The sequence below is a fragment of the Ambystoma mexicanum genome, chromosome 7p (genome assembly GCF_040938575.1).
Source record: "Ambystoma mexicanum isolate Mex_15411 chromosome 7p, UKY_AmexF1_1, whole genome shotgun sequence".
In the NCBI taxonomy this organism is placed as follows: Eukaryota; Metazoa; Chordata; class Amphibia; order Caudata; family Ambystomatidae; genus Ambystoma; species Ambystoma mexicanum.
In genome coordinates, this window is record NC_090939.1 from 174,969,813 (window position 1) to 175,258,170 (window position 288,358).

At 47.1% G+C, this 288,358-nt stretch overlaps 1 protein-coding gene across 2 annotated transcripts; it reads right to left on the reverse strand.

Moving 5' to 3' along the window:
- Positions 1-93,159: 93,159 nt before the first annotated feature.
- ABCG1 (ATP binding cassette subfamily G member 1) lies at positions 93,160-226,709 on the reverse strand. Of its 2 annotated transcripts, none has more exons than XM_069636016.1 (15): positions 226,548-226,709; positions 219,743-219,986; positions 146,867-146,984; positions 143,705-143,837; positions 141,430-141,480; positions 135,525-135,670; positions 131,620-131,743; positions 129,950-130,064; positions 122,070-122,218; positions 118,948-119,046; positions 116,097-116,265; positions 115,094-115,194; positions 112,866-113,024; positions 111,145-111,263; positions 93,160-94,500 (listed from the first exon to the last, which is right to left on the reverse strand). In XM_069636016.1, the coding sequence occupies exons 1-15, from the start codon at positions 226,704-226,706 to the stop codon at positions 94,272-94,274; spliced, it is 2,115 nt and encodes a 704-aa protein (XP_069492117.1). In that variant the 5' UTR covers positions 226,707-226,709; the 3' UTR covers positions 93,160-94,271. The 2 variants fall into 2 exon arrangements, with proteins under 2 accessions (XP_069492117.1, XP_069492118.1); XM_069636017.1 differs by lacking the exon at positions 226,548-226,709 and adding an exon at positions 224,931-225,240.
- Between the last annotated feature and the right edge of the window lie 61,649 nt (positions 226,710-288,358).

Consider the following 288,358-nt stretch of genomic DNA (forward strand, 5'->3'; position numbering starts at 1 on the left):
CATTTCCATTCCCAAAGGGTCAGTGAATTCTACCATGTCTTAAATGAAAGCCCAAAAAAATCACTTTTAAACTGCAACATTTTTTACATTTTTACAAAGTCTTGCTGCAGGGATACAAGTTTTTACATTTTTATTCATAAATAGCCTTTAGAAGTAAATTGCAGTCCTTTGTTTGTCACTGGGCCATTTTGTTCTTTCTTCAGCTGCCACCAACTGTCATTTCCTCCAGAGCATGGTGGGGGTTTCCCATCTGAATTGAAGGTTTACTGTTCCTACCCCACTTTGCACTTCCTTGTCCTGGAGGTCCCATTGTCAGTGGGTTCAGCCTAGACTAGATTCTGTCCAACCTAATAATTATCACTGGGGTGTTAGTATCTGCCGAGAGAGGCCCTCCTGTTTGGTTGCATCCCCCCCAGCAGAAACCTATTTTTCTTTTGCGACTTGCAAAGTCCAGCCAATATGGTTTAACCATTTTACTTTCTATTATTTGGTCCTGAATTAAACAAGCCAGTTGAATACAATAACTCATGTGTGTAGTTTACCCAGCAACAACCCCCTTCACATTGCTAGATAATGGCAGGCTCCCATTCAACAGTTTACTTTTAAACCAGGCCTTTCTCTCTGAGTTTGCAAATCCCATTTTACATGTGTGGTGAAAAGCTGGCATTTCTTTTTAAATTCGATTTTGCATCTCCCTCTGAATTCCCATACTGTCTTGCAGCTATAGTTGTTTCCTTGTATGCAGGAGTTTTGCTTGAAGCACAGATGTATTGAAATTGACATGGCTCAGCTAGCTGGAGTTTCTTTGAACTACTGAGCTTTGATACATTGTAAAGAAAATGAACGTGTTGTGTGGGAAAAGTGAAGCTCTTTGTTGATTGTCCTCAGAGTTGATTTGACAGGACCTGTCATTCAGAAATCATGCCTGGTTTTGCTGAAACACAATGAGATATACTGGCATGGCAGGGCCTTATTAATCACAGTGGTTTAAGGAAGAACAGATGGAAGTAGCGTCAGAGCAGCATTTTTAAAGGTGAAAAAGTTTCCTTTTTAATGGGGATTTTGGGCTTTCAGCAAAGCAGTGCTGCCTTTTCACTTTATTCCATCTGTATTTGTCAGAACACACTGGCAAGCTCCCTCAGTGTGTCCCCTTGTTCCATCCTGCCCAATGTATGCTTGGCAAGATGGTGTAGGCATCGTTTTGTTGTTGCAAAATGCAGTTTTAAGGCCATGGTGCTCACAGGAGCCAGCACAACCATTTTGCTGTTTCTGCGCAAATGCAGCTTGGTTTTGGCGAAATTCTGTTCAGTGGGTCAATGTAGCCCCAGATTCCACCCCCCACCCGACTCTTCTGAGATCCTTGCAGAGGGAGAGCCGGGCATGGTGGGCTACATCAGTCAGGAGTCCCTCTTCCCTAAGTGAGTGGAACGCCCCGATCCCCTCGCTTTCGCTCGGCGTTTGGGACGAAATCCCCAGCTTTCTCTTGGATCTTCCTTTATGGTGTTGAGCGACAGTCCCAGATTTTCTTTGATTTCTCCCTTCCAGGTTGCCGTGGAGGTCCTCCTTGGTCTTGGAATAGGCGCACCCAGTACGAATCTATTAAATAAATCAGAACTGGTTACTTCATTTTCTCACTAACTACCTTCCAATAGGGTTGACAGCAGTGAGACACACATGCATTCAATAACGGCTATGGACAGTGAAAACAAATACTCCCTGTTACATAATTATATTTATACATCCAGCGTTCCCTTCTGATTCTTCTTTTTCTTATTCGCATACTTCCGATGTCTCCTCTATTTGATTCTCTCTTGGCTCCTCAATTTGCTTCAAAGTGTGCCTTGGGTGACAACTCTTTAGCTGATTAATATGGACCCATCTCTCTTCTGTTAATTCGCCTTTGGGGATGCGGATTCTGTAGGCTAGGCCTGGGATGGTGAACTTCAATTGCCTGTAGGAGCAATGTGGCTGACCGGGTGGCTAGAACAACCAGGGCCCTGAGATTTACTCTCCAGCTGGGACCGGACTTCGCAATAACTCGGATCCAAATTAATTTTGACTCGGTTGAGGATATGACTGCCCATGTAAAAGGCAGAAGAACACCTCGCCCGACCCAACATTTATGTTCTATGCTTTTGTCACTTATAAACATTTTTATCATACAACTGCTAAGTAGAAGATGTTTGGAGCGGGGGATTTCCAGCCCCCAAACACACTGATAAACTGGCTCCACAGCGCACAGGGTCTAGTCTTTTGGGAGTTTCCTGAATGATACTTCACTGAGGAAGCTTTCTTCGCTATTCAAGTCAACTCGGGCGAGGACAGACTCCTTCCCGTCATTTAACTGAATCGGGAAGAAGAGCTGTTCGCTCTTATTCTGAATGCCAGCTACACTTTGTACTGGTTTGTCATTACTCTTGACTATGGAAGTGGGATTTTCAGATTGTGAATTGGTATAGAATTTCAAAGTATTTCCTTCCAGTGTGGAATGCCACTTGAAACTGGAAGGAAGGTTGATTTTCAGGAATGAAGAGGAGTTTCCATCACCAGTTTGTTGTCCTACAGCAATTACTGCCACGTCAGGTATTTGATTGTTCTGGAAATGAAACTCAATATGATCAGGTTTGTGTTCAACCATGTGGCATGTGCCATTTAAACTAATATGGTTGACACTCTGCTTCAATTTTATTGGCCTGTTCGTCTGAGTCCAGAGGACCTTGTTCACACAGTCTGTTAGGCGGGACAACCTACACAGAATGTCATTCCCTTAAAGACACAGTGCCCTCTGGAGTCACCACTATGACCAGGTGTTTCAATTTGTGTTGCCCAATTTTTAGTTCCAAATCCACAGTCCCCTCAACAGGAATTTCATCCCATCGGTGTTCTGGAGTTGTCCAGGAAGAGGGGTGAGAGGGATATGGTATCTCTCCCCCCTTCCTGAATTTAGCTGCTCAAAGGCCCTTTTTGACAGAACAGTTGCTTGGGATCCAGTGTCCACCAGCGTCGAAAATGTACATTACCCTTGCACTTGGAATGGGGCATAAAATCTACCCTCTTTCTCCTCCAATGGGCAAAGGTAATGTGTATTTTGGGCAAGCTGGGTGGTCAAATTCCTTATTTTTGACTCCGACAAAGGGGTAGTTTGGGCATAATTCTGTGTTGGAGTTTGGGGATCTGAAAGAAAAGTTTTACATTCAGATATTTGGGGAGTTTCAGGTTCCCCTTTTTCTGATTCTGGGCTGCCCATCCCTTTCTGGAGGCAGTCAACAAAATTGGTTTGTGAGGTTTGGGATCCCTCTGTTACTATTGGGTTTCCTGGATGCTCATTCTGGGGTTCAAGGATGGGCGATTCTAACTCATTCCCCATACCCACCCAGTCTTTATGGATATCTCTTGGGACCCATTTTTCTTTGGGAGGAGTCCCCCCGTCCCTGAAAGAGAAGATCTTTTTCCCAGAATCCTTTAAGGATTCATCCCCTTCAAATTGGAGGACACTAACTTCCTCCCCAAAATAGGCCTTTTTGAGTTTTTTATTTCTCCTACCCACCGTCTGTTCCTTGGGTTGCAGATTTTCGGGGGCGGTAGATTTTTGTTCTGGTTTGTGGGTGTACAGGGGCTTTTCACGAGTAAGAAACAAAGCTTCCTCTAGGGCTTTACACCTCCCTTCCCCCGTGCCTCCTCCTCTGGAACGGTTGTCAGGGTTCTCCCCCTGTCATTATTCCCGGGTACAAACCCTTGGTTTGTGGGGTTCTGAGCCACCATGTTCATCTGAGGGTTCTATTGAGCCCTCAACATGTGACCTAGATCCTGGTTTAGGTTCTGGACCTGGCGCTCCAGTTGGGACACCCGTTCCGGCTGGTACGGGGGGTCTCTGTTCCAATCTAGGTAGATCACAGGAAGGGTAACTATCCCTTCTCCCATGGTACCCTGGATATTGTGAATTTTGGTAACCGTGCACCCTTACCCTCCCCTCTCCCGGATTGGGTTGCCTGGGTTCCTGAAAGCGGGAAAAGAAAGGAGGGTTGTCCTGCAGGTTGGGGTTTTGTGAGGACCGTGGGGAAGAAACTTAACCCAGCATTTGGGGAATTACTGCCCTCCTGGGGGAAGTTAGGAGGGAAGTTTCCCGCGGTAGTACTTACCTGATTGGACCCCCCCTTGGGCTGGGGGAGTCTATACGTACCGCAAGATTAGTCTGTTGCTCTTGTATCAGGGACTGATATAATCAGGGGAGTTAGGGGTCCCACTAGTGGGATTACCTCCCTGACTGCCACCTGTTTGAGATTGCCCTGAAGGGCGTCTGGGTCTCTGATTTTGCTGATTTTGTGTGGGTATATTTTTAGACCCCCCCCATCTCTAGATCTAAAATGGGGGCACCCTTTGCCTCTGCCACCTTCTCAGCAGCAGGGGTGTTGGCTGGTTTGGGGTTCTTGGCCAGATTTTTATTTTCTGCAGGTTTTTGGAGCTCATAAATGCATGCTCTATGACCCAGTCCAGAGATCTTTTGTCATGGAAATCCTTCACAAGCTGGGTCATGATATGCTTGGGGAGTGCATGAAAGAAGGTGGAAGGTGGTTATAAACTCCCTGCTATCCGTGCGCACCCTCCTAGTGGTTTGTGCAAAGGCGCCTATGAGCTCCTGCACAAATTCTCATGGGGCCAGATCTTCCCCGCACTGCAGATTGTAGGCTGCTTTGTAAGCCTGCTGGGGGTTTCTGTGGGCGGAAAAGTGTTTCAAGATGGCCGCCCTGTAGATGGACCAGTACTCAGGGGAGAAGGTGCATTTTACATACTCTATAATGTCCTGGTTGTCTTTCAGATGAAAAAATCTTGGCAGGGGTATAGTGTAATTTATTGAGTACTTTGAACTGAATCAACCGATATCCAGCATTCATCAACACTTCCTTGGTGAGGGGGCAGCACCTTCTCCACTGTACATCAGAGAATTCACAATTCAAATCATGCTCCCACTTCATTTGCGCTTTATTTCTGGTGACCTGGTTGACCTGGATTATACTATACAATTTTGACAACATCCTCCTACCATCCCCTCCATCCAATATTGTGGTGATGTACTCATGCGTTTCAGGTTCCAGTGAGAAGGAAGGCCTTACCCATCGAGCGGCCGCCCTAAGGTGATAATACTGAAGTATCTTCATGAAATATCCCCCCATTAACTCCTCTAAAGACACAAACTTACCCCCACAATATAATTTCCCAAGCACCAACTCCATGTCACTCCCCCATGTCCTTTGGATATCCCCATTGTATGTGGGAGGGAGGCCAGGAAAGTTCCATAAGGGTATTGCTTTGTTGTAGAGTGCGACAACTGTTAATCTGTGCAAAATCCTAGCCCACGCATTAACCGGGCAGACCGGGTCGAAGGAGCAGAACTCTACATGCTTTCCACTGAACAAGGCAGATTTAATGTTTGTAGGGGCCGCACCATCTAGGGCCAAATGAACCGCCTTCTCCCGGGTTTAGTACCAATACCCTGCAAAAGTGTGCCTGTGCTGCCAGGAAGTAGAGCTCAAAGTCGAGCCCTGCCAGTACTCCCTGTTGATATGGTTCTGTGAGCTCTTCCCAGATGATTCTGGCAGCCCCAGTCCCCCATAGAATGCCCATCGCCAATGAGCACAGTCTCAAAGAAAAATCCCTCCCCGGCCAGATGGGAACATTGCAAAAGTAGTACAACAATGTGGTGAGTACAATCATTTTTAGGAGGGAAAGCCACAAATATAGGGAGATAGGAAGACCTGCCTACACACGTAGCTTGCCACTAAGCTGTTGTAAATAGCACACATGATTGTCGGTGTATTTGTGGCAGCACCAGTATATGAATACCCCTATGCCCATGCATCTTCCTCATCTGCACCGCGAGCGGCTCTATGATAAGTGCAAAAAGCAGAGGGGAGAACTGACACCCCTGCTGTGTTCATCTGCCCGGCCGCAACGCCAGCTACAACTGGAGATTAGGACACTCGCTGTGGGATGGGAGTATAGCAACCGCACATAGTTGATGAAATAATGTCCAAACTGAAACCGTCTCAGAACTTTAATCAAATACAGCCTGACACAGAGTCAACGGCCTTATCTACATCCAATGAGGCAGCAACAGCCTTAGCATTGGGTTGAGTTAAGAAATAATGCAAAACAATCGCCTGAGATTCAGTGCCGTAGACCTGTTGGGGAGAAATCCTGATTTATCCGGATGGACCAGCTCTTGGTGTTCACCAAGGCGTTGGCTACCTGTCTGAGAGCAGACAGGTAGCCAACGCCTTGATGAACACCTGAGCATCCACATTTATTAATGACAACAGTCTATACAAGGAGACCTCCTCCGGGGGCTTATTGAGCTTTAATAATAAAGTGAAAATAACCTCTCTATGGGAGGCTGGCAGTACCTCTAGTTCCAACGATTCTGCCCACCCCTGTAGCAGTTTGGGGGCCAGCATTGCCCTAAGCTCCTTGTATAGTTCAACCCTGAGGCCATCTGACCCCGGCTCCTTGCCGGATGCCAAGGCCGCTATCGCCTTACACACCCCCGTCAACCAATACCAGAAGATTCAGAGCAAGTCTCTCCTCCTTGGGAAAATGAGGGAAGGGCAATATATGCCAAGTATTCCTCCAAGGTCACCTCAGAGCATATATCTGCATTCGCATATAGCGCTGCATAGTAATCATAAAACACAGCATTCATTTTGTCATTAGGGACAACCGCCTCACCAGAAGGTCCCAGGGCACTGGTAATGGACTGCGTGTGACTCTCTGACCTGACCATCCTAGCCAGCCATCTACCCGGCATCGACCCGGCATGTCAGCCTCCCCATATCCCCAAGCCTACATCGGCTTAACCAATTACATCACCTCCCTATCAGCAAGTTCCTGGAACTTCAACACATTCCCTTTAATCATCCCCAGAAAGGCTCTATCCTTCCTCCCGCCATATTTGTTTCCAATCCCAGCCCATGTAACTGCACTTCCACCTCGCCCAGTTCAGACCCTGTGTTAATTGTGAAAAGTCATCTATTTTATCCTGAAGGGTCATGACCAGCCCAGGGTCCAGCAACATGGATGGTGCCATCCTCCACAAGGGGCAGAGTCACTGCAAGTTATCCAATACAAAGGGGCCAGGGCGCGATGTACTTGGTCCACCAGGAACTGTGCTGAGAGTGGAACATCCCGAAGAGCGATTTCAGCAAGTCTTCCACAAATGTTTCCATGGGTCCCTTTGAAACATTCTCCACAACCCCAGGTTCCAGTGAGAAGGAAGGCCTTACCCATCGAGCGGCCGCCCTAAGGTGATAATACTGGAGTATCTTCATGAAATATCCCCCATTAACTCCTCTAAAGACACAAACTTACCCCCACAATATAATTCCCCAAGCACCAACTCCATGTCACTCCCCCATGTCCTTTGGATATCCCCATTGTATGTGGGAGGGAGGCCAGGAAAGTTCCATAAGGGTATTGCTTTGTTGTAGAGTGCGACAACTGTTAATCTGTGCAAAATCCTAGCCCACGCATTAACCGGGCAGACCGGGTCGAAGGAGCAGAACTCTACATGCTTTCCACTGAACAAGGCAGATTTAATGTTTGTAGGGGCCGCACCATCTAGGGCCAAATGAACCGCCTTCTCCCGGGTTTAGTACCAATACCCTGCAAAAGTGTGCCTGTGCTGCCAGGAAGTAGAGCTCAAAGTCGAGCCCTGCCAGTACTCCCTGTTGATATGGTTCTGTGAGCTCTTCCCAGATGATTCTGGCAGCCCCAGTCCCCCATAGAATGCCCACCGCCAATGAGCACAGTCTCAAAGAAAAATCCCTCCCCGGCCAGATGGGAACATTGCAAAAGTAGTACAACAATGTGGTGAGTACAATCATTTTTAGGAGGGAAAGCCACAAATATAGGGAGATAGGAAGACCTGCCTACACACGTAGCTTGCCACTAAGCTGTTGTAAATAGCACACATGATTGTCGGTGTATTTGTGGCAGCACCAGTATATGAATACCCCTATGCCCATGCATCTTCCTCATCTGCACCGCGAGCGGCTCTATGATAAGTGCAAAAAGCAGAGGGGAGAACTGACACCCCTGCTGTGTTCATCTGCCCGGCCGCAACGCCAGCTACAACTGGAGATTAGGACACTCGCTGTGGGATGGGAGTATAGCAACCGCACATAGTTGATGAAATAATGTCCAAACTGAAACCGTCTCAGAACTTTAATCAAATACAGCCATGACACAGAGTCAACGGCCTTATCTACATCCAATGAGGCAGCAACAGCCTTAGCATTGGGTTGAGTTAAGAAATAATGCAAAACAATCGCCTGAGATTCAGTGCCATAGACCTGTTGGGGAGAAATCCTGATTTATCCGGATGGACCAGCTCTTGGTGTTCACCAAGGCGTTGGCTACCTGTCTGAGAGCAGACAGGTAGCCAACGCCTTGATGAACACCTGAGCATCCACATTTATTAATGACAACAGTCTATACAAGGAGACCTCCTCCGGGGGCTTATTGAGCTTTAATAATAAAGTGAAAATAACCTCTCTATGGGAGGCTGGCAGTACCTCTAGTTCCAACGATTCTGCCCACCCCTGTAGCAGTTTGGGGGCCAGCATTGCCCTAAGCTCCTTGTATAGTTCAACCCTGAGGCCATCTGACCCCGGCTCCTTGCCGGATGCCAAGGCCGCTATCGCCTTACACACCCCCGTCAACCAATACCAGAAGATTCAGAGCAAGTCTCTCCTCCTTGGGAAAATGAGGGAAGGGCAATATATGCCAAGTATTCCTCCAAGGTCACCTCAGAGCATATATCTGCATTCGCATATAGCGCTGCATAGTAATCATAAAACACAGCATTCATTTTGTCATTAGGGACAACCGCCTCACCAGAAGGTCCCGGGGCACTGGTAATGGACTGCGTGTGACTCTCTGACCTGACCATCCTAGCCAGCCATCTACCCGGCATCCACCCGGCATGTCAGCCTCCCCATATCCCCAAGCCTACATCGGCTTAACCAATTACATCACCTCCCTATCAGCAAGTTCCTGGAACTTCAACACATTCCCTTTAATCATCCCCAGAAAGGCTCTATCCTTCCTCCTGCCATATTTGTTTCCAATCCCAGCCCATGTAACTGCACTTCCACCTCGCCCAGTTCAGACCCTGTGTTAATTGTGAAAAGTCATCTATTTTATCCTAAAGGGTCATGACCAGCCCAGGGTCCAGCAACATGGATGGTGCCATCCTCCACAAGGGGCAGAGTCACTGCAAGTTATCCAATACAAAGGGGCCAGGGCGCGATGTACTTGGTCCACCAGGAACTGTGCTGAGAGTGGAACATCCCGAAGAGCGATTTCAGCAAGTCTTCCACAAATGTTTCCATGGGTCCCTTTGAAACATTCTCCACAACCCCAACTATCCGAACATTATTTAGACGGGATCATGACTCCAAATCGTTGCATTTTGAATGGACAGCAGTGAGTTCCTTTTTAATGCCTTTTAGTAGCTGGTCGTGGTGTAGAGGAGGTCCCAAATAAAGCCTGCACTTCAATCGTCCATTTTGAAGTTCCTGGAACATTCACACTGAGATATGTGACGTATGATGAGCAAATAAACCAGCAGAGAGCAGCAGTAGGACTCTGCCCAGTATCTATTAGAAGAACAGCACCTATTGATGTACCAATACCAAGAAAACCATGGACAGGAAGGTATCCATTAAGAAAACACTACCAACAAATGAAACGAAATGAAGATTGCATAAGTACAGTCCCTGAAGGAACCAAAAAGGCCTTAATGGAAGAAGAATGGTGACGTCATGAGGGCCCGGACTGACTTACAGATAGAAGAAATGACGACCCGAGAATGACACAAAGAGACGAAACGTTATGAACAAAAGATATTGTGAACCTAAAGTGAAAGGACAATGTCAAAATTTATGAAGCTTAAGTTGTAAGCAAAATGAAGATATTGACCAAGTTTACGCCTGTAAATATGCTTGGAACCGCAAGAAAGGTAAGAAAACAGTGTGCTTGCTATGCTTCGTAGAAGAATAGTGCGGCAAGCGCCATTATACATAATCTACCTCAAACGAAGCGCAGTATTATAAGTATATTTCTACTTTGCACCAAAGCAGCATCAACCCAGGTTACTAAAGGCCAAATGAGAAAGATTCATATTTAGCAAAACGAGAAGAGACGGGTGAATCGAAACTCGGCAGAGGTAACTCGTGCCAGGAAAGCCAAGGTCATACTAATACGAACATTAGCTACATCTAATTGAAACTAAGAACAGAATATCCTGCCTCTGAAAGGTCGAGATAAGAAGGCAAAGGCAGGTGGCGGGTTAAACGAAAATCAAATACACAAATTGAGAGAAAAGAAGCAAATTCATGGTGTCAGAATCACCTGACCAGCCAAGCAAGGATTCATACCTACGCTTGGCACCTGACCAGGCAGAGCTATCAGAACTTTTCCAGACAAAAGATGCAGTCTCGAGGCCAACCACAGCAAACTGATTGACACATGGATACTAAAGTGATGATTGATAGTAACCATAATCAGAGGAAGGCCGGTAATCAAGGGGTACCCCGCACTTGGCCTGCCATTCTGCGTGCTGCTAAACCAAGTGGAAAAGTATGCATGGGGTTGGTGCCAACCCAATCACAATGGACCAAATAATCTAGGGTCCGATTGTTAGTAGAACCAGTAGGACGTCGTACTTTTAGTGACTTCTACAGTAGCCATTTTTGAAGGAAGGGCTTAGATTCCCACCTGACAGTGTCTACCTAATCCCCTCACTCCGTTACTATATACAGATATAGTACCTATAGTAAAGTTACCTTTTCCTAACCAATAGAATTGCATGTTAGTGTTACACGTCAATGATGATGAGTTTTGAGTATAAATGTTACAACTTGTATGAAGTTCGTGGGAGTTTGAAGCGAGAAGGACAATCGCATCACTGCTGAAATCCATGACTGCCCGTTTTCTGTACTTGTCATTAAACAGACTCCCTTTGCCAAACCATTGAGTTGTCCTTATTGATTGCTGTTGGAGTAATGAATCTGCACCCTCATCCATCTGAAGGGTGCAGCTATCTCGTCTTAAAGTACTTCTGAGCAAACGTCGGCTCTATGAGCTGGCCGGGGGTCTCGGAGTACACTTGGTGGCAGAGATTGATGGTTATCGATTATCGATTAGAATAAGACACCCATTGACCGTCGACATAAAGTAACTGTAGGTCTTTGGCAATATCACAAGTCATTTGCCATTCGGCTGAGTAGACCGTGAAGCTCCCCATAGACAGTGGTAGTGTAAGAGAAAATCTGCAGTCCAGGGTCTGAAGGAACCCGTGTTACCCACCTAACCCCTTCCCATTCCTACAGGCAGTAGAGCAGAAGAAAAGCCGAAGAAGTTGATAACGAAGGCGGTGATCCCGAGGGTCAATAGAGGAAACATGCGAACGGTGAGTGAAAAAGACTGAGTGTTTTGGCAAAAGTGCATGCTCTAGAACAAGGGAAAAGGTAACGGAGGGAGGAGGGAAAACAAAATATAGCTGGAAGTAGAGAAGAATGCATATATCTAAGGGGAAGGGAATAATGACTCCAGAGTAACTGAGAAGTAACTACAGGATAGATACCAGGGAGGACACCCGAAAAGAGAGAGGTTACCGGGGAGGACACCCGAGAAGAGAGAGGATTTGCCTTATTCCTACGCTAATATAGCAGCTAGAAGAAACGTGTATCCAGAGTCCCAAACAAAACGGGAACGAATAGACTACCACAGCGATTAAAGGCGCCATGAAAGGGATATGTTTAAACTCCATGTCGGGATAACTTTAGAGGCAGAGATACATATGACCAGCTGGTGTTCGTCTAGTCTGTTTAACGTCTGTCTTAAATGTTGTTTGTTGTGACGTCATAAGTTGAACATTTCCTTTAGAAGAACTGACTTAAATTTTACGCAATTGAATAACTGAGATATCATAGTATATGAATTGATGTTTTTTTGAGTAAAATAGAAGATATAAAATTTTATGAAAAAATCTGGATTGGAGCTTGGGGTGATTGGTGTTCGCTCAAATTGTGTTTAAAGTTACGTGAAGCCTTAACAAGTGTCACATAAGGAGAAATGGAACAGATTTAAGCATGGAAGACATAACTCCATTGGCACACCTATGCAAACAGTTGCCGAAACATGCACCTAAGCTGAAAAAATACAGTACAGAGTGGGTTAGGGGGACCGCCCACAAAATGTTTATGCCATGGCCACAGGGCGGGTCTTTATCTAAAGCTGTTTTGCAACACATGACGACATACTTGCACGCCACATACACAGGCAAAAAATTGGACAAACGCCTAGCTATTCTAGAGCTTTGAAGATGTATGAACAAGAGAAAGGAGAGGAGCCGCAAATAGAATGGATACTTAATGCATGTTCAGAGGGGGGGTGAACCGCCTACCGCGCCACCCACCCCATCCAAAACGAAAGTTGACGAAAATAAGAGGAGGCACTATACCCGCTGAGAGAACTTAAAGCAGACACAAGGTATAGCAACCCTGTCATATGAGTCACCTATGCAAAGTAGTGACGAAAATCAAGGTAAAGAAAAGGATAAGGATATCACCTCCATAGTCCCAAGGGACAAGGAGAGGCGCGATGAAGAGAGAAGGGACCAGACACAGACAAGTTCATCTCTCGACAAGGAGAGAGAAAGCAAAAGATGGAAAGGAAGTGAAGAGAGAACTGATGAGATAGCATTCGCAAAAGACGAATGGATGGGAGGGCACATTTTCTTGAAACTCAATGGCAAAGTCATTGATGATGTGAAAGAAAGGGAGAGACTAGACAATGTACAGAGAAAAGAGAAAGAGAGAGAAGAGACGAAAGAATAAGAACAAAAGATAGACAAAGGCAAGAACAGCTATATCGCGAAGAGCAAGAAAGACAGCTCTATCTCAAACAAAGAGCACAGAAGCAGCAAAGGCCAGAGGAAGAGCAAAGAAAATGAGAGAAGAGAATGAAGAGACAAAGGGATGAGGAAATCCGAAGGGCAGACGAACGTAGAAACGAGAGAAAAAGGAAGAAGATAAGGTGAGAGAAGTGGCGAGGAAGCGCAGAGAATTCAATGACGATGTAGAACATAAGCAAAGACACAGACCATGCGATCTTGAATATCTGGAGAGAGAGGTTAAAAAACCTGAGCCAGTAGTAGATTGGGAAGATATAGAAGAATTCTTCCCTGCATACTATTCAGTACCAGGCACATCTAGGGCAAATATTGAAGATGACTTCGACACCAGAAGCATCGGAGAAATGATCGATACAATATATGATGAAATTGGGCTAGAACAAATACCCCAAGGGGAGGGGGAAGACGAGCGCCTGGAGAGCACTCAGATGTACGACACTGAGGATGTTTACCGAAGTAGTGGGAATAGAGAACTATCCCTGGATAGGCTAGAAATAAGTAGGAACAAAGAAGACACAATAAGTGGCACGAGTTGGGCACAGACAATGTCCGACTCAGAAAGGGAGGAGCGCGAGGAAAAGGAGGAAGAGAGAAGGAGCAAAAGGCGACTCCCAAGGAAGAAAGTGATAAGGTGGTCAGACACTAGCGAGTCTGCACCGAGGGCATTAGAGTCAGCCACCCAGTCAGACCGACATGAAGAAGTATCTCGCGGTCAGAGGGGGCTATCACCACTGCCCTATGTGGACAGGCTTAGGTCATTGCCAGGCAGGCGACGATGCGGGAATATTACCCCTGCAATAAACAGGAGAACAATGAGAGGAGAGAGAGCTATTCATCCCAATTTCTGTTACTCGAGAAAGGGGGAGCGAGATCACAATATATTCCATGGCCACACATGGATTGAGAAAATTTTAAAAAAACAAGTGTCCAATGCTGACATCGGGAGCTGAAAAATGGATACACGAGTTAGAAATAATGACAGGAGGAAACACGTTAGCTAAAGGGGATATCAAGGGTCTCCTAATCGCCATACTTGATGAGAGAGCAGACGATGTGTGGACACGAGCAGGTTACCATGGTGTGACCACAATTAATTCCACGCATGACGGAGCCCCATTTAACAATTGCAGAGCCACGGTATGGAAGGCACTATGAGTGCTTTACCCAGACACTTCTGACATGGGAGCTATAATGACACATAAGATGAAGGAGTCTGAGGATCCGTTAATTTACATGCAGAATTTTCAAGACGCGTGGGTACTCGAGACTCATGAATCTTGGACGAAATCTCTACCTGTGTTTTACCATATATTGTGCCAAGGGCTGCCAGAGGCGGTATAGAAACAGCTCAAGAAATTGGTGGGAATAGAGGCTAAACCTTGGGCAGAAATACAGCTGACCATCGCACACTATTGCAGGCTGCTGCAAGAGAAGAATCGCAAAAAAGAAGCTACACGAAAGGGTGAGGAAGCGAAATTGGTTCAGAAGAAATTGTCAAAATATGCTCTTGAGGGAGCCATGATAACTAGCGCAGCTAGATCAACCATGCAGCAGGTCAATAATCTGTAGCAGAATAATCAGGGCAATACAGGGTTTTACCCCAAGGGAAGAGGATTTAGAGGAAGAGGATGGCAGAGTAATCAGTGAGGTTTCAAAATAATCAAGGAGGTTTCCAAAACATGCAAAATGGCAATCAAGATATGTCAAATGGGCAATTGATCCGACCACCGCCAACATGTTGGTTATGTGGGATGACAGGGCATTTGGCACGCACATGCAGAAACCAAGGCATGGTGCAGAACGGCCAAGGAATAGGAACAGGCGTGACAAATACACCCGCCTTCATACAACAGGGAGTTGTACAGAATCACATGGTGCAACATCAAGCACCAGGAGCGCAACAAGGTTTGCAACCTCAGAATATAGTGAGTTCTCCACAAGAGCAGTCCCAACAGTCACCACTGCAATTGTCTCAAACAACAAGTGCAGGGCAGACCAGGACCCCTGGAATAGGGGGTAATACTGGTAATAGGGGAAATCCATTAGCACACGGTGGGCCCAAGCTATATATGGATTAGGACAGCTCACTGAGAACCCTGATGTGTTCTATCCTATCAGTGACATCAGACCCTCATCGGGAACCAAGGGTGGATGTTCTTATAGGGGATAAAGAATATTTCTTCTTAGTTGACACAGGCACAACACGTTCGTGCATACATGAAGGCAAGTTTTCCTTGGCTGGTGATGCCATACATACTCAGAGTTTCACAGGAGTTACAAATCGTGTTCCCCTCACAAACACACTTCCAGTCTCTATAGGGGAATGTGAAATGAACGTGCCTCTATTATATTCACGACAGACTCCACTAAACATTTTAGGTTGAGATCTAATGACAAAGTTAAATATGACAATCTCGTTCATGGAGGAGGGCATAGTATGTTCAACTCCAGGAATGCACTATTGAAACATATGCAAAATGATTAGAGCACACGCAGGACACACAGCCATGAGGGCTATACCATTAGAGCCAGAAATATTTGTGTATGGACCATGTGTGGGAATGGCAGGGCTGCCAGGCCTTGCAGACAGAATCATGAGAACCCCAGATGAGTTTCTATTTAGAACAAGAATACCTATGCACAAGGAGAAGGGACAAGTATTTCCCTTGATGATACACACAGCTGCAGTATGAGGTAAAATGGCCTTGATAGATGGTTATGACGACGAAGGCCGACAATGGTGCGCAGTAATTGCCATTGAAGAAGGATACCGATTTACTGATGTCACTGATTCGATCTGGTTGAAGAGCAAGCAGATATGGAAGAGACCATAGTGGAGGTGAGTCTCACTTTTGGGTAAGAATGATCAAAAGAAAGTGCCTCAGAGAATGATGTTGGCCCGAAGCTGTCCTGAGTATTTTGATTACGACATGGCCCAGTTGCCTGTCTCAGTGTGGACCACAGGACCCTATGACGTAGGCCTATTGAAAGGATTCGGAGAAGTGAGAATTAAACTGAAACTGGAGCAATTTTACCCAAAGCACGACAATATCCCATGTCCAGAGAGGCAGAAGAAGGGATTTTTAAGACAATTTCGGCTATGATGAAACAAGGCATTTTATTGACGCCAGAGTCATCATGCAATACGTCAGTTTACCCTGTGAAAAAAGTTAAGGGGGGTCTTGGAGGCTAGTACATGATCTAAGGCCGATAAATCATATTGTTGAGGCAGAATTCCCTTTAGTCCCTAACCCGGCTACAACCGTTACACTGTGACTCACAAGATCTGACGTCATTCACATTCAGACAAATGCATCTGAAAAGCACGAGGCTACCCCAGGGGTACTATGAGTCTCTTTCTATCTTTAACAGAGTCCTGCAAATGGACCTACGCAATATTGCATTGGAAAGCATTGTCCTACATTATGTGGATGACATCTTAATCTGCAGCACGACAGAGGAGCAATGCAGGCATGATTCTGTTCAGCTATTGACTACACTGGCTGAGAAAGGATATAAGGTTGACAAGGAAAAGCTGCAATATTGTTAACAAGAAGTGCTGAACATAGGCCAGATGATCTCACATGAGGGAAAAAGAGTGACCCCAGAAAGGGCTGAAGCCATACTGAACACGGCTAAGCCACACATGATAAAACAGATGCAGAGCTTTTTAGGCCTTTGCAACTATGTCAGGGCATCGGTCTTCGACTATAGCTCTTACATTAAGCCTTTGCTTCAGGCCCTAAAGAAGGCCCAAGGGACACAAGAAAAAATTGAATGGTCTGAGACCATGGAGGAAGAATTTGCTGAACTCAAAAAAGCTATTTGCACAGCACCAGTTTTAGGGATTCCCAATTATGCAGAGGAATTCTACCTGTTTTCAGACATGAATGGCAGCGTCATGACAGCAGTACTCACACAGAGAACCACATTGGGGTACAAGCCCCTGGCATATTACAGTGGGAATTTGGACCCGGTGATGAAAGGCCATTTCCCATGCGAACAAAGTTTGGCTGCCGCGGCGTTCGCCATCAAAAAAGCTACTACCATTGTAATGGGATGCTCACTGACGTTGTACGTCCAGTACTCACTATTTGCTATTCTAGAGAAACCAAAGGGCACGTTGACATCCCAGAGAGTTTCTGCCTATGAAGTGATAATATTTAATCCATCGATTAAGGTAGTCCGATGTAAGATAGTGAACCCAGCTATGTTTATAGCAGGGCCAGTGACTGAAGGAGAACGAATACATGACTGTGCGAATTATTAAGAATTCTATGATGAAATCCCCAGAGTGAAAGAAAATGCTCTGGCAAAAGTAGAAAGTGTCTTTATTGACAGGTCTTCAAGAATCGATCAAAATGACGGGCAAAGATATACAGGCATCGCTGTAATAAAGCACACAGCAAATGGAGAATTTCGAGTACTCCTTAGTGCACAAATACCATCTCACTATTCAGCACAGGCGGCACAATTATTGGCATTGAGACTCGCCATTGAGAATCAGGCAGACCAGGAAGTAACAGTGTACAGTGACTCCGCCTATGTGACATCAACAGTGCACGTAGCCTTGGCGCGCTGGAAAAGGAGGGGCTACTTCCGAGCAGACAGCACGCCAGTGCAGCATACAGCCTTATTGGACAGGCTGATCAAGGCACTACAGATCCCAGTGGGCATAGCGGTTGTGAAATGCTCCGCCCACATGAGTGGGACAGATTTTATCTCATGCGGAAACCAAGCAGCAAACACGAAAGCCAAACGTATGGCATCCAAGAGTGAGACGATCATGGAAGTGGAAGTCACCATACCAATGAGAGAATGATGATTGCACAAACTACTCCTGAGAGCTATAACAATCTAGGGCAGACACAGTCAATGGAACTCCAAGGGGAGGCACCACAGGAAGTGAAAAATCTATGGAAACGGCGAGGGTGTTCTTTAAACCCCTCTGACAGTTTGTGACGACAAGACTGCACTGGTAAACCAGTGATGCCTTTAGCCCTATTAAAATTAGCACTGGAGCAGCTACATTATCTGGCACACAAGACAAAAGAGAATCTAGCGGCAACACTCACAGAACACTGGTTCATACCAAATTTAACCGAGCATGTTGCATTTTTTATAGTGAACTGTATAATCTGCAAACAATTCACAGCTGGGCACACATTAAAAGTAATGAGAGGAGTCATCCCCAGGCCAAATGGGCCTTTTCAGCACTTGCACGCCGATTACGTTGACATGATTCAAGTATGTAACGGGTACAGGTACTTTATTGTTGTGGTGTGTCCATTCTCTAGAGGAATAGAGGCAGGTCCATGTACACACCCAGACTCTACCTGTACGGCCAAATATTTTGTGAGAGAGGTATTTCCCAGGTGGTGGGTGTGTGAAGTCATGAGATCAGTCAATGGAGCTCACTTTGTAAATGAGATTTTTGAACAGATTAGCTTGCTGATTGGTATAAAGCACAAGTTCTCTTTGGCATATCATCCACAAGGTAACAGAATCTGTGAGAAGCTCAATGGCTTATTAAAGGAAAGGATAGCCAATTTGAAGCTTACTCTAAGAAAGGGATGGTTGCACAGCCTTCCCTTGGCACTGTATGCACTCAGAAACCAACCCTTTTCTGACCATCATCTTACACCACACGAGATAGCCACAGGAAGAAGAATGCACACTCCCCTCCGAGATAGAGCTAGATGTGATATCCAGTCAACAAGAGAAATATTAGGGTCTGAAATGCAATATTACCTGAATTACATGACATCTTGCCTTACTGTGATTTCAAACCAGCTGCAGCGACGACGAAGGGGGTGCAGGGCAGCACGGAACACAGAAGGAGATACTACTACAGACACAGCTGAAGGACTTTGTGTACCATCCGTTTTCCCTGGATATACCGTCCTGGTAAGGAATCATCCGAGAAAAAAGTGGGACGAGCCAAGATTTAACGGTCCCTTTATAGTGGAGGACTGCACTTCCTCTGCAGTGAAATTACAAGGCAGGAGAGCTTGGATTTTTCTGGGCGATATCAACCCCTACATCAGAGAAGGCCCCCTGCCTGCACCCCAGCGCGAGGAGACTACGAGCAACGGGGAAGAACCACAGCACGTGCAGACGAGATCCATGATGAAGAAAGAGGACGCATGACCAGCCAAAGACAAAGAACTTTTTGCAAATTGTGGCTTAAAATTGCATACTTCCTCTGAGCAAAAAAGGGGATAAGGACATAAACGAAGGACACTCTGTGCATCCTAGCTGCAGGGTGAAGAAGAAAATTGCACGTATAAGCCACAACATAGACTGTTGAACTTGAACTTTGGATCAAGACACATTAAACTGTGACGAGGAACTAACATGACAAATTTTGATCAAGGACACATATATTGGAAGAAAATACAGTACCCAGATTCCTTCTACACAGAGACCTTGTTCGGAATCACTTATGGTGCATCACCAAAGATTTGGTAACATATTTTAATCTAGTGCTAAGATCATACCCTTCATTGGTGGGAAGGCTCACCAGTGTCACTTTCTTCAAGATCCTGAAAATGAAAAGACAATAAGAAAATTGCTTAATGTAATTGGTGAACAATTTCTCCTAATTCCTGAATACAGCGAGGAGAAGCCAAATGTCCCAAACAAAGAGGGAAGTTGATGAACTTAATTGTTCTTTCGCCTAATCGAAGACCGTCCAGATCTTGTCAGGAGAACAACAGATGTACTCACGTTTCTTCGAGATCCAGCAAATACAGAATGTTTGAGCACACTCCTAAATAACATTATGATTTTAGTTGCACTCCACGCAAACGGGAAGTGCAAACATTGTTCATACGTGAAGTGAAAACAAACATTCCTGAACCTCAGCAAGACAGGACAAATGTCCCTGTCACCAGAAGACAGCAGGTTTGCCCACAGTGTTCTCTTTTGTTTAGTTAGTGATTTTCCATAGCTAGTGGGGAGACCGATTGATGTGGAAATCCTCACATTTATCAGAGACCCAGCTAATATTGCACAAATGGGCATGCTCTTCCATGGAATTGTACTACAAGTACAACTCTCTAACCATCGTCAGAACTATCTGAGGAGATTCTAAAAGCTTTCTGCCGAGGGACAGATCGAGATAGATTTGCCAGAGATTTCCTTTCTTATTTTTCATTAACAAAGGCAACATGTCTTCGGGACTGAAGCAGATCAGGGGCACGGACTGGAAGCTGACATACTTTGAACATGCACAGTAAAGAGATCTGCTGAATTGTCACTTAATTTTGACACTTCCCATATTTTAGTAAAAGAACTGTATCCTGAGATAACGATGAGAACTGCATTTTTCATTGGTGCACAAAGCGTTCCAATTCCAGTGCACCCACCTGATGTACGCATGAAACCCACAAAAATACCCAGACCTTACACAGTAATTTCAGTCCCTAGAAGATCTGATGGTAGAATGAATGAACGTAAGATGGATGTGATTAGCAATGACACACACACACACTTGTGGTGACAGATGAATCAAGAAGCTGGAGACAGGGAAGGCAAAGCATCAATGTGACGGGATTACTGACAACCACATGCATGCAAACACGGAATGCACACGCAGCAGGCCTAGTGTCAATGACTGCAGAACCGAAGTTCAAAGCCTCAGAGAAGAAGAGCCTGCCTACTATGGGACATATCACTACAAGTAAAGAGCCAAATGAAGGAAGCAGAGATAGTGGGAAGACTAGAGGAGCTGAAGAAGAAACCCACAGAGACAACATTGCCGAGCATATATGTTCCAGTGAAAGAGACAAGTACAAGCTCCACAATACAACCATATACAGGACCAATGCCAGCGTGGACATGGGCACTTCTAACCAGAAAGAAAAAGCTATACGAGGACAAGGAAAGAGCTGCCAGACTTTTGTCTACTCAAATGGTGCAGATGAGAAGGCCTGCACCATGGAACGGGATTCCTGAGAATCCTCCAGCAAGAAGGAGTTATACAGATGCATTCAGGGATGTGGTGACAGCAAACTACATGAAAACCTTAAGAATCAAGAGAAGCATGCATGGAGACAACAGAGAACTAAACAATTACTTGGACAGCACAGCATATTTGGGAAACAACATTTGGTACTAGCACATGAAAGAAGTTGGAAGACGAAATTCAGAAGGGGAATGCTTTGTTTGTGCACTCCTACCGTACAGCATGGGGAAGTCCAAGATCTTTGAAGCTGTAGAAATTGATGTCCAGACAGCACACTGTCTTTTACAAGTAGCCGGTTCATGGGTAGTGATGCCTCTCTAATATGGGCAACTGACACAGCCTATCCCGATGAAGACGATTATGTACAAGACATAAAGACAAGAAACAGAGCTCATACTAGGAATCATGTAATCTGGTACGAGAAACCTGGAGTGAAAGGAGCAGAAATCAGATGGGAAGTGAATCAGAAGCCAAACGTCCAAGGAAAAACTCCAGAAGAGGCTCAAAGTTGGAAGAAGAGAGGCCAAATACAGATTTGGGGAACAGTGCTTTCACCAGACGGATGGGAGAAAGGAGTAGTAATTTGTAGAGCCTGGATGGTCATTGGTCGTTACCAAGGCACCATTGACATTGTACAGAATGGATGCAAGCCATTATGGCCAAAGCTTGCAAAACTACTGACCTGGGTTGAAGACAGAGGAGGACCCCTGCAGATAGTGCCACTGGAGAGCCCAAAGTTCTGCTTCAGGAATAATGGCACTAGAAAAATGGGAGAGAATCAGAACTGTGGACAAGTTTTTGATGCCCCAGGAATGGTGCATGGAACTGCATTAATCATGGATCACTATTGGACATGTGGATCCAAAGCATACATCAGACTTCCGAGAAACTGAGGAGGTATATGGCTCATAATTAATGTCCGCGTTCCTGCATTGGTGATCCCGAAAAGTGACCTGAATATTGACAGTTTTCCAAAAGCAGATGCTCACCTAAGGAAAAAGAGATCTGTAGAACTGATGACTCGATTGAAAAGGGAAAATTACTTCTCGGCCAAATCAGAAGAAGCCTTTCATGCTATCCCATATGAACACAGGCTGTTCAGCCTCACCTCATCAGTGTTTGCAACAATTTTCTTGCCAAGAGCAAATACTAAATGGTTACAGATAACCAGATGGGAGTTACTGCAAACCATCAACATGACAATAAAAGGATTCAATGCAATCAAGGAAGAGTTAAGAGCCATCCGACTGATGACTCTCCAGAACAGATATGTGCTTGACATGATCACATCTATAGATGGAGGAGTTTGTGCAAAAATCGGAGAATTATGTTGCACATTTATACTCTCTGACGATGAGGAAAATGGAACCCTAACAGAAGCCATAGGTATGCTGACAAAACTGCAGAACCAAATGATTGATGAAACTGACGAAGTTGATGGTGACAGTTGGTTTGGATCACTATTCTCATGGGTCCCACAATGGATGGCAGATGCATTCAAGTTCCTGAGAGTCCTGCTAGTGATGATATTACTAGGCTTTTGTGTTATCAAGATAATAATCTCTCAATGCCAGAAGACTGCGAAAAAAGCCATAGGGATGAAGATCATGATTGATGTCAAGCCAGGATGGAAGCCCAAAGACTTGACTGATGAAGAAATAAGAGACTTTGTGAAGGCCAGCATTCACGCACCAGAGGGAACAAAGTTTCTCTATCCGAGGAAACATCGAAATTATGTCGGAAGATGGGTTTACTGCAGCCCAAATGGACACTGTCAATTGATGACATGGAATACGGACGAACAAGTAAGGACAGCAGGAAGTTTGAAAGGTGTCATAAAGATATGGACTCCAAAGAGACACTTCTTCAGACCATCATGTATAGACCCAGAAGATGAAGAAGGAATGAACCGAGGTGATGAAGTCAAGATGAATACCGAAGAACCGAGTAAAATGGATACAAAAGAGGAAGTGAAAGTGGTTGATGAATCGCCCAGAGGGGGGAGTGTAGATGAGGTCCCAAATAAAGCCTGCACTCCAAACGTCCATTTTGAAGTTCCAGGAACGTTCACACCGAGATATGTGACGTATGATTTGCAAATAAACCAGCAGAGAGCCGCAGTAGGGCTCTGCCCAGTACCTATTAGAAGAACAGCACCTATTGATGTACATATACCAAGAAAACCATTGACAGTAAGGTATCCATTAAGATAACCCTATCAACAAATTAAACTAAATGAAGATTGCCTAAGTACAGTCCCTGAGGAAAGCAAAAAGACCTTAATAGAAGACGAATGGTGACGTCACGAGGGCCCGAACTGACTTGCAGATAGAAGAAACCGACCCAAGAATGACAGAAAGAGATGAAACGTTATGAACAAAAGATATCGTGGACCTAAAGTGAAAGGACAATGTCAAAATTTAAGAAGCTTAAATTGTAATCAAAATGAAGATATTGACCACGTTTATGCCTGTAAATATGCTTCGAACCGCAAGAAAGGTAAGAAAACACTGTGGCTTGATATGCTTAGTAGAAGAATAGTGTGGCAAGTGCCATTATACATAATCTACCTCAAACGAAGCACAGTATTAGAAGTATATTTCTACTTTGCACAAAAGCAGAATCAACCCAGGTTACTAAAGGCCAAATGAGAAAGATTCATTTTTAGCAGAACGAGAAGAGACCACTGAATCGAAACTCGGCAGAGACAACTCGTACCAGGAAAGCCAAGGTCATACTAATAGAAGTTACGAACAGTAGCTACATCTAATTGAAACTAAGAACAGAATATCCTGCCTCTGAAAGGTCGAGATAAGAAGGCAAAGGCAGGTGGCAGGTGAAACGAAAATCAAATACACAAATTGAGAGAAAAGAAGCAAATTCACGGTGTCTGAATCACGTGACCAGCTGAGCAAGGAGAAGCGAGGGTTCACACCTACGCTTGGCACCTGAGCAGGCAGAGATATAAGAACTTTTTCAGACAGAATATGCAGTCTCGAGACCAACCACAGTGAACTAATTGACACACGGATACTAAAGTGATGATTGATTGTAACCATAATCGGAGGAAGGCCAGTTAACCAAGGGGCACCCCACACCTGGATGACCATTCTGCGTGCTGCTAAGCCAAGTGGAAAAGTATGCATGGGGTTGGTGCCAACCCAATCACAATGGACCAAATAACATAGGGTCCTATAGTTAGTAGAACCAATAGGACGTTGTACTTTTAGTGACGTATACAGTAGTCATTTTTGAAAGAAGGGCTTAGATGCCCACCTGACAGTGTCTACCCAATTCCCTCACTCCGTTACCATACACAGATATAGTACCTATAGTAAAGTTACCTTTTCCTAACCAATAGAATTGCATGTCAACTTTTGAGTGTTACACGTCAATGATGACGAGCTTTGAGTATAAATGTTCCAACTTGTATGAAGTTCGTGGGAGTTTGAAGTGAGAAGGACGATTGCATCACTGCTGATATCCATGATTCCCCGTTTTCTGTACTTGTCATTAAACAGAATCCCTTTGCCAAACCATTGAGTTGCCCTTATTGATTGGTGTTGTGGTAATGAATCTGCACCCCCATCCATCTCAAGGGTGCAGCTATCTCGTCTTAGAGTACTTCTTATTTTATTTATTTATTTGCATTTATAAAGCGCACAGAACTGCCCTGGGGCATCGTGGCGCTGTTACAGCAGACTTAGTCATGAACACAAGCATAGGAATGTGTTTACAGATGTAAACCGAGTTACAGAGTACATTTCACATTGGTAATAAACATTGAGCTTAAAGGTTATGCTATGCTGTGGTTACAATGCAAGCATGAGAGTGCATGTGGTAGACTTTAGCGGAATAGGAGGGTTTTGAGGTTTTTACGGAAGGTATGGTATGATTTTTCGTTCCTTAGTGAGGTAGGTAAGGAGTTCCAGTTTTTAGGTGCGAGGTGTTGGAAGCTGGTTCCTCCCGCCCTGGATCTTTGAAACGTGGGGACATCAATCATGTTGGTGCGGTGAGCTCTGGTGGGTCTGATGGAGGCTTTCGGTGTGATTCTTTCTGCGAGATAGGGTGGGGCATCCAGGGATAGGCATCTATGTGTGATGGTCATGGCTTTGAAGAGTATGCGTTCCTTCACGGGTAGCCAGTGAGCATCTTTCCTTGCTTGCGAGAGCAAACCTCGGCTCTATGGGCCAGCCAGGGGTCTCGGAGTACAGTGGGACTCGCCCTTATCATCCAGATCACCCATCTGCATCTCCGTCTCCGTCTGTGTTATGCGTCCTCTTTCTTTGTCCAACCCGTTCCAGAGGGAGCTAATATTAGCCACAATTTTATCTAGTTTGGTATTAACCGAGGCAAAGCCAGTATAAATAAATGCCATCAGGGCTACCATGCACGCAGGGACAGACAACTCACCTGCAGGAACAATGTCCATGGCAGGCACCTCAGACGACACCCTTCCAGAGTGCTGGTAAAGGAGTCCATTGGGCCACGCTTCTTCCCAGAGCCCCATGTCATCCCTGCAAAGCCAAGCGTCCCACAAAGTTGTAGCATCACACAAGCGAGTATTATAGTAGAATAAGCCTTGGTCAACGGCAGTGCGGCACCAGCCAGGCTCCAGTAGATGCCTCCACGTGGAATGTATCCCCCTATGGACCCCAAGGAATCATCAGATACCAGTAAAGACCCACCAGCACCAGCCTTCAAAGGTTACAGAGACCCAGTGGCAGTGTTCAGAGCAATAATACAATTGGCCCTCCAGTGGCACGAAACTGGGATCCAGGAATAGTTTTAAATTGTTCTACGTCTGGGCCAACTAATGCCCAGCTCCAGTGATGGCACACAGATGTAGTCCTGTTCCTCCCCGGTTGACAGCTCGCTGCCCACAGGGGTTCGGAAATGGAGCGAGGCTCGCTGCCAAACTATTAATGTAGTCCCCACTCCACACTTGCACTACAGTGCAGGGCCAGACTGGGCAAGCACACAGCAGAAAGTGAGCCCCAGCACCCGCCTATAACCTTGTCCAGTTGCCAGGTGCATACGAACCCTGCAGATCGTCACCAGCCAACCCGAACTTTGGCAGGCCTCCCCGTTGTTCGTGCCGACTCCAGCAGGCCGGTCCACCTCCTGGGGGTCACGTAGCGACCATGCCCAGGGATTCAGCAAGCCTACGTGGCTGTCAGCACGGAACGCACCACGCTGCAGTTCCCACATCGCCCACTCTGCAATGTGTCCACCAACTCAGCCGAGACTCAAGGATCGAGTGCTCTATAGGCTGAGTAGTGTGGGCTCCCCTTTGCTCTTGTTTCTGCTACCCTAATACCTGGGATGAAGAAATAACAGTACAGACAGGTTTTCGGTTCGTGGAAAAATTATGGTCGTAGGCTTGTTTATTTTCTACAGAAAATAACACCACACAATAATCATAACGACCAACAATAACAATCGCTTTTGGGCCCCTCGTATCCAGTGGATGTGGATGCCCCGCCTTCTCCTTGGCTATTTTTCGTTACCCAGGGGCATCCGTTCCTGGACACGTGCCTCCGCTGCCTACGACTTTTCTTCTACCGTGTACCGGAGAAAAGTACTTGGCGTTCCTGTTCCATGTTCTTTGTCTTCTTATTGCTGGGCGGGTTGGGTGGCAAAACGTCAATCCCCCTTTTCCAGGCCCTAGGAGCTTACCCGAAGAGGTGAGCTCCTACCTGGTTGTGCCTTCCCTGCATTACGTCGGGGTACTTATACCCCCTTCCCCCTTTGTTGTACCCCTGGGGGGCTGGACTTCCTCCTGCCTCCCCATTGTTTTTCCTCGCACCTTTCCCCATTTGTTGCTGTGTTCCCCTGGCAACGCAGAGGGTGGGGGCGCCGCTTTGTCTGCCCCTCCCTCTTTGTTTTGCACCGTTTGTTCCCCCACCCTGCGCCTATCCCCCCAGGCCCTCCATCGTGTCGTACTTTGTATGACACGGGGCCTGGGGCATAGGCTGAGTAGTGTGGACTCCCCTTTGCTCTTGTTTCTGCTACCCTAATACCTGGGATGAAGAAATAACAGTACAGACAGGTTTTCGGTTCGTGGAAAAATTATGGCCGTAGGCTTGTTTATTTTCTACAGAAAATAACACCACACAATAATCATAACGACCATCAATAACAATCGCTTTTGGGCACCTCGTGTCCAGTGGATGCGGATGTCCCGCCTTCTCCTTGGCTATTTTTCGTTACCCAGGGGCATCCGTTCATGGACATGTGCCGCCACACCTGAGTGGGTGTTGCCTAGGCCGCTCAGGTCCCCCCAGAAAGCGTCCCTACCTGCATCCCCGTGCTGCTAATGCTCTAAAAATGTTATCTGAAAATACTCCCATCCCTTTGCTGGATAGGTGTACGCCATCCTGATGGAACAATTCCGGGTCATTCTGTGATAAGCCATGTTTTATGAATTGGAGACCCGTGCTCCTGCAGTACCTTTCTACTGTCTTGTTTAGCTTTTTTCTAGCAGTTTCAATGGCATGCCTCCTGTGTGCCCCGTACCAGACTCTGCGGGTGATGATCTCGGACATAAAAATTTCGGTTTTCCACCAGCTGTGTGCTATCGCCCTTAATGACTCACACATGTTGCGCATTAGCTCGGCCCTGTTTGTTTTGATCAGATCATTACCCCCAAGGTGTATTACCAGGTACTCGGGAGGGTCCCTGAACCCGATCAAATCAGAAAGCCGATCGTGAATGTCCTCCCAAAGCATTCCTGGGAGGCCCCACCAGGAAGTTATTGTCTTTTTAAAATGCAGGCCCTCTTTGAAGTCTTCTATCCACCTGCCTGCCCGGGTCACGAAAGAATGGCCGACTATCCATGCCGATCTGTATGGGCCTGTATCTGCATGGGTGGATGGGAAAGGAATCATATCAAATTTTCTCGTACATATTTTTTTAAGCATTGCGACCTCCACCCCCCAATTTTCTTTACGCCCTTTGCTCCCAGGCCCCCTCCCCATGCGGAGGTGGCTGCCCCTATTCTGAAAGAGTGGGTCCCAAACTCAGCTGCATCCCACCCTGCTCTTGCTATGGTTTTCTTTAGTACTGCTTGGAACTGGTATCTGCTGAGGGCTCTGCCATCCCTGTGTATTAATAACTGTCCCCCAACTTCAGGTCGTACCTCGAGAAATTGTTTGGTAATGGCACCTGGGACATTGCTCCCTTTCCTTAATGCAGTTTAGCTCTATTGCTCTTCCCTTCCCCATTTGGTCTGTCTTTGATTTCCTCAGTATTATCGACATGCCTTTGGACCCTATGCTGACGTCGCTTTTTGCTAGCCCGTCTCCTGCGACTGTATTGCGCGCTACCAGTTCCCCGATCCTGAATGCCCCATAATACGCTAGCACGAAAGCCGTTCTGAATAGCATAGTCTCATAACTGTCGCTACATGTGTTATGCAATGATTGTAACAGCTCCACCACTTTCCTAAAATTCAAAGGTCTCCTGTTGTCTGGTTTCCTTCCTTCCAACTTCGCCCAACCCTTCATTGCATATTTTATCCGTGGGCTAACTGTTGGGTCTGTCACCCCGGCCACTTTTGCCGTATATGCGACCGCGGCCAAATGCGCTGCTGCCCAGCTTTTCCTTTTTCCTTGCCCAAATGCTTTCCCCAAAAAGTCGCACATTTTGGAAACTGTAATTTCCCCCTCTTCTTGTAAACCTGTTCCTTTCAACACATCATTCACATGTTTTTTATACTGCTTACCAGTCTTGTATTTTATAGCGCTCCTTGCCAATCTTTCTATCACTTGACCTTGCTCCTGTGGTTCTTCCTCCTCTTCTGAGTCAACCTTGTAGTTAACCAATCTTTTTCCAGCGCTTTTAGTGGGACCCATGCCTTTTTTGGTGTGGGCGTTTTCATCCTTTTTGCATCCGGCCGTAGCTCTCTGAACTTGCTCCACTGGAAACGAGACAAGGCGTCAGCAACCATATTTTCTTCTCCAGCGATATGCATCGCCCTTATGTTAACATTATTCTTTAGACAACCCAACGTTATTGCCCTCATTAATTCCAAGACCAACGGGCATGATGCGCTTCCGTTATTTATTACGTGCACTACTGCCATGTTGTCTGACCAAACATTTAGCTCTTTGTTGTTTAGCTCTGCTTCCCATGCGCACAATGCTACCCAAATCGGAAACAGCTCTAGTAACGTAATATTACTTGTCCATGCTGCCTCGTGCCATGACTCTGGCCACCCTTCTGCGCACCATTCTGTACCCAATATTGCTCCAAAACCCCCGGCTGCATCAGTGAACAGCACCCTTTTGTTTTCTTCATTTATGGGTGTGCACCAGATCACTGAACCGTTACATGATTTAAGGAATTCGCCCCATACCTCTAAGTCTTTCTTGATTCCCCCACCAATTCTGACTCTGTGGTGTCCCTCCTTGGCTCCTCTTGTTCTCTGTTCAACCCTCCTCTGGAATATCTTGCCTTGCGGTATGACTCTGCTAGCAAAGTTTAGTTTCCCTGCTAGCGATTGCAATTCCTTCACTGTGGCCTTTTTTCTCCCTTTCAGGTCTTTGATTGTGCCTAGTAGGTCTGCCACCTTCTCTTCCGGGATCCTGCACACTCCTATTCACGAGTCAATTTCTATTCCTAAAAATTGGATTATTTGTGTTGGGCCCATTGTTTTTTCTTCCGCCAGCAGGAAGCCCCACTCTCCTGTTAATGCCAGGAATTTCTTTAATGTATCCTTACACAGCTTGGAACCCTTTGGCCCACATATAAGAAATCGTCCAGATAGTGAACTACTTGCGCCTCCGTCATCTCTTTTGTGAGTGCCCATTGTAAGAACGAGCTCACCTTCTCGAAATATGCGCAAGAGATGGCGCAACCCATTGGGAGGCATTTATCAACAAAATATTCACCCTCCCAATGCATGCATAACTACTTCTGTGACTCCCTATTTACTGGTAGTAGTTGAAATGCTGACTTTATGTCGGCCTTTGCCATCCATGCCCCTTGACCTGCCTTCCTGACCACTTGTACCGCTTCCTGAAAATCTGAGTAATTCACTGAAACTGCCTCTTGCGCTATGCCGTCGTTCACTGATGCCCCTGGTGGGTATGATAGGTGGTGAATCAGCCTAAATTCGCCTGCCTCCTTCTTAGGGACCAGGCCTAGTGGTGAGCATATGTACTCAGAAAATGGTGGAGATCTGTACGGGCCCCCAATCCTCCCCAGTTCAACCTCCTTCCTGATTTTCTTGCCCACTAACTCTCTGTTCTCTAATGCAGATTTTAGGTTTCTAGAGGTATTCTGGGACCCGTGCCCCTTGAAAGGGATATTGAAACCCTCTTGAAAACCTCGCCTGATTGTCTCTGCTACCTCCTGGTCTGGAAAGACTCATAGCCACTTCTCCATGTTCTCGATCTTAACTGATGTGGCCCCTTTCTCTACTTCACCCTTAGTTCTGTTTTTCTGGCACCCTGTGCATGCTGGATGTCGCTCTGGTGCATTTGGCGGTACTATGTTCCCCATTACAATTCTCGCATCTGTGACTGAATTTGCATTTCTTACCCCAGCTACATGGTATCCCATTCTCGAAATTTCGGCATTGGGCTGTCCCTGACCTATCTGACCCATTGCTCCCCCTACTACCACCTTGGGCTGTCGGTAATATGCTGTTCTGCCAACTTCTCTGAGTGTTGTACTGCCTGCTCTGAAAACTCTGATCCCTTGTTCTGTCATAATAGTTATCGTATCTCCTATTGTTATATCTGTAATCACTTCTGTAGTCGTTCTGCCAATATTGCTTCCTATGATAGCTTTCCGCACTACTCTGTTCCTTGGTGTCCCATTTCTCTTTTAGCACACTAAATATATACAGGCTGTAACTTTCCTCATCCCAACCTATGTCTGGAAAGCAGTCCATTTCCTTCCTAAATTCGTGGTCATATTCTTTCCATGCCTCCCCCCCAAATGTTTTGTACACCTTCAAAACTCGCTGCTGGTATGTCACTAGTGATGCCCCGTCCTCTGGATATTTTTGCAGAATAATGGTGGACATTATCTGGAAAGCCGCCGTCCAATTATCAAAATTCCTTGATACTGGTGCCCTTTTTAATAAGCCCTTCTCATCCTCCTTTATATCCTCTAGTGATACATTCTGACCTCTTCTTTGTACATCTAGTAATGAAAAGATGTCTATGAGCTCTTTTCTCCATATCTTTTCTTTCACCTTCTCACTAATGTACCATGCCTGTGCCTTCATAGAACGACCTTGAGCATCTTTTCCGACCGTGGGCCTGCCATATTTTGGGCTGGTGGGCGTCCCATGGGGAGTGAACCGTGCCGGGACCCCTTGAGCCACCGCCTGTGGTATGGGGACCCTGTTGTCTGCTGGACCTGGCCCTCCCGCTCCCTGACCGTCACCTGCCCCCTCCTCTGCTGCCTTTTTCTTTTTATCTTTACACATTAGCCCCTTCCATTTCACCTATGCCTGCAAATGGTCCCTCTCTTCATCTTCACTACTTTCCGTTTCAGGTATTACCATTTTTTGCTTCCTCTCTCTCCCTCCACGAGCTCTGGGTGACTTACCCTGAGCCCTGATGCATGTTTTTAAAATTTTCACAATTTTGTCCCCAATATTATTATCAAATTTTTCAGTACCTTTTTTGTTTCCTTTCTTCTGTTTTTTCTTCGGCACCTCTGTCTGCTCCTGCGGGTCCATTTTCGCTTCTCTTGACCTTTTCTGGCCTTGCGGCACCGCAGCCTCCTCTTCCCTGCCGCTGGAATCCTTTAGTAGCAAAGGCGACATAGCCCTAGCCCTTTCCTCCTTTTGCATCACATCCAGCACCCATTGTGCTCCATACTCTTTCTCTGCTTTCTTGGCCCATGCGCTGAATTCTTGCGCTCTCCTTGCCCTTTCTTCTGCCATCTCTCCACACTTGCCTCCTTTTCCTTGCCTCTTGTGTGTGCAGCCGATTGGATACTCTTTATTTGCCCAGAATAGTTCTTCTGATGTTCTTTGCCTCTCCCTTGCAGGTTGTGTCCTTGTGTGGCCCCGCTGTTTTGCCTTGTGCGCTGCTATTGTGGCACCAGACGCGTTACTTGTGTAAGCGTTAAATGTGCGCTGCATCTTTAATTTCTCTTGTGGCCTCCTGCACTTGTGGCACCCGAAGCGTTAACTTTGTGCACTGCCTCTTTACTTTTAACCTTCCGTGCGTCTGGTCCTTCTGTTTACGTATGCTACTTGTGGACTGCCTCTTTCATGTACCCGCGCGTCTGCTCCTTACTTTACTAGCCGTCCGGAGCCACGCCCCCTTGCTTCAGTGCTCTATCTTCCTGTTTGCAGCCGCGGGCCGGTCTCCCCCCACCGACGTTGTGGACTCAGTAAGACGCGAGCTTCGCATGCGGCTGCCGCCTTCCTCGCTGCCTCTTACGGCTGGCTGCTACCTACGGATGGATGCTCCTCTGTCTCCTTACACGGCTGCAGCTTCCCGCATTCTTCGAGCGGTCGGAGACTGCGCACGGCCCTGCCGCTTGCCGCTCTTCGGTTGCCACCGCTGGATTCTCCTCTCCTTCGGCTCTGACGCGTCCTCTTCGGCTCCAGGTATGTTTCCACAACGGTTTGTTTGTCTGCTCCCGGGCCAAAGACGGCCGGCTGGTTGTCCTGCTTCCTCTTGTGCAGTGGAAGAGATAAAGGATACGAGAAGCCCGCAGAGGCAAAACGTTTCCTTATCCCCCTTTTCCAGGCCCTGGGAGCTTACCCGAATGAGGTGAGCTCCTACCTGGTTGTGCCTTCCCTGGATTACGTCGGGGTACTTATACCCCCTTTCCCCTTTGTTGTACCCCTGGGGGGCTGGACTTCCTCCTGCCCCCCCATTGTTTTTCCTCGCACCTTTCCGCATTTGTTGCTGTGTTCCCCTGGCAACGCAGAGGGTGGGGGTGCCGCTTTGTCTGCCCCTCCGTCTTTGTTTCGCGCCGTTTGTTCCCCCACCCTGCACCTAACCCCCCAGGCCCTCCATCGTGTCGTACTTTTTATGACACGGGGCCTGAGGCATTCCTTCTGCAATCCTCCGCAGACACGGACGGCAGGTATTGGGGCTTAAGGCAGGATATTTAAGGGTCAGGGTTTTACCACGAACTGAGCTCTAAAATCATGCGGCCATATGCGTTGCTGCACAGCAGCGCCCCCAAACCTTTTCATTTTAAAGTGTACCTTTCCAAGCAGCGGAAGTGAACTTGGTGCCTTAAGTCTGCTCTTAGGTGTGATGTAGCTCCAGGGACTAGAGGATGGCTGGTGGCAGAGTGAAAGGGTGTAGGGCCAAGCCCAGGCACAATGGTTTGGTTGCTAGGCAATATCAGACCTGTATGCGCTTTGGCAAGAGAAGGCGGGCCTAAGAGGAGCTTTGTAGGGCACCCCCTAAATCATTGCATGCTGCTTTAGGTCATACTAATAAAAAGAAAGAAAGGACTAAAGGCTGAATTTGCTTGACCAATGACAGCAATTATGGATTAGGAACTTGTGTTTTTGTTGCCAAACTACATACAACTGCTGCATTAGTAACTATAACACAAGAACAATGTAATGCAACACAAAGGGGGAACAATGCCATTGTAACAAGCAGCAAACAAACAAAGCAAGTCTTTAAAATCAGTATTCTTTTGTGTGTGCATATAATTGCTTTTTAAAAACAATTTTTACAAAATGTAATGGATAGGGGCAGACCCCCCCTCCTTGGTTTTCTATTTGAGGTTTGCCATCACCACTCTATTAGTGTCCTCCTCAATAGAGTTAGTTAAAATCTGCTTTGGCAATTTAACAGTTTTACAGTTGGTCCTTCCCAAATGAACTAAATTAGTCTCTGTTTGTACCGTTGCCAATTCTGAAGCCTGTTTCCTGTTCCGGTCCTATGGCTTGTAAGATCTTGGCTACGGCAATGACATGTGACGTTCTGTCTCCGTTCATCAGGCTGGGCCACCGTGAGTCCACCTCATACAAGCGCTTAAATTGAGCATGATGACTCAGATAAATGGCTCTTAAAGGAAGAGTGCCGTAGGATGACAGCAACTGAAGTTTTATTGTTTCTGTAGTGTCTTTGTTTTTGCAAAACCGGCAGCTATTTGATGTTGATTGGCCCCTGAGTTTTAGTTCTTTTCTTATGCTTGCGATGGATGTAGAATGAGGCACTTTCAAGAATCGCCACCCAAAAAGGCCTTCTAATTTGTTACAGAGTTGGCTCAGGATACCCGGCATCGCTTCCGTTCCATATGTGATGGCTGGAACTACCTTCGATTTGTAGAAATAAAGGACCGGGAGTAGGGAAAAGTGACCACATTTTTTATGAAGCATCGGCACTTGTGAAGTGAAGGTATTCATTTTGTCATGTAGAATTTCTTGCATTGGGGTTTCTACAGAACTTCTGCTGACCATGATTCACAGATATTTGTATGCTGACACTGACTCCCCGTTCACACCGTCTAAGTTCCAGTAGTGACTTTCCACTCTCCCAGTTCCTTTTCCCATTGTCAAGATGTTTGTTTTCACTACGTCAATTTCTAGATCATTTTGTTTCAGATATGATGAGAGGTTTATCAACTGTCGCTGGATTTCTGTTTGGTCCAGCAGGATGATGTCATCCGCATATAGAAGGCGTGAATGTTTTTTCACCTGAATGGATGTATCAATATGTGTGTGAATGAGAGAAATTAATTAATGTATGCATGTACGTGTGCTGTATAGCGGGCCTCTGTGGGGTGGGAGAGGGGGTTGTTGTGAAGCTGCAGAGAGGGTATGGCATAGCAAGGTAAAGCAAACATGATAAGTGTTATTACAGGGCTAAACTGGCCTACTTTGGTAACACTAGTCTGGCCATATATTCTTACTGTGGCATGTCATTGGTTATTGTGAATCAAGAGTAAAGCAAAAATGATAAGTATTATTACATGCCAACACTGGCACCAGTCTGGATAGATTTACTTAGTGGTGACATGGAATATTATTTTAAATCCAATGTAAGTATTATTACATGGCTAGACTGGCGTACATCAGTGGTACCAGTCTACTCTTGTACTTGGTATGTGGAATATGCTACCAGACTACCTTCAAAGCATAAATGATCACTTAGACTTTTTTGGAAAGCCCTGAAGACATATCTTTTTTAGTTTTATCTTGTTTCATTGGTTTTAAAGCAGACCTTTTCATATGCTGTTTTCTAGCACCTCAATGCCCCTGGGCTTTAGTTTGCACTTTATAAATGTTATTACAGGACATTACAAACATATGTTCTTACTGTGGCATGGCATCTTTTGAGTGTAATCAAGAGAAATTCGTGATAACTGTTATTAAGCAGTTAGACTGGCCTCCTTTGGGGAAGCGACTATCGCCATATATTCATAGTGTGCATTGGCAATTTGTACTGGGCATCAAGAGTAAAGAACAGTTAATAAGTGTTATTACGTGACTGGACTGCTCTACTTTGGTGCAGCCAGTCTGGATATATATTCTGACTTGGCATTGCATTTTCTACCAGCATCAAAGCTAAAGCAGGTATTAGGAGTGTTGTTACGTGGCTAGACTGGCCTATATTGGTGCAGCCAGTCTTGAAATGCTTTTTTTATTGTGGAATGGCATTTTTACTAGCAAACCCAGCAGGAGTATGTTCTTACCTGTTTTTTGTATTATAGTATCATTGCTAGCTGTATGCACAAAGCAATTAGGAGTACTGATGCTATTTTCTGATGCTGGTAGATATTGATGCAGCTATCATGGAAATGTATGGCTAGCACTAGCATGAACAGGTTCTTTATACTGGCATATATTTTGTGAATAGGCATCATGGAAATGTGTTGGAACATGCTGCTAGGCATTGTTGGAGACTTGCTGCTATTTGTTTTTTTCATGAGTAACCCTACAAAACTAATTGCAATTTGAAAGAAAGTGTATCGTAAAATTTACAATTGAACCATTATTTAAAACATTTTCTTGGTGGTAAACACTGCCCCTCCTTAATCTCCTTTGGTTGGCTTGGGTTATCTCGCTATACTCAGTCACTCATGCATGTTTGTGGGAAACATTTACACTATGCCAATTGAAAAAGTCAAATGCACAGCCTGACATACAAAAGATCAACGTGTCATGGGAGACTTTCTGTTGGAGCTGCTGTCAGCATGTGTATGCTGAAGCAGGAGGCAGTGTGAGGCACAGAGGTAGCCTACGAAGTATCATGATTGCACATTGTATAAGAGTGAACACCAAGAGGGCTTCTGACACGCTCTTGGTATATGGTACAAGCATGACAATTACTGGGAAAGCATGCTTTATGGAAATAAATATAGGGGAGCTATATTTAGTAAGCAGAGATGTCTTTTCCAACCGGGATACCTTATTTGTGATCCCTGCTTTCTTTTAATGAGGTTTAGGAGAGACACTCACGCCACCTTGAGAGACAGTGCAATATTGACCTCTTGGTTGTGTAAAGGATTCCAATCGGGCGTCACACAACAGTTCAGGACTTAGAATACTGTTTCTTTATTTTCAACAAATTCGAATTGAGCTGCCACCCAATCCGTCTCACATCCCCTTTTACAAATACCAAAGGTCACTATGGACCATGAACCAGGCCGGTTGGTGGGAATACAATATTTATTTATTTTAATTGCAAAGGAAATCACACAATTTTTATATTGGGAAGCAATCCCCAATTGGGTGATAATTACAATGAAAACTACTGAAATACACTTGGGTAACCTTCTACAAGAACCCAAAGCACAAATTAATAGGAGCACTTTTTCAATTAGGATAGATAGCACCCGAGTTAAGATGTCCCCCTGCAATGTTCTCTCAAAGTCCAGTTAATCAAATTCTGAGTGGATAGAAAGAATCAACAGGGAATCAGGGATATGAGGCAGCAAACAGAATCAAAATCCTTCCCTCACAAAATAAGAGGCAAAAATGGATTTTAAAACCCTTTGCAATGGCATAAATGACACTCGGATTTTGACAAATAATTAATTATATGTGTGTTTAAATAATGATGTACATATGTTTTATCACAGTATCAGGGATGTTATATCACTAGCAACTATAAGGTAAGGTATCACAACAGGCATACACTTCAAAAAGCAACTGTTCAAAAGGCAACTTGAAATGAAAACACAGTGCAGCCAAATTCACACGTTGAAAAGTTGCAATTTACACATTTGCAGTTTTAAATGTCATAAAGTTTTTATTTTGTTTAAACGGGTGAAATACACAGAATCGGAATGCGGTTTTTAGGCTGGGTGATGCACATCACAGGGACGGTATAGAAGTGAAAGAATGACTATAACTGAATACTTGGATGAGATTTTCAAGGTGAAAGAAATTCGGTTTTGGTAAAATAAAGCAGTTAAAAAGAGAAAATCGTTTTGGAAAGAAAAAGGACAAGTTTCATTTACACTAGATTTAGGAGGTAATTCATAGAATTCGGCGCACAAGTGGCGCATCCATAAGCAGCCGTAGCGCAGAGTGGTACAGCGACCCTGCAGCAGCGCCAGTTACGCCTCTAACCCCACCCCGTGCACCAAAAACATTGCACAAATCCAGTACATGGCGCAAAGGCCAGTGGACCAGCATACAGCCCCCCAACCATGTAAACGCATGTAAATGTTCCCACGCACCCCCAGAATACACGTACCTTGCTCATGCCAGGCCTGTCGCGTGTAAAACTCCCTGCGCACCCCTCGGAATACACGTACCCCGCTCGCGCCAGCGAAATCACGTGTTAAACTCCCCGCGCACCCCTCGGAATACACGTACCCCGCTCGCGCCAGCAAAATTGCATGTAGAACTCCCCGCGCACCGCCCCGGAATACAAGCACCCCGTTTGCACCAGCGAAATTGCGTTTAAAACTCCCCACACACCCCCCGGAATACACGTACCCCGCTCGCGCCAGTGAAATCGTGTGTAAAACTCCCCGCACACACCCCAGAATACACGTACCCCGCTCGCGCCAGGCCTATCGCGTGTAAAACTCCCCGTGCACCCCTCAGAATACACGTACCCCGCTCGCGCAATGTAAATTGCATGGAAAAAGTCCCCCCTCTGGTGTGGGCTGCCTGTGGGGCATGCCCAGGGTGGATGGGCTGCCTGCGGGGCATGGGGAGGGTGGATCGGTTGCCCGCGCGTATTTAGGGCGTGCGCGTGGAGTTTAACATGCGATAGGCCTGGCGCGAGCAGAGTACGTGTATCTCAGGGGTGCGCGGGGAGTTTTACACGCGATAGGCCTGGCGCGAGTGGGGTATGTGTATTTCGGGGGTGCGCGTGGAGTTCAACACGCGATAGGCCTGGCGCGAGCGGGGTATGTGTATTTAGGGGGTGCGCGTGGAGTTTAACACGCGATAGGACGGGCACGAGCGGGGTACGTGTATTTCGGGGGTGTGTGTGGAGTTTAACACGTGATAGGCCTGGTGCGAGTGGGGTATGTGTATTTCGGGGGTGCGCGGGGAGTTTTACATGCAATTTGGCATTGTGGGCCCTCCTGGGTGTGCCCTTTCCCCCTCCCCATGCCCTGCAGGCAGCCCACACCACAGGGGACTACCCTACACCCCTGATGATGCCCCGTAGGCAGCCCACATGGCACCGTTCACTTGTGAGCCCCGAATCATGTCTCCCAACCAACCACCCACCCACCATTGACGCCACCTGCCAGCAGCCCGACTCATGTCCCCCACCCACCGACCCACCATTGACAGGCACCTGTCGGCAGGCTCCGACTCATGTCCCCCACCCACCCACCATTTACGGTCACCTGCCAGCAGGCCCCGACTCATGTCCATCACCCAAATTGACGGACACCTGCCAGCAGGCCCCGACTCATGTCCAGAACCCACCCTCCATTGACGGGCACCTGCCAGCAGGCCCCGACTCATGTCCCACACCCACCCACCCACCATTGACGGTCACCTGCCAGCAGGCTCCGACTCATGTCCCCCACCCACCCAGCCACCCACCATTGACGGGCACCTGCCAGCAGGCCCCGACTCATGTCCCCCACCCACCCACCATTGATGGTCACCTGCCAGCAGGCCTCGATTCAAAACCCCAATAGACGGTCACCTGCCAGCAGGCCCCGACTCATGTCCCCCACCCACCCACCATTGATGGTCACCTGTCAGCAGGCCCCGACTCATGTACCCCACCCAAGACAGGCACCTGCCAGCAGGTCCCGACTCATGTTCCCCAATGATGGGCACCTGCCGGTTCCTTCGGAAATCCGGCAATCACACCGAACGCCACTTCTACAATTCTATCGAACTACACCATTAAGGCACCCATCACCAGTGGACATTAGAACAGCTATAGACACTTACACAGTAATCAGTGCCAAATACGGGAAGATGCACATCAATTTAAGCAGCCTCGATACCCGGTGAGGGTGCCTAACTAGTATCAAAAACCACCTTTTTGATATAAACCAGCATATAAATACTGGGGAAACACGTGTTGAGGGAACATACAATATGATTCATGTGAGGGAATAACCAACATGAAGCAACAATCCAAATGAGGGCAAAAACAAAATGAAGCCATCAATAACTGCCACATCCAATGCTACTATCTGCCCAAGGAAGCAACAAAGTTCAAAGGAAGAAACAACAAAATTAATCAACACCACTACTTACATCTATGAACCCCATGAACTATAGATATCTACTGTGAAGCCAACAATTCATCTTTTTAAGAAAAGGTTTGTGATAATTGATACATGATCAGTAAATTAACTCTCAAAAGCCATCAAGGATCTATAAGCTCAGTGAAAGACTGTCTAAAGTATTGCCAAGAATCAAAAACTTAACAAGGACATCAAAGGACTCTCGTTAACAAGAGCACCACAAATAGATATCTATTGTGAAATCAACAATATATATCGAAATATACAAGACAAGTGGGAACCCATGAAAGACTGTTGAAAGTACTGCTAAGAATCAAAACCCTAACAAGGACATTTCTCATTAACACATTAAAGGATTCTCATTAACAAGAGCACTACAAATAGATACCTATTGTGAAGTCAACAATATATCTCATATACAAGAAAAGTGGAAATTCATTGTGAAGCCAACAATATACTGAATAAACAAAGAATCTCAGTTTTATTGTGTCTCCGCCCCATTACGTAAAGCTTAATCAATTCATAGACAACTGAAGGCGCAATTATAAGGTAATACAACCAACTCTATTTTTTATTCCTTTCAGCATTGGGCAACCTCAATGCAGTACTACCGTGCAGCCACAGTGCCGCCCACCAAAAAACTATATTAGCTTACACCTTTGAGCTTGCTTCGAGTTTGCCAATAGGTTGCATTTCTCTCTCACTAGCACCTGCCAGCAGGCCCCGACTCATGTCCCCCACCCACCCACCATTGACAGGCACCTGCCAGCAGTCCCCGACTTATGTCCCCCACCCTGAGACACCCACCCACCATTGATGGTCAATAGCCTGCAGGCCCCAACTCATGTCCCCCATACAACCAACCCACCTTTGACAGGCACCTGCCAGCAGGCCCCGATACGGGCCCACCAAACACCATGTTCTAATAAAAGAGACCCATGGGCCTAATGCCTACACAAATCCCGCCTACCCCCAGTACAAGCACGCAAGCATCCACTGCCCCCACTCCCAAATTACCCATGCCATGAGAGCCTCAAAAGAACCACCATGGCCATGCATAAATGTACAACAGAGCCACACAGTGGCAACACATGACTGAGGCAATGCTCATTGAGACAAAACCAATGATATTACACAACACCAATAATGAAGAAAAATTATGTGTATTAAAATACGTAATGAAAAAACATAAATAAATATCAAACTTGTAAATTAATAAATGATTGAATCTAAAAAAATAAAAAATACAATGTAAGCCAAAAATATGCAAGAGGAAAAAGGGAAGTGGTCCATTTCAAAAGTCCAAATAAAGAACATGAAAAAATTAAAAAATACCATTGATCCATGGGAGTACAAAATAACTAAAGTATGTACAAGTCTGTGAAAGTCCGAAGGGTCCATGATGCCCAAACAAAATGATACCTACCAAAAATCCTATAAAAATAGCTATGTACATAAAGTGGAGCAAAGTCCATGCACTCCATAATAAAGAAAAAACAAAGGAAACCTAACCCTAAAGAACTATGTACAAAGGCGGCGGGCAAGTCCAACGGCTCACTTGTTGATGTCCTGGGCCAGGGCATCATCAAACTCCTCTTCAATGTCCTGGAGGCAGGCCTCTTCCCTGGCCCGAAGTCTCGCAGGGATGCAGCCATGGCCTCCTCCAACTCCCTGCAAGTTGCTTCGAGGCACTCAGCCCGCCTTAACGCCCTGCACATGGAGTTCTCTGCCCAGACCATAGTGAGCCGTGCCTCTCCCGCCCGCCGCCATGCCACATCTATTTGATGGCCCAATCACTGCCACACAGAAGACACTCCCAATCCAGGGTCCTCCTGCCCTCTGGCCGATGCCTGTCCCCGTGATGTCGATGGCCCCGAGCCATCATTGCTCCCACCTTGAGCCTGCTGCTGCCGTGCATGTGCCCTGCCTGTCGATGCCTGCACGTCCTCCTCCTGCTGGGCTCCAGTTGTTGGGGTGGCCACCCCTGCTGGACCTTCGACTCCCGACTGTGGCAGGGATGTGTCCTCCACCAGCCTGGCCGCTGGGTCAGGGGCAGCTCCACAGAGTGCCTAGGTGATACATGGGCAGGAAGATGGCACAGAGGATGACTGGCGCATTGTGGGTTCAGTTGAGGAGGGGGTTGGTAGAAATTCCAGCACACGAGGAACCCAGCACTGGTGACCCATCCTAATAGGTTGAGGCATCCGAAATAACGTGCATTGTCCTCACGAGAACCCTGCATGTCATCCCAAATGCCATGTTGACGCAACGCCATCCCAGCCACGACAGGCTCAACACGGTCCCGGACCGCCACGTCCGCAGGGAAAGGAAGGCCAGTTGTTGTGTGTGCATCCCCTCCCTGAAAACGGGTCTGGATGAAGGCATCCTTGCTGGTGCGGGATGATGCAGTCACAGGATCGGGGACAGGATTACACACAGGCATCTCCGCGGCCACCTGTGCTGCTGTTCTGTCCCTGCCCCTGGACTGCACCACTAGCACCAGTAGAATCCCCCCCTCCGACCTCCGCCTCTTGGACCTTCCCTCGGCAGGTGCGGCCGTGGACGCGGCACCAGACTCCTCACTCCCCGAAGAGATGACAACATGGGAGGGGAGCTGGGCCTTGCGTCTCCGGGCTGGTGGTGGGATCCCTGCTGCTGTGCTCCACAGCACCGTCTCCGCCCTCTTCATCAGTTGACGCTGCAGACAGGGAGAGACAGAACACAGGCATCAGGGCACTGTACAATGGTCTGATACACACACGACAGTTGCACATGAGTGGCAGTGTCAAACTTCACAGATGGCATCACACTCCCCAACACACATATAATTTGACTCCACACACATGCGCAAATGAACAGGAATGATGCAGCAGGCAGCACCATCCATACACATACAACAGCATGAGCATCCGAAGATCAGCCTGATGTCACATGCAACACGGGGAGTGCCAAACACATGCACACACGCCACCAGACATCCATGCATCTGTAAATCTCCACCACCTGTCACAGTGAAATCATCGACAACTATATCACATCTGCCAATCAGCCTCCTACATGTCGGTGTCACATGCATCCATGGTGTATCACAGTGGCACACATGTGAAATACACACACGCGCACATGTACACTGTGCACGTACATGAAGGCGGAACCAGCATCCATGTGTCACACCCCAACCATGCCATAGTACATAGACAGAAATGTAAACATGTGTGCACCCCCACATCTATTTGGGCATCATGCATTTGAACACATACACCATTGATGGGCCTCACACATGACTGGACTCACATGCGGCAGGCTCATGTCCCTGTACATACACATCCATACATGGGCCTTTCAAGACATATGTCCAACCTGCACACTCCTGGCACTCCTCAACATGCACTGCGTCCAATCAGTACGCATGGACACTTACCGCTCGACTCCAGACGGGTCTGCCTCTCAAGAACCTGGAGGTGGAGCGCTGGGCGTATACGTTCCAGGACCCTCATCTGGATGTTCGTAATGCGGACCCGGCGCCCCTCTGCATGCGCTGCCTCCAAGAGGCACCAGGCATGGTTGAGGGTCCTGGACCTGAAGTCCTCCCAGTGCTTCCGGACGTGTTGCATGTCGTGGGCTGCCACCCCCTCCACGTTGATGGCAGCCACTATGTCCTTCCAGATCCTCTTCCATCCTTCATTGTCGGCGCATCGTCTTCCGAAGAGGGAATCATAATGCACCATGACTTGCTCCATCAGGATACCAACTTCTGCGGCACTGAAGCTGGTAGCCCTCTGCCTCTCTGGCTGGGGGTTGCCAGTGGTCTCCGATGGTGTTTCCCCCGACATGGCAACCCCCGAGGCAGGTGTGTGTGGGCAACTGGGTCCTGGTGCTGGGCTCTGGAGCGATGGAACGTCAGTCGGGAGTCTTATGTTCCAGCAGGGGTGGTCACAGCAACTGGACCCCTGCAGATGGCCGACGTGCAGGCACCAAATAGCAGGGCACGTGTCCAGCAGGCAGGCAGCAGCATATGGCAGGTGGGAGAGGGCTCGGGGATCTGGGGGGCAGTAATTTGGCCTTCTGGGCAGGAGCGTGGTCTTCCGTGTGTTGTCGTGTGGCCAGCTTGATACGGAGTGATTTGGCATGTGAAAATACAGCACGTCAGCGTGTAATTCGAGGAAAGGCCCTTAGCGCGTAAGCGCGTCTGTGACGTAACACGCGCGGGCGTTTCCCGCGTGACGGGTGCATAGTGATTCAGCACTTGAAAAAACAGCACGTCCGCGTGTTAATGCATGTAATCCGAGGAAAGGGCCTACGCGCATAAGAGAAGTGACGCGCGCGGGTGTTTCCCTCAGCACGGGTTAAAGGTGAGTGGGGCCAGCAGTTCGCTGTACGTGCCTTTCGTGGAGACCGACGTGTGTGTTGTTACTTCGTGTTATTTTGCACGGCATCACAACTTCACTGCGGATAAAGGACGTATCTCTTCTTTTGGCGGGGGTATTGGCTATGCGTGTTTTTCATTATCATGCTAGTCTGACGGTGAGTCCCGCACGCTATTTTTCCCACTGCGGGTGCCCCTGTGTATCGCTTACCTGTTTTTGAGATCATAGTAGCCTGCGTGTCCCATGCATACATGTTTTTCATGTGCCTGGGTTCCACTGTGTACTGCGGGAGGTTAATTCCACACATGTGGGCTACCGGGGGTTGTGTGCACGGTTTGCTGCAGTTTTGGGGTGCCTGAGTGTTGTGTGACCCGTCACTTTATCACATGGGTCACATACAGCCTTGCAGGTGCAGTGGTGCTGTTAACATCTAGTACCGCACCCCCTTCACCCCAATTGCCCAGGACAATTGTTGTGTACACCTCCCATTGGCACTACTACATCTGTGCCAGCACTACTCCATCAGTGCCATGGTTGGGAGGCCAAGAAAGGTGAGGGGCGCCTCAGTTGGGTGTACTCCACGTGGCGGGCATGGTTAGGGATGTTGCCGGGTTGACCAGGGAGTAGGGGGACTCCAGGGTGTCCAGTGTGACCGCACAGGGGGGAAGAGGCAGGGGTGCGCCAGTTTGGCACAATGTTGTCCCACATGTTGGTGCAGTCATGCCACCACCCCCTGTGGTTATGGAAGATGCAGCTCTTGCATCTGGCACTGGCACCCATGTGACCCGGCAGTCTGTTTCGACTGCCATGGGCCCAAGGGTAGTGGTAGCTGCAGGTGCAGCTGTGGACACCACCACCCAGGCTCAGGGTGGGCCAGCGCATGCTGCGTTGGCACCGGAAGAGTCCCTGGATGATTTCCAGGCATTCAGGAGGCACAGGATAAGTGCACGCAGGGCTGCCCTGACCGAGGCACATGTCCCTGGGGCAGTATTGTCATCTGCTGTCCCGAGCAGCGGGGTGTCGGCAAGTGCATGGGCAGATGCACCACCCCGGCTGTGAGTCTACCATCCAGGACAGTCCCAGTCAGTGACCTTAGCACAGCACATGTTGCTGTGCAGGGTCGAGTCAAGGGCACCCAGTAGCCACCGACGCAAGTCAGGGCTTCCATCCTTGTTCCACCTGCCACTTCCTTGGTTCAGTCCACCAGCGCCACTGCCCATACTGATCAGGGCGGCATTTGCCAGTCAGGGTCCGGACCACTGTCCAAGAGGAGGAAGGTTGCACCTGCAGTAGCGGCTGGGACCCCAGGCACAGCTCCGGCCTCCGGCACGTCGAGGAAGAAGCCTTTCTGCATGCAGGAACTGGACTTCCTTGTGGACTACGTGCGGGACCACTACCGTGATATGCTAGTGGGGCCGAATTGTCACGCTACGGCTGCCCATCGTATGTCCCACTGGAAGCAAGTTGCGGATTGTGTGAGTGCATTCGGACATGAGGTGCACACAGCTCATGAGTGCAAAAAGCGTTGGGATGACCTCCGACGCAGTGCTAAGGCGAAGCGTGCCTTCAATTATGCCGTGACTGGGTTGACTGGTGGTGGGTCACCAGCTCAGGAGGAAGACCTCACTTCGCACAAGTCAGTCGTTGCGGGGTTCATACTGGCAGGATTGGTCAAAGGAGTGGGAGTGATGCTGGACTTTGATGCCCCGTCCAGTGAGTGTTGTTGCGTGTTTGTCCAGGCCATGTGTGGTTTGCTTGTGTGATGTGTTGTGCTTGACTGCCACTACATATTATGTGTACATGGTTCTCATGTGCAAGTCATGCAATGCTTCACTGATGCGTGCCTGCTGTGCAGGATGCTGGACATGTAGAGCAGACAGGGACTGTCCTCATCACCACACTTGCACCCTACTCACATGCTAGTCACCCGGCTGCCCCTCCGGTCCATGTTCGAGCTCACTGGCCCTTCTGCATGTAGCCTGGGGTGTCTTTCCTCTCAGCACTGGGACTATGTCATCGCATGACTGACGTGCATGTGTCTTCTGCCTGCATGCTGGTACTCCACATAGGCATGCTCCCTTGCCCCTCCATGCCCCTGCACCCCAATTTCACCATGGCACTGGTGTGTATCATGTTGGCGTACTGCAATGGCCTGCTCAAGGCTCCTGTGTACATGCACACTTCCCCCAGCCAACCTGCCAGACCCATACAGTGGTGTACATCCTTTGTCCTTGATGCAGGTTGTCTCACTTGGACTGTGCAGATGGCAGATGCTCTGCAGGGACATGCGTGCCCATTCTTGCTCCATGTGTATTCCATGCATGCCCCTATGTGTCCTTGACTGGATGATCATTGTAGTACTTGTCCAGGATGACCTACATTTCATGGCATTTGATCATCCATTCCATGCCCACTCTGACTCAGTCCTGCATCACACACATATTTAGAGTGTCACAATCTGTGTGTGGCACAGGCCTCCCCCTGTTTCAGGCCCCCTGACTCTATTCAACTGGTGTAGTGGCTTCTGCACACATGGGTGTACTACTGAGGGTTCATCATGTGTCCTGCTTACTATCCCATTATAATCTGCTGTGTTGTCAGTTGACTCAGATGATGCAATTGACGCTAGTCAACACTGGATGCCAATACACAGGTCTCTGGTCACCCTTTTGCCGCCATGCAATGCCTCCCTGCATTTTCACTTGGGGGGGGGGGGGTTTGCTTGTAGCATGCAACCCAATGCATGCACATTGCACGTGATGCCTGAACTTGCCCTTACACTGCATTCACATTGATTGACAGACATCATAATGTACTAGTTCATGTAGATAGTGGATAACGTACACATGTTCTGCACTGCACCAACCCACTTCTGAGCCGTGTTACACCGTTCTACATGCCTACTCACTGATGCAATGTCAAAGTGACCTGGCATGTCTGGTCATATTTTCATCCCTTCTCTGTCATGAATGCCACGGGCACAGGTGCATCCTGTGACACATGTACTCAGTAATGGATCTCCCTAGTGGTTGTATAGCAAAGTTGATTGGCTGGCAACCCCTGCCAATACCTGGCAACTCTCGCCCACTGCATTGCCATTTCCTGCTCAAATTTCCAGTGCTACGCTGACAACACTCAACTCATTTTCAAGCTGCCCTCTGCCACCTCCTCTCCCTCTCTCATCTTTGATTGCCTAACTGCCATTCAAGATTGGTGCGCCGCCAATGATCTTTGCCGAATGCCAGCAAGATGGAGATCCTCCTCATTGGCACACCTTCACCATCCTTTCCGCTCACTCTCTGGCCGGCCTCCCTTGGCCCTCCTCCTAGCCCCACCTGCGAGGCTAAGAACCACAGGGTCATCTTTGACTCCACGCTTTCCTTCTCCGCCCACATCTCTGAGGTCTCTAAAAAGTCAAATTTCAGACTACACCTCCTCAGAGGTACTCTGCCTTTCCTCTCCTTACCCCAGAAGCTCATGGTATCTCAAGCTCTGGTTCTCTCTAGCTTGGACTATTGTAACAGCCTCTTTCTATATCTACCTGCCTCTACTCTCTGCCCTCTGCAACTAATCCAGAACAGGACTGCAAGACTTGTCCTTGGCCTCAAGCCCTGGGATTGTATCTCTCCAGCTCTGACATCTCTCCACTGGCTCCCAGTGGATGCAAGGATTACATTCAAAACCCTTTGCATTGTCCACAAGGCGTTCTGGGGCCTGGGTCCAAAATACCTTCAGCTAGCCCTCCGCAAATACTTCCCCTCTCGAGCTCTTTGCTCCTCTACCTGCAACTCACTCAGGGTCAGTCGTTTTTCTAAGAAACGAGCTGGGGGTAGATCTCGGGGCCTCCCTCTGGAACAGCCTCCCTGCCACTCTAAAACTTGAGGAGAACCATCTCCGGTTCCGGAAGCACCTCAAGACCTTCTTCTTTTCTTCTGCCTTCGCTCCCCCTCTCCCCTGCTGATTTGTTCTCTCTTGGCACTGTGCACCTGGCTACCCTCTGTCTTTTGGGGCCAGGTACCTGCTCATCCTGCCACCCTCCCGCACTGCCTCCGGGCCACCCCTTGCACTGGGGCCTGTATCTGTACCCATACAGCCCCCCTTTTTCTTCCTGCACCTATCAGACCTACCCTGTCTGCTGCCTTAAACCTAGCACTTGCAAATTGCTGGCTGCATTACCACTGTTTGTTGCCTTTATTATTTATTTATTGTTATTTATCTGTTTCTCCTCTGCTTCGCACTTTCCACCTCTCCCCCCTTCCATGCACTTTTCCCCTCCCCCTCTCCCATGCATTTGCGCGTTCTCAATGTCACTGGGCCTAGTAAGATCGCTGTTTGTTCTCCCCTGTTCCCCTCCCTTGCCTTGTCGTGCTCTGAAACACTTGTGTACGAGCGCGATAGAAATAAAATATCAATCAATCAATCTGCGGCCTATACCAACTGGTCAATCAAGAACCATCAACAGATGATTCCTTAATGTGTAGAACGACCTCAACTACATGTACAGAATCGGATGTCGAAAGGTTCCCCAGAAGGGTGAATCTCCAAATGTCATTAAAGGATAAGCGAAGTCTGTGGGGCAATAGAAAGTACAACAAACTAGTAAGACATCTGTAATGCCCCAAAGTATCACATACATAGAATGCAACACTGCGCTATATAGGAATCAAGTCATGAAGCCTAATAACAGGATCTGTGTGTCTGTTGTATAGCCTAAGTGGCAGTACTACAAGGTCCCAACATATAGGTAAATCTATATAGATGTTTGACAATGAGAAATAAAGCAAAGCCAAAAGCGTGAGAGATTCCGCCTAGCTACCCTTTCAAAGTCACTTACCTCAGCGGCAAAGGCCATAGACACCAAACCAGGAAGTCGGTAACCGAACTTCCTGTGTTGGCATTTGTCCTGGGTTAAATACGTCCATGGGCGTATCAGGACTGACGTCTACAACGTCTCTAGTGCACGTGACTATTGGCGCAGAAAGGCACGTATAATATCGGGCCGCGTACCGTGCAATGGAAGGGAGCCGAATGGATGTAACCACGCCCCCTGAAGGTGTACAGGTGGCCCAGCGTTACCCGTTCCACGGCCCAAACCTATTGGGCGCGCCCGAAGATACCCCCTGCCCGACAGCACGCAAGTAATCGCGCAGCAAGGCCAAGGAGCCAATAGAGATCAGTCCCGTGACTAACCACATGGTTCAATATAGAACACGTGTCAGAAGGAGACAAGCTGTGCGCTAAAATCGAACAAGGCCGAGCCAAGAGGCAGAGACAGATAGTCCAGGTAGCGAACCAAGGAAAACCAAAGCACATAGAAACAAAGACACCTGCATGGTATGCCCCAACAGCTCGGAGAAAGAACTAAAGCCAACAAAAAGACTAAATATGTCAAGGGGAAGGGCATTAAAATGGTATACCACAACAGAAAATGAGAAACCAATCTTAAAAGGGACAGCAAAAATAATAACACCATGGGGTCAAGACAACAAAGGAAAAATAAAAATAAAGGAAAAATTAAGTTATAATGCACCCCATGCAGTGGTAGATCTCTACCAGTATAGAGGTAGACATAACACCTAGAATGATTATCAATGGAATGGAACAGGCTAATAATGCCTGAAAGCCGTATTGAAGGCACCAGGAATAACCAAAGCCTATAAAGCTGAGTCCAAAAGACGTCACGACATAGAGGATCTATTGAAATAACGCATGCCATTCTTCATGGGCATTCAGGCCCAGTATATGGCTTTGGGTGTTAAAGATCCACCACTGTTCCCTTCGGGACAAATTTGTGGCTATGGCATAATGGTCTGGTCCCGTAACTCTTTCAAGACACCACCAACGTAAGTTTTCACAGTCATGTTGGTGTTTAACAAAATGAGCAACTAAGGGAGAAGAAAGATTGCGAGTCCTGATTCTAGACTTGTGCTCAGAGATTCTCAGTTTAATAGGTCTAGAGGTTTTTCCTATATACGATTTATCACAGGAACACATAATCACGTAAATCACGTTTTTAGAATTACACATAGTGTGATCCCTCAGTTTCCAGACTCGTGGTTAATGGTGACAGTGTTGGTCACTGTAGTAGATCCGCACTGACAACAATTGCCACAAGGATAGTTGCCAGTAACTCTTTCCATACCCCACATTTCAGGGATGGTTTTGGGTACCTGGCTGGTCTGCATCACACCAGCAATCCAGCACAAGTGGGGGTCGTGGGGTGGTAGGCCATGAAAACCCACTTGTGCTACAGACCATCGTGTCTAGGGCTGGCAATGAGTCTAGCCCGGATGATCACTATGACGACAACGTCGAGTTGGATATGCGTCGGGTCCATTCGTCAATGGTGAGTGATTCTGATGTGGACGCTCCTCTGTCCACGACACCTGCACTGAGGGGCCAGCCGGTGGTGGGCCCATGCCTGTGGTAGATAGGGACGCAGGGCCACACCAGTTGCCGATGTGCCTGGGGCATCACATCAACGGAGGAATATAGTCCTGCAGCCACGGGCAGTGCCAACCCAACAAGGACGGCAGCTCCTGTCAAGCCCAGCAACGCAGTGGCTGCACGCCAATGGGGTATACTGAGTGGGATCAAGCCATGGTTGCCAATTCTGAACAACAGGGGGTAGCAATTGATAATATCGCTCAGAGCATAGAGCGTGCGGCCCAATCCGTGATCCCCCCTGCTAGGCAGGTGTATCTCCAGCAGCGGGTGGCACAGTCCACGGCCCACTCACTCAGGCTGGGCATGGCGGCCTCAGACAGGGCACTCTGGGCTGAAATGGTGTCTCTGCATCAAGAAATTGCTGCTCACACACAGGCACACAGGGAGGCCCTGAGAGAAGACCATGCTTCCCTCCGAGTTACTCTGGGTATGCTCTTGATGTCCCAGAGGAAGCGGACAGAGGAGAGGTTGGAGCAGCTGGAGAATACCATCTCGGCTGAGCTACGTGCTTGCCGGGTGGTGTACCGGATGTCCAGCCAGGCCATGCAGGAAGAACTCTGTGTGACATGTGTTACCTTGCAAGAGGAAACACGCGTATCACACAAGGTTCTGCATGCTGCCCTACGTGTCATCGCCGCACAGAACCAGGCTCACCTGTCCCGCATACTTGCTGCCGACGAGGGGCAAGCTGCGCATAGGCGTGGTCAGGGTACTGTACCACGTCATCCTTTTGAGCCAGAGGGTGAGGAGGATGATGACTTATCTCCCACACAGGTCGGGCTGTGCAGGCGTTGATCCCATGGAGTTTTTTTTTGTTGATCTCAACATCATCGCACGTGGGCGTTAAAGCGCACCCTGTACCTCCCCCCTCCTGGGTGCCTTCCCCCCCAGGTCGTATGTGGCAATTTTTGATTTTTATAGTTAGTTTAATTAGTTAATATTGTTCTTTATAGTTAGTTTAATTAGTTAATATTGCTTTTTTATAGTTAGTTTAATTAGTTAATATAGTTTAAAATTGCTTGTCTATTGTGCATTTATGTGACGGTGTGGTGCTTTGTGGCTTTTGAAAGCATCCACTGTCTGTTCCAGCTGGGCCCTTCAAGCTTGTCTCTTGTATGTGTTTGCAGCTTGGGGTCCTCAATGTTGATCTCAACATCATCGCACGTGGGCGTTAAAGCGCACCCTGTACCTCCCCCCTCCTGGGTGCCTTCCCCCCAGGTCGTATGTGGCCATTTTTGATTTTTATAGTTAGTTTAATTAGTTAATATTGTTCTTTATAGTTAGTTTAATTAGTTAATATTGCTTTTTTATAGTTAGTTTAATTAGTTAATATAGTTTAAAATTGCTTGTCTATTGTGCATTTATGTGACGGTGTGGTGCTTTGTGGCTTTTGAAAGCATCCACTGTCTGTTCCAGCTGGGCCCTTCAAGCTTGTCTCGTGTATGTGTTTGCAGCTTGGGGTCCTGACTCACATATGCCACTCTTGCTTCCCCTATCCATGGGCTCGCAAGGATGGTTTGGTGTTACAACCATTTACACAAGGGCATTGGACTTTCGTCATATCTGTGGCCTGTCTGCTGCTGTACTACTTGTGTTAAGACCCCTAGTGGGGATTAAGTAGGTTTTCTCCACGGCATGTCTGCAATCAATTTTTGTGGGTACATGATTGATATGTCCATTAATCGATGTTGATTGTGATGTATGTTCTTTTCTTGCCTGTATATGTGATTGATGCACTTCATGCTGTAGACAGTAGCCTGCACCCTTTGGCTGTCAAAGTCACACTGATGGTGGGAGGAGTTTGGATGTAGGTCTCAAACATGGCCCAGTGACAACCACCATGAAGACACACACAAAGGAAACTTTCCAGCCTTATGAATATTTTTTATGCCCTTTCTGCAGGAAAATTAGCCTCCAGACTACCTTTCCCAGCAGACACGGGGCCAAGAACTACTGAAACCTGGCCACGTTGGGTGGTGCACACGTGCACATGCGTGTGCAAGCAGAAGCACAGGGCTTGTGCTCAGACGTCCGACAGAAGCAGACGTGTTTCCTGGAGCTCCAAGTAAGGTGAGCAGCACAAGGGGCCACACGCCAGCCAACCTTCCACCGGGCCCCTTGCACATGCATGCTAAGTAGCGCCAGTGCTGGGGAGCTTGGCCAGGCATTGGGGAAGAAGCGCACAGTACAGCTAAGACTTGTTGAGGAAAAAATGCCAAGCAGCTTTACAAGTTGTCAGGGGCACACGCAGGGGCCGTCGCCCATATCCTCGAGTCCCGCCTGCTCCATAGAAGCTGAGTTATTAGCGCAGTAGCGTTCCTAGCCAGAAACTTATACAGCACACGGGGGCACCCAACGAGGCACAGACCCGAGTGCAGTGCATATCATTTGCATGTGCAAATTGCCACGTGCACTACCTTTTGAAATCCGCGGCTGGCAGAACACAACTTGCACTGAAGTCGCACCTCGCCATACGCGTCTTGCAGCTCTTCCAGGCACCATTCTATCATGTGTGATTCTTGACACATTGGTCTTCCATTTACCGCGCGGCCATGTGTGCCTGCCTTACTGCATTGACAGTGTATGAACCATCACGTGGGTAAGCTAAAGTATACGAACAAAGCAGCAGACAAGAGTGTTTGTTTGTGGAGAAGTCACTTAGTTTGAGGCATGAATGGTGTTGTGTGTGTGTTGAAAACACACACAGATTAGTAACTCAGACTCTCTTTGCAGCATTGAACTGCTCCTGTTACCGGACCCGAGAGTGCGTAGGTAGGAGGCCAGCACTCACCTCAGAGATAAGTCTCTCTTTGGCTTGCATTTGACTCATTTTGTACAATGTGCATGAAGAACATGGTTTCTCTGATTGAGTATTTGTTATTGTCAATTGTTGTATTTTGTATTTTGCCTACTTTCCCTTGCCCATCCAACTCCCCTCTCCTGCCCCTCTTTCCAGTTATCCTGAATACCAATGCCTGTACAACCAACGGATCCCTGACCCTTTTCCCCGCCGGGGTCTCGGAGACCTGTGTAAGTTTTACCTTGCAGGTGCCCAGACCACAGAGGGGGTGGTTGGTTCGTGCCACTCCTGCGCCTGGAGACGGGAGCTGTGACACTACCCATCAGTTGTTGCATCCTCATTGTATATTGTGTACTGAAAATGGTACCCATCCTGTTGAACCATTGTTGAACTGTGCTACCTTGGTTGTTCTATCATTCTGCTTGGACATTTTTTGCAACTTCAAGTCATCTACTGGAGACTCCTCCAGGGTTTACTGGTGGCTGCAGGCTTTTTCCCTGGTTTGGGGTTTGGCTCCTTGGAGTTCTCTGTGTTTTGGTATTTTTACCAGTCAGGGTGGCCTCTGAGGGGGCTGGACCCTATTTACATGCAAGGTGGAACATGGAGACCAAGGGGTAGGGGGATCCTGTAGCCAGGTAGACTAGAATGAAGAAGGCTACATACCCCAGACACAGTTGTTCAGAAGGTCATGGTGATGTGTAAATGAGGGGAGGGCCTTTTGTTGTTGACAGTAAGCTTGGGCTACAGTGTTTGGGCACTCTCTGACATTGTCATTGTGGGGTACTATGTACATGATGTGTTCTGCTGGTCAATGGCTGTTCCTGTGTTGTGTTTACTTTTCAGGTGTCAGGGGATTGTTGTGGTTTGGCATGCTGGGGTGTACACATGGGCAATTTTCGCATGTGATGTGTACTGGACACTGAGGGTCACTTGATTTCACATGCATATATTGAGTGCATGTCCCTACTGACACACACAGTTATACAATGCTCCACCACACGTACTACAACCCTTCCATGCCCACAGGTGCACATAGATTGCCTTCTCTGGCACGCTGTGTCCCTGCAGCGCATGATCAATTACCATTTAGGGATCGTGTACATGTGTCAAATGGTTATTTTTGTTGTTTGTCCTTTTTATGTGATACTTAAGGTGTATCCCCAACACAATGGCTGCTCACTGTGCTGTGTGCTGAGCAGTGTGTTGCAGGAGACACACACAGCACACAGGTTAGGGAGTAGCAAATTTGGCTTGGCAAATGTGCATGTGAACAGGCGTTCAGCCTTTTGTTGATGCTACCCCTGGTGGCAAGCATGTGTGTATGACTTAGTATGTGTGGGAGGATGCTGGTCAGTCATTTCATCTGATTCCATGTCAGGTGTGATTGTCTCGGCCCTCTTTCCATTTATCACATGTCACTTCGTATATAATTGGTCATGTGTTGGGCTTTTGCTGTTGCATGCCATGTCATGGTGTGGCAGACAAGGGTGATGTGGGTTGGGAGGGTTTGGGTGACATACCAGTGGTTGTCATGGCCTGTTGTGCAGGGGGTGGTGTAATACACACCTTGCATGCGTTCCTTTTGGTCACACAGGATTGGGTATGTTTAAGTAGCTAGGGATGCACACAATGTAGCACTTCCATAGCAACATTCTCAGGGTGGTAAGGTTGTGATGGTTGAATGTGTCTTTGTCATCATTGACTGTCACCTGGTATGTGCCAGGCCTGTGTGCACTCCGCAGGGGTGGCAGTTTAGGTGACAAATGTGGCCACAAGTGTGGTCCAGGATGCATCGCCATGTGCCCTTTCCCCTCCCATGGGCAGAGCTAGTGCCTGTGGTTGGGGATGTGGGGGCACTACCATGTCCACCGGTACGTCCCGCTGTGTTGCAAAATTGTGTAGGACACATGCTGCCACAATGATCCTGCACACTACTGGGGGTGCATATAGTAGCTGGCCACCAGAGCGGTCAAGGGAGCAGAAGCGTGACTTGAGCACTCCGAATGTGTGCTCCACTATGCCCCTGGTTGCAATATGGGCAGCGTTGTATTTTACCTGGGGTGGTGTGGTGGGGTTCCGGATTGGCGTCCTCATGTGGTTGCTCAGAGGGTAGGCACTGTCCCCTGGGGAGTTGATAATGGTTGTGATTAGTAGGGTTTGTGTATTTGTCTGTGTGTGACATGCATGCATGTGCACAGGCATTTGTACTCACCTAGGAGCCATGTGTCGCCATGCTTCCCAGCTTCCAGGCCCCGGCTCAGAACGGACATTCTGTATATGAAACTGTCATGGGTAGACCCAGGGTAGTTTGCACAGACAGAGGTGATGATTCCCTTGGCATCGCATACAACCTGCATGTTGATGGAATGCCAGTGCTTGCAGTTTTGATAGATGTGGTCAGTGGCCCTAGGTGGACGTAGGGCCACATGGGTGCAATCTATGGCACCGAGCACTTTGGGGAAGTGTGCCACCCTGTAAAAGTCCTGGACCACGGCCTGCCTTTCTGCAGGTGTTCTGGGCATGTATATGTGCCTGCGGACTGAGGGGCGCGCAGTCATGATTGCCAATACCTTGTGTAGGCAGCATGACTGCATGGCCTGTGAGACCCCACCCCACTATGGCAGTTGTCCGCTGAAATTACCCAGCGGCCAAAAAATGCAGGACATCAAGCATCTTCTCCACGGGGCTCAATACTTGGGAGCACAGGGTGGGTGATGTAAGGTCATCTTCCCAATCCCTGACCAGGTCTAGGATGATATGAGGTGGAAACCTATACCTGCTGTAGACCTGGTCGTCAGGCATCCCAAAAAGGCTGGTCCGGGGCAAAGAAATGCATGGCCTGGCTATTCTCCCCCTCCTGCGGTGTCCCACGATCAGTGCTGCGACAAATGGGGCATTCAGCTTAGCTGTATATACGTGTTTGTTGTTTGCGTGCACTTTTATACTGCGTACGGGGATGCTTCCACCTGCCTTTGTGTGGCGGACGTGTTGACGCCTGTGCACGTCTTTTTGCATGCGCGGGTTCCCCGTATTCGATTCCATGAATACGTGTTGTTCGCGTGCGTATGGGCGTTCCGTGTATTTCCCTGCAGTACTTCCCCAGTTACGCCTTCTTTTTCACGCGTTGTTCCCCATTCCGCGTGTTCTGCTCCGTTTTCCACCCCCTTTTTGGTGTGTGCGCCAAAATTGTGCGCTTTCGCTGTGCGCGTCGCGCACGACGTTCGGGGTGTTGCTGTGATGTGTGCGCCCGTGCGCGTCACGCTCAGATTTGGCTCACATCCCGGAGTAAACACGCGCAGGCCCTTCCATGAATCACACACGTGCACGTGCGCTTGCTTTTTCACGCTTGTGCCAGCTTGCGCCAAGATTTTCGCCGCACATTTGTTCCATGAATGGGCCGCTTAATGGGTAGGACTGAGGAACGCCACCCGTGAATATAAAAGTTACACTGCAGTTGTTACCCTTTATACAGTGTACCCCTTTTCTTTTAGGGAAAATGTATTTATTTAATCGAAATATTGCTAAAGAATTACAAGATGGGGTGAATAAAAGAATGGCGCTAACACGAGGAAATCAAGGACAAGGTGCACAGAGAATTAGAATAGTTTTAGACAAGTTATCCGGGTAATGATAGGATTAATTAGAAAATGGGGCAAAGACAAAGGGTCAAGATGGGGTAGGGTATGTGTTGCTATGGGGAAATACTCACAATCCACACTTGAGTTTGGTATTTAGGACAGCCAACCGGATTCTGAACAAAAAGACTCTGGTCACACATGCTGGGCGCCCCTCTCAGCAAACAGTTGGGCAAGGGTACAGGATGGCAAGGGTACAGAGGGCATGCAGGTAGAGAGCAAACATCTGGTCTGGTCACAGGATGCTCCCAAAAGGGCCCACACCTTTCCTCCCTTGTTATTGGGTTTTTAGTGTGGTCTCTGGATCAATGGCCTTGCTGGGATAGGGTCAGCTATGCTTTGGCCTGGCAGTAGAGTCTGGATCAATGGCCTTGCTGGGATAGGGTCAGCTATGCTTTGGCCTGGCAGTAGAGTCTGGAATCTTGCAAAAGTGGATCTGGAATGTCTGGATACACAGACGCAGGTAATTCAGGAGAGAGTCCTGTCCTTGTGAGCTCCAGCCCCTTTTATAAACCGGGTGACATCACCGGGTATATTGTTGGGCAGAACTAAGCTAGACCTACCCCCAAGAACCGGATAGGTTAGCCTAAGATAATCACCTCCTCAAGGAGGATACTCAGTTTATGAGGTTGTATTTTATGAGGTGAAAAGTGTAACACTCACCTGGTATTTGGTATTTAGGACAGCCAACCGGATTCTGAACAAAAAGACTCTGGTCACACATGCTGGGCGCCCCTCTCAGCAAACAGTTGGGCAAGGGTACAGGATGGCAAGGGTACAGAGGGCATGCAGGTAGAGAGCAAACATCTGGTCTGGTCACAGGATGCTCCCAAAAGGGCCCACACCTTTCCTCCCTTGTTATTGGGTTTTTAGTGTGGTCTCTGGATCAATGGCCTTGCTGGGATAGGGTCAGCTATGCTTTGGCCTGGCAGTAGAGTCTGGATCAATGGCCTTGCTGGGATAGGGTCAGCTATGCTTTGGCCTGGCAGTAGAGTCTGGAATCTTGCACAAGTGGATCTGGAATGTCTGGATACACAGACGCACGTAATTCAGGAGAGAGTCCTGTCCTTGTGAGCTCCAGCCCCTTTTATAAACCGGGTGACATCACCGGGTATATTGTTGGGCAGAACTAAGCTAGACCTACCCCCAAGAACCGGATAGGTTAGCCTAAGATAATCACCTCCTCAAGGAGGATACTCAGTTTATGAGGTTGTATTTTATGAGGTGAAAAGTGTAACACTCACCTGGTATCCACGGGGACGTCACTCAGCCTGTTCTGACCTCTTACGACCTCAAACCCTTCCCTGGAGTCTACTCGACTGGAGACTGGGCCTGAAACACAGGATTGGTAGAGTTTAACTCCCTATTGTCTCTGTGTGCTTGAACCCCTTCTTCACCGGGGTCCAACCCTTCCCTTTGATCCACAACTCACCTTGTTTTCTTGGAAAGTGTGCTCTGTCCTGCTTTCAGCGCAGGGGCATGTTGATTGATGCAGGCTTGTTGCTGCCTAGTTACTTCACTGGCAAGAATCCGACCGGTAAGTATAATGAGTCTTTTGAACAGTTCTCTAACTTCGTTCCTTTCCTTATTTAGATGATGGCCGGCGTCCGGGGATGGCGGCGTGCTGCTGAGATGAGTAGCGCTGAAGGTGAGTGAGAGCACGATGCGCGATGCAAACCTTTCCTATTTGTATTGAACTGAGTTCTTTTTCTGTGTCTTTTAGGTGCCGCGACGTTTTCAGCGTTGGTGCCGGTTATGAAGAAGAAATGCAGTGAATAAGCACGGTATGCGGCGCCTCTAGATGTTTCCACGCTAACCTGGAGTGGCTTTTCCCTCTTGCAGATGGATGAGAAGTTCCAGAGACAGAGTTCCCCCAGAGCGGCTGGCAGTCAGGTAAGCGTTTGAAGCTCGTACAGTCTTTAAAAATAAGATTTGCTGAATGCTTACTAATGCCTTTTTTCTGTTATTTTCCCTTTTCCTTAGGAAGCGACGTGCCGGGATGGGAATGACACCGCCGAAGATGCCTGCAGAACAGAAGGAGCGATGAATGATGGGCAGAAGCGCCGCAAGGTAAGGCTGTTCCTAACAGTGTTCTTGTTCTTGCAGCAGCTGAGCGCAGAAGAAAGATGCAGGCCTACTGGAGACCCATCCGAACACGGTGAGTGTCATGCTGCAGGTGCAGAAAACGCAAAGCATGTTTCTCAGCATGGGCGTGGCTTAAATAGTCTCTGGGTATCCCAGGTGTCTCTGGGCTGAACCACACCCAAAAGACTAGACTGCACATGCAGTTCTGGAAACCGAAATATGTGGCGGCATCCATCTTGTCCCCATCATTGCACTACAAGTCCAATCCCCAATGTTATCCTATGGGAGTGAGTGAGTCTGGTGCCACAAGCTCCAAGTCTGACTCTGAGTGGGTCTTTGGAGGGATGGAGAGGCCCTTGAGGGCCATGTAGGTGATCGTGGCCTGGCTCCAGCCTGACATCTTAGAGGGCTGGGGACATGAGGGGCAGGAATCATGACAAAAGCCATCCCACAGTCCTTTTTTGCCAAAAATCAATCTTAACATAAATCACACATTTGTACATTCGTGGCCTTTTGGGCAAATTACGTAGGCAAGTTACATATTTCACACAGAGCATGGCAGTCTAACTTCCAAGTTTGTAGGACTTTGTTTCGTCCGTCTAATAATTTTTCATAATTTTCAGTGAGAAATGTTATACCCAAAATTCTCTAACTTTATACATGTGGACATATCATCATAAGGCATGTTAATACTGAATTTCAAAGTGGCACCATATACAATTTTCTCAGAATATACAATTCTCTGTCATTTCTGTCCCTTATATGCCAGTGAAGGCTACCACGTCTTAATTTAAAGCCACCAAAATTGAATCTAGATTGTGAAACTTTCGCCTTTCTGCGTTGTCCAATTATGGAGTTAAAAGTCTCAAAGTTTTACTAATAAACTAGACTTTTGAGCCAAAATGGGGTGGCCATTGTCCTCCAACTGGGACCCTTTTTTTCTTCAGGCTACCACCAAATGTCGTTTAGCCCAGGGCTGCTGTGGAGCTTCCCCAGTTTGAGTGACTGGTGGTTGTCACTTCCAAAAGTTGCACGTAGGTGTCCAAGATCTATTGTCTCAAGCCGAAGCCCAGACAGAAGTCTGATGAGAATGTGATATTTCTTTCTCTTGGTCCATTCAAAGTTTTCAAGGTAGCAATCAACATGTATGTGTCCCAGAACTTCCTTGTTGCTCCTGTTGGGGGAAGCCCAAAGCCCCCAACTGTCCCTTGAGCCATAGTAGAACCCTGTTTGGCTATTTTTCCAGCATAGCAGTGCCTTTATGTGTCTATTTTATTTTATTTTGTTTTGAATCAGCAGCAAGCCTGTTGAAATAAAACATCCCATGTATGTTTCCCAGAAAAACCCCCTTTATATTGCTAGGCCAAGACAGGGCCTTCTTTCAACATTACACTTTTAAACAGGCAGTTTTTGTTATTTGCAAAAGCGCATTTTAACACATGGTGAAGTTTGCTCTGCTGACCATTTCAAAAGGTTTTCTCTTCCTTCTGACTTTCCAATATTGTTTTTCAGCCCTACTCCGTTTCACTTATACAGCAATCTGTTTAAGAAACAGGTCCACTGAAATTGACATATGCCCTTAGAGCTAGGATTTCTTTTGAAGTAGTGATTTTAGACATTTTGTAGCCCAAAAGTCAAGCGTTTTTCCATACAGCGAAAGTAAAGCTTCTGTTGGTTTCCTGGATCTGGTCTGACACAGCCTGTTATTCAGGGATAATGCTCTCTTCTGCTGGAGCACAATTTCAATATGGATGGGCATCGCAGGGCCTCACTGATAAAAGTAGAGTAATGTAGAACAGATGAAAAGAGCATCAGAGCGGCATCCTTTTACATGTAAAATAGTTCCCTTTTTCAATGGGAATCTTTGGGCTAGCAGCAAAGCATCACTGCTTTTTCACTCTGCTTCTTTAGTACACACAAGAACACACCCTGGCAGCCTTTCTCGGGGTGCTCCCTGTTCCAACTTGCCCAATGGTGCTTGGCAAACAGTGCAGCCATCCTTTTGTAGCTGCAAAATGCCGTTTTGATGCAAGGCAGTGGTTCTCAAAGGAGCCAGCACAGCCATTTTGCTGTTAGCTGCTGAAGTGCAGTTTGGTTATGGATGGGAATTCTAATGAGTGGGTCAATGTATCCCACAGTTGCACCATCGGTAGAGGCATAGTTTGAAATGACAAGCAACCCTGAATGAGCCCCTGTTGTTTTTTGCATTTTACCACAACATGACATGTAATTTGGTTCTGGTGGTGGTGGTTGTACTGCAATCCAATCGGGAATACTGAAGCAGCATGGAACACCATTTGGGGTCTGTTTCCATAGCTTTGTTGGCCCCTCTTAATACACCTCTTAAAGAGCACTTTCTTAGTAATTTCAAGTACATTTGAGTTTCAAAGGGGGCTATCAGAATGACATAACAGTATGACCTATCAGATAGTAGAAATTGTCAGTTCTTGCAATCTTTCAGAAGTACCCACAAGAGTATAGTTTATTTTGTTTTTTGTATTTATTTGAGAGACAACTCTCTTACAAAATGCTATTTTTCCCAGTTTCCAGCATGGTTCAATGGCACAAATAAAAGTGGTGTGATATTCAAAACCATACCAGAGAAGAAGGAAATAGAACTGGTATGGGTATTGAGTTTCGTGGAAATCAAACTATGTTCATGGATATGAAACAGAAAGTGATTCATATGGAACTCATAGAGATGTTGTTGCAAGATTAGAGAAGTCTGAGGGGCTGCACGACCCTATGGTGTGACTAAGCGGCAGAGAGAGGCCCTACTTGTCTAAGTGTACAATCCATTGAGGTATTCGGTTCTGTCATTCAGTGATTGTGTCAACACAAAAGGGGTGATGGCTGGCAGGTTTAAAAATAATCTCAACCTCTGGTAATTGCTCTGGGCAACCCTGCAGGCCATTGTTCTTCAGTCTGCCAATCTATTACCGAAGGGGAAAGACCATATGCAAATCAGATCTGGTCCATTCCCAAAAGTGGCAGTTGTGGAGAATCAGAGTCAGACTCGTGGACATCACGTCAATGTTGTTTATTTAAATTAAACAGAAAAGGGCCTCTCTGTGCCTATTGCTAAGAGGGATTTCCCTGCCTATAAACTAAGTTAAACTAAAGGTGATCGTCGTTTGTCAAAATAAAATTAGTCCTCAGTCCAAAACCCTATTCACTATCTGTCCCTACCACTTTAGAAAAAATGACATCAAAATAAGCCAGAACAGTAACCTCTCAACTCAGGTTTCATCCAGCCAAAGTTTCTTGGTTCTCTCTTACGGCATTGGATACAGATAAAAAATAAATGTCTTGACAATTTGCCAAATAAAGGTTTTCAGATCTCTCTTCAGGCTCCTCAAGAAATGTTTTAATTCTTAATACATGTTAAATGTCTCAAGTTCTTTAATGGGAGGGATGATTCCATCAGTCTGTCTCCACTAGCAGACTTGTTTTCTTTCCACTAATTGTATGTCTTTGATATGTATTCAATACACTGTTTGAACCTACAGGTTCCCTTCTCTTTCCTCCCATGTCAATTACGTCTTTAGGATCCCTTTCATACAAACATTCAAATGGGGAGTATCCTAAGGATGCCTCAGGTGTTTTCCTAATGGCAAAGTGCCCCCAGGGAATCTTGATGTTCCAATTACAGTCATCAGCCTCTTCTGCTTGCGAAGTATTCTTTTCAAGGTTTGATTCAAACTTACCACAATGACATCCATCTGGGAATGATACACCGAGGTACGCAAGGTTTTAATGTTTTGATTTCCTTGACCTCGTGTATAATCCTGGACATAAAGGTGGTACCTTGGTCTGTGAGGATTTCTTCGGGAAAGAAAGGGAAGTATATGTTTTAAAATCTGTTGACTTGTGTTACTACTGAGTGGGAACGCTTTGGGATACTAAAAGTATAAACTTGTTTCCCGAAATGGAGGTTTCTAATGGGCCTACTGTGTCCATGATTATGTGGGAAAATGGCACCTCAATGATTGGTAGGGGTTGTAACAGGGCATAGGGTACCAGAGTTGCTGTGTTTTCTTGGCAGATATCACAGGTTGTGATATAGTTCTTTACATCTGCAAATACTCCTGGCTAATAAAACTAGGGTATCATCTGGCTTTGGGTTTTTCCTCCTCCCTATTGGGCAGCAGTTAGATGGGAATATGCCATCTCCAAAACGTTCCTCCTGTGGCTTCAAGGAAGCACCAATTGAGTTTGAGGAAGGCTGTCTTTCTCGTTGTCCCTTCTATAGAACAACCCTTTTTAAATGAAGAAGTAGAGCTCTGCTTGACTTTGCCCATGTTCTTCTGACGTCACTCTGCCAATTTCTTTGGGCAAAGGCGAGGTTGTGCAACGGGGTGATGTCCTCAGTCTCTACTAAGCCTGTGTTGTCCCAAGGGAGGTAGCCTCCCCAAATCATAATGTTCCTCTTGCTGTTCCTATTAGTTCCTCCACCTCTTGGTGAACTGGGGTGAGATCCTGTGCTGCGGCCTCCTGATCCTTGACCACATAGGGCTTAAAACTGTGGTTATGTAGGGTTATCTTAACCTCTTCCCGGCTGTGGCATACAGGGCATACCTCCATTCAAGTCCTGACTTTGTGGCCAATCGTACATAAGTCCCCGTCTTTCATTAGGTTTCATAGAATCCTCTTCTATACTGTATAAATCAAACCCGATAGACTGTGGAGTTGCCAAAGTAGGAACTTTAGCTTTCAATGACAATTTTCTAAATACCATGGGTCTCAAGCTTCTATCAGCTGGCCTACATCCCACTTCCAACACCATATCGAAGAAGGAGTCAAACTTGAGGGCATCATTTCAAGGGTGTTTATTTAAATTAAACAGAAAAATGCTTATCTGTCCCCATTTCTGAGAGGGAGTTCCCTGCTTATAAAAAAAACTAAAGGTGCTTGTCATTCGTCAAAATAAAATTAGTTATCAGTCCAAAAACCTATTCACTATCTGGCCCTACCACATTAGAAAAAGCAACATAAAAATAAGACAAAACAGTAGCCTCTAAGCTCAGAATTTGTCCAGTCAATGTTACTTGGTTCTCTTGGGGTATTGGCCACAGTTCAAAAACCAATTCTTGACAATTCACCAAAGAAAAGTTTTCAGATCTCTCTTTAAGCTCCTCAAGAAAAGTTGTAAGTCTTTATTCAAATCAAAAGTCTTGAGTTACTTAATGAAAGGGATGATCCCCTTAGTCCTTCTCCACCAACTTGGTCATTTTTCTTCCACTAGTTTTATGTCTTGGATAAAATGATTGAACCCTACAGGTTCCCTTCTTTTCATAGGTTGAAAAATGGCACTTGTCTTTCTAGGGCTCTCCAGACCGCTCTCTTCCTTTGGCTTGCTTAACGTTTGTGGCTGTGTCTTGGACCTCTTCCAATGTTCAACACTTGGAATTATAGGGCTCCCGTGACCCTCCTCCAGTCGTTTCTATTCCCATATAAGCAGACAGGGTATTCTTTAAAGGGAGTTCCGGATAGGAATGGGAGTCCTTGTTCCCTAGAGGGGAGTCACTCCCAATGATGTCCGGCTTTCCCAAACCCCTATGGAGGGTTTTGCTGAGTGGGCTCACCTTCCTTTCCTCAAAGGGGGTGGCTCCCCCTGGGAAGAAGTGACACATTTCCCAGATTCGTCACAGTCCAGCATGAACTGCATGGTCACATCCCTTCTTCCTCTGTGACTATAAGCCACACCAGACATGTTTCGCCTCAATGATGGTCCAGAGTGTTCCCCTGAGCTCTGTTGTAGTTATGATTGATTCAATGCCTTCCTGTCATCACCTTTATGTTTGCTTAATCACTTCCTGCAGCCATTTCATATCAACCCAACCTTGTGCCGACAGCCACCAGAGACTCCTTTACACCAATCAAGAAGAACTTGCCTTATTTCAGGAACACCAGGGAAAGAATCAGAGAAACCAACCACTGATGGACTAGTCCATCAGGTGATGAGTGCATGTGACATCCTTTCTGAACTCCTTGGGTGCATCCAGCCAGGGGCACCCCAGTTAAGGGCAGCAGAGTGAAGGGAGAAAACTGGCCATTGGCCAGCCTCTTTGCCTCTCAGCCTATGCACCTTTGCTTTGCTGTGTCATTCTACCTGTCTGTAAGCACCCATTATTGCTTCTTCTCAGCTTCACACTCACACTCACCATGAACTTCTAATGCGTTCTCTTCAGTTCCCGACTACTTCTCTCTTCACTCTCCTTTGTTCAGAACCATCTCAACTTTCTTCCCATCCCTATCATCTCTTATTCTCAATGGCACCTTTCTTCTTGCTCCACTACTCTCTCTATTCACAAAACCTACTTGAACCCTAACATCTATAACACTTCCTCTTCTCACATCTATCCTCTGCATCTCTCTATTCCTTAGACTCAACGTCGATATGGTTCTATATCTGACTCTCTTTCTATTGATCTTTGGAATGCACAGTCTGTCTGCAATAAACCCTCCTTTACTTCTGACTTCTTCCTTTCTCATTCCCCTTCTCTTGATGTCATTACCCTTATTGAAACCTGTTTCTCTCCCTCTGACTCTGCCACCCTGGCTGCCCTCCATGACCTTACCCACTCCTTCACTCACTCTCCCCCGCCCACTGGCAGTGGTGGGTGTTTTCATCCTCCAAACGTCCTATCTCTCCTACTGACCTATACTCCCACTATTTCCACCTCCTTCTCCACAATCACTGCCCCTTATGGCATACACATTATCTCTCTATTGTGGCTATTTGGTCTGGTAGGTCAGTTCTTCTACCACATCTCCTAACTAATTGACTCTCTCAGTCCCGAACACCACCACATTGTCATTGTTGACATCAACCTTGCTGCTCTCTCTGCTGCTCTATTGACTAAATTTAAACATCTTCTACTTAACCACTCACTCTCTCTGTCCACTCTCTGCCCACCCATTCAAATGGAAACTCCCTTGAGTCTCATCTCCTCTCAACTGTCAGCCTCTAATATCTCCACTGCTCCTTTGCCCTCCAATCACTCTATCGTCTTTGCCTCTCCACTCCTGCTTCTTCCTTCCTCTCTCCATCTACCAAAACTATTACTAAGTGCAGGTTTTCCTTCTCCATACTTCCTGACTACTTCTCTGACCTACACCACTCTCTCGCCCCCTAAACTGAACTCACCTTTCCATCCACTGAAAAAGCCTTCACTTACAACACTCACTCCTAAATCCTCCCCTCCACGGCCCTGGATTACAACTCTCATCCGCACCCTGAAAACAAGAATGTGGATAAAGCTTCACACTTGGCAACAGTGAAGATACTCTTCTGAATTCGAACCTTATCTCCCTGCTCTTTAAAACTATTCCTCATCTCTTGACTCTGCCAAATGTGACTTCAATCTCTCTCACATTTTGTCTTAATCCGTCCAACCTAGGCACCTCCAAAAATCTTTCACCACAATTCTCTCATCGCCTAAACCCACCTCCTTCTTGTCTACTGTTTCTGCAAATTATCTTGCTCTCTCCTTTGCTTCTAAAATGTCTGTAATTCACAATACCCTCGCTACTAACCTTGTATCCCCTCTTCCTGCTCACTTTTCTCCACTTTATCTTCCTCACCCACTGCTATGTCTTCCTTTGCCCCACCAATCCTGATGAGATTCTTGCCCTACTCCACAAGACTAACCCTTAATGTGCCCCTACTGGCCTACTCTCCCCGCAAATTGTGAAGGACATAACTCCCTGTGTTGCTCCACATGTTGCTCCCTCTTCAACTCCTCTGTTGACAATGCCACATTCTCCTCATCCTATAAGACAGCTACTGTCATCCCTGTCCTTAAGAAACCTGGTCTAGATCCTAACTGTCCTGCCAACTTTTTCCCTGTCTCTCATCTACCACACTATCCCAAAATCCTACAGCAAATAGTATTCCTTGATGCTCACAACCTCTGGAGCTCTCTTCAATCTGGCTTCTGTCCTCTGCATTTTACAGAGACAGCTCTCCTCAATGTCAGCAATTTCATCTCTTCCACTCATCATCCAAACCTTTCATCTATTCTTATTCTTCTTGACCTATCTGCTGCCTTCGATACTGCCAACCATTCTGACCTTCTCTCTACATTATCTTTTCTTGGCATCAGAGATAATGCCCTCACACGGCTTGCTTCATGTCTTGCTTCCAGACACTTGCAGGTGTCCTGTAACAGCCTTGCCTCCCACTCACCCCCCTTGTGTTGACATTTCTCAAGGGTTTTTCCTTGGTCCACTTCTCTTCACTCGCTATACTTCAGCTCTTGGCGCCCTGCTCTCCTCTCATGGCTTCTCTTATCAACTTTTCACTGATGACACTCAGATCTTCTTCTCCTTTCACTCCTTATCCAACAAGCTGTTTTCAAATATTTCAAACTGTCTCTCTGTCATCACATATTGGATGGTGTTTCACTCGCTCATGCTCAACTCCACTGCGGCAGAAGTTCTCTACTTCCTAGCCAAACAGGCTTTCTCTTCCTCTCCCCCTCTTCTCATCTTCTCTCCTGACTATCTGCCTTACTCTGCTTCCACTCATAACCTTGGTGTCATCTTCAACCCATCACACAACTTCTCACTCTTTATCTCTGCATCTGCCACTGCAGCCAGACTCAACCTCCTAAATATCAGAAACATCTTTCTTCTCCTTCTTTTCAATAAATTCTAAACAGCTTATCTCCTCCTTAGTCATATTTACATTTGGCTACTGTGCCAGTTTGCTCTATGGCCTTCCCAACTATGATTTTTCAACTCTGGACAAAGTCCTCAACTTCGCGGTCTCCACACTTTCCAACGTTTCTTGCTTTACCTCTACCTCCTCTACCCTTCACCAGATTGGCTGACTATGTATGAAACAAAAGGCTAAGTTTAAACTTATTCTCATCTTCAAACCTGCCCATGGACTCGCCTCACCCTACATATCTGCTCATCCCAGTCTCTACTCTCCTTCTCGCTTGTTACAATCATCCTCGGCTCAGCTCCTTGTGTGCACTCTCATTTCCGGTCTCTCTCTCTCTCTTGCCTCGCTCCCCTATTCTGAAATGCTCTTCCTCTTCATACTACTCCAACTCTTACACTTTTTAAATCGAACCTTAAAGCCCTTCTTCTTTCTGAAGAACCTGTTTCCTAGCACTCTACACTATTACATCACCCTGTTTTCCTATCGCGCTACACCCTTCACGAACAACCCTACAGCACATTTCCATCATCCCTCCATCCTTAATTTAGCACGTCCCACACCATCCCGTTCCTATGTCATTCTGTCCTATCCTCGTTCCTGGTTGTTGTTTTCAACTGTAACATCTGGTCTTCAAGTCACATTTTCTCATCTCATTGTAAAGGATCCAGGTCTTCTCTGCTCTATCAATGGTAAATTTTGTAAGCGTTTTAGTGCCAAAAATGCATTGCTTCCATGTGATTTTTATGAATAAATCAATAAAACTATACAGGTCAGGCTCACATTTGGAGGTTGGTATGAGCATTTTGAGTAGCTTTACATGGGAAATGGCCCAAAATGTCACCCTCACAATTGCGACGGCCGAAATCCCTGACTTTCTTTTTTTGTTAAACACCCCCTTTACAAAACATATAAATGCGGGGGGGGTGGGAGATTATAGTAATAAACTGGGGCCACAGGGGGTCTCCCCCAGCATATCCTTGTGGTGTAAGAGGGTTTAATTAAAAAATAAATTAAAAAAAAGTCCGCATTTTTGGCCGTCGGAATTATATATGTTCGCACTGATCACTTAGATCCCTTTAGGTGCAGTTCTTGGACTTTGGTGTGTGTTTCTTTTGCAGTTTGGTGTTGTTTGCCTTGTTTTTGCTATCTACTTTTGTGCTCCTTTGTCTTCCTAATGTTTGTTCAGTGTTTTATTGGTTTCTCCCTGATAAAAAAAATACATAATAACAGTGCCCTTTCCTTTTGTCCCTTTTTCCTTTTGTTGCACCTGATAAAAATTTAAAAGCCAAAAACCTCTGTTCTTTTCCCCCAAAAACTAAAAGTGAACCTAAAAGTTTATTTACACTTTCCCCCAGCATGCTTACAGTTGTCATCTTCTTCACTCGTGTTTGTTGTGTAGGTGTGTCCTTCTTGTTTTATCTATCTGTATGTAGAGTACCACATTGGTTTTTGTGGTGTCCTGTGTTCCTTGGGTGCAGTTCTTTGGATCTTTTTGGTTCTCTGGTCCTCTAGTTCTGAGATTTTCTGGTTCAGTGGGGAGCGGATTGTCAGACTCATTGTGCTGTAAAGGGCCAGAGCTGGGATAAGAGGATGAGATGCTACATTTCTCCTCAAAGATGGAGAAAGACTCCCCCATAATTGATGAGGAGAGTAGGAACCTTGTGATGCTGGTTCATGGGACAAAGACCATGCAGCTGGGATTCTGAATTGGCTGGGGAGGTTGAAGATTTTCAGGTAGTCTTAGGAGAAGGATGATAATAGCAGGAAGAGCCATTAGAGGAATCCTCCTTGAGCACAGAAGCAGGGGGGGCAGGGCATTGGGTGGAGGCCTGCATATGCACAGGATGAGGACACGGGAATACTCCTCATGAGGCAGGGTGGAGAAGTTGTTGCAGGAACCCTGGAGGAGTACAGTGAGACAGTTCCTGACCTGGGGGTGCGGAGCAATTGAAGAAGGAGTATGAGGTTCGCAACCAGCAGGGTGATGGGGCAGATGAGGGGGAGATCATTGAGGAGGAGCCTCAGGAGGATACACAGTCTGAGTTGGTGCTGCAGCAGGTGGTGGAGCTACCTGAGTGAGAGGGGGCAGAACCATATATTTGCAATGGCAGAGGAGGCAAGACAGGCACAGGAAGGAGTTCCAAGGAGCAAAAACGTCTGCCCCCTTGGCACAGTTCTTAAGGTCTTGGGTGTGGCAGAGGTTTAATGTGAACTGGGGAAACTGTGAAGCTTGATGAGTGTGAGGTGCCCTGTACAATGGAAGGCCATGGCAAGAAAGTGATGCAGTGCAAAAAAGCAGCACAGCAAGGGCTGCACCCTAGGGATGATGCCCGTTTGCAAACACATTTGGCGGTGACACCAGGAGATGTGCAGGCGAATGAGTCTCCCACCACGACTCACTCCACCCATGACCAGGCTGACACCACAGCCTTCTCCAGCAATGATGAATATGTTGCTCTTATACCTCAGAGGGCCTGTGTGTAGGATGACATCATTGATGGGAACACTGTGCCAAGCAACAGGGAAGCCAAACACTCAATATACCTGCACAACCAGTGCACAGGTTCTTGTGGGTAGCTGCAAGGTTTCAGCACAATCTGCAGCACTGGGTAATGAGGCACACATTTGCCTGTTGCTTGGATTTCCTGGTGGCACTCAGTCGAGTGGAGTTGGACACCATTGTAATTTAAGCCTCAATAGAGAGCTATTGGCTACAGGACCGTCCTTTCGACGTGTAGGTGGCTGCCCAAGTGGAACGGACTGGCAAAGACACAGGGGAGTGACTATCTTCCTAGAGAGACTCCCCAAACCTGGGAGTGGCAGCACTCTGTGGGAGAGCCAGAAAACTTCCTAGTGCCCTCTGCATACACCTGCCGCCCATTGCATTACTCTAAGAGTTCTCTTGGCTGGTAGATGAATGAAAGGCTACTCAGTGTGCTGTGATGGCCATGTAGTCAATGCTCTGACCAATGGTCAACATGTTTGTGGTTAAGTTGATTTTTTGGCCCATTGGCTGCCCTAGTACCTTCCCCAAAGAGGCCATAGCCACATTGTACAATCCCCTACTATCCAGCGGAAGACAAATACAATGGTAGTGAATCCCCCAGTGGTGATCAGTTTTTAACATAAGCCATCAGAATCCAGGCTTTTCTGCCAAAGAGTAGGGCAAGTGGTTTGTTGGCAAAATTATAGCCAAGTTATTGTGGAGCAAGCCCTCTCCGTCATGTGATTTAGGAAATGTTTCAACCGCTCAAACAGTTCCACAGGACTGGCACCAGGAATCACTGCTATGCCTTTCTTGGATGCTCGGGGTAGAGATTGGTGTCCCAAGCAGTGGCACACTGCAAGTATTTTCAGGGGGAATTAGGCAGACTGGTGGTGGGATGACACCAGTTTGATTGAATGAGGAGAGTTGCACCTGAGATCTTTTGATTCATTTTTGTGCATGGTGCTGCAGTGTACTGAACCGGATAGATGTGGTACCCACATTGGTTACTGCTTTCCTTCGGCACAATATTTTCCAGAAGGATGTCCAAGGGGCCAGATTATGTTGATGGTTATTCTGTGTGGAGTACAACCATACTATTGATTTTCATTTTAGTTTTTGACACACAGGCTGGGCCCATCTGGGTGTGATGATACTAGCATTGGTGGCAGCATTGTTCTAGGAGCCACATAATAATGTGATCTACTATCTCCTGTGACAGGAAGGCTGTTTCTTGAAGATACTGTACACGGGTGGGTGGTGATCTTCCATTATGACTTCAGTCTCTGGATCTGTCGTGTAATTATCCTCAGTCTTACTTCTCTCCAGCCAGAGTGCACATACCTGCCTGGACTCTGAAAAATGCTTATCTTGATCATCATCTATGTCATCGTCATTAGCATTATTGTCTGACTTGCAAGTACATAGTGTGCTGTTCTTCCATGAGCCACTTCCATGAGATCTGCACCACTTGGGATTGTGGATTGAACTGAAAGTGCCACCACCTCTGTCAGTCTCAGTGCATATTCATCATTGTGGAGCAATAATCATGCCTGCACTGGTACTGGTGCACATACTCCAGGGTGACATGGGTCAGGCAGCATGGTACATACATTTTATTAAACGTTTAATTGGCCATGTGCAATTCTGGCATCCCCTGTGCACCCCACAATTTCTGTAGTGGATGTGAAAAGATCATGAGTAGCACATCCCTTACTGCTTCTTGCTCCTTTGGATGCTCCAGATGTGTGGTCCAGATGTGTTGTTCACTCACTGAATGGTATCCCCCACATGTCTGAATCTTTGCTACATTCTCCTGTGAGTCTCATGCAAGCTGCTCTGCAGGATTATTTGTTCATCCTGCTCATCCACGCAGTGATCTCCCGATGGCTTAGGTCTCAATCCATCACTTCAAGAGACAGACGTTGATGGGTGAATCTTCAGCCACCCTGAATCTCTGCTACCCTTTTCCCTTAAAAATTAATGGAAGCCTGAATTTCGCACAAGTTGCCCTGGGGGATCCTGTGCTCTTCCTGCTCCTCCTCCAGGGTGTGATTTGATGGCAAGTGTCTTGTAGCTACACTTCAAGAGTGGGGCACAGACAGCTGTTTCTCCCGCCTCCCTGAATCTGTGCTCTTTTCTCTTTCAAAAATCCTACTCCTCCTGCTCTTCCTGCCAAGTGTCACCTGGTGGCGTGTGTCTCATTCACTCACTTCAAGGTACAGACACTGACTAGTGGATCTCACTCCTTCCGTAATCACTGCTACTTTCTCCTTCAAATGTCATGTGAACGTGCCCTTATGGATTCTCTGCTCTTCCTGATACTCCTCCTAAGTGTCAACCAATGCCACGTCTCATTTGATCACACTTGCTGCTGTATCTCCCTGAATCTGTGCTACTTTCTCCCTAAAAGATCATGCAAGTGTGAGTCCCGAACAAGCTGCCCTCACAGATTCTCACAGATTCTCTTCTCTTCCCAAGTGTCACCTGATGATACGTGCTTGCGTCATTTGTTCACTTCAAGAGATGGACATGAAAAATCAAGTGAGATTGAATCTTGCCCAAGGTGCCCTCGAGGGTTCTATGCTCTTCCTAACCCTTACACATGTGAAGGTTTCCCTTAGAGTTGCTTAAAGCCACAGAATGCCTGGTAGCTTCTTCTTCCTCAACAATCACTTGTATTTTCTTCAGACTTCTCCAGATGTCTCAATAAAAAAAAGAAAAACGTGTGTGTGTGTGTGTGTATATCTCTCTCTCAGGGTCATTGAACCTGCTCTAGCTTTCAAAGATTCCCTCTCCCTAGATTCTCAAGATGGCACTTGTATTGTCCACCCACTTCAGATCACTGAATGTGTCACTCAGCGTAAACAAAACATACCGGAATCTAACTCTCTGAGTCCCCTGTCCCTCACTACCTGTCCACACCCTTCTTGCTACTCAACTACTCTATCTCCTCTCCAGTTTATTAACCCTTCCCTAAATTTCCTAAACCAGCCCCTGGCTGCAGCTCTCTACCTCCATGTATGCTCCCAAACACTGTGTAGAATTGCTTCTTTGTGAGTTAAGGTCTTTGCAGGGTGAAATCTTAACCTTAGCGCTATCTTTTCACAAGCCAAAACTGTTCTTTTCTCTGTGTTTTACATTCTGTGTTGCAAAAAAGTGAATGCAGCTGCATTATTACTTTCTGATTTGTATTGTCACCACACAGGTGATTGCTGCCCCATATATATTAAAACTTGTGTTTTATTTGAATTCTAAATAAATAAATAAATAAATAATACCATTACCAACCAGCCTGATTCCTGGTCCAGTGTGACCTGGGGGGGGGGGGTATTTTGAGCAGGGTGTGATATGAGTGGTATATCACTCAGAATATTGAACCTATAGACACAATAAATAAGTATTTCATTTGTGCATTGCATGCTAGGCAGAGACCCAGGTGTATTGCTTGATTGAAATCCTAACAGATTTGGGGGCTTGTGCCGTGATTTTGAGTTTGATATACCAGCCGTGACAGTCTAACACAGCAGACTACCCTGCAGGGTAGAGACACCTTGTTTGATTGGTATACTGTGCTACACTGAACAAGCACCTCTCAAAATAAATACTCCAAAATCAGGCCTGTTTGTAAAAGTAAATTAACCCTAAATAAAGTCATATAGAAATTGATATTTCCAAAATGGCGATCCCAGTAGAAAGCAATATGGCTAGGGAACACCTCTTGCACCAACTGTTTGTCAGGGGTGAGTGGCCAGAACAGAATGAACAGATTTAGCTGCAGCAAATCAAAGAACAAGTCAATGCAATGGGCCTGAATACATGGCAGGACAAGGGCCCATTACACCAAGCTCTTAGTGAACTGTACATTGCCCCAAAAGTGAAAGAGGAGCAGAGTAAAATTACCAAAACGGCAGCCTACCTGTACCTCCACATAGGAGTAATGCAGGAAAAACATGCTGAGAACATAGTTCTGGCAAGGAATCAAGTGGAAACACTAGAAAGAATCGAGACTGATCTGGACTCTGCAGAGCAAAGGCTACTGAAGAGCCAAGCATCAGAGACAGAATCCAGACAGTATGTCATAAAAATAAAAGAAGATCTTGCTCTCCTACAGCAAGAGAAGGCAGAGCAAGACACGCAATTACAGACACTAAAAGAGGAATATCAGGAAAGGGTAGACTCTTTACAACAGAGTCAACAGAAGCTGGCACAACAATCAACTTTTAATAGAGTCTGCACAGAACAGGTGGTTATCATATAGGACCAGATAGACAAAATAAAAGAGGAAAACAATAAATAAATTATTAAAGATCTAGAATCTCAAACAGAATGTGATGAGGAGCACCAGAAATCCAGTGCATTCAAAAAACATAGGGATGACCTGGCTGAACAGAGGGACGCTTTCGGCCAGGAAGTAAGCCAATTAAAAACAAGCTAGAGGAAAGAAAGCTGGCCCTCCAGGAGCTCAATGAAGTTAAAACAGAATATGAGAAGCTACTAGAGCACACCAGACGGGTGGAGGATGCTCTGGAAAAGAACACCCAGGCCAATGATGCTAAAACTCAGGAGGTAAGTCTCCTGCAGCAGAAATTGGCCCAGTATTTCCAAACCAGGCAGGAAGCGCAGAGAGACAATGAGGCTTGAAAAGAATGATATGCTCCACAAACAGATAGCCATGCAAGAACAAATTATTGAGACCAGTAAGGCCCTAATAGAGGAAAAAAAGACTCAGATTTTGGCATATCAACAGGGAATAGGGGCTGAAAGAGAAGAGGGACTGTAACCCCTAAAATGCAATGAACTCTGCCACCTTTATGTCCACTGACTCATATGAACCAGGGGCCATGGGGATGGTAAACTTCAACAAAATGGATAAGATGGGACTGACAGATCAGCGGCTCCCAGAAATTGATGGACGGGCATCTCTGTACAGATCCCCAAATGTTAGGGCTAACCTCTCCGATCAGGAAGACTCCTGTGAGGGGAGAGTCAGGGAATCGGATCTTCAAAAATAACGCCTACCAAAAGATCAGTTGGTTAAATGTGGTGGGGAACTACAGGAAATCAAGCCCAAAAAGAGTATCCTAAACACCTCTTCCCAACTAGGGCAGTGGGGGCAGGGGGTACTCTGCCAATCCTGGGAGCAGGTGAGAGTCGGAAGACTCTTCTGAGCACCACGGGAATAGGGAAACTAGTCCCCCACATTCTGCAAGCCCTTCACAAGCTCGCAGAATCAGGGAGTGCCTAGAGGGTCAGATAGCCACCTCCAGTAGTAGTGCCTCTGAGTCAGAGGATGAGTGAACATGGGTGATTAAGACCAAAAAGGCCAACAAAATCAAGAAGGCTATAAAAAAAGATCCCTTGAAGCAGATCAAGGCCATTAGGAGTGTTATCACTCCCTATAACAAAAATGCCAAGTATTAAGTCTGGGAACACCTTGAATTATATGAACAGATGATGGATACTTTTCATCTGAAAGATAGTCAGAGTTGCACCCACTATGTAAAATGGACATTCTCTCCTGAGTACTCCAGCTTCGTTGCGGGGCTGGAGGACCAGAACCACTCAAGATGGAGCAACTACAGGGCGGCCATCTTGAAACACTTCTCTGTCCATAGAAATCCTCACGAGGGCCACATGGCGGCCTACAATCTGCAGTGTGGGGAAGACCAGGCCCCACAAGAATGTGTGCAAGAACTTAAACGTGCCTTTGCGCAGACCACCAGGAGGGTGCACACAGATAGTAGGGAGTTTGTTAACACTTTTTTTCATGCACTCCCCAAATGCATCATGACTTAGCTGGTGAGGGACTTTCACAAGAAGAGATCACTGGACTGGGTCATAGAACAGGCGACCCGTATTTATGAGGTGCAGAAACCTGTAGAGAACAAAAACACCAATAAAACCCCCAAACCAGCCAACACCCCTGCAGCTGCTAAGGTGGCAGAGGTGAAGGTTGCCCCCATTTTATATCTGGAGATGGGGGGCCTAAAAATATACCTGCACAGAATCCTTCTAACCAAGGAACCAGAAGGCCCTCGGCCAATCTCAGACAGGTAATCAGGGGGGTAATCCCACAAATGGGACCCCTAACTCCCCTGCTTACATTAGCCCCCGATACAAGGGCAACAAACCCATCCTGGAGTATGTGTGGACTCCCCCAGCCCAAGTGGGGGGATCCGACCAGGTAGGTACCAACCCAGGAAACTTCCCTCCTAACTTTCCCCAGGAGGGCAGTAATCCCCCAAATGTCGGGTTGAGCTTCTTTCCCCAGTACCCTCAAAACTTCAACCCACAAAACAACCCTCCTTTCTTTCCTCACTTTCCTGAGCCCAGACAGCCCAATCCGGGAGAGGGGAGGCCAAGGGTGGAGGGTTACCCAAACTATCCAAACCCAGGATATTATGGCAGAAGGGACAGTTACCCTTCCCGTGATCCACCTAGGATGGACCAGAGACCCCCGTACCAGCCAGAGCGGGTGTCCCAACTGGACAACCAGGTCCAGAACTTGTCCCAAGATCTGGGTCGCATGTTGAGGGCTCAGTAGAACCTTCAGATGAACATGGCGGCTCAGAACTTCACAAACTAAGGGTCTGGTACTCCAGAGCAATGACGGGGAGAGAACCCTGACAATTCACCGATTCCAAGGGAGGAGGCATTGGGGAAAGAGGGGTGTAAAGCCTTAGAGGAAGCTTCCTTCCCCACTTGTGAAAAGCCCCTGGAAACCCAGGAACTGGAACCAAAATCTCCTGCCCCCGAAAGTCTGCAACCTAATGGGGGAACTCCTCCCAAAGAAAAATGGGTCCGAGAGATCCTAAGGGAGACTGGGTAAATGTTGAACCCCAGAATGATTGCTTGGAAAACCACACTGCCCAAAAATATTCTGGTGACTGCCTCCAAAAAGGTGGGGGTGGCCCAGAATCAGAACCAGGGGAGCCCAAAACTGCCCCAATATCCAACTGTCATATTTTTCTTACAGATTCCCAAGCCCCCACACAGAATCCTGCCCAAACTACCCCTGTGTCGGAATCAAGAATCAAGAAACTAACCCACCAACTGGCCCAAAATGCACATTATCTTTGCCCCCCCTTGAGGAGGAGGAGGGAAGATTTTATGCCCCGGACCAAGTATAAGAGCAATGTACATTAGAGCCTTTGATCAGCTGAATTCAGGAAGGGAGGAGAGATACCAGAACCCTCTCACCCCTCTTCCTGGACAACTTCAGAACTTCAATGGAATGAAATTCCTGTTGAGGGGACTGTAGATTTGGAAATTAAAATTGGGCGATGCAAGGTGAAACACCCGGTCACAGACGTGACTCCGGAGGGCACACCATGTTTACTGGGGAATTACATTCTGTGCAGATTGTCTCCCCTAATAGACTGTGTAAACAAGGTCCTCTGGACCCAGACTAACCGACCAATAAAATTAAAACACAGTGTCAACCATGTTAGTTTAAATGGCACATGCCACATGGTTGAACAAAAACAGGATCATATTGAGTTCCATTTTCAAAACAACCAAATCCCTGACGTGACAGTAATTGCAGTAGGACAGCAAACTGGTGATGGGAATTCCTCTCTAGTTCTGAAAATCAACCTTCCTTCCAGTTTCAAGTGGCATTCCACAAGGGAAGGAAATACTCTAAAATTCTATACTAATTCACAATCAGAAAATCCCACTTCCATAGCCCAAAATGATGAGAAACCAGCTCAAAGTTTAATTGACATTCAGAAAATTAGAGAACAGTTGTACATCCCTATTCAGTTAAATGAGGGGAAGCGTGAACAATGGTAAGAGCTTCATCAGCGAAGCCATGTTTCCGAAAACTCCCAAAAGATACAGCCATTCCCACATTTAAATGAATAGAGAAACGGGAAGTGGACCTGGAAACTCTTAATTCTAAACATCTCCTGCGTAGCAGGTGTATGCTAAAAATGTCTATAGGCAACAAAAGCATAGTAAATAACTGTTGGGTCGTACGAGATGTCCCTGCTGCATTTTATTTAGGCTGTGACATTCTCAATCGCTTTGCCATTAGTTTGGACCTGATAAACTTCAAAGACTGGTCCCGATTAGGGGGTAATACCATGGACTTTGATGATTCAGAAAAAGCATTCCGGTCAGTGCAATTGCTGCCGTATGCAGTTGAAGTTCAAATTGGAGAGGAAATCACCATCCCAGGATGGACGCGACTAGCCCCACTTAAAGTAAAAATTATAAGAGGACAGAAACTGCAAAATCCTGACGCATATGTTCACCTCAACGCCCATATCCAACAGCAAGGGTTGGGGTTAAACCAAACACCAGTAGTCAATATACCAATGACACCATTCCAATAGTGGTGGATAACAGTGACCTTAGGAGTATCAATCTGGGCGCAGGCACCATTATTGGAATGGCGGTTGATGACTGACATTTTTCCATAGATTTAGGTAATGAACTGATAGGACTAATCCCCAATGACTGTTTTGACAGTGATAGTGACAATGACAAAACACCAGACAGAGTTAACACGGTTGATACAACTTTGACTGCGCTACCTCAATTATTACTTGAAAAAAGATGGTCACTCTCGTTTTTGTAATGTTGGAGCAAGTTTATTATTGGTTTACTCCCATTGCCCATTTATTGCTGTTAACACTTGTTTCAGCCTCTCAAGGGCCTTTTTCAAAACAAAAACTTCTTTGAGGGCAAATTACTTGCTAAATAATACTTTCTATCTGTGTATTCCACAAATGACACAATGAAAATAACATGCATAACAAAAATAAAACAAAACCATATGTTGGTAGCGAATCAGAAATGTGGTACAATAATGACATATTAGCATACATGTACGCATTCAGATGTACATAATATCATGTATTAATTTGTGAAATGAAAAAAGGAAGAAAGGAAAGAGAGAGAAAAGAGAAAAAAATGGGGAACAGAAAAAACAATAAGCTTAGGAAAAATGTACACATGATTAAACCTCATGATTCCATTACACCCAAAATTCAAAACACTTGCTTATCCTTATTTCCGAATTGTTTATCTTTGTTCAGTAATTCTAAATCGTTATACAAAAGTGTATCCTTTAATAGTTCAGATTCAAATATTCTTAACCATGTCATTGAATAAAACATCATGCACCTGCACATTCTTATCATTTTCCCACAACATTCTGTACAATATTTTTAGATTGTCTAGTGTTAACGACTTACTAAAATGTTCAAGTCACCGTGCTTGTGCACATCATAAGTTGTCATTCCATGACCTGTTTGCGCAACATCTGTTAAATTTCCTTGTTCTTAATAAATAACCATTTATGAAAAGAAATTTGTGGCTTACCAGAATTCCATCTCACAAAAATCATGGGTTAATCCCTGTGGAATAAAGAAAAGTATGTGTGTATTGAGCTACTCTTAACTGAAAATCCTGTAAATCATGCTGTTTCACGTCCCCCCGCCCTTTCTTAGCATGCTTTTAAGCTCGTAACTACGGCCATAATTTAGGTCTCTGTCGGCCTGTTTGTCTGTTCAATCCAGTCTCCTTTGACAAATAAAACACCAGGGTGCGGAGTGCGGACATGTAATTTTGTCCTGCAGTCATCGCTTACCTTTGTTATATGCGTTCAGACAGTATTCCTCGCGTCAGCGTCTGACTGTTAGAAAACAGTGTCTTGCGCGCACAGAGATGTTTATCTGTTTCCCTTGTTAGTCCCTTGTTGATGTCACCTTTGCCGTGTTTATGGCAGACATCTTGTAATATTGCTTCCAACCAGGATAAACTATTTGATGCACTTGATTTCTGCTCATTTAAAACCTCCCATATTGTTATATTGATTAGTCAACCTATCTGGTATTAGAAAAGAGTTTAGACCTAATGTTGGCAAAGTAAACGAACTCCAATAATGTTAGTAATGATATTATGGTGCTATGTTTTCAAGACGTTGCACAATTGGTATAATTCTACGTTTCCTAGTATAATGTTCCTTGATCCATAAACATGATGTTAAAATATAACTTGAATTATAAATACGGATTTGAGACGTTTGTTACACCACTTGTTTGTTTAGGACCGATGTGGGTGTTAAGCCACAGCAGCAAAACGATTTAACCATAGAATATAAAATTCAAATTTAATTCCTTACAGTGTTTTTTAACATTGGTGTCAACACTTACTGTTCATGGTTCTTTGGTAATCTCTGCAGTCATCAAATTTGTGGGACTCTGCCTTTATCATAATTACATTTCTATAATCCTCTGTGCACATACATTAGGACATTATGTGACCGTCCCCAATAATTGGAATAATTAAAAAATGCATTATGTCTCACACAAAATGACATACATATTATATGAACATTGCTTTCACAAAAAATGCACCATCTCATTGTCCTTGTTTAATCCAAAATCAATCAATGTGAATTTACAAATAATTCTCGCTTCTGTCTGTCTCAGTGTTTGCTCCCAATTTCCTCCTCTTCTGCCCATTTTCACTTTCTGTAAGCCAATAAATCTCAGGTTCTTTTTGTCCTCCAATTGGTGTTCTGTTTGCCAATGTTGGGCCAGCGGCAATGCTGGATCCTGACTTCCAACTGATGCACAATGTTTGCGAATACGTGCCCTTACTTCCCTGATTGTGCTTCCAATATATATTGGTTTGCATACACATATTATTGCATAGACCAAGAATTTTGAGCAACAGTTGATATTGTCCTTTATCTCCATTTCTGTTCCTCTTTTGTCCTTGAAAAATGTTCTTGGTTCATTGGCATAGATGCACATTGAGCCTCCTCCACACTTCCTAAACCCAAAAGGTTTTTCCTGTAGCCATGTTCTTGGTGTTTCTTTAGTCATTTCTGGTAGTAGTGAAGGACTCAACATCATTTTGATTGTTTTGGCTTTCCGAAAAGTCATCCCAGGTCTGTCCCCAATATAATTAGAAAGATGGGGATCCAGTTTCAATAAATGCCAATATTTGTTCAAAATCTTCCTTAACTTTGTATTTCAATGACTGTACATTGTTTTAAAGATAATTTCATTCTTGTTAGATCCTACAGGGTTTGCTCTCTCTCTCAACACCAGACAGGATCTTCACCGGGCATGGGGGGAATTTCCTGGTGTACACTTCCTGCCCTTATGTTAAGGAAGAGGTGATCTGTGACTTCAGGAGGGATGAGGTGATTTTTCAAGTCCACCAGGACTGTCTTCCCTGCCTGAAGCCATCAGTCCAAGTCAATACTTTAACCAGGGACTTTCCCACCCAGCTGGAGGAGGCAGCTGAGATAGCCAAAACAGAAGTCGTTCCGGGCTTCAGGAAAATGGTTGAAGAGAGAGTCAACCTAGCTGATGCATGTGAGACTCTGGAGCAAAGGCAAGGGTTGAAACAAGTTTTCTTAGATTTTCAGGATCTCTTTGCGGTGGACTCATATGACTGTGGTCGCACCGAAATCCATACAACAACAATTCCCACGGACCCTGGTATCACTTCAGTGTTTGTGAAGCAATACTGCTTGCCTCTCGCATCCATGGAGTCCCTCACAGAAATAATAAAAAACCTTGAGTCCCGTGGGATAATTCGTCTAGTCCACAGCCCCTTTAATAGTCCGCTGCTGGGGATTTTAAAACCGAATGGCCAGTGGAGACTCTGTGCTGACAAAGGGAGCAAAACAAATGGGTCAACAAGTCCTGATGGCCTCTTTCCTACATAGACCAAGGGCTGGCCCAGATCCAGGGGTCAAATGTATATACTGCCATTGACCTGACCAATGGGTACTGGATCGTACCTGTCCGTAGGGAGGACCAATACAAGCTGGCCTTTACCTTCGGGGCAGCATTACACATGGACCTGGACTCCCTTTGGATACATCAACTCCGGCAATTAATTTAATATCTTCTTACACAAGGCCATGCCCGACCTGGGTGAAAGGGATAACCTGGCCTATGTAGATGATGTTCTGAACAAAAGCTTAACTGTGGAGGAACACATAGCGGAGATCCGTTATGTTCTGACACAGTTAAGGGCTGGTGGAGCAAAACTATCTTTCCAAAAGGCACAGTGGTGCAGGACCCGTGTCAATTTCTTGGGGCATGAGATCACTCCTGAGGGTCTCTGTCCCAAGGAAAAGAAAGTGGAAGCACTCCTGACACTAAACACCCCACACCTCTACGTAAGCTAAGGAGCCTCCTTGGGCTAACTAATTATAGCAGAAAGTTCATTGAGGATTACGTAGAGATCACAAGAACCCTGATCCATCTGTTGAAGGGGGGGGTCAAGTGGGAGTGGGGTCCAGAACAAGCCGAGGCAGTAAAGCAACTCAAAAGAAGTCTCTCACAAGCACCTTGTCTAGCTTACTCTGTTAAAAACAAGGAGTTCTTCTTGGATACAGGGTTCTCAAATAATGCTTGACCGCAGTATTATACCAAAAGCATGACAAGGTCAATAAAGTCATCTCCTATGCAAGCAAGACTTTATCCTCTGTGGAGGAAAAATTCAACAATTGTGAGAAGGCACTCCTGGCAACGGTGTGGGCATTGAAAAATGACCGCCCGTTCATCCAGGGGGAACACATTATAGTGGAGACTCCACACCAGCCTCTGCAATATCTTCAAAGTAACAGAATCCGGGCTGGGAATGTGAATAATTCCCAAATTACTTCCTGGATTCTGTCAATGCAAAGCTTTCCTGTGGAGGTCAGATATGGCCAAAACAAGAAGAGTCCCCTCATGCAAGGTCTGGCTTAAGTCTTAAAATCCAGGACAACATGGATGCGTACCTGAATTCCACGCACAAAGTCTATGAAGAAGACAAGTGCGAGGGAATGCCCACTGTCTATGTGGATGGGTGCTCCTACCACGTTGACAACAATGGGGAAAAGGAACTAGTGGCCACGGTGGGGAATGCCTAGTTGAATGATGCCCCAGAACCCTCTGCTGGGTACAAAATCAGTCCCCATAGTAGTCAGGTGGCAGAGCTGATGGCACTTCATCAAGCCATCCTCACTGCTGTCCAACACCAACTCCACAAACTGGTCATAATCACTGATTGAGATTATGCCTGGAACGGCTTCGTAGAGCACCTGGTTAATTGGAAAACCAGAGGCATGCTATGTGCTAACAACAAACCACTAAAACATGGAAAATTAATACAAAATGTTGATGATCTGGTCACCTCTAGTGGGATGACCATCTACTGGAAAAAGATCAATGGTCATTCCAAAGTAGAGGGACCAAAAAAAACTGGAAATGACCTAGCTGATCAACTGGCCAAAACCAGAGCCATCCAAGTGGATCTCCTTGAGATTGAGTCCCTGTTGGGGGAAATCCAGGTCACTGCTATCACTAGGTCCCAGACAAATGCTCACAATGAACTCTCAACTGCCCAGTGGAGTAAGGAGACCCCAGATGCTGATTTAATCACAGCTCAAAAAGGGGATCCAATAATTAGTATGTTTAATCAACACATTGAGAACCCTGAGAACTTTCCCCTGACGGATACCGATTACATTGGGAAAGAGGACCTCAGAGTGTTCATGAAATGTCAAAACATTTTCTGAATCCAAGACAGTTTGTTGCCGAGGAGATCCATATCTGGCTGTGACCAGTGGGTGGTCCCTACCTCATTACAAAGAAGCCTGATGCTAAGTCACACCCATGATGCGGCCACAGACGCTCATCGGGGGTTTCATAGTTCATTCGAAATCTTGCGAGAGGTTGCATACTGGCCACACATGGGGCAGGACCTCGACCAATACTTGAAGGGGTGTCTTGTGTGTGAACAATTTCAGCCAACATCACTCACACACCGTGCTCCCCTCCAAAAGAGGGGGGTGACACTGCCTTGGTCAGATTTAGAAGTAGATTTCATCAGGCCCATGATTCGCTCCTCTAGGGGGAACAAGTACATGTTAACTGTAACATGCTTGCTTACTAAATGGGTGGAATGACTCCCGGCCCCAAATTGCAAGGCAGAAACAGCAGCTGCCCTAATGATCAATCACATCTTCTTGTGTTTTGAACTACCCCAAGGGATTGAGTCAGACCTAGGTAGTCACTTATCCAGCGAAGTGATGACAAAGATGTGGGAGATACTTGGGGTAAAAAGGAAACTACACATTGCATACAGCAGACCTCTAGTAGTGGAGGTTAGAGGTACAATAAAACCATTGTGAGCATATTTAAAAAGTTTGTGGCAGACTCTGGGCCAAGTTGGGGTATTCGACTACCCCTTGTCCTGATGGCCATCAGATTTCTCCCTTCTTCTGCAACAAAAATGTCTCCATTTGAGCTGATGACTGGACGAAGGATGGTGCTAGCCCAGAATCTGCTCTATAGAACCCAAGAGCAGACATTGATAAATGCCTCCACAACTCATGAGTATGTTGAGAATCTGAGAAAACACCTTCAACATGCTTTTGCGTATGCTCAGCGGAATCTAGAAAGATCTGCAGACAGTATGAAGACCCACTATGACCTTAAGACAACCAAAACGGAATATCAAGTAGGAGACAGAGTTTACTTGTACAATTTCCAAAGGAACCCAGCCATGGAGTGCACATTTCTGCCCAGCTGGTGGGGACCTTTTGAAATAGTGGACAAATTCTCACCAGTCGCCTACAGAATCTGCATCCCCAAGGGTGCTTTGACAGGAGAAGACAAATAGGTCCACATAAACCAGCTAAAGAGTTGCCACCCCAGGCAAACTTTGCAGCAAATAGAAGAGCCTACAGAAAACACATTGTGAGAGAATGAAGAAACCTAGGAAAATTTGAAAATGTCACTAAATACATGCGTGCAATATTGTAAATTGTCACTGAATGCATATGTATATCCCATGCCTGTCATACCTGTTGGCGGGCAGTAGTGGGAACATTTCAATAACTGGGTTGTGTTCTGTTTTATAGTTGCACACATCATACCTAACAACCAAGGCCGACCTCCTCATGGACCCTGGAGGAAAAACCAAAGAAATCCGGAGTGTCACTCCACACCGGGAAAGAAAGCATGAGAGAAGACGGGGTATTGTTCCTATTCCAACCAGAACTGGCGAGGAGAGCGTGCTGCATCATTCGCTAATGGGAGAAGAACCTACACCTGAAGAAGAAAATCCCACATGCCCGACTTCCCCATGACTGGAAGTCAAACTCAAGTCAGGGGGGCTTCTGTGGGATAGTTTGCCCCCTCCAAATGTGCACTACTGCATCACTTCACAAATACTGAAAGAAACAGCCAAAAATGGATGCGCTAACCCCTGTGTGTGCAACAATCAGCAAAACTGCATTTGGGTCACAACCAAGGAGAGGCTGCACTCCTGCCACACACAGTCAAGGGGGGTGAAACTAGAATTATCACTGGAGGAGCATACCAGTGTGCTTTGCCACATTCAACATGGAGCAAAACAGCAGGATTGTGCTAAAAACCAAAAATGCCTTTTAAAATGCAGCTTTGCAACCTTCAAAGTGCTGTTTTGGTGCTAGATCCATTTATTTTCCAGTGGATCCTTGAGAGTAAAATGGTTACAGATCATCCAATGTGGCTCAGAGGAGCCGGGCCTCATTGATTGACAGCAGCTAAGAAATGTTTCTCATGAAGAACGAGCCCAACAACATTTGTTTTCAGTTCCACAGGTAAAACACTGCTAAAATGCCAACATGTAACAATTTCAGCTGTGCAGACAGAAACTTTAAACAAAGGCTGGATACATATATCCAGACTGCAAGCAAATCCCAACACTTAAGGAAAGAACTGGTGCTGATTAAAATGTGTGTGCTGCAGAGGAAGATCTCATTTAAAGGACTCAGTTTATATGTGCTATTTCAGGAAGAAAGTGCAAAATCGCCTGTTTAAAAGTATTTGTCGAAAGGTCTAATTCTGTAGGAAATGTCAAAGGATTGCTAAATGTCAAAATCCACCTATAAACTGTGTATTTTATATGTTTAATGAAATATGTAGGTAACTTAAAGTTAAAACCCAGTCCTGAGTTAATTAACTATTTCATTATGATCTGACAGCCTCAGCCTGGGAATGGTTGACACCTCAGTGCTGGCAGGAAAGGACTAATTGCTGCTGGGAGGTTTTCACATACTCATGACAAAGAACTCATCCGACTTTTGTCTGGGCCTCAGCCAAAGACAATGGCAGGCTTGAACACTCATCCCTACAGGGGAGGGGCAGGACACTTCCCTCTCAAGGAAGAGGACCACCACCCTGATCAAAGGAATTTGACAGCTGTTGCCAGTTGAAAGAAAAGTAAAAGAAACTGCTAGGGACTTTTGGTGGTTAAATGCCTATTTGTAATTAAGCTTTAAAGACGTTTAACTTTGCCACACGAAGGAGGATACATTTAAAGGTTGGTAGTGGTAAATCTAATTGTATTCTCTTTCTTTGAAGATGTGATTGAACCCTGTACTGCATAATGGACAAAAGTTATACACAAATACTTATAGCGCAAAGACTATTAATGCTGCAATTCTAATATTGTATACCCATGCACTAGGGGTAATTGCACAGATATGTACTGAATTTGGAAATTTTAGGACAAATCTTTAGGATTAAAATTGTCAAAATTCCACAGAAAGACAAAGCCCGGTTTCACTGAGTTGGATGTAAAGGTAACCCACAAAATATGTAAGGTATGTGTCCGATTTTATTAGAGGGCATAATTATAGAAATGTGTATTTGTGGGAAAGTGAAATTTTGATCCAAATAACTGTGGGAGTTTCCCAAGTCACATCATAAAATATGACAGCCCTTTCTGTCTTCCAACCAGAAAAAGGCAAGTGCCTTTTACCCTTCACAGCATTGTGGGTGTGGGTTGTAGGTCTGCCCCTACCATAAACTGAGTGATGTCACTTGGCATGATAAATAAGGGAACCTCACAACATACAGACACTGATTCCTGACTACACCCTGATTTCCGCGTGGTGCCCTGTTCCAGAATTCTTCATCTTGTTCCTGAATTTTTCATCTTGATCAAACCAAGGCATCAGCATTTGCTGAACTCTTTTCAGCTAGGCCCAAATCCTGAACCATCCCAAGCTTCAGGGAAGCAATTTTGATCCAGTCTGACTTGCTACCATTCATACTTGCTTGCTGAAACTCACCATCCCGCTGATCTGCAGTGTCCAGCAACCAGCAAGGCCAATCCAATCCAGTCCAGTCCAGGCTGAGGTGCCAGTCCATTGACCAAAACCGCCCAGCTGATCCAATCCCACCAGAAGTGCCCTGCTGTCTGTAGACCCAACACATGCTGACCAGAACCTGATGGTCCAATCTTAATTTACAGTGGAGTGCAAGTATAAATAGGAATCATAGTAAACCATAACATATCTTGTCTTACCTTGTCCTATCCCCATCTCTCAGCCTATCCCATCTTTAACTTAGGGACCTTTAACAATGTCAGAACCGTTCTTGCAATCCTGTTTGTAATCCATAGTTTTAGCGCTGATTTTCTCTTATTTGTTTTGCTAGACCATAAGCCATTAGTGATTTGGATCAAATAAAGTAATTCCCATTAAAGAAAAACTGAGTATCCGCCACATGAAGGGTTACAATCATCGTGCGTAACTGTGGAGCTTCCTGGGTGGCATTCTTCTTTTTCTTAGTGATTAATATAGCTTAAATAAAACCAATCTGTCATATTTAAAACCGATTTTCTGCTTTTCTTTGCATAACTTCTTCAATTTTATAGCTACAGACTTAATTTCAACTCTGAGTCAAACCTAAGACCTGCAGCTACACCCACAACCAAAAACCACCCGTTTATATAAAAAATCGCATAGTGAAATTAGGTGGGAATTCACAATTTTGCAAAAGTTTCACACATGTGTTTTCCCATTAAAAGTATTTCCAAACTTCCACACTGATTCCAAGTGTGTATTGTTGCTCATATGATGGCTTATGTTTGTTAGACTCTTATTAGTGTTGCTTTAATAGGAATGTATATCAATTTAAGGATTTTTGCACACTTTTCATTGTTTCACACAGCCATTTTCAACTGTCATTTTAAAAGTGTAAATTTCCAAAATGTTTTTCTCTCTTGTTTGGGGAGGGAAGATTGCATTCAAACCCTATACACTGTTCTGTATTCCTGATTACCTGATGCTTACTACATCTGTGTAGAATTGTTTATTTGTGAGTTAAGGTCTTTCCAGGGGGAAATCTTAACCTAAGCACTATCTTTTCACAAGCCAAAACTGTTCTTTTCTCTGTATTTTACATTCTGTGTTACTAAAATTGAATTCAGCTGCATTACTTACTTTCTGATTTGTATGGTTGCTACACTGGTGATTGCTGCCCCATATATATATTGTGTTTGATTTGAATTCTTAATAAATAAATAAATAAATAATACCTTTACCAACCATCCTGATTCCTGGTCCAGTATGACCTGGGGGGTATTTTGAGAAGCGTGTGATATGAGTGGTATATCACTCAGAATAGACATAATAAATAAGTATTTCATTTGTGCATTGCATGCTAGGCTGAGACGCGGGTGTATTGCCTGATTGAAATCCTTAACACAATACACAACGTGCAATGAGTAATGTGAGTAGATCATAGCTAGACAGGCTGACAGACAGGTAGGACCAATAATCCCACCATGAAAAGATACATATATAGATAGCACATAGCTTCCTATTGAAGGACATACACGCTCTTGTACTGCATATATGTACTGTAATGCACACAGTGTAATGAGTGATGTGAGTAGATCATAGCTTGACAGGCAGATAGACAGACAGATAGGACCAATGACAGATAAACCCACCATGAATAGATACATTGATATATAGATAGCACATAGCTCCCTATTGAAGGACATAAGAACTCTTGCACTGCATATGTGTACTACAATGCACAATGCGTAATGGGTAATGTGAGTAGAACATAGCTAGACAGGCAGATAGAAAGACAAACAGATAGGGCTAATGACAGGTAAGCCCACTATGAATAGATACATTGATATCTAGATAGCACATAGCTTCCTATTGAAGGACATACAAACTCTTTTAGTGAATAGGTGTGTTTTGCTACGTCTTTTGTATAATGTGTCCGTGGATTGAAGCTAGATAGACACAGTTCCAACACTGATAGACCCAAGAATAAATAGTGAGAGATAGGAGTGACATGTCGATAGATCGAAAGATAGCAGAGCCCTGCCAATTGCAGAGCATAAGAATTCTTTTAGTGAATGTGCAATGTGTAATATCTATTGTGTGATGTGTAAGTGTAATGTTAGATAGGCCAACACAGAAAGAAATGGAGATAGATAGATAGACCGAAAAAAGGGTAGATAGATATAGACAGATAGAAAGAGATATAATTGACACTTACATAGATCAATATATACAGAGCTAGATAGATAGATCAACGGATCTCAATTGGAGTGAATAGAGATACAGAGGCATCTAAAAATAGCAATCCTTTATTGGCTTGGGTTACATTATCATACATTGTAAACCTATTTCCAAAAATGCATCCATAGTGTCTGGACAAGAAAACAGTGTACATCCCAGTCCCCTAAAGGGAGTGCTGGAACTCCAAAGTGTTGTACAAAACATAACCCACAGCTTGAAAGGTTCCCCTGAAATTATCCCACCACCCTAAACTTCTATTCAGCTGCATGGGCCCAACGATGCAGACTCTGGAGTTAGCAAGCACTCCAAAACAAGACACAGGTTATAGGGTCCATCCACAGCCATGCAAAGGTATCCGAGCATGTAAGCAGCAACCTATGTACAGTACATGGCATTCCGACGGACACCGAGTGTGATGCAAGGGACATCACAAGCACATCTCTAACACTAGGGGAGTGAGCACACATCTGCAGGCTGATTAATTGTATTGACTCCCGCATTGTATATTTCTGTAAAAAAAATAAAATTGATGGAGAAATGGGGATCACAAGTTGCACAAATGGATTGGGGTGGGCAAGGGGAGGTCACGTGACACAAATGATGACGGATTTGGCTATGCCTGATTAACCTATCTCTTTAAAATCTATAAATATATATGTCTGTCTATAAAAATCATCACTTTCCTTACCCCTTCACTGAACCCCTATGACTGCATCAAAGTGTCTTCATGTAATGTGTTCCCATGGTATCGCCATAGATCCCCAGACATCCATGGTTGCGTGAGGCTGGCTGAAGATCTGAGTGTCTAAGCTGTAAATTATAAGGCAGTTTCCAAGATCTGGGTGTATTTTTGTACAGTGAAACCTATTGGCGGTGTCCCAATGCACTCCTCCCTGTTATCCCGGGACTTAACACTTATAGAGAAGGCTCTATGTTAAATTTTCAAGCGTTAAGGCTTGTTAACCAAGGGAATTCCAACATATAACGGATTTCAAAGCCCTTTCATTTGTATTGCAAAGGAAAAAAGGCCCAGGAGAATAAAGATATTTCCCCCAAGATCTCAGACTTTGGTCAAGTGGGGAATCTAGAATTCAAACCCACGCGTTTTAGTTGGACAGTGGACAGATTAGGCAACAGCCCACATCTCTCTCCAAACTGCGTCTCTGTTTGCTGGGGGGGCGGTCCTCTGTGACGTGATGATACGTCCGAGCATCTGTGGGACAAAACACTCGGCAAAAAGATGGTGGCGTTTCGGCTTTTAGACCCCAAAGTTCATGCCGGTGTACAGCCTGTGAGCATGCGCACTCGTGAAGTCCACAACACTCGCCATAGTCACAGGAGATCTCAGGCCCTGGATTGCATCGAATAAAAACCACCGGCAGTGCTGTCCTGGAATTCTAACTTCCTCCAGGACGAGAGCCTTGAACGCAGGCATGATCAGGGGCTTTATCAGGGCTGGGGAGGGTGGATCAAGAGTTATGTGCTTTCCTGGCCCGGGGTAGGGATAATAAAACACGTTATCACTTCTTCTTAGAACTAGGAGGACTCAAGCATGAAGAGCTATTACTTCAGATATACCATATACCACCTGCCTCCAAAATATACCCGCCAATGCTTGGTAGGCACCTCCAAATTACCACCCATCGAGCAGCATAGCAAAACCTGGCACTCAAACAGGCTCGGACCACATAACATAAAACCAGCACTCGCAAGCAGGCGCTAATAGGTGGGAGCTCTGCCTGCCTGCCTCCAGGCCGTCCTTCCCAACTCTTTCATAAGTATTGGGTAGCAGATGGCCCGGCACAGCGCACTGTGGCCACTCTTGGAGGGGCCGGTGGGTGGAAGAGCAAAAGTGATAGGTTCCAAACGACTGAAAGGATCAGGGAGAAGTGACCGCATGAAATGCCCGCTGGCCAGATGCCTAAGGAACAGAACAAAGAGAAGAGCGAGGCAAATGGGAACGAGAATCTGCAATTAAGCGGCCAAATGAAGGGATGAGAAACAAAAAGGTACGGTCTGGAGAAACCCTCCTCTGGGGCCTTTTTACTCTCCCTCCATTAAACCTTATTTCTTGGCACGTAAGCCCTGTTTTGCCCAGGTGGTCTACGTGTTAACTTTCTTTAGCCAATTTATTTATTTATTTTATGTTACAGTATTAGGCTTTTATACTGCGCCAAATCACCACCATAGATGTTTCAGAGCACGCAGTCTCATCAGTGGCCAGTCCGTCGTTTTTCCAAAGAGGGGCATCTGGGAAGTTACATGTAAGTCGAACTATGCCCTCGATTCATGAATTAGCGGTATAACACAATCCGGCGGTACCACTGGGAGAGGATTCCGATTCCTTATAGGAAGTCAGCGGAGCTGAGACATGACGCCTGCTGATGGGGATTCCCCACCAACAGAGACAGAGAAGACAATTCATCTGAACTTGGCGAGTCTGCTCACTCCATACACATGAACCGCACCCCCCACAAAGCTCCTGTGAAGGATAGGAAACTATGTCTACGAAGAAAGGTCCTCACTGTGGTGTGGCCCGTGCAGGTTCCAGGTCTTCCTAGTGGAACCAAAACTAAATGAAGGGTATTAGGTAATGCAGAAACGTCCCACCCACCGCCCTACCCAAGTCATTTCACGCCACAGTTCCTCCACATTCTGGACCAGTTGCAAGCCTACTTTGCAGCAGGCTCTGCAACAGGGCAAGGTTACGGGATAGAGCTGCATCTAGCCGCTGAGGAGTGAAGCCGGGTGGCTGAAATAATGCCCTTGCGGGCACTGGGACATGACCAGGATGGCATGGAACACAAGGGAACGGGTGATGATGGGAAGGATGAAGCAGGCAGCATGCTCATTAGCAAGCCAGGCATTGAAATGACACGGAGAACAGGAATGGATTATGCATTTTAGTACAAATTTATTATATCATACAGAAAAAATTAGTTCTGCTAAAAAAATCCACACCACCCCGAGGGTTCACAGATACCCCCATGGCAGTCTCTGTTAGGGGTAGCTCTTTGAAATCAGCATTGTTTATAAACACATATAATAATAGCAATAATAACAATAATACCAAAATAACAATACACATATTAATATCAATAAAAATAATACTAGATTGTAAACTAAATTAACGTGCAATTCTAAAGGATCAGTTTTTTGTGAGTAAAACAGTAATGCAGTTCACAGGTAGATGAGAAGGGTTTGCCTAAAACACAAAAAGGATCAAAGATCAAGGTTATCACCCAAACTGGGAAGAACTTCTGTGGCTGTTGCGGTGTGGGGTGTAAAGTTGTGCAAATTGCCACAGAGGACCATGGTTCGTAGTTGGGGGGATAGATCTAAATTCCAAAGCTCATTCAGTAAACAATTGATCTTTGCCCGACTGGCTTTAAAAATGGGGATCATTGGTTGAGTTCAATATCGCTTAGCCATATATACTGTCAGCTTGACCAGTTTGTGGAATGGAAGTCACCACAACTTCATAACTATAGAACCAGACAGCGCCCTCCAATGTAAATATTTCAGGTGTACGACAACCAGATGCTGTGAGTCAACATGGGCACTGACCGTTATTACCAGTGAGTGGGAATATAGGCTCCCCAAAAACACCAACGTACAGCGTGCATCATCCAGGATGCACAAAGGCAGCTTGGGAGGCAGATTTCTCATTTCAAAATATATATATATATATATATATATATATATATATGTATATATATATATATATGTATATATATATATATATTTGTTTCTTTCTTTCATATGAAATCCATCGAAACGTGCACGGATTCATCTAAAATAATGCATGAAATTGAATCCTTGAAGTAGGACCGGGTCTTTGTAAACTCAAGAGGTAGCCAGAGTGGACATTGTGCAAAGGTTGGTTAGTTCAGTAAACCTTGACAGTGTGGTTGCTAAGAAAGCAGAAGAGAGGTGTTTTGAATGCAATGAAAGAAAGGGGAAATTAAATACACCTTTTGAACAATCAAGTATATTTACTGCACTGGTTTCAGCAAAAGGAACAAATATTCACCTTGCGGAAGACAACATTTACATACTGAAAAAATTGGTCACTTTTTTTATAATATTGAGTTTCTCCAGTGTAACGAAACATGTTTGCTGGCCTTCTTCAGACCAGTCAGATCATCTATGGTTCCTAGATATTTGATAGGGTTCTTAAAACGAACACTCAATATCGGTTAGCATTCTTGTTGTTAGGGTTCCGAGTCAATTGAGACCAGCTCTTGACACAAAATACTAGAACTGGATTTCCGCAGAAAATACAGACGATGCATCAGCTGGCACCACATGAGCAAGACGTGTCTCTCACAATGGATGCATTTGGTGGCTCTATTGCACACAGCTCTACTCGTAAAAGCCACACGAAGGGGTGCAAGAGACTGGCAATACTGCACACATTCATTTCCTAATAGGAAATTATTTTTAAAAACTCAAATTGCAGATCACATTTGAGATTCCGGTTCTTCCGGCTTTCAACTGGCAGCAAGGTGACAACCCCCCGATGAATGTGACTGGAAATGACTCTACCAAGAGCTGGGTAACCCAAGCACAAACATTGTCCATGTCATCAAATTGACTACAACTCTATTATGTCGTAAGTCTTCATTTGTTAATTTCCTTCTCTTTCTAACTTTTCAGAGCTAGAAAGTATAATGAGGAAGTGAGCCGACCCAGCAGAATACGTTACTTGGTCACTGCATGGGTACCGATCCAGTACAGCGCATGATGAAGAAGGGGTCTGGATCCAGATGAACGGTCTTGGCTTGTTGCAGCTCGTCCAAATACTAAGACCTCTTGCCCTAAGTCAACATATTGTTATGCCTGCATGGGGCTGTTCTTTTGATTACCTTTGCGCACGGATCTTGTACTTAAGCACAAAATAGGCAATGGCCCGCAGGCCGACAAAGAAAACGCCAAGCACGATAAAGTCAAGGTACAGCTTGGCGTCCTCCACATCCAGCTCTTTGAGAATAGCTTTCGACTGCTGGAAGTGGCACAGCTCGTCTTTGTCGCAGTGGAGATCTTCACGGTCCATCCCGTAAATGGAGAGGATCACTCCTTCAAAACCATACCTGAAAGAAAAGATGAACACTGTTCAGGGCTTCTTCCTTTCGCCTACACAGCATATCTCACACTCTTCCTTCCAACCGAATCTCACCAGATTTTCATGGCAATTTCACATGCAATTTCCCTGATTTTTAAAAGTGTGTATCACATGAGACTGAAGACATCTGTTCTCTAACAGTTGTACACACTAGGAGTAAATATGGGATGTAAACATTATTTTACAGCGTCTCTGCAATCAGATTACTCCTCATGCATGCTCAAAGACTAGAGACATATTTGTTATCGATATTCTAAAACAGGCAAATCACACCAACCATTGCAAAAATGAAGGACCTCTTTTCCAAACGTCCACATTTATAGTATAACAAAAAAAGTCTGGAGGCAAGCCGCTGGTGGTAGGTGGCTCACCTAGGCAATCTGCTCTGATCAGGAATTGGATTGCACCTTAAATTTATAAAAGGTCTAAGACAACTCTCATCAAGAAATATAACCTATGATCTAATTCTATTAATACCTACTCACACCTTTGAAGAAGGAAACATTATGGCATATATTTCTTCACTGTCCAATTCATTAGATAAATGTTAACATCTTTTGTAGGATCTCTTTCAATTACAAGGGTGCTCTGAAGTTGCAACGCATTGTCAGCCATGTCCTACCATTCCAATACTTCATTGGAGATGCAATCGGCCAAAATGAAAGGTCGTCTCTGCATCTCAGAGCAGCTGTTTTTTATGGGAAGAAAATGTGCCTTTAAACTCCATATTCAGCATCTGCCTCCCTTACAGAAAGAGTTGCACAATCTTTCACAAAATTGCTGACACTGTAACAGAGCTTTCACCATGATACCTTCTAAATGCATCATAGAGCAGTCGATTGAAACTAAGGCCGGTCTACAGACGTTCTAGAGCCCTTGCAGCCAGCCCAGAAAAGGACAGATCTGACCATGTGACATGTCACAGTGAACAAACAGGTAAGACATGGGCGAGGGATAACGTTTTACAAAGTTGGAAACAACCATTATAAAAAATCTATCTTCCCACCATAAACACTAAGGATTCTCTCTTTTGTGTGTGTGTTTTGCATCATAGTGAGAACCGAGCTGTTACAACCACAGACAGCAACAGCCAAACTGCTTCAATCTTTTCCTACCGTGCTGCCTGAGGTCAAAGTCCAAATCGTGTATTAAGATGGTGGCAAGGAGTACAAATAGTTTCTTGTGAGAAAGTAATACCTAGTAAATACTAGTGACTGCTGTTCAATCCCATGTGCCGGGCTACATGTGCTATCAGCGTACTCTGATAACTGCCACTGTATTCCACCTTGCTTGTGGAGGGCTAAACGTTTGCAGTTGTATTTATTGAAGAACAGGGAGCTATTTCAAACAGGAATGACTTACAAAGTATGCAATACAAGAGAGTGGATGCAATCCTACGGTTGTGTCCCTTGACATAAAAGCACTGTTGGATTGGCAAACCGGGTGGTCAATGGGTAAGAGTGGAAACATGTACTAGGGGCAGGGACTGGAGAACATTACAACCGTTCTTAACTTTGACACCCTGAGGCCAGAAGGTACACCCTGCCAAGTTTCATAGAGTGGTCCTGAGTGCAGAATGCAGAAGAACTGGGTCGGTTGGTTAGTGTAGACAGGAGGGTGGAAGGATTTGGGTTCTGAAGAGTTCCACTGAAGAGATGGCTTTGAGTGCCAGGGACAGCATTTCAGTGGCGTGATGCAAGTAGTGACAAGGAACGAAAGCAGGAGGAGGTGTAGGTTGGTGCAGGCTTTGGTACACAGCAAAAACTACTCTGCAAAAAAGATTTAGTACAGAAAACAAGAGGTACAAATAACTGAAAATTATAAAGCAAAAAACCAAGAAAACAAAAATAACATGACTTTAATATGTAACAAAAAAGTGAAATCTAAAACCTGGGTTAATGCTTTCATTTTTATCCGTCAGTCAGCCCCACAGGATTAGTGGGAGAGTGATAGCTTGTGCAGTGACAAAGAGCAAGGGTTGAAGAGGGCGAGTACAGTGAGATGTGTTCATTGAGGTAGTGGGGAAAAGATGATGGTTGGAATTATAGACAAGTAGCAGGAATGTAAAAAAAGAGTGATTGTGCTTGGAGAGTTATGCAGCATGGTGTAGCAGGAACACAGAAAAGAGTGATTGTCATTGGAGAGTCATCCAGCATGGTGTAGCAGGAATATAAAAGAGTGATTGTGCTTGGAGAGTCATCCAGCATGGTGTAGCAGGAATATAAAAGAGTGATTGTGCTTGGAGAGTCATCCAGCATGGTTTAGCAGGAATATAAAAGAGTCATTGTGATTGGAGAGTCATCCAGCATGGCGTAGCAGGAATATAAAAGAGTGATTGTCATTGGAGAGTCATCTAGCATGGCGTAGCAGGAATATAAAAGAGTGATTGTCATTGGAGAGTCATCCAGCATGGTATAGCAAGAATATAAAAGAGTGATTGTGCTTGGAGAGTCATTCAGCATGGTGTAGTGGGAATATACAAGAGTGAGTGTGCTTGGAGAGTCATCCAGCATGGTGTAGCGGGAATATAAAAGAGTGATTGTCATTGGAGAGTCATCTAGCATGGCGTAGCAAGAATATAAAAGAGTGATTGTCATTGGAGAGTCATCCAGCATGGTATAGCAAGAATATAAAAGAGTGATTGTGCTTGGAGAGTCATTCAGCATGGTGTAGTGGGAATATACAAGAGTGAGTGTGCTTGGAGAGTCATCCAGCATGGTGTAGCGGGAATATAAAAGAGTGATTGTGATTGGAGACTCATCCAGCATGTTGTAGCAGGAATATAAAAGAGTGATTGTCATTGGAGAGTCATCTAGCATGGCGTAGCAGGAATATAAAAGAGTGATTGTCATTGGAGAGTCATCCAGCATGGCGTAGCAGGAATATAAAAGAGTGATTGTCATTGGAGAGTCATCCAGCATGGCGTAGCAGGAATATAAAAGAGTGATTGTCATTGGAGAGTCATCTAGCATGGCGTAGCAGGAATATAAAAGAGTGATTGTCATTGGAGAGTCATCCAGCATGGCGTAGCAGGAATATAAAAGAGTGATTGTCATTGGAGAGTCATCTAGCATGGCGTAGCAGGAATATAAAAGAGTGATTGTGATTGGAGACTCATCCAGCATGGTGTAGCAGGAATATAAAAGAGTGATTGTGCTTGGAGAGTCATCCAGCATAGTGTAGCAGGAATATAAAAAAGTGATTGTGCTTGGAGAGTTATTCAGCATGGTGTAGTGGGAATATAAAAGAGTGAGTTTGCTTGGAGAGTCATCCAGTATGGTGTAGCGGGAATATAAAAGAGTGATTGTGACTGGAAACACATCCAACATGGTGTAGTGGGAATACCAAAGAGTGATTGTGCTTGGAGAGTCATCCAGGATGGTGTAGCGTCGAATATGAAAGAGTGATTGTGATTGGAGAGTCATCCAGCATGGTGTAGCAGGAATATGAAAGAGTGATTGTGCTTGGAGAGTCATTCAGCATGGTGTAGCAGGAATATAAAAGAGTGATTGTGCTTGGAGAGTCATCCAGCATGGTGTAGCAGGAATATGAAAGAGTGATTGTGATTGGAGAGTCATCCAGCATGGTGTAGCAGGAATATGAAAGAGTGATTGTGATTGGAGAGTCATCCAGCATGGTGTAGCAGGAATATAAAAGAGTGATTGTGCTTGGAGAGTCATCCAGCATGGTGTAGCAGGAATATGAAAGAGTGATTGTGATTGGAGAGTCATCCAGCATGGTGTAGCAGGAATATGAAAGAGTGATTGTCATTGGAGAGTCATCCAGCATGGTGTAGCAGGAATATAAAAGAGTCATTGTGATGGGAGAGTCATCCAGCATGGTGTAGCAGGAATATGAAAGAGTCATTGTGATGGGAGAGTCATCCAGCATGGTGACGTTAGGTAAAGGAGGATCTGGAAATGTTGAAAAGGGTGCAGTGGATGTCTTTGTTGAGGGGAAAAAAAGAGTTGAGTGTTGGACCAAGAAGTAGGCTCGCACAGTAGTCTTGTTTGCTGAGCACACGAGAAGGGATAAGTGTTTTATTTGCAATAATAACATGAATAGGACCGTGAAACTGAGCAAAACGGGAGGTGTGGTTTGTGTTTATCAGGATTGCAGAAGCAAGGTCTATATATGCTAATATATATAGGCCCTCTTACCTTCAGATTTCCTCACAGAGATTAGTGCAAAACCATTGTAGGCAGATCAGATGTGCCTGTGGCCTTTAAAGGAATAGAAACTGATAGAATCCATAATCTCAGCTTCTAAATCCAATGCTGCTATGGGTAAGCCAATGGCCTCATGATAATCACAAGCAGGTTTTTTTCCACAGTGAAGGACCACCTATGAATCAAGAAAGAACTGCGGAAAGTTCTTTGTTTTTGGTTGCCGAAGCCTGTTGTCAGAATCCTTTGTTTCAATGTCTATTTATTATGCTACATCCAATCTAGAACAACTCAAAGAAGGCTTTTCACTATCCCGTGAACAAGCACATGTACCAAACACCCCCCACACTTGATATTAGCTGGCGGAAGTCACATACTATAAGTAACCAAAACTTGAAGTTTAAAATTGTTTGGAAGCTTGATTTTCCATTTATTTCAAAGATGTAATACATGATGTTTTTCAGAGGCCTTCTCTCAAAAGGTGTCCATGATTCTTAGACTGTGTCTGAGAATTTAAAAACAATTGATCGTGCTGTTGTCTACTTACTATTCCTGATGTTGGCCCCCCAGTTCTCTGTTTTATATTTTATTTGACGTGTTTTTAGATAAAGTGCCAGTGACACTTCAGCGTGTTCCCTTCCCCCACTGACTGCTCAAAACCATGCATGTTTTGCCTCTTCTCAGGAATCTGACTTTTATTAATGTTATTGTACTAGATCAATGGCAGCGAGTGAGCTGGTCTGCTACTTACGAAACCTTCACCCATGGCTCAATGACTGTACTTGAATTTAATAAGGAGGACATTATACATTTTATTTTTATATTTTTTTGGGGAATTGTGCCTCATTGAACTCTGTCTCTTCATGCCACTAAAGTAAAGCCCTAAGATCGGCCCCTGCTAACAATGGCTGTCTCTTCATGCCGCTAAAGTACAGCTCTAAGATCGGCCCCTGCTAACAATGGCCGTCTCCTCATGCCACTGAACTAAAGCCCCGAGATCGGTCCCTGCTAACAATGGCTCTCTCTCCATGCCACTAAAATAAAGCCCTGAGATCGGTCCCTGTTAACAATGGCTGTCTCTTCATGCCACTAAATAAATCCCTGAGATCGGTTCCTGCTAACAATGGCTATCTCTTCATGCCACTAAAGTAAAGTTCTGAGATCGGTTCCTGCTAACAGTGGCTGTCTCTTAATGCCACTAAAGTAAAGCTCTAAGATCGGCCCCTGCTAACAATGGCCATCAATTCATGCAACTAAAGTAAAGCTCTAAGATCCCCCCCTACTAAAAATGGCTGTCTCTTCACGCCACTAAAGTAAAGCTCTAAGATCGGCCCCTGCTAACAATGGCCGTCTCCTCATGCCACTAAACTAAAGCCCTGAGATCGGTCCCTGTTAACAATGGCTGTCTCTTCATGCCACTAAATAAAGCCCTGATATCTGTTCCTGCTAATAATGGCTGTCTCCTCATGCCACTAAAGTAAAGCCCTGAGATTGGTCCCTGCTAACAATGGCTGTCTCTTCATGCCACTAAATTAAAGCCCTGAGATTGGTCCCTGCTAACAATGGCTATCTCTTCATGCCACTAAAGTAAAGCCCTGAGATCGGTTCCTGCTAACAATGGCTGTCTCTTCATGCCACTAAAGTAAAGCTCTAAGATTGGCCCCTGCTAACAATGGCCATCTCTTCATGCCACTAATGTAAAGCTCTAAGATCGCCCCCCTACTAACAATGGCTGTCTCTTCATGCCACTAAAGTAAAGCTCTAAGATCGACCCCTGCTAACAATGGCCATCTCCTCATGCCACTAAAGTAAAACCCTGAGATCGGTCCCTGCTAACAATGGCTGTCTCTTCATGCCACTAAAGTAAAGCCCTGAGGCCTGAGATCGGTCCCTGCTAACAATGGCCATCTCTTCATGCCACTAAGGTAAAGCCCTGCTATCGGTCCCTGCTAACAATGGCTGTCTCTTCATGTAACTAAAGTAAAGTCCTGCGATCGGTCCCTGCTACCAATGGCCGTCACTTCATGCCACTAAAGTAAAGCCCTTAGATCGGTCCCTGCTAACTATGGCTGTCTCTACATGCCAATTAAGTAAAGCCCTTAGATCAGTTCCTGCTAACAATGGCCGTCTCTTCATGCCACTAAAGTAAAGCCCTTAGATCGGTCTCTGCTAACAATGGCCATTCCTTCATGCCACTAAAATAAAACCCTTAAATTGGTCCCTGCTAACAATGGCCATATCTTAATGCCACTAAAGTAAAGCCCTTAGATCGGTCCCTGCTAACAATGGCTATCTCTTCATGCCACTAAAGTAAAGCTCTAAGATCAGCCCCTGCTAACAATGGTCGTCTCTTCATGCCACTAAAGTAAAGCTCTAAGATCGCCCCCTGCTAACAATGGCCGTCCCTTCATGCCACTAAAGTAAAGCACTGAGATCGGTCTCTGCTAACAATGGCCGTCCCTTCATGCCACTAAAGTAAAGCCCTGAGATCAGTCCCTGTTAACAATGGCTGTCTCTTCATGCCACTAAAGTAAAGCTCTTAGATCGGTTCCTGCTATCAATGGCCATCTCTTCATGCCACTAAAGTAAAGCCCTTAGATCGGTCCCTGCTAACAATGGCCGTCCCTTCATGCCACTAACGTAAAGCCCTTAGATGAGTCCCTGCTAACAATGGCTGTCTCTTCATGTCACTAAAGTAAAGCCCTGCGATCGGCCCCTGCTAACAATGGCTGTCTGTTCATGCCACTAAATTAAAGCCCTGAGATCGGTTCCTGCTAACAATGGCCGTCTCTTCATGCCACTAAAGTAAAGCCCTTAGATCGGTCACTGCTAACAATGGCCGTCTCTTCACGCCACTAAAGTAAAGCCCTTAGATCGGTCCCTGCGAACAATGGCTGTCTCTTCATGTCACTAAAGTAAAGCCCTGCAATCGGTCCCTGCTAACAATGGCTGTCTCTTCATGCCACTAAATAAATCCCTGAGATCGGTTCCTGCTAACAATGGCTATCTCTTCATGCCACTAAAGTAAAGTTCTGAGATCGGTTCCTGCTAACAGTGGCTGTCTCTTAATGCCACTAAAGTAAAGCTCTAAGATCGGCCCCTGCTAACAATGGCCATCAATTCATGCAACTAAAGTAAAGCTCTAAGATCCCCCCCTACTAAAAATGGCTGTCTCTTCACGCCACTAAAGTAAAGCTCTAAGATCGGCCCCTGCTAACAATGGCCGTCTCCTCATGCCACTAAACTAAAGCCCTGAGATCGGTCCCTGTTAACAATGGCTGTCTCTTCATGCCACTAAATAAAGCCCTGATATCTGTTCCTGCTAATAATGGCTGTCTCCTCATGCCACTAAAGTAAAGCCCTGAGATTGGTCCCTGCTAACAATGGCTGTCTCTTCATGCCACTAAAGTAAAGCCCTGAGATTGGTCCCTGCTAACAATGGCTATCTCTTCATGCCACTAAAGTAAAGCCCTGAGATCGGTTCCTGCTAACAATGGCTGTCTCTTCATGCCACTAAAGTAAAGCTCTAAGATTGGCCCCTGCTAACAATGGCCATCTCTTCATGCCACTAATGTAAAGCTCTAAGATCGCCCCCCTACTAACAATGGCTGTCTCTTCATGCCACTAAAGTAAAGCTCTAAGATCGACCCCTGCTAACAATGGCCATCTCCTCATGCCACTAAAGTAAAACCCTGAGATCGGTCCCTGCTAACAATGGCTGTCTCTTCATGCCACTAAAGTAAAGCCCTGAGGCCTGAGATCGGTCCCTGCTAACAATGGCCATCTCTTCATGCCACTAAGGTAAAGCCCTGCTATCGGTCCCTGCTAACAATGGCTGTCTCTTCATGTAACTAAAGTAAAGTCCTGCGATCGGTCCCTGCTACCAATGGCCGTCACTTCATGCCACTAAAGTAAAGCCCTTAGATCGGTCCCTGCTAACTATGGCTGTCTCTACATGCCAATTAAGTAAAGCCCTTAGATCAGTTCCTGCTAACAATGGCCGTCTCTTCATGCCACTAAAGTAAAGCCCTTAGATCGGTCTCTGCTAACAATGGCCATTCCTTCATGCCACTAAAATAAAACCCTTAAATTGGTCCCTGCTAACAATGGCCATATCTTAATGCCACTAAAGTAAAGCCCTTAGATCGGTCCCTGATAACAATGGCTATCTCTTCATGCCACTAAAGTAAAGCTCTAAGATCAGCCCCTGCTAACAATGGTCGTCTCTTCATGCCACTAAAGTAAAGCTCTAAGATCGCCCCCTGCTAACAATGGCCGTCCCTTCATGCCACTAAAGTAAAGCACTGAGATCGGTCTCTGCTAACAATGGCCGTCCCTTCATGCCACTAAAGTAAAGCCCTGAGATCAGTCCCTGTTAACAATGGCTGTCTCTTCATGCCACTAAAGTAAAGCTCTTAGATCGGTTCCTGCTATCAATGGCCATCTCTTCATGCCACTAAAGTAAAGCCCTTAGATCGGTCCCTGCTAACAATGGCCGTCCCTTCATGCCACTAACGTAAAGCCCTTAGATGAGTCCCTGCTAACAATGGCTGTCTCTTCATGTCACTAAAGTAAAGCCCTGCGATCGGCCCCTGCTAACAATGGCTGTCTGTTCATGCCACTAAATTAAAGCCCTGAGATCGGTTCCTGCTAACAATGGCCGTCTCTTCATGCCACTAAAGTAAAGCCCTTAGATCGGTCACTGCTAACAATGGCCGTCTCTTCACGCCACTAAAGTAAAGCCCTTAGATCGGTCCCTGCGAACAATGGCTGTCTCTTCATGTCACTAAAGTAAAGCCCTGCAATCGGTCCCTGCTAACAATGGCTGTCTCCTCATGCCACTAAACTAAAACCCTGAGATCGGTTCCTGCTAACAATGGCCGTCTCTTCATGCCACTAAAGCCCTAAGATTGGTACCTGCTAACAATGGCCGTCTCTTCATGACACTAAAGTAAAGCCCTGAGATCGGTCCCTGATAACAATGGCCATCTCTTCATGCCACAAAAGTAAAGCCCTCAGATCGGTTCCTGCTAACAATGGTTGTCTCTTCATGCCACTAAAGTAAAGCCCTGAGATCGGTTCCTGCTAACAATGGCTGTCTCTTCATGTAACTAAAGTAAAGTCCTGCGATCGGTCCCTGCTAACTATGGCTGTCTCTACATGCCAATTAAGTAAAGCCCTTAGATCAGTTCCTGCTAACAATGGCCGTCTCTTCATGCCACTAAAGTAAAGCCCTCGATCGGTCCCTGCTAACAATGGCCATTCCTTCATGCCACTAAAGTAAAACCCTTAGATTGGTCACTGCTAACAATGGCCATCTCTTAATGCCACTAAAGTAAAGACCTGAGGTCGGTCCGTGCTAACAATGGCCATCTCTTCATGCCACTAAAGTAAAGACCTGAGATCGGCCCCTGCTAACAATGGCTGTCTCTTCACGCCACTAAAGTAAAGCTCTAAGGTCGCCCCCTGCTAACAATGGCTGTCTCTTCATGCCACTAAAGTAAAGCCCCGAGATCGGCCCCTGCTAACAATGGCTGTCTCTCCATGCCACTAAAGTAAAGACCTGAGATCGGCTCCTGCTAACAATGGCCATCTCTTCATGCCACTAAAGTAAAGCTCTAAAATCGCCCCCCTACTAACAATGGCTGTCTCTTCATGCCACTAAAGTAAAGCCCTGAGATCGGTTCCTGCTAACAATGGCCATCTCTTCATGCCACTAAAGTAAAGCTCTAAGATCGGCCCCTGCTAACAATGGCCATCTCCTCATGCCACTAAAGTAAAACCCTGAGATCGATCCCTGCTAACAATGGCTGTCTCTTCATGCCACTAAAGTAAAGCCCTGAGGCCTGAGATCGGTCCCTGCTAACAATGGCTGTCTCTTCATGTAACTAAAGTAAAGTCCTGCGATCGGTCCCTGCTAACAATGGCCGTCACTTCATGCCACTAAAGTAAAGCCCTTAGATCGGTCCCTGCTAACTATGGCTGTCTCTACATGCCAATTAAGTAAAGCCCTTAGATCAGTTCCTGCTAACAATGGCCATCTCTTCATGCCACTAAAGTAAAGCCCTTAGATCGGTCCCTGCTAACAATGGCCATTCCTTCATGCCACTAAAGTAAAACCCTTAGATTGGTCACTGCTAACAATGGCCATCTCTTAATGCCACTAAAGTAAAGACCTGAGGTCGGTCCGTGCTAACAATGGCCATCTCTTCATGCCACTAAAGTAAAGACCTGAGATCGGCCCCTGCTAACAATGGCTGTCTCTTCACGCCACTAAAGTAAAGCTCTAAGGTCGCCCCCTGCTAACAATGGCTGTCTCTTCATGCCACTAAAGTAAAGCCCCGAGATCGGCCCCTGCTAACAATGGCTGTCTCTCCATGCCACTAAAGTAAAGACCTGAGATCGGCTCCTGCTAACAATGGCCATCTCTTCATGCCACTAAAGTAAAGCTCTAAAATCGCCCCCCTACTAACAATGGCTGTCTCTTCATGCCACTAAAGTAAAGCCCTGAGATCGGTTCCTGCTAACAATGGCCATCTCTTCATGCCACTAAAGTAAAGCTCTAAGATCGGCCCCTGCTAACAATGGCCATCTCCTCATGCCACTAAAGTAAAACCCTGAGATCGATCCCTGCTAACAATGGCTGTCTCTTCATGCCACTAAAGTAAAGCCCTGAGGCCTGAGATCGGTCCCTGCTAACAATGGCTGTCTCTTCATGTAACTAAAGTAAAGTCCTGCGATCGGTCCCTGCTAACAATGGGGGTCACTTCATGCCACTAAAGTAAAGCCCTTAGATTGGTCCCTGCTAACTATGGCTGTCTCTAAATGCCAATTAAGTAAAGCCCTTAGATCAGTTCCTGCTAACAATGGCCATCTCTTCATGCCACTAAAGTAAAGCCCTTAGATCGGTCCCTGCTAACAATGGCCATTCCTTCATGCCACTAAAGTAAAACCCTTAGATTGGTCTCTGCTAACAATGGCCGTCTCTTAATGCCACTAAAGTAAAGTCCTTAGATCGATCCCTGCTAACAATGGCCATCTCTTCATGCCACTAAAGTAAAGCTCTAAGATCGGCCCCTGCTAACACTGGCCGTCCCTTCATGCCACTAAAGTAAAGCACTGAGATCGGTCTCTGCTAACAATGGCCATCCCTTCATGCCACCAAAGTAAAGCCCTGAGATCAGTCCCTGCTAACAATGGCTGTCTCTTCATGCCACTAAAGTAAAGCTTTTAGATCGGTTCCTGCTATCAATGGCCATCTCTTCATGCCACTAAAGGAAAGTCCTTAGATCAGTCCCTGCTGACAATGGCTGTCTCTTCATTTCACTAAAGTAAAGCCCTGCGATCGGCCCCTGCTAACAATGGCTGTCTGTTCATGCCACTAAAGTAAAGACCTGAGGTCGGTCCCTGCTAACAATGGCTGTCTCTCCATGCCACTAAAGTAAAGCCCCGAGATCGGCACCTGTTAACAATGGCTGTCTCTCCATGGCACTAAAGTAAAGACCTGAGATCGGCTCCTGCTAACAATGGCCATCTCTTCATGCCACTAAAGTAAAGCTCTAAAATCGCCCCCCTACTAACAATGGCTGTCTCTTCATGCCACTAAAGTAAAGCCCTGAGATCGGTTCCTGCTAACAATGGCCATCTCTTCATGCCACTAAAGTAAAGCTCTAAGATCGGCCCCTGCTAACAATGGCCATCTCCTCATGCCACTAAAGTAAAACCCTGAGATCGGTCCCTGCTAACAATGGCTGTCTCTACATGCCACTAAAGTAAAGCCCTGAGGCCTGAGATCGGTCCCTGCTAACAATGGCCGTCTCTTCATGCCACTAAAGTAAAGTTCTGCGATCGGTCCCTGCTAACAATAGCCGTCACTTCATGCCACTAAAGTAAAGCCCTTAGATTGGTCCATGCTGACTATGGCTGTCTCTGCATGCCAATTAAGTAAAGCCCTTAGATCAGTTCCTGCTAACAATGGCCATCTCTTCATACCACTAAAGTAAAGCCCTTAGATCGGTCCCTGCTAACAATGGCCATTCCTTCATGCCACTAAAGTAAAGCCCTTAGATCGGTCCCTGCTAACAATGGCCATCTCTTCATGCCACTAAAGTAAAGCTCTAAGATCGGCCCCTGCTAACAATGGCTGTCCCTTCATGCCACTAAAGTAAAGCACTGAGATCGGTCTCTGCTAACAATGGCCGTCCCTTCATGCCACTAAAGTAAAGCCCTGAGATCAGTCCCTGCTAACAATGGCTGTCTCTTCACGCCACTAAAGTAAAGCTCCTAGATCAGTTCCTGCTATCAATGGCCATATCTTCATGCCACTAAAGTAAAGCCCTTAAATCGGTCCCTGCTAACAATGGCTGTCTCTTCATGTCACTAAAGTAAAGCCCTGCGATCGGCCCCTGCTAACAATGGCTGTCTGTTCATGCCACTAAAGTAAAGCCCTGAGATCGGTTCCTGCTAACAATGGCTGTCTCTTCCTGCCACTAAAGTAAAGCCCTTAGATCGGTCACTGCTAACAATAGCCGTCTCTTCACGCCACTAAAGTAAAGCCCTTAGATCGGTCCCTGCTAACAATGGCTGTCTCTTCATGTCACTAAAGTAAAGCCCTGCAATCGGTCCCTGCTAACAATGGCTGTCTCCTCATGTCACTAAACTAAAACTCTGAGATCGGTTCCTGCTAACAATGGCCGTCTCTTCATGCCACTAAAGCCCTAAGATCGGTACCTGCTAACAATGGCCGTCTCTTCATGACACTAAAGTAAAGCCCTGAGATCGGTCCCTGATAACAATGGCCATCTCTTCATGCCACAAAAGTAAAGCCCTCAGATCGGTTCCTGCTAACAATGATTGTCTCTTCATGCCACTAAAGTAAAGCCCTGAGATCGGTTCCTGCTAACAATGTCTGTCTCTTCATGCCACTAAAGTAAAGGCCTGAGATCGGTCCCTGCTAACAATGGCCATCTCTTCATGCCGGTAAAGACCTGAGATTGCCCCTGCTAACAATAACTGTCTCACCATGCCACTAAAGTAAAGACTTGATGTCGGTCCCTGCTAACAATGGCTGTCTCTCCATGCCACTAAAGTAAAGACCTGAGATCGGCCCCTGCTAACAATGGCCGTCTCTTCACGCCACTAAAGTAAAGCTCTAAGGTCCCCCCCTGCTAACAATGGCTGTCTCTTCATGCCACTAAAGTAAAGCCCTGAGATCGGCCCCTGCTAACAATGGCTGTCTCTCCATGCCACTAAAGTAAAGACCTGAGATCGGCTCCTGCTAACAATGGCTGCCTCTTCATGCCACTAAAGTAAAGCTCTAAGGTCGCCCCCTGCTAACAATGGCTGTCTCTTCATGCCACTAAAGTGAAGTCCTGCAATCGGCCCCTGCTAACAATGGCTGTCTCTCCATGCCTCTAAAGTAAAGCTCTAAAATCGGCCCTTGCTAACAATGGCTGGCTCCTCATGCCTCTAAAGTAAAGCCCGGAGATTGGTCCCTGCTATCAATGGCTGTCTCTCCATGCACACTAAAGTAAAGACCTGAGATTGGTTCCTGCTAATAATGGCCGTCTCTTCATGCCACTAAAGTAAAGCCCTGAGATTGGCCCCTGCTAACAATGGCAGTGAGTTATTTTGGCTGCATTAATGCCAGCTCCAGCTGAGCATACATTAAACCCCTGCTTGACTTCTAGATTTCTTGTTGTGAACTTCTTAAGGGCATTCAGCATTGTGTGCAGTATGGGCCTGTGGCTGTTTGTAGAGCATGCATGCCCTGAGATTGGTCCCTGATAACAATGGCCATCTCTTCATGCCACAAAAGTAAAGCCCCTGAGATTGGTTCCTGCTAACAATGTCTGTCTCTTCATGCCACTAAAGTAAAGCCCTGAGATCAGTTCCTTCTAACAATGTCTGTCTCTTCATGCCACTAAAGTAAAGCCCTGAGATCGGTCCCTGCTAACAATGGCCATCTCTTCATGCCAGTAAAGACCTGAGATTGCCCCTGCTAACAATAACTGTCTCACCATGCCACTAAAGTAAAGACCTGAGGTCGGTCCCTGCTAACAATGGCTGCCTCTCCATGCCACTAAAGTAAAGACCTGAGATCGGCCCCTGCTAACAATGGCTGTCTCTTCACGCCACTAAAGTAAAGCTTTAAGGTCCCCCCCTGCTAACAATGGCTGTCTCTTCATGCCACTAAAGTAAAGCCCTGAGATCGGCCCCTACTAACAATGGCTGTCTCTCCATGCCACTAAAGTAAAGACCTGAGATCGGCTCCTGCTAACAATGGCTGCCTCTTCATGCCACTAAAGTAAAGCTCTAAGGTCGCCCCCTGCTAACAATGGCTGTCTCTTCATGCCACTGAAGTGAAGTCCTGCAATCGGCCCCTGCTAACAATGGCTGTCTCTCCATGCCTCTTAAGTAAAGCTCTAAAATCGGCCCTTGCTAACAATGGCTGGCTCCTCATGTCACTAAAGTAAAGCACTGAGCCCTGAGATTGGTCCCTGCTATCAATGGCTGTCTCTCCATGCACACTAAAGTAAAGACCTGAGATTGGTTCCTGCTAATAATGGCCGTCTCTTCATGCCACTAAAGTAAAGCCCTGAGATTGGCCCCTGCTAACAATGGCAGTGAGTTATTTTGGCTGCATTAATGCCAGCTCCAGCTGAGCATACATTAAACCCCTGCTTGACTTCTAGATTTCTTGTTGTGAACTTCTTAAGGGCATTCAGCATTGTGTGCAGTATGGGCCTGTGGCTGTTTGGAGAGCATGCATGCCTTCTAGGTTTATAAGGATCAGTCCGGAGTCTCCTTCCCTCTCTATATCTCTGTTAGTCTCCTGAGAACGGGTGCTGCATAAAAACATGGGAAAAGGCTTTTCATACTTTCTTCCTGCGCATGCCGAGTCTCTCGTGGGCAAGGATATGATAGCCGTGGCTCCACAGGCTTGCCGATACACCACAGTAATTGGAAGACTCCATCTCCAGGCTGGTAGATAGGACACGTCAGACAATGCTTCCAATGTCATGATCGGGCAGCGTTCCTGGGAGAATATGGATTCGATTTTATACTGACCCAGGATTAATAAACTACACTAAACATTAAGCAGTACAAATTAAGAGGTACAAATAACAAACTATACAATTAAAGAAATGTAAAATAAGGAAGTACATATTACACGGCCTGCGGTAGCAGCCGTGTAGTTATGGTTCAGTTGCTCAACTCATAGGAAGAGCACTTTTTGGGCGGCTTATAACTTATAAACTAGATATTTCAGTGAAGAAAAACAAGTGGGCCAGATATGTGATGTCATCAGTGATGTCAACAATTACATTTGTTATGTCATCTTTGATGTCCTGGGTGTTAGTCTTAGCAGTTACGGTGGTGCCCTGAGTTATGGTTGCTTAGCTTACCATAACTGGCGAATTTCTGAGGTTTTCTGGTTTTACTTGTAACCATAACGTCCCTTTAACAACGTTAAAGCATCAAGTGGAAGGCTTTCGGGTTCAGGGTGGATTATGTGGCCAGAGGCCAATGCCTGGAGAGCTGACCCAAAAGGACAATGTAGGCCAGTTCTACAGTTTTGGGGCCAATGTGAGCTAGTTTGATGACTTTGTGAACTGTACGGTTACTGTTTGTGTCCAATGCTTCTGGACAGCAGGCTTTACAATGTATAATTTGCCACGATTTCTGCCACTACTGGGACGCATGGAATGCTTGAAGAGTATTTGTAAAAAAAATCATGAATTGTCATATGCAAATGTGGGCCAATTTGCTTTCGTTTTTCGGTCCAGTTTCTTTTTGTATTCACATGTTTATTAAATGATTTACAATAAAACAATACAAACAGGCCAGGTAAACAGAGCACAGATCAAAGTAAATCACATCAATTCCAAAAACCTCCCCCAGATTCCCTCATACAAATTCATTTTCTTCTGCTTAGATAAAATAACCCTTTCCAGCAGTGACATTTTGTGCAGATCCTCAGCCCAAGCCGCCTTACGGGGAATACCAACACCCTTCCAATCCCTGAGTAAGATTTTCTTAGTAGAAAGGGCAGCCTTAAAAAACCAACATCTTTCTGGATAGGTCAGATCCCCCCAAAAGGTCATTCTCCCCAAACTCACAGTTTGAAAATCCAAATCAAGGTTTGACATTAAGAGCCTGTTCATAGTCTCTGTGATTTCCTGCCAGAATGACCACACGTTGGGCCAATTGTTTGACACAGACCAAACCTGGGCTTTATCAAGTGCATAATGTCCTTATACATCAGTGCATGGTAGTAGCATAATCACGGTAGGAAACAGAGAAGCAAATGTTTCTGAAGGGCCTTAAATGAAGGAGGTTGACCTGCCAATTTGCAAGGCACCCGGGCTCCTGCCAATGATAAACTGGGCTAACCAGGATCCCTTTGCCTGCGATTCATACTGCTGTACAGAGTGAAAGACTACCTGACGTATGACATGTAGGACATCCACTGCAGATATGCTGGGATTGTATCGAAGCTGACGAAGAAGCCAGAGAAAAGGAGCACTGGGATGGCTGTCACTGGTCCCACAAATGTTGCAACCTGGAAAGAAATGGCAAAGAAAACCGAATGACGCTTTGCTTTCAAGATATCCATGAAATCAAAACATTTTACCCAAGAAACACTACTGGTACATAGGTCAAAAAACAAAAAACATGCGTGGTGTGGTCCCGATGTGCATGTTTGTAAGGACAGTCTGTGTGCCTAATCACAGATGCAGAAGAAACAAACGCACCGATTGGTGCATTTGCAAGCCATACCTCGTGGTAATCCCGCTCACTTACCTGCGCATCCCTCGCGCCGTCTTCGTTATTCTTTTTTTTTTCTTTCAGGCCACCATGGAAAGGGAGATGGGACCACACGTAGTCCCTTCTCCCTGTTCCATGGAGGCCATTTTTTCTGTTTTCTTTTTTTTTTCAATGTACGCAAATGGCTTCTATGGAAAAGGAGAAGACACTACACGTCGTCCCTTTTCCCCTTCCATGGCAGCCATTTTCTTTGTTTACTATGGCTGCCGCGGAAAGAGAAAACGGACTACGTTTTTCTGTCTGTGGTGGCCATTTTCTAATGCTTTTTTCCCGCTGTGAAACGCAGCGTGTCTCGCAGCCGGGAAAAAAAAAACATTAGTACCCCAGTCTTATGGGCCAGGGTACTAATGGCAATATTCCCCTCGACTGCGTGCCATTACCGCATAGGTAATGCCCCCGGGTCCTTCGTTAAGGTCCTGCCTATGTTTGTGCCTGTAACTATGGGCCCTGTGGGCATTACCGTATGTGGTAATGGCCCACAGTCTCGGGCATATTGCCAAATTATTTGCTCAAGTCTATAATGGGTTAGTGCCCTGTCATGCCACACTATCTTATGTGTGATGCTACGCACAGCATTTTGATTGCAGCAGCACACCTGTCAATGAAAATTCAGGAAATTTGAGATGAGGTATAAAGCCACCAACAAAAAGGGCAGGCAGCAAATATCGCAGCACGCAATATGTGAAACTGGGGCATCTTTGGTTGTCTCTGAAACAGTACATGGTCCACCTCGAGAGTCAAGAACTGCTTGGGTGTGGCAGCAGGCCACCCATTGGTTATTTCAGTTGCCAACCAAACATCGTGGAGACTGTTTTGGATTTCTGAATGAGTGTTCATTCTCTGTGCTCATTTACAGGATTGTTTACATTTTTATAATTTCATAGATACTCTCAAGCCAAAAAAACAAAACCAACCTGAAATTTGCTTGAATAAAAGTGCATTTGCAATGGATGTCAAATAAGCTACTAATGTCTGCCTTTTCTATTGCACATGCCTGGTCACAGACTATGCTAGGAAGGGCAAGGGCTTGTCAGGAGCATTAAATATGTGTTTTTTCAAAGTAGTTAACGTTTTTTTATATTATGAAGTACATTATTCTTTGTCATGTATGAAGTATGTTGCTATGATTTACATTTTCAAAATAGTACATTTCTGTGTTTCTGCAAATAAAGAAAATGTAAAAACCTGCCACAAGTTACACCTTTACTCAACGCAGAGGTTATGCTGATGAGTTTGTACCGCGTCAGCCAGCTCTGTAACCAACACAAAACCATCACGTGCATTGTTTCAGCTCTTCCCCATATGGTTGGATGGAGAAATATGAATGTTCTGTTACCTGCAATGACGTGGAGGCTGCGCCTATCAGAAGCCCCAAGGACTGAGCCACAAGTGATGTCATTGTGCCCAGGGCCGAGAACAAGACGAATCGCAGTGCATCGCAAGGCTGCGACGTCATCCAGTAAACAATGCTGCAGTAGGCCACGGGAAACATAATCTAAAAAAGAAAAAATACCCACAGTTACCAGAAATGACGATTGCGAAATGGGGGAGCGCATGTTTTACAGTGGCAAAGGCCTTCCGAAAGAGTCCTTTCTCACACGTGAAAATCATTACATAGGAACCATATCAACAATCGACTTACCACTACATCGGATTAAGACGTCAAAATTTCCAAACCAAAAAACGGAGACAATTCCGCAAAGCCAATACAATAGGCAGAAAGTGAAGCCAGCTGAGAAAATCGGATAAATATATATGGAACAGAAAAATGGCTAATGCCTCAGAATAATACGTAGGTCAGAGTTCACATTTCAGTGAGATTTAAGGTATATTACACATCTTTCAATTTCATTTTAGGATAGGTATAATTATTGAAGAAAGGTATTGAATGTTCTGCTGTCCTCTCTTTTTCTGCAACCCTGGACAGGGACACTACTAACCGGGCAATGGTGGTGCATCGCTCATGACACCACTAACAGGGCAATGGCAGTGCATCGCTCATGACACCACTAACAGGGCAATGGCGGTGCATCGCTCACAACACTACTAACAGGGCAATGGTGGTGCATCACTCACGACACTACTAACAGGGCAATGGCGGTGCATTGCTCACAACACTACTAACAGGGCAATGGCAGTGCATCGCTCACGTCACTAACAGGGCAATGGCGGTGCATCGCTCACAACGCTACTAACAGGGCAATGGCGGTGCATCGCTCACAGCGCTACTAATAGGGCAATGGCGGTGCATCGCTCACAACGCTACTAACAGGGCAATGGCGGTGCATCACTCACAACGCTACTAATAGGGCAATGGCGGTGCATCGCTCACAAAGCTACTAACAGGGCAATGGTGGTGCACCGCTCACAACACCACTAACAGGGCAACGGCAGTGCATGGCTCACAACACTACTAACAGGGCAATGGCGGTGCATCGGTCACAACGCTACTAACAGAGCAATGGCGGTGCATCGCTCACAACACTACTAACAGGGCAATGGAGGTGCACTGCTCACGACGCTACTAACAGGGCAATGGCGGTGCATCGCTCACGACACTACTAACAGGGCAATGGTGGTGCATCGATCACGACACTACTAACAGGGCAATGGCGGTGCATCACTCACAACACTACTAACAGGGCAATGGCGGTGCATCTCTCCCGTCTGACTTCTCTTTTAACCCACTCTTCATTTCATTTGCATTCTAATTCTTACACACTTCGTTATACAGCTTCCTTCATCCAATCAGTGAAGAATACCGTTTTTTCCTCCTATTTCATTTCATGTTGTTAAGTTATTTGACCTTCTGGCAGAATTGCGCTATGCTTTGTTCCATGTGATTCAATTGATAAAAAAACGAGCTGAACCACAGTGCCGCCACCCTTCGAATTCTATTTCCTCGAAACCCCGTACCCCTACCCCATCCCCCTGGCTGCTGCTGCCCTCCCAAATGGGCGATTATATCACCCCCACATCCTCGCCTCCATAACGGCCCACCACCCTCCCGTCTGTACACTGAATGTGGGGCATGACCCCAAACCCTGCACCGTGAGAGCCAGCCCACTCACTGGCCCCTCACCACACCCCCTAACCCGGTCCTCTCCAGTCTCCTTAGCTGCTCTTCCTTGGGGAACACCGATAAACCTCCAGGATCTGAGCAGTGAATGCTTGAGAAAGACAGTGGATTATGCGTTCTCTCATCCTGTGTTCGCTGCACGGGCCACTCGGTGGTCTGTTGGTTCGGCTAACCATACTCGACAAAGATGTATTCGACAAGTTCATCTTCCGTCGAATACAGGTAGGACCCCATGCTTATGTTTACAGTTTTCCACCAGACCTTCCTGCAACTGCAATCGAATCTACATTCACTATTTACCAGAGAAGTTCTTGATTTAATGTAATTTGTTCAAAATGTGCCATTGAACTGTTTTGCGGTAGCTTAAAGGGGCAACTGGAACTTTTCTTGAGAAACCAGGACAGCCCAGGTCCCTCTTACCGTGTGACCAGGAGACCGTGATGACAATAGGTAAAACCTTAAACCCAAAGTGTTATAACCTTTACCTGGAATGGGACGTCAGCCATGGTTTTCGCCAGGTAATAGGCCTTCAGACTGTACCAGTAGTTCAGATGCTCTCGAAGAAATACTCCCATCTCAAGAGGAACTGCACAAAAGAGCAATAGGAAATGTAATCATTAAAGGATTAGCTAATCATGAAATCCGGAAGATGATAGAAAACTCCCCTCCAGACATATAATGCAGCTCTGGGATCACTGAGAGTTTATAAAATATGAAGCACCAATGTGCCAAGCAAACCGGCTGCGACTGCATCCTGCAGCAGATACAAGGCCTGGGCAGCCACGTCCTGCATGACAAGGGCCACCTTTCCAAGTACAGAAAGTCATATCGTTTTCAAAGACAGAACTGCTTGTCTTATAGGTTTGAAATCAGCGTTTGTGGTTTTCATTTATTTTGTGTTCCCATTTCATGTCAATGTCAACTTGATCTCCTACAATTGTCAGCGCTAGAGCGGTTCCCTTCGGGAGGTGGGGTGGGGGCTTAGTCAGTGTTTGTAGCTTGGACACCTGGTTGCTATCACCATGCATTGATGTCTCGACCAAGGCAAGCTGGCACCTCTAAATGTGGATGTTCTAGTCTGAACTCTCTTCGCTGGCCCCTTAGTTAATTTGACCTCAACTGCTTCCATAATCATATTGAAGTTCAAGTCTTAGTAAACCCAGGCATTTACAAGAAGTAAACATGCCATCTACCAGCCAAAAGACCCTGCACTCATGTTAACATGCTTCATACCACAGATCTAAATCACTTTAAAAAAGCTTCTGAGAAGGAGGCAACAGATCAGCAACAGGTATGTATTGAGTATTACTTAGGAGATGGGCTCTCAAATCTGAGAAGATGCAAGTGTAAGGACAGAACCCCGAATTGCTCCTTTTTGCTCTCCTCTTAGAGTTTAAACCAATGTATAGCTAGCTACAGGTCTTTCATCAAAGAGCTGGTGGCCCCACCCCCACACCATTGCACGCCCTTAGCACCTCCCATACGTACACGTCAGAACAGTAGGCATGAGAGCAGCAAACATGAGGAACAGCATGGAGAAGAAGAGGAAGCCGGAGTTGCTCAGGACCTTCTTGGCTTCATTCCCGATGCCCAAGTAGAGCAGGCCAATCAGAAGCCCAATTCCGATGTGGGACATAATCCGCAGGTGGGTCAAGACCTAGGGAGGTGGACGGGAGAGAAAGTCACACTTGTCACATGCCAATGCACACCTTCAGACTGACCTCTTATATACGGGGGATGGAGCTCAGTGGACACTCTAGAAGGAAACTGTCCACAGATGCTCATAGTTGCTGATAACATTTTCTCTTAAATACATTGAAGATATTTATATTAGACAATCGACTTAAAGAAAATGAAATCAACTCAACATGCTTGCTCATATTTTACCTGCTGAACTACCCGTGGCTTGATCTCGGTCGGGCCTACAGACACCGGAAAACACAGCATTGTGTGATCCAGCATTTGGTTCAGGCAATTGGAGGGGGATTAAGTCAGGCAATGACTGTCTGCTATCTAGCACTCTTGGATACCACACTATTTCCTCTTCTACAGCCTTGGTCTAAGGTCCCCATTGCACCTCGAGATAAGCGATTGACCTTGTAAAGCAGATATGCTCAGCAAATATGCCTAATTATGAGGACTCAAAACTAAGATCCAAAAGCAATAGTTAAAGTGAAGGATACACAAAGAGTCACCATACATCAGCCCGGTGGCTGGTTCGATAGGAAACAAAGTGCAACACAAGCATATGTTAGTCCTGGAAATGCCAAAGCAAACTACCACCATCTAGCAAGAATACTGTGGCACGGTCTGCCACACGGACTCATTTTAATGTCTGGAGACTTTCCTTCCCACATTAAAATTGAAGGACTAAAAGTAACGCTCGATTTGTCTACATCCACAGTTTATGACCGAGCATTAGGGGCCAAAGCAGTGCACGGTGGTAGATGTGATCTGCTTGTGCAGATGTTCCAGATACATTGTGGAATTGCAGGAAGAGGCGGTACCCACGTTCACCCCACTGTCCTGGGAAAGGATCAGAAGAAAAGCTTCTCTTCATCAGATATCATGCCTTGTGTAACTGAAGCACTTTTCACAACTCAGAACAGAAATCGACGGTGAGCAAACTATGTCATGTGGCTGACACCATCTGCAGAAGAGTCTCATGGCAATAAGCTAATCAAAAGGCCTTCTTGGATGTCATGGAAATTGGGTTTATAGTGTTCTCATTGGGCATAAAGGAGACATGAGAGTAGCAATCAGTGTTTATCTCAGCAGTCCTCAAAACTTAACTTGTTGTTACTATCCACCGGGTTGTTGAGATCAGATATCGTCATAATAATGGTCATGCAGTGATCTGTCACCAAGTATCTGACTGCGATTATATTGAGGCAATATGCCCGGAGGTGGGGGGCCGACATTGTAGGTAACGGCGCGCCGCCCAAGTTAAGGGCCCGAGCGCAATGAGGATCGCGGGCCGTTACCTACAGGGTTAGCCCGCCACCTCGGGGCTTATCGCCATTAGCACCCGTGTAGTTTGCTACATGGGTGCTAAAGTTTATTTAAAATGGAAAATCTTTTCTCTCCATGAACAGGGGCGTCCCGTTCACAGAGAGCAAATACTATAGCAACATGGCCGCTATGGAATAGGAAGGCGGAGCTCTGCATGGAGCCACGCTTCCATTTCTATGGTCGCCCAATGGAGTGGGGACAGGAGCTACAGGAGCGGCGGCGGCGGGCCCTACCACCGCAGCAATCAGGTGGTTGGGATTGAGGGAGAGTGAAATAAGAATGCAGGGTTAGTGGAGGGAAGAGGACGGGAAAGGGAACCGGCCATCAGGCGGCTTGGAACACGGGCTATCCCTAGCAGTGTCAGCCCGTGTTCTGTGCTCTTGACTGGCTGGATCCCCTGCCTAGGATGCTAATGTACTGTATTCATTGAAGGTAACAGGTGTTTCAGCAGAAACACTTACAAGGTTTCAACAGTCATTGGGGCAATTCTGTGTCAGGTGCCTTGCAAAGGCAGGATTACTATTGTAATATTGACCGATGGATCGGGGACAGAACTGACAGTGCCGACATTTGCCTGAGAGGACTGGGTATACAGTTCAAAATAGAGTGATGTAGGTAAAGGAAGAACCTGCAGTTTAAAACGTATCCTTTTGTGCTTCATTACTAGTTTAGCAGTGTGGCGAAAAACGATGGTAATGCAGTGGTAACAGAGTTACCACTACAGTACCACTGAATTACTGCACCGCCGAACTATGGGTTTGGAGGTAAGGTGGAAGAAAAGCCTCCAGCAGAATGATGGAAGTAATTCCTCCACCTTACCACCCAAAATCAGCCAAATCGGCGGAATTACCACCAGCAGTAAATACGTTGAAATCCCTGTGGAGTCCTAAGGACCCCAATAAATGGGGACTAACACCTCCTATCACCACTTGTAATCCAGCAGTAATTCCACCAGACCAAGTGGCAGTAACGGTAAATTTGTTTGGTGGTATTCCGGTGGATTTAGGGCTGAAATAACACCAAACTTGTAATAAGGCTTAGTCCTGGAGTAAGTCATGTGTACGTCATAGTTCTCAATGTAGCTTCTCAATGTGACTCTAATAGCCCGCTCTGTCAAGGGTAAGTCAGAGTTACTCCTGATAACATCGTTGTGAATCAGGCCTATGGCATGCCAGCCTTCGTATATATGCATATCAATTCATAATTGCACATGTCTTTACAATGAATGATTATTTGCATATGTGATTCTGAGCCACAAATAAGAGAGCTAAATAAAATGCTAAATAACACAGGTTGGACAAGCTAAGCCTGTGTGAGGATCACTCACCGAGTCTCTCATGATACTGAGGCACGTCCGCTTAAACAGGATGCAGAACTGGGTGAGGCAGCTGGCCGAAAAACTATGGCATCCATCGCCGGTGGGATCCTGAAAGGTTTGAGCACAGGAGCACATTTGAGCACACGCCACAAACGACTGAACACAAAAGGCAAATTACGGCAGAAAGGCCAACGTGGCAAGGTTGAAGATATAGATTCCCATCATTTGGACTTCGGAAGCAGGTCAAGTGAATCTCAAATTAGCTCAATTAACTCGCTGGATAGAGGGGAATGGTACTGGGGGCATGAGGGGTAAATGCATATATGTAAATGGTCTTTTATACTGTGCAGGTTGCCCCCTGTGGTGGTCTTCCAGTGCAGAAGTCACTTTGACCTTGGCTAGGAGACTTTCCCAGCGGTATCCTGTATCCTGTCATAGGCCCTCATTACAACCCAGGCGTTAAGGGGTTAACGGCGCCGTAAACTGCTTTTAGCAGGCGTTAAAAAACCAACCCGCAAAGGGACCTAGGAGCTAATTACGGCACCGTAATTTACGGTGCCGTAATTAGCGCCTTCCCCAGTCCCATTGAGCCCTATGGGGCAAAATTGGGAATGGGGAAGGGCCATGGCAGCATGGGGAATTACCGCCCCGCCAACCTCGGAATGGGGCGGTAATTCCCCATTCTGCCATGGCGGAGTCGGTAAGTTACCGGCATGGACCATGGTGCTATTTGCACCATGGTCCAACGCCTGGGTCGTAATGAGGGCCATAGACCAGTTTAGGCTTGCGCTCAGACTCATCGTACCTTTGAAAGTGGAACTGATCGTGGCATAGTACAATACCGCACATTACATTACATACAATGTACAGGTATCTGCAGGATTACCCCTTGGAGGGAGCTATGTTGCTGTGTGCCCTGAATTTAGAAGAGGTAGGTCCAAGTCACGTTTGCCCAGATTTGGAGACTTGGGAGAAAGTATCTGACAAACGATGCTTAGCATTCATTCCATTCAATAAAACCCTATGCAGCTTCCACCCCAGTTCGTTATTTCTGACAGGGAATTAGGCTTACTTCCCATAGCAGTATAAGAAGACGCACAGCCTTCAAACATGGTTATCTAGCCTCAGGGCAAATAAGGACACCGTGTCTCACTTAATCACATTGCACCAGCACCTCAACCAGTCCCAACCAGTGACAGAGGTGTGGCACTACTGGTGTGGTTAATAGGTAGACTTTCCTAGCATCATAGGAACAGCCACAGGCCTTCAACCATGAATACTCAGCCTCTGGGAGAAGAAAGACGTAGTGTCTCACTTAATCCCAGCATACTGTCACCTCAACCAGTCCCAACCAGGGACATAGCTGTAGCACTACTGGTGTGGTTAATAGGCAGACTTTCCTAGCATCATAGGAACAGCCACAGGCCTTCTACCATGAATACCCATCCTCCAAGTGAAGAAAGACGTGTCTCACTTAATCCCAGTGTACTGCCACCTCAACCAGTCCCAACCAGTCACAGTACTGTGGCACTACTGGTGTGGTTAATAGGCAGACTTTCCTAGCATTGTAAGAAGAGCCACTGTCCTTCAACCATGAATACTCAGCCTCTGGGCAAAGAAAGACGTAGTGCCTCACTTAATCCCAGCATACTGCCACCTCAATAAGTCCCAACCAGGGACAGAGGTGTGGCACTACTGGTGTGGTTAACAGGTGGACTTTTGTAGCATCGTAAGAAGAGCCACAGGCCTTCAACAATGATTACCCAGCCTCTGGGCGAAGAAAGACGTAGTGTCTCTCTTAATCCCAGCATACTGCCATCTCAACCAGTCCCAACCAGGGACAGAGCTGTAGCACTACTGGTGTGGTTAATAGGCAGACTTTCCTAGCATCGTAAGGAGAGCCACTGTCCTTCAACCATGAATACTCAGCCTCTGGGCAAAGAAAGACGTGTCTCACTTAATCCCAGTGTACTGCCACCTCAAACAGTCCCAACCAGTCACAGAGCGGTGGCACTACTGGTGCGGTTAATAGGCGGACTTTCCTAGCATCATAAGGAGAGCCACAGGCCTTCAACCATGAATACTCAGCCTCCGGGCAAAGAAAGACGTGTCTCACTTAATCCCAATGCACTGTCATGTCAACCAGTGCCAACCAGGGAACGATGTGAGGCGCTTTTGGCGTGGTTAATGTTCCCCGAACATTGGTATGTACGAAGAATGCGCCGCAAGCCTCAGCAAGTCTGTCAATGGGAAAAATAGGTGGCAAACAGAGGAGAATGAAAGTAAAAACCCAAATGGTAAAAATATTGGCCACCAGGTCAAACAATTACTTGTGATAAGTAGTAAGTGTATGAATACCTGGGCAAAAAGTGAAATTTAGACGTCTAGTACTATGGGCTTGTGTCCATAAATTGGACATTATGGGGCTTGCTGTTCATGGCAGACACCTTGCATCAACTTGAGCCAGGAGCATTGTGCACATGTATGCATGTATGAGAGGGTCAGCTACACAGCATAGACTCTTTCTCCATGCCCAACCTGACACCTCAGTTAGTAATTTAGGGAACATGTGCAGCAGAGCCCATACAATGACATGTCTGTAAACATAACAGTATCTGACCCACAGGGGCTTATATGAATATTAAGGAACATAGTGAAGCAATTATCAAATGTTGCATCGTTCCCAAGATATCGCCAATGTTATGATTGAAACTATCAAATATAAGAAACAATAGTCCTTTCTCTCTCTCTCCTTATATATATATTGCATAATATAACCTCAGAGCACCAATATGTCTTCTGGGCACTCCTTACTATGCTCACCTTTTCACTAGTAATGTTCATATTATGACCCACCAAATTCCCGTACTACCAGAGCAGTTCTAGGCCACAACATTGGCATTTAGGCGCTATACAAATGATATGATAGGTTATTTATAGCACGCTTAATACCGAGAGGTTTCTAAGCGCGGACCCGGGGATCGAACCTGTGTGGCTCCGTGTTGTCTTGCTTCCAAGGCGAGCATGTTGCCTCCCAAGATGTCACATCATAAACAGGAACTCTAGCACGATGGTAGTCAAGGGGCGTGGTAGGCAAGGGGCGTGCACCTTACTGAAGCTGGGTCATTTACCTCGTCTGAGGGCCTGTGCCAGAGGAACGGGTTCAATTCTTCCTCTCCGGCAAGTTCTCTCTTGTAGTCCAGGTCACACATCTTGTCCTGCACGGCCCTCACCAGCCGTGTGCTCTGGTCACCATATTCACCTGACGCGACCTCCATTACTAAGCAGGATGACACAGAAGTAAGCGTTACAGGTCTAACCACATTCCACGGTCATAAGAGGCAGAGTACTAGAAATGAAAGTGTTCAGTGTTTCTGGGATTGGGAAAGGGAGAACGGACTTGGGAAATAGGTTCATCACGTTTTCACAAGTTAATCAAGGGCAGACTCCTCCTCTTATATCTCTAATGTATTATTAAACATTATCGTAGGTTATTAAGCGCAGACCGGGGATCGAACCCATATTGCTCTGTGTCATCTTGCTTCCAAGGCGAGCATGTTGCCGCTGAGCTATCCTCCCGAGACTGCAGTCCCTTTCCACTTTCAAGAGCCACATAGAGAACATATATGCATTTTGGGCCAATTAAATCACTCCCATATCGCGTAGGCATTCTCAGATCATATACTGTACACATTTAACACACAACCATGCTGCCTGTCCTACCTGACTGGGGCCGATGGGACAGTAGGCAGATAAACAACATGCAAGTGTTTTCTTAATACAGAATTCACGTCCACCTTTCTGTACGTACGGTGTGAGCTCTGTAGTCTTGTACAGAAGATAGAATGTTTCACAGATGCATCTCATGTAGTTGCATGCCCGTGTAGATTCTAAAACAGCTGACGCAGCTTTAAATGAAGCAATGCTTGGGGGCAATACGTGCCGCCCCCCCCCCCAAGTTGTTATTGGATGAAGGCCACCAGTCTCCTCTAGAAAGTCACTTTCCTGCCTGCTCTATCCAGGTGTACACCAGCATGTGCAAACGGGCTGAGAGAACATGCTTGCTTTGAAGGACTGCAAGCGCCCCTTTTGGATATATTTTACATCTATGTGTTATACATATAAACAGATATGTATGTACACAGAGAAACATAATACAACTATTTTATTAATTTCTTTTATTTTTTATTGAACCTGTTATGGTTTATGTTATGTTATGTTATGTTAAGTTAAAGGTACTTATAAAGCGCACCGTCACAAACGGAATTGGTCCCCAGTCGCTCTGACGGATCTGTAAATAGAAAGGAGGGAGGGTAGGGTTAGTTGGGAGGAGGGGAGTAGGAGAGTGGGAGATGTGGTGTGCTGCTGGTAGCTTTAGCTCGGTATACTCCGAGTGCTGGGATTTGGTGCAAGTATCGGATCAGGCTAGACCTCATGTGCTGTAGGTGCTGTTTATGTGTTTTTGGTGTGGTGTGGCAAAGTGCGTGCGGATTGCTGGGAGAGAAATGGTTGTGTGACTTTTGTGTTGGTTAAGTAAGCAGAAAGTCGAAGGTTGGGTTCGTGGGGTCTGTATCCTGATGCCAGGTACTTCTGGTTCCGTTTGATCTGTATCCCTGTGGGTGGGGTTGTTGCTGGTTCCTTATGGACTGTCTTGTTTTGGTGGTGCTGAGCTGATCCAGCTTTATCATAGTGAGTATTGTATGGATTGCCTACCATCTCCTACCGTGGAGTGATAGGCGTTTCTGAACCTTTTCTTCGGGTGTGGGACTGGGTTGGTACTATCTATTCTCTTGTTGTCTAATGTGACCCTGGTCGGTTGAGGCTTTGAATTGTACAGGGTCGGAGTGCTGTTGATGGGGCGTCTTAGTGCATCCGTCTAGGTCAGCCTTTCATTAAACATTCCCTCCCTCCATCCCCAACACAGAATCATGTTCTTAATTAGTAACAGAGAAAGAGACTAGCCTAAACCTCCAGTCTCATTTAAGATCTAACACCTCTATAAAGGATTGTGTAATTGCCAATACCACTTTGACTTTTTCTCCCACTATGGAACCCTCCCAGCATTCCTCTTTTGTTAAGGTACTGCACGCCTGGACAACCTCAGTTAGAAACTTACTTCTTGTTGCCTCTAGAGCATCACACTCCAGGAGTAGATGTTTGGTTGTTTCGTGGTGGATTTTACAGTACCTACACACAGGAGAATCCACCGTCTTATCCCTCCTGTACCATAGAATTTCTTTAGACGGGAGAATATTCAACCTTAATTCTCATAAACACGTTCCTATGTCTACATTTTATTTCAAAATGGAAATGTTGCAGCACCGATGCCGCGCTCACTTCCTCCCATGTCGAGGTCCTCAATGTTTCCTTGATATGTTCCCTCCTCCTTCTACCCTCCATCTACGCCTGGTTAGGCCACTGCACACCACTCCACGGCACATATCCCCCCCTCCTTGATCTATGTCAGTAGATCAGAGCTAGGCTGTTTTTAATATGGTATCTATTGTTCAGGAAATATGTCCTGATTCTTCACCAATCATTCATAAGGTGGAAAGACATGTTCTTAGTTGCCCCAAGACACAGCTTTCCTTACTGCCTTCCCGTGCTGTTTAGGAACATTCATGTCATCAGATAACCCCTTCATCCTTTGCCAGAGCCATCACTGCCATCTCAGCCACCTGGCACTGCCCTCCCCAGCTACCCAATCCTATGGAAAGAATGGTTTTACCCTTGGATGCATGGACTGTCGTTAGGCTCACTACCACCTCTTTGGACACTTTTCATAGTTTCCTGGGTCCCCCTCATTTTTAGCGACTCCATCTGTTTTTCCCAGTCCATTGCTGCTGTTGGTTGTACCTGCAAAGGTCAACATTTCTGTCGACCATTTGGCAATGAATATTTGCAAGGATCACTGAGCACCCAGAGATCTGTGATTGATCCCTTTCCTCTAAGGAGAGCTAGAAAGGGGCTGGGGACGGGTGGATGCTGGGAACTGGGAGGATGCTGCTTTCCAGGGTGATAATGCCCTCATGACATTAGAAAGAGGGATGTTAATGTAATGTTACCAACCCTAGGTGTTTGTGCATCCGTTCTGCCCACACAGATTTTAGGATCTCTCCAAATTAACAAGCTTTTCCTAACATTCCTAATTTCCAGTTTCGAGAAAATACACATTTATAGTGTAAAAACACAACTATGCCATGCTACAGTTAAAGAATACGAGTTGGGTGTAGGCGATTGAAATGTGTATCTTTATAATACTCTTTGGGGGCACTTCCTGCCTTTATGCACTATTCCCAGCCTTATCACAAGTAGAACGGCAAGTACATGACCTTGTGGAATTGTAGTAAGTCTTGATGGCAAGCATGCATAAAGTATGGTGTCACTCCCAAAACCTCACTCTATTAACCGAGAGATCAAGGTCGAGAAATGGCATACTATAGAGAGCAGAAGATTCTGCAGAGGAGGACACAGAGGGTCTGCCTTTTCCACTGTGGTGCCCAAACACTGGAACGCGCTACCAAGGGAAGATCCACACCCTAAAGGGCCACCTGAAATTCAGGAAGAGTCTAAAAACCTGCCATTTGATTGCTTAACAGAACATGTAACCTATACCCATGCAGCAATGGAAACAACACGTTGCAATATTTCCACTTTCAGAATGTCATACCGGCTCACAACCATCCGCCTGGAACACAGTGGGCCTCATTATGAGTTTGCTGGTACAGTAACAATGGTACCGGTAAGCTTGCCAGTACCGTTTTTACTGGACCGGCAACGAGGTCTGCTCGCGGTTGCCTTTCCGCCTGCCAGGTCTGACCTGGTGGGTGGACCGGCACCCGTGAGCAGACCATGTCGGATGCACCGGCACAATTCATGAACAGTGCCGGTGCATCCGGCCTCCCCATTCTCATTGAGTTCAATAGGACTCAAATAGGACTCAAATGGGAATGGGGAGTAATTTTTTCCGGCACCTGGGAATGGGCAATTGCCCATTCCCGGGCGCTGGAAAAAAAATGATTCCGGCGGCAGCTGTGCCGGTTTCACCGGCATGGCTACCGCTGGTCTCATAATGAGGCTGAATGCAAGGTAACTAGAACAACCAGAAGACATCGGGCCTCATTACAAGAGTGGCGGAATGGGTTAATGGGTGCCGCAAAAGGATGCGGACCCATTAACACCATTCCGCCATATTACGAGGTCCCCTCGCGGGACCCGCCGGTTTCACCAGACATGCAGAGCGGGTCCCACGAGGGGAACAGGGAGCTAACAATGGGCCGGTCGTAATCGGCCTGTTGTTGGCTCCCTATGGGAGCTGAATGGGAATGGGAAGGTCCGGGCTCGGGTTCCTGGAGGGAGGAATTAACAGGCCCTCCAAACTCGGAATGGCCTGGTAATTCCCCATCCTGGGAACCCGGACCCGGACCCGATTTTGGCCGATAGCGGCATGGCTACTGCCAAAATCGTAATGAGGCCCATCACCTCAAGGAACCACAAAAGCCAAAGAAAAAGAGAATAGCTCCTCTGTCTCCCAGAATATCTAACGCTCAACACAGGCATCTGCATGCATCAACCACTGAAGTCAAACACCTCACCATGACGCAACTGGCAGATAGACCAATAATTTGCAGGCACTACGGAAATCCCAAGAACATGTCCCACCTTTTGATTAACTCTTGATTTCTCCCCACGTTACTCACCACACACAACGCAAGGCAGCCGCTCGCTCGTATGCCTATGGGCTTTATGTGTCGCTTTACAAATATAAATAGAACTAAACATGGCTTTTAAAAACTCATTACGAGTTCGGCGGTAGCTGTGCGTGTATTACCGCTACTGCCGAACTCGTTACCGGCACAGGCAAAAGGGCCATACCCGGCCATTATGAGTTGGATGGGCCGGTAATTGCCCATTCGTGGGTGCCCGTGTGGGCGGGCTCCCGATACCCATTCTGCTCCATAGAGTAGAATGGGGGTGGGGATCATGGTTGCACCTGCACCGTTGATAACGGTGCCGGTGCAATCACGAGGTCTCCTTGCGGGTGCCGCTCTGCATGCCTGGTCTGATCAGGCGTGCAGAGAGGCACCCGCGAGGAGAACTCTTAATGTGTCGGTACGGTAACAACGGTGCCGGAAGCACTACCAGCCCCGTTGTCACTGTACCGCCACATTCGTAATGAGTCCCCCTTTCTCCTGACTTCCAATATTACAAACGTACACCTCTGACTACAATTGACATACTCAGCCCCCACGTCCAAAATGTAAGCATCAGGAGACCCCTCTGGATACAAAACCTTCAATGCTTCCTACACTTCACATCTAGAAAGCTTAGAACCATGCAGAGCTCAGAGGGTTTCTGATCTGCAAGCTCAACAACAAAGCTGCAATCTTGCCTTTCCCTCTCCTCCTTACTAACCAAGCCCAGCCACTCCCTTCCAGATCTGCCTGACTGCCTGGAGACCATGCAAATGACATCGGTGCACGGTTCAAATCCTAGAAACAGAGTCTAACTAGTTGATGGGGTCACCAGTCTACTTTGGACCAACACCACCAGAGTGAGCACTGGTGAAACTGACTGTGGGGATGAGCTGGACCACCAAAAGCTGAAGCTCAGCGGCACACACAGATACACGCCCTGATGGTACACAAGTATCATGCGTCTGAAAGGTGACATTTATTTATTTATTTATTTTATATGTTGGCAGCACCCAGACCTGGGGGTATCATGACTGGTGCAAGATGAAACAGAACAATCAGACTCTGCAGACCCACTGCTGGTATTGGTTTCCAGAGGAATACAAATTGGTACATAGGTAATAGTCCCTGCGATTGGCAGTCTGTACCACCTAGTAACAAACCTCCGCCCAAGATAAAAAGCGCGAGCGTAGCAAGGGCTCCTCTAACATGGACAGCAGGCGTTACCAGACAGTACATCACATCAGTCAGGGGATTACTGCCACTAGCATCCGCCCTGTGTGAACCAGGACACTGCAGGCATTTTCTAAGGAACAAGACAGGTTGTGAAGATTGCATAATGGTTTCTTCCCACGCAAATCTAAAACTACAAGGAAGATTGGCACCCTGGAAATAGCAGGAGTGGCCTTCAGAAGCCCTCCTTTGATATGCATGGTGGCTTTAGGCGGGCACCAAGGAGCAGAAGTCAGCAGTTGGGTGGGTGGGTGGGGGAATTGGGGATGCAATGCAAGGACAGAGAGGTGAGGGATGTCTGGTGTTTTTGGGAGCGGGAATTGAAGGGAAAAGGTTACAGGGAGCAGGAGGAAGAGAAGTGGGGGATAGTGCAAGAAGCCTACAGATTGCTCAGAACTTGCATCCTACCAAGAGCTAAAGCCCGTGATCCATGGAACCGGAACAGCAGGAAACAGCAATCGCTGTACATCGAAATATAACAACCAGCTGACTTATGCCTTCCCGTGCATGTGAAGAAACACAGAAGAATTTCAGCAAGCTACAAAAGGGGATGCTTTTGAGACTGAGAGGAGGGGCAAGTAGGAGGATGGGTCAGTTCTCGGAAGTCTGTAAAACTCTGTACTCCATTTGCTTTGATTTTGATTCATTTGTACAACGCGCACCGAAGAACTTATTCACGACTGGGCGCTGATGGGACATGCAACAATGAGGCTGTAGTCATCCCCCTAATGTCCGATTTGATGGTATCTACCTCTCTGCATTCCCTAGCAGAACAGATGGGTCTTCACAGCCTCACGAAATGCATGCAGCAAACCTCCGTTTGTGGAGGCTTCATGCATGCCGGGGTTTACTCAAACTGTTATCCACCTGAGTTTGCTGCATTGGGTAGCAATTATATTGAGTAACAGGAATTGCTAGTCATTAAAGGACTTTTTTTCAATAATGAGCTCTACTTAATTTTTACAAGTGCAAAGCTTCACAGATATAACAACTTAGTCATATATGTAAGGCATGAAAATGACACGATCATGCCGTGTTTGTTGGTCCAAATTCACTAATAGGGTTCACCTGTCTAAGCCCTAAAGTGCTTAAGAATGTAGGACACACAGGCCCTCATTATAAATATTGCGGAATGGGTTAACGGGTGCCGCTAATGGTGGCGGACCCTTTAAACCCATTCCGCAATATTACAAGGTTCCCTCGCGGAACCCGATGTGGACGTCTGGTTTTACCAGACGTCCTTACCGGGTCCAGCGAGGGGACCAGGGAGCTAACAACGGTCCGGTCGTAATCGGCCCGTTGTTAGCTCCCGCGCCCATTCCCAATTAGCCCTATGGGGGCTCAAATGGGAATGGGGAAGGTGCGGGCCTGGGTTCCCTGAGGGAGGAATTACCGGGCCCTCCAAACTTGGAAGGGCCCGGTAATTCCCCATTCAGGGAACCCGGACACGGTTTTGGAGGCAGCCATGCCCTTATGAAGGGGATGGCTGCCTCCAAAGTCGTAAGGAGGCCCACAGTGAGAGTTCTTTCTGTATATTAATAGTCTTAACATTCTTCAGCAGCATATTCAAAACATGTAAGTATGTGGTGATAACATTAATAGTCCCCCCTCTTCTGCACTTATCAGACACCCCCGGTCTGTACGTTAAACCTAGCACTTGCCACTTGATGGCTGCGCTACCACTTTTTTTTTTTTTTTCCTTTGCTCAGCACTTTCGACTTCTCTCCCCGCCCCCCCTGCACTTCCCCCTTCCCTCTCCCCTGCACTTGCACGTTCTCAATGTGACTGGGCCTAGTAAGATTGCTGTTTTGATCTCCCATGCTCCCCTCGCCTCGTCGCGCTCTGAAACACTTGTGTATGAGAGCGATACAAATAAAATACCCATATCAATATCAATAACCACCAGGCTTATGTAACCAGGGTTATGTAACTAGCGCCTAGATGCCTCTGGGCTAAGTGTGCTTAAAAAATGCCAAAATAAATACATAAATGAATAAAGTCTATTGACAATGCTGTGATGTCAACGAATTTCAGGTGAAAAAGGATGTACAGCAAGTAGACAAGCAACGTCCCAGGTTACGTACCAAAATCTGCAGGGTTGTGATAGGTCGGACAGTTCAGTCCCAGATCTCTCAGGTACGGGACAAGATGTGACACTTTCCCACGGTAGATGCATTGTCCGTGGCTCAGAACATACAGCTGGAAGGAAGACAAGCAGCTCTGGTTAGGCAATCGGTTCACCTGCGCGCTTAAGGTGTGGAAATGGATACAAGCACACAATCCCGCCAGGCGGGTTCGTTCACATGGACAGAGGCCAGAGGAACTCTGTATTTCCTGCAGAGGGCATTGCTGCTAGACCCATGCAAAACTGTAATGCAAGGCAGAATGAACAAATGAAGAGAAATGGCCTCTATGGCTGGCATTTGCTTTGACTGAACCTCTGTATTCACTGCAGGCTCTGGGAAATATACTTAGATGTCCAGAATTGAGCAAGGCTGCATTGGCGCAAGAGTGCTTCAAATTGCAACAGACCCCCTGAAGAAATCCAGGACAATAGACACAGTTCCACTCCTTCACTGGAAGCGGACGCGCTGACCAGTATCCAGCCAAACGATGGCGGGGTAGGGAACAGAGGCGAGCAGCATGCCCCCTCCACGTGAGATATCCAGCTGGAGGGCGCATGTCGCTTAGAAGCGCCAGGCTGGTCACCAATATCTCCATGGAGGATATTCTGATGCCCACTGATGTCCCCGTCCCTTGCAGTGACAGTCCTGGAAGCCATGTTGCTATCGCAGCACTTGCAGTGAAAGGGGAACCAGCCCCAGATCAATGCTAGCAGCAAGATGTCTTGGTTGAAGGCAGGGTATTCAGCAGGGTTGTGTGGGGGTGGAAGACTCTGGACCTATCTTACGACAGTAACAAAGAGCAGGAAGCCCACTTCATAGGGAAGACATATGGCCACCCTCCTACCAGAGGTTTCATTTCTGCCCTACTCGCTTGATGAGCGCCAGGGGGAAAGGATGCCATCAGGCGCAAAGCAGACAGAATGAGGCAGTTTCCCACTTGCATGGGCAGAGAGGAATGTCTCTGCGCAATCCTTATCCCCCCGTGTATGCAGCAATGAAGACCACTCACTCTGGTGATTTCGTATGTTACATGGACCTGGTATTTTTACAGAGGTCTGAGGGATTTCTGGCATGCCTGCATGTTATTTTTTTTAAATTAAGAATTCATGTTTTTCTATATTTGAGTATCGAAACAATCATTTTCTGAAAAAACATCACTTAAATGTTGCTTCTTCTTCTGCTTCTTGCACCAGCGCGGCCGGTGTGAGTATTCAAGTGCAGTACAAGTGTAGTAACACCAGGGCTCTGGTTCACGGTTCAAAATGGCCATAGACTGCAGGCCTGTCTTAGCCTAATGTGCTAGAGCAGAGGTCTGCAACCTATGGCTCTCCAGATGTGTTGGACTACAACTCCCACCAGCACTAGGTAGCATGGTCAATGGTGAGGGTTCATGGGGTTTGCAGTCCAAAACCTCTGGAGAGCAACAGGTTGCACACCCCTGAGTTAGAGGATGAGGTTGGCCCAGGACATAGCAGACATGTTCACACTTTGTTGCCCAAGTCTTCGAGCGGAGCCCTACATTTCCATCTCATTCAGTGCCAAGATGCTCTCGGGCGAACGTTGCGCTTTAGAAATGACAAAATCAATCAATCTCACCATGGCCCTAGGGGAAAAGGGCGAGTGCTCACCTGGTCGAAGAGTTCAAAGAGCTTGGCGCTGGGCTGGTGGATGGTGCAGATGATGTTCCTGCCACCCTGCGCCAGGGCTTTCATCAATGACAAAACCTGAAAACACGACGAGCTGTCCAAGCCACTGAAGAGAAAATAAGTACATTGCTCTGATCACTGCGGCATCCGGTGAAATGAATAACTACGGATATATATACAGGTAAGAATATCACGTCAATGAAAATGTAGGATACAATTGTGTGCTTGGTTGTAGACACTTGTACGGGGCGTTGTAAGAAGGTTGTGGTCGGCTAGATGGAAGATAATGGCATTCCCACAAATGAAAGTTTCAATAAACAGAAACGATGACGTGTTTGAGGCTGGTTGGCATCAGACGTGGGCTTGGGTGAAAGGGCGGGTAAATAGATTGACCCTCATTACAAGTGTGCCGGTCCGGTAACAACGGTGCCGGTAACCGTTGTTACCAGACCGACACATTACAAGTCTGCCTGCCAGAGTTGATGTTCCCGGCAGGTCTGACCCAGCCGGACACAGCGGCCCCGGTAGACAGACTTTCACGGAAGCACCTGGTGCTTCCGTGGTCCCCTTTCCCATTGAGTCCTGTGGGCTCAAATGGGGATTTACTATTTACCGGCGTCTGACTTCCCAGACCACTGGGGCTGTAATGCCCCGGTGTTTACAGCAAACCAGGCGCTGGTAAAATCTGCACGTCCGGCGGCAACCTGCCGGTTTTACCAGCACGGTTACCGCTGAACTTGTAATGAGGCCCCGTTGTATTGGATTTTCAAGAGTATTGGAAATATTCCGATTTTACAGCTTTCAAATGTAAAAATACCTAGTATATATTTTCAGTATCAATTTTTTTTAATGTATCTTTTCAGAGAGTCAACGACTAAGGAGTCCATGTAATATGCAGACAGAACACCTTAATATTCAGCCATCTGTCACATGGGACCATCGCTGATTTGAAGGTAGAAGAACCGGGAGGCCTTCCCACTATACCATTATCATAACCACGGTAGGAGGAGGACACATTTACTGTCCCTCCAATACTGCTTGTACAGTAGACGGCACACCCATCAAGGCACAGAGAACATGTCACAGATTTGAAAACGACATATTGAACATGCATGTTGTTTACGGCATCTCCGCCCTCTGTACTGCCTCCTAGGGTTTTAGACTCAAGCTGATTGACCCTTGGAATAGCACATTCCAGGCAGGCTTTCGGGATATCTACAATAAATAAACATAAGAATGATGTACACTTAATGAGTTTCAATTAAGGCCATTTGCATATTTGCTGGTCAATTTAAAACCCGACTGGATTGCACTATTTGAACGGTCGACAAGCACAGCATAGCACTATTTCAACTACACAATTCTGACAGTTTTCAGTTGTGTTCAATACACACTAGTGAGAATATGGTGTTTAGATCCATGGGATGTACATTTCTTTGAATTTAAATTTGGATTGAATGTAAACAGAAATCAAGAATGAGTCTCTTTGTTACTACATACACGTATATGTATAGAATCAATTATCCCCAACTGTACATTATAAGGATATTAAACAAATCCGGAAAAATACACAGCCGCAGAGTGAGTGCCTTATATAGGAAATGAGCACAGAGGTAACTTGTAATATCGTTATAGTGTTCATTTGGGGAAACACTGTTATTCATAAAAAACAAAATAAAGTCGCACAATACACACTTTCTGTTGTGTTAACCAAACATGGTCACCTAATGAGAAGTCATTTCTTCGAAAACGTTGTAGATGAACCAACATTTTATATAGGTCTCTAGTTCTGAGCTCGTTGAGGTGCTGGGATGGCCCTCGCAGTGAGAATAAACCTCAGGGAAGGGGACTGGCCTTGAGTTGAAAATAAACCTCACAGGGCCCAATTTATGAAAAACAGCGCATTCATACTGCAAAGTCCCTGCGCATAAAACGACTTTGAGCGTGCCTGCGCACAAAGGTTTGAATGCGCGATCCGCATATTCATGGAATCCAGATCGCAAAGTAACCCAAAGTGACCCTAAGCGCAAGTAGCGGCCGGAACGCCCATGACATGCCCCCACGCAATTCACATTTCGCAGATATCATGCACCTCGGCAATACTGCTGGAATATCCCTGCAACCAAAGCAGCACCCGTGCAACACTGCGTGCGATCCCCCGTAATTCATGAGTGCACCCCGACAATGTGCGCACCATTTAACATTACTCATGTCATCACCCCGGTCAACCCGCGAGTAAACCCCCGTAATCGAAGGCAGCACCCGACTAATCTGCGTGTGAATACCCCTAACTCCAAGCGGCACCCTAACTACGTGCTATAGCCCCTGGACTGCTATGCATATTCAATCTTTGCACATTGATTCCTATGCACGCAATGCCTACCGCCACCCTTCATGTGGCGGATAGAACGTTTCGTGCTACTATTGCCAACCTGATGTTGCGCGGTCAGATCCATGAATACGCTTGGAATTGTGCAGTGCTGGGCGTACGATTTCCTCACACAGGTCGTACCCTTGACACGCCCACGTTACGCCTTGTTTTTCCTCGTTCTGCATGGATTATGGGTATTGCGCATATATTATGCATGTTCCGCCTCTTATTTGATTCTCTGCGCAGGCCCTTCACACGCTCTGCGAGGAGTCTTGTGAAAGGCGCTCGACTGCTCACAGCCTGTTGTCAAACCTGCCGGAACACGTCCAGGAAAAGTCCTGCGCAGTCCATTCCATGAATCGACGAACAGGGTTTTGCACGCAGAAAGGCACGTACAGTTCAGATTTTCCACAGAAATAATACCATGAATCAGGCCACTAGTGTCTATGAGGGCCCTGGGGTGGGGATGAACCTATGAGCACAGAGGGGACTTGGTTCTGTAATGTGCCTGAGGCTAAGCTTGTGGCTCAGTGTGGACGAGTGGGAGAGATGGGCCTCACAGTGTGGATGGGACCTGGAGCAGGGATGAGCCTCGGGGCTGGATGGATCTTGAGTTGGGATGGACCCTGAGCGAGGAGTATTGATTGTCCTCGTGTGAGGTGTTGGAACATGTCTTAGAAGACTGTTAAGTACGGGTGCCTTTGTTGGGAACTTTAGTGAACCAGTATCTGTCATACACAACGTGATGACAACACAACTACATGATTCGTTTATAATAATGTGACTGTTGAGATGTTATAACTAGCTGATTATAACATCTTTCTGAACTGTACAGCATTGATCTGTTATGCTACATTTGGTATTGGAAAGGGATAATCTGCGATTTGACAATGTTTGGAATGTTTTCCGATGGACCTTTACCCATTTTCTAGTTGTTTTTTATCTGAGGACCGGTGGCCTCTGCTGAGTGATATCTAAATGCACTAAATACACTGCGAATGTCAAGAGACACAGACAGACCATATTAACAGAAGCGCTTTAAAGCATATGATTTATTTTCTCTTGTGACTTCCAAAAAACCCAACCAAGATTCAGTCACCAAAACAATGAACACTGAACTCTAGCATCCTACCAAACATGGATGAAAACGGTGGTTCGTACATGTGCTCAAATTGATTGAGGTAAAAAAGTCCTGAAAATAACTGTTTCTGTTCGCCCATATCCAAGATAAATCATTCAATTATTCAGTTGCATCGCTCTTAACCTGAGGGAGCTCTGTAGTCTCTTCTGCAACTTTCCTGCCTCATCTGCACAAAATCTAGCTTCATCCGCCATGCTTTTCATTTGAGTACAAAATTAAACAGAATTCAAATGAAGCTGTTGAGGTGTACCGTGAGTCTCAAACCCAAGGCCATTCATTTGTGACATGTCTACTTAGAAACTTCACAGGGTGAGGCCCGGCTAACACGTTTAGGGTTTTCCCCCCATTTACCAAGTGGCTGCACTTCAGACTTACCTGGTAGGTTCATCAAAGAACATGACCGGGGGGTTGTTCACCAGTTCTAGAGCAATGGCAAGTCGCTTCCGCTGCCCCCCAGATAGACACCCGGTCCTCGTGCTGGCACATGACAGCAAGCCCAGTGCAGTCAGAATCTCCTTTACCTAAGACAAGGATAGAGACAACGGTAAATCCTGGCATGGCCAACTGGCGAATGATGCAATGTGAGTCCTGTCCACGGAGCCAGAAGAAACCCATTGGCATGTACACTGAACGCCCATGACGCGGAGAGGGATAACCACTGCTATCGGAAGCAGTTACCATAAACATGTACACTGAACGCCCATGACACGGAGAGGGATAACCACTGCTATCGGGAATAGTTCCCATAAACATGTACACCGAATGCCCATGACACGGAGAGGGATAACCACTGTTATCGGGAATTGTTCTCATAAACATGTACACTGAACGCCCATGACATGGAGTGTGATAGAGGCGGAGTGGGATAACCACTGCTATCTGGAATAGTTCCCATAAACATGTACACTGAACGCCCATGACACAGAGATGGATCACCACTGTTATCGGGAATAGGCCCATGACACAGAGAGGGATAACCACTGCTATCGGGAATAGTTCCCATAAACATGTACACTGAATGCCCATGACACGGAGATGGATAACCACTGTTATCGGGAATAGTTCCCATAAACATGTACACTGAAAGCCCATGACACAGAGCGGGATAACCAGTTATCGGGAATAGGACCATGACACAGAGATGGATAACCACTGTTATCGGGAATAGTTCCCATAAACATGTACACTGAACGCCCATGACGCGGAGATGGATAACCACTATTATCGGGAATAGTTCCCATAAACATGTACACTGAACACCTGTGACACGGAGGGGGATAACCACTGTTATCGGGAATAGTTCCCAGGTACAGTTCCCACAAACATGTACACTGAACGTCCATGACACAGAGAGGGATAGCCACTGTTATTGGGAATAGTTCCCATGTACATGTACACTGAAAGCCCATGACACAGAGATAGATAACCACTGTTATCGGGACTAGTTCCCATGTTCATGTACACTGAACGCCCATGACACGGAGGGGGATAACCACTGTTATCGGGAATAGTTCCCATAAACATGTACACTGAACGCCCATGACACAGAGAGGGATAACCACTGTTACCGGGAATAGTTCCCATAAACATGTACACTGAACGCCCATGACACGGAGATGGAAAACCACTGTTATTGGGAATAGTTCCCATAAAAGTAGGATAAATACAATTAAACATACAGGGCCCGATTCATGGAATATATGTCCGGTACAAAGTGAATTTGCACGGCTGAAAAGCGACTTTGCACTGCCGACGCAAACCCTGATTCAAGGAACCGTGAAAAGTGTTGCTGCAGGCCATTATGAGTGATTGTTGCCCGCAGCAGTCATGGCAGAGTAGGTGGCATACTCCCTGGCGCTCGGTGCATACATGGCAGTCCAAGAGTCATGCTACCTGGCGCTGGGTGCATACATGGCAATGTAGGTGTCAAGCTTCCTGGCACTGGGCGCATACATGGCAGTGTAGGTGTCATGCTTCCTGGCACTGGGTGCATACATGGCAGTGTAGGTGTCATACTCCCTGGCGCTGGGTGCATACATGGCAGTCTAGGTGTCATGCTACCTGGTGCTGGGTGCATACATGGCAGTGTAGGTGTCATGCTTCCTGGCACTGGGTGCATGCATGGCAGTGTAGGTGTCATGCTTCTTGGCACTGGGCGCATACATGACAGAGTAGGTAGCATACTCATAGCGCTGGGTGCATACATGGCAGTCCCGGTGTCATGCTACCTGGCGCTGGGTGCATACATGGCAATGTAGGTGTCATGCTTCCTGGCACTGGGCGCATACATGGCAGTGTAGGTGTCATGCTTCCTGGCACTGGGCGCATGCATGGCAGTGTAGGTGTCATGCTTCTTGGCACTGGGCGCATACATGGCAGTCTAGGTGTCATGCTACCTGGTGCTGGGTGCATACATGGCAGTGTAGGTGTCATGCTTCCTGGCACTGGGTGCATGCATGGCAGTGTAGGTGTCATGCTTCTTGGCACTGGGCGCATACATGACAGAGTAGGTAGCATACTCCCTAGCGCTGGGTGCATACATGGCAGTCCCGGTGTCATGCTACCTGGCGCTGGGTGCATACATGGCAATGTAGGTGTCATGCTTCCTGGCACTGGGCGCATACATGGCAGTGTAGGTCTCATGCTTCCTGGCACTGGGTGCATTGCGGCAGTGTAGGTGTCATGCTTCTTGGCGCTGGGTGCATACATGGCAGTCTAGGTGTCATGCTACCTGGCGCTGGGTGCATACATGGCAGTGTAGGCGTCATGCTTCCTGGCACTGGGCGCATACATGGCAGTGTAGGTGTCATACTCCCTGGCACTGGGTGCATACATGGCGGTCTCTGTGTCATGCTTCCTGGCACTGGGTGCATGCATGGCAGTGTAGGTGTCATGCTTCCTGGCACTGGATGCATGCATGGCAGTGTAGGTGTCATGCTTCCTGGCACTGGGCACATGCATGGCAGTGTAGGTGTCATACTCCCTGGCACTGGGTGCATACATAGCAGTGTAGGTGTCATGGTTCCTGGCACTGGGCGCATACATGGCAGAGTGGGTGGCATACTCCCTGGTGCTGGGTGCATACATGGCAGTGTAGGTGTCATGCTTCCTGGCACTGGGCGCATACATGGCAGTGTAGGTGTCATGCTTCCTGGCACTGGGCGCATGCATGGCAGTGTAGGTGTCATGCTTCTTGGCACTGGGCACATACATGGCAGAGTAGGTGGCATACTCCCTGGCGCTGGGTGCATACATGGCAGTCCAGGTGTCATGCTACCTGGCGCTGGGTGCATACATGGCAATGTAGGTGTCATGCTTCCTGGCACTGGGCGCATACATTGCAGTGTAGGTGTCATGCTTCCTGGCACTGGGCGCATGCATGGCAGTGTAGGTGTCATGCTTCTTGGCACTGGGAGCATACATGGCAGAGTAGGTGGCATACTCCCTGGCGCTGGGTGCATACATGGCAGTCTAGGTGTCATGCTACCTGGCGCTGAGTGCATACATGGCAGTGTAGGTGTCATGCTTCCTGGCACTGGGCGCATACATGGCAGTTTAGGTGTCATACTCCCTGGCACTGGGTGCATACATGGCGGTCTCTGTGTCATGCTTCCTGGCACTGGGTGCATGCATGGCAGTGTAGGTGTCATGCTTCCTGGCACTGGGTGCATGCATGGCAGTGTAGGTGTGATTCTTCCTGGCACTGGGCGCATGCATGGCAGTGTAGGTGTCATGCTTCCTGGCACTGGGCGCATGCATGGCAGTGTAGGTGTCATACTCCCTGGCGCTGGGTGCATACATAGCAGTGTAGGTGTCATGGTTCCTGGCACTGGGCGCATACATGGCCGTGTAAGTGTCATGCTCCCTGGCACTGGGCGCATACATGACAGTGTAGGTGTCATGGTTCCTGGTACTGGGTGCATACAAGGCCGTGTAAGTGTCATGCTCCCTGGCACTGGGCGCATACATGGCCGTGTAGGTGCATTGCTTCCAGGCACTGGGCGCATACATGACAGTGTAGGTGTCCTGCTTCCTGGCACTGGGCGCATACATGGCTTTGTAGGTGTCATGCTTCCTGGCACTAGTCGCATGCATGGCAGTGTAGCTGTCATGCTTCTTGGCACTGGGCACATGCATGGCAGTGTAGGTGTCCTGCTCTCTGGCACTGGGCGCATACATGGCCGTTCAGGTGTCATGCTTCCTGGCACTGGGTGCATGCATGGCAGTGTAGGTGTCATGCTTCCTGGCACTGGGTGCATGCATGGCAGTGTAGGTGTCATACTCCCTGGCACTGGGTGCATACATGGCAGTGTAGGTGTCATGCTTCCTGGCACTGGGCGCATACATGGCCGGGTAGGTGTCATGCTTCCTGGCACTGGGCGCATACATGGCAGTGTAGGTGTCATGCTTCTTGGCACTGGGCGCATACATGGCAGTGTAGGTGTCATGCTTCCTGGCACTGGGTGCATACATGGCAATGTAGGTGTCATACTCCCTGGCACTGGGCGCATACATGGCAGTGTAGGTGTCCTGATTCCTGGCACTGGGCGCTTACATGGCAATCTAGGTGTCATGCTTCCTGGCACTGTGCGCATACATGGCAGTGCAGATGTCATGCTTCCTGGCACTGGGCGCATGCATGGCAGTGTAGGTGTCATGCTTCTTGGCACTGGGCGCATGCATGGCAGTGTAGGTGTCCTGCTTCCTGGCACTGGGCGCATACATGGCAGTGTAGGTGTCATACTCCCTGGCACTGGGCGCATACATGGCAGTCTAGCCTTCATGCTTCATGGAACTAGGTGCATGCATGGCAGTGTAGGTGTCATGCTTCCTGGCACTGGGCGCATACATGGCCGTGTAGGTGTCATGCTTCCTGGCACTGGGCGCATACATGACGGTGTAGGTGTCATGCTTCCTGGCACTGGACGCATGCATGGCAGTCAAGGTGGCATACTCCCTGGCACTGGGCGCATACATGGCAGTCTAGTGGTCATGCTTCCTCGCAGTGGGCACATACATGGCAGGGTAGGTGTCATGCTTCCTGGCACTGGGTGCATACATGGCAGCGTAGGTGTCATGCTTCCTGGCACTGGGCGCATACATGGCAGTGTAGGTGTCATGCTTCCTCGCAGTGGGCACAATCATGGCAGTGTAGGTGTCATGCTTCCTGGCACTGGGCGCATACATGGCAGCGTAGGTGTCATGCTTCCTGGCACTGGGTGCATACATGGCAGTGTAGGTGTCATGCTTCCTGGCACTGGGCGCATACATGGCAGTGTAGGTGTCATACTCCCTGGCACTGGGCGCATACATGGCAGTGTAGCTGTCCTGCTTCCTGGCACTGGGCGCATACATGGCAGTCTAGGTGTCATGCTTCCTGGCACTGGGTGCATACATGGCAGTGTAGATGTCATGCTTCCTGGCAGTGGGCGCATACATGGCAGTGTAGGTATCATGCTTCCTGGCACTGGGCGCATACATGGCTGTGTAGGTGTCATGCTTCCTGGCACTGAGCGCATACATGGCAGTGTAGGTTTCATACTACCTGGCACTGGGCGCACACATGGCCGTGTAGGTGTCCTGCTTCCTGGCACTGGGTGCATACATGGAAGTCTAGGTGTCATGCTTCCTGGCACTGGGCGCATACATGGCCGTGTAGGTGTCCTGCTTCCTGGAACTGGGCGCATACAACGGAGTGTAGGTGTCCTGCTTCCTGGCACTGAGTGCATACATGGCAGTCTAGGTGTCGTGCTTCCTGGCACTGGGTGCTTATATGGCCCAGTAAGTGTCATGCTTCCTGGAACTGGGCGCATACATGACCGTGTAGGTGTCATGCTTCCTGGCGTGGGCGCATACATGGCCGTGTAGGTGTCATACTCTCTGGCACTGGGCGCATACATGGCAGTCTAGGTGTCATCCTTCCTGGCACTGGGTGCATACATGGCCGTGTAGGTGTCATACTCCCTGGCACTGGGTGCATACATGGCCGTGTAGGTGTCATGCTTCCTGGCACTGGGTGCATACGTGGCAGCATAGGTGTCCTGCTTCCTGGCACTGGGTGCATACATGGCAGCGTAGGTGTCATGCTTCCTGGCACTGGGCACATACATGGCAGTGTAGGTGGCATACTTCCTCGCTGTGGGCGCATACATGGCAGTGTAGGTGTCATGCTTCCTGGCACTGGGCGCATACATGGCAGCGTAGGTGTCATGCTTCCTGGCACTGGGTGCATACATGGCGGTGTAGGTGTCATGCTTCCTGGCACTGGGTGCATACATACCATTTCCTTCTTGCCTTCATGCTTTTCTTGCAGCTTCAGGTTAGCAGACACCTAAAACATGATAACAAACAGTGTTCAGATGTGGAAAATTCCAGGGCAAGCATCCAGTATCTACACGGCCTCGCCCTCCGCCTGGTGCCAACTCTACAATCTTAGGTGCCGAGTTACAAAGAGGTTACTCTGACTTGAAACATGAGAGGGCGATTTGATTTACTGAGCAGAGTAAATGCGTACGTTTGGCTTAACCTTGCAGATAGGAGTAAATCAGAGTTAGTCGGGCTAACTCTATGGTGAATTGGCCCTTCAGTGAGGACACCACTACTTCATAACATGAACGTGCCGGAGGAGGACACCTGACCTGCTTTGCCCTCTGGTCTCTATGGCAAAGCAGTATGCAAAGGTGTCAACTTTCAAGCTCTATGGGCCCGATTCGTGGAATATTTGCCCGGCTCAAAGTGAATTTGCACTGCTAAAAAAGTGACTTGGCACTGCCGACACAAACCCTGATTCATGGAACCGTGCAAAGTGTATTGTTGCAGTGCAAAGTCCGGACAAAGTCAGCGCAAAGTCATTTTTGCAGTACAAAATGACTGCATGGACTTTGCACTGCAGACATACACTTTGCACAGTTCCATGAATCAGGGTTTGTGTCGGCAGTGCCAAGTCACTTTTCAGCAGTGCAAATTCACTTTGAACAGGGCAAATATTCCATGAATCGGGCCCTATATCGTGTCTCATTGACGCACCCTCATACACTGGCTGGTCAATGTAAGGGTAAAAACGCACATGGTGCACAAGGCAAACCTCCGTGCAGCAGAGGTGCTGGCATATGTGCACCGAATCCTAATGTCCGTAATGAGGGGGGCGTCCTCCATCTCAACCTCTTAGGTGATCGGGCAGGCGTGCCTCAAGCAAGAATGGGCTCACTATAGGGAGGAAAGCTCTGAGGGTCTTCGAGCACAACCGTGGGACGTTTGCAGGAGCTCACTGGAACCAAGACCGTGAAGCCTCCATCACACACTTGAAGAGTTGGCATCTGAAAGGTGCAGGCTCAGCGTGGCAAGCTACTGGGGGCAGGTCGGGTCATTAAGTTAAGTGGGACCCAGCCAGTGCAATTTTTTTATTTGTTTTTTGCATTTATAAAGCACACAAGCAGCCCGGGGGCATCGTGGCGCTGTTACATAGATAACGGCTTAGTTACAGGGAACTTATATTGAGACATGTCATAGTACCAGCGCAGCCTGCTAGAGAGCAGTAAAGCCTGTGTTGCCCTTCCTCACTTTACTGATTTTACGAGAGGAGAACGGGCTTCATCAAAAATTAGGCGTCACTTTCATCTTTCCACAAAGCAGTCAGTGAGGGCTACTGTGGCAGACATGCATGGCGCAGTGTGTGTGCCAGGATCCTGCCGCGCATAGGCGGCAGAAGCACATAGTTACACCCACCCCCCTGCAGGACCAGCTCATTGCATGTGGACCCCCTGCAGGATGCCACAGGTAGATCAGCAGAAGGGACACGGCCTGCAGCAGAGCCACTGACCTTGAGGAGTCAGAGCCCTGGACTAGACCCTGGAGCAGAGCAGGAACCTTGGCGGCAACTGAACAAAGTTCACATCGCAAAGTGGGGTGACGGCAGAGCATGTCGTTTGCATGCTGGTAAAATAAAGTGCAGTTAATCGAAAAATGTTATAATTATCGGGGTTTTTTTCTACGTGCGGACCCGGGAATCGAACCTGTTTTGCTCTGCGTCGTCTTGCTTCCAAGATGACCACATTGCCACTGAGCTATTCTACCCGTGAAACGTGAGCCTCTTTTAGGTTGCCCATGACTACGGACAGGGCTGTTCATGCCCTTAGAGAAATGACAACTGGTGGCCCTCCTGTCGGTCAGCGGTGGATCAGCCAGCGCTGCCTGCAGGAGCAATCTGGGTCTAGCAGGGCCCTCAGGGGTTCCTCGGCATGTTTTATCATAGATCCAGAAATGGCCATGACAGAGGTGGATCAGGCAGCGCTGCCTGCAGGAGCAATCTGGGTCTAGCAGGGCCCTCAGGGGTTCCTCGGCATGTTTTATCATAGATCCAGAAATGGCCATGACAGAGGTGGATCAGCCAGCCTGCCTGCAGGAGCAATCTGGGTCTAGCAGGGCCCTCAGGGGTTCCTCGGCATGTTTTATCGTAGATCCAGAAATGGCCATGACAGATCCATGAAGGAGGATCCAACAGGCTAGATGGCAGAACCCCAGCGTGCGCAGGGGAGGATAAGGGCGGGTATGATTACCATCATGGCCTCCTGCACGGTCAGGTGTGGCAGTAGCATGTCGTCCTGCATGATGTAACAGGACACTTTCCGGAAGGATCGCAAGTCGCGGGGCTGCCCGTTGATGAGCACCGATCCTTTCATGCCAGTCTCTCTGAAATAAAATAACCAGACATGAGGAAAAGAGAAATCTTTGCAAGGAATCAATAAGGATTTGGGTATGAAAGAATATTCACAAGTAATCGGTAAGGTGGTGGGTAAGTAAAATATTTCACAAGCGGTCGATGAGGAGGTGGGCAGGTTAATTAGCGTCTTGTCAATGGATCACAGGTACATACAGTAGGGTGACCAGACGTCCCGGTTTTGCCAGGACTATCACAGAAATTGGAGCTCTGTCCCTCTTTTTCAAGAGTATGTTTCCGTTGGAAACTGCAGTGGTCCCGGTTTTTGGTAGTATGTTTTCATAGCTGGCAGGCACAGCTTGCACATCAGAAATGCTGCATTTTACAACTTAAGATAGTGTAACCTTGTGATAATTTAGTGATGCATTAATTATAATATGTGTTTATATGAACAGTAACACTTAAACCCCCTTCTCCATACACTACTGAAATGTAGTGCCTTGACAGCCACTTTCAAGAGTTAGGGGGTCATTATGAGTTTGGAGGTAGCCATGGCGCTGTTAGCGCCATGGCTGACTCCAAACCCGGGTCCGGGTCCGGTCTGACAGAATGGGGACTTACCAGGTCATTCCGACCTTGGAGGACCCGGTAAGTCCCCACTCTGTAGACCATTCCCCATTCCCATTTGAGTCCCGATAGGGCTCAAATGGGAATGGGGAAGGCGCTAATTACGGGCCCGTTATTAGCGCCCTGGTCCCTTAGCGGGACCCGCAAAGGACATGTGGTCAGACCAATTGGGCGGTAAGGGTTTAACGGCACCGGCATCATTACCGGTGACCGTTAACCCTTACCGCCCAACTCAGAATGAGGCCCTTAGTCCTACTTTAATGTCAGTTGCCCTGTCCCGGTTTTTTACTTGTTAAACCTGGTCACCCTAACATGCAGTGATATTGATAAATGGGGCACTGATTGTGCAGTAACACATGGGCAGGTGGGTACGAGCACTCCTGTCAAAGACAGACAGATAGATACTAAGAGAGTGTAAGAGAACGAGTGATGAGAGGAAAAGAGTAAAATAAATTGAAAGAGAGAAGGCACTACCACTAACGAGGGCTACTTCCTGTTTAAGAGAACTGCGTGAAAGACATAGCTGGAGTCGCATTCTCTTCAATAATGTTATGGCTGTGGTGCAGTCGGCAGATTCTATGGCCTACGCAGGCCTATTCCGCTGTTGGTAGAGGAAGGGTGCATGGCAAAACGTGGAGTCAATGTTACTGATGCGCTGGGAAAGGTTAGAAAGTGTGGAATCAGTTATAAGAGAGAGGGGCCAAAGCAGAGGCGTTGCTAGGGGGGGCTGAGGGGGCTATAGCCCTGGGTCTTTTGGTTGTAGCCCCAGATAGAATCTCAGGGGCTACAACCAAAGGCGTAGCTAGGCCCAAGTCCCAACAATCCCGACATTAGTGTAGCCCCGGATCTTTGCTAGACCTACTAACACCCCTGGGCCAAAGGACATAAGGTGGTCACGTTTCCTTAAATGAGAAAGGGGCAGGCAACGTCTGCTGTATCACTGAAGGCAGAGAGGGGCCATGACGCGTGAGCCGACAGTACAGATAAAGGACGAGGCAACCATGGAGGAAACAAGGGCGGATGCCAGGCACAGACAGAAATGAGCCTGGAAACATGGACTGGTCACATTTGATGACAGAAAGGTGGTCTAGGGAACACAGGCTGAGAATGCTAATGAACAGAGAGAGGGGACAGGGAACAGTAGCTGATATGGCTGATGAGGAGAGGGAGGCGTCCCCAAACAGGGCCCATAAAACAGATGAACATAAAGAAGAGAGAGACCAGGAACCATGGCCTGGTCGCAATGGTCCACACACAAAGGGGTTGGGAAACAGGGACAGATATTACCAACAAACAGACAAAGGGTTTGGTGAACATGGGCTATTGCCACTGATGGACAGAGCCTGGAACCAGGGAAGACGGGATCAGATAACTGATGAACACGGTGATGGACCAGGGAAACATCGACTCATATATATAGACAGAGAGACAGGCTGCCGAGCATGGCCAGCAGCAATAATGAACAGGAGCAGGGAACATGAAAACAGATGGGGCCTAGGAAGATAAGCTGATGTCATCAATGAACAGTGAGAAGGGCCGGGAAAGATGGGCTCACATCAGCCATGAACAGAGAGAGAGGCTGGGGTAGTTCAGTGGAAGTCATTGATGAACAATGAGAGAGGCCTCCCAACAAGATTGATAGCGTTGATCAATAATAAGCAGAGTCACGGCCCAAAGGACATGAGCTTATATCACTTCTGAATGGCGGGAGGAACCAGTAACATGTGAAGGGAGGGCCCTCAACACATGGGTTTATATAACTGATGCATAGTTGAGGAGAGCAAGAACTTGCGAGCATCAGGGAGAGGCCCACAACATAAGGGCTGATATCGCTGATTAAGAAAGAGAAGGACCAGGAACCAGGAACTGATGGGTAATGAACCACAGACTGATAGCACTGATGAAGAGATGGAGGTGCCAGGCAATATCATGGGCCTAATAGCAGAGGAGCCTGGGAGGAAGCATACGAGCACCTGGTGACTGCCCCCAGGTGGTAGCGCTGCACGGTATAAATCAACATAACATATGCTAATTTCACTAATGTACATTGAGGCATTTATTTATTTGTATTTATTTATTGTATTTGTTATACGCCCAAAACTCTAGGGTGCCACGGCGTAGGTTACAAGGAAAATGTACAATCTTACATGGAACAAGGATACATACAGTCTTACAAATTGTCGAAAAATACAACTGCTCCATTAGGCATACAACAGTGAGGGAGGAATAAAGGTGATGCTGAGTAGGTGCGGGCAAAGAGGGAGTCTTGCTGTGATAGGAGGTAGTACATGTTGAAGAGGGGACAGAATGATTAGCTGATATATGAAAGTATTTCTGAAAAGCTTGGCTTGGTGGTCTGTACATTCATGGTCCAACCCGTCAACGGCCATTGCTACACAGTCGACATGCGAGACTCTTCATCGGTTTCACTGACCTGTATCCTGCCAGAATGTTCATCAAGGTGGATTTCCCAGCTCCGGAGGGCCCCATAATTGCCACAAGTTCGCTGCTGCCAAACTTTCCTGAGATTCCTTTCAGCAGCGTCTTGAACCCTGGACATGGGGGAAGCGGCAGTTTTAGCACGTTCACCTCATCACAGTCTTTTTTTGTTGTACCGCTACCTTGGGCAACTTTCTCAAAGGAAGGGGAGCTGCTTTCCTGCTTGATCATGACATGATCAAAAAAGGCATCCATATGGGCAAACCTTCATGTAGAAATATTGTTTTTCAAAGAAAAGAAGCAAACAATCATTCAACTTTCCAACACACTAAATCAATCTTCACTGTGGTATTTGGGAAATTAAAAGTAGTGAATAATGTAAAAACCTTAAGTTTGGCAGTACAACAATCCATGACCCACCATATCTTTGCTAGTGTTTGTTAAACACGCCCCAATGCCACAACCACAGGGCTAGCAAGACTGTTCTGCCCTGAGAATCCCTAATACGGGTGAATCCAGGTATGAGGTTTTCTGCAGCCCTGATAAATGTCCTGTCTTGGCTGATTAAGCTTAGTATAAAGTAGCACTGCCCTGCAAGACAAAGACAATTTTCTGGAGCAAAAGGTTTGCATTTTGGCTATTTTCCATACCCACAATGCCTTGCTGATGTGGCTCTGTTCTGGAGGTGAACTTCCAGAGATAGTTACAAGGCGGTGCTGTGGCATGTGTGACTTGGCTCAATTATTATAATAGTGATTACACATCTAATACACCACATTCCTAGATAATTATACCTTACACAGCGCTACTCTTGGCAGAGTAATGCACTCATGATAGAAGCGTGTCCTCAGATACACAACCAGGTAAATACTATCAAACGATGCCTTCATTTGATTTCATGATGTCAACATTACACCATGGTTCCACCATATCCACATGTCTTCGGTGGATGCTTGAGGTGCAGCTGAATTAGCAAATAGGGACGATGTTGGATATTGATGGCAAAGCACAGTATTACACATGTGCCCCTAAAATGAATAGTAAAGCCGCAAGAGCGGCAGTGTATTAGAAATGGGCATGCCGAACTATAGGAAGATGTAAATGAATCTGTTCCTTCTCAAAACAGAGAGTTTATTTTTATTTCAATGTCTTTCTCTTCTGCCCTTTCTTTCTGAAACAGTTATAGCACACACACACACACACAAACCTCTTGCCCCGGTTGCATAAGACGTGCCAAGCTGAATGAAGCATTTGCCTACAACTGCTACCCTGGCCACACATGTGAATGCAGCACTGCCCCTTCGAATATAGTGGGGACTCCATCCAAGATCTAAAAAAGGACCGGAAAAATACTCCATGGTTCCCAAACAAATCGACAACGTGTGACGTCACGGGACATCTCTTTGCACTGGATGATGGGGCAGTGCACTGGGGGTGAGTCGAGGGGAGGGTGGACTGGCTAAAGAGGGAGCACCCCTTAACAGATCTATGCAGGGCTGGTGCTAGGTCGAGGCAGGTGCAGACACCAGCCTAGTGCAGTACCTGCCAGGGAAACCATTGCTCCTGCAAACGCCCTCTGATTTCATACATCCGTATCTATTTCATAAAACATGTTGTGGTCTTTTTCGGTAACTTCAGCAAGATTTGGGATAATTGTGTTCATTTCATTTAGACAGGGATTTTCCTGCTAATTCTCCCTCAGGCTCTTTGAGAGTTACATTGTTTGCTGTCCCTGATAGTTTTGGAATTTCACTGGCCCGGCGTATCCTCCTGGATACGCACCAAAACCGGTGCGCACAATGGAAGATTGTGGGGGAAGGGTGGGTGTGGGGTGAAACTCAGTTGCTGCAAATGTTTTATTCCATGCTCTTTTCATCGAATTATAAGAGCTGGTTGTTTTAGTCTTGCAGAGTTCAGTGCATGGATCCTCTGTGTTGCACTGATGCATAAACCAAGTTTATTTTGCTGCCGTGCTTGACTGAATCGTTGAACGGTCGCTTACCCGAAACCTATTCTGGATTGTGAAGGTGTCTGCATCTAGGACACCTGAATTCTAGTTTGTATTCCTACTGTAAATACATCTGGCATCAGGGTGCTGCTACCCTATTGAAATCCTATATTGGAATAATACAGCACCTGAGTCCAACAGTGTACTGACATGTTATCTGAATATTAATTATGATTGCTATTGATATTGATATTTTATTTATATCGCACTCGTACACAGGTATTTCAGAGCGTGAAGCTCGTACACAGGTGTTTATGGCATTGCATTCTTACTTTGGATTGTTGCAGTACTTGAATCCTACTTTGAATAGTTGCGGTACCTGAATCCTATTTTGAATAGTTGCAGTACCTGAATCCTACTTTTAATAGTTGTGGTACCTGAATCCTACTTTGAATAGTTATGGTACCTGAATCTTACTTTTAATAGTTGTGGTACCTGAATCCTATTTTGGATAGTTGTGGTGGTACCTGAATCCTACTTTGAATAGTTATGGTACCTGAAGCCTACTTTGAATAGTTGCAGTACCTGAATCCTATTTTGGATAGTTGTGGTGGTACCTGAATCCTACTTTGAAAAGTTATTGTACCTGAATCCTACTTTGAATAGTTGCGATACCTGAATCCTATTTTGGATAGTTGTGGTGGTACCTGAATCCTACTTTGAATAGTTATTGTACCTGAATCCTACTTTGAATAGTTGCAGTACCTGAATCCTACTTTTAATAGTTGTGGTACCTGAATTCTACTTTGAATAGTTACGGTACCTGAATCCTACTCTGAATAGTTGTAGTACCTGAATCCTACTTGTAATAGTTGTGGTAACTGAATCCTACTTTGAATAGTTACGGTACCTGAATCCTACTCTGAATAGTTGCAGTACCTGAATCCTACTTTTAATAGTTGTGGTACCTGAATCCTATTTTGGATAGTTGTGGTGGTACCTGAATCCTATTTTGGATAGTTGTGGTGGTACCTGAATCCTACTTTGAATAGTTATGGTACCTGAATCCTACTTTGAATAGTTGCGGTACCTGAATCCTACTTTGAATAGTTGCAGTACCTGAATCCTACTTTTAATAGTTGTGGTACCTGAATTCTACTTTGAATAGTTACGGTACCTGAATCCTACTCTGAATAGTTGTAGTACCTGAATCCTACTTGTAATAGTTGTGGTAACTGAATCCTACTTTGAATAGTTACGGTACCTGAATCCTACTCTGAATAGTTGCAGTACCTGAATCCTACTTTTAATAGTTGTGGTACCTGAATCCTATTTTGGATAGTTGTGGTGGTACCTGAATCCTATTTTGGATAGTTGTGGTGGTACCTGAATCCTACTTTGAATAGTTATGGTACCTGAATCCTACTTTGAATAGTTGCGGTACCCAAATCCTATTTTGGATAGTTGTGGTGGTACCTGAATCCTACTTTGAATAGTTATTGTACCTGAATCCTACTTTTAATAGTTGTGGTACCTGAATCCTACTTTGAATAGTTACGGTACCTGAATCCTACCTACTCTGAATAGTTGTAGTACGTGAATCCTACTTTTAATAGTTGTGGTACCTGAATCCTACTTTGAATAGTTACGCTACCTGAATCCTACTCCGAATAGTTGCAGTACCTGAATACTACTTTTAATAGTTGTGGTACCTGAATCCTATTTTGGATAGTTGTGGTGGTACCTGAATCCTACTTTGAATAGTTGCAGTACCTGAATTCCTGAATCCTATTTTGGATTGTTGCGGCATATGAATTTTACTTTGGTTTCATAAGGTACCTAAATAGGACCTTGGTTGGTTTCAACACCTGAAGGCTCCTTTGAACTTCCATGGATACCCAAATCCTACTTTGTATATCACTATTTTATATAGCTCTTCATGCTAGATATAGCATGCCCGTAAGCACAGTAATAGTAGGCGCTATAATTACCCATTTGAATGGAATTCACTGTATTAACCTCAGACTGGCTGATTCGGCTGAATAAACGGCTGCAGAATGGCACAGTTCTCTCAAGTCAACACTTATTCGCTGCACGCTTCCCAGCTATTTGCATTATTGAAGGACCTGGATTACTTACCGTGCTGTAATATTACAGTACTTGAATGTGAAGCATTTTGGAACACTGCTCCACTTAGCGCTGCTGTCAAGATTACTTTAGTCTCCCTTCGGCTGCATAATCAATCTTTGATTGCACGAGACAGAGCAGCATCTATTCTTGCACGCAGAAGTGCGAAGAAACATTCAATGCCGCCTTAATCGAGTTTTAAAATCACACAAGATGCAGGTTTTGAAACCTTTTATTGGACTAACTGCACTACGCAGAAATGTTACAAAGCCTTGGCTTTTAAAGCCCCAAAGACTTCTTCATCAGATGCTGCAGAGTAAAGCCACAGAGCCTTGAATACAGAATACATTCCTGCTCCGGCCCTCCCCCACCAGAGCTAATCTGCCCAAGAATGACTTGACCCAAATATTCCACAATGGAGTCAGGCACCTTGCACGAGGCTCAGATTTTCCGTTCTGGCATGGTTGTACTTCGCCATCAGCCTTCTGTGTTCTGGGACAGGAGTTTACCCACTTTCCTTAACATCTGCATGGTGTGAGGAGGTGGACACTGTTTCAGACAAATACTTTGAGAATACTGGAGTTCTTCACAGGCCTGATTACCAAAGCCTTTTCAATTAGTGCTTACCACTGAAAAGCCATTTGTTAATCAGGCCCAACTGTTTTTATTTAGGAATGTGTAACACGAGTAGCAAAGATCAATGCTTTTAATATGGAATGTGTATAACGAGAAGCAAAGGTCACAGCCTTTATTGTGGCCACAAGCCCAGAGCCGGTGGGCCATTACCACCTAAGGTAATGCCCTGGGACCCCGCGAGGGCCTTAACAGAGGCCCCAGGAGCATTAGCATTAGCCGGTAAGGGCCCGCCAGCGAGGGACTGATTACCATTAGTATTCTGGGGTTTGAAGTCCCGGGATACTAATGGCGTTGTTATATTTTTCATTCAACATTTGTTTTGCCATTTGAAAAGGCGGCCGCAGTACGCGTTAGTTCTAGAGACACTAGAACGCGCATACTCCTTTATTACTACGAATCAACAGAGTGCCATTTTGGGCCAAGTTGATCCGTAGTAATGAATGGGGAGGTGAGTGAGGAAGCTTTCAGACCCGGCGCGCGATGCAGGCAAATGCGTACACAGGATTACACTGTGGTATGGCTCGCAATTGAACCAATCCAAGTTCCTGTGGCATTGGCGTGCCGGGTACTTACATGTAATCTGTACGAGTAGCAAAGGTCACTGTTTTTATTAAGGAAACTCTATGAGTAGATAAGGCCCCTGTTTTTTTAAAGGAATGTATACAGCAAGTAGCAATGCCCACTGATTATTTTTTATTATGGAATGTGTACTATGAGTAGTAAAGACGATAGTTTTCATTATGGACTCTGTTTCTAATTAAGAAATAAACCCAGAAGTGCTGGGGGTGGGGGATTCCTGGTCAGGGAGGGTTTACTGCTATTATCATCCTCGTATGCTTTTCCAGGATCTTAATAGTTATTTTTAATGTTGAAAAATGCATTAGTCGCCGTCCCTAAACCAAAAGAAAATGACTAAACAAGATGGCCGCCATGGACAAGGGATAGAGGAACTGCATGTAGTTCCTTCTCCCTTTCCATGGCAGCCAATGCTACACCATTGATTCACTGGAACAGCGGCCATGTGTGTCCCTTGTGACTTGGAGCCTATCATACCTGTAGGGGCTGGAAAAGACCGTCTACCACTTGGAGGATGGGCGTATGGGAATCAACTATTGTGGCAATAAGCCCTAAGCCGTCGGGCCATTACCGCCTAAGGTACTGACCCCGGGGTCCATAGTTATAGGCTCGAACGTAGCGAGGGCCTGAGCAGAGGCCTCGGGGGCATTATCATTAGGCGGTAATGGCCCGCCATGTGAGGGGCTTACTGCCATTAGTACTCCAGGGTTTGTAGCCCCGGGATACTAATGGTGCTGTTATATATTTAATTCAGCATTTGTTTTGCCGTTTGAAAAGGCAGCCGCAGTACGCGTTTGTTCTAGAGAGACTAGAACGCGCATACTGCTTTATTATTAGGGATCAACGAAGCATCATTGCGGGCCAAGTTGATCCATAGTAATGAATGGGGAGGTGAGTGAGGAGGCTTTCAAACCCGGCGCGCGATGCACACAAATGCATACACTGGATGGCTTGCAATTGAGCCAATCCACGTTCAGTGTTTCCGTAATTGTAAATTAGAGCCAATTAATGAATCAATATGCTCAACAAGGGGAAAAAGTAACATGAACATGTGAGCTGTAGTTGCTCCGCAATCTTTCTTGACCTTTTTATTTTTAATTCCCCACAGTCTAATCTGAGCTTGTCAGCCTTATTATTGTTCAACACTTTGATTCATGCATCTTCCTGCCAGGTTTCCAGAGGGCAAGGCGGGCATATATTGCTGTGCCCTAATTATGCACCATTTAATGGCCCCAGGCCGTATGGCAGGGAACAAAGGCACTGAGTATGGATGCCAGCGTGCAATGGATTTCACCTTCTCTTTACAGGCAGTTTATCTGGAATTCAGCAGCGGCGGCACATATGAAAGAAACCCTTTCTGCACAGGTGAGATGTTCCCTCAGTTAATCCAGCTCACTGAGCCATGAGTCAGACTCCCTCATTATGGCCCTACTGCAGGGCGTACGCTGGGCCGCAAAGGTTATCTGAACACTGGATTTGGAAACCACGCTTCATTTCCCCCTGCTTAGCTATCATCTGACTTATTTGCATACAGTCACATGAAGTCACTTCCTTTGTTAATTCTACATCCTGTGTGAATGCCAAAGTTGAGGTACAAACACTCAGTCCTAATTAAATATTTCCCAAGTACACTATATGGCCCATCACACTACAAATAATAATAATGCGTGTACTTCTATGGCACGTCATGCCAAATTTCTCCGGCTTCTAATTGCTGTAATAACAGGTGCTATTAACCCAATGTAATCCACTTTAGAAGGGCAACAGGCTAAGTCAGTCCTGTTTCGGGATTTGAACTTGTAAAGTAAGGCTGATCTCAAGTCAGAGACCCGCAGTGTACTTACCTTTCAGCTATCCATCCAGACAAATGCAACCTGAAGCCGCACTGCACCACTAATTCAGGACATTCACTTTAAGTAAAGCATGTTTAAAGCAGCTGTTGAGAAATAGTGGTGAACTAAGAGCTAGGACTACATTTGAAGTGTGATGAATTTCATTTAACGTCAACGTCATGGTGTGTTAGGCAGAAACCTGTGCAGTTCCCTTGGGGAACACTGCAAAAGATTTAAGACTACAGGTATAGCAGTAAACCCACTTGGTAGCAGTCTGTACCACCCAGATTTACCTGGTAGCTGTGGCTGAGCAATCAGACTTCCCTCAAGAAGAGTTAGGCAGTATGCAAAGTATACACAATATGTACCCGGACACAATAGCACAAGCAAACACTGACCAGAGCTTGGTTTCAAAAGTATATAGTTATTGATTTATTAAATACACATAAGTGGAAATCACTCTAGCAAAATATAGTAAAAACACTTCAAACACAGTTATGATGAAAGCAGTTTCAACCCTTACTCCTATCTAGACAACTCTAAGTTAATACCACATAATTAAAACAGAGGTGAGCGCTTAACGTTAGATGACACTCTAGTAGGTTAGGGAAAGGGGTAAAGAGAAACAGAAATGGGTTAAACACACCACTCTAAGATCCAGAACACTTGCAATAGGCTCAAAGAAGCACAAAGTCACAGGTGAGCAAAAGTCACTAGGCAGGGCCCACTCTTAGAGTAGCCGGAGCAAAAATGTGCCCAAGATCACACTGTTATTAGGGATTCAAAGTCTTGCACAGAGTTAGAAAGAGTTTAGTGTGGCTTAGAAAGTTTAGCCAAGGTGCTCCAGGCACTCCCAGGTTCGAAAGCCGGGGGCTAAATCTACCCCGTACAGTCGGTAGCAAGGGAAGCCAGGCGGAACACGGTACCTTAAGCGGAAAGGATCCTCCAGCGGTGGCAGTTGTTCCAGGCAGTGGCAGCAGGGCTCGACGTCGGTCAGGGGAGAAGAAGTTCTCGCTGAAGAGCAGAAGAAGAGGGTCGTTGCACTGCCCGGGAAGAAACCAGCCGCGGAGTCCTCCGGTTAAAGGGTTGTACCGACTTTCGTGGTTGGGGTAAAAGTGGTGGGGTTCCGGTTGCCGGGGTGCTTGGCACTGGCAAGGCGGCCACGAGATACCTCGAGAAGCGAAAAGAAGGCGAAAACTGGTTGTCCCCACCAGTCAAGGGAAGGAGCCACTCCGCTAAGAGTTCTCCTCGGTCGTCGGGAAAAGTGGTGAGACGGTTCAGCAGGGCTCCACCGGGTGGTGTCGTCGAAGCAGGTCGGCTCAGCTCTTCCCTCGTCGGATTCTTGGTCCTGTGGCGACTTCTGAAGTTCCAGTCCCCAAAGCCCTGCTTTTATGCAGCAAACCCCCATTCACCCAGCCTAGCTGTCACTCAAACATGCTAAGTGGTGAGCCGGCCGGCTCACCACTTGGGCCAATCAGGACGGAGTGCGACTTGAGTTACCAAGGTAACTCAGTCCAGGGTGCCTAAATCCCCCTCCACCCCTCCTAAGTACCCCAGACAGAGTGGCACCACTTTGGAAGGCTTCTGTGGAGAAGCCCGCCAAAAGTGGAACAAAGGGCTCCACTTTGGGTCAGAGTTACAGAGGCGAACACCAACGCCATTTTAGAATCAAGTTTTGGCAAAAAGTCCCAACCGGAGTTATAAAAATAAATATATAAAACCGGCGGTATGTTTAAGGCTACTGTAAATAAATAATTAAATGTGTTAGCCTAAAACAATGGGAAATCCCATAGGAAAATATTCGCGGTCGAATATAAAACGTAGTTTCCACTGCCACCAGCCAAAACTCGATCAGGGGGGACGGAGACGTGCCCCCTCGACTAACAGACCCTGGGGCAATCGAATTGCCCCAGCCAGTACGTCCACAATATGATGGTTTGTACTGGTTCTGTTCAGGATTCAAGACTAGCAAAGTCTTTGGTGACTTTACATGCCCTGGGAGACAGTAGTCAGTCCCAGGGTATGGAGTCTATGTTGGGGAGTCCCTAGGACACCCCTGGGTCACGGCACAGAGGGTGCTGTGTAACCCACATCACAAAAATACATGAGGCCCTATGGAGTAAAAGACCCCATAGCCCATTCAACACAAGGTTTAACCAAGAAAACACACTTCAACATGTCCAAGAGTGAGGGTAAAAGAGTCTCACTCTTGGCAGGAGAAAAAAAGAAACCCCAGAAATCCAGCAAAGCTGCTGGGGGACTCACTAGGTAGGGAAATTCAGCCTAAACAGAGAATTCTCCCTAACACTCGCCCCCCCCAGACTAAGGGACAGGAGGATTTAATCCACTCCTGGATGAACCTCATACCTCTAGTCGATGATATACATCCTAGAGAGTCCATCAGCATTTTGATGGTGACACCCTGACCTGTGCTCAATGGTGAAATCAAACCCTTGCAGGCAGATTGACCATCTCAATAGTTTTGGATTTTCCCCTTTCATTTGCATTAACCATCTCAAGGGTTGGTGGTCAGTCTGAATAACAAAAGTAGAACCATACAAGTATGGCCTAAACTTCTTCAGTGCCCACACAATAGCAAAGCATTCTCTTTCGATAGTTGCCCACCTTGTCTCAGGATCCTTCAGTTTCCTACTGATGAAGCAAATGGGGTGCTCCCTACCCTTCTCATCCAGTTGGCTTAGAACTGCACCTATACCTACATTGGAAGCATCAGTTTGTACAATGAAAGGTTGGTGGTAGTCAGGAGCTCTCAATACTGGAGCTTGGCAAAGAGCTCTCTTCAGTTTTTCAAAGGCCTGATTGCACTCCTCATTCCATTTTACCTTTTTAGGGAATTTGGGAGAGGAGATTACATTCAGTGGAGAAGCTATGGTCCCATAGTTCTCAATGAAATTCCTGTAATATCCAGTGAGGCCTAGAAAAGCTCTCACTTGGGTTTGAGTAGTTGGTGTTGTCCAATTTTGCACAGCTTCAATCTTGCTGGGCAAAGGCCTTATTTCTCCACCTCCTACCTCATGTCCAAGGTAGACCACTTTACTTTGACCAATCTGGCATTTACTGGCTTTGATTGTCAAATGGGCCTGTTCCAGAGCCTGCAACACATGTCCTAGGTGGTTCACATGCTCTTCCCAGGAGTGGCTGAAGACTGCAATGTCATCCAAGTATGCCATGCAGAAATCTTCCATCCCAGCCAGAACTTGGTTCACCATCCTTTGGAATGTGGCAGGTGCATTTTTTAGTCCAAAAGGCATGACCTTAAACTGGTACAAGCCAACTGGGGTTGAAAATGCAGTTTTCTCCTTGGCATGGTCTGTCAGGGCTATTTGCCAATAGCCTGACGTCAGGTCAAATGTGCTGAGGTACTTGGCTGCACCAAGTTTATCCACCAACTCATCTGTCCTGGGCAAAGGGTGGGCATCAGTCTTGGTGACTGCATTTAGAGCTCTATAGTCCACACAGAATCTCAAGTCTTTGGATCCTGCCTTTGGTACTAACACAACTGGGCTAGACCATGGACTAGTAGAGGGCTCTATTACCCCGAGATCAAGCATCTTCTTGACCTCTCCTTTGATGTGGGCTCTGATATGTTCTGACATTCTGTATCCTCTGCTTTTGACTGGCAGACAGTCACCAGTGAGTATCTCATGCTGGCCCCAAGGGGTCAAGCCTGGTGACAGTGAGAACAGGGAGGCAAACTGATTTAACATAGATTTGCACTCCTCTCGTTGCTCAGGTGTCAGGTCTGAAGAGAGGTTGACTCCTTCAACTTTTTCATCTAAAGGCACACCTCTGAGGAGATCAGGGAGAGATTCACTCTCTTCTTCCTCGGCAGCTGAAGCTAGAAGCAAGGCTCCTACATCAGGTCTGGAGATGTATGCTTGTAGTCGGTTGGTGTGGAAGACTCTAGGAGCTTCCCTGGGTCTGCCCAGATCCACCAGATAGTTGACCTCTCCAAGTTTTCCCACAACCTTGAAGGGTCCCATCCATTTGTCTTGCAAGGCCCTCTGCCTTGTTGGGAGCATAACTAGAACTAGCTGGTCTTGAGTAAACTCGACCATGTTAGCCTTCTGGTCGTGCCAATGTTTGACCAGGGCTTGACCAGCTTTCAAGTTGTCACTTGCTTCTGCCATCATGTGTGACATTCTCCTCCGGAGACCTATCACATAGTCAGTCACTCTGACTGGCTTGAGGGGAGGAGCACCTTCCAATCCCTCCTTAATCAGGGCCAATGGACCTCTGACTGGATGGCCATAGAGAAGCTCAAAGGGAGAATAACCTACTCCCTCCTGAGGGACTTCTCTATAAGCAAAGAGAAGGCATGGCAGTAGAAGATCCCACTTCTTCTTAAGGGGTTCTTCTAAAGCACCTATCATGCTCTTCATGGTTCTGTTAAACCTTTCAACCAACCCGTTTGTCTGAGGGTGGTATGCGGTTGAGAACTTGTAGGTAACTCCACAGGTTTTCCACATGGCTTTCATGTAGTGGGACATAAAGTTTGACCCCCTGTCAGAGATTACCTCCTTAGGAAACCCAACCCTGGTAAAAATACCAAGGAGGGCCTTAGCCACAGCCGGAGCTGTAACAGTCCTCATAGGAATTGCCTCAGGGTACCTAGTAGCATGGTCTACTACAACAAGGATAAACCTGTTGCCTGAGGAGGTTGGGGGATCAAGGGGACCAACAATGTCAATCCCTACCCTCTCAAATGGGACTCCCACAACTGGGAGAGGCACTAAAGGTGCCACATTCTTGGAACCAACCTTACCAGAAGTCTGGCAGGTATGGCAGCTCTTACAATATCTATCTACTTCAGCCCCCATCTTTGGCCAATAAAAGTAGAGTGAGAGCCTTTCCTTGGTCTTCTTGAAACTCAAGTGACCAGCCAAAGGTATCTCATGGGCTAGTTGTAAGAACTGTTGTCTGTTCTCTTGTGGGACTACAAGGCGTTTATAGTCTCCAGGTTCAGACTCGGTGGGTTCACTGTAGAAGAGGCCATCTTCCCAGTGTAACCTATACTTCCCAGGCTCTTGCCCATCAGCTTGAGAAGCTGCCTGGTGGCGGAGACCTTCCAGAGTTGGACATTCTCTTTGCCCCTTACGAAAAGCTGCCCTGCTAGGCCCACCTTCTGCCAGTAAAGACTGCAGCTCAGGATGGTCCTCAGGGTCCAAATCTCCAATAAGGTCGGGGCCTCCTTCTAGCTCTTCCTCAGAGTCTAGCTCAACCACACAGGGTTGTACCTCCCTCTCAGCCTCAGCTGGAGGTGGAGTTACAGGTGTAACTTTGGACAACCTAGGGGAAGTCCTTGTTGGAAGCACTGGAGTGCTTGCTGCTGGCTTTTTCCTAGGAGTTTTGGGTTGCCCCTTTGCTCCTGATCTGGTAGTTACTGCAGTAAGTTGTTCCAGTGGTAGAGGAGTGATTTCTGTCATCATCTCCTGAGATAACCCTCTCAGGGTTTTCTCTCTTGCAGGTTTTGTGAGTTCCTGTAACCTTTTGCTAGGGGGTCTGGGGGTATGAGATACAACTCCAAGAGCTTTGAGGTCATTACCCAACAGAACCCTACCTGGCACTTCACATTGTACACTGACAGGTATTTTTACAGCCATATCATTACATTGGATGAGAACTGGTAACTGGGGACACATCTGCACAGGCCCACCAGCTAACTTGGTGAGGCATTTGGGTGCCTTAGCAACATCCTCTGCCTTGAAAAATGATTCATCCACCACAGTTATGCTGGCTCCAGTGTCCCTAATGGCAGGAGTCTCCTGACCATTCACCTGGACACTGTCCTTATAATACTCTTTAGTATTATCTGGGATAGAGTTATAGACATCTAAATTCTGTTGTTCCCACAACCCCAGAGAGACTAAAGAAACACTAGCTGAGACTCCAGTGGGTTCATCAGCTAGTAATAGAAAGTTTCCACTTGCCATATGTACTTCCTCTTCTGGAGCGAAGGCTAAGGAGGCAAGCTGGACCCCTGAAGGTTTACCCTTACATCTGGGATCTCCTTTCACATGGTCAGTAGCCTTACAAACAAAGCATGAGCCAAAGGCTCGCTGGAATGGAGGCTTGTTCTGACCTCCTTCTGGTCTGGGACCAGAAGGTACACTAGCCTGATTTGGTTTCCCTTGTGGTTTACCCTTATAGTTTTGTTTGGGGCCCTCTTTGGAATTTGTAGTATTAGAATTCTCTTTGGAGTCCTTTTTAGACTGTTTCTCCCCATCCTTCTTCTGAGTTACCCCAGAATCCTTGTGTGTGGCCCTGTTGGCAACCCACAAGTCAGCAGCCTTAGCTAGCTTCCGGGAATCTAATTCCCTGGAATCAGCCAAGTGTTGTCTGAGCTCAGGAGAGCAGGCATCATAAATAGTCTCCAACATAAACAAATTCTTCATACCTTCATAAGTGTTCACCTTGTAACCCTTAATCCATCCCTCTAAGTTTTTCAAACATTCACTCACCCAGGTAGCCCAAGGGGTACCATCATGCTTTTTGAGGCTCCTAAACCTCTTAAGATACTGGGAAGGGGTCTTCCCAAACCTAGCTATCAAAGCTAGTTTCACACATTCATAGTCTTTCCTATCCTCCTCCCCCATCTCCATTACCACATCAGTTGCAACAGGGGGAAGCCTAGAGAACAACCAGGTGAGTAAGTCATTTCCTGTGATGTTCTGGAGCCCATGATTATATTCAAACAGAGACAACCAATCCAACACATCCAACTTAGGCTCATACATACCAATCAATTCTTTAGGCATCCGGGGTCTTTTAGGACTGGAACTTCTAGAGGAGCCAGAGAGAGAAACATTCTCAACAGATAATTTCTTCATTTCTAAGTCATACTTGAGCTCCATTTCCCTTAGCCTTAGTTCTTTGTCAGTTTGAGCATTAAGTTTCTTATACTCCAATTCTAGCTTCATTTTCTCCAGTTCATAGTACTGAGGACTAAATGTGGGACCTGGTAAAGGTCCAGTAGGTACAGCAGGTAGAGCAGGCAGAGGCCTAGGGGGGACAGTTACAACAGCCTCACCCTCCTCTTCTGACTCTTCCTCAGAATCATCAACATTTTGCTCCATGTTAACTTCAATACTGTCATCTACAGTGGCTGGAGTGGTAGGTGCCTCTGAGCCATCACCCAGACTTTGGTTAGCTAACAATCTTTCAATCAGCTCCATTTTCTTGCCCTTAGTCAGGAGGTCCTTATGTTTACAGAGCACTCTTAAACAATCAGCAGTTTTGGCTGCAAGGGACTCTTGACTATAGCTTTCTATAACTGACATGTTAGAGGATTACCTTTACAGTGCTAAGCTTTGTGGTTAGTTGCACTAAGGTATCTAAAGTACAATAAAATGTATACTCAATACAGATCCCACCGCTGTACACCAGTGTTAGGCAGAAACCTGTGCAGTTCCCTTGGGGAACACTGCAAAAGATTTAAGACTACAGGTATAGCAGTAAACCCACTTGGTAGCAGTCTGTACCACCCAGATTTACCTGGTAGCTGTGGCTGAGCAATCAGACTTCCCTCAAGAAGAGTTAGGCAGTATGCAAAGTATACACAATATGTACCCGGACACAATAGCACAAGCAAACACTGACCAGAGCTTGGTTTCAAAAGTATATAGTTATTGATTTATTAAATACACATAAGTGGAAATCACTCTAGCAAAATATAGTAAAAACACTTCAAACACAGTTATGATGAAAGCAGTTTCAACCCTTACTCCTATCTAGACAACTCTAAGTTAATACCACATAATTAAAACAGAGGTGAGCGCTTAACGTTAGATGACACTCTAGTAGGTTAGGGAAAGGGGTAAAGAGAAACAGAAATGGGTTAAACACACCACTCTAAGATCCAGAACACTTGCAATAGGCTCAAAGAAGCACAAAGTCACAGGTGAGCAAAAGTCACTAGGCAGGGCCCACTCTTAGAGTAGCCGGAGCAAAAATGTGCCCAAGATCACACTGTTATTAGGGATTCAAAGTCTTGCACAGAGTTAGAAAGAGTTTAGTGTGGCTTAGAAAGTTTAGCCAAGGTGCTACAGGCACTCCCAGGTTCGAAAGCCGGGGGCTAAATCTACCCCGTACAGTCGGTAGCAAGGGAAGCCAGGCGGAACACGGTACCTTAAGCGGAAAGGATCCTCCAGCGGTGGCAGTTGTTCCAGGCAGTGGCAGCAGGGCTCGACGTCGGTCAGGGGAGAAGAAGTTCTCGCTGAAGAGCAGAAGAAGAGGGTCGTTGCACTGCCCGGGAAGAAACCAGCCGCGGAGTCCTCCGGTTAAAGGGTTGTACCGACTTTCGTGGTTGGGGTAAAAGTGGTGGGGTTCCGGTTGCCGGGGTGCTTGGCACTGGCAAGGCGGCCACGAGATACCTCGAGAAGCGAAAAGAAGGCGAAAACTGGTTGTCCCCACCAGTCAAGGGAAGGAGCCACTCCGCTAAGAGTTCTCCTCGGTCGTCGGGAAAAGTGGTGAGACGGTTCAGCAGGGCTCCACCGGGTGGTGTCGTCGAAGCAGGTCGGCTCAGCTCTTCCCTCGTCGGATTCTTGGTCCTGTGGCGACTTCTGAAGTTCCAGTCCCCAAAGCCCTGCTTTTATGCAGCAAACCCCCATTCACCCAGCCTAGCTGTCACTCAAACATGCTAAGTGGTGAGCCGGCCGGCTCACCACTTGGGCCAATCAGGACGGAGTGCGACTTGAGTTACCAAGGTAACTCAGTCCAGGGTGCCTAAATCCCCCTCCACCCCTCCTAAGTACCCCAGACAGAGTGGCACCACTTTGGAGGGCTTCTGTGGAGAAGCCCGCCAAAAGTGGAACAAAGGGCTCCACTTTGGGTCAGAGTTACAGAGGCGAACACCAACGCCATTTTAGAATCAAGTTTTGGCAAAAAGTCCCAACCGGAGTTATAAAAATAAATATATAAAACCGGCGGTATGTTTAAGGCTACCGTAAATAAATAATTAAATGTGTTAGCCTAAAACAATGGGAAATCCCATAGGAAAATATTTGCGGTCGAATATAAAACGTAGTTTCCACTGCCACCAGCCAAAACTCGATCAGGGGGGACGGAGACGTGCCCCCTCGACTAACAGACCCTGGGGCAATCGAATTGCCCCAGCCAGTACGTCCTCAATATGATGGTTTGTACTGGTTCTGTTCAGGATTCAAGACTAGCAAAGTCTTTGGTGACTTTACATGCCCTGGGAGACAGTAGTCAGTCCCAGGGTATGGAGTCTATGTTGGGGAGTCCCTAGGACACCCCTGGGTCACGGCACAGAGGGTGCTGTGTAACCCACATCACAAAAATACATGAGGCCCTATGGAGTAAAAGACCCCATAGCCCATTCAACACAAGGTTTAACCAAGAAAACACACTTCAACATGTCCAAGAGTGAGGGTAAAAGAGTCTCACTCTTGGCAGGAGAAAAAAAGAAACCCCAGAAATCCAGCAAAGCTGCTGGGGGACTCACTAGGTAGGGAAATTCAGCCTAAACAGAGAATTCTCCCTAACACTGTGAAAGTACACTACGATGCCAAGACAGTGCTGCCTAAGCTACAGAAACCAAAAGCATGTATTTTCACGTTTGGAGGTGAACAACCCATCCCGCTTTCTGTGGCGTTTTTGGCCAAGGTGGAACATCGAGGGTCGTCCATCAGGGCCCGATTCTATGTCACAACTGTCAGCAGTAACACCCTGTTGAGTTGTGCGGCAGAAGAGGCATTGGGCATTGTGAGTTTTGCATATGCAGTGTATGTGGAGGATGTGCCAGTGCTCCTGATGAAGTGCAGTAAACTGTTTGAAGGCATCAGGCACATGGCAGGTGATCCGGTGAGGCTTCACATTGATGAGTCCATCCAACCTATCACCCTAAAACACAGCTGGGTTCCATTCCATCTGTGGGACCTGGTAGATAAAGAGCTGGACAGCCTGGTTGAGTTAGATATCATCGGGAAGGTTGAGGGGCCGACGCCTTGGGTCTCCCCCATTGTCATCGCCAGGAAACCTAAACAACTGGACTATGTGCATATATGTGTGGACATGTGGCTCCCAAATAAGGCAATCAAGCGGGAGCGTCACATCACCCACACAATAGAGGATATTATCGCTGAGCTACAAGGGGCTTGCTTCTTCTCTAACCTGGTACTTTGGGCCGGATACAATCAGGTGGTGCTACACCCAGACTCGCTGTATATAACAACTTTTACCATGCATCGTGGCCTTTACCGTTACAAGCATCTGAGCTTTGGAGAGTCGTCGGCGGCAGAATTTTTTCAAAACATTATCCGCGGGGCCTTCGCAGACCTGGATGGCATCTTAAATATCAGCAACAACATCCTGGTCTATGCAAGGTCGGAGGCGGAGCACCTGACAGGTTGGCTAAAATGCTTGAACGGCTGAAGACTCTTGGGTTGACATTGCACAGAGACAAATGTGAATTCCCGAGGAAGACTATTGAGTTGTTTGGCCTTGTGTTCAAGGAAGGTGGCGTGTCACCGGATCCTTGGAAAGTAATGACATTTAGGAGGCACGTGCCCCGAAGAACGTGTCGAAGGTCTGGAGTTTCTAAGGAATGGTCTCATACTGTGGCTGGTTCATTAGGAACCTCTTATCCCGGTCAGAGCCTTTGTGGGCGTTGACTAAGAAAGAAGTCGCATGGCAGTGGGGACCCCTTGAACAGGCTGCGTTCAAAGATGTGAAGGGGGCTTTAACAGCAGAACACACCATGGCCTTCTTCGACGTGGCTCTGCAGTCAGAAATCGTGATGGATGCCAGCCCGTTTGGTCTGGGAGCAGGGCTCATGCAGACGGATGCCAATGGGGAGATCCTGCCTGTCGCCTCTGGCAGCAAGGCGCTGTTGGAGATGGAGCAGTGGTACTCCCAGATCGAGAGGGAGGCCCTGGTGGACCTGTGGGGTTGTCAACATTTCCATCTCTACGTGCTGGGACGACCAGTGACAGTAGTCACGGACCACAATGCTCTGCTGCCCATACTGGCTGGGTCGTCATCCAAGTCACTTGTGGGATGTCTTAACCCACTCATCCGAGCCCTGCAATATCACTGTGCATTGCTGGCAGCGGAAACATCAGAATGACCACTGGAAAGCATGCTGCTCGCTCAAAATCACCAGAAGATGCGCAGTGAAAACCTGAAAAATAGGCAGCCATCCACTTTTGCCTATTTTAGTGAGCACAGGAGATCAATGCCTAAAACCACCATTGGGCTACCCACAAAGCAGCCTGAAACCACTTGGAAATAGCAATGCTGATTGCAAAAGAAACAGAGCTAGCTTCCAAAAAAATATTTTCTTGATTGTCAAAAATTGCTTAAATCATGGCTCACAAAATCACCTAAAAGATCCAACCTCTTTGTTGGGTGTTCCACATTACTCTGCTGCAAGAATCCACATCAATACAATGTCAGCAAGAATCATATGCTATCAAGCAAAATCCTATTTTAAAGATACTGATGAAAAGACAGCTGTCAAAAATGGGTGCAATACCGGTACTCACCACTACCAGAAGCCAGCGTTTTAAACCATTTCTTTGTAAAAGTTGAACAGGGAACCCCAAACTATGCCAAAGAAAGACTTGCTGAGCGGTGGAGACAATGTAAAACTATATTCTGAAATGACTTGAAGGAAGCAATTGTTTAATGTATGTATTAAAAATGTGGGTTATGTTGTAAGAAGAGACAATTTGTAGACATTGGTTGCAGAGGTAAAAAGTGTTCCCACACTGGGATCAAACAGATTCCACACCTTTTCCCTGGACAAAAGAAGCTTCCTTCTGTCCTTGGCCAAGAGATTGACAAACAGTGTGAAGGGGAACTAGCCAAGGCACCCTGGCATGTTGCTCTCAGTCAAGACAATGGATTCTTTGGGATGAATGGAATATTCAGATTTGGGTGTGACTGGTCAACAACTGAGCTGGGAGAGACAGGGCATGTGACCTCTGAGTCAAGCCAGCTCTGGGGGCGGACCAGACTGGGATGTGGTTTTAACATTGCACCAAATATATGTTTAAGGAAAATGCTTCTAAAATATTGTAACAAGCTGACAAAAATGTACAACTTTGAGATTGTGACAATGAAAAATTCACCCACAATTTAAGACTAAGCTGGGCGCCGTGTGATATTCTGAGACCAAACCCCGGAATGATCAATAGCACAGCTGCAGTGTTGTTGCTGTGAACCTAAGAACTTACAGTAATATGCCCCGAGAGGAGCTGCATGCATGTATTAAATTTGGTGCAGAACCAATATTGGGAAACTCACCAAAAGCGCAAATAAGTTGTCATTTCGGAGCTAAAGCTTGTAGGAACATGGGACTTGAACAGAGACATGCCTTAATTAATCTGTGATGTATATATGTATTATGAACAAGTTGTGCACCTTGGAAATTTGTTTGTTATGAAAAATTGATTTTCTAAGTAAAAGGAAAGGGGAGTTTCTTCCCTAGAGGGTAAATGGTAGCATCATGATGACACCTCATGACACGCTGATCCTTTCTCCAGTCAAAAGACAGAGAATCCTCTAACCTATCAAATCCTTAGGGGGTTGGGCATAGAGAATCAGCCTACCCACCCCCTTTGGAAACACATAAATAGGAACTGCTGAGATCCAGATAAAAGACACTTTTTTCCACTACTCACCGATTCCTGCGCAGCACTGTGCCGGAAGATTCCAGAATACAGACAGATCCAGTAACCAGACTCTAGAACCAAACTCCAGAACCCAGAATCCAGAACTTTGAAGCAGAAAGGCCTAATCCTAAAAGCTGAACTCCTCTCAGCAGGCCTTCAGAATCTTTTGCAACCTGACTCTCACCTTTAACAGCCGGGCTGAGCTGTTCTATTCTAGCTAAGAACCCTGTGCTAGAACCCAGCTCCGGACCCAAAAAGCAGTGCTGTAATCCAAGACCCGTCAGATCCAGTTCAAGAGGCAGCAGACCGTCGTGCAGTGCTGAATGCAGAACCCAGAGGGCCTGAGACCTGTCCGGCGGCGAGAGTGAAGCCAAACCCCTTCACCAGATCTTTGATGAGGCCCATTCCATTCCAAAGCCTAGGAGTGAGTATCTAATCTAGAACTGTCCATAACCAATCTCTTAGTTTAAAGTAATCCTCTTCCATCCATCCACTTTTGAACCGCATTATAGTTTTCCGTAATCGCGATTTACGCACGCAGAAAAATTGCAGCAAATTGCAATTTAGCTCTATTTCACCACTTGTAAAAATAGCTGTTTCTCGATTGCAACTGCTGAATTTCGTTTTCACTCTGATAATCATTCATGAATCATTACTAGTGTTGACCTGAACCAATCTCAAGTAACTATCACTCATCCTGAATCTCTTTTAGTGAATTAAAATCAATTTAGCATATTTTCACTTTCACTGCAATCACATTTAAAAGTATTTTTGCCTGTTTTAAAATCATAACTGTTTCTCTAAGCTTGCTGGGGGAACTGGGATTGAACTGCATTCTTGATTGTATTCCTGAAACCTGTGTGCCCTCATTTCCATCTCTTCATATTGCATAGGGGGGGAGTGAGTAGTCACAGGGGAAAAAGTGACCATATTATCTTTTGATAGAAATCATATCAAGTTTATTTCTGTGTTCTATTCTTTCCCATTATTGCATTTCCTTCAATTACATAAAGTATTCTCTGCTACAGTATCCTCCATATTCATACTCCTAAGTGATTAAAGAGAGTGTCAATTTTGTAATATTACCCATTGTTGATTACCGTCCATATTCATAAGTGTGCTATTCAGATATTATTTGGTTCATAAAGTGTGATATATATATTGTTGAATTCTGCAAATAAATCTTTTAATTTGCTAAACAAACCTACTTTTTGGCTCAGTGAGGTCAGGGGTATTCAAAGAGAGGGGTGTTATACAAGGGTTCATCATCCAGATTTCAAGAACTTTGACATAAAAATATATAAAAAAAGGGCTTCCATTGGGCATCCCATCCTAAGCATTGACTTAGTTGGATTGCTGGATTGAAGTCACTTACACACCGGCTCGCATTGAGAGATGGATGCTGGTGCTGCTTGAGTATGGCATCTCCCGGTATCCTGGCCTGGCAGCAACAATGCGGCAGACTATCTGTCCAGACACCCACGATGTGATCCGGAGGGACAAAACAATATCAGTGAAGAGGAGGCCGACGAGCATGTCAGATTGGTGGTGGAGGCAGCCACTCCTAACTCAGTACCTATCCACGAGCAAGAACAGGCAGCAGCTGACAATGAATGTTTTAACATCATGAAGGCCACCCTGCAACAGGACTCATGAAAGTTGGTGGTAGAGACGTTGTCTCTGAGGACCCAAGAAGCAAGATCGGCACTGGAACAACTATGGAGGTTCAAGGACGAGCTGGCATTCGTGGAGTCGGGGCTATTGCTCTGAGGGCACGCATCGTAATTCCACAGTGTAAGGTCACCCAGGTGATTGAGTTGGTGCACCAAGGACACCAAGGAACAGCCAAGAGTAAGGCTTGCCCGCAACAGAAGGTGTGGTTTCCGGATCTGGAGAGGCGGGTCGATGAGTTAATAGCAGCCTGTGTATGGTGCCAGCCCAGAGGGAGCCCATAATTGAGACGATGCCAAGAGGAACAAAGCCCTGGAAGATCATCCATGTTGACTTTGGGTCCACAGGCCGGGACATGCACTTGGTGGTTGTGGATTAATGGTCCAGGTATCCGGAGGTGGAGTTCATCGAGTCGGTGTCGTGCGACAAGGTGGCCGTGGCGATGGAGAAGATTTTTGCTACCCATGGCCTGCACCAGACTATGTGTTCAGATAATGGTCCACCATTACCAAGGAGGGCACTATACCAATTCCTGAGGGAATACTGGGCCACGCCACACACATCTTCTGGAGTGGCCCTGACTAAGGCCATGTTCAGGCGGTGTCCCAGGAGCCTGATCCGGAGGCCCACAACACCACCCAGATCCCAATTTATAAATGTGCAAGATTTTAAAAAGTGAACATTTCATGTTTGGCTGGTCCAATATTCAAAATAGTTACACTGTGTCCCATTTCCAGGGAAAGAAATGTCTATGTGCCAATAATTCCAAAAATGCTAGTGGACTGTTTCGAGATATGCATCCTGAAATCTTGTATTTTTCGGTTTATGAAAATACCAAGGCAAAACATAATTTTTCAACAGTCTTACTGTATATGACATGGTGCGTGAAAGTTCACCAAGTTTGGGATTTATGTGCAGAGATGCCCAGACCACTTTCAAAGACATCGTCAAATGTTGAAAAGAAAACATGTTCTCGTTTTCCTATGCAAGTTTCCTAAGCGCCATGGAACTTTAATCTTAGTGTTACCACACTGCCTAGGCTTTTTCTCAGGACGGCCATACAGGTACTGGGCAGTGGTTGGCTAGGCACTGGGTTAGCAGATGGCTTCTTCAGTAGTATGATAATGAAGGCATGTGTTAGAAGGTATCCTTAGATTTGATTGCCTGATTGGTACTCTCGATGGGCTTTGACGAGTAATTTTCCCCCATAAGAAAACAACTTTTGAGGTGTTGCCAACTGTGAGGGCCTGAGATGAATCAACTTTCAGGGCACCAGTGGTCAAGTGATAAATATCGGTTTTTAAACCATCAATCAGCCCCACACCTCTATTACACCAGAAGGGATCCAAACAGATGGGAACACAAGTCAATTATAATCCTTGTTGTCCAATTTTGGTAAAGTGGACGGAACAGCAGGCTTATCTCTGCAAGGTCGTGAATCGTTGGTTAGTTGCAACACAGCGTCAATACAAGTAATACCCAATGATAAAAGTGACTGTCCAGTCAAGGATGTATAAAAATATCTATGTTATTATTATTACAACAGACAGTTCTAGCCCACTAGAAAATGCAACCCACCCTGTAAAGGAACACAGAGGAAAGACAGTTTCAAGAAGAAAAGGGGATGCACTCTGGATACTGACAGGAGGGTAGTCGGTTAAGTAATTAATCTCAATGTTCAAGGATACTTGGACTCAGCACAAAGGGAGTAATGGGTCGAAAACGTACCTAGGGGCCTTTGCAGAAGGACCAGGGGGACAGAACCACAATGTACCTTGTGCTTGTAATAGTTCTTGGTGCTCCACAGCATCGAGTCCATTTCAGGGTGCTTTGCAGCTTCTGCGACAGATTTCAAGACGGGAGACAGCTGTGGGTATCAGACGGCAGGCAATTCGGCGAGCGAGGCTGGACGTACGGCTGCGGGCTGGCCTACACGGTGGCTCGGGGTCAAGAATCGTTGTGTCTGTGCTGGTTGGTGGATCTGGAATGCTGGTTGAGGCATCTCGGACAGATTTAGTGACTGCACCATGACAACACTCAGTGATGCAGCCGGTCACGGTTCGAGGGCTCAACTACCTCGAAAAGTTCCTTAAAAGATGGACACTGTTTAATGGTTGTTGTGGCAATCCTCTTAGCTTCTTCGCTGGGCTTGTGTCGTCCTTTAAGGCAGACGGCCCAAAGCTGAGGAGAGTGTTTGCAGGAAAGGTCTTGCCCTTTGTTCAGAGACTCTCTTGACACTTCCCACCTAGGAAGCTTGCTGGCATAACCTAGCAGGGCATGCTGTGTGCTGGCTGGGTACCGGTTCTGGAGCTGCTGGATGGGTCCTCTGAGTTTGGTATCTCCCTCTGTTCCCTGGGAGATGTTTAGGGGAGGGATTTTGCTTCCCTCTTGGAAATCCTGGCCTTCCTTTACTGGCAGAAGATGTAAGGCAGACTGTACCTTCAGCCAGGGTCCAAATGAGTCCTTCTTGTTACTCCTTGTGACGTCTTCAGGTGATCTGCTAAGAGAGGGGCCCAGCCCTCTTTTAAAGACAAATGGGCCCCAGTGATTGGTACAGGCAATGCCTACCTTATTGAACCAATCCTGGGTCCCCACCAACAATCTTCTGGTATGCGTGAGGTCATAACCAGAGTGCTTTGCAGCAGGAAAGGTAAGAGGTTTCATCATGTACTACTAAGTCCCACCCATCTTCCTGTCTGTTGTAGATCAAAGGGTCTCCCTAGATAAATGAGCTCTCTGTGGCTCCTGATCAAAGGCCAGGTCTCCCCTGACGTTTGTGGTGAGAACAGTCTTTGTATCTCCATCAAATCACATACTTCTACTCTGTGAAAGGGGGTTCCCAGCTGGGGTTGCCTATTGTAAACAGTTGTCCCAGACATGACATGCACTGCCCTTCATACAGAGGGGTGGAAGCTAGCTTCAAGTTGACACATTGCATATCAAAGAGGTGTTGGGTTTCCTGTCCCCTTTGTCAGTGCTGTGACCAAGTCTGTCACAGGCCTGCTTCAAATAACACTCATCAGTATGCGCTGCGACCAGCACGGAACTGACAATGGGCAGGGCGTATCCATGGAGCCTTTGATATTTAATTAGGGTGCCCATGGCTGTAGGAAGTGTTGCCTTCCCACTTCCTGAGATGCTTTGATGTACCCGTGGCTGTTACATTCCAGTTAAATGGGACAGGGAGGACTGCGCCTGTAGGATATGTCCCCCAGGTGTACACTTTACAATGTGTTTGTTGTGTGGCAACCGGGAAAAGGTGTGCGAAGTAGCCCCACACATTTTCTGAGGTTGATCTCCCATCATTCTATTTCTTTTAAAAGTTATTAAAAAAAAACAGGCAAGGGCACACCTGCCGTGTGGATGGTCGAATTCCTCACAGGGCCCCTCTCATGTCATCCCACCTGAGCGGTCACCATTCCACACAATGGGCCTCATTAGGACCCTGGCGGAGAGGGTGTTACGCCAGCGTAGTGCATGGCGTACCTCTCCGCCATACTACGAGTTCCCGTAGCGCCATGGCGGCCTTTTCCGCCTGGTTTTACCAGGCGGAGAAAACCATGGCGCTACGGGACCTCGTTGTTAATTACGCCACCGTATTTTACGGTGGCGTAATTAACTCCTTCCCCACTCCCATTATACCCTATGGGGCAAAAATGGGAATGGGGAAGGGCAGAATGGGGATTGGGGATTTACCGCTCCGCCGAGGTCGGAATGGGGCGGTAAATCCGCCAACCCCCATGGCGCTATCGGCGGCTTTCCGCCATGCTTCGCGGTGCATTTAGCACCGCGAAGTCCGCCTGGGTCGTAATGAGGCCCAATGACTAAATTGGCCTGGCTTTTCTCTGTCACACTTTCACTAACTTGCAAACTTAATGAAATATTCATCTCCATCTCAGGGACTCTTTATAAAGTGTCCACCCTTATAAAAAATAAACAGCTCTAATGACTGTGTGGGCATGAAGGTGACAGTGTTGACCCACATGGGCATGAAGGTGACAGTGTTGACCCACTGCTATGCAGAATGGCCATTGCAATGCCTCAACTAATAACGAAACATGAGACCCGAGTGATATATAATGAAGGGAAACATGACACAAATGGGCTCATAATACATATAAACATACAGAACTGGGACTTGACACCAACAAAACACATACAAGTATTGGTTGATAAAGCCAACCATTTTGACTTTTGTGAAGGCATGGCATGGGTACTTGCCGGTCACTGCAATTACGGTAAAGCGTATCTATAAGATGGCAACAGTCAAAAAGTGGTGGAAGTAACCATGCATATGATGTCTGTGTATGACAAATTGCTATCTAATACCTGTACACATGCAAAAACAGTTGACTGTTGGCTTTGCCAATGTTTGCTTTTAACACGACTTCAGTGCAAGGAACAGATGCACAGAGACACATAATCACTTTTAAATCCAGTGGCTGAAGGCACACTTGGTTAGGACATTTTTATTACACAAGGAACTCATTTAAAGTGGCAATTAGACCATCGACTGTCAGAAGACAGCCTTGGAATAACACTGGCAAGCCCTTCCCAGCTCAAAGTTTGATGTTACTGCATGATAGGGTTAGCCCAAAGTGATCCCAGGAGGCTGAACATTGGGCTGGTGGTGGAAGGGAATGGTCATGGGTAGTCAGTGGAGAGTTAAATAACCAAACACGGCAATACGCTGCCGGTCACTCCTCACATCCCGTCTCCCTCCTATCTGAAGGATATATTCCACAAACTGTGCATTATATAGCACTGCGTGGCCATAAATCCTTGACGACTGCAAAGTCTAAACAAATGTTACTGTTCCTACAGGGCATATTTGTGTTGTGTCAAGGCAAAAAAGCCAGGCTATGCGGGCAATAGTTATACCAAGATAGGAGATAAGAACCTTATCAAAGAACAATGGGCTGATGCTCAATGTGTGATGTGTGGCTCCTACTCACATGCGCTCCTTAAAGGTCTCCGCTAAATATAGCTTCTGATGAATAGCGATATTTAAAATAAAGAGCAGAAGGAATTTATTCATTTTGCAACCCTCCGCCTGAACTTTTTAAATGTACTCTAGAAGGGATCGGCTTTGTTTTTATTTCGGTCACCATTGTGATAGGCGCGCCAACACCCGGTGAGTTGTGGCTGTTGGTAGCGGGGAAGGGGGATTAGTTTTGGACTGTGCGAGAAGAGTTTGGGGCTTCTGGCACCTGCCCCAACCAATCCCCTGAAAAACACCTAGCCCTGCCTCGACGGGCCCTGACCTCGACCTCGACGGACAAAAGTCCCAGCAGGCCACTGAAAATAGCCCCTGAGCATGTTAGAAGGTTTGAAACAACTTTTTTTAACCTTTGGGTGCCTGTTTAACCCCAATTAAGTCAGTAAGGGCTCACACCTGGCTGGGTTTGAGCATCTGTAATGTGGGACTGTAACTTGCAGATAAAGTGCCTGCCACCAGTCTCATCATAAAAAAATCAGTCCCTGTTTCTGCTGTAATTTGCATATAGTGTTTCTTTATGGTTGCTCGATTATACAGGGCAAAGCATGCATGCCCAACCTGCCACATTTCATTAGGAGATACTAGTCCAGTCCAGGTTTTAGTTTTGCATTCTGGGACTTGCAGTCCTGGCTTTATAATATGGCGTTAACCACCCGTTCCAAGGGCGGGAACGGGTAGTAACGGGCCGGGGCCGGAGTTAAAGGCCTGAGCGAGGGCCTCAGGGGGTTACCACCCGTTCCAGTCCTTGAAACGGGTAGTTAACGCTATTAGCACCTGTACCATGGACTGGGACGGGGCTAGTTCAAAGTATTTTCTTTATGTGAATGGGTCGCCTCGCAGCGTTCCGTTAACAGGAAGAAAAGAAAAATGGCCACCGTGGAATCGCAAGGCAGAGCTCTGTATGGAGCCCTCTTCCCTTTCCATGGCGGCTATCCGGGGAAGACCAGAAGGAGCGACAGCAGCTGCGGCGGCAGCACTCACCGCTGCAATGAGTTAAATGGGGAGGGGTGGGATTGTGAAAAAAAGGTGACAGCCAGTGACTGGTTGAAGATTTCCTCACAAGTAAAAGCCTGCCTCACTTAATACCATCTGTTCCCTCCAAAGGCCCAATTATAGCGCAAGAAGGTGCTCTTTCCTGCACCCGTATCTAGAATGGAAGTGCCTTGCCAACTATTCCTCTGCTGCCCTACAGTGGTGGTGGCAGAAGAGCTGATGAGCGTCAGCCAATGAAAGGGCAAGGATATCCTCCCCGCCAAGAATATATGAAGACAAAAAAACAAAACTTTATCAATAATAATATCTTGATCATAGGGGGCGTAGTGTTAAAAGCTTAACAAAGGGAATTATTAGTCTTATCAAGAAAGGGAATGTATCCAAACCTACCAAACACCTGACTCTGAAAAGCCTTCAGAGGCCATGCGGGAACCCCACTATCTCGTCACTCATGGAGCACTGTCTGCAGTATTGTCCCAAGTTCGGGAGACTAGACCTACTGGCAGTGCCAGACTTAGAAGCCACAGTGCCCCGGGCAGCAAAACAAAAATGTGGCATGCCTCTCCTCCCCCCGTGCACCGCATTTCATGCTGGAGGTGTGGGGGAGCGCCACATTTTTCAATAGGCACAGCAGGCACCCTATTGTTATCAAATGTGCTCCGCACCCGAGAGCAGAGTGCATTTAATTTCGATAGGGCACCTGTCGTGACTTCTCCCACTGTGCCAGCATGGTGAAGACATTGAAAGACTCCCACGAACTGGAGTGGGGGGTGACATGGCAGGGCGCCCTGAGCGATTGCCCGGGCTGCCTTATCCCAAGGCCGGCCCTGCCTACATGTGGCAATAGGTGAGTGCTAGGCTTGCCAAAATATCGGAGAGAGACAGCAAAGGAGAGCTCAAAAAGCAACGCCAACGAACAAACACAGAGACTAGCTAATTCCACACAACCTTACACAAATCCGTACAGATTACACATTCATAAACACTGACCAATCATTGCTTTTTTTTACATCTCCCGAGAAGAGATTAAGAAGCAAACCTCCCATCGAGGTGACTAGCCGATTTCAAGACACAGTTGTCGCACCCGGTGCATATCGACACAGAATCGTATTCCTTCTACCCACAATTACTGTTACGTCCTGAGGAGGACTGGACGGCTGGGCCAGATTCCCCACTAGAGTAAGGACCTACCACAGCCGAAACTGAAGCCTTTTTTCGTGATCGCGTTTGTTACTGTTCTGTTTGCAACTTGTTTTCTACGATATTTTGAGTTCTCATTTTCAGTCCCCTCCAATGGCGAGAGTCGATAGAATTGTCCTCTCTCTTCACATGCTGGTCTTTTGTGCCATTTGGTATTCATCGTGGTTATATCTTTCAGATGCACGCGAACAGGCCGTGCTTGCACTAGGCTGCAGACGTTTTCTTGCACATGTCTCCTGAATGATGTCAGCCGTTTTTTCATCCCATTTCAACATTTCAATGTGCATACTTATTATGTGATTTTTTGGCCATTTTGGCGAAACCATGGCGCTAATAGCGCCATGGTTCTCCGCCATCCGTGTAATGAGGCCCAATATGTTCACTTTTCCCCTGGTGGCAATTCAATGCAAGGAGATGGAAGTAACACACACAGTCTTCAGGAATACAATCAAATACAATAAAGAATTCAGTTCCACCCCCCAGCAAGCTTAGACAACAGGTATGCTTTTTAAAACACAGGCCCAAAATGCTTTGAATGTGATGGCAATGGATGGGAAAATGTGCTAACTGATTTTAATTCCCTCTAGAGATTCAGGGTGAGTGAGAGATGCTTGTTGGTATTAGTTCAGGCTCACTTTAGCAATGCTCTATGAGTTATTACCAGGTTGCAAACGGATTTTAACAAAGGAAGGAATGGAGCTGCTATTTTGACAAGTGGAGAAATTGAGCCAAATCGCAAATCGCGGTAAATTTCGCGAGTGCGTAAATCGCGATTGCGGAAAAAGTAGGTTCGTTGGAAAGCCTAGAATCACAGCTTTAAAATTAAATTTCGTTCCCAGCCCAAACGGTTCCAGAGATACGGACGATTTAATAAAGGTAGATTTTCAGATTTAAAGTAAAACTCAAAATGACAGGTGACAGCTTGCAGCTGCAGAATTGACAGGTGACAGTTGTGCAGCTTTAAAAATGACAGATGACACGATTTCTAGGAGGCAGTTCTACTTAGGTTAAAATAGCTTGAATTAGATTATTTTAACTAAGAGATTGGTTCTGCACAATTCTGCTAGGTACTCACAATATAAATTTGAACTAGGCCTCGTCACGGATCTGGTCAACACGTCCGGTGGCGGTTCTGTCTGCTCGGCGGGTCAATCAGGCACCGGTTCTGCTCACAGCGATCCGGATCTCTGGTTCTGCTCACAGCGGTCTGGGTCAGCTCTGCTCTGCTGGTCTAGCCTCTCTGGATACAGCGGCCTCTGGTTCTGGATACTGCTCTGCTTTCCGGTCCGGATCAAGTGGATTCTGGATGTAACACTGCTTTCTGGGTACTGGCAAAAGTTCTTGGCAAAAGAATTCAGACAGCTCGCCCGGCTGTGGAATAGTTTGCAAATGATTTTAAGGATGCTGAGGCCTGCTGAGAAGAGTTCTCAGTTTGTGGGTTTAGGCCCTTGCTTTAAGTTCTGAAGTAAATTTCTGGTCTCTGAAGAGTGATGGATGTGAAGTCTGGAGTCTCCCGGCAGAGCGTCCCGCAGAAAATGGAATTGAATGTCTCTACCTGTCCAAGCAGTCTCTTTTTATGTGTTTTGAAAATGGGTGTGTGCCTGGGCCTAGCTAAGCCTGCCCCTTTCTACTTGTCATTGGCCCAATTCTCTCCTCTCCCATGATTGGGGGAAGGAAATGGATTGTCATCATGATGAGGTCTGTTTATGGGTCAGAGGATCCTCCCCTGGTCAATTTGCCCACAAATCTATATTTGATTCAAATACATATTTCCCAGATACACAATGTGTTGAAATTAGATGTACACATTATATATTCCTTATGGTCCATGCTTGTCCGCCTCTGATCTTCTTGGGGGCTTGCATTAAAAAATGACAACATTTTGCGCTTTTTGACTGGTTTACCAATATCGGACATTTACCAAAAATTACACACATGTGCGCCACGAGTATGGACATTAATTGATGAAGTGTCAGATTTTTAACATGCAGACATTTGGAGTAAGACCCTATTTTCCACTAGCATCCCCCCAGCATACACCACAGGGTCCTAACACCTCTTAAAACGTGCACTGAAAATCCACAAGAATAATGATATTACTTATATAATTCTGACAAGTCCGTACTATGAATTCTCCGTCTTTTTTTAAAATTATGCTCTAGCCAGATGGGTGTGGTTTAGGTTCCAAAGCACATGGGGGAAGCTTCTGTCTGCCCCCGCCTCCAGCTCGGGTGGCTCCCAGAGGCACTTCTCCTCCCACTTCTCCCAAGAGGAAGCCACTTTACGGCCCCCCCAATATAACATTTGCCTGAGTCTAGGACAAGACTTTGTTCAACCTCCTGCGGTGCCCTCCCCTAATCTAATCAGAGAGGTGTCAACTCCTTTTGGTGGGGAAGCAGGATGCAGCTAGGCCTGGGAAGAGTGGCTGAGCAAGTTTCTCCTGTCGGGGGTAGTTGTCAGGCAGAATTCAGCTAAATGTCACTTTAGTTCCCAGTTTAAATCAAACTTACAATTTTTACCTATACATTAAATAATTACTTCCTTCAAGTCATTTCAGAATATAGTTTTACATTGTATCCACCTATTAGCAAGCCTTTCCTTGGTCTGGTTTGGGTTCCTCTGTTCAGTTTTACACAAAAGTCTGGTGGTTTTAAAACGCCGGCTTTCTGATAGTGGTGAGTACCGGTATTGCAACCATTTTTGGGATTAAGAAAATTAATTCCCCACAGTTCTGAGTTGCTTTTTGGCAATCAGCATTGCCATTCCCAATGGTTTCAGGCTAACTGTGTGTGTAGCCCAATGGTGGTTTTAGGCAGTGCCCTCCTGTGCTCACAACATAGGCAAAAATGGGTGGCAGCCTATTTTTCATGTTTTCCCTGTGCACTCTCTGGGGAGTTCTGGCCATCATGATGTTTTCCATGCCAGTACTGCACAGTTTTATGGTAGGGCTTGTATGCATGGGTAAAAACATCCCACACAAAGTGAATAGCTTCAATGCGGGGGGCCCTAGCCAAGGGGATGAATTGTATTTGTATTCATCCGCGTAGAAGGAAACATGAAAGACGTTGGTCTTTGGGTGCTCACTCAACAGTGAGTTCCGTAGGCTTGGTCCTAGAAGAGAAAGTCTGCAGCCACCCCTATTTAGTTCCCTTGTCTGACAGACCTGAGAAGTGTGTGTGATCTGGTGTGATAGCACATAAAGGTGGTTGTAGGCCAGCCCTTATTATAGGTAGCCTGTATCCCATTTACCACATGACGGGCTACTCTATGTTGAGAATCGTTCCCTTTAACCTCCTCCTCAACGGAGGCAATGGTGAGCGAGAAGTGTATGTCACATGACTAGTGGTAGAACTTGCTCTTCCAATACCCAATGTTATCTTCATTTGACTGAAGCCGCATCATGTCATGCTGGTTTCACAATGGATGAGGTCAGTCACTGCTGTGGCCTCTAGCTCTGCTTAGAAACATGCAGGTAGATTTATTTCACAGACAATTATTTCTTAAACAACTCAATCAGAATAACTGGGCATTGATTTGTGGCGCATTGAAAGAACGTCTGTCGCATAAATTAACAGCAACCATCAAGTTGGAGAGAGGATGAGGAGTAAGGCAATCCATGAAATAGGAGGGGGTACATTATTGAGTAGTGCCCATTGCAGTCTTGTAATTGTAATTGGTTATTTATAACGCACCTAATACCCAGAGGTTTATAAGCGCAGACCCGGGAATCAAACCTGTGTTGCTCCACATCGTCTTGCTTCCAAGGTGAGCGTGTTGCCCCTGAGCTATCCTCCCGAGCCTATCCTCTTGGTAGCAGCTGATTGGAGCCGAGGGCCAGGCGCATTGTTATTTTGTCACGGAAGAGAGGGGGTTTCTTCAAGAAAGGAGGTGCTGTTTGATGGCTTTTTAAAGATGCAGAGCATCACCACAGCTCTAAGGGCCATGGGGAATGTGTCCCAATGGAACAGAAGTGGGAGGGAAAGGAGAAGCAATGCACAAGTGCCCCACGAGCTTTAAAGGACAGTGTCAAGATAAGATGTTAAAGTGGAAGCATTTTAGTACCTATTTCTTTAAATTGAGATACAATTATTTTTAATATGTAAAAAAGTAAATTCCCTTTACAAAGAGTGGTATTTTGTTGTCAGTTAAAACATGAACTACATTCTGAAGCAATCATGTGTTTGCGACCCTTTCTTCCAGGAACCTACTCCTTCATGCAAATGTAAATGTGGATTTCTCACCATTTAAGTTCCTCTTCAGGTCAAGCAGTAATTCTAGAGCTGCTGCCTGCGGCAATGCTCTGCGGGTAACTCTGATCCCAACAGAGGATGGCGATGCGTGGGTGTATGACTCCACTGTTTCCCATTGCATGTTGGGAGGAGTTTCACTCCCTTTTTTGTTGGCAGTATTTGTGTGTTTATAGGGAGTAAAAGTGGCATTCTGCTGCTTGTATGAGGGGCTGGTGGAAATGAAGTGTTTGAAATCAAAGGGGTCGGTTGAGGGGTTTATGGGAGAAGGCCAATGTAGGTGAGGGGGAACAAGGCCATGAAAGCATTTACATAAACCAAGTTAGGATAGTCAATGTTCCTGACTGAGCGATAACCCTTTTGGAGGAATGGATGCAGTAGAGATGATGGCAAAGTGTATGCCCCTGATGTATAAAAGACTCAGCTGTAAAAACATGTAAAAGCATTCAAATCCACAAATAACTCTTCTTCGGATCTAAATTTAAGAAGGTTTTCGACACGGACAAGAAAGCGTGTGTATATTTGTATCCACAGTATGTAACATTTTGCAACCAGAGTGTGTTCTTTTGTAACCTCAGTCTGTAATTTGTGTTCATCCAATGAGGGATATCGAGAATCTAATTTTTCCTGGACCACTGAGTCAACCTGCCACTATTTGAGGCAAGGAATAACCTTGCGCCCTCCTCCAAGTCTATGGGTCTGGTCTGCAGGTGCTAAGCAGTAGACGGGATCCTCCCGGGGCTCAACAGCGAGCCTTGGGAAAAGGAGCAGGTTTTCTAACAAGTTATCTCTTTGGAGTGTGACTCACCACATAGAATATGGTGGTCGTTTTTAACATGGCTGATGGAAGAGTCCAGTTTGAAATTAACATTCTAGTAGGAGAAAAGTAAAAATAGCTTCCCGAATTTAAGCGAATCAGAATGTTTATTAATTATGGGGAAATGGTGTTTCTGCTTTGTCCCAGAAGAGGTCTTTAAAGAGGACAAGAATATACATTTGACGAAACATGGAAGACATTCTACATCAGGCGTCTGCAATCTTTGACTCTCCAGATGTTTTGGGCTACAGCTCTCATCAGACCTGGCCAACAGTATGGTGCGTGAACATGGAAGGCATAATTCAAACAATATGGTGAGCAGCAGGTTGTAAAAACGTTTACATCCTCTCCATACATTTTTCTGCTAACGTATGTGACACCTGGTAGTAGCCAACATTATGACAGAATCAAAAAAGAGATGGAAGTCTGTCCAGTGATTAAAGGCAACTCGAGTGATTCTTGAGAGATTTCTGACTTACAAGGCATTCTTCATGAGCTGAGCCCGGAAGACCCCTACTATCGAAGGATCCAGTCCAGTGATAAAAGGCGACTCGAGTGATGCTTGAGAGATTCTCATCTGCATGGCATTCTTTATGAGCTCAGCCCGGGAGGGATTCCTACTATCAGAGGATCCAGTCCAGTGATAAAAGGCGACTCGAGTGATGCTTGAGAGATTTCTGACTTACAAGGCATTCTTTATGAGTTGAGCCTGGGAGGGATTTCTAGTATCGGAGAATCCAGTCCAGTGATTAAAGGCGACTCGAGTGATGCCTGAGAGATGTCTGATTTACATGCCATTCTTTATGCACTGAGTCCAGGGGGTTCTCCTACTGCAGGGGATCCAGTCCACTGATTAAAGGGGACTCGAGTGATGCTTGAGAGATGTCTGATTTACATGGCATTCTTTTTGAACTGAGACGAGGGGGATCACCTACTATCAGAGGATCCAGTCCAGTGATAAAAGGCGACTCGAGTGATGCTTGAGAGATTTCTCATCTGCATGGCATTCTTTTTGAGCTCAGCCCGGGAGGGATTCCTACTATCAGAGGATCCAGTCCAGTGATAAAAGGCGACTCGAGTGATGCTTGAGAGATGTCTGATTTACATGGCATTCTTTATGCGCTGAGTCCAGGGGGTTCTCCTACTGCAGAGGATCCAGTCCAGTGATTGAAGGGGACTCGAGTGATGCTTGAGAGATGTCTGATTTACATGGCATTCTTTTTGAACTGAGACGAGGGGGATCACCTACTATCAGAGGATCCAGTCCAGTGATTAAAGGGGACTCGAGTGATGCTTGAGAGATGTCTGATTTACATGGCATTCTTCATGCGCTGAGCCCGGGAGGACCCCTACTATCAGGGAATGTAATGCTCCAGTTCATGGTCCAGAAATACAACCATTAAGAGAGGAACATCTTTTTGCTGCCGGGGGAGGGGAGGGCAATGTTAGTGAAAGGCAGCACCAGGAAAGAGCAACTCACGTCACGTGTGGAAAAGTGCCTTTCTCAGGTTATTTTGTTACCCTATTGACTTGAATGGCATGAAATAATGAATTGCTCTGGGCTGCGCTTAAAATGAAGGAAGAGATGATCGCAAAGCAGCAGCTGATGGGAGTAATTGCAAAGCTCAGGGAGCAGCCATTTTACTTGCTCCCAATATCTCAGCTCAGCAACTCTGGGATCGATCATAAATAAAGGGCTGAAAAGAAATCCATGCATTGGACAATCTCAGGAAATTGGGGGATTGCGGTACATGTATTGACCCGTGAGCTGTAGAGCAGGAGGGATAATGAACGAGCAGAGCATGCAGGCCAAAGCAGGCATTTGAAACCATACTCCACTGCGCAGTATTGTCTGCGGTATACTGCACCTGATGATAGGTGAAATCGCCAAACTGGGCATCAAGCAGAAAACTGCCAGGAAGTCTGCGAGGAGGGCGAGTAGCTGGACTGGCTATCCCCCAAACGTTTCTATGGTATGTAACTGTGGATGTGTGTAGCACTGGTGTGTTGCCTACAATACCCGTCCAATCGCTTTGGGGAATACCATCGAGATGTTGTGAGGGAGGAACTCTTACATAGGAGGAGAAACATGTTTTGTTTACAGTTGGCTGATGGAGGAGTTGCAGAAATATGAGTTAAGGAATGGGAGAGAGGTTGCACCTGAGCAAGGTGCTGAGTGCCACACCTGCACAACCTCACTGGAAGATTAATGTTGCAGTAGGAAGCAGGAGTCCTAAACTCCAGTTGGATCCAAGGTTGTGAGAGGAACTTTACATATGTAGATGATGTAGGTACCTGGGAAGCCTCTTTGGCTATGCAGCAGAGCAACACCCACCAGTAGGTTGAACAGGGCGGAATCTTGTGGTATATTGCTTCACCTGCGAGGATGCAGTGTGTTTCATTCCTTATTTGTTCTGACCCAGTCTTGTGGCTCAGAGGACGTTGCAAAACAATGTGATTATCTGAAGCACACTGTATCAGCCAATCAAAGTCGAAGAAATATTTCACCCAGTCAGATTGCTCATCCCACTGGACAAAACATTGTACTTTCTGGACCATCCGATTGTCCAAAGAAGGTAGGGGATGCAGGAACAAATCGTCCTGCGTTTGCTTCCCCATTTTACATTGTCTTCAGGTTCCAACAGGAAAAGGAGATGTGGTGCAGAATATCCCTGGAATGGCTCTTATCGAGTTATGTAGCAAATATTTTTTAAGTAAGTGTATCAGCTTCTAGGAAATCAGTGGAGAGACATATTCTTATGAGTGATGCATTTGTATTTGTATTTGTTTATTTATAACGCGCAAACCCACAATAGTCTCCGAACTTTCCATAAATAGTGTATTTTTGTTGTTCTCTAGAAAGTTGATCTAGATAGCACAGGGGCAATGTGTTGGTCTTGGAAGCAAGACCACGCAGAGCAAAAGAGGTTCCAATCCCGGATCCGCACTTAGAAACCAAACCTAGGTATGGCATGGCGCGTTATAAATAACCAATTAAATACATAAATGAATCACATACCAACATTGGATAACCTCCAAACTTCTCACTAGTGATTCCTTAAAAGGCAGAGATTCTTCATAATGTCTGGAAAGTGTGCTCTAAAAGTAGGAATCATGTCCGAGTATGCTCTACCACCAGACACCAAATAGATCTCAATTGGGCACAGTCTAAGTACTTTTGATGCAAGCTCAGTCTTCTTCTCGAAACACTATGTGGTCCAGCTGAGAGGTCCAATCCCGCTTAGAATGTTGGCGTGAATATTCCAGTGTTTGACAGGCCTGTGTTATCAGCTGGGGGTGAACACGCCTTGCAGACACAGATACCAGGAGCTAGAGCCGTGTGTCCTGGTGTCCTGGAGAGGTGAGACATCCTACAGTGGCAGCAGGGACAGGCACGCAGATTGAGGGACGCAAAACTAAAGATTAGTGGGAGTGGGGACTGAAACATAAGAAGTTACGGGGTAGAAAAGGGGAACAAGAATAGCATGGAAAGGACTAAAACATGTGGAAACACGCTGGCAGTAGATAGACTGGCCGGCCTTGTAATGGAGGCCGTGGTGTATAGGGAAAAGGTCTCAATCACACCAGAAAGAAGACAGCAGCATCAAATGCAGCTGGCAGATTTGCATGAATGCAAGTATTCATAAGCCGGGCTCCAAACAAGCAATGCTTACTTTGCTATTGAGGCCGCGCAAAGTAGTGGTCATCTAAAAAAGAATAAATCTTTAGGATGTGTAATTTTGAAGGATTTATTTACATGTGATTGTTCACAGGAGAAAAATAAATTGACAGCCTAACCTATGTGAAAATAAATTGGGTGAATAAAATTAAAACAAGGTTAGGGGAACCAACAGACCAACACTGTTTTACATAGTAAAGAACATTCTGCAAATCACAGGACAGCACATCTCAAGCTATTCAGAAGTGCTAAGTACCATTAGCAGGCCATTCTTGGTGGCTAATTATTGCTGCATTTCTAAGCAGGCAAGACACCCTGGATGTTTGAGCTTTCTGTGCTGGGAACTGCAGCCGCCTCTGCTTAGCACTTGTTTATATCCCAACTGTTAAAGAAAAGCGACTCTGAATAATTGATGGAAGCCAGAGATGCAAAACTGTGCTTAAAATGGGACAGTCATGAATAACTGATATCTCTGTGCATTTCCATCTACAGACAGCAAAATGTTTCTATCAGATTAAATTCATGTCTCCTGTCAGGCTGCATTCAGTTCTCCACCGTAGTCTATATTGAAAACATCTGTCAGGATAAGCCACCATTCAGGCCACACCTCCTTTCTGAGTAAATTCACATATTTTCTCCCATGGCATGTCCGGAATTCTTAATTGTAATAGTCGGGCAGGCTAAATTGACATTCCTCCTGTTAGGTTAATTTCAGATCGCCTGGCAGGCTCCGTTCAGATAATCTGGCAGAATAAATTCCAATCTCCTGGCATACAAACATTCGGTTCCCCTTGAAGGCTAAATTCATACCTTTCTTATCAGATTAATTTGAGATCTTGTGTCAAGCTAAATTGATGTATCTACTGTCAATCCGTGTTCAGATATCCTGGTAAGCGGAGTTCTGATCTCCTGGGAAGCTGACTTCTGATTTCCTAGTATGCTAAATTTTTATCTCCTGGTAGTCTCAAGTAACAGCCCTAATGAAAATGAGTTCAGATCTAGTGGCCTGCTGCAGTAAATTGAGATCTCCTTTCATGCTAAATACTGATCGCCTGGAAGGAATAATATTAATTCCCAGGCAAGCTCTGTTCACGTCTGTCCTATCAGGTTATGGTCAAATATCCGTTGATATCAAAATCTCTCTTACCACATTAGGATGATATCTCCTAGCAGACAAATTCCAAATCTCCCATCATGTTTATTTCACGATGTACCCATCAAGTTAAGCTCATATCTCATGCCAGGATACGATCAGATCTCCCATTAAGCTATATTTGCATCCTCGGGCAGACAGATTCGGCTCTGCTGTGCTAAAAGTCAGATATCCTTTCTAGCAAATTTCCCACCTCTCCAAGAAAATGTCAAGGCAGACAAGACAGTAAGATTAGCTCTCCCAGCAGACTAAACGCTGACCCGCTAACCAGCTCAAATCACAACTCTCCTTCCAGGCTGCTTTAAGCCTTCCTAGCAAACTAAATTCACCTTTATCCAATCACAATAACGTCTAATCTCTTGGCAGGCAAAGTACAGATCACCTGGCATCCTCACTTGTGTCATCTCCAGTTCAGAACTCCTGGTATACCAAATTAGCATCTGCCCTGTATGGTTATGTTAAGATCTTATCTCATGTTAATTCATATCTCTCTAGTCAGGCTAGGCTGAAATCTCCTGCTAGTCTAAATTCAAATCTGCTGTCAAGCTTAATGCACATGCCTCTGGATATATTCAGTTGAGACTTCCTGGAAGACTAAATTAAGACTTCCTAAATCAGCACCTGCTTCAGAAAGGCTGGCAATTCAGATTTCCTTCCTGGTTAAATTTGGATCTCTGATGCCAGGAGAGTTTAAATCTAATGTCATGTTCAATGTAGAACCTTTAACATATAGGCTCCTTTTAAATGAGGCATTAATTATCCAGAGAGGACCTTAGTCGCTAACAGTCGTGGCCTTCTCTATGTCATTTTGCATGTTTTACAGTAGGGTATAATTAATGCACTGAAATTGGCCAGCCCCAAGTTTATGTGCCTTTTCACATTTCCAACATAAAAGGAGTGTGAATGCTGGCCCTCATATAATGTTGGCCAGCATTATAAGGAATCCCAAAGGGGTTTGCCTGTTTTTACAGGTGCAAAAAACAGGTGGAGTCCAGAGGGATTCACCCCTCCTCTGTATGCAAAATAAATTATTCAATGCGTGCAGAAATGTAGTCATATTTTTGCGTGGCCCTGAATTACATTGCTTAGTGTGTTTTAAACTCTGTCCCCTAGCTCTGTGCTGAGAAGAACATTAAAATGGCACAGAATGATGTCTACAGGTGGAGCTCATTGCAAACTACATCTTCCCAGCAGCTAAATCTATGATTTTAGATCACTAGCTCGGTGGGATAGAAATTCTGGTGGATGAGCACTGGTTCTCAGAAGTAAATTGTAAATTGTATAGCCCTATTGCCAGGGCTATAATCGGTTCTAGGCTTCATTATTGCAATGCTCTCCTCATAGGGATATCCCAAAAAAACCTCAACAAACTCCAGCTGGTGCAAAATAACGCACTCAGGGCAGCCACTGGAACTTCCAGAAGAGAGAATTGTCTTTAAAACTCTTACCATCACCCACAAATGCCTCTATGAGCTCGCACCCCCATACCTATCCCAAAGAATCACGAGGCATACTGCCTCAAGGCCTCTCAGAGAAGGCTATTCAAACACTATCCTCACCCCTAAAATCCGTAAAGCGCGAGCAGGCGGCTCCATCTTTCCCACACTGGCCGCTACACACTGGAACGCACTCCCTCCTCACCTAAGACAAATCGAATCCCACCAAGTTTTCCGGAAAGCCATCAAAACTAAGCCCTTCAACTGAAAAGTGTTAAACTGTTACCACCCTTCTTAGGTAGAACCAACATATCATTCTGTATGTTATGTAATCTGTCATGTAATTTTGTAATTAACCAAGAAGCCTAAAGGCGCCTCAACCTGTATGTCAAACTTCTTACATATTCTTGTAACAGCGCCTCGATGCCGTTGGGCTGCAAGTTGCGCGAAACAAATGCAAATAAATAAAAAATAAATAAACAGCCTCACTAATACCTTAGGCTCTGCCCGAAGCGCCCATAGAAAAGTATAGGTCAACTAGTGGTGAATTAGCGAATCGCACAAGGCTAACATGGTCTTAACGTTCCAAAGTAGTTAGATTAGATATCTTCATTAACTAATTAAATCCATCCATAAAGTGCTCAATTTTCTCAACGGCGTGATTTATTCAGGATCAAGTAATATGTAACAGCTTGCAAGCTATTGGATCATTAAGACCATGTCAGCCCTGCGCGATTCGCTAATTCAGCACTAATTAACCTAATATTTAAGATCAGTTTGGAACTGATTGCTAGAATCATTGAACAATGAAAATGATTTTGTATGGAAAATCGTGAGGTTCCATCGTTTCAAGGTAATAGGAGAAGCCCTCTATTCCCGCCTCATGCCTCGCCCAACATAACATTCAATAGAAGAATGTGGACTGAAATGCTGGCGGACTCTTTCGACTCTTTTCACACAAATATGGAAAATAACTATGAGTATGCTATATACAGTGGGCGTGTGCCACATTTTAACCCCATCTTGACTTGCTTTTGTAAAATGCATATGCAATTCTACTTTGTTTACATGCAAACGCTACTGAAAACAGGGACACCTTTCACGAATACAAAGATGCTTGGTTTTGTATATGCAATTTGGTGTCACGAATTTTAAATCAAATTTAAAAAATGTTTAACTAAATGCAGGCGTATCCAGCACCCCTACTTCAATCAATGGATCCCTGCATCCTTGGGCCGATGCACGTTCTCACAGCAAAACACTTGCTTTTAGCTCAAGTGATTCCAGACATGTGCTAATGTACACACAGTGCCACTTAAATGGGGTGTAGTCATCCCTCAAAGAAAGTTAACAGAGACAAGTTTAGCCGCAGGAAAATCTTGACGTTGTCTACAATGTGTAAAGGAGAGAAAGTGTGCGCAGGAGTGCTCTACACACTACCCACTTGATAATTGGCGAAGCAGACATTAAAACATTCTTAGATAAGAACAAGATCAGCATCTGCAGTCTAAACAAGGTAGGGTCAACTAGTCTCATGTGTCAGACAATGCACATGTTAGAAATTCCAATGCCCATGTTCATAATGCATGGCAACCCATGTTTCGCTATTCAGAGCTTCCTCAAGGTTTAACATGGGAGTGATAATATTACAGTAAATCATGTAGTGACAGTAAAGTGAATGATTATACAATCATATTAAAAGAACATGTCCCCAGGACCGCATTTAAGACAACATATGCCTGATTACAGTACATATAAATTCCATCAGTCATAGATATGACCGGTAACATAGCTCAGCGGGTTGAGCACTTGCTGCTCCGATCTGAGTGTGATCTGCAAGTCACAGGTTCGAAACCCGGCAAGGCCAACTCAGCCTTTCATCCTTCTGAGGTCGATAAATGTGTACCAACTTGGTGATATTGTATATAAACATGTGCTCTGTAAAGCACTTTGAATTAAGGCGCTTTATAAATAACACATCATTATCATAGTACTGATCCCTTTGAATATTTATATTCCTATCCTGAAGTCAGCAAATCGGTGGTGGGTTAAGAGTTTAGGGCTTGTTTAAAGCCTACGCTTTCAGATGAATTGGACAATCATGGCCTCGAATACTTGTGGGTGTAAGGTGCAGATATTGCATTAAGCTCAAAACTGCTCAAGCAATAGTTTCTGTAAATTGTGAAATATGGCACATTTGATGATTGGGGCAGACGGCCTAAGCTTATTGGATGAAGTGATTAAGCACTCTACACAGGGGGTGTCAATATGTATTGTCTAGAATGTGCCCCTCTTGGAAAGTGAAGTCTGCCTATTGGTCCACAACCCCTTCTCCTCAAGAAAGAGGCCAGTCTGATAAAGATTTTGCGCAAAAGGAAACGCTTGAAAACAAGCCTTGCCTGGGTGTGCTCCTAGTACAGGATGAACTCGGCATCAAAGTCACCAGAAACCCATGCGCGCCCGCAACTCTCTAACCGCAAGGGGAAAGCACTGACACCTCCAGTACGGCGCATAGCTGCCCACTGCCCTCATCTCACGAGAGTCCGGTGCCCTCATCTCAGACCGGCGCTTACAATGGAAAGAGTGAAACCACCATACCTGGCTCAGTGCGGTGTGCTAAAAAGCCAGTACTAGATAGAAGTGCCCCTAACGGGTCTCCCCGACGGGGTGATGAGTGGAGGGTCCGGGGCAAGTAGGGGAGTGTAGGCTTGCCCCACAGCTCAATGTTTTTTTAAAAATATTGACAAGTAAAAATCATGCAAAAGTTCCCTGTGAAAAGAAAATCTTTAAGGCCCGAACTAAAGAGGCCATGGGGGTGTTTTAACCCTGCAAAGCCCCTCAAAATCCACCTGAATACAGCAAGACTCAGGATCCCAAAGCAAAAACGACGAACAGCGCTTGGTCCTTCCAGAGTCGGGCAGCATAAACACATGCAGTATGCGTTTTCTTAAGAAGGTGATAATCCTACTTTTTGTCATAATCGGTGCAACGTGGAGCGTGGGACAGAATAGCAGGTGGACGTGCAGTGTCAATGCAAATAAAAACCGCCGCGTGCACACCGACGTCAAGAAGAAGCTTTCATTCCTCGTGCATGTTTAAATAGAAGCCCAAAACGATGGAATGCATTTCAGGGGACACCGATTTGCTCGATTCACAAAGAGTTTCTCAATGGGGCACCCCCATTGAAAAACGCGCTGTAAATCAAGACCCGATTTGTCAGTACCGGAGACTGACACCAAATGCCTCACGTAATTGCCTCCAGTTCATGAATGGAATTGGTCTATCTGACATAAGGCTCGTGGCCATTTGCATACGTCGTGCCATGTGCTATGGAAATGCCTCTGCCATGTGCTCCGATCGATGAAAACAGTGCAGCGCAGGCCATCTGCTTCGGGAGGGAACAGCAGCGCTGACATCCCGGCACTGCTTCTGGTCCTTCCGCGTGTGCGCTTCTTCCAGGATCCTAGCAACAGCCGCGCGGCAGCCAATCAGCGCTGACTTCCTCCCGCATCCCTTATCACACGCCGAGGGTACCACAGTGCAATGACCGCGAGTAACCGGAGGGAAAAGCTCACGTGCTGCCTCTGCTGCAGTGCACCTGCCCTCGGGAAAACAGGCTTTCGTGGTCTTCTTTTACATGGATTAGCAAAAAACGTGTCAGCAATTACTATTTTTAATTAGGAAACGTGCTTACCAGTGTTGTATGCAGTGCAGCGCGTATAATCAGAGAGTAGGCAAAATGCTGTGTGTTTTAACGAAATGAAGCTGCATTTACCTCGGATAGTGTATAGCATTTGATTGAGCCTTTGCAAATCAGAGATGGCAGAAGGACTGCAAAGTATGTATTGGCTCCACTTGAATGATGGAATGAGTGTGAGAGAAGGGGGGATAGTTCTGTGGCATCGTGTGGCGCTCAGAAGCAAGACCACGCTGAGCAACGAAAGTTCGAATCCCAGGTCCGTGCTTGAAAGCGATCACGCCATTAAATGTGTTATAAATAACCTGCCCTTGCACGATCAGGACCGAATGCACAAGACCTAGTAGGTTCGATATCCCCCTGCCCCTTTCCTTGTTGCAAAATAAACACAGACATCTGAAATTGCTGGTGCTAGTCTTTACATAGTGTAAAAAGGACTCATCCATCGAAACGTTGAAGCACCTCGTGACAGAGTGTGAAACCACAAAGAAAAACAGAAACATCTACCTCCCCCCGCTGGCGGAAAACCTCTGGATTTTCGAAACAGACGAGCTGTGGAAGAGATTGATTTCTGGTGAGAACACAAGATGGACTCAAGCTCTGGCCAAACTTATTGAATTTGCATTCGAGTTGATGACCCGCACTCGGTCCGATGATGAGAACGCTATGAGATTCGAAAAACGGCAAAACAAAGAAGACCCATGAAAATTGTTTTGGCCAGGCCAGGTGGGGTGAGGTTTTTGAATTTCGATGGTTTTGTCTCTCTTTTTACGGCAAGACGATCTGGACGATGTGAACCTTTGACAAAACTTAGTTGTAACTGAGTAAAGTTAAAAATATAATAATAATAAATAAATAAATAGTGCAACATTGGATTTTTGCTGATTAACGAAAATTCTGTTAGTAGAAAGCTCAGTGGGTTAGCGCTACTAGGGCTGTAAGTGGCCCGGGGCTACCAGGCAGGAGCCCTGTCAGTCTTCAAAAAGAGCTCTCTAGACTGGGTCTGGCCGGGGCTCCCCCTGACTAGCCCAGACACACCAACCCCCCCTACCCACCAGGCAACCCGTTCACTCAAAGAGCTGTATGGTTAAATTGCTGCCTGGAGGTGTCACTGCTCCTTTTTTCTAATCAGAAGCACTGACACCTGTAGGCAGCCCCTTAACCATGTGCCTGCTTGAGTGAAAGGGCTGCCTGCTGAGGGTTGGCTCTTGTTAGGAAAGATTTCATTCTTTTGCAATTTTTCCTCCATTTATGGACCCTCCAAAATTTTTGCTTTTGTTTGGCTATCCTAACCTGACTTTTTCCAGTGGAGCCCAGCCTTCAGCTGAACGCCCCTGGTTTTTTGCTCACTTGTTATGGGGAAACTGACACGTCCTTCAGACTGTCAGTACTGGGAAACTTTGTTTCCCTAAGTCTTTGACTATGTTGCTATTTCTTGGTAACTTTTAACAGTGCACAATGTACCTTCCAGTACCATGCGCTGGGGTCTCTTTTTGCTTTATGGCCCTAGAAACCCTGAAAGGATTTTTTGCTGATTGTACGAGTGTGCCTGGGACGAGCTAGTGGCAGCAGTTACTTTTCATAAATTTTTACTTCTTTTTATCCGGTTAAACCGCGTTTACCGGGTTTGGCTCAAGACTGTGGCCAGATCTTAAAATGGCCAAGCCACAAAGTATTTGGTTCTGTCCCATGGTCATCTAACCCAGGCTTTCCTTATTTGGGCATGCAGCCTCCTGCGAAAAATTATTTCTTTCCTGGCTTCTGCCTGTCACATATGTGTGCCCAGGAAGAGGGCTGGAATTGTCTAGTTCCAATACACATTGCTGGTGTGAGGATGTCTGGACTGCCAAAATGACTGAGACCACCATGGGCTGTGATTGGTCCATGTCTGGGATGCCTGCAAGAGACCAGATCTTCGATTGCAAGTCCTCGATTTTGGCACAAAGCTAATCTTGGATAAGAGAAGGGGCTCTGCAGCCATTCCAGGTTGATCACCTGTGTTCTCACTGAACTACAGAAGGAGCCAAGTCTCCTGCACAAAGACACTGACTCGTAATACCGCCAGACATACTTAGGAAGGTTTTGGCATCCTTTGCCCTCTGCTGTCCCTTCGGACCCCTGCTTTCTTCTTTGATCAAGAAGGCCTGCCAAGGCGCTTCACCCCTTTGGAGTAGTGGGAACAACTACTCTCAGCACCCCCTGCTTACCCATTGAACAAGCCTCTTCGGAAGAGTTCCTGGGCCATCCATTGAACTGTCCAGCTACCACCACATTCCAAAGGCGTAGCTTCTCTGGGTCCCGAATTCAGAGAGTGTGTAGTGCGGCACGCATCCCCGATTCCCGCATCTCTACCTGGTGGTGAGGGTCGCTATAGGTGCTTTAACCTACCTGCTCTCCTGTGCCCTGAAGCCACCTGCACTGGAATTTCCTTCAGACCGCCTTCGGAAGCTGAGAAAGGACCCCTGTCCCGTCATGGACGATTGTTCTCCAGTGCAGCCCCTGAGAGGCACAACGCAGCGAAACTGCAGGACTTGAACCTGCTAGCGACCCCAACTAAACCGGCTAAGTTTGGTCCGACCGATCCGAGGGTCGATGAGTACTTGCGTTACTTACCGGTGGCCCCCTGGCACAGCCGACTGTGTTTACGCATGGGTAGCCCTTAAGGGTATTTGAACTTGGCTGGGTTAACCTGCACCCCCTGGCTATGCTCACAACTTGAATACTGCTTTGCTGCCACGGGCAGGGCCTACTAGAATAGTGCGAATGTATTCTTCATCGCCTCAAGCCCATTTCTAACTTGCTACAGCCCAGCACAAGGCTCCCCTCTTCTTAGGGTTGGGCATGAAAGTTAGGAAATGAACTCTGAAGAATACCCTATTGTCATTTGTGTACTAAACGTCACCCCTTTCTTCACAGGTTGTGGTTGTAGCTTGTACCTGAATTGCACTAGGAAATGTAATGTATATATACTGTATAGTTTAAGGATTTGTATGATCATTCTTTTACTCACTGCTAAAGTTACTTGTGTCTATTTGGTCCGGCCGACAATCAATGTATAGATATTTTTCATATACACTTCTCTAAGAGTCATTTTTGGTTTGTTGCTGTGTGTGCTAACTGTGGGCTTCCCATCACTCTCACCCCTCCTGAGACTTAGTCTTGACCGCCTGACTAGATTGGTCTGGTTTATCCAGATGGTTCCCCTGTTCCACTAAACTAGGGTGGTCTCCTAAACTTCTGCACACCAGGTCATAGTTTAGAAATCCATCTTAACAATGGCTACACATAACAAAGTGTTCTAGTTCCCAGCTCTTGCGGAAGCCATGTCTGCAGCATGCTTTGTACTCACCCCTCATTTCCCAGAGGTACCTCCTGCTTCTTGGGTGATGCCTGATACCCAGGAGAAGCTTTTAGATCCTGTTCATAAAATCTTTATTTTGATCCCCGTTGGAGGTTCAATGATAAGGTGCTTTGATTGGTGCTTGACTGTGTATACATTGGTCAGAGAGGACCTTGTCAGGATAGGGTGCTGCAACATGTGTAAGGAGGTGCTCTTTGTTCAAAGAGATAGACTACAAGCAGTTTACCCAAAGAACCAAGCAACAACTTTTGGGCACATCCCAGGACGGTCACCTCCCTTGTGCTCTTCAGGAAATAAAATGATTTAACTCTTCAAAGAATATCTTGGCAGCCACTGATCACTGGAACCTGGTACAACAACCCCACCCTGCACCAACCCTACCATGTACCACCCTCGGCCAAGTGCCCTTCTGTTGTACTCTAGCCTTCATTGTATAGTGCAGCATTGCTTTACACTAAAGGAAGACACATAAATAACCAGAGCTACAGTCAATATAGCAGGCGGGTGCTTCTTTAATCTGAAGCATTCATGAGAATGAGGCACCAATGGGGTTGGTGTATGGCAGGTGGCTTAGTAGCTGCCTTCGGTATACAGAGCATATCTGAAGTTGTCTGCAGTGCTGTTCAGCGGGATGAACAGAAGGGTGTCTTTTGTAAGAGGCGGCCTTGAGAACAGAACACACCAAAAGCAGGTGGTGGCTGTTTATAATTTCTGGAGTTGCTGCAGAGATTGCAGCATTTAAATTAATGAAGACATTGGAGCACATCAAGGGGCACGGGCCGGTGCCAAGTGTGGCAGGCAGGCTCCACCAACCAACTTTGACAGCAGAAAGTAAAAGAATGCAACCTATACTACAAACACATATATACACCCATGTATTCAGCAACCAGTCCATCAACCAATTCATCCCCAGCTCAACATCCATTGAACCACTACCTCTTCCATACAACCACAGCAGACTCAGACCCATTAGCCAATACCTGCTGGTTTGTATAGATCAGAACACTCCAAACTGGGAAGGTAGATAGAGATGATCAGCCATGAAAAATTACATGTTTCTGAATGGCTTGAAAGAACCACTGAAAGCTTGTTGTTCCCAGCAACGGATATGATATGATATATTATTTATAACGCGCCTATACACAAGTGTTTCAAGGCGCGACAAGGCATGGGGAGGGAAAACAAGAGGGGACAAGAACAATCTTACTGCAATATGCTGGCAACTGTGAAGAACCGCAGCTGCAACAGACCATCAACCAACACTGTGAATATGTCAGGCTGTTCAATATCTGTTGTTGTGAGGGAAAGAGTGCTTTCTATGGAGATCCCATTGGACAGAAGGCATTCATGGTAAGAGCCCATGATAGTGAATAACCGTGTGCTGCTTTTGTGCCCAATTGTGGTGCAGGCTTTGGATTTGCAGTGGACAGAATGGCACAGAGCAACTGAAATGAGGTGTGCTTGTGCCCCAAAGGCATACCAAATGGATCAAATGTTGTGTGCAGCAGTGAGCAGCCAGGGTGCAGCACAAACCTTGCACACTTTCAAACGTTCAGCTGACCAATGGGGTACTAAGGGCTTCCTCAAGAAAAAAAAACATAGAAAACCAATGGTCAATACACACGTGCATGTGGCCGGAGAGTACCCCCTATAAAATAAAAGTAACCTAGGCATTGGTGGCAACCTCTGCCTGAGACTTTTGGGCAATCTTGAAGAATACTGTCTCTTGGAGTTTGTCTCCTGGCTAACTTCTTTGGTTCCCCTCATTCTCAAGTTTTACTGAAAGTGTTTTATAAAAGCGCTAAAAGGGTCTCCACTGCTTGGACTTTGGTGGATGACATGCTCACATGTTCACTGTCTGGCTTCAAGTTTGGGAAGTCACTGTGAAGACTTTGAGAAACCACATGGCCTGTGATAAAAGGTAAATCCTGTCTCCCTTTTCAGAATTCATTCTTAAGATTGCTGACCTGCAAAAGCAGATGGATATACACCTGGTCCTCCGGCCCCAGAGCAATCCTCCACTTTAGCTCTGTTTATAACACAACTGGGTCATCTTCTAAAAAGATCTTAAAACACCTTTATCTTCTTAGCCATGGGTCTGCAACCTGTGGCTCTCCAGGTGTTTTGTACTACAACTCCCATGGTTCCTAACCATTGACTATGTTGGCCTGGGATACTTGGATTTGTAGTGCAAAGGTGGCAAACCCATCCCTTAGCCAGTTTCACCTGCTCCAGAGATGCCACTGATCTCTGGGCATCTCTCAGGTGCCCTTTCCTGGTTGCATAAATCTACACACAACCCCACTCCATTGCCTACCTTTGGAAAGCAAACCTATGGTGAATGTTCTTATGCATGTCTGTGTACACACAGGCCACCTTCTATTACATATGAGTAGTATGTTAAATAACTGGGTCTTGTTGTAGGGCAGATTTTGCTTGGTCTTGCAGAAATTGGCACCTTGCAAGTAAAAACGTGGGGTTATGGGTGGGTTAGTGACCGCAGAACAGATATTGCTATTAAATCATCTGTGCGAGGCAGGCCTTGTTTAATCGCTGCCTGTGTGTCCATGTGTTGTGTGTACTATGAATTAGGGTTTTGTGAGGTGCTCATGGGTGTCATTTTAGGGGGGAACAAGGGTGTTGAGCCCTTCATTTAGATGTCATGCCCCCTTCCCAACATTTTTAGCAAAGTTACTCCACTGTAGGTGTTAGTGTTCAGGAAGCCGGAGCATGTCACCTGTGTGTGGGTAAATCTAGGGCATGATTAGGTGGAAGAGTTGGAGAGTTTAGTGAGTCCTTGATTTGTGTGATATACAAGTAAAAGAAAAACTCCCGGAGACCTGCGCCAAGTTGAAAGCACTTGTGTACTAGTGTTAGTGGAGTTTCCTCGAGTCCCACCTGGAGGTAAGAATTTACTTAACTATCCAAGTGGTTTGTAGATGCCCAACTCTTAGTACCAGTCTGTACTACTGCTGGAAGCTTGGTAGGGTGGCAGAGCAGTCAGGCTTATCTTAAGAGGAAGTGCAGAGGAGCAGCTCAATGCCTCTGCAGGATGTCCCGCCCCCATATTGCATATATGTTGGAAACCAGAAAGCGTGACATGCACAACACCAGTGAAGGTGCCAATACCACAAAGAGCCTTTGAGACAAGGTATCCATTGAGAAGACCCTATATGATGTATCCCCGTAGAGATGATAATCTCTTGGAGGAGATCCCTGAAGGAATATGAAGATGAGAGAAAGAGAGGCAGGTGATTTCACAAGAAGCAGGCGTGATACACTGGGAAGAGTGGTTGAAAAGAGAACGCATAGACCTTATAGAATCTGATGACGAAGTAAAGAATCAAATGAACTTTCATATGCGAAGAGCACTGCAGAAAATGCAAGCCGTTTTATAACTGTACAGATGCAGCAACACAAGTAGACTAAGTAACCTTAGAAGCTAGATATACATAGTGAATAGACTGCAGGCGATGTCGCCATTATATAGAATCTGGACATCAGTGTCACATAGTTAGTAAGCTCAAACCCACAGAGAAAGAAGGATCGAAAAGCTATGTCGCAGCAAGAAACCAGCTAAAGATTGTGGAAAGACAGAGAAGGCTGCCTGGCCTGGTGTCAAAGGCTGGAGCAGCCAAGAACCGGTTATCTATTCTTGAAGAACAGTGAACATGGTAATTTGAATCAACCCTTGTTAAGGTGCAAGGAAAGAACACCATGAGTGCCAAGTTTATTAATTCAAGACAATAAAAATGCTGCAAACCAGGCCAAAGTACAGTCTCCTGTCACGTGAGGTATGGGTGGAAACAGAAATTGGGCTTGCAGCACCAGACTTGATATAAACATTTGCTCACACTCCCATCTATTCTCAGGAGCAAGGATACTTGGCATGGCCAAGTTCAAAGACAAACTGAATAGCACATGGCATGAGCGATGAGAGATGTTGGGCTAATTGGGTGGGGTGACATGGTCATGTCTGCCCACTGACACCTGAGGTACCAGCTTACGTGCTGCTAGTGAGCCGAATGTTCCAGAAAGGAATGAATGTGCCATCCAATTGTAGGGGGCCATATAACAAAGGGCTATATAGTTTGATAGCCAATCATATACTGTGTATCTAATAGCTGATGAAGATGACTTGCACTTCCTGAGTCGGTCTTATTATTTGGTGCAAGTGTTATTCTGCATCCCCCTCCATGCATTACATACTATTTTGATTTAAGGGCCCCACAAGGGTTCAGAAGATGTGAGCTGTAGGTTAGTGTACTGAAACCAATCAGCAAAATACATCAAAGAAACACATAGGTAATTATATAAAAACTCTTCATATTCATTATATATACATCAGAATCACTTTAAATACTTTAGACATATAATACTTAGAACACATAGAAATACTCGGTAATACTTTTAAAGGGAACACTTCTTAACCGTTGATTGATTGACACTTGCAATTGTATCTATTTCATCTAGATATGTTTACCGTAATGCGATTAAAGCGCGCAGACAGAAAATAATATGGTAATGCATTTAGTTAGCATACACATATGAAATAGTGATTTTTAGGAAGGAAAACAGTGGGTTAGGGTTATATCAAAAGAGTTTCGGGCAGTGGAGGCAATTTCTACAAACAGAAAGTCATTTAGAGTCTACTTCGCAACTCTAGCTGAAGGCAGTTGGAGAGGCACAAAAGAGTCTTGTAATGATGTAGAAGTCAAATGTTACTGAGGATACTTTAAAGTCTATGAAGGAAGATTTTAGAAGGCTGAACCAAGATGGAGACCCAGTTAACAGGCTCACTAAGGAGACACAAGCAGTGCTTGTGTCGGAGGTAAGAAGGGGTACCCTGGGCACCTCTGTGTGCACTCCAATGCTCTAGAGCGACTTCTTGGATAAAGGTTAGCAATACCTTTCTCCCCACAGTACCGTTGGTTAGAAGAAAACTGTATTATGCGGTCTGATGACGAAAGGCAGGCCAATGGATGGGATCTCTCAGCAGCAGTCTTGGGAAAAGACCTCTGGCACAACTTTCATCTGGTTCTCGGCTTACTCTGTGATTTTGGCGCCTTTTCTACGTACCACTTCTGGATGTGATTCGTCCAAACGATCTTCTTCGCTTTTCTCAGACCAGCACTCTGCTGAGGAGGTCTGTACCAGTTGGATCGGATTTCTGGAGTGTCCTGGAGGGCTCACCAAAGATTTGGATGAAATCAGCCTTGCCTTGAAGATTCACTTGGAATGGGCAGCAGGTCTCAGGGTATTGGGGTTCAGCAGCTCTGGAAGCACAAAGGACTTTGGAAAAGGCTTGATTCAAAGTTCTTCTTGGGACTGGTTGTTCTCACCAGTCAAAGGGAAGGAGTCCTTTTCTGAGTTCCTCTGTCGGGATAGCAGTGGTCGCTTCAAGGTGTTGCTAAGAGTCTTCTTCTTCGGTTGCTTCAGTTTCCATGGGTCAACTTGCTTTACACTTCAGAAGCCTCCACTTTTATCCAGTTCCAGCACTCACTCCTCAGCAATCTCTCTCAGCAATTTACAGAAAGGGGTAGTTGGCTGTCCAATCAGGGCAGCCAGACACCCAGTGGGAGCTGTTTCTATTCAGGCAATCTGGCAGACAAAGCACAGGGGGTGGAAGACTCTTCTCCCACTTCCTGCCTGCCCAGACACTCTGGAGCCTAGACAGGGATATCCAAGGGTTCCCGCCATAAGCAAAACACACACACAGTCCTCCCTCTCCCAGGACGGTAGAAGAAGGGCTGACAAAGAACAACCACGCTAGAAATGGTGAATTAAGAAGGGTGGTCCTGAGTTGGTACTCAGGTGTCCCAATTGTGCACTACCGAGGCTATGGACATAGCCTGAGGTAGAAAAACTAGACAATAGTTGGTAGGACCCGTCAACTGCCACCAGCCATAACTAGGATATTCTACATGTGACTAAAAAGTCACAGGAGCAGAGAGAAGGGGAATACTAGGTATCCCTTTGTCATTCCACTGAAGGTTGTGTGTGCCAGTCGCTCAGACTATCAAGTTTTGGGAAAGATACTACATACTTCTCTATCCTTAAGACCTGTAGTTACTTGAGGATTCGGAAAGAATCTCAAAGGAGGACCACTCCCTAAGGAGCTGTGTGCTGCAATAATGAAACACAGATGCCTTTAAGAGTGTATGGAGGAAACATAGACTCCATAGGACAGTAATACACAAATAATAGAGTTTCAAAAGACAGAGCACATAAGATTGAATGAGTGAAAAAAGTCTGCACTCATTCGGGTTTAAAGAAAAAGTCCAGAAGTCCAGCAAAAAGTGCTGGGGGTTTCACTAGGAGAGGGGATGAAGCATACAAATGATACACCTCCCTAACAACTAGCTGTTAGCAACATAATACTAACAAGTAACATATTTTATCAAGCTGCATGGCAATACGTACGCAGTACACTAATGGCAAGTACTTTTTTGAATATTTAATATAGCTGTATCAATAGACATGCAACCATTTAAATATAAGTAGCATTCTATTCTTGTGCAAGACAGCCAGAGCTATTGGTCAGGTATTCGACCTTACATTGATTTTAAATACATGATATAATTGCTGATACCTGCGCTGTTCTGAGATCTGATGATTTGATTGGAGGCCCAGGTAACTAACCACAATTGAGAGCGTATGAACACTTACAAAAAAATGGCACGGAGGACTAGAGTGTAAGTAACAGAGGAAAACGACTTGTTCAGTTACAGTCAGCTTGAATATGTAAAGTGCGAGTCACTGCCTTGTCCATAGTTGTTTTACAGCTGTAACGCAGAGCATAATTTCAGTTAACTTTTCTACAATTTGGGAGGTCCCCAAATAGCAAAATATGCAATGCATGTATGCGCAAAAGGACACTGATCATGTTAAAAGTTGTATTGGACATTTGTTTGATGTTATGACTAAACGGTAGTGTCATACAAAGCACAGCTAAAAGTTTTAAGACGAAAAATATGAGCACTGCAATCACCTTTGTTTCTTTTATGTAGCTGGATCTGTGAGAAAGACTACATAGAAAGAGCGAGAGAGAGATAGAGTTTGTGGGTGTGCGCGTATGCGTGTCTGCGCGCGCTTGCACACGCGCACAGGGATAGCAACGTCTGCGGATGGAGACACATCTGAATAATGCTAATCCTGTTGGGACTGCACAGACGTTGGAATGAACCCCATCGGGATTACCTGTTTTATTGTCTAGTGATGCACTATGCGCCGGAGCCAAGCTGGCCTCTTAACTGCCTCTATGCAGGTAATGTGCACAGACGGTTGGCAATGGTCAGGTCACCCCCAAAACATGAATGCTGAGCTGGTACAAAACTGCCAGTTAGAGAAGAAGGAGTGTGTGATGAAGGCAACCATTTTGACAGCAGTTTCAGAGAGCATTCTGCTGCTACATTGCTAGCATTATCCATCAAATCCACGCCTTTCACTGACGCTTCCTGGTGCACCAATCCCCGGAAGCCTCTTGGTGCCTCACTCAAGACATACATACGTCTTCTTGATCTGCATTGTCCCTTTCTCTTATTATCGACCTGCTCGTCCAGCAGAAATCCCTCATTGTCTTCTCAGAGACAGCTGGCCTCCTTGCTTAGCATATCGGCCCAGAGGGTCTGTGGTCCATATGTCTTGGGAGGATAGCTCAGCAGCACCGTGCTTGTCTTGGAAACAAGACGACACGGAACAACACAGGTTTGATCCCCGGGTCCGCGCTTAGAAACCTCTCAGTATTAAGCACGTTATAAATAACCTATCATATCATATCATATGAGAGAGATCCACAAGCCTCACGTGCACAGATCCCACCTAATCTGACATGTGAAATGTTGGCATTCACTTAAAACCAAACATTGAATAACTCCAGAAGCACAATGATTCCAACACAGTGAGCGTTTTGGGGGCCAGCATTTGAAAAATGGCCGCTGCATTTGCAAATCGCGCCCCTATTGCCCAAAGATGTGATGTTGTGCAGCAGGAATGCTTCAGCTGGAGGGGCCAAACAACTGCATTCTAACACACGTGGCATGTTGTGGTCTCACGCGTGGTCTGCAGCCTCATCCTGGTGCCCCAACAGCTCCCCGAGCTTGCGATGCATTTAGACATCTCACACTCCGTTTATTCTGGCTCTATACCATGGATCCTGGGGCTAGAAGCTGCAGCACAGTACAAGTCTCTGTTAGACATATGGGTCAGCAAGGACAATAATGAAGCGGGCAGTTACTGCATGCAACTAGAAGGAGCTTGTGTTTTATTGAAGACATCCCAAGATATAAAACCACTGATCATATGCTTATATGGAGAAGCGAAGACTGGGATACCATATATAAGAGGAGTACATTCAGCTCCACATCTTTGCATCATAATGCCCCGGAGAATTATTTTTCCCACATAAAGAACTCATTCCCAATCCTAAAAGATTAGGGGCCTAAATCAGGGTGATTTTAGGGTTCCATATCATACTGTCCCTGCAACCCCTGTTTTTTGTTTTTTTTTAAATGGGAGCAGGGGACATCCCTGCAACCTGTCCCCATACATAATGTCACCATATATAATGTTGCCAATGGCTTTTTCCAGCGACATTATGTATGGGGCCATTATTACCTGATACCGGTTTTAGTGCAGTGCACTGCCAACAAACACCCTGATTCACAGAGGGGTGCAAAGTGTATTTCTGCAGTGCAGAGTCCCATTGCACTGCAAAAGTACTCTGCACTGCGCTAAATGGGCCTAATTTGCGGTGCAGAGTACATGTGCAGCGCAAAGTGATTTTCACCGCGCTAAAAATTCCATGAGTCAGGCTGATTGTCTCGTGTCGAAGCTAAGTGCAAATCCTGCACGAAATGTTTCTAAAGCCGTGGTTTAGCGAAGAGACCCAGAAGTTCCTTATGCGCATATACCTGTGAACTTATACCGGCGGCATTGAGCATTTGTCTTTTTTTCATCTTATTATATGGGAAGCATTCTGATCAGAAGCACTGTTGAAGGGATGAGCATAAGGAGGATGGAGGGCACGATGAACCAGCGGTACACGTGTGCAAAGGCGTGGAGATGGGAGTCTTGGGAGGATAGCTCAGGGGCAACGTGCTCGCCTTGGAAGCAAGATGCCACAGAGCAGCACAGGTTCGATCCCCGGGACCGTGCTTCGAAACCTCTGGGTATTAAGCGCGTTATAAATAACCAATCATATCATATCATTTCACATAGGGATGCATTCAGTCGCTGATTGCACGAGCATCCGGAGTAGGGTACCGCCAAGCTCCTGCACTTCCCCTCCGCCCACTCATGCGGGAGGTGCAGTCAGAGAGGTTCCGTGGGAATTGAAACAGAGGTCCTGCCAGGCTCTTTTTGAAAGTGACAAAGGAGATGTTCTGATCTGAAGGGGGTGGCTTTTCCAGTGGTGGGGAGTCACCAGTCAGAGGAAAGTAGAGATGGAGAAGGCAATGTGGGATTCGGGATATTAAAGATGTTTGGGAGGGTGTGATTAGAGAGGTTGAGTGCGGCTGCGGCTGTTGAGAGACTAGACAAGGTTTCAATGGCAAGGTACTTGATACACTCAAAGGGCTTGGAACCTTGAACGGAAGTGGGCTAAGTGGAGTTAGGCAGCACTGCCTTTCAGGCTAAAACCTAACTGTGTCCAAAAGAGATGAACCAGATACTGAGACCGATTTGAAAATTCAAGTATACAATCATTTTTCCACAATACCGGCGGAAGCCCTGTATGGTATCTCTTTTCTTTTAAGTATATTTTGGACAATTAATAAGAGTCTGATCTTTGCATTTGCTTTTTAATGTCATGTCAGCCACGGAGAAACATTGCACACAGGGTAATAAGCGCTGTGTCAGCTATTCTATTGAGATGCATTGCACGCCTCAGAACACCACCAGGGGTAATGATTCTTAATTTCATAAGCCCTGATGAAGTGCAGAAAATTGAGAAACACCCTCTCTGCTTTAGAAATGTCTTTCCATCAAGAACTGTATAAAATATGTGTTTCACATTACCTTACGAATCACTGGAAGACTGTAACCCTATTTACTTGCTTTAAAATATGTCTCTGTAAATGAACTATCACCAGAACGGTTGTGTCGCTTTTTCCAGGTTATTTGTACAGTTTAAAACAATTAGCAGTTGATGTTGAGAATTTAAAAATTAAAGCCAATGCCTTTCAAGCTTCTATGCGCTACATCGGAAATTGGGCATTCCAGGTAGTTTGTCCAAAGGGGTTTCATTGGAATAGCTCAGGGGATGCTCAGCACTCGGTGTGCAAGAGATTTCAAGCTTATTTCTCCAGGGCTGCAAAGATATGTCTAAAAGAAACTAGAGTTTCGATTTTTCAGAGCTGCTGTCACCAATGTTGAATAAAACATTTTGTAGCCTGTTGTAGTCCACAAGCAACCTGGTCGTTTTCCAAGTGCCTTGCAAAGCATCTCCTATCTCTTTCCACACGGATGCCAAAGCCGGAGTTGCAGCAGCCTCACGGGAAAATGGTTTTGTAAAAACAGCTACATTTGTGCATGGTTGTGGTTGAATTCAATCGATTCAGAAAAACGTAAATGTATTTCTGTAATCAGATGCACACCTCACAGCAGCACACACACCTTGCACTCACAAATAACCCTGTGACTAAAGCCTACTTCACAATCGTATTTGGTGGACAACATAATAATGATCTAATATGTTGCATATCTGCCATTATTGTGCACTTAAAAAGCAACCCCTTTCCTACCTTTTTTATTGAAATTGAATATATATGTACTCCTTCTTATACAATTTTTCCTGTTAATGACTTAGTAGGCGTGTTGTTGTTTTCGCTACATTCTGTGTTATGATCTGTTCTGGTTTTAAGAGAACTGCATTGTATTTTGTCTTATTTCCTGTTTGGTACTACTGTACGTTTGGGAAATTGTAAATAAAGTATAAAAAAAAATAAAGCAATCCACCGCAGTGGGAATGTACTTGTCTTTGCTGTGGGGAGGAAACTGAGAGGCTCCCTGTTCTCTCCCCACAATCAACATGGCGCAACCCAGGGTAGGGCCTTGGGTGGCTGGAAACATTTATTGTAGCACTGGGGGTCAAGTATTAAGTACCAGTAGGTGTGTGCATGTGATTACTATACAGTGACAGTACTATGTATGTCAGTACCTGGCACATGTCAGCAGGGGTTGACGCTGACACACTTCTGCAATTGGAAGGGATAATTTCTCTGCCAGGAACTGGAAAGGATGGTGCCTCGCTGGTGAGTGCATGCAGTACTCTAATGGTATCTGTATTGTCTAGTGCTCTACCTCCCAACTCCTTGAAGTCATAAGGAACAAGCAATTTCTCCTGAACGCCAAATGAATGCGTGGCATCAGCCAAGGAAGATCCGCCTGGAAGCAGGCTCCCACCATGGGAGTTCCAGAATCCTTGCCTCCAGTGTAAACAAGCCCACCACTGCATCTAGATAGTGTTATTATATGGTCCTGCAGTGGCTCCTTTTACACTTGTCACGTTAGTAGCTGTACTGTGGTGTGGTGCTCCTCTTTAATATTGGTGATTTCATACTCATACCACTAATCTATTACAACTCTCGAGTTTTCCTTTTTCCTCTTGGCCTTTTTATATTGTTTTATATTAGATGAAGTGATGATCATTTGTTTGTATTATGCTATGGTTATGTATTGATGGTTGCTATGCTAAATTATTGTGGTATTGTGAAAGGTTCTCTTTTTGAAACATAGCACAATTAAATCAATTTAAAAACAAAAATAGATTTATGATATGTGGCCTCCCTGTATATCTACCGGGAAGGCCTGGACCTCTGAATCCAGGTATACCCCTTCACTGGCTAATACCAAATTCATAAGAGTAGCCAGCATGACATCCGACACCCTTGATCCCCAGATGTCACCAGACATCTGACATTACACAACCCTGATCATATCACTATAATATGCGAAAAATAGGCAAATAACTTCAAATCACTGCTGACTCTGAAAACTGCACTGGCGCAAGGGAAAATGTAGAATACCATTCAAAACCCATGGTATCCAGAAAGTCATACTCCATAAGCCAATCAGAGTTCTTCGATTTGCAACACGGCCATAGCAGCAATGCCAAGTTTCAACCCGAAGTTTCACCGAGGATCTTCCTTCTCATTTCTGTCTACCAGGCTCTGGAGCTCCATCCCAAAGCACCTTCACACAGAGGAATAGCAGCTAGTCTTCAGAAAATCCATCCAAACCTGGCTATTCACAGGACCACAACAGACATTCTAGCATGGCACCCACAAATGCCAACCCAAATCGAATCAGACAGCACAAATCTCAACCAACAGGCATCCCAGGCGCAGAACCAAAGACCCCCCGGAAACAATCTGACAAATGTATATTCAATCCTAGGGTGGTGGAATGCTTCAGAGATATGTCAACATAGATAAGCCTAATGAACCTGGACCCAAAAGGCCTACCGCAATGACCTAAAGGGACAACAACCTCAGTAACTATGACCAAAACAAGACATGGCTCCTTGGAGTTAATCTCATCAAGACATGAAACAGGTTATAACAGAACATCTCAATTAAGAACCTCAAGATATGAAGATATTGAACTCAGTCAGGTCAGTCTGCTCCGACATTGCCTTAAAACTGACCACAAAACCATGAGACCCCGGTATCCCGACAAGAGAACTTCATAATAAAAGCCCATGAGTCAAGAATAAACTGGAACTCACACAGTTCAGTGTAGCACAGGACCCTGTGATATTTTTCTTCACTCATACCAAATCTCCTCTCCCTCCACAGCTAACCAACTCACCGTCTCGATCTCCTACCACTACACACAGGCCTCCTCCGCACACAGGGAAACGCAGTGCCTGCTAAAATCATATTATCCTTCAAGGACCTATTCCAAAGCTCATGATTTAGCTCCATCACATCCTCCGCCCTCCATACGAGTCCCTACGCTGGTCTCGCAGCATTATTTAATAGATTTGGAATCATAAAACACATACCCAAGCATCACCGCCAAAAGTCACATGGAGCTACGCCGGCACTCAGGACTCCAGTACTATGGCCCCTTTTCTTCTCTTGCGGAGCCGCTCACAATGAGGATGCTAAAATGGCTGCCAGCGGTGTGCTGTACAAGACCACTTTACGTTATATTTCACAGACACAGGCACAAGGCAGGTATGGGAGTTGCAAGGTGGTGCACAGGGGTTGAGAGTATTGGCTTTGCCAATATCTTCCAGGTCGTTTCCCTGCCCCTCCAGAGCACTGTTGCAGCCTATGTGATGGGGTTGGCTTTCAAGCATGCCCACTCCACTGATTGTCTATTCACATCTTACAGTGGGCTGCTGAAATCCACTATGAAGTTCTTAGGTGTGATCATTACATGCTGAAAGCAGTGGCAGCATGCTGTGTCAGGGAGCAGGGACAGGGGTTCCAAATCTGGAATTCCAGCCAAAGGGCTATTTACTTATTTATTTATTCGTATTTGTTAAGCGCACAGAACAGCCCTGACGCATCGTGGTGCTGGTTACAGAAAAGCAAAACTTAGTACCTTAGTTACATCATAGTAGCATACACACATGCAAGTTTGACAATAAAAACATTAGCAGTGTGTTTATGTTTGACTGTGGGTAGAAGAGGTTTTAGTTGAAGAGAGAGGTTTTGAGTTTTTTCTAAAAGCTGTGAGGGAGCATTCTGCTCTTAGAGCATGAGGGAGATTGTTCCAGAGTCTAGGTGCTATGTAGGGGAAACCCCGACCTCCTGCTGTAGTCTTGTTGATGTGAGGTATCGTGAGTTGATTAGTGTAGCAAAGTCTTGTGGGTCTGGATGAGGCCGGTCTGTGGATAGTGTCTGAGAGATATGTTGGTGCAGTGTGATGGATGCATTTGTGGGTAGTGGTCAGTACCTTGAAGGTGATGCGGTCTTTGACAGGGAGCCAATGAACGGATTGTCTTGCGTGTGATATGTGGTCCCTTTTGGAGATGCTTGAGGCTGCTCTGAGAGCGTTGTTTTGGGTGACCTGCAGCTTGTTTAGGTTTTTTTCAGAGGTGCCAGCTAGAAGTGCGTTACAATAGACAAGTTTAGCGCCTATGGTAGCTCTTGCTATTGACAGGCAATTTTCTTTGGTAAGGAATGGTTGATGGCATTGATAAGTTTGGTGCTTAGTGTGGATGCGGAGACAATGGCATTGACTTGTTTGTCCATAGACAAGGTAGCATCAATGTAGACCCCTAGCGTTTTCACTGAAGATAGGACTGGGATGGTGCAGTTGTCAATGTTAAAATTGACATAGAGGCTATCCAGCTTGGCAAGTGTAGACTTTTGGCCAAGGATCAGGATATCAGTCTTATCCCCGTTAAGACATAGGCCGTTAGTGGCCACCCATGCTTGAATCGTTGCGTATATATGTTTTAGGGCCAGGGCGTCTATGTGGTATGACCCAGTTAGGGGGAGGAGCACTTGTGTGTCGTCCACGTAGTTGGTGTAGGCGATCCCAAGCGCATCCAGTTTATCGAAGAGTGGCTTTGTAAAGAGATTGTACAGTGTAGGTGCTGTACAAGAGCCTTGTGGAACACCACAGTGAATTATGGATGGTGTTGCGTTGGACGTGTTTGAAAAAACTTTCATGGCCCTCCCTTCTAGAAAGGATGTTATCCAGGAGGTGGCTTGGTCTGAGAAGTGTGCTGAGTGGGAGAGGTGTGAGGTGAGGGTCTTGTGGTCCACTAGGTCAAACGCCGCTGAGGGGTCAAGGAGAAGGAAAAGGGCGGGTTTGCCTGTGTCCAATATCTTAGTTATTTGGTTTTTAAGGTCCAGCAAAGCAGTCTCTGTTCCGTGGCCTTTGCAGAAGCCTGACTCTCTGGTACCAAGGATGGAGTTTGATTCAAGGTATAGTTGGATTTGGCTGTGTGCCACTTTATCTAGAATTTTGAGAAGGAAAGGGACTGTTGTTATAGGTCTGTAGTTGTTGGGCAGCGCAGGGTCGAGGGTGGGCTTTTTTAGAAGTGGACGCACCCAAGCTTTTTTGAGGCTGTCTGGGACAGAGCATGCTTTGAAGGAGGCATTAATAAATGCGGTAATGAGTGGGGCAAGTGGCTCAGCGCAGTCTTTGATAAGCTTAGGAGGGCATGTATTGCCTTTGCAGGTCGATGGCTTCAGATGTTTCAGGATGTCCAGGACTTCTCGTTCTGAGACTTCATTGAAGGCAAATTTAGGGATGTTGATGGTCGTGCTAGAGGTTTGTGATTGTAGGTGCGGACTCTGTTTCGGTAGGGTGTTGTTATGGTCACGGATTTTGTTTTGTAGGAGGTGGATTTTGTTGAGCATGGCCCCTTGGATACTGTTGCACCAAGCTTCATCCTTGGCGATTTCTTCAGTGGAGGTGGGACGCACTGTAAGCTCTTTAAAGATGGAGAAGAGTTCTCTTGAATGGGAGTTGGAGTCTGATATTCGACGGTTGTATGACTCTGATTTGGCAATGAAGATGGCAGCTTTGTATTTTTTTGCAATGACTTTGAATGAGTCTTTGGTGATGTCGCATGGGTTTGCTTGCCAATCTTTGAGCGCCTGGCGCTTGTTAGTACGCAACGCTTAGAGGTCCTCTGTGAACCATGCATTGGAGTGGAAGGACTTTTTTTCTTTTTTTTCTTCTAGAGGAGCAATGGTGCTTATTGCATTAGTGAGCGTATCCTTGAGGATGTCTACTAGAATGTTAGAATCTTGTGAGAAAGGTGGGGCGAGGCATGGGGTGTTAAGAAGGGGGCGTAAATTGTCTGCAGTTCATTTTTTGGAGCTTCTGGTTATGGTGGCAGACTTATGTACTAATGTTTTTTTGGTAGGTGTCGTGGGGATAGAGAATTGAATGCAGCTGTGATCTGTCCACGGGAGAAATGTGTTGGAGGTGATGGATGAGTTGCAGTTATGGTCGGCCATCCAGTCTAGAGTTCTGCCTTTAGTGTGGGTGGGTGATACAATTTTTTGTGTGAGGTCTAGGTTGGAGAGGTCCTTAAGGAAGGAAACTGCTGTTCTGTCCTTGGGATCATTGTAGTCTAGATTAAGATCACCTAGGAGTATAGTTTTTGTGGATTTTTTAAAGTTTTCGCTAAGAATGTGAATGATTTGCCCTTGAAAATTGGCTGCGAGTCCTGGGGGCCGGTAGATGAGGTGGATGTTGATGGTGTTGTTGTGAGAGAGTGGTAGTTTGGCTGATAGTATGTCTGCATTCCCTTCCCATGTGTGTGGCATGGGTCTGACATGATGGATATCTTTAAAGATTAAGGCAACCCCCCCTCCTATTTTTGTAGGTCTGTCTTGCCTAAGGATGGAGTAACCCTCTGGTAGTGCTAAAGTGATGGCGGGTCCTGATGCTTCATGTAGCCAGGTCTCTGTGATGGCTAGCAGGTCGAGACTGGAGATAAGTTCATTAATTTCCAGGGCATGGGCATTGAGTGAGCGGGTGTTAAGTAATGCGCATTTGAGTAGAGGTGCTACCTGGGTTCTGTAAGGAGGCTGCTGTTTTGTTTGTTTTGCATGCTTGGAATTGGATGGCATGGGTGGTTTGGCAGTGGGCATAATGCTGGTAGACGGGAGGAGGTTGTGAGGATTGCTGGGCGTAGAGTTGTGCGAGACGGGTGTGCGGGAACCCAGTCGGAGGTTTCTGTGTGATGTAGGAGTGATGTGAGAGGCGAGGGTTCTAGATATGGTGCGTGTCCTCAGCCTGCATAGTCTGATACGGCTGTTGGGTACATAGGTGTGAGGAGTTGTGATGTCTGGGCTGGCGTGAGTATGTGTGGAGTCGGAGTTAGGCGGCATAATGATGCAAGAGCTAGGTGGGCTAGAAGGGAGATACTGTCGTCCATATGTTGCTATGGCGAGGAGTGTGCCTATGAGTAGTAGTGTATTCATGTGGTAGTGCATCCCTGATAACATGCTGGAGTGCTTGGTAGTGACTAAACAGGGAAACGGGATGGAGCAGTGGGGCTGCTGGTGGTGCGAGGCGCTAGCTGTCTATGGGATATTGGGTGAAAGAGCTATGCAAGAAACATTCACTTTCTACAAATACATAATCAATCAATGATGAGTAGGAGACGTAAGCATTGCATTGTGGCATCTGAGTATGTAGTAGGTCTATGGTAGTGATACGTGAAGTTACGAAATAGGATTATATTGCATTTCACACTATTTAGAATCAGGTTGCAATGCAGGGCAGTCTTGGATGGAGTATTCTACTCACGTAGGCCTCGAGTCCATGGGAGCCTTGGTGGAAGAGTGTTTGCTCCGTGTCTCCAGAGGCGAACAGGGGCAAACAAGAAGGGGCCTTACTCTCTTGGGCCTTCCTGTCGCGGGCCGCCTTCCGCCTGCCGGTGGCCTTCTGGGGGAAAGTTGGGTGCCATTGCTAGGCAACCGCTATCAACAAGTGTGGCCGGCGGCCATTTTGGCTTGCATCCGAGTCGCGGATGCGGCTTCGTTGATCCTCTGGTGAGTGCCCGTGCAGCGGGGGCCGGGGGCACTGTAGGGCTGCAGTGGGAGGCTGCCTGTAGTGGTGAGGAGCTCCGTGCGGCTGATCCTGCCGAGCTCTTCAAAGCAGAGCGATGCAGGCTGCTTCTGTGCGCCTCGTGGCGCCGTAGGTGCAGATCCCTTCGATGGATCTTAGCTGGAGGAGGAGGGCTCCTGCCCTGTTGGGGCGAATGCTGTAGTGGACACAGGGGCAAACAGGAAGGGGCCTTACTCTCTTGGGCCTTCCTGTTGAGGGCCGGCTTCCGCCTACCGGCGGCCTTTTGGGTGGAAGTTGGGTGCCGTTGCTAGGCAACCGCTATCAACAAGTGTAGCCGGCGGCCATTTTGGCTTGCATCCGAGTCGTGGATGTGGTTTTGTTGATCCTCTGGTGAGTGCCTGTGCAGCGGGGGCCGGGGGCACTGTAGGGCTGCAGTGGGAGGGTGCCTGTAGTGGTGAGGAGCTCTGTGCGGCTGATCCTGCCGAGCTCTTCAAAGCAGAACGATGCAGGCTGCTTCTGTGCGCCTCGTGGTGCCATAGGTGCAGATCCCTTTGATGGATCTTAGCTGGAGGAGGAGGGCTCCTGCCCTGTTGGGGGCGAATGCTGTAGTGGACACAGGGGCAAACAGGAAGGGGCCTTACTCTCTTTGGCCTTCCTGTCGCAGGCCGGCTTCCGCCTGCCGGCGGCCTTCTGGGGGGAAGTTGGGTGCCGTTGCTAGGCAACTGCTATCAACATGTGTGGCCGGCGGCCATTTTGGCTTGCATCCGAGTCGCGGATGCGGCTTCATTGATCCTCTGGTGAGTGCCTGTGCAGCGGGGGCCGGGGGCACTGTAAGGCTGCAGTGGGAGGCTGCCTGTAGTGGTGAGGAGCTCCGTGCGGCTGATCCTGCGGAGCTCTTCAAAGCAGAGCGATGCAGGCTGCTTTTGTGCGCCTCGTGGCGCCGTAGGTGCAGATCCCTTCGATGGATCTTAGCTGGAGGAGGAGGGCTCCTGTCCTGTTGGGGGTGAATGCTGTAGTGGACACAGTGGCAAACAGGAAGGGGCCTTATTCTCTTGGGCCTTCCTGTCACGGGCCGGCTTCTGCCTACCGGCGGCCTTCTGGGGGGGTTGTATGAAGTTGGGTGCCTTTGCTAGGCAACCGCTATCAACAAGTGTGGCCGGCGGCCATTTTGGCTTGCATCCGAGTCGCGGGTGCGGCTTCGTTGATGCTCTGGTGAGTGCCTGTGCAGCGGGGGCCGGGGGCACTGTAGGGCTGCAGTGGGAGGCTGCCTGTAGTGGTGAGGAGCTCCGTGCGGCTGATCCTGCCAAGCTCTTCAAAGCAGAGCGATGCAGGCTGCTTCTGTGCGCCTCGTGGCGCCGTAGGTGCAGATCCCTTCGATGGATCTTAGCTGGAGGAGGAGGGCTCCTGCCCTGTTGGGGGCGAATGCTGTAGTGGGTTGTATGAATCAGGCTACTTCTGATTCTTATGGGCTCTCGTGAAGTTCCAATAGTCGGGCACCTTCTATATGCATAGTTTTGCCTTCATATTTGGCATGCATTCAGTGTGGTTTGACCATGGGTGAAATTGTGTCTGCTTCTGTGATTTCTTGCAGGAGTTTAATGGGATGCCACGTTTTCAAGTGCCGGCAATGTGTTCCCCAGAAAGCTCATTGTATCTATAATGTGATCCTTACTTCCATTGGGGACTAGTGGTGGGATATTGGGGCACATGAAATATGGTCCGGTTTCCTCAAGCCCACGCAAAATCTTGCTTGCTGATGGGAAATCTGCTGGTGTTTCTCAGTTGTTTTGGGTGCAAATATAAGATGTTCCTGTTGGGCATTAATCCAGCACAGGCCTTAGCAAATTACAACCTCTGGTGGCCCCTGAATAGTGCCACGGATATGAAAGTGTGTGCCTGCGAATACTTAGCCATCAGTTACTTGATTGTTCCTGCATGAGGAAAGGGGGCACAAAAACACGCGTAAATCAGATCCTGTGTGCTTTAGAGACTCAATCGAAGGAACTTCTAAAAATGGATTGTCTCTAGAGCAGAGGGTGATGAAGCTAGAAAAAGGATTATGGTTAAGTACTGCGTCCCGTGCAACCCCTACGTGACATCTACGCGAGTGCCGATGTGGTGCCATGCAGTCTCCTCTGTTACACAATCATTCTTGTCTCGATTTCTCCTCTCCTCAATCTGAGCGCTCAGCTCTGAGAACCTAAACTACAAAAGAATCCACCCCGTTCAGAAAGGTTTCCTTCTCACCACAATGGATGTAATTTATGATGGACGTCAGCTGTGGTGGCTGTGGGGTTCCTGGCCAGATGTGTGTGAGCAGGAACAACACGAAAAGATTTAGGCAAATCCAATCCTGAGCAGCAATGTAGCAGAGTAGAATATAGAGAGGCAACCCAACAACAAGAGAGGAGAAAGATGGATTAGGTGTCTGCAATCACTGGCGCTCAAAGGGTTTGTACTACATCTCCCATCAGCCCTAGCCATCATAGTCAATAGAGTGGTATCATGGGGTTTTATCTGGAAAGCTGCAGGTTAGAGACCAAAGAATGACCAAAACATCTAAACTGTAGAAGAGAGAAAAAGACCAATTTAAGAAACTAGTAGACAGCCCAGATATATGGAGGAGGGGCAGGGGAAATCTAACTGAGAAACACCCAGCTAATGGACAAGGGCAGTGATTAAAGTAAGAGGGTGCAAAATCGACACAAAGTGACAAGAACGAATACAAGTGAAACAAACAATAAGCAAAAAGGTACAAGAACGAATGCTTAGCAGCTCGTGCCAGTAGACGAACACGATGCTGAACGTGATAGGCACAGTTAGCGAGGGGTGGAGATGGCGCCAAGAAACAGCCAAAGATGAGGTAAAGCAGACATTGTGCTTCCTCTCAGGAGCTTCAGAGCATAAGTGCATGGGATGTTTGGCAGTGGCACCTCCTATGGGGATATCATGGGACTTCCGTCTAGTTTTCAGGTATTTGACTCGTGAGACAATTCTTACTGTACACGCCACATTGGTAACCAAGCGTTTAAACAGGACTCCTGCTGCTGTTGCCTGATCATACCACTGACTTCCATTACCGCCTAATGTACTGCGCATTGTGGCCACCCTTTGGGTATGGCCTCCTGCACACAATGGTGTCTGATAAATGTGGCTAGGCTGGTATTTGAAGCCAGAAGGGCTTACCTGCCAGGCTATTATGGAAGTCTATGCAAAAAGGACAAGCATACTAGTCCTTGGCACTTAAGGGGTTAATAGAGAAGCAGGCTACCATAACTCTAGCGCTTGAAAGGCCTTGCACTGTGGAGCAGCTCAGCAGAAGCCTATCTGCACGGGTCCGTTGGAGTATCAGAGCTCAAGACTGAGATGGGCTGAAGGCCAGAATCACACCCTTTGAGGCTGGGTAGAGGCACACGCCGCCCCTTTTGGCTATACTACATTCAAGTCGAACACTGTACCATTGTGCGCATGAATCATGTTGCAGGCATGATTTCTATCTATCAGATCAACCGTGGTGTTTTGTATATGTGATGGGTTTTGCGCTCATTCAGAGTGTTGAAAAAGCCCCGCAGCCATCCTGTGAATATCCTGTGGCCGCACGTGGTTGACCAAATGTGGCATGCACCACATTCTGGGATGGGTGTATTGGGACGCGCGGGCAGACTGATCCAAGCTCCCCTAATCAATGGATCCTCATTGCAAATGTAAGGAGTGCGTCCATATTGGGGCAGTGGCGCATGCGTCCCGGTCTGGGCCCTCTTACTTGCTCAACAACCTGCTCAACAACCTGTCACACGTGAACACACCTGCTGAATGGAAGCAAAAGGCATTCCTCTCCTGGGACGGTAATTACGGCACTGCGGCCATGTGACATCCTTAGAACGAAGAGCTCTTTCCCCGGGGCAGGCTTTCTCTCCCGCCGGTGTTCTCCTCTGAGGCTGTGCATGGGGCCGGGCCTTCTCTTCCTCATACAGAGAGTGCACACAGCCAATTTCACTGCGTCACTGATTCATGTCCCCAATGGGTACATTTTATTGCCACCAGCAGCAGGGACAAAGCCACAACGGACCTTGTATTTTGTCTTCACATTTTGGGAACTTCTTGTGATTGAGATACACTGATTAGCCCTGTACACCCTAACAACACAAATATTTCAAGAAACCAATCTTTTTTGCAATAATTCTGAAGTCTTTATTATAGAATGGGGTTGTGAGATAAGAAGTAGGCCTGGTGCAAGAATCTGCAACATTTTGCTCTCAGCTGATGAGTGCTATATCTTCCATCAGTCCTAGTCAATGAAGTCAGTGGTGAGGGATCATGGGTATTGTAGTCCAAAGCATCTGGGGGACCACAGATTGCAGACCCTGGTGGCCGGGCCCTACAGTGCCTCTATGTAAAGGATGTATTAGCTATATTTTCATGGGCCTAAAGGCCATACATAGCTTTTGGCTGCCACCATCTGGGCCACCTTTATCCAGGGCAGGTGTGGCTGCCATAACCATAACCATAACTAATTTAATGAGCCATTCGCAGTTTCACTGTACCGGACGTGTGTACTTACACGTGCATGGCTTATTCTTGAAGGAAACCCTGATGAAATATGCATAATTGCCAATTATGAAAGTAAGCACTTGCAAATGGCCTCCACGTGTCAACACCCTAGCCGCCCTGAGGCAGTTCCTGGGTGTTAATGACCTCAGAGAAAGACTCACTGCCAGCACCCAGTTCCAGAAAGGTATCTGAGTCACATCTGCACACACGCATGGACTGATGTGCCCTGGCCTAGACAGTGCTCAGGCACCACATGCAGGCGCTCGGTAACTGCGTTGATGGGCACACTTCCGCTTTTGGGTGAGGCGTGCATTCCAGCACCAGCCAGTTAATCCAGTGACAGGGACTGGTTTTCAGGAATACGGGGCAGCCATAGGCCCAGCTGGATCACGAGGCCGTGCGGCCGCCAATATCATGACTGGCCAATAAATAACCCAGAGTGCCAAAACCTGCCCTAGAACGTCTTCGATTGGAGCCAAGTCTGCCGCTTGCATCTAGGACCTCTGAGGCCACAAAGGGAACCTGTGCAAAACCTGCACGTCGCAGGTGTCACAGTCATTCACGCCACCGAACATCATGTCATTCAAACTCTATCCCACTGTCAACTTAACCCATCCGAGTTTAAGCTTCAGGTGCAAGTCAAAAAGTCTCTACTTTCAGCGGACAAAGTTGGGCAATCGCTGATGGGACACAGAACAAGACAACCAAAGATCAGTGCTTCGATTGGGCTTGAGATGGGTGAAAAGGCTAATTCAGGAGCTTTTCACAAGTCTCTCATGCTACCCTCACTGTAGAGAGGAGTTTGGCAATGATTAAGAACAATGAGTGGCCCTTACATCGGGTAATTTTAGCAAAAAATACATTGAAACACTAGTATCCGTGCAACACAGGCCCCAGGCAACTAATGTGCTGTTCATCAATTCAATTAAAAAAGGCTTTATCCGACACAGAGGTCTTTAGCACGACAGCATATACTACAACACAATTCAAGAATAAATATTGCACAAACATATATTACACTAAAATGTAAAATGTCTAAAAGCTCTCAGTTCATCTAGCACTAAAAACAATGTAAAACAAATAATCATAAAAGTACATAAAAAAGCTGTTAAATGATCTCTCCTGTCATTAAGTATCACACGAGCGTCTAGGCAGAGGGTTCCTTCGTAGGTAGCCATGCTGGGCAAATAATCTTCTCCACAAAATGGAGTCGACGGCCATTTTGCATAACAGTAAAGCTTCTGCTACTTTTGAAATACTGGGATGTTTAAAAGGTGGAAACAGAATAGCATAAAGTGCATTGCAGTTTCTACACAAGTACCACACAGTGGGCAGATGTCTAAGTTAGACTCCGTCCAATTGCGAGTGAATTTAGTAGCCTTTAATGTATCTGTCCTAAATGCCATGAAAAGTGCTCGTGCATAGGCTGGGGATATAAAATCAAGGGGTTCCTCGAGTCTGAGATCATTTTTCAGGGCCAGATAATGCCCCCCTGTGCTGTTTGTGTACTTAAATCATGCTGGTAAGATAGCTCCGTGGGTTGAGTGCTCACAGCTACGATCTGTGTATGATCTGCAGGTCGCAGGTTCAAATACTTCATTTCTCGTCAACTCATGCCTTTCATCCTTCCGAGGTTGATAAATGAGTACCAACTTCGGTTGTGTGATATTGTATGTAAATATGTTCTATGTAAAGCGCTTTGGTGAAAGCGCTATATAAATAACACATCATTATCCCTACATATAACCTGATCTTATTTAACTGTCAAAATACTGCTCTAATTGAAGCTTAAACAGGGTTGTATAACTCTGGAAATTAAGACGGTCGTGGTTGGACTGAAACACCTCCTAAAGTCGCATAAGGGAGGTAAATTGTCTTCAAGCAGGCATGAGGGGTAAAAAGGGAGGGCTAATGTCAAAAATACCTTTGCTATGCGAAGCAGAATAATCGTAGCTTTAAAGACAGAACGGTGGACTAATGAGAGGCTGCGATGTTGAGTTCAGTAGGGAAACAAGCAGACTAGTTATCCCGGCTGGCCCTTCTCCGTCTGCAAAATCTATGTCACGGGCAAGTTCCCGATTGCCGACGTGATCCAGGATTCCCCCAGAAATGAAGCACAGTGGCCTTCTTCAGCGATACACAGGCACAGCAACCAAATAAAATTTCCGCTAGATGCACCAGGGCCCATCGCGACAAACATTTGGCTTCAACAACAGTCTGCAACCTTTGGCTCGCCACATGTTTTGGATGACAACTCCCATGAGCCCTAGCCGTGATAGTTACGGATGAAGGATCATCATAGTCGTAATCCAAAATGTCTGCAGATCCTTGGACTCCTAGGACATGTGAATACTGGGATGATCCCACTGCAGGCTTATCTGCTTGTTGAAACCAGACAGACTTTGAGGTGAAACTCCTATTGACTGACCATCACACTATAATGGCTAAAGATGATGCAAGACTCTGGTACATGAACCTCAATTAGATGATCGCTTTTGCATAACAATGGTAGGGAATGAAATTTGCTCATTCTTGGAGAAAGTTTACGAGGTCAAACCTACAGGAAAAGCAGCTTTGATAACTTAAAGCTATGCTGATTTTAGGAGCTTACTAGCATGGCTTTCCACAACCAAAAGTTACCCTAAAACCTAGCCGATCTTGGGGGGCAGACTTCCAGGAGACACTTGTAGTACGTAAGCCACCCGACTGTATTATATATTCATCTCAAAATTCAGATTAGCACTGTAAACTTTCACTACATCTTCACATGGAAAGAGCACACCTAGGACTTTCAATGGAAAACAGACCATGAGGATCTGGCAGAGGTGCATTTCCGGCATCGAGACACTATTCTGCACGTTTGCTTGTTTTGATGTTAAAGCTGCTTTAAATGCCGATTTATAGAATACTAGTGTTAAAACCTGTGTACACGGTCCAAAGTGCGTAAAGAAAGAAATGTTCAGAGTGGGATTATATTATGTAGTATATTTGATTGTAATTGACTGTAATCCATGTTTAAAGAAAAACATTTTTTTAGGTTTTCATTAATACAGTAGGACCACTATATTTCCTAAGGCAACAGCTCCCTCTAGCAGTGACAACAGGTGAAGCAGGCAGTGTCTACTGTGCATGACTGCATCGGACAAACATACACAGGGCCTTGTATTAAATAGGATACTGGTGTACAGGCCTATTTACAAGGCCAAAGTGCAGGTTTCTATTAACACAGTAGGACTACAGCTCCCTCTAGTGGTGATATTGTTGAAACACACATTTCGCCTGGAAGATTAACATGAAGACTTATTGTTGTATGTGTAAGGCAACAGCTCCCTCTATCGGTGATAACAGGCAAAGTGGGCAAGATAACTTTGGACAAACATAAATCTGGCCTTTTATTATATAGTATGAAAGCATGTGATTTGATTGCAAAAAAAGATCACAGCATTTTTATTAATCCATGGATAAGGTGCTCTGAAACTACTATGATGTTGATTTGGCACAACATAAAAGTGTATTAACATAACATAACAGAGAGACAACTCTAAATAAGTTCAAAAGTTTGACCTTAACTACACATTAGGGCTTCTGGAGCTGCTACAGAGGAAATGGGGCGCATGGGAATTACCATCATCAGACTCAACACGATACCCAGGTGTTTACTGTTCACGAGGCGGTAGAAGGGCAGTAGTGTGATGCCCAGGAATTGAGGCAGACTCTGCATGGTCTGAGGTTTTAAAGGAGGTAGAATACTTTGGCTCGCCTAGAGGACAGTGCCGCATGAACGAGATGCACTTACCTTTCTTTTTCCACCAGGGCCCTTCGGGGATGGAGAAGGAGAGGTCCTTGAACTCGATGTTCACAGCCGGCCTCCGGGGCAGATAAGAGAACCTCTGGGCTTCTGTTAGACTGTTGTCAACAGTTCTTGCGTGTCCATTAAGCAGAGGGGTCTCCTGGCTACCAATTCCATTCGAGACCACTTCATCCACCGACACACACACCGACTTGGGCTCCGCCATTGCGATAGATGGACTGTTGGTGTTCTATGGAAGCGAAGGAGAGTTGAGTCAGATGGAAGCAATGAAAGAATGGGCATGGCGTGTCACCAGACAGGTCTCAGGTTACAAAGTGCACAACACTGGCATGGAACCACTCTTACAATTAGTGACTCTCCTCCACTGGACATGTGGATGCACGTGGCTGGCTGGTGGCTGTGCATTCTGATCGCTGAGCTTGGGAGCCGAAATTATATAGCATCTACAATATTTGCATCACAAGCAAACAATGACGGTAATCCCTGGTCATGCATACATGAGGATTGGATTTACGTGGTTAGCGTATTTTTACAATGTTAACACACTCTGTAGAGCTACTTCATAATAAAAAATCCAAAACCATCAACATGAGGTTAGAGCCTTTCATAACCTGAGCAAAAAACTGCCACGTGCATTGTGGACGGGGCAGATTTGAACCATGGATGGAAGAACATGCCACAGAATACACACTCACAAATAGCCACACGTGCAGTGGCTCCTATTGGCCACATGCTGACACAAGCCAGCCCTGTGCCCTCCACTTTTGTGGGTGGGGGGGTGAGGGGCACATTGCCGTGGGGGGCCCTGAAAGTCCCCTGCAGCTCGTCATACTCAGTTATTTCCCAGTAATAAAAGGTTGAAAATGAAATGATGTACATCATAGCCAGTCAGATAGCACAATGAGCTGAGCGCCCGTTTCTGACATCTGTTTACAGCCTGGGTTCGAATCCTGGCAGGGCCAACTCAACCTTTCATCCTTCCAAGGTTGATATAATTGAGTACCACGCTGTGGGATAATGATATCAACTCTTAGTTCAGCCTGCGGGATTGCAGCGCTATATAAAACTAGATATTATCAAATCTTATGATGTGCGGGAGAGTTTGTGGATTACAGCAAAAATGAGTGGAGCAGGTGTCAGAATTTAATTTGTGTGGGAGGATTTGCAATGCAGACGGGTCAAAAATGAAGTTTTCTTTGTTGTTTTTCTTATCTTACCTTTTTATCTTCTTTTCTGATGTTGCAAATTTAATATTGCAAAAAAATGGTTAATTCAATTTTAATGTAAATAAATAAAAAATGAAATGGTGTGGATGATCTGTGCTGTGTGTAACGCGCCAGCAAGGTAGACATGGGTCATAAATGAAGATGTGTGGATGTGTTGTTGTGAGGGGCTCTATCACAAGTGATTAGGGTGGTTGAGCATCAGTGCGAGGCGCTCGAGAAAGGCAGTTGGGGGTCACAAATAAAGTTGTGGGTGTTAACATTGGGGGAAGCGCTCCAGCAATGCAGACACGTGACCATTTGTGTGCGAGGCACCGGAAACGCAGACCGGGGTCAAAAATGAACCACTGCAAGTAGGCCCTAAAGGGTCCCAAATTAAGTTGTGCGGAGGAGCATTAGGATGTCTGGGGCCAGCAATGCAGGGAGTTGCGCGCCTTAGCACTGGTGCCCTGTGCAGAGAGGGTTCGGAAATGAAGTTAGGAGCTTGGGGAGTGTGAAGCTCGCACCTGGTCCTGAGAGGTGCAGGTGAATGCTGGCTCGGCGTTCACATATGGGGGTTTGGGGGAGTTCAGGCCTTTGGTCACATGATCGGCCATCAGTCCCAGGGGGAATGGGCATGCGCGAGGCCGCCTGACCCTCTTCCTCTCGAATTGTGCACAATCTTAAGTGGTTGGTTTTCCGTCAACCCCACGTAGTGCAGCAAAGACCTCTGTGAAAGATGAACATTGGCAAACCCAGTGCTAAGGAATGAAATATTGGCAGCCAGCGGCCAGGCCCGAGAGGTGGCCAGTTTGTTGCGAGAGCCCTGGGAAGCGTCAGCTGAATGTTCTTTCCCACAGGAACCCTTTGATACAAAGTGCGCACACGGTGGCATCGCTCGTCTCCATCGCTTCCGGCGGATCCGTGGGCCTTTTCTCAAGACCGCGCAAAAGGCGCTTCTCGTGGCCGCCCCCAACCCATCATTATTCAATTAGAAAGCAGCTGCGAATGAAGCAGGGTGATTTGTGTGGAACATGATGTCATCAAGCGGCAGCGAGAAGCGCGCGTCTGCATTAACCGCATGAACATTAGCAATAACAACACTTTCCCGCGAGAGCCATTTCTGTTGGCTGTTTTGCATAATTTAAAAAGAAAGTGATTCGGTGCCAGAGCCCAACTGGTAGCGATTCCCCGCCACCACCAAAGAGCCACAGCCCAAGCTGGTAGCGATTCAGCGCCAACACCCAAGGGCCGCAACCCAAGCTGTTAGCGTATTGGCACCACCACCCAAGGGCCACAGCCCAAGCTGGTAGCGTATCAGTGCCACCACGCAAGGGCCACAGCCCGAGCTGGTAGCGTTTCGCTGCCACAACCTATAGGCCGCAGCCCAAGCTGGTAGCGATTCGGCAACACCACCCAAGGGCCGCAACCCAAGCTGGTAGCGATTCGCGACACCATCCAAGGGCCACAGCCAGAGCTGGTAGCGATTCGGTCACACCACCCAAGGGCCACAGCCCGAGCTGGTAGCAATTCAGCACCAACACCCAATGGCCGCAACCCAAGCTGGTAGCCATTCGGCACCACTAACCAAGGGCCACAGTCCAAACTGGTAGCGATTTGCTGCCACCACACAAGGGTCGCAGCCCAAGCTGGTAGCAATTTGGCACCACTACCCAAGGGCCACAGCCCCAACTGGTAGCGATTTTCTGCCACCACCCAAGGACAGCAGCCCAAGCTGGTAGAGATTCACTGCCAAGACCTAAGGGCTGCAGCCCAAGCTGGTAGTGTATCAGCGCCACCACCCAAGGGCCAGAGCCCAAGCTGGTAGCGATTCAGCGCCACCACCCAAGGGCCACAGCCCAAGCTGGTAGCGATTCAGCACCACCACCCAATAGCCACAGCCCAAGTTGTTAGCAATTTGGCGCCACATTCCAAGGGTTGCAACCCAAGCTGGTAGCGATTTGGCGCCACCACCCAAGGGTCGCAGCCCAAGCTGGTAGTGATTTGGCGCCACCACCCAAGGGTCGCAGCCCAAGCTGGTAGTGATTCGGCACCACCTCCCAAGGGCAACAGCCCAAACTGGGATTGTCGTTGCAGACTCCTGGAGCCCAAACTTAAAAACAATGCACTGCATCCCGGTTCATTGTCAGATTGTCACAGCATGGCCGACTTCCCTGTTCTGCGCCAAATTCTTTATTTTCCCCTGTGCTATCGGAGAAATCCTTTCCGGCTGTTACCCTAGAGCAGAGGTCTGCCACCTTTGGCTCTCCAGATGTTTCGGACTACAATTGCCAAGATATCTGGCTATTGACTATGCTGGTTAGGGATGATGGGAGTGGTAGTCCAAAACATCTGGATAGCCAAAGGTTGTAGACCCCTGCTCTAGAGTCATATTTAGAGGTGATGCGTAACATCACAAAACATGTACATGACATCACAGATCACGAATAAATAATGGCAACCCTTATAGGGAATGTTGCAACGAGTGCATAAAGTCACGCTGATGCTGGCAAAGTACTTAATAGTGTTGCATGGAAAGGGGCACGCAACGTTGTGCTGGGTTATACGCATGTTTCTGGTAATTATAGAATCCCCGAACCTCTCATTTCACTTCAGGGGTCTGAGGGACTTCTGATAGAAGAGAACCCCGAAGCTAAGTGAACCCTGGTGTTCATGGGCAACCATCTAAAGTATGCCCCCCTCATCGTCCATTTTCCACCACCCTGTGCCTTCTCCATTTAGCAGCAAGCAGTACGGGGGATGGGGGAGCGGGGGTAGGGAGAGAGGGGCTTTCAGAGATGAGCGACATATGGACAACTTAGGCCCAAAAAATAAATTGCTGGGGCCCTGCAACTCTCCCCCACCTCCTCCTATGGTCACCCGCTTACTCTCGCCACAGGATGGGAGACTCAAGGAGGCAGGGCAAACGCTGTATCCCCAGCTGTGACGTCACACCAATGGGATAGGATGCCCTATTCCACTGGCACGTCATCGTATGAGTATACATCATTTGGAAACACCTGCGTGCACAACAAGCTTTCTGTGTAACATCATCACATTAGACATTATACTTCGACCCATGTATGATGACACGTTATTTATGGAATTGGGAAAAGTAAAATGCTAGACCGTCCTATTAAGGAACGCGTGAGGACCCAGCAAGAGGCCGCTAAAGGACTCCAATAGAATACCACGCGATCTGTTAAGATCTGGAGAGAAATCTGTTCCTGCACGCAGAGTAGCGGAGCACACATTAAGGCTGGACCGGAGGGGTATGCGGAGAGAGGCTCGGGTATAACGCGGGCTCCGTGACCCTGCTGTCTGCAACCATGGGAGATAAAAGAGGGGAGGCGACAGTGGACAGTCAGGGTGCTCGGGCGGAGATTTAGAGGTCCAAGAATTGTTTGGATGTTTATATTTGGGGGACACTGCTGGTTCTGGGGTTCCAGGTCAGCTAAAAGGTTAAATACACGATTACTCTTTCTTGGGAAGTTGGTCGGATTCCGGCCATCAGAGAAAGAACGGACCTAGGAGACACGGGTCGCTCTTAAAGTTGGAGTACATGATACTGTATTTTCAAATCATGCACCCCTTGAAAACGAGGGTGTGTTTGTCTCACTCTCTTGTGTGAGCCCGTGCAGAGGATGCTCACTCGACGTGCACAATGCACGCTCATTCATGCGTTTGCAATCGCGTTGACACACACGTATTCCGCCCCAGTGCCACCTTTAACTTCCCCAATGCCTCCTTATAATGGATCGCTCCAGGTGGCTCAAACACGCGGTGCCAGGTCCTCTTTCAGAAACAGTCGGTTGCACAACATCCACGAAATCTAATCCTGTACTTCACGACAATTGCAAAGCTCTCCACGCAACCAAACACCACTTCAGAAAAAAACAATGACCCACATACATCTCAGTTCCAATAAAGCAGCAGGCGCGAAAAACAACATATGCCTGAAAATTACATACTATTTGCGTCGACCTCCCAAGCTGTTCAGAAAGCGCCCGTTTCTCTCGCCAAGAGTGTGGTTTTCCCTTCAAAACACAGACCAAATTCCAAAACACTGCACCGGGGTTTGAGCTGCGCGCTGCTATCACTCAGCGGAGCTACTGCGCTCTCACGCCAGAAGATGCGGCTGGGGAGGACTGCGCATGCTCAGGACATCTCATAATCCTTATGTTCCTGCCCGCTGGAGGTAACTATCGGTCAAAGCAGAGCGAGCATCTGTCCCAAAAACCGAGAGGAGGCAGCGGGCTAAGGAAAGGAGGCAGGTCGGCCAGGGGACTGACAGCCAGCCACATTCCCTCATTATAAGTCAGTCACCCGCATCTCTTTCCGGAATGACGGCCGTGCTGCAGACCGCAGTCACGTTTCCGAGGTGTCTATTGCCCGTCTAGCTACTTGCTGTCAGCATCTCCGACGATTCATGATTCATTCAAAAACAATCCCTGCAAAAAGCATTCCTGCAATTAAATCGCCACCAACACATGCACGTCATCGCCATGCATCCTGATGTGACATACTTTTACACATGACGTGCACTTTCTTCTCAAGGATCACGTTCCCGCCGAAAGTGAGCAACTCTGGTGCGCGATGTAGCTTAATAATACGTAGCGGATTTTATATAGCGCTTCCTGCCTGAGGTGACTGCAACTACGTAGCGCTCTGAATAACCCATGTCAGCATTATCCAACTACACGAAGCTCAGGTCAGGTGGAAGGCAGAAGCGGGTGGGTGAAAGGTTGAGTCGGTCAATCAGCGGGCGCCTAACCAATTGAGCTACCTTGACAACAACACTGCAGGGACTTTGCTTTTTTGTTATTGTTGCTGCAAATTGCAGATTGCCGCATTTTATTGTGTACATGCATATTGTCATTCGGAAATGGATTTACCTAACATGACCAAAACAACATACATTTGACAGACGCCTGATTAACAGAACGTTTTCCTATGGGATTGCGCCATTCTAAAACGCTTCTGTGAATCAGGCGCCAGATGCTCAGTTGTGCCAGCAATTACCTCACTGTGCAGTGGGCACAGTACCAACCGATAACAGTACCAACCAATAACATATGCAATACCGTGCACGGCCAGGCAACAACAAAGTGTTCAGTTGTATATATATATACAAAAAAAAATGTCCAGAGTCTATTTGCAACTGTCGTTTTGCAGTGATGAATCATATGAGTGACAATAATGTTCTCTTAACGCTTGCTTTCGATCTTTTCCCACTTATCATGCCATTTCAACAACGAAAAAATAATCTCACTCGTAGTGTGCATTACTCCCGTGAAATATTAAGACCCACGCCACTAATACACGTATTCTCATAATAACTCACAATAAGAAAAAAAACAAGAGGTGTGTAAGCTACCTGGCATTAAATCATTCAATAAAAAAAACACTTCATATATATAATTTGAATTACAATTTTACATTATGCATATATATAAAACAAAAACAAAGTCTTGGAAAAAAAACGTTCCCCTGAAATGTAAAAGAAGTAAAAGAAAGATAATAAATAGGTTGAAGGAGTTGCTTAGGGCACACAGGAAGTGCGCCGAAAGACAGGCGCGCGCACTCACCGCGGCCGTGCCTACTGAGAACGCTGCCATCAGACAGGCCATACCCCGCGGATGTTGAGTCTGCGCTGCTCTGCTCGACTGTCGGTGCCACGCTCGTGCCCCTGCCCGCTGACTCCGGTGACAGCTGCTGCCGCTATGTGTTGTGTACACAAACTCCATCAACGCCGCAGCTAGTCGACGGCGACGTCACCGCTCGCCCACGGCAGCCATTGGGTGAAAATCCGCAAGGGGCGGGGCATCGCCGGTACAGACGCACGTGCTTTTTGTTTTGGCCCAGGTTGTTGGCGTCGTCACTATAACAGAATGGAGCACATACTAAGAGTCGCACCAGAGGGCTATTCCGAAACACGAATTGAAGTAATTCGAACAGAAATTGGTTGTGTGAGATTTCTCTATTGGTTCAGTGTTGTGATCAGGGACGGCGTCTGGACCTTTCCATCATTTCAAAGGAAAGGAACCTCAAGCTTCAGGTGGGCCCACACCACTGCCCCAATATTGCCAGTCAGCACTCTAATGACACAGCAATGTATTTTACATATTACTTATTTTGGGTCTTACAGTGTGTGCTTTGCTGTGCCCGCATTACAAGCTGCGTTTGCTGAAGCCGTCTGGCCATCACTTCTATTGGGGAAAAAATAAATGTTATCATCTCGTTGCCTTTCAAAGCTGGTTCCTCTACGTCAGCAACGTGCTTACAAAGAAGGGTTCATTGCCCGATGCATAGCTATTCAGCAGCATTCACTGCTTCAGCCCCTTGTTGGCTCACCATCTCGTGATCATTGGCGGCTATTAAACTTATCTTTATCTCCATTGTAATGTATGCCTCTCATGGGTGCCTCAGACTGCCTTCCACTCGAAGCAGGGGGCGGGGCGTGAAACCCTCATGTTGAAATGGGCTCGCACACATCTTCAGCCGGGCCTGAGTGTGATGTATTGAAAATATTGCCCCTCGCTGTAGTGTTTTGTGCTTGGGCACTGACGTAGGACAGGAGTTGGAGTACCACTGGTGAAACAGAGCTTTACTGATAACCTTAGAATTAAGTCTTAAACATAATCTAATGGATGTAAGAGTTGAAGGATTAAAGTTTGTGGTGAGTGTTGTATGGTCTCTTCAATAGACATGGTCACGGCTGAGTCACCACGTTAGGGGAATAAATGGGCGTCACGTGCACCACGCAAGCAGTGCACCAGCAGAGCCCGGAACTACAAGACCTGTCTCAGCGTGATTATTAAGTACAGTGTTACATCCCAGTACGTTGTTGCTCCTCCTCCCCCCAGCAATGGCAACAAGGTGGTCGCAGAGGCTGTGATGGTGGTCACAGCACGCCTGAACTCAGTGGGTGGCTCTGTGTCTCCGGTGGCTTTGGCAGTACGCACAGTCCTGTGGGAGACCCGGCGCATCTGACTGCACTCGCCCAGGCCGGCCGGCGGTCGGCGTGCTGAGCCTGTGTCAGGGAGTGTGCTGCTACACGCACGGCCTGCCCTGTCCTTACAGCCACGGCCAGAGCTGGGTGTGCCTCTGAGGACAGAGAAAGCCCAATCCTGGGCCACCACAAGATCAGTTATGCCTGGAATTACCTGCAGATGTTGCAGCTCCATAAAGGAGTGCTTGTGCGCCTTCTGAACTATTTATGCTTGTTTCTTTCTCCGGTGGTTAACCGTACACTGGTGAAGCGGTCTATCCCAGACGGTAACTGGTGATCACGCCCATACTGAAAGGGGTCGAGTACAATTCCCAGTGAATTTCGCACTTCTGTGAGGATGTTTTGTAGGTGCTTGACATTTTGAGAACTGGTGAACCACAAGGTGGTGCTGAATTGGTCCCTGGGACTCATACCACGTAATGACTAATGAAGATGAGGAGGCACTGGATGCTGGCAGGATATCCAGAGCCCAACATTCACTTTCTCTGTTTGTTGAATTTGATGTGTCAGGCTCACCCTCAAGCCTTGTTCCATGATGGAATATGATATGATATTTGATATATATAATATGTATGTGTATCGAGAGACTCGAAATTTATTTGATGCCACAGGGGAGTTGAATGACCATGCCAAGAAATCCAATTAGCTCTACTCTGTGGGCCAGGCTATGCACAAGGTCTTTAAGACTCTTCGTCTGGTGGACAATTCGTATGCAGCGGCCACTGCTGCACAAAGAGAATATTGTACAACGATGGTCAATGTTGACTATGAGAGGTTTGTGATGTCAGGGAAACAAAAGGAAGAGGAAACTCTTGATGTTTTCCAGAGAAGGCTAAGACAGCTATAATTTCCTTGTGCTTTGGCTAATGAGGAGGAGGAAGTCCGACAACATCTCATCCAGGGTTGCTTTTCAGTGAAGACGAGGAGACAACTATTGAAGGAACCTGGTATCATGCTGGCGAGAATATTAGAGCCCGTCCGGTCGCATGAGTTGGCTAATGTGAGGGCATCCACGATGGATGCTACTGTAGAGGAGGAGACATCTACATCATCAGTAAGCCCCGCCCCTTCTCCGCCATATTGGGAGAAGACCAAAGCCATTCAGTGTCTGACACCTGCTGTAATGGCAATACAGCAGCAAGTGTTTTAGATGAATTTTCTGCTCAGACAACCATATTGAATGTATCCTCGAATCAACATAAGAGACATAGATTTGCAACAACCATTTAGCAAAGACCTGTAAACAGAGTCAGGCTGGAGGCCAAATGACATCATGAAGAGACAACACAAGGACGCTCTGACGGTGAAGATATGATGAGACAATATATGAATACCGAAGAAAGGATATGTAACTGATGAAACATAGATGTAACTCAAAGTAGATGCACATGCGAATGTGAAGAAATCACATGGAACTAAAGAAGATAAAGTGACAAGAAGTTTGATTGGTGTACATAGGCTGAAACACAAGGAATATGAAAACATATAGACATGTTGAGGTAGAAAAAAGGATGCGGGCAAAGCTGCCATTATTAGAAGATGGACAACTATGTTGTCTCGTATACATTGTGTGGGGTGCAAATTCAGCCCCAGAGAGAAAAGGCCCTGCAAGGGCACTATTGAGATTAAAACTGGCTGATGGATGAGACCAAATGGAACAGGCAGGCCAGCCCAAAACACGTACTTTTCAACATGAGGGCAAGCAAATGTGAACAATGAGCTTCTCTCAACGTTACCAAAATGGAAAGGCATTCACCTGGTGGAGAGCATGCCTTAGAAATGAATACTGCTGAAAGTGCCCAATGGATTCCAAAAGACATGTGTTGCTGCATATGCTGACTTCATGTAAAATGGAAAAATGCACATTTTGGCTGAGTATCTCAATTTCTGACCTCAGAGACTGTTGGCTGGTGCCCCCCAGGAAAACAGATCTGTTTCAACTAAATCCAAAGAAATACAACAGTTTGCAGATCAAAATTGTGGAAGGGTCAGATAAGGCAGCCAACAGAACTGACCATGTTAGGACTGTCATGGCCCCAATAAAATGCTTCTCAGGGAATCCTAATGGAACTTCAAAGACTGTTACATAAGCATCTCTGCCAACCTGCATAAGCAGATGTCCAAGTCATGTGACTTTGAATAAAATTAAACTGTTTGGGTTTGGTCAGGATGTGAAACCGGAAGTCCCATATGTATGTATTGCCACAGGATTAACATTGGGCACCTTTTCAATAATGATAGGAGAACCATGCGTCGTAATGGGCTCATTCAGGACTCATATTAAAGATCACAAAAAGCCTGTTAGTTCAATATACATATTAACCAAATGCAATGTGGGCAATGTGAGTTAGAGATGAAAATGGGTTTGTGATACTCCTATAAATCAGAAAAATCCATAACTTGGTGAGCTGATAGAAAGAAAAATGAATGTGTGTTTTGTGAAGTCTGATATTTATAACTATTTCCGCTCAAGAAAAACCCACAAAAAAAGACAGCTCCTTACAGGAAGGACATGCCACAATAAAACTAGTGTTCCCCAATTCATCATAACTTGTAGAATTCAAAAATATATATGTGTATGCAGTTATCTGAATGAAGATAGTTGCCATGTAGTGACATTTTGAGAAAAACAAATATCTAAAAGAAAAAGTGTCATTTGAAATGATGCATTGCTCTGCTCCGCTCATCAACCATAATCCAGATCTCCTAAACTCCTTGTCCTATTGGCTGGTAGTGGTCGGATTGGTGGGAGGTGGAGGAAGAGAGATGTCCAAATCGAAGTGTGGGAATATTGGAAATGTGTAGTTGTGATCAGAACTATATAATATTAATTTCCAATCTGAAGAGTGGTTGCCAAAGACCACCGGGGTACTACCTTGGCAGGGGAACAGAGCTAAACCAAGGCCTACATAGAAGGAGAGAGAAAAGAGGACCCTGCGACACTTACTGGAGGGACCTTGCTGTGAATAGAGGCATTAGGTGTGAGATGCCTACCAAAAGAGGGTCTTAAAATCTGGCTGGCCTCCAGAGCTGAGAATAGAGACCTTCTATGTAAGTAGATATATCCCCAAAGCTGTCCATTGTGTTGGGAACTACCTGCCTTAATCCTTTCCATTTAATTGTGGGTTAGGTGGTGAAACTGTGTGGGCACTTAGCACATTTAACTAACGTTAATTCAATTAATTGCCATATAGGAAAGATCGCGGGGTGAGTTTGGTTAACATTCGAAACTAACAAATCTCATTCCCAGTGTGTTACAGCCACTATAGTCGATAAAGTAATTAGGTGACCCTATTTTCTCATTTATTCCCAAATCAAAATCTCAAAAAGCTCTGCATATACTTTTTAATTAAGTGTGTCCCAAAACGAGTTTTCTATTTCCTTCCAATACTCCAATACCCTGCCTTTCTTTTGAATGTGTGTGTTCCAAAACTAATTTTCCCATTGAGTTTATTTCCCAAACCCTGTCTTTTCGAATAAAAATCCAAAACGAAATTCCCTATCTATTCCCACTCCCCTTGCCTTTGAACTATGGGCTGTCACAGATGACTGATGCCTAGCAGATTTGGGGGGTGAGGGGCTGGGAGAAAAGGGCATGTTGATCAATGAAGTCAAGATTGTGCATTATTAAAGTGTCTTATGTGTGAAAGTGCAGAGAAATCTCATTGTGCTGATTTGAAATTCAATTTGTGTTGTTGCAATTGAACGTCTATTCAAAAATACATGTTGGTCACAGTGATCAAACACATTGCATACGTGGTTATTGTGTTGTGTCACTGAGTTGGTGTTTTGTGTTATTATAGAGAACTTACTATCAACTGTGTAAATGTCAATAAATCTATACTATTATCTCTATTCACCGGCCTGGTTCATTGGTGATACAGGTGGTATCAGTTGAGTGGTATTATACAGGTTGGAGACCTAACCAAATTAGAATCTGCTAAGTGCTTTGTTGTGGGACACCTTGTTTGGGGCTGAGGAACTCCCCGAGTTGAGAATGACAGTCCAATAAACTGTGACAAATTGTGGTCTTGTGCTGGTAATTGGTTGATATTTGTGACATGTGACATTTGCACTAGCATCAGACTAGTCATTCGGGTGTAATTGCATTACAGTTATAGAAAGTTATGTTTGCATTGTTAAGGTGCCATGCAGACATGAACCCTGGGCTCCAGGGAGCTCTATAGGGAAAACATAAGATTGAACAAATTGATTTTAACTTGTCATTGTGAGATGTTGCCCGTGTATAGAGAGTGTATAGGGTTGCAGAACACATTTCAAAATGAGCACATTGAAATCAATGCTGCCAGGAAGCACCTTCTATCCAAATTATATATTAAAGATGAAAGGTTGGAGGAAGAACATGAAAGGTGGCAATCTAGAATGATACAGGAGGCTACCTCTATAAACCCTGACATGTGGCAGGATAATGGTCTGTTACATCAAGCTCCAACAGAGGATTATATGACACAGACTACTAGAGATGAGCAGACTAAAATGTTTCAGTTTACAGTTTATATGTACTTTCATTTGTTGATAGAGGAAGAAAGACATCAGCACAGTCCGGCCTGGGTGGAGAATCAGACTGTGGTGTTGAATGGAGCCCAGCAGGAACTCAGTAGTTACAAAATAAAGCACAACAGAGCCATACTTTAGGGTTAAAAGAAGAGAGCATCATTGAGCAGCTCAAAAATGTGTTAAAAACACAGTAACAAGAACATGCAGAGCGTGAAATTCAGTTTTCTGCACTGTAAGATGAGCATAAAGAGTGTGCAGAAAATCTGAGCGCAATGCAACACAAGCTATATGACCAGGCTGCTCATAATATAGTCTTATTGGAGGACATTATTGCATGCCAATCACAAATAAAACAATTGAAAACTGAAAATAATCAATTAATTATCAAAGGGCTTGAGTCCCAAGGTGATTTTTATCAGATGCACCAAGATTTGAACGCCTTGAGACAACAGAAAAAGCAGTTGAAAAAGGAGAAAGACCTATTAAAACAAGAGAATAGTGTCCTTTCTCAGGAAGTGCCCCAGGTAAAGATGGATGTAGAGAAAAGTGAGTCAGGTTCTGAAGAAGTGACCAGCATTAGGCGAGAAAATGCAGAATTAATGGAGCATTTTAGGCAAGCAGAGGCTGACCTATTGCAGGCAGCATCGTTCAAAAATGCATAAGAGTAAGAGATTAGTCTTTTGAAAGTAAAATGATCTGAATATGCGCGCACAATGCAAGCCTCACAAAATGAAAATAAATCCAATTACAAAGAAATCAAGGGATTAAAAAATCGATTGATGGCCCAAAGTAAAGTGCTCAAAGCCACTCAAGCACTTGTGTCAGATTTAAAAACGTAGGTCTCTGCATCTGAGCAAGAGATAAGAACCGAGAAAAACAGGTGTGAGAGATTGGGAGATGAAATAGCAAGATACAAACAGGCTTTGAGGCACCCTGATCAGTCAGGGTATGGAAATGTGCCCTCTGATCATGGAGCAGTGATCTCTCTACCAAGGTCCTCAAGCCAATTAACCACTTTATATGTCCAGAGAGCAGTTGACCTCATGCATACCACTTATCAAGAACAGGGAAACGTGAGACAACTGGAGTTATCCAGGCCTAGCCCAACTGAGCCAGAACGCCAGTCCTTATCAGATGTTAATGGATATTCATCTCTACCAAGCAGAAGGGAAGGTGGCTGGACCAGTGGGTCCTGGGAAATCAAAAACACCCTAGCAAGTACTACTGACAATGAAGACTCCTATGATGAAAAGATCAGAGAGTTGGACTGGCAGAAAATGAAACTGCATAGGTACCACTTAGTCCACTTTGCAGAAAGAGAAGAGCCAGCATTTTGGGCCAGAAGGAGCATCTTGAAAACCTTCACACATTCAGGGAGATGGGGGATTTCCCCACCATATGTGGAAGGAGTGATAAGGAGGATGAGTACTCTCCTGTGAAAAAAAGCGATTACAAGGGAAATTACCCTGAGAGTTCATGGCACCACCGAAGAGAAGAGTCCAGACCCCGTAATTCTGGGAGGCTTTCTCGGTCTCATAGAGGTAGAGAGTGCCTAGAGGACAGGGAAGGGACCACAAACAGTAGCAGCTCTGAGTCAGATGGTGAGTGGACTCAGGTGCGGCGGAAAAGGAAGTCTGCCAAACAGAAGAAAGGTTTGGTGAAAGACCCAACCCGACAGATAAATGCCATAAAGAGCTTCATGAATCCCTACCACAAGGATACAAAATATTCGGTATGTGAGCATTTATAGCTTTATGTACAAATGAACACATCATTTGGAATGAAACATGATGGGAATTGTAGGGAGTTTGTCAAATGGACATTCTACCCGAATACTCCAGCTTCTTTGCAACGTTGGAGGATCAAGATCACTATAAATGGTCGACCTACAAGGTGGCCACCTCGAAAAATAATTCTACTCAAAGAAACCCACAAGAGGCCCACAAGCTGCTATACAACCTGCAGTGTGGGGAAGACCTGGCGCCTAGAGAGTTTGTGCAGGATTTAAAACAAGCTTTTGCCCAGTTTTCTAGGTGGGTGAAAATGAATAGTAGGTAGTTCATCATTCCATATTTTCATGCACTCCCTAAATATATAATGACTCAATTAGTGAGATACTTTCATGAGTATAGGACCATGTATTGGATGATTGAACAGGCCACCAGGATCTATGAGGTCCAAAAGCCCTCTGAAAGTAAAAATGACCATAAAACCCCTAAGCACTCTACTACAACTGCCGCTGTGAAGGTGGCAGAGGTAAAAACTACCCCTCCATTGTATCTGGAGACGGGGAGGCCTAAAAATCCTACTTCTGCCAACAAACAGAATGAAAGGCAGAGGAGACCCTCTGATCCAGCCCAATCGAATGGTAGTCAGGCAGCATACCAGACCAATGGTCCATCTGATGCTGCCACCTATGTAAGTCCAAGATACAAGGATAATAGGCCTATCCTGGGGTATGGCCACACTCCCCGGGCATAGTGGGGGGCCTGACCAGGTAAGTACTGCCCCAGGAAACCTCCCTCCAAACTTCCCTCTGGAAAGAAGCATAACTCCACCTCCCAACCTATACATCTTCCCCAGGTACCCCCGAACCAGAATTTACAGAATAATCCCCCTCTCTCTCCCCGCTTTCAGGACAATAGAGTCCTGAACTCAGGAGAAGGGAGAACTAGGATGGAAAATTATGGGGGAAACTTCCAAATAAATAAAATAAATAAATATCAATACACAAACTACTCCAGGCGAAGGGGCAGTTACCCTTTCTGGGGGCAGCAAATGTATGACTCAAGACCTCCCTACATACCAGAAAAAGTTTCACAACTGGAGCGACAGGTCCAACAACTAACCCAAGACCTGGGTCGCATGCTGAGGGCTCAGTCGAACAGTCAACTGGAACCTGCTGCCCAGAATAACCCAACATGATGTCTGACGCCCTGGGGGGAAATGACTGGAAGAAAATTCTGATAACCAATAGGTTCCTGAGGAGGAGGCCCAGGTGAAGGGGAGATGCACAGCTCTAGCAGAAGCTTCCTTTCCCACCGGAGCAAACCCCTGGAAACATCTGAGCCTGAATATGAATCTGCTACCCTCAAACAGCTGAAATCTAAAAAACCAAGGATAAGTAGGAGAAGACAAAAGAAAAATAACTTGGTGGAGGAACACAGGATAATCCCTTTTGAAGGAGAAGAATCTCTGGAGGATTCAGATAAGGAATTCTTCTCTTTCATGGATGCAGGAATCCCTCCCAAATTGGGACATTGACCAGCAAGCACCGGGTGTGGATGAGGATGGGGAGGGAGTAGTTGTTGCACGGCGGCCTGGGCGCCATGCACCAGATGGACATGCGGTGCGCCAATCAGTGCTTGACAATTTCAAATGAGAGACAGGGATGCAGAGGGTGGAATGGTGGCTGTACTCTGGGCACTGGGATCGTGTACATATGGACACATGGTGTGGTGGTAGATGGACACTGTACACTGTAATGCATTGAATGGACACACACCACATAACCAATGTCCACTCGTGATTTCTTTTTTAAACACAACAATTGTATTGAACAGTACTTTTCGGCGTAGTGAATTGGCCCTCCACCACCACCCCTCCCCCCACAACTCACCCAAACACACCCCCTCCCCCCTCTGCCCACAATTCCCCCACACACTCCCTCCTCCCTCCCCTCCCCCCACAACACCCCACACACCCCATCCCCCTCCCACTCCCCCCACAACACCCAACACATGATGTGCAATGCACGTCATTCTATGCAATATGAGTCCGCACATGCAGGCTGCCCCTGCTACTGGCAGCCTCTGTCAGCCTCCGGGGGCTGCCATATCAGAGCGCCGCGTGGTGCGTGTAGATCTACACACGGGGCTCTTTTGGGTTGAGCTGGTAGATGACGCTGTGCCCGCATGTTCCACTGTTGGGGCATGACGCTGCACATCCAAGGCCTGTGCAATCCTGACAGGACCTGCATCACCACTGATAGCCCCTTGCATATCAGCCTGGTATTTGTCTCCATGGCCCCTGTCATGGTGGCAGTGTTGTCACGTGCCTCCTGCCTTGTCAAGGCACCATCAGCAACATATTGCTAGATGAGCTCTGTGAGCTCCTGCTGCTTCCCCTCCATTCGGGCAATGTGCCCCTCTCCGTCCTAGATGGCTGTGGAGGTGGAGGGGACAACTGCCGAGGGGCCCAATGCAGGTCTGTCCTCTGGGGGCTCCAGGCCTCTTGGATGGCCTCTCCTCCTGACTGGTGCAGAGGGGTGCTATCTGGGGTGCTCAGTGGGGTGTGCTGGGGGATTGCAGGGGGCTCGGTGTGCGTGCACCATCCCTGGACTGGTTGTTGTCCTCAGGTAAGCATTCCTCAACCTGGCATTGTCCTTCATCTCCACTCTGGGGCGCTGAGACAGCTGCCCCCCCCTATGGAGCTGTTTGCACCTCCTGTGTTCCTTCTAGTGGTTTTGTGGCAGTTGTTTGCTGCCCCTGTGCCTTGCATGTTGTATTGGTTTTGGTTTGGGTGGCAGTTGTTGCTTGCTAATGGCCTTTGATGTGGATGGCCTGGTGCCGTCATCCCTGGCCGTGGCCGTTTTTGCTGGTGTCCTGGCCTGTGCCGCAGTATCCTCACCATCGCTGTCGGCATCTGTGCCTGTGGGGGACCAAGAGAGGCACGGCATCAGTGATGGTTGTACATGCATCATGCATACATTGGTATTGGTGCAGTCCTACGCATGTGATGAATTGCTATCTTGGAGTTGTGGCATACAGGTTGCTTTCTATATGGGGTGGTTATTCAGGCATACGTCAGCTTCTCACATGTGTAAGGTGGTGTATGCTGTGTGATATGCCTTTGTGTTGTGGACGGTGTGTAGTGTGACACATGCTGTTTAACTGTTTGTGGGGTGTGTTTCAGGTATGGCATTGGCATGCTGCATGCATGTTGATGTGACAGTGCTACTTACCTCCATCTGCCGATGACTGTACTCCACACTCCGTTTCTCTGACTCCCTCAAGGCCCTCCATGCCGATGGTACTGGGGCATGTCTCCTCCGATCTGGTGAGCTTGATGGGGGAGTGGGCCCCGCCACCTGTTGCTAGACCCTTGCTCCGATTGGCGGACAGTATGTTCCTCACATGGAGGCGTAGGTCATCCCACCGCTTTTTCATGTCTTTAACAGTGCGGGCGGTGGTGGCAATCACACTGACCTTTCTGGACACTTCCTCCCAGATCTCCTTTTTCTTGATTTGTGCAGGTCGCCTGAGGTCTGCTGCAAAAACCACATCAGCATTCTGTCGGCCAACATATTCAATTCATCTTCAGAAAAGCGCACCTTGCACTGAAGGAAGGCACCTTTCTTGATAGCCTTTGGCATTCTGGTGGAGATGTATGTGGTGGTTTGGAGATCCAGGTCCTGTGTGCGGAGGATTGCAATGGATTGTGTTTCTCAAGATGGCCGCCGTTGCATTTCCCATTCTGGCACGATGATGTTACTTCCGGTTCCGGAATTGCCGGACCCGGTATTTATGGGTGGACAGAGGCAGAGGAGTTGTCAGCGATTTACATGATGCTGCTAATGGGGGTTTGAGGGTCGTTAACGGCATGCCGGTATGGACGTTACTGGCATGCCGGTACGCACGTGCATACATTCTCGTAATCGGCCACTGCTAGCGGCGTCAGTGCTACTCGGACGTGATATTTAGGCCGATTCATGGAATTAATGTGTGCAGAAAATCTCCGCGCAAGCGTGCGAAAGCGTGCGAATCTCAGCGCAACTCCGGAAATCGCAGTGCAAGCGTGCGAAAGCCATGCACATCGATTCATGGAAGTTCGTGCGTGTGTTAATACTGGAATGTGCGCTATAATCCTGCGTGGCGCATGTGAGCGCACACGTCATCAACCGGCATGCGCTATGCGCACAGCGTAAGCGCACATAGCGCGGCGCACACAAAAAAAGTAGGCGGAACACGGGGAGTAACACGTGAAATGTGGACGTTACGGGGGAAGTACAGGAGGTAAATGCGCGGAATGCCCACACACGCGCCTACAACACGTATTCATGGAATCGAACAGGGGAAACGTGTGCATCAAAAAAGACACACTAATCCGGACACACGTATGCCAGCAGGAAGCAGGCGTACGCGGACCTGCGCAGCATAGAAGTGCGCACAAACAACAAACAAGCTGAGACACTACGATGAATATACCGTTCCTCGCAGCAGTGGTCGTGGGACACCGCAGGAGGAGGAGGATAGTCAGAGCCAGAATTTTTACAGCCAGGACCAGCCTTTTTGGGATGCCTGATGACCAGGTATATGGGAGGTACAGGTTTCCACCTCACATAATACTCGACCTGGTGAGTGAGTGGAAGGATAACCTCACATCACCCACCCTATGCTCCCAAGCACTGAGCCCCTTGGAAAAGGTGCTCAATGTACTGCACTTCTTGGCCACTGGTTAATTTCAGCGGACAAGTGCCATATGGGGGGGGGTGTCACAGGCCACGCAGTCACGCTGCCTACAGCAGGTGTTGGCCATCATGACTGCACGACCATCAGTCCGCAGGCACATATACCGGCCCAGAACACCTGCAGAAAGGCAGGCTGCCGTCCAGGATTTTTACGGGGTGGCACACTTCCCCAAACTGCTAGGTGCCATTGATTGCACCTATGTGGCTCTACATCCTCCCAGGGCAACTGAGCACATCTATAGGAACTGCAAGCACTGGCATTCCATCAACGTACAGGTAGAATGTGATGCCAAGGGAATCATCCCCTCAGTATATGCCAGCTATCCAGGGTCCACCCATGACAGTTTCATTTACAGAATGTCAACCCTAAACCGGGACCTAGAAGCTGGGCGGCATGGCGATACATGGCTGCTTGGTGAGTATAAATGCCTCTGCACATGCATGCATGTCGGATACTGAGTAATGTCACAACCCCACTAATGATACCCATCATCACCTCCCCAGGGGACAGTGCCTACCCTCTGAGCACCCACCTGATGACGCCAATTCGGAACCCCACCACACCACCCGAGGTAAGATACAACACAGCCCATATTGCAACCCGGGGCATAGTGGAGCGCACATTCGGAGTGCTCAAGTCACGCTTTCGCTCCCTTGACCGCTCTGGTGGGCAGCTGCTATACGCACCCCCAGTAGTGTGCAGGATCATAGTGGCAGCATGTGTCCTGCACAACATTGCAACCCGCCGGGGCCTACCGGTGGACATGGTGGTGCCCCCACATCCCCAACCACATGCACGGCCACAGCGCTTGGGAGGGGAAAGGGCAAGTGGTGAGACACTCCATATGCAGGTGGTGGCTAATTACTTCACCTAAAATCACACCCCTGTGGAGTGCACACAGCCCTGGTACATACCAGCTGACAATCAATGATGATGACATAAGGGACAGTCAACTGTCACAACCATACCAGCCTGAGATTGGTCACCTGTCATGATGCCTACCCCCAGGCATCCGGACCAAGCCCATCAGCCCCGGGAGCAGGCATCTAGACGTTTAGTAAAACCTCAGCAGCCCTGGCTAGGGGCTATCTGGGTTCAGTCCTGGCGCCTTAGGCGCCAGGCTCATAGTAGAAATCAGTCCTGGCGCCTAAGGCTCCAGGCTCATAGTCATTCCTTACCTCAGGCAGACCATGCTGCAAATGGTTCCAATCCAACATGAAGCCTGAAAGGGACTATTTTTCTACAGGGACTATTTTTTACTCGGGTGTGGTTCTAAGGACTTCTTACCTGGGACTACTTTTGAGGCTATTTACACCACGCCCGACCAGCAACACATGCTTCGCGTTATTCTGCATCCAGCAGCATAACGCTCAGCATGCCTGCAGCCTGCATCCAGTCTTCTGCCACGCCCGCCTCGAATCCGGTGCTCCTAAAACAAAGAGGAAAGAAAGGGACAAGGTTAGAAAACAAACTTATTTCTATTCCACACCTGATTCTGGATCCATCTCGTCTCCGGACCTGTAAAGAACATCATTTCTGCATGCGCCGCACCTCCAGCTGCAGCGCCGCGCCATACTCACCATTCTTCACAGCATCCTTCGGGTCGGCGCTGCCTCCATCATTTCTTCGCCGAACTTCGACACCTAGGAGACAAAATAAAACCACAAGGTGAGCTGAGGGAACCAACAAATATAATTCTTACCACCATAGACTTACCTGATTTACCACCGGAGGCATCCTTTTGTGACTCTCCATATTTTCACGTGCCGCATCTGTAAAGAGAGACAAAAAAACACGTTTTCCACGTGCAACATTTACCGGACAGCGACGGGTAACACAGACTCTTACCTGAGCGTCACCAGCTGCCACAAGAGCATCTTTTCACGAGCCAGCTGCAAGACAAGAAAGGAAGGGGGGAACAAGAGTGAACATCGGACATATTGAACTCTATGAACTTAATACTTACTGGTCCTCATCAGGAACCTCAGAGTCAATACTCTCCGGAACTCTCCCGAGCCTTCAAACCAGTGAAGTAACTGGAATCGACGTGCCCCTGCAAATCCACGCAGGATGGAGAGCTCATCTTTCAAGAATATAAGGTGAGATTGCTGTGAGGGCATTTCGGAGGTGATTAGTTGGGGAGGACTGTGGGGGTGCCATCACTTGAATTCACAAGTGGCTAAATCCATCTCTCCACTTGCAAGAGAATATTTCTACGGGTTAAGCAGACAAGATTAGGAGGACAGATCAAGTCAGTCATCGCTGCACTACGCATCACGTGGGTGGAGACCGCAGCTGTCCGGGTCCGACCGACGCCCCTGTGGGAGCCAGGTGAGCATAACAGAACGAAAAGCCTATCTACAAATGCCCACCCGGGCGTTATGGAAACCTCAGAAACCGACCAACTAGCGCTATTGTTAGGGGAACTTAGGGCAGAAGTGCACTCCGCGCGCCAAGAGACTAATGCCCTCAGGAGAGAACTGATTGTGTCAAAGGAGCGCACTGATGATCTTGCTAGACAATTACTGCAAAACCAAGCTGGGCAAACACCATTACCTGGACTCGGGGGGAATCCAACTCCTGTTTCATCGAGCAATCCTGTGCAAGTGGTTCTACCAGGGAGCATTCCTTTAGCTCCACCCGAACGTTTTGCTGGGGACCCAAAAAAGTTTGCCGTGTTTATGAACCAATGCCGCTTGCACTTTTTATGCAGACCTGGAGCTTTTCCAAACGACCAAACCAAAGTAGCCTTTGTACTATCATATCTTAGTGGCAGCGCAGCGATTGGTCAATTCCATTAGTTAACCAGGATGACCCTCTTCTTCGGGATTTTCAAGGTTTTCAATTGAGCATGGAAAGACTATTTGCCAGACATTCACAGGGACAGGCCCTGGATAACGAACTTTTATCATTACGACAAGGTAACCAGGATCTACTAACCTATATCCCCACTTTCAATAGGTTAGTGGTGGAAACCGGATGGCCAGAGGTAAAACGAATTATATTATTTCATCGTGGACTTCGGGGTGAACTCAAAGACGTTTTGGCCCAAGTTGTGAACCCACCTCAGGATTGTGCAGAATATATAGACTTAGTAGTCCAGTTAGACCACCGACTTCAGAATAGAAAGGCTGATCGAGCTAAGTTCGAGAATCGGGTATTGGTTAAACCCAATGTTACCCTCAAAGGAACAGATGTATCAGAACCGATGCAGATCGTGGGGTCAAGGGACCCTTAACTCAAAAGGAAAGAGAAAGAAGACGGCAGATGCAATTGTGTCTGTACTGCGGGGCCCCAGGACATTTTCTACGGGGATGCCCTATAAAAACATCTAAAAAAGTAGTCGGAGTTGCTGATAAAAATCAAACAGAGCCTGAGGTCCGCTTGCCAAACTTGAAGAAGGATACTCAGACCTTGCATTTCATCATACCAATGGTCCTTATAGATCCAAGGCAGCCATCACGTATGCACGCAGTTATGGCATACATTGATAGCGGGGCCATAGGAAACTATGTGGACCACGAGTTGGCTTCTAGGATAAATCTATCTCTCTGCAAAAAAACCACTTCGGATGTCATCACCACAGTCGATGGAACTGAAATTGCCTCTGGGCCTGTAACTCATTCCACCGCAGAGATGACACTATTGGGTCAGGATGGGCATCGAGAGACTATTGTGTTTGATTTAATCAAAGCCCCGCAGTTCCAAATAATACTGGGGATACCTTGGTTGGAAACACATAATCCTTGTATTGATTGGCGAGAGAAGAGAATAACCTTCCCGGATTGTGCACATACTTTTTACCCGAAAAAACCCTTGAACCAAGGCCTGGCCACAGTCGCTACTCCAGTCATGCAGTTAACTCAGGAATATCAAGAATTCCAGGATGTTTTCCAAAAGGAACAGGCAAACACCCTACCACCTTACAGGTCATACGATTGTCAAATCGATCTCATACCCGGTGCACAACCTCCATGTAGTAGGATCTATGCCCTTACGTAACCCGAAAACCTTCACCTACGACAATACTTGGACCAATAACTTGCTAATGGCTTCATTCGTCCATCCAAGTCCCCTGCATCTTCAGCTTTGTTCTTCGTGCCTAAAAAGGAAGGTGACCTCAGAACGTGCATAGACTACCACGCATTAAATCAGATCACGGTTAAGAACAGATACCCATTGCCTCTGATCCCCGAATTACTAGACCAAGTAAAGGACGCTTGCATCTACACTAAATTAGATCTCCGAGGGGCATATCATCTGGTACATGTAAAGAAAGGCGACTGATGGAAGACTGCTTTTCGCACTAAGTACAGGTTATTCGAATACCAGGTGATGCCCTTTCGGGTTGTGCAATGCACCAGCAGCCTTCCAGTATTTTATGAACGATGTCCTTCGTGAACTCATTGACGTCTGTGTTGTTATATACATAGACGATATTCTAGTGTACTCCTCTTCAGAATCAGACCATGTGAAGCACGTTCGTGCAGTCCTTGAGAAACTACGCCAGCACAAGTTATATGCAAAATTGGAAAAATGCGTTTTTCATGCTACGGAAGTTGAATTCCTTGGATTTATCCTGACTCCAAAAGGAGTCTGAATGGACACTCGAAAGGTGGACGCAATCCTCAAGTGGCCATCACCCAGTTCAGTTAAAGGGGTACAAAGCATGCTCAGATTTGCTAATTTCTACCGCAGATTCATTCCGGATTTCTCACATGTTGTACACCCTATCACAGCACTTTTGCGAGAAAACAAACGCTTCTTGTGGACCGAAGAAGCTGAAAAGGCCTTCCAAGAGCTGAAAGCGAAATTCACGTCTGCACCTGTCTTCAAGCATCCACGCCCGAACTTCCATACATAGTTGAAACTGATGCATCCAGTTTAGCCATGGGAGCTGTCCTGTCCCAGAAGAATCCTGAAACCGGTCAACTTCACCCAGTAGCATTTTGGACCAGAAAGTTCTCGGCACCCGAGTTAAACTATGCGGTTACCGATAAAGAATTATTAGCCATCAAATCCGCCTTCAAGGCTTGGCAGCATTATCTTCTCGGTGCCTGGCATAGCATTACGGTAATCACCGATCACCGGAACTTGCAGTATTTAAAAACAGCCAAGGCCCAATCATCGCGTCAACTTCGATGGGCATTGTTCTTTGCCGAGTTCGATTTCGTGATCACTTATCGACCAGGTTGTAAAAATGGCAAGGCAGATGCCTTATCCCGAATAGTGATGGGAGAAGCATATGCAAACCCGGAACCGGTGCCTATAATTTCAGAACAAAGAATTATTGGCATAACCACTCTACAGACACTAGAGGATATTCAAGTAAAGATCCAACAACTCTTCGATCCAACAGCCCTGCAGGACTGGGTAAAGAAAGGGCCGGACTACTCAGTCATCAATGACCTACCTTATTATCAAGGGCGACTATTTCTACCACACAAGGAACTACAAGAACTAGTCATCTCAAATTATCATGACACCCTGATGGAAGGACACCCAGGTATCGCAAAAACTGAAGCTAAAATTAAGAGACAATTCTGGTGGCCCACCTGGCGAAAAGACGTAAAGTCATTTGTAATGTCTTGTGGCATTTGCGCCCAAAACAAAAGTCAGAAGAAAAAACCAGCTGGCCTCTTACAACCTTAGGATATTCCACCTACACCATGGCACACCTTATCGTTAGACTTTATTACAGATCTACCTCCATGTAATGGATTTAACACCATTCCATTTATTGTGGCTCTTTTTTCCAAGATGGCCCACTTTATTCCTCTAAAGGGATTACCTTCTGCTTCAATTCTGGCTAAGGAGTTCCTTGAAAACATTGTTCGAATACACGGATTTCCTTCCGTATTGGTCTCTGACCGAGGTAGTCAATTCATTTCACATTTTTTGAAGAAATGTTGTCAACTGGCGCAAATCGACATGAGGTTATCAACCAGTCACCATCCCCAGACCGATGGCCAGACGGAGAGGACCAACCAGACCCTTGAACAGTACCTATGTTGCATGCTACACCAGACCGAAAGTAATTGGAAAGATATTTTATGGATTTCCGAATATGCATACAATAACTCTGTACATTCAGGAACCGGACAAAGCCCCTTTTATACCATATGTGGACATCACCCTCGAACCTCAGAACTAGATTTGCCTGAGCATTTAGAAATGCCTGCAGTTAGTCATTTGCATTCTACTATTACACAAGCCTTTAAAGAGGCAACAGAACATTTGAAACAAGCAAAAGAAAAATATAAGAAAAATGCTGATCAACATAGAAGTGAAACTCCACAATACCAGATTGGGGATCAAGTTTGGCTGGCTACAAAACACATACCTCTGAAGGGAACTCAGACTTTTAACCATAGATATTTGGGACCTTACACTATTAAGGCCATTATCAACCCGGTAGCCATCAAATTGGAATTACCCTCTAATATGCGCATTCATCCTGTCTTTCATGTTTCACTTTTAAAACCAGTTCAACCAGGAACAAGATTAACCAAACCACCCGACCTCATCTTGATAGATGGAGAACCTGAATTCGAGGTAAAAAATATCCTGGACTCCAAGATGGTTAAATCAAAACTTTTTTATTTAATCGATTGGAAGGGCTACGGACCACAAGAAAGGTCATGGGAACCTGGTGACCATGTCCATGCACCTTGGTTGGTGAAAAGATTCCATTGGAACTTCCCAGACAAACCAGGGCCCAGGGGAAGAACAACTTTAGGAGGGGCCTTGGGGGGAGTGCTGTCATGATGCCTACCCCCAGGCATCCGGACCAAGCCCATCAGCCCCGGGAGCAGGCATATCTAGACATTTAGTAAAACCTCAGCAGCCCCGGCTAGGGGCTATCTGGGTTCAGTCCTGGCGCCCTAGGCGCCAGGCTCATAGTAGAAATCAGTCCTGGCGCCTAAGGCGCCAGGCTCATAGTCATTCCTTACCTCAGGCAGACCATCCTGCAAATGACTACAATCCAACATGAAGCCTGAAAGGGACTATTTTTCTACAGGGACTATTTTTTACTCGGGTGTGGTTCTAGGGACTTCTTACCTGGGACTACTTTTGAGGCTATTTAAACCACGCCCGACCAGCAACACATGCTTCGCGTTATTCTGCATCCAGCAGCGTAACACTCACCGTGCCTGCAGCCTGCATCCAGTCTTCTGCCACGCCCGCCTCGAATCCGGAGCTCCTAAAACAAAGAGGAAAGAAAGGGATAAGGTTAGAAAACAAACTTATTTCTATTCGACACCTGATTCTGGATCCATCTCGTCTCCGGACCTGTAAAGAACATCATTTCTGCGCACACCGCACCTCCAGCTGCAGCGCCGCGCCATACTCACCAGTCTTCACAGCATCCTTTGGGTCGGCGCTGCCTCCATCATTTCTTCGCCGAACTTCGACACCTAGGAGACAAAAGAAAACCACAAGGTGAGCTGAGGGAACCAACAAATATAATTCTTACCACGATAGACTTACCTGATTTACCACCTGGTAAATCAGGTTGTGACTCTCCATATTTTCACGTGCCGCATCTGTAAAGAGAGACAAAACAACACGTTTTCCACGTGCAACATTTACCGGACAGCGCTGGGTAATACAGACTCTTACCTGAGCGTCACCAGCTGCCACAAGAGCATCTTTTCACGAGCCAGCTGCAAGACAAGAAGGGAAGGGGGGAACAAGAGTGAACATCGGACATATTGAACTCTATGAACTTAATACTTACTGGTCCTCACCAGGAACCTCAGAGTCAATACTCTCTGGAACTCTCCCGAGCCTTCAAACCAGTGAAGTAACTGGAATCGACGCGCCCCTGCAAATCCACGCAGGATGGAGAGCTCATCTTTCAAGAATATAAGGTGAGATTGCTGTGAGGGCATTTCAGAGGTGATTAGTTGGGGAGGACTGTGGGGGTGCCATCACTTGAATTCACAAGTGGCTAAATCCATCTCTCCACTTGCAGGAGAATATTTCTACGGTTTAAGCAGACAAGATTAGGAGGGCAGATCCAGTCAGTCATCGCTGCACTACGCATCATGTGGGTGGAGACCGCAGCTGTCCGGGTCCGACCGACGCCCCTGTGGGAGCCAGGTGAGCGTAACATCACCTGGAAGTGTTACATTGTGTGCATCCCTACCTATCCAAAGACAACCAATGCTGTGTCACAAAAAGATACACATTCATGCTGCATGAATGACTACCCCCTTGCAAAATACAACATGAAAACAGCACCATGTCACCCAACCCCTCCCCATCTCCGCTACCCAACACACCATGGCATGTCATGCAATGTGAAAGCAAACAAAGGAATGCACAACACATGATACAAGTGTCACAAAGTGCACTGTCCCAAATGGAAACAGGGCACAGACAATATGCTCCCAGTAATCAATAATAAACAGCACACATGACCAAATACTTACCAGCAACACAATACAGCAACACAGGATGAAACATTGCCAAAATATGACAGTACCAAATAAAAGTAGTGCAAGTTTTACAACCTGAATAAGCCAGCACATCCACCCCTTCCAACTGCAGAGTGTTGATGTTAGGCAAATGTGTCAGTGTGCTGCATACAACATGAACTGCATCCGCAAAGTAGACAGCCTTGTAAAGACATGAAGAAGGTACCTGTGAATAAGGAGGAAGACATGGATGCAAAAGCACATATCAATACACCATGCAGTGTTCAATACAACAACAATCCCCACTAGGGATGTACACACAGTTTTGACTACAGACTGCCCACACAGCTCATGGGAGCCCAATGTCACTGTGTAAGTCACTGTCGCTTGGTCACACCCTTTGCAAGCAGATGGAAAGGGAAGCAGGAGGGGTGTGTGTGTCAGGAACCCAAGCATCTAACCCAAACACAGGACAAGGCTGCATGTGCCCAGCTGGAATACACAGTGGATGCCCACGGGAGCCACACAAGGCAACACACTGTAAAAATAAAAAAAAACATAAATGTGGGGGCCAGGGGGGAGGCCACTCAGGAGGTTCGAGGACAGGGTGCACACCAACACCCACCTGCGTGGATGTTGGGAAAAAAAAATACCTCCATGCACGGCTACGCTATTGTGGGAGAACTGCTGCTGTCGCTCTCTTCACCCTCTGCTTCTGCATCAGGAGGTGGTGGTGCTATGGGAGGCAGCCCATGCAAAGCCCTGGTATGGTCCTCCATGGCAGCAAGCATGCGGGTGTTGAAGGTCTGATTTTGGAGGATGATAGTGTGGAAATCCCCATGCAGCACCTCACGGGTTGCCTGCATTTCTGCACGCATGGCCTCGGGTGATGCCCGGCTCTCCTCCCGAGTTGCCTGTAGCTCAACTGAGAGCGAACATGTGAGCTGCTCCAGCTGCTGTTCTGACCTTACATTTCGGGAAGCCTCAAGTTCACTTAGAGTCTGCCTGAGGAACTGGAGTTCTAACCTCAGGGCTTCCCTGTGGCCCTGTGACTCCACAGAAATGGCTTTCCGCAGAATCTCCAGTGCCGCCCATCGGTCCCTGTTGGATGCCAACATGTCTTCCCTGTGTGATTGGCAAATGGAGTCTGTTGCCTGCTGTTGTTGCTCCATCTGCCTTTCAGGGGGGAGAATGGAAGTGGCCACCCTCTCCATTGCCTGAGCCATCATTTCAACTGATGCTCCCTGTTGTGCTGCAATACCGTAAATGGAGTTTTCCCATAGAGTATTGCCTGGGGGCGCACGGCCACCGCGTCGGTGGGCACCACACCTGTTTGGGGCAAGGCGATCTGCACCTTGCTGTGCCGGCACTGCCTGAGGCTGCAGGACTGCATTCCCCCTCTGATCTGCTGGCCCAGGAACAGGATCAGATGTTGTGGAGTGTGACCCTGCATCCGTAACCGCCAAAGGCAGAGTTACCAACACTGACATCCCCATAGAGGGTTCTACCCCTAGTGCAGGTGGGTTGGACAGAACAGAATCCCTGCCAGAAACACTCACCTGCGACAGCACATTTGTCTCATCATCCGATACAGCACCTGAATCATAGAGGTCTGGGGAGGTGCAACCAGAGACACCCCTGGACAGTGTGGTCTGCAATAAGATTGGGTTTTCACCCACCACCACACCACGTCCTCCACTGGTGCCCTGTCGTGCCTGAGATTCCTCCTGGGTCTGCACCATCTCCTCCACCTCTACAGCATCAAGTGCGTCATCACCTGCAAAAACATGAAAGACAACAAATGGAAACAGACATGAGCACCATAGCACACACATAGGCCTTACAAGCCAAAGATCCAGTACATGATTTACACATGTCCCACATGACAATAACCCTGGCATGCATGCACTGTCTATGAGTTGGAAGGGGAGGCAAAAAGCAGACACTGAGGACACCAAGATGGAAAAGCAACACATTTGCTGCATGCTGGGTAGCACTGGCATCACACATTAGCCTGTGAGTGGCATGTCCAATACACATACATGACACATGCCAGCACACAGATGGCATGTAGCCTAGCCATGGTACATTTGACAAGTACAGCCACATGTCAGTGAATGAGTACTGTCACCCATCCATGTGAGATGGACATGATGAGATGAAAAATGCTAAATAGTGTGACAAAATATGCATGTGCCACATACTGCAACACATCCAGTGTACAATAATACAGTGATCGCACGCAGATGTACACATTAATGGTTGGTCACTTCAACATGACAGGAAACAACTATCATGTTCCACATTCAAACAGGCCCCAAAAATTAATGTGAGCAGGCCAATACTCAATCAGCCTGAATGGTCTAATCATTCACTTAACAAGGCAACACATGTGGGCCAATGTGGGGTGTAATCAATGACAGAAGCATGTCACATATGCGGCATTAGGGCAGAAACATGCATTGCAAAAATGGGAGAATTGAAACAATCAGCCTGAATGAACACTGAAAAATTCAGAACAATGTTGTAGCAAGATGACAGTTCAAGGGCAACTGGAGTAATGTGGCGCTAATTGGCTACTGTGGGCATAAGGGATACTGTCATACCCGAATCCAAGGCCGGTGAATGTTTTGGCGGAAGCACATGGGTGACCCATACCACTCAGGAGTACACACCCTCACCTGGCACTCAATCAGAACCTGTCACCCAAACAACATACACATGTATTACACACACATGCATGGGCACTCACCGGACAATGCGTCGTAATCTGGTAGGTCTCCCACACCTTGGATCTGTTCCTCTGTGACGAAGGTTCCAGCAACAGACTCATGAGACCCACTGCCAGTCACCAGAGTAGAGGCATGATTTGAGGCCAGCTTGCTCTTTGCTCTGCGTTTCAGGTCATTCCACCGCTAGTAGCAATCATCAGCTGTGCGCCTCACGAATCCAAGGGCCCTAATCTGGTCCGTGATGGTCTGCCAGTGTGCCCTACTTTGACCAGATGTGGTCTTGCACCCTGCATTCACCACCATTTCGCGGCTATGTGCCGACACATAGGCCACAAGTGCATCAAGTTCGGCGTCATTAAAGCTAGGCTTCCTTGACGTGCCGGAGTGTGTAGCCATGTCTGGGGTCTCAACCTGTAGTGCCAGAGCACCCTTCTTCTTCTTTTTCAAAGGTGGTGTGGATCCTGAGTGCCTTACGCCACTCTGCTCAGTAGGGGCAGAAGCGCAGGTGGACTGGGTACTAGAAGTGTGCGAATGCACAATGACCATATGTCTTGGTGCAGGCATTGGCTGCAGGGTGATGTTGGCAGGGCCAACGTTGGTTTGATGGGCCTGGACTGACACTGCCCCGGCTGGGAGACTCAGAGCTGGGGTGGATAGAGCTGCAGCTGCCCCTGCAGCCTCCCCACCCTGCCTACTTGGGGCAGCAGATGACATTGATGCCCCATATCCACGTCGCCTGGTGACAGCAACTTGCACCGCCACACATGGCTTAGACTTGCTGACCTGGAAGTCAGCCTGGGAGTCATCCTGTGCCGGTTCAGGTGCCAAAATGGGCCGGTCCAACAAGGGCTGAGCTGGGATGGTGTCAGCTACGTTTCCCACAAACATGGGGGGGGCATGGGTGTCCCTGATTGGTCCTCCACACACGGGGGTCTAGGGGCACCCTGCAAATCCTGGCCACGTCCCCTACCGCGCCCACCACGCCCACCTTTTGGAGGTCGGCCACCTTTGCCTCCCTTACTGCTTGGTCGCCTCCCAACCATGGCACTGATGTTGTTGTGCGTATGGGATTTGAGGTAAACAATTGACCTAGGCAATTGGGGTGAAAGTGGTAGGGTACTAGATGGAATTCGTACCCTAGTGCTCTAGCAAGGCTGTATGTGACCCCAGGGAGAAGATGACAGGTCACGCAACGCACAGGCACCCCAAAAACAAAAGCACACGTGCACGCAACCCAAGGTAGACCATGTGCGTGGAAAAATAAACCCGCACTACGCTGTGGCACCGATAAACACAAAAATAAGCATATGCGTGTTACACACAGCCTACAATGACCTCTGAAGGGGTACGCGACACACGGGGGCAACCACAGTTGGAAAATACGTGCATGACTCAGCGTCTGCCTTGTAAAAGAACTTGAAAAAGACGTGCGTGTGCACGTAGGCAACACCCCTGCCAAAAGAAGAAAAGAACGCAGTCTGAGGAAACAGGGAGTACGAACTGGAAACGTTGTGAAGTAATCGCGTGTGCACCGACAAGAAGTACAAGATACACCGGCTCATTCTCCACAATAAGCACGTACAAGGAAATAGTATGATACTCGTACCTTTTAAGCCAGCCCACACGTGAAACGTCACTTACTCGCTTACGCGCTAAGGCCCTTTCCTCCAATAGCACGGTGACGTGCAGTTTTCTCACATGCTGATTCACTATGCATCTGTGTTGTGGGCAACGCCTGCGTGCCTAACGGCACTGATGCGCTTACGCGCTAAGGGCCTTTCCTCGAATTACACGCTGACGTGCACATTTTTCACGTGCCAAATCACTCTGCATCAAGCTGGCCACGCAAATACACATGGAAGACCACGCTCCTGCCCAAAAGGCCATTTTCCTACCCCCCAGAGCCCCGAGCATGCTCCCACCTGCCATCTACTGCTGCCTGACTGCCTGCTGCCCACGTGCCCTGCTATTTGTTGCCTGCACATCAGCCAGGGGTGCAGTTGCTGTGACCACCCCTGCTGGAACTGAAGACTCCCGACTGGGATACCATCGCTCCACAGCCCAGCCCCAGGACCCAGTTTCCCACCCGCACCTGCCTCTGGGGTTGCCATGTCGGGCACAACACCATCTGACACCACTGGCAACCCCCAGCCAGAGAGGCAGAGGGCCACCAGCTTCAGTGGCAGGGAAGTTGGTGTCCTGGTGGAGCAAGTCCTGGGGCAGTATGATGCCCTCTTTGGAAGTTTACGCGCCGACAATGAAGGACGGATCAGGATCTGGATGGACATCGTGACTGCCATCAACGAGGAGGGGGTGGCAGTCCGCGACACCAAACATGTCCGGAAGCGCTGGGAGGACTTCAGCGCCTCCTGAAGGCAGCGGATGCCAAGGGGCACCGGGGCCACCTGTCAGACCACCAAATGAGGGTCCTGGAAGGCACACGCCCAGAGCTCCATGTCCAGGTCCTTGAGAGGCAGACCCGTCTGGAGTCGATTGGTAAGTGTACATGCATACTGATTGGACGCTGTGCGTGTTGTGGTTTGCCAGTAGTGTGCAGGTTGCAGATGTTTATTTGTAGGGCCATGTGTGGATTTGTATGTACAGGGGCGTGAGGCTGACACATGTGAGTCCTCTCATGTGTGAGACACATGGATGGTGTATGTGTTGGTAAGCATGCAGGCCAAATGCAGGTGTGGGAGCACACATTTTTGAATTACTGTGTATGTACGTTGGCATGGTTGTTGTGTCACACATGGATGGTGCTTCCAGCTGCATGTATCTGCACTGTGTACATGTGCATGTGTGTGTATTTGACAAGTGTGCAACTGTGATGCAACATGGATGCATGTGACACTGACATGTAAAAGGCTGAATGGCAGATGTGACATGGATGGCGATCTCATCACTGCGACAGTTGGTGGAGATGTACACATGCATGTAAGTGTGGTGGCCTGTGTGCATGTGTTGTGCACTCCCCGTGTTTCATGTGACATCAGGCTCACCTTCGGCTGCTTGTGCTGTTGTTTGTGTATGGATGGTGCTGCCTGGTTGAATAATGCTGTTGAATTGCTCATGTGTGTGAGTTGAAATGACATGTGTGTTGGGGAGTGTGAAGCCATGTCTGAAGTTTGACACTGACACTTATGTACAACTGTCATGTGTGAATCAGTCCATTGTCCAGTGCCCTGATGCCTGTGTTCTATCTCTCCCTGTCTGCAGCGTCAACTGATGAAGAGGGCGGAGAGGGTGCTTTGGAGCAGAGCGGCAGGGATCGCACCACCAGCCTGAGACGCAAGGTCCGGCTCCCCTCCCAGGTTGCCATCTTGTCGGGGAGTGAGGAGTCTGGGGCCGCGTCCCAGGCCGCAGCTGCCGAGGGTAGGTCCAAGAGGCGGAGGTTGGAGGTGGACTCCTCAGCAGCAGAAGGAGCAGCTGAGACCCCACAGGGTCTGACGGAGGAAGATGGCATGGAGTCATTCAGGTTGGTGGGGGGTTTGGTGGAGGAGGAGGCCGTGGAGGGGACACACACAGGGTCTGGAGGTGGGGATTCCACTGGTGCTAGTGGTGCAGTGCAGGGGCAGGGACAGGAGGCAGCACAGGCCACCGCAGAGGTGCCTGTGTGTAATCCTGTACCTGATCCTGTGACTGCATCATCCCGCAGTAGCAGGGATGCCTACGTCCAGACCCGTTTTCAGGGAGGGGATCCGCTTACAACAACTGGCCTTCCTCTCCCTGCAGACGTGGCTATCCGGGACCGGGTTGAGCCTGTCCTGAGTGGGATGGTGTTGCATCAACGGGGCATGCGAGGTGACCTGCAGTGTTTTCGTGAAGACACTGCACGTCAACTCGAATGCCTCGTTGACCGCGTTGACCTACTGGGACTGGTCATCAGGGCTGGATTCCTCCGTTTGCTGGACCTTGTTCCGACCCCCTCCTCACGTGAACACCCTACGCGCCAGTCATCCTCCATGCCATCTTCCCACCCATGTATCACCTGGGTACCCTGTGGAGCTGCCTCTGACCCAGCAGCCAGGCTGGTAGGGGACACATCCCTGCCACAGTCGGGAGTCGGACGTCCAGCAGGGGAGGCCACCACGACAACTGCACCCCAGCCAGAGGAGGACGTGCAGGCAGCAAGAGCAGGGGCACAGGCACAGGCACAGCAGCAGCAGCAACAAGGTGGGAGCCATGATGGCTAAGGGCCATCGACATCGGAGGGGCAGGCATCGGCCAGAGGGCAGGAGGACCCAGGATTACAAGTGTCTTCCATGTGGCAGCGGTTGGGCCACGCCATAGATGCGGAGTGGCAGCGGGCGGAAGAGGCACGGCTCACAATGGTCAGGGCGGAGAACTCCATGCGGAGGGCACTGAGGCGGGCCGAGTGCCTCGAGGCAATTCGCAGGGAGTTGGAGGTCAACATGTCATCGTCCCTGCGAACCATCGGGGCCATGGAAGAGGACCGCCTCCATGACATGTCCTGGAGTTCGATGATGCCCTGGCCCGGGACATCGAAAAGTGAGCCGTCAGACTAGCCCGCTGCCATTGTAAATAGTTTTTAGTGTTAGGTTTTATTTTCATTTTCCTTTGATTTGGGGTGATTGGACTATGCCCCACACATTTGTATATCGTTTTTTTTTAGGTAGTTTGTTAGGTAGGTTTATTTCTTTTGTTGGGCTCATGGACCCCTGACAATGGATTGTACATAGTTGGGTAATGGATTAATTTGTACTTTTTCTTTGGATTTCACCATGGATTAATAGATTTTTCTTTTTACGTTTCCTTTGGATTTGCTTTGGTGGAGGGAGAGTTTGGACTATTTTTCTTTTGGATTTCTTTGGATTGGTTATACTTTTCATTTACTCATCTTTTGGACATGCTTTTCATTTCATGTTTGCTATTTTTTTATGCTTTCATTTCATTGCTTTATTTTTGTCCAAAATGCATTTTGATATTTTACTTCCATGTGTGTGATTGGCTCATTGGGTTCATGCATGTGAAAATGTGGGTTTACACAATCAATGCCAATCAGTGTGTGTGTGTGACGGACATGTGTTGATGTACATAGTTGACTTTTGGTTTATGTCTTGAGATGGGCATGTCAGTGTGGGGTGGATTGGGAAATCATTGCGTCTCAAGACTGGGGTGACGTGCTGTGGTATTTTGGTGTAGAAGTGGGCCATGATTGTGCATCTTTATGTCATGTAGGGGGGGACATGAGTGGGGGCCTGCAGGCAGGTGCCCCTCAATGCTGGGGGGTGGGGGTGCAGGGGGACATGAGTGGGGGCCTGATGGAAGGTGCTCCTCAATGCTGGGGGGTGGGGGTGCAGGGGGAGATGAGTGGGACATGAGTGGGGGCCTGCTGGCAGATGCCCCTCACTGCTGGGGGGGTGGGGGTGCAGAGGGACATGAGTGGGGGCCTTCTGGCAGGTGCCCCGCACTGCTGGGGGGTGGGGGTGCAGGGAGACATGAGTGGGACATGAGTGGGGGCCTGCTGGCAGGTGCCCCTCAATGCTGGGGGGTGGGGTGCAGGGGGACATGAGTGGGACATGAGTGGGGGCCTGCTGGCAGGTGTCCCTCAATGCTGGGGGGTGGGGGTGCAGGGGGACATGAGTGGGGGCCTGCTGGCAGGTGCCCCTCACTGCTGGGGGTGGGGGTGCAGGGGGACATGAGTGGAACATGAGTGGGGGCCTGCTGGCAGGTGCCCCTCAATGCTGGGGGGTAGGGATGCAGGGGGACATGAGTGGGGGCCTGCTGGCAGGTGCCCCTCAATGCTGGGGGGTGGGGGTGCAGGGGTACATGAGTGGGACATGAGTGGGGGCCTGCTGGCAGATGCCCCTCACTGCTGGGGGGGTGGGGGTGCAGAGGGACATGAGTGGGGGCCTTCTGGCAGGTGCCCCGCACTGCTGGGGGGTGGGGGTGCAGGGAGACATGAGTGGGACATGAGTGGGGGCCTGCTGGCAGGTGCCCCTCAATGCTGGGGGGTGGGGTGCAGGGGGACATGAGTGGGACATGAGTGGGGGCCTGCTGGCAGGTGTCCCTCAATGCTGGGGGGTGGGGGTGCAGGGGGACATGAGTGGGGGCCTGCTGGCAGATGCCCCTCAATGCTGGGGGGTGGGGATGCAGGGGGACATGAGTGGGGGCCTGCTGGCAGGTACCCCTCAATGCTGGGGGGTGGGGGTGCAGGGGGACATATGTGGGGGCCTGCTGGCAGGTGCCCCTCAATGCTGGGGGGTGGGGGTGGAGGGGGACATGAGTGGGGGCCTGCTGGCAGGTGCCCCTCAATGCTGGGGGGTGGGGGTGCAGGGGGACATGAGTGGAGGCCTGCTGGCAGGTACCCCTCAATGCTGGGGGGTGGGGGTACAGGGGGACATGAGTGGGACATGAGTGGGGGCCTGCTGGCAGGTGCCCCTCACTGCTGGGGGGTGGGGGTGCAGGGGGACATGAGTGGGACATGAGTGGGGGCCTGCTGGCAGGTGCCCCTCACATCTGGGGGTTGGGGGTGCAGGGGGACATGAGTGGGGGCCTGCTGGCAGGTGCCCCTCACTGCTGGGGGGTGGGGGTGCAGGGGGACATGAGTGGGGGCCTGGTGGCAGGTGCTCCTCAATGCTGGGGGGTGGGGTGCAGGGGGACATGAGTGGGGCCTGCTGGCAGGTGCCCCTCACTGCTGGGGGGTGGGGATGCAGGGAGACATGAGTGGGACATGAGTAGGGGCCTGCTGGTAGGTGCCCCTCAATGCTGGGGGGTGGGGGTGCAGGGGGACATGAGTGGGACATGAGTGGGGGCCTGCTGGCATGTGCTCCTCAATGCTGGGGGGTGTGGGTGCAGGGGGACATAAGTGGGGGCCTGCTGGCAGGTGCCCCGCAATGCTGGGGGTTGGGTTGCAGGGGGACATGAGTGGGACATCAGTGGGGGCCTGCTGGCAGGTGCCCCTCAATGCCTGGTGGGTAGCGGTGCAGGGGGACATGAGTGGGACATGAGTGAGGGCCTGCTGGCAGGTGCTCCTCAATGCTGGGTGGGTGAGGGTGCAGGGGGACATGAGTTGGTGATCACTAGTGCAAGGTGACATGTGGCCTGGCTGGGGGCATGCCCATGGTGGATGGGCTGCCTGCGGGACATGACCAGGGGTGCAGGGTAGTCCCTTGTGGTGTGGGCTGCCTGCAGGGCCCGTGGAGGGGGTTGAGGGCACACCTGGGAGGACCCACACTGCCAATTCACGTGTGGGACTCCCCGTGCACCCCACTGGATACACGTACCCCGCTCGCACAGCGCCTACCATGTGTGAAACTCCCTGCGTACCACCCAAATACACGTACCCTGCTCGCACAGGCCCAATCGCGAGTGAAACTTCCCACGCACCCCCGAAAATACACGTACCCCGCTCGCACAGGGCCTACCCCGTGTGGAACTCCCCACGTACCACCAAATACATGTACCCTGCTCGCACAGGCCCAATCGCGTGTGAAACTCCCCTCAAACCTCAGTAATACACGTACCCCGCTCGCACAGGGTCAATCGCGTGTGAAACTTCCCGCGCACCCCCGAAATTCACGTACCGCGCTCGCACATGGCCTACCGCGTGTGAAACTTCCCGCACGCCCCCGAAATACACGTACCCCACTCGCACAGGGCCTACCACGTGTGAAACTCCCCACGTACCACCCAAATACACGTACCCTGCTCGCACAGGCCCAATCGCGTGTGAAACTCCCCGCGAACCCCAGTAATACACGTACCCCGCTCGCACAGGCCCTACCGCGTGTGAAACTCCCCACGAACCCCAGTAATACACGTACCCCGCTCGCACAGGCCCTACCGCGTGTGATGATTCCAGCGCACCCCAGGAATACACAGTTCCCCGCTCAGCGTTTGCTGTGTAGCAGCCCTGTCAGCTGGTCCATGGTTAGCGCATCCCTTTGCGCTGGATTGGGGATTTTCATGGATTTTCCTTGCGTGAGGGTCGTTCTTGGGGTCTAACTGGCACTGCGGGATGTTCTCTGTGCCAGGGCTCTTTTTGCCTTGGGAATTCCATGAATACGCGGCGCGCCAGAATGCTATTTAGCGCACACGGCTGGCGCATGCTGGCGCACGATCCCTCTCTGCGCTGCTCGCATGCGCTGCCTCTGCGCTGAATTCTATGAATTACCCCAATTGACTCCATGCCGGTAAGGATTGGTTTTTACCGCAAATCTCGTAATGAGGCCCAATGTCTTCTAACATAAAACAATTTAATAAAGGTTGCTTGAATTGGTGAAACCCTCTACTTATTAAGAGTTGTTTTAGTGCCCTCTGTCGAACCGGAGTATAGGCTCCACAGAAAAATATAAATTGCCCAATGTTTTCCAAAGTATCCAAACAAAAAGGACACATTAATGGCTCTGACTTCCTTCCTTCCTGATTGCCCTTTGAGGTAGTCCATGGAAGGCAATTAAACATAAAGTGCATTAAATGATTGCGCTGTCATCTACCAGAGCACTATTCTAGGTAGGGCCATGTTGTAGTTGAAATAACCATATAGCTCTGTTAGAGCGTTTCTCACACTCGACAATCGTTTGTCTATCTTCATAGGAATTCAGTAGCATTTCCTTAGCCTTTGCCTTGTAAGACCTATCTATGGATTCTGGTTGATGAAACCAGTGGCTCGCATTTATAGAGGCCAAGGTAGAAGTATTATGGTCTAACCATCTGATCATTCTCCCACTTTGCCATTCCATTAAGTCCCTAATGATCTGCCTTGACAATGTGGCACCAGGATTCGCCGATGTGGAAAGCCATAACAGAGTCAGGGCTAAGATGTGACTAGCCTCATCATAGGTCATCCACAGTTCCACATGAACTGAAAAGGTTAATGCTCCCTGAGGAAGAGAAAGCAGGTTCTGGCAAAACCAGTTCTCTATACGTTACAATATCAACTCTGTTCCCCAGATCTCCGCTCCATAAAGGCCAGTGTCTACCGCTTTGGCATGGTACACTTTCTCCATTATATCTACTGGTTGTGCTCCAATACCTTTTAGAAGCTAGGAAATACCCCCTACTGCCTGGCTCATTCTAAAAGATTACTTCAGGATGTGTTCTTTACCCTGACCAGAACTAGAAAAACGGACACCGTAAATAGTCAAAGTACCAGATTCTTCACAAAGGAATTCCATTAACCTGTAAAACTCCAGGTGCTCCACTGACCTTTTCCACCACCATAACTGAGGGCTTTGTTGCGTTCATTTTCAGTTTCCCGTTAGACATAAAGTTAGCACGCGACTCTAATAGCATCTGCAGTGCATTTGGTGTGCATGCGAGGAGTACAGCATCATCATTGCAGACCAGCAGGGGCAATCCCCCTGTGCCAATTCGTGATACATCATGGGTTGCAGTTTCCAAATCTGCTTGAAGCTCATTAGTATAACGATGAAATAAAACTGGAGGTACCACACACCTCTGATGTAGACTTCTAAATGTCTTAAAGGGGGCAGTTCATTTTCCACCTGAATCATAGCGTACAATGCACTCGGTGTTGGTGTACAACAGTATTATTAGTTTTAACAGACCTTGAGGGATTCCCACATTCATTTGGATTCTCCACAGTTTTTCCTTGTCCTCTAAATTAAAAGCTGTTGAAAGATCCATAAAAACTAGGGTCTCATCACGAGTTGGGCTGTATCCCGGCTGTAATACAGCCCGACTGTAATAGCCGTAGCACTGACCGGTCCGGCGGTGCTACGGGTTGGGTGTTAACGGTAAATCCCCATTCCCTATTTGGTCCATTGGATTCAATGGGGCATTTTCAACACTAATTATGCGGGCTAATACAGCCAGCGGTAATACAGCCGAAAACAGGGGATTTTCACCTCCACAGAAAGGCTGGAGGTAAAACACCCCATTTAGCGGCCAACTCGTAATAGGGCTAGTCCTTAAATGCGGCGGTAATACCATTACCACCGCATTTAAGGGCTACAGCCCAACTCATGATGAGGCCCTAAATATGTTGTGCCTCCATTACATACCGTACATTTGGAAGATATCTGCATAAACGTCAGTACTTGGTCTGCCGTCTCCAACGCATCTATGAACCCAAGTTGTGCATCACCCAAAATATTAAATGGTTTCATCCATTCCAATAGCTGCACTTTCAGCACTGAACCCAAAGCCTTGGATGCACCACCCAGAAGAGACATTTGAGACGATTCATGGAGCAAACGTGCGCCGAAAATCCCAGCGCAAGCAGGCGCAAGGTGGCGCAAGCGTAAGAAACCCAGCGCACGCGCACGCGTGCGATTCAAGGAAGACGCTGCGCGTGTTTCCTGCACACACGGCGTGCGCTACGTGCACAGCAAAAGCGCACATAGCGCGGCGCACACAACCAAAGTGGGTGGAACAGTGGGCGTAACACGCGGAATGGGGAATAACGCGTGAAAAAGAAGGCGTAACTGGGGAAGTACTGCAGGGAACTACACGGAACGCCCACATGCACGCGAACAACCCGTATTCATGGATTCGAATGCGGGAAACCCGCGCACGGCAAAAGACGCACACAGGCGTCAACGCGTCCGCCACAGGAAGGCAGGCGGAAGCGTCCCCGCACACAGTATAAAAGTGCGGGCAAACAACAAACACGTATATACAGCTACGATGAATGCCCCATTTGTCGCAGCACTGATCGTGGGACACCGCAGGAGAATAGCCAGGGCACACATATTCGCACCACGGACAAGCCTTTTTGGGATGCCTGACGACCAGGTCTACGGCAGGTATAGGTTTTCACCCCATATCATCCTAGACCTGGTCAGGGAGTGGGAAGATGACCTTACATCCCCCACCCTTTGCTCCCAAGCATTGAGCCCCTTGGAGAAGGTGCTCAATGTCCTGCATTTCTTGGCCACTGGGTCATTTCAGCAGACTACTGCCATAGTGGGGCGGGGTCTCACAGGCCACGCAGTCACGCTGCCTACACCAGGTACTGGCAATCATGACAGAGCACCCCTCAGTCCGCAGGCACATATACATGCCCAGAACCCCCGCAGAAAGGCAGGCCGCTGTCCTGGATTTTTACAGGGTGGCACACTTCCCCAAAGTGCTCGGTGCCATAGATTGCACCCATGTGGCCCTACGTCCACCTAGGGCCACTGAGCACATCTACCAAAACTGCAAGCACTGGCATTTCATCAATGTACAGGTGGTATGCGATGCAAAGGGAATCATCACCTCTGTCTATGCAAACTACCCTGGCTCCACCCATGACAGTTTCATATACAGAATGTCCGCCCTGAGCCGGGCCCTGGAAGCTGGGCAGCATGGCGACACCTGGCTCCTAGGTGAGTACAAATGCCCTTGCACATGCATGCATGTCACACACACACACACAAATACACAAACCCCAATAATCACAACCATTTACACCTCACCAGGGGACAGTGCCTACCCTCTGAGCAACCACATGATGACGCCAATCCGGAACCCCACCACACCACCCCAGGTAAGATACAACGCCGCCCATACTGCAACCAGGGCCATAGTGGAGCGCACATTCGGAGTGCTCAAGTCACGTTTCCGCTCCCTTGACCGCTCTGGCGGGCAGCTACTCTATGAACCCCCAGTAGTGTGCAGGATCATTGTGGCAGCATGTGTCCTGCACAATGTTGCAACACGGCAGGGCGTACCGGTGGACATGGTGGTGCCCCCACATCCCCAACCACAGGCACAGGCGCTGCCCATGGGAGGGGACAGGGCATGTGGCGAGGAAGCCCGTACCCAGCTTGTGGCCACATTTTTCACCTAAACTCCCACCCCTGCGGAGTGCACACAGGCCTGGCACATACCAGGTGACAATCGATGATGACAAAGAGACAGTCAACTGTCACAACCTTACCACCCTGAGATTGTTGCCATGGAAGTGCCACATTGTCTGCATCCCTAGCTACTTAAACACAAGCTATCCTGTGTGACCAAAAGGCACACATATGACATATGACATGACATGATATGGCATTTGTAACATGCCTATACACAAGTGTTTCAAGGTGCAACGAGGCAGGGAGGGGGGAACAAGGGAAGACAGACAACGATACTACTAGGCCAGGTGTCATTTAGATTGCGCAAGTGCAGGGGTAGGGGGAAGGGAAAAGTGCAAGTGCAAGGGGAAGGGGAGTGGGGGAGTGCAGTACAGGGTAAGTAGAATAAAAAACAAATAAATAGGCCAGCTGGTGGCAACTGCAAAGGTAAGTGCAGACAAGTGCTGGGAAGGGGGGGCTGTAGGGATAGAGAGACAGTCCCGCAGTGCAGGGGTTGCCAGGGAGGCAGTGCAAGTGGAGAGTGGCTGGGCGAGGGACCGAGGTCGGTGAGAGTGGCCCAGTTGCAGATCCAGTGCAGTTTCAGTGAAGAATTTAGCAAGGGAGAGGGAGAGAGAAAGCAGAAGCAAAGAGGAAGGTCTTGAGGTGCTTCCGGATGATGGTTCTCCTCAAGTTGCAGGGAGGCAGGAAGGCTGTTCCAGAGGGAGGCCCCTGCCGCGGAGAGAGATCTACCCCCAGCTCGTTGCTTCGAGAAGCAGCTGACCCTGACATGCAAGGTGTGAATCACACACACCTGCAAAACAGGCCATGACCATCACTGTTATGTCACTCAAACCCTCCCAAACCACAACATGACATGGCAAGCAATAGCCATACACCAACACAGTACCAATAAGGTACACATTGCCATGTCAAAAATGTACAGTGGCATCAGACAATGATGCCTGACATGGAATCAGATGAAATGACTGACCAACAACCTCCCACCCAAAATAAGTAATTCCCAAATGCATTACAAAAGTTGTAGACTATGGGATGTTTTTATCCATGCATCCAAGCCCTACCTCAAAAACTGTACAGTACTGACATTAAAAACATCATGATGGCCAGAGCTTCCCAGAAAACGCACAGGGAAATGCATGAAGAATAGGCTGCCACTCATTTTTGCCGATGTTATGGGCACAGAAGGGCACTGCCTAAAACCAGCATTGGACTACCCACACAGTAGTCTGAAACCATTGGGAATGGCAATGCTGATTGCCAAAAGCAACCTAGAATTTTGGGGAATTTATTGTCTTAAATCCCAAAAATGGTTGCATTACCAGTACTCACCACTATCAGAAAGCCGGCGTTTTAAAACCACCAGACTTTGTGTAAACTGAATAGATGAACCCAAAGCCTGCCAAAGAAAGACTTACTGAGAGGTGGATCCAATGTAAAGTTATATTCTGAAGTGACTTGAAGGTTTATAACAAGACTGGCTGAGCTGTGGATTTCAGCAGTTTAAGTAAATTTGGACTGAAAGACACTGGGCCTCATTACGACCCTGGCGGAGAGGGTTTTACGCCGGCGTAGTGCATGGCGTACCTCTCCGCCTGACTACGAGTTTCCGTAGCGCCATGGTGATTTTTACGCCTGCTTTTTGCAGGCGGAAAAATCCATGGCGCTACGGGACTTGTTGTTAATTACGCCACCGTAATTTACGGTGGCGTAATTAACGCCTTCCCCACTCCCATTATACCCTATGGGGCAAAAATGGGAATGGGGAAGGGTAAATGGGGATTGGGGACTTACCGCTCTGCCAAGGTCGGCATGGGGCGGTAAATCCGCCAACCACCATGGCGGAGTTGGCAGCTTAGCGCCATGGACCATGGTGCAAATTGCACCATGGTCCTCTTCCAGGGTCGTAATGAGGCCCACTAAAACTCTAAATGTTTAAAAGAAATGAGTGACCTACTTTTGAGTGTCACATAGGTTGCAATTGTTTAAATGTCATAGTTTTGAACTTAGAATCAGCATTCTAGCTGCATATGTAAACATTGTCTTGACTTAAACTGGGTAACAAAAAGTGACATTAGCTGGGGCCTGGCTTAAGGAACTGAATTCTGCCCACCAGCTACCCCCGACAGGAGTTGAGACTTGCACAACAGCTGTGTTCCCAGGCCTAGCTGCCCTTTTGCTGCTCCCACCAAAAGGGATATGACACTTCTCTGATTGAATTACCTGGGCTCTGCAGGAAATTGAACAAAGCCCTGTCCTGACTCAGGCAAATGTTTTATTACGGGGGCTGTAAAAGTAGCTTCCTCCTGGAAGTAAAGGGGAGGAGCACTGCCTGTGAGAGCAAGCTGGCTTGGCAGAACTGGAAAAATCAGAAATTCAACCTTGTGCTGGGGGGAAACCACACCCCTTTGGGGCCAGAACATAACTTTTAGAACCGGTGGCATGATCTGGGGGCAAACTAGCAGTTAAGAGGGTATTATTTAAAATGTATGCATGTTAAAAATCTGACACTTCATTAATTAATGTCTATACTCCTTGCGCACATGTGTGTAAATTTGGGGTAATGTCCGATATTGCGAAACCAGTTAAAAAGTGCAAATGTCGCCATTTCTGAATGCAAGCTCCCAGGAAGAGCAGATTTGGACAGGATGGATGAAGTGGCCAATGACAAGTGGAGAGGGGTAGAGCCTAGTGATGCTGCACACACACCCATTTTCAAAACACATAAAAGCAGACAGTCAGGACAGATAGGGACCTTCAAATCCACTTGCTGCGGGACGCTCTGCCGGACCATACCACATCCAGAGATCCAGACTTCAAATCTATCAATATCCAGAACCAGAGAGAGAGCAGAGCTGACCCAGACCGCTGTTAGCAGAACCAGAGAGCTGACCCAGATCACTGTGAAGTGCCGAGACCAGACCAGAGTCCAGTCTAAAATCTGACCAGATCGTGGCGAGGCCCATTCTATTTCTAAATATATTGTGAGTACCCAGCAGAACTGTGCAGAACCAATCTCTTAGTTAAAATAATCTAATCCAAGCTATTTTAATCTAAGTAGAACTGCCTCCTAACTGTCACCTGTCATTTTCTAGTTGCTAGCTGTCACTTGTCTTTTTGAACTTTAAAATTTCAAATCTGAAAAACGACCTTTACCATATCGCTCATATCTCCATGACCGTTTGTCCTAGAGACTTGCAGTAACTTTCATCTGGAAGCTGAGATCCTAGGCTGTCCTAGGAGAGTGCTAGTCCTTGTAGTTCCTCTGTAATCGCGAATAACGCACTCGCGAATTTTGCCGCGATTTGCAAATTTCTCCACGTGTGAAAACAGAAGGTTTTTTTTGCTTTCCTTGCTAAAAATTCGTTTAACCTGCCAATCATCCCTGAATCATTGCTAGAGTGAGTCTGGACTAATATTAACTAGATACCACTCACCCTGAACCTCTAGGGGGAATTAAAAGCATTTTAGCATATTTTTCACTTCATTGCCAGCACATATAAAAGCATTTTGGGCCTGTGTTTCCAACTTCTGTAGTCTAAGCTTGCTGGGGTAAGCTGAATTACATTTGATTGCATTTCTGAGAACTGTGTGCTTTCCCTCCATTTCCTAGCATTGCATAAAAGGGGAGGGGATTGCCAGAGAAAAGTGATTACATTGTTTTGTTGAAATCATATTGAGTATTTTCTGTATTGCATTTTTCATTCAACATTACATCCATCTGAACTTATATAAAGTATTCTCTACCACCTTATTCTTCTGTTCCTATTCACAAGTGTGCTAGTGCCAGACTATCCATTATTGATTACTGCTCAGATTCAGTGTGATATTCAATTATTAATTTATTATAAAGCGTGATATATATATATATTGTTTAAGTTATCAAATAAACCTTTAAACTTGCAAAACAGAACTACTTCTTGGCTCAGTGGGGTCAGGGGGATTCCGAGAGAGGGGTGTTATATAGGGGTAGTCATCCAGAACGCATGAACTGGACATAAAGATATATCAATAAGGGTTTCCATTCAGTATCCCAGACTAGGCATTGACTTAGCTGTAGTGTTGAATTGAATCCTCTTACAAATTGGGGGCTCGGGCCGGACGTTTGGGTTAGACCTATCACTTGTGCAGATTAATACAGTGTGCCACCTGACCAGATACACATATCCGGTCAGATCACCACGCTGTGTTACGCTGTAAAGCACTCCTCAAAGGAACGCTCTAAGGAAAAGGTCTGTTTTGCAAAAATAAAATACAAACTTCTGTAAGTCAGGAAGGAACTCAAATCTCTAGAATGACGACCTTAGTAGACATGAAAATAGCCAGAGAGCACTTCTTACATAAGTTATTTGTGAGAGGTGAGTGGACTCACCAGGACCGCATGGTCTGGTTGCAGGCCATCACGCAACAGGTCACGGAAACAGGGTCAGATACATGGAGAGATCAGGGTCCCTTACATGTGGCCCTGAGTGAACTATACATGGCTCCTAAAGCTAAGGATGAACAAGACAAGATGGTTAGGATAGCGGCATACCTGTACCTATATATGGGAGACATGCAGGATAAATGTACTGAAAGCCAAGAGCTGGCGAATAAGCGACAGATGGCGTTAGAGAAGGTCCAATCTGACCTGGTCTCTTCTGAGCAGAGGCTGCAGGGGAGCCAGGAGTCAGAAAATGAGAGTAGACAGCACATCATTAAAATAAAAGAGGACATGGATATACTGCAACAGGAAAAGGCTGACCAGGATACCAGAATTCTGGCTTTGCAGAAGGAACGCCAAGACAGTTTGGACTCCCTACTGCAGAGCCAGAAAAAGCTGGAGCAACAGATCAATTTCAACAGGGCATGCACAGAGCAGGTAGCCACCCTGCAAATCCAACTAGACAGAGAGAAAGAGGAGAGCAATAAACTGATCCTGAAAGACCTGGATACCCAGGCAGAGTTTGATCAGGAGCGCCAGAAAGCTGGTGCCTTCCAAAGGCAAAGGGACGACCTGGCGTCACAAATTCAAGCTCTTGGTCAGGAAAGGGACACCTTAGGCCAGGAAGTCTGCCACTTAAGAAGAAAAATGGAAGAAAATCACCTGGCCCGCCAGGGACTAGGTGACCTCCAAAAAGAACACCAGGACTTGCTAGAGCACACCAGGAGGGTGGAGGAGGCTCTGGCAAGACAGGAGCAGGCCAGTAGGGATGGGACTCAGGAGGTAACCCTCCTGCAGCAAAGACTGGCCCAGTGCTCCAGGACCAATCAGGAAACGCAGAGAGAGAATGAGGCCCTCTGCCAGCATAATGATAGGCTCCAGCAACAGGTAGCGATGCAGGAGAGACTGATAGAGTCGAGTAAGGCCTTAACCGAGGAACTGAAAGCGCAGGCTCTTGCATTGCAACAGGGAGCAGGGGCGGATAGAGACCAGGTTCGCTGGGAGAGGGAGACTCATGAGCATAACCTCAGGAGCCCTAGCACCAGAGGCCTTTATCTCTCTCAGTCCCTGGACTCTGCCACCCCCATGTCCCCTGGCGCACGTGAGCACCGGGCCACAGGGATGGCAGATTACTATCCAGCCAGAAGCATGGGGCTCATAGGCCAGTACCTCCCAGGAATGGAGGGGCGGGCATCCGGGTATGGGCACCCAAGCACAGTGCAATTTGATGGGGAACCCCAGGAGAGTAGGCCCATTAAGGGCATCCTGAAAACCTCTGCCCAGTTAGGTCAGTGGGGGGGGGTACCCATCAAATCCTGGCAGCAAGGAGGGATCTGAAGACTCCTCTGAGCGGTACAGGACACAGGAGACCAGGTCCCCACATTCTGCCAGCCATTCCCAGGCTCGCAGAATCCGGGAAAACCTGGAAGAACAGACGGGAACCTCTGGGAGCAGTGCCTCTGAGTCAGAGGATGAATGGACCAGGGTTACCCGAACCAAAAAGGCCAATAAGGCAAAAAGGGCCTTGATTAAGGACCCATTGAAACAGATTAAGGCAATCAGGAGTGTCATCACGCCTTATCATAAGAACGCCAAGTATTCTGTTTGGGAGCACTTAGAGTTGTTTGAGCAAATGATGGAGACTTTCCATTTGAAGGACAGCCAAAGCTGTATTCAATATGTAAAGTGGACCTTCTCCCCGGAATACTCCAGTTTCTTTGCGGGGCTGGAGGACCAAAATCATTTAAGATGGTCTACCTATAAGGCGGCCATCCTGAAACATTTTTCTATTCACAGAAATCCCCAAGAGGCTCGCAAGGCAGCCTACAATTTGCAGTGTGGGGAGGATCAGGCCCCACAAGAGTTTGTGCAAGAACTGAAACGTGCCTTTGCGCAGACCACCAGAAGGGTGCGCACAGACAGCAGAGAATTTGTCAATACATTTTTCCATGCCTTGCCCAAATATATAATGACCCAGCTCGTGAGAGATTTTCATGAGAAAAGATCTTTAGACTGGGTCATTGAACAGGCTACCCGGATCTATGAGGTGCAGAAGCCCATAGAAAATAAAAGCAATACCCAGAAAAATCCCAAAACCAACAGCACCCCTGCTGCTGCCAAGGTGGCAGAGGTAAAGGTCACCCCCGTTTTAGATTTGGAGATGGGGGGGCCTAAAAACCTACCTGCACCTAATAATGCTAGGCCCAGAAGGTCCTCGGGCCAGTCACAGACAGGGAGCCAGGGAGGCAGCCCCACAAATGGGGTCCCTCGCTCTCCTGATTATGTAAGTCCCCGTTACAAGGGAAATCGACCCATCCTGGGTTATGTGTGGACTCCTCCAGCCCAAGGGGGGGATCCAGCCAAGCACCTAACCCAGGGAACTTCCCTCCTAACTTCCCACCGGAGGGCAGAAATTCTCCAAATCCTGGGCAGAACTTCTTCCCCAGGTATCCACCCAACTTCCAGCCCCAAAATCATCCATCCTTCTTTCCCCAATTCCCTGAGCCCAGACAACCTAATCCGGGAGAGGGGAGGCGAAGGGTGGAGGGGTACCCAAATCTTCCCAACCCGGGGTACTACCGGAGAAGGGATAGCTACCCTTCCCGGGATCAGCCCAGGGGAGAAAACAGGGCCCCGTATCAGCCTGAGCGGGTTTCCCAGTTAGAGCGCCAGGTTCAGAACATGGCACAAGAGCTGGGTCACGTGGTAAGGGCTCAGCAGAACCCTCAGATGGGCATGCCGGCACAAAATGCCCCAAACTCTGGACCTGGTGCTCCAGAACAATGACGGGGGCAGCACCCCGATAACTCACCGGTTCCCAGGGAGGAGGCACAAGGGGAAGGGGGGTGTAAAGCCTTGGAGGAAGCTTCCTTCCTCACTTGTAAACAGCCCCTGGAAACCCAGGAACCGGAAACAAAATCTCTTGCCCCCGAAAGTCTGCCTCCTAAGGAGCAGAGGGGGGGTAGGAGAAACAAAAGACCCAAACAGACTCAGTTTGAGGAGGATGTACAGATCTTCCAATTTGAGGGAGAGGGATCCTCAGAGGATCCTGGGAAAAGGATCTTCTCCTTCAGAGAGGGGGGAACTCCTCCCAAAGAAAAATGGGTCCCTAGGGATGCAAATCCAGACTGGGGAGATGTGGAGACTGAGCTACCGCCGCCCACCATCTCATCCCAGAACCAACAGCAAGAAAATCCCCTGGTTCAAACCCATCCTGGTGACTGCCTCCAAAAAGGGGGGGGGCGGCCCGGAACCGGAGCCAGAGGAACCCACAATGGCTCTGATCTCCAGTTGCCAACTTTTTCTTTCAGATTCCCAAGGCTCTCCACAGAATTCTGCCCAAATCTCTTCGCTAGCGATGTCCAAAACCAGAAAGTTAGCCCATCAGTTGTCCAAAAATGTGCATTATCTGTGCCCCCTTGAGGAGAAGGAGGGAAGATATTATGCCCCAGTACAAGTACAGGGGCAGGGTACGATTTCAGCGCTGGTGGACACTGGATCTCAAGCTACCCTTCTGTCCAGAAGGGCCTTTGATGAACTGAATGCAGGAAGGGGAGAGAATTACCAAATTCCTCTCACCTCTCTTCCTGGACAACTGCAGAACTTTGACGGGAAGGAAATTCCCGTTGAGGGGACTGCAGACTTGGACATTAAGATCGGGCGACACAAGTTAAAACACCCAGTCATAGTAGTGACTCCAGAGGGCACCCCTTGTTTACTGGGGAATGATCTCCTGAGGAGGTTGTCACCCTTAATAGATTGCGTAAACAAGGTCCTCTGGACCCAGACTAGCCGACCAATAAAATTAAAACAGAGTGTCAACCATGTTAGTTTAAACGGCACCTGCCACATGGTTGAACAAATATCTGACCAAGTAGAATTTCACTTCCAGAATAGCCAAATTCCTGACATGACAGTAATAGCAGTAGGACAACAGACTGGTGATGGAGGGTCCTCTCTATTTCTGAAAATCAACCTTCCTTCCAGTCTAAAGTGGTACTCCACGCTGGAAGGAAACACTCTGAGATTCTATACTAATCCACAATCAGAAACTCCCACTCCTATAGTCCAGAAAGATGTGAAATCAGCTCAGAGCCTGGCTGATATTCAGCAAATTGGAGAGCAGTTGTTCATCCCTGTTCAGTTAAATGATGGGAAGGACTCTGTTCTCGCTCGAGTGTGCGTGAACAATGGTAAGAGCTTCATCAGCGAAGCCATGTTTCGCCAACTCCCAGAAGATCCAGCCCCCATTCAAACTGATAGACAAATGGGAAATGGACCTGGAAGCACCTAATTCCAAACATCTCCTGCCAAGCAGGTGTATGCTCAAAATCTCCATTGGCAACAAGAGCATAGTCCATAATTGTTGGGTCGTGCGAGACGTCACTGCCGCCTTTTACTTAGGCAGTGACATTCTCAATCGCTTTGCCATTAGTGTGGACCTAATAAACTTCAAAGCTTGGTCCCGATTAGCGGATAATCCCATGGGCTTTGATGATCCAGAAAAAGCATTTAGGTCAGCTCAATTGCTACCTTATGCAGTTGAAATTCAGATCAAAGAGGAAGTCACCATCCCAGAAAGGACTCGACAATTCTCGCTGGAAGTGAAAGCTAAAAGAGGACAATATTTGCAAAACCCTGATGCTTACATACATCTAAATGCTTCTCTCCAACAGCAAGGGTTAGGGGTAAACCCAACACCATTAGTCAACATAGAACATGACACCATTCCAATAGAGGTGGATAACAGCGACTTAAAGAGTATTACTCTAGCCGCAGGCACCATTATTGGAATGGCGGTTGATGACCGACATTTTTCCATAGATTTAGGTAATGAACTGTTAGGGCCAATCCCCAAGGACTGCTTTGACAGTGACAGTGATGACAATACGACACCAGACAGGATTTTTACCCGGCATGGGGGGAACTTCCTGGTGTACACTTCTTGCCCTTATGGTAAGGAAGATGTGACTTGTGACTTCAGGAGGGATGAGGTGATTTTCCAGGTCCATGAGGGCTGCCTTTCCCACCTGAAGCCTCCAGTCCAAATCAGCACTCTGACCAGGGACTTCTCCACCCAGCTGGAGGAGGCCGCTGAAATAGCCAAACCAGAAGTCTTTCCAGGCTTCAGGCAGATGGTGGAAGAGAGAGTCAACCTAGCTGATGCCTGTGTGACTCTGGAACAAAAGCAAAAGTTGAAACAAGTTTTCTTGGATTTCCAAGATCTCTTTGCGGTAGACTCATATGACTGTGGTCGCACTGACATCCACACAACAACAATCCCCACGGACCCTGGCATGACTCCTGTGTTTGTGAAGCAATATCGCTTGCCTCTCGCATCAATGGAGTCCCTTACTGAAATAATTAAGAACCTTGAGTCCCGGGGAATAATCCGTCCAGTCCACAGCACCTTCAATAATCCGGTGCTGGGAATATTAAAGCCAAACGGCCAGTGGAGACTCTGCGCCGACCTCAGGGAGCTCAACAAACGGGTCCATACTTCCCGATGGCCTCTGCCCTACATTGACCAAGGGCTGGCCCAGATCCAGGGGTCACAGGTATTCACTGCAATAGACCTGACCAATGGATACTGGACTGTGCCTGTCAGTAGGGAGGACCAATACAAGCTGGCTTTTACCTTTGGGGGCCAGCAATACACATGGACCCGGACTCCCTTCGGATACCTCAACTCCGGCAATGAGTTCAATATTTTCCTACATAAGGCCATGCCCGACCTGGGTGCGAGGGGTAACCTGGCTTATGTAGATGATGTCCTCATCAAAAGTTCATCTGTGGAGGAACACATAGCGGAGATCCGTTATGTTCTGACCCAGTTGAGGGCCGCCGGAGCAAAACTTTCCTTTCAGAAAGCACAGTGGTGTAGAACCCGTGTTAATTTCTTGGGGCATGAGATTACTCCTCAGGGTCTCTGTCCCCAGGAAAAGAAAGTGGAAGCACTTCAGAAATTAAAAGACCCCACAACTCTGCGGGAACTAAGGAGCCTCCGTGGACTGACTAATTACAGCAGAAAGTTCATTGAGGGTTACGCAGAGATCACCAGACCCCTGATTCATCTCTTGAAGGGGGGGGTCAAGTGGGAATGGGGTCCAGAACAAGCCGAGGCGGTAAAACAACTCAAGAGAAGCCTCTCACAAGCGCCTTGCCTAGCTTACCCTGTCAGAAACAAGGAGTTCTTCCTGGAGACGGGGTTCTCTAATACGTGCTTGACGGCAGTATTATACCAAAAGCATGACAAGGTCAATAAAGTAATCTCCTATGCGAGCAAAACTTTATCCTCTGTGGAGGAAAAATTCAACGATTGTGAGAAGGCACTCCTGGCAACGGTGTGGGCATTGAAGAATTACCGCCCGTTTATCCAGGGGGAACACGTCATAGTGGAGACTCCACACCAGCCTCTGCAATATCTCCAAAGTGACAGAATCCGAGCCGAAATGTGAGTAATTCCCGAATTACTTCCTGGATTCTGTCAATGCAAGGCTTTCCTGTGGAGGTCAGATATGGCCAAAACAAGAAGAGTCCCCTCGCGCAAGGTCTGGCTGACTTGCATGATTGTGCCAGAGAAAACTGTCTCGAGGACGAAAGTCTAAAAATCAAGGACAACATGGAGGCATACCTTAATTCCCCACACAAAGTCTTTGAAGAGGACAAGTGTGAGGGAATGCCCACTGTCTATGTGGATGGATGCTCTTACCATGTTGACAACAACGGGGAGAAAGAACTGGTGGCCGGCGTAGGGAATGCATGGGTGAATGAGTCCCCAGAACCCTCCGCTGGATACAAAATTGGTCCCCGAAGCAGTCAGGTGGCAGAGTTGATGGCTGTGCATCAAGCCATCCTCACTGCTGTCCAGCATCAACTCCACGAACTGGTCATAATCACAGATTTGGATTATGTACGGAACGGGTTCGTGGAGCACCTGGTTAATTTGAAAACCAGAGGCATGTTATGTGCTAACAACAAACCCTTGAAACATGGGAAGTTGATCCAAAACATTGATGATCTGGTCTCCTCGAATGAGATGACCATCTATTGGAAAAAGATCAAGGGTCATTCCAAAGTAGAGGGACCAGACAAAACTGGAAATGACTTAGCTGATCAGCTGGCCAAAACCGGGGCCATCCAAGGGGATCTAATTGAGATTGAGTCCCTGTTGGGGGAAATCCAGGTCACTGCTATCACTAGGTCCCAGACAAATGCTCACAATGATCTTTCAATTGCACAATGGAGCAAGGAGACCCCTGATGCTGATTTGATTACAGCTCAGAAGGGGGATCCAATAATTGGTAAATTTTACCAGCACCTTGAGGACCCTGAGAACTTTCCCCTGACGGATACCGATTACACTGGGAAAGAGGACCTAAGAGTGTTGATGAAATGTCCAAAAATGTTCCGGATCCAAGACGGTTTGCTGGTAAGGAAATCCAAAGCTGGCCACGATCAGTGGGTGGTTCCTACCTCATTCCGAAGCCTGATGTTAAGTCACGCCCATGATGCGGCCACCGCCGGTCATAGGGGGTTTCACACAACATTGGAAATCTTAAGAGAGGTTGCATACTGGCCACACATGGGGCAGGACCTCGACCAATACTTGAAGGGGTGTCTTGTGTGTGCACAATTTCAGCCATCATCCCTCACGCACCGTGCGCCTCTCCAAAAGAGGGGGATGACACTGCCATGGTCAGATTTACAAATCGACTTTGTAGGCCCCGTGATTCGCTCTGCTAGGGGGAATAAGTACATGTTGACTGTGACATGCTTGTTTACCAAGTGGGTGGAATGTCTCCCAGCCCCAAATTGCAAGGCAGAAACCGCAGCTGCCCTGATGATTAACCACATCTTTTACCGTTTTGGTCTACCTCAAAGGATTGAGTCAGACAGGGGTAGCCACTTCACCAGTGAAGTAATGACAAAGATGTGGGAGATACTGGGGGTCAAAAGGAAGTTACATATTGCTTACAGGCCAGCTTCTTCTGGGGCAGTAGAGATATAACCGAACCATTGTGAGCATATTAAAGAAGTTTGTGGCAGATTCTGGGCCAAGTTGGGATATCCGATTACCTCTGGTCCTAATGGCCATCAGATCTACCCCTTCATCTGCAACCAAAATGTCACCATTTGAGTTGATGGCTGGGCGCAAGATGGTTCTTCCTCAGCATTTGCTCTACAGGACCCAAGAGCAGACACTGATAAATGCCTCCACAACTCATGAGTATGTGGAGAATTTAAGGAAACACCTTCAACATGCTTTTGCTTATGCTCAGCGGAATCTAGAAAGATCAGCTGATAGCATGAAGACCGACTATGACCTGAAGACTTCCAGGAAGGAATATCAGGTGGGGGACCGGGTCTATCTATACAATTTCCAAAGTAACCAGGCCAAACAGCGAAAATGTTTGCCTACATGGAAGGGACCCTTTGAGATTATAGACAAAATCTCCCCTGTGGCCTACAAGATCCGCATCCCCAAAGGCGGTTAGGCAGAGGGGGAAGACAAGTGGGTCCACATTAACCAGTTGAAGTGTTGCCATCCAAGGCACACTCTGCAACAACTGGAGGAATCCTCTGGAGTCCTAGAGGGTACTGTCTCAGATTAATTCAGTTCTAACTTAAAATGTCCTACATATCGCCTATCAAATTCTGTGTTTCTCAAGTTTATGTGTTCCTGTCTCTTAATTTAAAAAAAATGTGCATGTTCATATCTGTTGAGTTCTAAAATATATATGCCACCCCACTATATAAATGGTGGGGAGAAATGTCCATGAATAGGTATTGCCGCTCTTCCTTTGTCGTCCTAAGAGAAAGAAAACCTGGAGACGGGCCAAGGAGGACGATCCGGAGACCCGGAGCAGAGACGCGAGGGGCCCAGGGTACCGCCCAATATTCCCATCGGGACCGGCGAGGAGAACCGATCGATTAGTACCGGATGGAGGAAAAGATGCTGAACTGTGCCATCTATTGGAAGAAGATGAGGAAACATCCCAGGTCTTGCGAGTCCCATCAGTGAAACAGAATGGCCATCGCAAGAGGGGGGCTTGTGGGATGTTTTTATCCATGCATCCAAGCCCTACCTCAAAAACTGTACAGTACTGACATTAAAAACATCATGATGGCCAGAGCTTCCCAGAAAACACACAGGGAAATGCATGAAGAATAGGCTGCCACTCATTTTTGCCGATGTTATGGGCACAGAAGGGCACTGCCTAAAACCACCATTGGACTACCCACACAGTAGTCTGAAACCATTGGGAATGGCAATGCTGATTGCCAAAAGCAACCTAGAATTTTGGGGAATTTATTGTCTTAAATCCCAAAAATGGTTGCATTACCAGTACTCAACACTATCAGAAAGCCGGCGTTTTAAAACCACCAGACTTTGTGTAAACTGAATAGATGAACCCAAAGCCTGCCAAAGAAAGACTTACTGAGAGGTGGATCCAATGTAAAGTTATATTCTGAAGTGACTTGAAGGTTTATAACAAGACTGGCTGAGCTGTGGATTTCAGCAGTTTAAGTAAATTTGGACTGAAAGACACTAAAACTCTAAATGTTTAAAAGAAATGAGTGACCTACTTTTGAGTGTCACATAGGTTGCAATTGTTTAAATGTCATAGTTTTGAACTTAGAATCAGCATTCTAGCTGCATATGTAAACATTGTCTTGACTTAAACTGGGTAACAAAAAGTGACATTAGCTGGGGCCTGGCTTAAGGAACTGAATTCTGCCCACCAGCTACCCCCGACAGGAGTTGAGACTTGCACAACAGCTGTGTTCCCAGGCCTAGCTGCCCTTTTGCTGCTCCCACCAAAAGGGATATGACACTTCTCTGATTGAATTACCTGGGCTCTGCAGGAAATTGAACAAAGCCCTGTCCTGACTCAGGCAAATGTTTTATTACGGGGGCTGTAAAAGTAGCTTCCTCCTGGAAGTAAAGGGGAGGAGCACTGCCTGTGAGAGCAAGCTGGCTTGGCAGAACTGGAAAAACCAGAAATTCAACCTTGTGCTGGGGGGAAACCACACCCCTTTGGGGCCAGAACATAACTTTTAGAACCGGTGGCATGATCTGGGGGCAAACTAGCAGTTAAGAGGGTATTATTTAAAATGTATGCATGTTAAAAATCTGACACTTCATTAATTAATGTCCATACTCCTTGCGCACATGTGTGTAAATTTGGGGTAATGTCCGATATTGCGAAACCAGTTAAAAGGTGCAAATGTCGCCATTTCTGAATGCAAGCTCCCAGGAAGAGCAGATTTGGACAGGGTATACCTCCTGTGATGCATGATGGGTGCATGTAATTTCAAACCACTGTGTAGCTATGAAATATGTTTTTTGAGCAAATATAGATTGTGTGTAAAGTTGACAGGGGTGGGTTCTCTGTATCATAAACAGACCTCATCATGATGACACTTCATTTCATTCCCCCAATCAAGGGGAAGGGGATGAAGTGGCCAATGACAAGTGGAGAGGGGTAGAGCCTAGTGATGCTGCACACACACCCATTTTCAAAACACATAAAAGCAGACAGTCAGGACAGATAGGTACCTTCAAATCCACTTGCTGCGGGACGCTCTGCCGGACCATACCACATCCAGAGATCCAGACTTCAAATCTATCAATATCCAGAACCAGAGAGAGAGCAGAGCTGACCCAGACCGCTGTTAGCGTAACCAGAGAGCTGACCCAGATAACTGTGAAGTGCCGAGACCAGACCAGAGTCCAGTCTAAAATCTGACCAGATCCGTGGCGAGGCCCATTCTATTTCTAAATATATTGTGAGTACCCAGCAGAACTGTGCAGAACCAATCTCTTAGTTAAAATAATCTAATCCAAGCTATTTTAATCTAAGTAGAACTGCCTCCTAACTGTCACCTGTCATTTTCTAGTTGCTAGCTGTCACTTGTCTTTTTGAACTTTAAAATTTCAAATCTGAAAAATGACCTTTACCATATCGCTCATATCTCCATGACCGTTTGTCCTAGAGACTTGCAGTAACTTTCATCTGGAAGCTGAGATCCTAGGCGGTCCTAGGACCCCAAAACGATAGTCCTTGTAGTTCCTCTGTAATCGCGAAAAACGCACTCGCGAATTTTGCCGCGATTTTCAAATTTCTCCACGTGTGAAAACAGAAGTTTTTTTTTGCTTTCCTTGCTAAAAATTTGTTTAACCTGCCAATCATCCCTGAATCATTGCTAGAGTGAGTCTGGACTAATATTAACTAGAAACCACTCACCCTGAACCTCTAGGGGGAATTAAAAGCATTTTAGCATATTTTTCACTTCATTGCCAGCACATATAAAAGCATTTTGGGCCTGTGTTTCCAACTTCTGTAGTCTAAGCTTGCTGGGGTAAACTGAATTACATTTGATTGCATTTCTGAGAACTGTGTGCTTTCCCTCCATTTCCTTGCATTGCATAAAAGGGGAGGGGATTGCCAGAGAAAAGTGATTACATTGTTTTGTTGAAATCATATTGAGTATTTTCTGTATTGCATTTTTCATTCAACATTACATCCATCTGAACTTATATAAAGTATTCTCTACCACCTTATTCTTCGGTTCCTATTGACAAGTGTGCTAGTGCCAGACTATCCATTATTGATTACTGGTCAGATTCAGTGTGATATTCAATTATTAATTTATTATAAAGCGTGATATATATATATATATTGTTTAAGTTATCAAATAAACCTTTAAACTTGCAAAACAGAACTACTTCTTGGCTCAGTGGGGTCAGGGGGATTCCGAGAGAGGGGTGTTATATAGGGGTAGTCATCCAGAACGCATGAACTGGACATAAAGATATATCAATAAGGGTTTCCATTCAGTATCCCAGGCTAGGCATTGACTTAGTTGTAGTGTTGAATTGAATCCTCTTACAAGACGTAACATAACAATGAATGCCTGTCTACATGCACATTGTGCATTGCAAAATCAACACTGCACCTTATGTGTGCTGTGTCCAACTCCTGCAACACACTGCTCAGCACACAGCACAGTGAACAGCTATTGTGTGTGATGCACACCCTGAGCATCACATCTAAGCGACAAACCACTCAAAAAGCAAATTAGGCATGTACAGGATCCATAATTGGTCACAGAACATGTGCTGCAGGGACACAGTGGGCACCAGAAGGCAAACAGAGTGTACACGTGGATATCCAAGGGTGGTTGTGCATGTAGTGCATCATAGTGCGAGAGTGTGGGTCAGTAAGGACATGCACTCAACATATGCATGTGCAATCAAGTGACCATCAGTGTCCTCTACACATCATATGTGAACATTCACCATGTGTACACCCCAGCATGTCAAACCACAACTATCCCCTCACACCTGAAAGGTAAACACAATGAACAGGCATTGATCAGCAGATGTTAGGCGGAAACCTGTGCAGTTCCCTCTGGGACCACTGCAAAAGATTTAGGACTACAGGTGTTTGGCAGTAAACCCACTTGGTAGCCGTCTGTACCACACAGATTCACTTGGTAGCTGTGGCTGAGCAGTCAGACTTCCCTTAAGAAGAGTTAGGCAGTATGTGGAGTATACAGAATAGGGCAATTTACACAGCAGAACAAGCAAACACGGAACAAGGCTTCGGTGTAAAGATATATAGTTATTTATTTATAAAAACACATCTAGGAAAACACTCTGGCACTAATACGGTAAACACTTCAAGCACAATTACTATAAGAAAAATCAATCCCCCTAACAATAGTTCGACAAGTTTAGGTTCAACGGCACCACTTATTTGCAGACAGAGGTGAATGCTTTAACCTAGATGGCACTCTAGTATTCGTTAGGACGGGAGAGAAAAGGCAGGGTAGGAAATCAACTGGGAACCAACACTTTTACGAACAAATGCAAGGCAAGTAAGGCAGCGTCTACTGTAGATCGCAAAGTTCAGAGGCCAGGCCCACTCGGAGAGAGGCAAGGCGATGTGTCAAAAAAAGTATCACAGTGGAAATGCACTTCGAGTCTTTGTCGCAAATTGTTATAGAAAGATTGGACCAGTTCAGAACAGAGAGGTGAGAAAGTATGGAGGCGACCCAATGGAGAGGCGAGGATTCAGACACCTCACACTAACCGACACAAGGGAAGCCAGGCGGGCACGGTACTTTCTTTGTGGAGAGACAGCTCCGGCGGGGGCAGTTGTTCCTGGTGGTGGATGCACGTAGGGTCTTTGCCAAGAGAAGAGATGATCTCGTCGTCGAAGGAAAGTTGAAGATCGTTGCACCACCAGGGAAGAGACCAGCCGCGGAGTGCTCCGTCACAAGGCACCACCTTTTGGTCGCGGTACAGCGGTAGTGGCTATCCGGTTGCCGGGGTGCTCTGCACGGGCAATTCGACCACTACGTCCTGGAACGAAGAAAAAGCAAAGGGGACTGGTTGTTCCCACCAGTCAGGGGAAGAGACTCTCCGGCGGGGAGATCTCCTCTGTCGTCGGGAAGTGGTGAGTTGGTTCAGCAGGGCTCCACCGGAGGTGTCGTCGTTGCAGGTCGGCTCAGCTTTACCCTCGTCGGATTCTTAGGTCCTGTTGCGACTTCTGAGGATCTAGTCTCAAAAGCCCTGCTTTTATGCAGAAAACCCCCATTCATTCAGCCTAGCTGTCACTCAAAACACGCTAAGTGGTGAGCGGGGTGGCTCACCACTTGGGCCAATCACACCAGAGTGCGACTTGAGTTGGCAAGGCAACTCAGTCCAGGGTGCCTAAACCCCCTCCCACACCCCCTGTGGTACCCAGACAGAATGGCACCACTTTGGAGGGCCTCTGTGTAGGGGCCTGCCAAAAGTGGAACAAAGGGCTCAACCTTTGGTTTAGGAGTCACAGAGACGAACACAGACGCCATTTTAAAAACCGAGTTCTGGCAGAAAATACCGACCGATAGATTTATTTAAGATAAATAAACCGGTGGTATGTTAGAGATTAATGAGAAAAAGTATTAACCTCCAACAATGGGAAGAATCCCATAGGGTTATATTCGGGGTCGAATATAACAAGTAGTTTCCACTGCCACCAGCCAAAACTCGACGAGGGGGGACGGGACAGTGCCCCCTCGAATAACAGACCCAGGAGTAATCGAATTACCTCTACTAGTACGTCCACAATAGGATGGTTTGTACTAGTTCTGTTAGTAAATTTAGGTCTAGTAAAGCCAATGGTGACTTTACATGCCCGGGGAGACAGTAGTCAGTCCCTGAGTATGGAGTCTATGGTGGGGGTCCACTAGGACGCCCCAGTGCTACGGCACGGAGGGTGCGGTGTAACACACATAGAAAAACATATGAGACCCTATGGGGTAAAAGACCAATTAGCCCATAGAACACATTGACATTCAAAGGAATTACACACATTCATGTCCAAGAGTGGGAGAAAAAGAGTCTCACTCTTGGCAGGATGGAAAAAAACAAACTCCAGAAATCCAGCAAAGCTGCTGGGGGACTCACTAGGTTAGGAAATTCAGCCTAAACAGAGAATTCTCCCTAACAGCAGAACACAACATGTACATAGGATACCACAATTACAATGTCAGGGTTCCCATCACACTGCATGGCAAGGCAACTATCAACAACAAAACACCCCCCCTCCCTCACAAATGACCATGACCCACTGAACAACTGCACCTGGGTCATGGAGCCTTCAACCCTCAATTTCACCTGGCCACAGGATCACCCTTCCCCTTCGTCACCATCTCCCACCTTCTGTGTAAAAAGGTGCCTGCACCCTCAGAGTCCACCTTCATTTGCAAAATCACAAAATCCAAGGCAGAAAAACGAACCAGAACAGCCTCCAGTAGATGACTCGACGTAGCAGTACCTCACAAAGGCCAAGTACTACCACAATGATGTAACAACCAAGGTAGCACAGTAAAACAATGTCACAACAGGATGTGAACCATGTGTGGTACATAACATAGAATGATGCACCACGAATGGATGTGTACTGTCACAGGTCCCGTGTACAGGCGCAGGAGTGGCACGAACCAACCACCCCCACCGTGGCCCGGGTGCCTGCCATGTCAAACTCACACAGGCCTCTGAGACCCTGGTGGGGAAGGAGGGTCAGGGATATGCAGTCGGGACAGGCGTTGGCACACTGGATAACTGGAATGAGTGGCAGGAGAGGGGAGGAGGAATGACACATGAAAGTAGGGAATGCACGAAAATGTGCTACCTGCATGAACACATCCACAATCCGAACAAACTTGTACATCATTGTCATGGCCTTCTGGAGTCCAGGCTTAGGAGTGGCACGAACCAACCACCCCCTCTAGGGTTTTGGCGCCTGCAAGTTTGGGGCTTACACAGGCATCCACAACCCCAGCGGTGAAAGAGGGTTAGGGAACGTTGGTTGGATAGGTACGGGAAGCAGGAACACCGGGTGGAGGGTACAGGGTTTAGAATTGGATAGAACGACGGGTGATTAGGGGAAAAAAAACATGCCAAATTGAATTACACATTCATCCATGCATTAATGCACCCCCCAGCAAGCCTATGCAGAGCAGTTTGAAAGAAAAACAACAAGACACTTAGCTCTGGTTTTGAGTGCTGGCCTCCTGCCTGGGCACTCTCAGGTCCGGTTACAGGAGCACTTCAATGCTGCAAAGAGAGCCACAGTTAATAATCTGTGCGTGCCCATAACACAAAAACACACCACCAAATATGCCCCATAGCAACACACTACTCTACAAACAGACAATCTGGTGTGGATGCTTCGTACCCATATGTAACATTACCCCTGTGATGGGTCATACACAGTCAATGCAGTAAGTCAGCCGCCGGTGGGTGCGTGGCAAATGGAACACCAATGTGTCACAATTCACACAACATGCAATGTTCCCTGGGTAAGCAGACAGACCCATATAGCAAGGCATGACTTCAGAACAATTCGTGTTCCACCATGACCAAAACAAAGTTGGCAGTGCATGTTTCAAAATGTACATGGAAATGAAATGCACTGCACCCGAGTATGTCCCTTGCTGTATGTCCCTGTGAGCTGCTCCTTTCCATGTCTCGAAAGGCTACATGGTTGATACAAGTGCCTCAATGGACCTTGGTGCACCGGAGGGTATGTGCCACTGCCCCTGCAGGTGCCCCAGACAACCTTACAATCAACAGCCATCAGTCCACCAACACATCTGAGCTGTATTGTGTGCTTCAACACCAATATTCGTCCAAGCTCACCCTCAGTGCTTCTACTAAGCCTGCATGTGCAACTGGCCTGGTGGAAGCTTTGCTGTGTTGTGGCCCCCCTGTGCTGCTCACCTTGCCTGGAGTTCCTTGGAACACGTCAGCAATTCTAGGATGTAGGTCTGCAATCCCTGTGCCTCTGCTTGCGCACACATGTGCATGTGGGCACCAACAAACGTGTCCAGAATTCAGACGTCCAATGGGCCATGTCTGCTGGCAAAGGTGGTCTGGAGGCTCATCCCCCTGCAGAAAGGGCATGAAACACATGATTAATGCTTTAAAGTCATCTGTGTGTGTCTCTTCAGGCATCTCATTACTGGACCATGTCAGAGACTTACATCAGAAATCACACCATCAGTCCGTCTTTCACATCCAAAGTGTGGAACACACTATCTACGGCATGAATTGCAACAAGCACGTGTACAGTAAAGATAAGAAACATATTACACAATGCATAGCAATGAATGTACACATTAATCATGAAACACCCCATCTAGCAAAAGCTGAACAGTGGCCAATAACACCGCAATCATCCCCACTAGGGGTGTCAACATAAGTTACACAGCACCAGACATGCCACAGATATGACAGTCCGAAGCCCTTGTGTAATAGGCTGTCACACCGAACCATCCTTGCGAGCCCATGGATAAGGGAGGCAGGAGTGGCATATGTGAGTCAAGGACCCCAAGCAGCAAACACATACACAAGACAAGCCTGAAGGGCCCAGCTGGAACAGACAGTGGATGCTTTCAAAAGCCACAAAGCACCGCACCATCACATGAAAGCACAATAGACAAGCAATTTTAAACTATATTAACTAATTACACTAACTATGAAAAACCTACTTTACCTAATTAAACTAACTATCAAACAGAAACTTAACTAACTAAAATAAAAGAAAAATCAAAAATGGCCACATACGACCCGGGGGGGAGAGAAGGCACCCAGGAGGGGGGAGGTACAGGGTGCTGCTCAACACCCACATGCGATGATGCTGAGCCAAAAAAAAAACCTCCATGGGCTCAACGCCTGCACAGCCCGACCTATGTGGGAGATAGATGGTCGTCCGAGTCTGGCTCATCCTGGAAAGGAGGATGTGGCACAGTAGCCTGGCCACGCCTAAGAAAAATACAAGAAAGATGCTGATCGGCATAGAAGTGATACTCCACAATACCAGATAGGGGACCAAGTATGGTTAGCCACAAAACATATACCTTTAAAGGGCAGCAAGTCTGCCGGACGGGTGAGCCTGGTTCTGTGTGGCGATGTGACGTAGGTCTGCATGCAGAACCTCACATGATACACGTGCTTCCTCTTGCAAGGTAGCACGTGTAACACGGAGTTCCTCCTGCAAGGCCTGGCTGGACAACCGCTGCACCTCCCGGCAAGCCTGTAGCTCAGCCGAGATGGTACGCTCAAGCTGTGCAAACCTCTCCTCTGCCCGCTGCCTCTGGGACATCATAAGGACACCCAGAGTGGATTTGAGGGAAGCATACTCCTCCCTCAGGGCATCCATGTGCGCCTCTGCGTGAGCAGCAATTGCTTTACGCAGAGACGACATTTCAGCCTGGCGTGCCCTGCCTGAGGCCGCTATGCCCAGCCTGAGCGAGCGGGCCGTGGACCGTGCCGCCTGCTGCTGGAGAAGCACCTGCCTAGCAGGGGGGAGCACAGATCGGGCCACACGCTCCATGCTCTCAGCGATGTTCTCCATTGCTGCCCCCTGCGGTTCTGAATTGGCAGTCATGTCTTGCTCCCACTCAGTATACTGCGGTTGCGCGCGGCGACCGCGTTGCTGGGCTTGACCCCTGCGGGACCCAAGGACCGGGTGTCCTTGCTGTGTTGGCACCGCCCGCGGCTGCACGACTACATGCCCCTGTTGATGTGATGTCCCAGGCACACCAGTGACTGGTGTGGAGGGTGACCCTGTGTCCCGATCCACCACGGGCAGAGGAACCAAGACTATCTGATCTCTCAGTGCAGGTGTCGCGGACAGAGGAGTGTCCACATCAGAATCACTCACCCCTGACACATGGACTTGATGCTCATCCAACTCGACATGGACGTCAGAGTCGTCATCAAGGCTGGACTCATAGGCAGCCAGAGACAAGATGGACTGTAGCACTTGGGGGTTTTCGTGGCCTACCACCCCACGACCCCCACTTGTGCCGGGTTGATGTAGTGGTAGCAGCCCTGTGTCTGGCATGACAACACCATCCTCCGCCTCCATTGCGTCATCACCTGAAAAACAGAGAGAAAAAAGGTCACTACACATGTCAGAAACACACAACACACACACACACACCGACAAAAAACACATCAGGCAGACATGTGACACACAACATAGAACCTGGCATGCATGCTGGGTCAACTTTGAATTGCCTCTGTGATCAGATCTGTTCAAAGGTGGCAGTTTGCATGGAAGTGGGTCTATGCAGTGCAGAAAATGTGTACGCCACTACATGTACAAGGACTCCATGGTGTGTGTCAGGAAATGTGAAGGCAGTGCAAGGTCAAATTCAGGCATCACGTGCAGTGTGCATTCAATGGGTAGCATATCTACAAGCCAAGCACCCCTCCACCCAAGTACAAAAGCAGGGATGCCTAGCATGTTATTAAAAGGCTGACCATACACCTGTGTATTGACAGGCAGTGTTGACTGGCATCAACAGCTTAATGTGATTCAAGTGACAACACTGCAAATGATGATGGGACAGTAAGCAGGACACATGATGAAAACTCTGGAGGCCGCCCACGTGTGAAGAAGACACTACAACAGTCGGACAGAGTCATTGGCCATTAAACAGGCTGAGGCCTGTGAGCCACACAGATTGTCAGACCCTAAACATGTGTGCAACGCAGTACTGAGCCACAGTTGACATGGGAAGGCTGATGAGATGCCATGCAGTGTATGTCATCCAGGACTTGTATTACAGTGATCATCCAGTCAAGGACACATAGGGGCATGCGTGCAATGCACATGGAGCATGAATGGGCACTAATGTCCCTGCGGGACATCTGACCTATGCACAGTACAAGTGAGATACCCTGCATCAAGTACTAAGGCTGTACCACACGGCATATGTCTGGCAGATTGTACGCTGGAAGTTAGAATGTACGCAGGACGCATGAACAGGAAAGTACACATTGGCAAGATTGAAGCAGACCAGTGCAAAGGTGGAACTGGGGTGGAGAGTGGCGGAGGAGGGGCAAGGGAGCATGCCTACATGGAGTCCCTGCATGCAGGCAGAGGAGACATGCACGTCAGTCATGCAGTGACATTGTGCCTGGGCTGAGAGGAAGGTCACCCCACACCACATGCAGAAGGGCCAGTGAGCTGGAACATGGACCGGAGGGGCATACTTGTAACCAACATGTCACTGGGGTGCAATAGTGGTGATGCGGACAGTCCCCGTCTGCTCCACATGTCCACCATCCAGCAGAGCAGACATGCATCACGGAAGCATTGCATTACTTACACATCAGAACCATGTACACGTCACATGTAGTGGCAATCATGCACAACACATCCCACAAGTGAAACACACACGTCCTCAACAAACACGCATCAACACTCACTGGACTGGGCATCAAAGTCCAGCATCTCTCCCACTCCTTCGACCAATTCAGGTGGTATGAACTCCGCAACGAGTGCCTCATGCGGAGTGAGCTCTTCCTCCTCTGGTGCAGGCCCACCGCCAGTCACCAGAGTCAAGTTGTAATTAGAGGCACGCTTAGCCTTAGCGCTGCGTTTGAGGTAATTCCACCGCTTTTTGCACTCTTGCGCCGTGCGCACCTCATGGCCGAATGAACTGACATGTTCCGCAACATGCTTCCAGTGGGTGTCACGGTGGGCAGCCGTAGTCTGACTATTGGCACCCACTACCATTTCACAGCTGTGGCCCCGCACGTAGTCCACGAGGAAGTCCAGTTCCTGCTTGCAGAAAGGCTTCTTCCTTGACGTGCAGGAGGTCGTGGCTGTGTGTGGGGTCCCAGCCTGTGCTGCAGGTGCAACCTTCCTCCTCTTGGACTGTGGCGCAGACCCTGGCTGGCTAATGCCGCCCTGACCAGTATGGCCAGTGGATTCGGTGGATTGAGCCAAGGGAGTGGCAGGTGGAGGGACGACCAAAGGCCTAACTTGTGTCAGTGGCATCTGGGTGCCCTCTAATGGACCCTGCGCAGCAACATCCGCTGTGGCAGGATCATTGACCGCAACGGTCCTGGTTGGCAGACTCACAACCGGGGTGTTGTTGGGTGCATCTGCCCCTGCACTTGCCAACACCCGGCTGTTCGGGGCAGCAGATGACATAACTGCCCCAGGGAAACATGTCTTGGTCAGAGCAGCCCTGCGTGCCCCTATGGTTTCCCTGCTGGCCTGTTGGAACGCTACCAAGGGCTCCTCAAGTGCCAGCAGCCTGCGCTGGCAGACCCTGAGCCTGGGTGGCGGTGTCCACAGCTGCACCTGCAGCTACCACTACCCTTGGGCCCGTGGCAGTCGATGGAACGGACTGCCGGGTCACACGGGCGCCAGTGCCAGATGCAGAAGCTGCATCCCCCGGAACCGCAGGGGGTGGTGGCAAGACTGCACCAACACATGGCACAACATTGTGCTCAAGTGGCGCACCCCTGCCTCTTCCCCCTCTGTGGCCGCCCTGGACACCGCCACGTCCCTGACCATGCCCGCCACGAGGAGTACGCCCAGCTGAGGCACCCCTCACCTTTGGTGTCCTCCCAACCATGGCACAGATGTAGTAGTGCCGGCACAGATGGAGTAGTGCCAATGGGAGGTGTACACTACAATTGACCTGGGCAATTGGGGTGAAGGGGGTGGGAAGCAAGATGTTAACAGCCCCCCTGCACCTGCAAGGCTGTATGTGACCCCGGTGATGTAGTGACGGGTCACGCAACGCTCAGGCACCCCAAAACTGCAGTAAAACCGTGCACGCAACCCTGCAGCCTACGTGCGTGGAATCAACCTCCCGCAGTACGCGGTGGCACCCAGTAACACGAATAACGCGTACGAGTGGGACACGCAGGCTACTATGACCTCAAAAATGGGTGCGATACACAGGGGCACCCGCAGTGGGAAAAATAGCGTGTGGGACTCACCGTCTGACTAGCGCGATGCAGAAAAACACGCGTAGCCAATACCCCCGCCAAAAGAAGAGATACGTCCTTGATAGCTGTGAAGTTTTGATGGCGCGCGAAACAACAGGAATCAGCAACACACGTCGGTCTCCACGAAAGGCACGTACAGAGAGCTGCTGCCCCCGCTCACCTTTAACCCGTGCTGAGGGAAACGCCCACGCGCGTCACATCACTTACGCGCATGGGCCCTTTCCTCGGATTACATGCATTCCCACACGGACGTGCAGTTTTTCACATGCGCTGAAACGCCCGTGCACGCCTGCGTGCGTCACGTCACAGAGGTGCTTATTCTTGAAGGGCCTTCGGTCCAATGAAATCGCGTATGCGTGCAGACGCGCTTACGCGCTAAGGGCCTTTCCTCGAATTACACGCTGACGTGCAGAATTTTCACGTGCCAAATCACTCTGTATCAAGCTGGCCACGCGTAAGCACACGGAAGACCACGCTCCTGCCCAAAAGGCCGAATTACTGCCCCCCAGAGCCCCGAGCAGCCTCCCACGAGCCATCTGCTGCTGCCTGCCTGCCTGCCTGCCTGCCGCCACCGTGCCCTGCCATTTGGTGCCTGCACATCAGCCATCTGCAGGGGTCCAGTTGCTGTGTCCACCCCTGCTGGAACAGAAGACTCCCGACTGGGATACCATCGCTCCACAGCCCAGCCCCAGGACCCAGTTGCCAACCCACGCCTGCCTCGGGGG

Bases quoted from the DNA above. Each gene is read 5' to 3' on its own strand.
- ABCG1 (XM_069636016.1), bottom strand. From the start codon at position 226,706: ATGGAGTTTGTGTACACAACACATAGCGGCAGCAGCTGTCACCGGAGT. The intron at 131,744-135,524 runs GTAAGTCTGAAG...TTTTCTCTTCAG, and splicing joins TTCTTTGATGAACCTACCAG to TGGCTTGGACAGCTCGTCGT. The intron at 115,195-116,096 runs GTACGTATGGGA...TCTTTTGTGCAG, and splicing joins CATGCCTACTGTTCTGACGT to TTCCTCTTGAGATGGGAGTA.